The sequence below is a fragment of the Melopsittacus undulatus genome, chromosome 3 (genome assembly GCF_012275295.1).
Source record: "Melopsittacus undulatus isolate bMelUnd1 chromosome 3, bMelUnd1.mat.Z, whole genome shotgun sequence".
NCBI lineage: Eukaryota > Metazoa > Chordata > Aves > Psittaciformes > Psittaculidae > Melopsittacus > Melopsittacus undulatus.
Genome location: NC_047529.1, coordinates 38,138,768 through 38,404,629, shown reverse-complemented (window position 1 = coordinate 38,404,629; position 265,862 = coordinate 38,138,768). Strand labels below are relative to the sequence as shown.

Sequence of the window (265,862 nt, the reverse complement as noted above, 5' to 3'; positions counted from 1 at the left end):
AATAGCTATTAAAAGTTACTATTAATGCTCCTTTGACAGGTAGATATAGTAGGTAGTAAGCAGGAAAACTCACTTGTTTGGTGGATAAACTCAAGCAGGGTCTGCCATGGGAAGGTAAATTTTATTAATCTCACCATAGAAGTAGATCAATATCATATTCCCTTACAATGACATCGTTGCCTTAAGGATGCCTTCACGTTGTGTGAATATTGACAAAGGCTTGAGAAGCCTTGGAATAATACTTTGATAGTAACTTACTAGTGTATCATTATGATAGGTTGAGAAGTTGATAGTGTAGTCCTGACCACTGTAACATCAGTTATTAAAAACTGGATGAAGAGCGAGTACTCAAATATTTGATGTATATATGTTTAGTAAGGGAGTGTGGTAATGGCTATGGACATTCTGGTGACTCCTAGAGGGGAGACTCCAGCTCCTGACTGTCATGAGCTGGAGCCCTTGCTGAGCCTGCACATGATAAGAATCATGAGAAAATAATCCCCAGCAGGCTTGGGGGTGTTGCTGCTGAATGTACTACAGCTGAACTAAATTCCCAGCTATAATGGAAAAGGGTGAAAGCAGTAAAGTGGAAAATAGGAATTAGAACTAAGAGTTTTGGGATGTTAAAAGTTTCTGACAACAAAGAATGGCTCTGTGGCAAGACTACATATGGAGAATTTTGATGCATATTTGGCTTATGACAGGTTTGCCTTCAAGTGTTCCATTTCTGGAAGAGTTAGTTTTCAACTAAGTTGATATCAAACTAGTTGGCCTTACAGATCAGTTGAGAAAATTGATAACAGTTAATAAATAGTGGCTATCTTTCTGCCTGTGGACTTCTTATGAATATTTTATATGCATATACTATATATGTAGCTGGAACAGCGTAGGCTCTATATCTCTGTGAGTGCTGTGCAGCCGTCTAGCCAGGAACAAAATACCTGCTGTAGAAATGTATGTTCTGCTGCCCAGAGTCAGCTGGAGAAAAAAATAACCAAAACCTTCTTGTCTCCTCTCCTACCTATATGTGGCATAGGAAGGTGATTAGAGGAGCAACACTGATGTTATAGAAGAGAAAAGATCTGCTACATATCTAATTTCTTTTGGAGATTAACTCTTAGCTTTTAAGCAGAGTAGAAGGCAGTAAAGACAATGTTAAAATAAGAGAGGCAAATTCCACCAAAATGATGAATTTTATGCAGTTAATACTGTTACATTATGAAGTCCAAGAAAATGGATATATGATTCGCATTTTGGGATGGTTTTTTTTTATTTCTTTTTGCCATTTAAAGGCTAGGTTATATCTATGTGGTGATCTCCTGCAAAGTGGAGTCCATGGAAGTTTCATTATTTTATTGGGTTATTCTCTCTTCTGCTCTTCTCTCCCACATCACCCATGGCCTATCTGCTTCAGCACACACATGTAAATTGTCCATTCACAAGGTCCCTACAGTACATTTTTTAATTTCTTTCACATGATAGATACTTTATTTGTTCTGGGGATTTTTTCCTCTTCATGCAAATTATTATTTTTTTTTTTAAATTTCACTTTCATTTTCTTTTTTTTTAAATTACATTTCAGCTTTCTCTAACCTGTGTCACAATGTACTGAGTGTGTGTATCTTTATCCACATCTTCCTTCTACTTTGGTCTCTCCTGCCATTCTTACAATGCTCTTGTAAATAGGAGGTTCAAAAGCCAAGTATTTCCTTGGGTCTTGAGGTATAAAGCGAGTTACTGGAAGAGGCAAAGGCTGCAGCCTGGCTCTCAGGAGCATTGTACATAAGCCATTACCACTGTGTTATCATCCTCCCTGTGACTTACCTGGTTGCTGAGTTGTGTGAGATGGAGAGGACTGCTTGCAAAAGGTGCAGATAACTGAACAGATCTGCTAGCAGAAAGGCTCAACATATCCAGTGTTATCTTTAGCTGTGTGGTGGGAAGGAGCGCTGAGATATCAACAGGGGAAACCTTCACCTTTCTGGGAGCACTGCTTTTTCTACTTTGCAGAAAGTAGAAAAGTTACCAGAGCTGGGAGAATCTGGTAGTAAAAAACAGTTACTCTCATTAATAAACTTCTTGCCTTTTTGAATTCTGTTTCCTACAATGTAGATATAGCAAATACAGCTCAAAACCTTTATTTATATCCCTTCCTGCTTAAAAAATTGAAGCTGAATGTTTTGTTTTGTTTTTTTTTTCATTAAACAAGCAAGAGTTGGGTAGAGCTGTAACTAGGTGCATATTAATGAATCGCAATGTATTTGTGCAATATAATACAGGTGCGATAAATGTGCAGTAGAAGTGCTGAGGCACTGGATCAGGTTGGCCAGTGTAGAATTCCTTTTACTATTTCTTACCTGAGCTGTACCAAAGTAAATGCCTGAGCAGAGGTAGGCAAATATTTTCAAATTAAAGGTTTTTCTTTGTTCAAGCAAGACCTTTTGTCAAAAATGGAAACAGAATATGCTCTTCAGCAACTGAGTAAAGAATGGTATTGCTCCTCTGTGGGTGTCAGAGTGCCAAGAGCTCCCAGCTGTAGGAGAACTGAGTTCTCATGTGAGTTGTTGAAATCACTAATGATACTCACTTGGTGCAAGGTCCTCTCTTCATCTCCATGCCAGTTCCTGGAGTACTGATGAGTATGCAGTAGGCAAAGGCTGGTGTGTTCAATTTGTAAGCTCTTCAACTTGAAAATTAAACAATTTGGTCTTGAAATATTACATCTCTGTGCAATTAAAAACATTTCGCACACAATTCTGTACTTAGGTTCTAAAGCTTTTAAATAAATCTTTAGGAATATAGTCCTAAAATGCTGTCTTTTCTAGTAATGCAAATGCCTTTCATACAATGTGGATTATCTGAGACTTAATGGAGTAGTTGTTCCTTTTCTCATCCTCAAATTAAAAAGACACTATATCAAGATACCCAGAAAGTTTATTACCATGGTAATACTAGATAACCTGAGTAGAGAGCTCAGGTTAGAGAACAATAAGGCCAAAGTCAGTAGTTAATTCTAATACTGAAATGCCTGTGAAGAAGAAACTCATTAGGTCTGGAGAGTGCTCTGTTATATACCAATGAAGATGATATTCATATTTATTCCTTGCAACATTATGCAAAGTAAACACTAATGGTATTATGTACCATTGACTTCAAGAAAGTCAAGCAGAAAAACCTTAACATCAGCTATAAATTCTCCAGAATTGAGAAGAACCTTTTCTCAGCGTTACAGCCATTTCCTATATTTACTACATCTGTTGTGCCCATATGCAAGGTAGAGAAATACTGTGTTTGGAAGAAGTGAAATTTCAGTTCCCAATAAAAATATTTGGATTCTGCAGAGCTTTATGTACACATAACAAAATTCTCCTCCATCTAAATGTGTAAAACAAATGTTTAAACAAATTGTCATCTGTTAAAGTGCCCTGAGAGCCCTGGGCAGCAGGTGTTGACAAATGGAAATTAATTTTTATAACAAGTATACTAATGGGAATTCTTTTGCAGTTATGGGAGTTGTTTCAATGTATCCCTGATGCTCAGCAACTTGTTTGTCATGCTGGATCATCAAAAGACACATGCTTGTGCACTTTGGCATGTTGATTTCAGACCTCATCTGTTCATTTTTCTTGTACGCATATTTTTTCCACTTCCCTTTGCCCCAGCCCTTCAGAGTCTTTCTGGGATCACTTGCCATAAGACTGTGGGAGAAATTTCAAGTTAAATGAAGGATTTGGACTAGATGATCTTAAGGTCTTTTCCAACCCTAACTATTCTATGATTCTATGATTTCTCTACTTTCATATCTGCATTACAAGTGAGGTCAGTGTATCTCTTCCCTGTCAGTCTTAACTTCTGTTCTGCAGTTTTTGTGTATGTGGAGTGCACCAGCCTGGCCTCCAGGAGATGCTTCACATCTGTTTAGATTCAGAAGGCCATCCATGACCCACCTGGGGCTCAACTCACCTGCCCACATGCAATGTCTGTATTTAGGTGGTATATGGTTGGCTTGGAGATACCTGAATCTTGGCCAGTGTGCAGCTTGTGCAAGAGGCTGATGATTCCTCTGATCAGTAAAGGGACCATATCAAGGACCAATCTTTTGGTTCAGCCACGTAATGAAGAAGTTTTTTAGAGCCACAAAGATGATTAAGGGAGTGGAACATCTCCCTTATGAGGGGAGGCTGAGGGAGCTGGGTCTCTTTAGCTTGGAGGAGACTGAGGGGTGACCTCATCAGTGTTTACAAATATGTAAAGGGTGGGTGTCAGGATGATGGAGCTAGGCTTTTTTCAGTGATATCCAGTGATAGGACAAGGGGCAATGGGTGTAAACTGGAGCATAGGAGGTTCCATGTGAACATCAGGAAGAACTTCTTTACTGTAAGAGTGACAGAACACTGGAACAGGTTGCCCAGGGAGGTTGTGGAGTCTCCTCTGTTGGAGATATTCAAGGCCCGCCTGGACAAGTTCCTGTGTGATGTATTCTAGGTTACCCTGCTCTTGCAGGGGGGTTGGACCAGATGATCTTTCGAGGTCCCTTCCAACCCTTGGGATTCTGTGATTCTGTGAGGTCTTCTCACATATCTGATAGCTTGGTAATAGCCCACATAACTTATTTCCTTTCCTTATTTTCATTATTGCTCATCCTTCAGATCACTGAATTGATGGACTACATCTGTACATGCAAGTGTATGATTAAACTCCTTGGGGCTAATAGTCCTGGAAGTACTTGTAGGCTTCAAACTGGACATGTATGAGGGCCTTCCTTACTTGTGGCCATCTAAAGAGCAGAAAAAATATTGTCGGGAGCTTTATGTAGGAAACAATGTTTATAACACATTTGTCAATCTTACAAACTTCTCTGCTGGGATAAAATTTTCATGTGGTTTTCACTAACAAATTATATTCTACTCAAGCAGAGGCCTTTCTTTATGTGAAAATGTTTAATTACAGATATAGCTGAGACCACATTTTGTATTAAAGATATTTTTCTTTTGAAATACCAATTTAGACAATGCAGCTGAGTCCCAGGCCCTTTTCTATGGAAAACAAACAAACCAGCAAACTACCAACTAACAAAGCTAAACTCTGAACTTCTGGTCAACACAGAGATTACCGAGATCAGTAACAAAAAAATATCCAACCAACAACTTACGAAACTGAAAGAAACATTTCCAAATGCTTCCAGCTTTTACAGATATAATAATTGTGATCTAGGACACGAGGAGCGAGTCTCATATACTTGTATAACTGTTAATGAAAACTTTTTGTTGTTTTTTGTTTGTCCCAGTTTTTCTTTCAGAGCAAAACTTGAAAGAAGGAAACAAAGTTATTCAAACTTTTTGGCAGAATCAGCAATGAATGAGATAACATGGTGCTCAGTAACAGAATTTCAGTGCTGAAAAAAAACAGTTACAAATTCATCAGACTTCAGTGGGCTCCAGAGGAGGTTTATGAAACAAATATTGGAACTGAAGAATATAAAGAAACAATTAGTTTTATGAATGACTTCACCTTTAACCACCTTTTACTTCTTACTGCATTTACATACTAATTTTTAAAGAAAGCTGTCACCCTGTATAGAATCATAGAATCATAGAAAAGGGTTGGAAAGGACCTCAAGATCAGCAAGTTCCAACCCCTCTGCCATGGGCAGGGACACCTCACACTAAACCATGTCACCCAAGGCTCTGTCCAGCTTGGCCGTGAACACCGCAAGGGATGGAGCATTCACAGCTTCCCTGGGCAACCCATTCCAGTGCCTCACCACCACCACACTAAAGAAATTCTTCCTTATATCCAATCATCTAAACTTCCCCTGTTTAAGTTTTAACCCATTACCCCTTGTCCTATCACTACAGTCCCTGATGAAAAGTTCCTCCTCAGCATCTTTATAGGCCCCCTTCAGATACTGGAAGGCTGCTATGAGTTCTCCACGCAGCCTTCTCTTCTCCAGGCTGAACAGACCCAACTTTCTCAGCCTATCTTCATATGGGAGGTGCTCCAGTCCCCTGATCATCCTCATGGCCCTCCCCTGGACTTGTTCCAACAGTTCCATGTCCTTTTAATGTTGAGGACACCAGAACTGCACACAATACTGCAAGTGAAGCCTCCCAATAGCAGAATAGAGGGGCAGGATCACCTCCTTCGACCTGCTGGTCATGCTCCTTTTTATGCAGCCCAGAATATGGTTGGCTTTCTGGGCTGCAAGTGCACACTGAAGCTGGCTCATGTTCATTTTCTCATCAACCAACATCACCAAGTCCTTCTCTGCAGGGCTGTTCTCAATCTCTTCTCTGCCCAACCTGCAGCTGTGACTGGGATTGCTCCAACCCTGGTGTAGGACCTTGCACTTGTCATGGTTAAACTTCATGAGGTTGGCATCAGCCCACCTCACAAGCGTGTCAAGGTCCCTCTGGATGGCATTACTTCCCTCCAGCTTATCAACAGAACCACACAGCTTGGTGTCAGTGGCAAACTTGCTGAGGGCACACTCAGTCTCACTGTCCATGTCACCAACAAAGATGTTGAACAAGACCAGTCCCAACACCGATCCCTGAGGGACACCACTCGTTACTGGTCTCCAGCTGGACATTGAGCTATTGACCACAACTCTTTGCATGCAGCCATCCAGACAGTTCACCGTATGATAGAACTGAGAATCAAAAAGGTTAGAAACAGTGGGTTGGAAATACATTGTCTGCCTAGAAGCACTGGTTTTGTGAAGAATTTTGTTCATAAAATATTGACATCTGCCTTTGACAAGTTACTTGAAACTAAAGGAGTGAGTTTGCTTTTAATGCAACATTTCTAAAACAAAGGCAACCATCCCAATGCAGCTATTAGTACTATAATGCTCTGTTTCTTACTTTGTTACTCTGCCTCATGCTTAATGTTGCAGGCCAATGGTCACAGAAAGAAAACAAAGTTTAATTAGTGATTTAGATGCCTGAAGGAGCTGCACAGGTTGTTTGATGACATTCCTAGATAAAGCAAGGAACAACTTTCTCATGAGCAGTTCTCCATGTAGTAGAGAGGCAAGTTCTTTCCTCTTCTGCCAGTGGTGGTCATGACTTACCTGATTGTGGTAGAAATTCCTTTGTGATTTAAAACATAATATTCTGTTTAAAACTATGTTCAGACAAAGCATAATTCAAGAGCCTTTCGTACCATGAGAAGCCCTTGTACACATTGCCCGAAAATGGTACTTGATGAGGTGGACCTGATCTCTGCTCCCTTTTTATTGTGATCAAGGTAGTGAATGAACTTCAGCTCTATTAAAATTCCACCTTTATGTAAACATTCAGTAAATTATGTACTTCCCCATGAAACTGGCTTCTCAAACTGCTTAAGATGATTGAAGTTATCTCTGTACAGAAGACAGACAGTACCTTGTGTTTGTACTTTATCTAAGCATTCATTTCACTCAGAAAACAGATGCAGCTCATTAATTTAATGTGCAAACATTTCTAAGCAGTTCAGAAATGTGCATTTAACTCAAAAAAGTATATTCAGTTCTAATATGTATGATCAAGTTACCTCTGAAATACCTTCCTCATTTGAAAGCTCATTTAACATAAGATACATCCAAATCAATGCACATGAAGTTATGTTGGCTGTAAGACAGTGGCTGTTTAGCATTCCAAGTTGTTTAGGACTGAATGTGTGCTTGCATTGTGAAAAATAACACAGAATCTGGAGAGGAAAAGCATGCACAAAAAGTTGTCCTGGAACAGCAGAACTTCAAATGTTGCCAGAGTTAACAGCTGAAGGAATACTGCAGGCATAGTTTCCCTGCTTCTCATTAGAACAAGTGTCTATCCTGTAAAGAAAGTGTAAATTCCAGGCCTGAAGGAATATTTGCCTTTCTAGATGTAATTATTAAGCTGGTTTTCTAATATATTTCTTCAAATTAGGGGAGGATGAAAATCAATAACCAAGTATTTCCTACTTCTTTGGAATATGAATTAATCTTCTCATACTATGAGTAAATGTATAAGCCTGAGTCCCTGATATCATGAATCAGATGGTACAACTAAGAGAAAGCAGGGGTTGGATTAAAATTGGAAGAAAGATTTCTTTCACACTAACAGAAGACAAAGCTTGAGGTTCACACTGAGCAGTCAGGAAAAGAGCTCATTCAAAGAAGTGAAAATTCGCTGAGCTCACTGCCCATGCCACTCTGAGAGTGTGTATAATCACTCAGAGATGACATGAATGGGGTTTAAGGTGTGGAAGGGAATTGAACCAGTTACAGTATAGACAGTCACCTCTAGAAGCTGCCTTTGGAGCCAGTACCTGGATTTCCTGAACTAGTAAATAGCTGTTGAGAGTGTGAGGGAAAGTTTTAGGAAGAGATCAGCCTTGGATTCTGCCCTGGAGTCAACTCTTCTGGTGCAAAAGAGCAGGACAAAACATCCATCCAGTTAGCCACATCTGAAGTTAGGCATGTGAATGTTTTCTTTTGATATGTACAAATAGGACTGCCATTTCCCTTTCCTATAAAGTGGGCTAGTTTTTGAAGCACTCTTCCAAAATACAGATGTGAGCATTTGATTTCTGCTTGCGACTGAAGGGTTTGATTGAGCTGCTAGGAGCAGGAGGAAGAGAATAACTGTACAGTCCAGACTATGGGGCACCTACCCAGAAGTTGTCTATAGGACAGTAGAAATCCTACTCCTGCTCCCACTGAAGTTTACATATGTTTGAATGTCCATTGCCTACAGAAGCAGGTTTTGAAAAGAGATGTGACTGTAGTCCTTGCAGTTAAATACCTTAAAAGTCAGACTGCTGTGCTTCTTCCCTGATGCGGATATTAACATTGTGGCATGAGTTAAACAAGAGTGACAGCACTCGTGAATAGTTTTTAAGATTGGATAGTTTTCTTGGCTGGGAACTCAGTGCTTTCAAGCCAAGAAATTAAAAACTCCTTCCTGATTTCTAGATGCTTCTCCTGTTGCCTGGGCCATGATGGATGCTGCTGTAGAACACTTGTAGATGAGCTTTGAAGGAGAGAGACTGTGAATAGCAGACCTGGTTGTAGTGGGGATCCTGGAATAAGGGTTGGGGCAGGATTTCTTCAGAGGACAACCTAGCCCAGGAATCCTCCTTAGCTGAGAAATAATCCATGTGCTGATTATCTACTTTATTGGTGTCAGAGGGCTCCTGGCATATCCTCTGCTGCTACTGCCCTGCACCCTGGAGCCTGAGTCTTTAGGTCAAGCCTGCTGCCTTTATACCCCTCCCACACAGCCAGAATTGGAACTGACAGCACATGCAGTCGAGTGGGGAAGAGAGGGGAGTTTCTGTCCCCCTCTTGGGGCAGGGTGGGGAGCTCTGAGAGCATGGTGGCACCTGAGATGGCGGCATCTCAGGGACACCTGAGATATTTGGAGGTAGCTGGGCCAGGTGCAGACCCCACTGTAGGGCCATCAAAACTGTTTTGTACCAAAACCACCTACGTGTGCCAAATACACCTTCTTGTGTCCACATATGGATGGTGAAGTGTCCTGGGTTCAGCAGCAGCAGTCATTTTTCTCCTTCTTAGTAGCTGGTGCGGTGCTGTTTTTTTACTTTCAGCCTGGGAGCAGCACTGATAACACTGATGGTTTTAGTTGTTGTTCAGTAATGTCTACTCTGACCAAGCACTTTCTGAGTCTCATGCTCTGCCGGGGAGGAGCAGAAGCTGGGTAGAAGCAGATAGGACACCTGACCCAAACTAGCCAAAGAGGTATTCCATACCACAGCATGTCATGCCCGGTATATAAACTGGGTGCAGTTACCGAGAAGGGCGAGATCACTGCTTGGGTTGGGCTGGGTATCGGTTGGCAGGTGGTGAGCGGTTGTATTCTCTTCCCTTGTTATTTCCCTTATCATTCTTATTATTGGTGGTAGCAGTAGGTTATTTGTGTTATACCTTAGTTACTGGCTGTTCTTATCTCAACCTGTGGGAGTTACATTCTTTTGATTCTTCTCCCCATCCCTTCGAAAGTGGGGGGAGGAAAGGGAGGGAGGGAGTGAGCAGCTGTGTGGTCCTGGGTTGCTGGCTGTGCTTAAACCATGACATGAAGACAAGGCTTGAATTTGGGCACCAGATGAACTTCGCATCTGCTTTTGAGAAGCAGTGTCACTGCTGTAGGAATGCTTGGGTAACTTCAAAGGAGAAGGTGTGGCTGGGCTGCTCTCTGCATGGGCCGGCTAAGGGGGATTTCAGGTTTTATTTTTTTGTACGTTTGACTGAAACATTCAATTAGTTGTTTTGTGGGTTTGGTCAGTTTCAGTCCTGGGCCTGGGCCCAGATGAGCTAAATTGTTGTATACATAAAAGACAAAAATCTTCACCCTGTGGTTTATAATTGTCCTCCTATAAAATTCCTCCTACAATTCCATCCTGAAGGACTATTAAATTGTTTCCTTTGGTTCACAATCTGGTATATTTTTTCATTCCTAAAAAATCAAACACAGCTTTTGGAGAAAAAAAAATACAAAAGGAAAGGGGGATAATGGGAAGCCAACAAAGCAGATAAACCCATTACAGTTGAACAAATAAAATGCATATGTGTATACAAATGGGAGATATCAGAAAAGGCAGTCAGAAGGCCCAAAGCCTTCTCTGCTCTGCTTCAGCCAAAACTTTTTGTTAAATAACACAAAACAAAAAAACTAGCTCAGAAGTTGCAGAGATAAATAATAATTATTTATAATTTAATTATGAGACAGAATCTACATGAAATGAAATACAGTTGGATTTAGTAGTTGGAGTATTTTCTTCCTCCCCTCTCCCCTTTTTTTTTCTTCATTTTTTTTTTTGGCAAAACAAGAGATGTATGACAATGAAAGGCATAATTTCTAAGATGGCAACTGCAAACAGTGGTTTTGCTTGTGTCTGGTTTCTCACTCAGCTGTTTCATTTGCTCATCCAGCCCCCCAGATTTTCTCCAAACTGGATATGGTTTCCTCACTGAACTTCTAAAATCTGTGAGTTAAACTGCTCAACTTTTCTATGCTCTTCATGATTTTGTAGGTCACCACTGTATCCTTCCTCAAATATCTCTTTTTCAGATCCTAAACTACTTAATGGTCTTTTGTAGAGGAGTCTTTCCATATCATCCTCATTCCCTCTTTCCCTGGGCTTTTCCTAGTTGTATGATATCCTAAAAGGCATGATGTCATGGCAGGATGTATTTTTATGCTTTCTGTATTATGTTTACTGTTACCTGATGTGTTTTCTTCTTTTATTAGTAATTATTTTAGTAATTCCAAATCGTATTTGACTTTTGACTGTGGCTGGGCTTGGAGTTAATGTTTTCACAAATATATTCAAAGTGACTGAGGTCTTTGAGAAGAAGAAATTCGGACACACATTTATGTATCTGGGTTTAGGATTAGTTTTTCACTTACTGGGTAATGGTTTTCATGTTCAGGCAGCTTAATTGCCTGGTAAATCTTTCTAGTGAAAACATTTTATTGCTCTAGTCAGCCAGTTTTAGGTTTGATGATCCTGAGTACATCTGTGTCATCTGTGAACTTGGCAACATTTGTGAACTCATTATTTATTCCATTTTCCACATAACTTCTGAAATTATGGAGCAGCAAAAAAGGCTGAGAGCAGATTCTCCCCACCTCGGTGTATTTATCCATTACTATCTAGCTTTCTCTCTTTTAATCAATTGCTTATCTGTTAGAAGAGTTTTTCTCTTAGTGTATGATAGTTTCATTTCTTCAGTGTGGCAAGGAAGCTTTGAAAAATCAGTAATGCTGCATTCCAATGATCATCCTTATCCACATTCTTATTAATGATTTTTGGTTGTCTTGATCTGGTTTTACATTTACAATTTTAATATTTTTCCTCTGATTGGATATTCATTTAATTATTTAATTAATTTTCTTACTTTGAATATTTGTATTTTTTCCTTTTCTGATCATTATCTATACTTATTTTTCTTTCTTTGCTGAGATGCTGATTTGCTGTTTAAAATGTCTGTGTCATACCTGAAAACTTTTTTTAGCCTTCTATTTCATTTTTTAATGAGTCCTCCTATTTAAATGTTCTCCTTGAAGAAGTTGAAGTAGAATCAGATCTGTGTGGAGAGGGATTTTTCCCTTCTATTCCATTCTGAATATACACTGTGCTTGTTACATTTTTTTGTAGCTGCATTTTGATTTTTGTCCTATTAATCACTCAGGAAATTCCATAGTTACTCTTTATGGATTTTCTGCCAATATTTTGGCAGTCACATAGTCATATACTGTGTTGCTTGAAGTTTCATATTTTTTCTATTTCTTCCCAAGAGCATGCTTTAAATTATATAAACTTTATGAAAGCATGAAAATAATAAACATGATGGAGTACTTTGTGACTTCTGTGTTACACAGTCCAAATGTGCTATAAATTATTAATGTTATCATTCAGGTCAAATGTCTTTTGAGTAACTCAGAGAACATCTTTAAACAAGAAACCCTATTTCTTCTGTATTTCAATGTGCAGCATAAAATATCTTAAATGATATATTACTTAAGATATGTCAATTTTATCTTTAGGTATAAGAAGTATATTCTGTGCTTTGAAGATATGCCTGATGATTCTCTGGTGCAGATTAAAAAGGGAAATATAGTAAGATGCAGGAAATATAAAGTATTCTTCAATGACTGGAAAACTGAAGAAATCCCACTGAAAGCAGGAAATGGCATATTTCTATGCTCTAAAAAGGGGCATAAGTGTGAGGCATAAGTGTACAGGTGTAAAATCACTAAGGTGAAGATTCAAAGACATAATTATAAAGAGACAAAAAAAATTAGGTTAATAGAAAGTTCAGTCAAAATCAAATGTTTTATTGCACTTATAAATGTTAATAAGAATATGGGACACAAAAGGAGAAAAGTCAGTGAATATTCAGATAAATTAATATAGTATGTTATGACACTATAGAGTGTACTTAGGGAGCAAGATGAAGCAATATTTGAATCACTGTGCTCTTCTTGGGGAACTCATGGAGGGTTAGGGAGTGCTTGAGAACTGGCAAAAAGTAATTACATTTAACATACAAGGAAAGGTAACTTTGAGTGGGGCCTGCTTTCTGAGAAAATAGTAAATCACAAAAACACAAATTATTGCTTGTCAATAAGACATCTTCTCAGACAAATTTAATATCATCCATTCATAGAACAAGTATTCAAATGAACAAAAGGAAACAGCATTTATGATACAACTTATCTTATGTAGGCTCCTAGTCTGCCCAACATGGGACTGTCATGAAGAAATTAGGAAGTGTGGTTGATTGTGAGGTTCATACAAAACTTGTACAGAAATCTAGAATCAAAGAAGTATTTCTGGTAGCTGGCTCTTAAGGTGATGTATCAGTGAGGTGAAACCATCCTTTCTAACCTTTCATGTGTGACCTGTACTTGGCACTGGAGAAAAACAAGATGTTTGCAGAAGACAGCCAACTGGCAGAGGTTAGAAAAATCATGACTGTAATTCAAAATGGCATTGCTAAATTGCAGAAATGGTCTGAAATCAATACAGGGAGTAACGACTTGGCATCTTCATGGTCACCCTAACAAGAATTGCTTTCTAGATTCTCATCCTTGACTTATTTATGCCTTATGCTTTGGCAATCCAATATAAGAGTCAATCTTCATGGTATCCAAAATTTGCTCATCACACTTAGATTGTTTTTATGTGAAATCCATTTGACTGTTTGCAGACATAAACATTGCAGACATTTGTAGCTGAACTTGTAACCATCTCTACTCAGGAGAGAGAAATAGGCTGTGATTTTTTCTCAATTTAAAGTAAATAACAAAATTAGGCTAGATTAAATCCTTTCTAAAAGTGTCTGGTTTTGTTTACTGAGTATAAGGATTACTGTTGTTGGGAGTAGCATCTACACTGGAGGTATATTAAAAGCAGGAAAGATGAATCCTTCTCTCCAGCTGAATCTGCACTGGAAAGTTACGCACTGTTAGTTAATGTTTCTGTGTCAGTGAATTGCTGGAAAATTCCCTGGCATGACGAGTGATGTTCTTCCAAAGAATTGCCAGGTACAGTTTCGAAGTGAAAACACTCCAGAGACCTTCAGCAACTTGACAAGTGACCTTTTTTTTTTTTCCTTCTGATTTTCATGCCACCTTAGTCAATAATCAGCAATGGCTGAAATTTCTTCAAGAGTTTCAGATGACTGTATCAAAAGAGTTTCTTTCCTTTGCTTTTGGGTGTCACACCATCTCTATGCAGCAGTTTCTTTGCAGCATAGAGAATGAAGCCAGGGTGCTACCAGAATATGTTTACATGTAAACAGGGTATATTTTCTCTTCTCTCTCCTAAGTCCTCTTATTTTGCCCTTCAGCCCCTGAAAGCATGTGTATATATAATATTATCCAAAAGAGGTCAGTCATTGTCTAAGGTTTTTCATAGATATCAAAGAGTTGAGGAGATTATAATCTGAGCCTCTGGCACTAGTAACTTCTGATCTCACTTTTAGTCCCAGAGGAACCATCAGTGCCTGTGTGGGTTAGTAATGTGTTGGAGTAGTCTGTGATTCCAATGAGTCCTGGCAGCTTTTCTGTAGTGGATTTGGGGCCCTTTGCATACTTTGATACTTCACAAGTCAGCAGATCCATACTTCCAGCTTCCTCAGCACTGAGTCCCAGAAGTGATGCTCTTTGAAATGTATAAGCACTACAAAGAAGCAGCAGCAGAGTCTTTAAGGCATTTTGGTGAGCTTTTTTTTTTTTTAATCAGGGTAGATTCCTTGCCGGTCACCAAGATAGCAATCAGTTACTGGCACTGGCTGATGGGGCTAAGCAAGCAGCATTTCCTGCCCAAGGAGCAGCCACATTCTTTCTCTCCTGATGGAGTTGTTTCAGATTCCCTAGATAACCTAGAGCCTTCACACTTCCAGATCTTTTCTGCTTCATGCGAATGTAGGTTTCTCATGTTTCAATCTGCCCCCTTCCTTCTCAAGCTTTGAGGGTATACGAATAGCAACTCTTGTAATGGATATTTTTATTTCCCTTTCCTTCCTGAACTTCAGTGGATAGAAGACCCAGTCTTTAAAATACCCTGATCATTACATGCTTATATTTATTGCAATCCCTGTTTGCACACAGCTTTCATAAAAGTAATGGAAGATTTTCCAAGGAGGTGCCTGCAATGAAACACTGAGGTTACATCAGTTTTGTCCTAGCATATTATTGTGATCTTCATTTTCCTGTTCCATAACTCTGTCAGGAAACTACTCTGCAGCTGCTTCTTCACTTTCTTTCTTTTTCCACAGCTTTCTTTAGGTGGTTTCAGAGAGGGAAATGCTCATTGGAACCTACAGTATGTTCCTAAAAAATAGTGATTATGGAAATATATACAAACAAGTGGTAAATATAAATGTACCTCTCCTTTGGGAGTTTTAGTGAATGTTAGTAGCCATGATCTCTTTACAGGACAGAGAAACATAGAATAATTAAGGTTAGAAAGAACCTTTAGAAGTCATCTGGTCTCTCTAGTCAAAGGAAGTCCAACTTTGAAGTTAGATCAAGTTAGATCTAACTTTGAAGTTAGATCAAAATCATTATTAGGGCCATTTAGTTATGGACAGTACTTTCTATCTTATGTTATGGCAGCAGCTATTGTTTTCAATTAATCTTCTGTACCCAAAAAGTATATTTTTATAAATGTTTTATAGATTCTTATCATTTGATGAAGAAGCTGCAATATTGGTTATGTTAAAGGCATGATGTAGAGGGGACAAGAAACCAAAGAACCCAGGAGCAGCAGACGAGGGTAGGGACAGAAATCTGAGTTATTGTTATAAACCCACTCATCACCAGTGCATTAATAAAGGCAGAAGTAATGGAGATGATAGGTTAGGAACACTTTTCCTTTATTGACTTTTTACATTGTTGGAGGGCACAGTTCCTTCACACAAATCTAATTTTCTAGCTGTGGTATTCTTGAGGGAGGGGAGAGAAGAGGAATATAGACTAAGCCTAGCCCTGGGCAGCTAATAGATATACTGGAAGGGTTCCATAGACACCACACATTCCTGTACAAAATGTGCCTTTGGGTATGCAATGTGCTACAAATATTTGTGTTTTGTGAGCTTGTACAAACCCATTTTAGAGCATGTTCATGTTTGATGCTGGTTGAACTAGTTGTGCTTTTGGTTGCATTGAATTCTCTACCTTTAGTGCCCTTCTACTTTAGCTTTGCTGCTGCCAGATCAGGACATCAAGTGAAAATATTGTGAATATTCAAATCTTCTTATGATACTAATAGCTACTGTTGTCCAAAGCAATAGCTAGTATCCTAATAGTAAAACCATTTTTAGGTAACAAGGAAGCAAAAAGCTTTGATTTCTGGTTTGGTTTTTGATACCTCTAATTATTAACCAAAATGTATCCTACCTAATCTGCAAGAATTTACATCATAGTGTAGTTTCATCATAGAATATTCCAAATTAACCATGAAGGAACAAAACAATGTCATCGGTCTTTCAAAATCAAAAGGTGATCTCAGAACACCATCATAGTCATCGAAGTCCTAAGAACTTGCAAATAACCTTACTGATTAGAATTGGTTATTAGCTATTACACTGAAAATTATTTTATTGTCATGTAATCTAATATTTGCTACTTTTTATCTTTTTTTTTCTCTCTTTTTTTTTTCCATTTAAATGTTCAAATACGTTAAGGGCAAAACAAACTAAAAAGTTACTTAGCATATGTCCTTCCAAGCACTTAAAATTGCCAGGAACCATCTAATTTCTAGCCAAATTATTTGCACAGTTTGCTGAATTGGAAAAAAGTACATGTAACTTACACAAAATTAAGCAGGTCCTGTGTGCAGCTGATCTCTGGGGATTCTTATTTGAAAACTCCAAGCTAATAGAACTACCACATGTGTTGGCTACCAAAATGCATCTTGTTACTTGTTGCTATGGTCATTGCCTATGGAAATTTACTTTTCTGCCTAATACTAAACCATAGCACTTCTTTCTGTAAACATGGTAAGGAGAACTGGAAATTTCCTTACTAAGACACTTTATTATATCCTTGGGCTGTATTTTAACATTATGTTCTCTAAGTTCATTTATAATGTCTATTTTAAACATATAATTATAAATATACTGCTTTGCAGTTGAAATGCTCCTTGCAATAATGGCAATATGCAGCATAGTCTGTTTCTTTAGCACTCTCCAACATGTGTATTTCAGACATGTCATTGGGTTCTTTGAGGAAAACCTGCTTTTAAAGAAAATTATTTAGATGCTGCAATCCATAATGTTATAGATAAGTAGTCAAATCCTTACTACTAGAGTGAAAACCACAGAAATTACTTTTGGAAGTTGATTATGTGAATTAGGTAGAGAAATACATAGCTCGTTCCAAATATGCTGCTTTTGAGGAGTATAAAAGGAACTTAGCTTTTTCCTCTTGAGTTCTTAACCAAGAAGAAAACTGTAACCAAGAAGAAAAAGGGAACTATTCACTTTTCAAGCCTTGGTGCTCCAGGGAGTATCTCATCATTATTGTGCATCTTGTATGGCCTTTTATCCAATTCATTTTTAAGGTTCTGTCAAGTCACAGTGGCAATTACTCAGTATTTACTTTTCATTCATATAAATAACAACCAAAAAAAGAACATAAGTAATGCCATACTGAATTAGATCATCTGTCCATCATGCCTGTTACTCTGTGCCTTGCAGTGACCATTAGCAGATTCTTTATAGTTTGCTAGAAATAAGATTATACTTAACCTGTCCAGTGCCCTGTAACAAATTCTTCATTTATGACAACCAGTGGCTGTAAGCATTTCCTGAACTGTGGGTCTCCTCTGGACTATCATGCTTTGTAGCCTCTGACAGATCTATTCTTTATGAGAATTTTTTAATGCCTCTTGTGAATTTCCAGACTTTTGACATCCACAGCATTCTGTGATAATGGGTTCCACAATTTAATTTTGCATGAGATTTAATTATGTGTTAAAAATTACTTCCTTTGTTTGCTTTAAACTTTCTGGCTGGTAAATAAATTGGGTACTCCCTGATAATTATACTAAGAAATATAGTGAATAGTGCTTCTCTATTCAACTTCTCCACATATTTCATGTTTCTATGCATCTTTAACATATCCCCCTTTTGTTATCTCTGTCCAAACTGAAGAGACTATGTAATCTTTTTTTTTCATTAAAATTACTACATATCTTTTTTCAAAGATATGGAAGGGTACATAATGATGGAACAGTGAAGGTGATGATGCTGTTTATGATAATAACTCACACTAAAATGACTGTGACTCCATTCCTTTACCAAATTAGTGGGACTTCTTGTCAGCCAGTCGTGACCACTAGCCTATTTTAAGTGAGTCTTTGCTTATATGTGTTCTTTTCTCAACGTGTCCCTAACTAAGCAATTCCCATGACTAGTGTATTACAAACTTCAGAGGTTAAATTTCCACTCTGGGATTCCTTTGTCATCTTCACTTTCCTCTTTACAGTCTAAAATCAGTGTACTTATGTATGATTTTTTTCTAACCTAAGAATTAAAAAGTGCCATCTAATTGCTAGATATTCTAGACATTTTGTCTGACCTGGTCAGTGCTAAAGCTACAGTATGTCATAATGACCTGCTTAGATATTAATACCTTAGTAACGCAAGTACCTGATTAACAGAGTTTACACCAATGGTTTTACAAATCCAGCTACTTTGCATCACACAGCAAAGCTGCTTGAATCACCTGATGTGCAGCAGGCAGCCTCTTTGTGCATCACTGTCAGTCAGGCATGTGCAGAAGGAGTTGTGGGATATGATGGAATGAGAACTATTAACAGTGCTGTGCACAGAGAAGAAACTCAGATCGCAGATGTGCTGTGTTTTCTGGTATTTCTAAACATTACACTCTCATTTGTAACCAAAATAATCATAATAGCAACAAGCCCTATTTTTGTCATATGAAGGCTTTTACCCTATTTTGATTAAACATTGTATTTTATGATACCATTCTGCGATCCTTTTCCACTAATGTTTTACAGGTGTATACAAGTTACAATCTGATAAAGAAGCAAGTACGTGGGGAGGCAGTCACTAGCGGTAACATTAAAATGCACTGACACCTTGTCAGTGTGAACCACTCTGGACTTTGGCTTTTGTTATATTCTCAGGCCAGGCTCCCTAGGTTTTGCCAATCTTTCGGTGATTCTTGGTCATATTCCACCAAGTTGGGGCCAAGTTTTAAGTACTCTGGAAACTAGAGTTGGCTCCAGCCTTAGAATAATTTATAGTTTGGGACAATATTTATATAAAACTTACTTTGATTCAGCCAGAATTTGGTGGACTTGTGTGAGGGGTTTTTCCTAGTTTTATACCCTATTTGAATGGATCTATGTAACTGGAATCTGAAGCTGATGAATGCGTATACTATGAAAAAAAAAGAAAAAAATGCTTATCTTAACTAAAAGGAATATCTGGTTTTGCCTATTTCTGTGAAGCAAAGAGTTTGAAGAGTAATTTTCTTCCATTCTGCATTGTAAACTTAACAAGGTTCAGGGATTCATTGCAATATAATAGTTTTCTGGCAAACTGAGATGATGGGCTAATAGGATTTCACTGTGATCTGAAATTGTTCTGTGCCTATACGGGCAAGCATATGTATTGTACACCTACCCTGTCAGTATGAATTTACCCACGATCCTCCTACATTAGCTAGAAATAATGTAGCACAGCACACATGCTAGAAAACATCTGAGATCTATTTTGGAGTGGAACATGCAGTTCTCTTGCACACAGCATTTGGAATGGTTTACCTCTGGCATGTTAAAATGTTTCTCGCTCAAAGAGTGGTCACATAAACCAGCAAAAGACAGTTTGACTGAAGACCTACATCTGAGGCAGCATGTGCAATTGAGAAGTCCACAATACGGTCCCCATGGGTATGTTACTGGGTGACTTCTCACTGGAGGCTTTCAGCTCAGCCTGAAAACACTTTCTGAAATAAAAAATAAACCCTGGAAGTCTGAAATGTAGTCTGTGTAAAAGTCCATGGTGTGTCTAGTGTGAGTGAGTGGAAAGGCTTGCACGTGAGCAGGCACAAGGACCTGTGGAACTGGGGCAAGTATGCACTAGAAGGTGCTGCTAGTGTAGAGGGAAGACATCAGCTGGTCCAAAGGATGCATAGAGAATCATGAAGGTAGTAGACATACAGATCATGAAGGTAGTATAGACGTAAGTGATAATTCTTGTCTGCCAGTTTAAGTCAGTTAAGATGAGGCATCTTTGACTTGGCACAGTTTAATTCAGAAACAGAAGACAATGTAAATTTCTCAAGCTTTTTAAAATGTGAACACTATCTCTCAGTTTGCTTTATGAGTTGCTTGCGAAAAACTTTTCTTAGATGTAGATGCTGTATTTCTTTAGTAACTTTGTAATGTTGATAGGTAGCTTCTGTGAGAATGATTACAGCGTGTGATACTGAAAGCTGCCTCAGTTTAAATTGAGGATGATGTCTGTTTCTTTGAAAACATATAATTAGATTTCAAGGATTTGGGATTGTAATCAATAAATGCTTTCAATCGGTGTTCTATACTTGTTTAAAATCAATCTTTGGGATGCAAACTAAAAAAACTGAATGCAAGCACAGTTGAAATTTCCTTACAAGCAGGACATAAACTTTTAGAAGCCTGAAATCCAACAGCATTTCGTCTTATTGGAACAGATTTTGACAGGTTTACAGATGCATACAGGGATGTATATAGGCTTGAATATTTGTATGGAATCCTGTTAGACTGAAAAGCTCATAATTTGCATTTTTTCCCCACTGGTGGCGTTGATTTTACCTGTTATTCACATATTCATACCCAAACTGTACATTAGATAACCTTGCCTCAAATGAGCCCTCTGTAATTAACGGAAGATTTCTTGAGAGTGCAATTAAAATGTAATTGTTGAAGGTGCTGCCTGATCTGCTGATTTATGTGAATACAGAGACTACTTGAGTAAAATTAATACTTGAACAGATAAGCTCAATGGAAGAAAACATAGTTTACAAAATCACCTCTGCTAATATTCTGGAATAGGTTGCCAGAACTTCAGTTTTTATCCAGCATGTAACTCAGGAATGTCAGTGTTAAATTAATGGTACTTATGATGAGATTACCTATTCTGATAATGTTACTTAAACTTTATTCTGGCATTTGTTCTTTGTAATTCAGAATTTCACTATCTTAAATGCATTATTTATTCCAAAAGAAAGAATACTCTGTTTCCAAGACTATGCAGTGATTTCTGCATGTGCACCAGATGCTTGTGAAGACAAATGAATTGACCTATTCATATTAGTGAAAAGAATGAAAATGTTTTCCTTTATTTAGAGACATGTCTTATTTAAGAAACAGAATAATGTAAACCACATTTGCTTTTTGACTTAAATATTTTAATCCCATATTTCATAACATAACATAAGCCCCTGGAAAATAATTAAGTTGCTATCCTTCAAACACTTATCAAAACAAAGCCTTCAATCACTTATCAAAACAAAGCCTTCAACTTGCAGTGTATGCACAGTAGTCACAGCCTTACTGCCTTTTACAAAGTCAGCAGAGTATAGCTGTTGCTGTTTCCTAATCAGAGAGCTGTTTGGGGAGAAGAGTTGTGGGAAACTGACAGGAAGCTCATCTGGAGTCATAGGCAATCTGCTCTAGCATTACTACCTAGTCAGTTCAGTTGATATATTTCATCCCCAGACATATTAAAGCAGTTGGAAAGACTCCAGTAGACTCCAGTGGGCTTACATCAGGCAATTATATGATTGTTGGAGAACTGGAAATTGATGGGCTTTTACTTTAAGTAGAAATTATTTTGAAATCTATGTAAAATGATATGGGGGTATCTTAGCAGATATTCTTCTTAGTGACATATGTGTGGTTTCCCCTAAGTACTGCTATTGCTGAATATTAAGGACTTGAGTCTTAATCAGACACTTCCTTCTGAGTTGGAGTGGGATGTATGCTTTGCAGTGTAGAAGTGCAAGAAAATTGGTACTGGCATGAAACTGCAGCTGTCTGTCTTGTGTACATATAGTGACACACTCACTGAGCCCTTCAGGAACTGGAATGGTTATATTCCTAAAATGGTTTCAGTATTACATTTCCACTAAGAAAGCTTTCTTTGTATTGACAAATAGATTGTCTAACAGACAATTGTAGATGTAATTTCTATTATTTTGTTAAAAAAAAAAAGTTTACTATCTCAAGTCTTGGCATTCTGTATTCCCTGAATGTCAGGTTAGCATCCAGAGTCCTCACCTCTTTTGTGTGTGAAGCCATGAATTAGGGCAGACTTCAGTATGGCCAGTGGGGAATAGCTCACAACATGTAAATGATATGTTAGAAACAATTACCCACTCCTCATTTTCCCTAGAGTGTTCAGAGTCTTCACAATTGAACATATGAATTGCCTTACTCAACTCTTGTAGTGAGACTACAAGAAAAAGCTTTAGGATTGAGCCATTTGTAATAAGTTTTAGTCTTCAGGGCTTTCTCATTGATTTATTTCCATTTCTAAGGTATTGTAGGTTGGGCGGTATATAAGACACTTCTGACGTAATATTAAAAGATGAACTTGTGGGTTTGGACTATTACTGGATAGAAATTGCCAGATTCAGAAATAAATGTACTGAAGTCAAAGTCAATCCAAAAAGTGATTCCGTAGGCTTGGTGGTTTCCTAGCCAAGTATTGTAGTCTTTTTATACTGATTCTTTGTGTTCAGGTTTAGAGTTTCCCCAACAGGCAATAACTTCTAACAAGGCAGATTTTTATTTCTATTGTTTATAGACTCTCCAGTTCTCTTGTGAATGCCATGAAGATATTTTGCTGGATAAAAGGTGAAGTCGTGAACCAGCATTGACTTTTTCAAATGGTTTTGTCTATTGTGGTATGCCATGTATACTGTACAACACACAAAGAGTTAATACAATTTCACAACATATGTGCTGACTACAAGGAATCAGTGTTGACATTCATGCATGCTTATTTCTATAAGGAAGTAATTCAGTTATTGCCTTTGTCTCCTATTAGTTTCCTTTCCTTTTTGCCAAGAAGCATGTTTTTTCACATGAATCACTTTTTTCTTTTTTTCCCCCAACACTTATTATTTTGTTTAGCTAAATTTTGAGGCCCTCTTAATAATCTGGAAGGCAATCTTGGCAAGAAACAAAACAGATCTTGAATTGGTTGTCTGAGTTCACTTTTACACTCCTTTAAAAAGACGAAGGAAACATTTCAAAAGAGTTCAAAGAGAAGGAATAGAACATTTGGTGCAGATGTGACTTTATGGCATGTGACTGCCAATGAATGGTAATGCAAAATGTATATTTTGACTTTCAAATATAAACAGCTATTTTTCTTACTGTTTTAAAGAGTGGTTTTTCTCCTCACTTTTTTCATGGTATATATTGATTGCACTTGAGCAGCTGGATTGACTCTGGGTTTTGGATTATTTAGTGTTTTTATGTGATCTTAAATCTGCATTGAGTGTTGAGTATTCATTATATGCTTCACTACTATTTTAATAGGTTATGCAGTATTTAGAAATTATAATTGCACATAGCTCAGTGAAGAGCTTCAACGCAGCTGTATCTCCTACATGTCTGTGTCTTGGGTAGATATTTAACAAAAGCTGAGCTGATGCTGCAGCTTTGAGGCCTTTAAAAAATCTGTCTTCTGTTGATCTGCTTGTTTCCACCAACTCAATGAGATCTTTGTCAAATTTGCTTAACTTTGGATACCTTCCAATTGAAAGTCTCTGAGTAGGACTGATAATACACCATATTAGACTGATTTTTTCTTTCCCCCACAAATATCCAGACAAAAGAATAACACACCAGTACTGAGTCTTATCTGGCTGTTATATGTCCCTTCCTCTCTTCGGCTTTTGGCAATCAATGGCTTAGGGATTTCCTGAGATAGAGGCAGCATCTGGACCATCGTATTTTAATAGCCACTGATGGACCCTTTCTCTATGAATTTGTCTAATCTCTTCTTTAACTCCATTTATGCTTTTGGCCATAACAACATCCTGTGGCAATGAGTTCCAAAATGTAATTACGTGTTGTGTGAAAAAGTACTTCCTTTTGTTGGTTCTTAAATACTTGTTATGGGCAAAACACGTTCTCTGCTGAGTGATAACACTAATTTCTTTACTGCCCTGGGAAGTGATCACACCCTGGACAATAGGTGTTCCCAGCAGTAGGCCTGTGTGGTTGTATGTGAACATCAGTGAGAATAGTGACAGGAGACAAGAGAAGTGTGTAGTGGCCCCTTGTTTATTTGACTTGTTCTGTCATGAGACTATATGTTAGAACATTATACTCCTAAATAGGAACTGCACTGCTGGGTCATTTATTGATGATGTTTAACAAAGTGGACAAGTGTTTATTGTAGGCTCTTCCTCTTCCCTTACTTTGCAAATGAACTGCAAGTTTCCATTGCTCTGTGTTTAACAATGTATAGTTAATGTATTATGCACTAAACACTTGCTTTTGCAGCACAGAAACCTGTTGTCTGACCCACGTGGTGTACTTAATGTGACACAGATTTCAGGATCACTTTTTCTGGCCAAGAGGTTAGAACTAAAAGCTGTGTCGCGGGGTGTCATTAGCAAACCATGCCCCTGAGCATCAGAATCAATACTTTTGGTACTAAGAAGGTTTTATTTGGTAATAAAAGTTTTCCTAAGTAAGCTGACTTTAGTGGAATTGCTGATTGGTTAGAACTTCATCTTTTTACTTCTGCAGCACAATAAGGATATAGGGAACTGTAACCCCACATTAACAAAGAAATCAGTGCCTGATAGGTGGGAAAAATTTTGATGAGCTAGATCCTCTTATTCACGTCAGGAATGCCCCAAAAGATTTGGACAAATACAGATTTTTGATTTCTTTCTCCCCTGTACCACCATAAGTTGATTTGAATTCTATCAAGTTGTTTGTTTTTTGAACTTATATCTGCAGAGCAATCCTACAACTTTTTTAGAGAAAGATTCCAGAACTAGTGTTATTGTAGCAGTAGACAAAGGTAATTCTTTTCACCTGGGTTTTGAAGACTAGAATGAAATTGTTACAGGGACATCCTTGGGTGCATTATAATGTGACACCCTCTTTCAGTTTTCATTATATTGAACACTTATTTAACAATCAATGTAAAAAAAAAAGGTGCCTAAAGAAACACCTTATTTTATTTTTGTAAAGAAAAATGAGATATTGTTTTACATGGTGGTGACAAAGACTGTTATAATATCAGTAAACAGTGAAAGTATCTTGAGCTGAAGCCATGAAAATGCAATATAATCTGCATTACTAGAATATCCTTTAAGAGGCGACATGGCTCATTCTGTCAACTGCAGGCATCTCCCTAAGTTAGAGGGCTGTCTCCCATATCTAGGAAACCGTAAGAGAAAGTAAAGTATTAAAAGAGGAGCTTAAACTTGACTCCTGTGCCAAAGAGAGACACTACTATAGGAAATGATCCATTGCTCCTATTCAGAATTGCCCTTTGGGGGTGCCTGTTTCTCTCTATTCGCTGTATACAGCTGTTAGTAAAACAAAGCCATTTGCTTGAAATTTGGTGATGTGAATTTCGGTGATGTGAATTTCCTCCCTGCAGGTCTCAGTTCAGGGAAGCATTATGAACTATTTTGCAGGTGCTAAGGGAACTCAGAATGGAGTAGAAATGAAAAGAGGAGAAATTACAGCATTTACATGGACTGTGAGATTCAGTTAATAAGAAATCGTTTTTCAAGCATTTGGATTTACTGCCATGATTTACTGCAAACAGAAGGTGAGAATGCAATAACTAATCAGTACCACTTAACTTAAATTTCATAGATAAAATCATTTCCAGCTAATTTTTTTCTTCTTTTGCTTCAAAGAGTACTGGCAAAGACTAGTCTTCTATAAAATCAGTCATTTATAGAATAGTTGTTTACAGCCTGGCTTTTGGATCTTCTCAAAAACACAAAGGTCAGAGGAATCAGGATAGATGAACTACAATTCACAATGTAGTATAGTATATTCCTTAAATATTCCTAAAATCTACTGGGAAAGAAACAGGGTTTGTTTGGTTTTTTTTTTTTTGGTGTTAAATACATCACATCATCTCTCTTGAACATCTGATTTCTGAAATAAAGAAAACCTTGTCCCTTAGTTAGGAAACATTACATTGTTTTATTTAAATGGAAATTGCTGAAAACCATATTCCAGAACTGTCATTGCATGCCTGGTTCTATCCATTTACCTCATGATAAACAGTTTCACTACAGTATTAAAATAATGTATTTCAGTAGTACACAGTTTTCTCTTTCTACCAAATACATCTGATCACCATAAGGCGAAGAAAGTTACAGATGATGGTAATTTCTTTGGTACAGACTAACTACCATGTGCTATAAAATGAAAATATAGGCAGGTTATGAAGGCACAGGTTCTACCTCTTCTACAGAGTCCATTTGGGAGTACCTGATACAAAAGGCCCACATTCTCAACAGTGAGTTATAACCTTTCATAACCAGCTTCAGACCCTTACAAAGATGGACTTGCAATGAGATCCTCCTGGATGACAGCATGAAATTTCTAAAAATGGGGTCACTTTATGATACTCCACTTTAGTTATTCAGAATGGATGTTACCTGAGCCATGACCACTTTAATAATGGCAGCACACAAGTTTCTTTGCCAGGTTATTTTTCTTTTTCTGGGAAAGTCTGCTCACTGAGAAGAGTTACTTGGAGGAGGTCTGAGGGTAAAAAAAATGAAATTCAAAAAGGAGAAATGTTATAACAATTATAAACTTGTCACTCTTAGCTTTCTGAATTTCATTTGGCAATTGCTTCAGTTATTTTTTCCCTTGTAGCCATTACTATTTACTTTCAAGTTATACATATTTCTCAGGAGTTTTGGAGAAGAGGTAAGTATACACTCTTAGATTGTACTGGCTTTTGCTGGGATAAAGTTAATTTTCTTTCCAGTAGCTGGTGCAGTGCTGTGTTTTGGCTTTAGTCTGATAACAATGCTGATAACACAACAATGTTTTAGTTGTTGCTGAGTAGCACTTACCCTGATCAAGGACTTTGAGTCTCTTGCTCTGCAGTGAGGAGGAACACAGCAAGCCAGGAGTAAGCAGAAATAGGACACCTGACCCAAACTAACCGAAGGGGTATTCCATAACACAGCACATCATGGGGCCAGTTACCTGGAAGGGACCAATCGCTGCTCAGGTAAGGCTGGGTATCAGTTGGTGGGTGGTGAGTAATTGTATTGTGCACCATTTGTTGGTCTATTTGTTTGCTCTTTTTATTCCTCTCTCTCTCTTTTTCTCTCGTTAAGGTTGTTACTGTTGTTATTATATTTTACATTGTTTCAATTATTAGAATGTTCCTATCTCAACCCATGGGTTTTACCTTTTCTGTATTATTTTTTTGACTCCTTCTCATACCACCTGGGGCAGGGAAGCAGTGAGCAAGCAGCTATGTGGTACTCAGGTGCTGACTGGGCTTAAACTGTGTATGAAAGAAACACTGATTACTAGTAAAGCAGTTTCAGAAGCAAATCATGTCACCTGAAATCCTTTGAGAGCCTCAGATGGCCTTTCCTATCTTGTCCATAGGGTATAGAGAGATACTCTCCTCCTAATTTCAAGTACACAACTATGATTTTAATTTCAAAAGTTAAGACAAATGAATGTGGCCTACAGTTGTCCATTACATTCCCAAGTGGATGAAGAATTTTTGGACATGGTGCCCTGCAAAGGCTTTTTTGCAGAAAAGATTTATTTTTATGTGAACCTGAAATAACAAGAAAGCAATGCATCCCTCAAGAAGCAGATGTAGTAATAAACCCCATACTTGTTGTGTATAAATTAGCAAGAAAATGAGACCTGCAGCTCTTCAATGAAAGAGTGGAATGTGCTGTGACTGAGGATAACACTGGGGACAGAAGACGCTCTGAGCAGTGATACCCTAAGGAAGAAGCAGGAATTCTGGTTTCTCCTGGAATGAGACTCTGATCTATGTCAGGTTACAAATCTGTAGCAAGTGGGTCTATGGTCTAGCTGGGTGGAGCTGATGAAAGGTGAAAAACAGGAGCCCACACACTCGGCAGAGCTGTTGTGATAAGCTGAATTAATACTGGCTTCCAGAGGAGTGACTAAGATGAGACCTTTGGAAGAGACAATCAGAAAGTTTCCCAGACATCACTGTAGAAAACTTATATCTGATCAAGTCCTTGGAAAAAAGCTTGGATTCGTGCTGAATGTCTGATGACACATAAGTCCCTGCTACTGAGAGACGAAGATCATATGAACTGTAAGGGAATGTTTGTGTCTGGAGATGGTGAAATTTCAGCTTCTGGAACACATTTGTTTGGATTTCTCTCCATGGGGAATGGTGTAGTTCTCATTAGTAGGTTTGAAGACTCATTTCAGTTTTCTTCCCCACTGAAGGAACAAAATTAAAAACAATTCACTGCATAGAGATGGAGAAAGGAATTTCTGTGGGAAACAGTTTTAACCATTATGGCAGTATGTTAAATACCTATATGAATTTAGGTTAAAGCCACTATTTCTAGGGTTATGAAAAACAGTTACCATGCAAAGTTTGTGCCAGTGAGGCTTAGCTGTTAGCTATCTTACTGCTAAGAAGAAAAATCTAAGAAATACATGCAAGTTTTATTTTTCTTGTTTTACATAGAAGGAGATTTTTAGGCTTTTACCTTCCTTTGACAACTTTTTGGAGATAACAGGGTTTAATACGAGGTTAAATGTTGTCGGATGAACCCATGTAGACTTGCTGGCTTGCATCTGAACACTAATGCTGTTCTACCACAGGTTTTTGTGCTGAGCATCTTTTTTTCATTGGACTGTTCTAAAAATTCTCAAAAAAAGTGCCCGTGATACAATGGCTCATATATATCCAAAATCTCACCCTAAGCAATCAGAATATATAATACTAAAAATTGCCCTTTAGAAAAAGGAAGTTGAATTCTACCCTGTTGGAAAAAAAGGTCTCTGCTGAGAATTTCAGGTGGAGAGTCAAATCTGTTCAACAATACAGTTGGATCAATGTCTTCTTGGTTGGTCTCTTTTTCCAGAGACAGGTTAATCAGCATAGTACTGAAAAAAGGCAGCAATGATCTAATGATCTCCATGAAAAAGTTTATGCAGCCATTTTTAAGAATACATTGCCATCTGGTGTACAAAATTTTGATTTTTTTTGTCTTTACTCTTTAAAATCTAACCTCCTTGAGCAAAAAATCTTCCATCATTTGAAACTGTCTTCCTGGAATCAACTTATTGATCTAAACAAAGTAAAATCTATTGTACCTTTCAGTGCAGGTGTGTTGTAAAGGTTTTCTGAACATTTGTGAGTTCATGCAATGGAAATAATTTCTGTGTAAATAATTTTTAAGTTATCCTCATGATGTTTTTAAAAGATGCCATTTTTAACAGATAATTTTTAGCTTGGGTAAATTTTAGGTGAACTAGCAGAATGGCTTTCTGACAATGATAGTATACTTGCTGCTCTCTGGCTCTACAATGTCTTGTATGATGGGGTCCAGTGCTCCTTGGTCATGAAGGACTGCCATGTATTAGTATTAGTATTTAATACTAATCTTTCTTATCTTGGATTTCTGAGGACCTCTTTTTCTCTTCTCATGGAATCTGAGGAACAAACACAGGAGGTCACCAGGTCAGGCTCTAGTCCTTCTAACAATGAACTTTGATTTGTTTAATTCATCTGTCAGGATTTGTTTGGCTTTACATAATTACTTCCAGGCTTATCTGTGATAACTTAATGGCTTACTTTTGTTGTGACCTTTTTGGTGAGGTTGTATATATAAAAAAGTGCACTGATTGCTTAAGAGGATGTGGGCAGCATTATAAAAGACATTTGTTTGATTAAATGGTAATTAAAAAGGGAATGTAATTAAAAATACAGTTATGACCAGCTCTTGTTCAGTATGACTCTTGTGAAGCTTAAAGGTCAGTCTATGCCATTGCTTATAGTAGTTTATTACGTATGTATGCTAGAATAAGCACTGCGCAAATAAAAACCCCTACAAAATAGCTTTGCAGTCCTTTGACAAAAAATACTGTCTAAAGTAAACTTCTAATGAATTGCATTTAAAAACTCTTCCGGTTTCTCATCCTGAAGTAGCTTGCTGCAGTCAGGTTGAAACTCGCAGAAGAAAACTGACCCTTACAAAGACATTAATTTTCAACACAGGGAAATGTTTTGGCACATGCTGCAGAAAGCTAGAGCTGCTTTGATTTTTCTGCTTTCTGTTTTGGGATAATTAATACTTCAAGGCAAACTGGTGTCTGCTGTGTATAAAGATATAGTTGCATAGGTGTGGGAAGATACTGAATGTTTGCACCTCCTAATGGAAAGAGTCCCTAGATCCCCACTATGACAGTTTTATCTTATCCCTAATATACTATGTTTTGCATGTGATTCCTGGTGAGTAAGAAAAATAAGGAAAATACCATGCTAGGAATTACAGAGTTGTTAATAATAAATCTACAGAGGAAAGAGCTAAAGCTGTCTGACTACAGGTTTAAAATCAAATGCAGACTTTCATTTCTGCTTCTTCATCAGGATGATTTGCAACATTATCTCTAATTCAGTGATCACATTATAATTTTTAAATAAGACAGCAATCTGTGTTTTTCCAATTTACCCATGCAATCACAGAGAGTTAATCAAGGGATAAATTGATGCATTTTGTTTTCTCACTCAACTGCCTTTTCGGCTGGGACTGAGGCTAAGACTGGAAGCCATGAAGTCTTGATTTCTGTTTGCACACATCCATCTTGTTGCATAAATTAAAAAACCTTGCAGATCTTGGAATAAACTAAGTTTTGTTCTTTTCAAGGGTTTTTTGTTTGTTTGTTTTTGTTATTTTGTTATTATTTTGTTCCTATATGTTTTTTTTTTTTTCTGGGAGAAATATGTTTCTAATCTACTTGCTTTGTTATGTTACCTGTGAATAGCAGCTATTTATGCTTCCCTGACAAAGATTTTTGGCAAGGTAGTTCAGTTCATTTGTGTTTGGATTTTCAACCAAATAAAAGGCTTAATGAGTCTGATAATATTAAAAAGAATAGTAATTTTTCTGTAGGCTAAATGCTAAACATGGATTCCCTCTTGTGTTTTGCTAGTAGAGTTAGCTGCTGCAAATTCATCTTGGTCTGTGTTTTTAAAGAACTGTAATATTACAGTGCTGTTCCTAATCTGATGTGCCTGTACCAGATCTAGATCTCTCCTTCTCTATATTTCTTCTGCAGGAGTTAAAAATCTAATTCAGGCCAGCTGTTTAGGTAGCTAATGTCCAGGGTTTCTTTCAGCCAGTGAAAAATAGCAAATAGTAGTAAACACTCACTGTGGATGTGGAAGATGGGCAGTTCAGCCTCTGCTCTAAATCAAGTATGAGCTGTACCAGCTGTAGCAGGTATTCACACACAAGAAGAATCTCCCAAATATTTCTGTGCTGACCTTTGGCTGTAAGTATGCCCTGAACAAGTCTGTAGGTTTGAGCTCCTCTAACAAATTGGGTGTTTTCTATAATGTTACATCTGTAAATGACAGTAACTGTAAATTGCATGAGAAGTGCAATAGTGGAAAGTGTACCTTCCTGTGTGACTCAAGAGGACTGCAGCTTTGAGACCTAAGCTAATGCAACTTTGGCTGTCCCTTCCTTTCTCTTCTGCTCTCTTTCTGGTGGAAGAAATATATGATGTGAAGTTCAAATGTGAATATAAAACAGTTTGTTTCATCTCTTTTTTCATTTGGCATGTAGGGCAGTTGGCTAATCCTCATCTGAATGTTAACTGCTAGTTTTGATGCTAAACAAAGCCAGCTTCAGTGAATCTGCTTGCCTTGCAGCTCTATTTGGCCACCTGAAACAGGATTGCTCCTGGAAGGAACAGCTGTGGCTTATACAGGGATGTGAAGAAAAAAGTTCAGAAACAGGAGTTTCAGGTGTTTTTCTTGTCTGTGTTTCAGGATTAGAGAGAGATCACAGCATGACTGCAGAGAAGACTGAATACTGCTTTCATACCCTAAGCAGAGATACTTTATCAGCCAACAAGAATTAGTTCAGTGAGTGTATATGATTTTGTTGTTGTTGTTTTTACATTTGTTTGCCAGATTTAGTGAAAATGTTTAGACCATTGTGCACGTGAGAAAAGGTGGGATTGAGCCAGACAGGAACAGACAATAAATATTTCCCTTGTGGTTTCAGTTACTAAGGACCCTTTGGAGGGAAAACAAATAATGCAACAAAGACACGCATGGTTAATCTTAGAATCATAGAATCATAGAATAGTTAGGGTTGGAAAGGACAAGATCACCTAGTTCCAACCCCCTGTCATGGGCAGGGACGCCTCACACTAAACCATGTCACCCAAGGCTCTGTCCAGCCTGGCCTTGAACATTGCCAGGGATGGAGCATTCACAACTTCCCTGGGCAACCCATTCCAGTGCCTCACCACTCTAACAGTAAAGAATTTCTTCCTTATATCCAATCTAAACTTCCCTTGCTTAAGTTTTATCCTGTCACCCCTTGTCCTGTCACTGCAGTCCCTAACGAAGTGTCTCTCCTCAGCATCTTTTTAGGCCCCATTTTGATACTGGAAGGCTGCTATGAGGTCTCCATGCAGTCTTCTCTTCTCCAGGCTGAACAGACCCAACTTTCTCAGCCTGTCTTCATACGGGAGTTGCTCCAGTCCCCTGATCATCCTTGTGGCCCTCCTCTGGACTTGTTCCAACAGTGTCCTTTTAATGTTGAGGACACCAGAACTGCACACAATACTGCAAGTGAGGTCTCACAAGAGCAGAGTAGAGGGGCAGGATCACCTCCTTCGACCTGCTGGTCACGCTTCTTTTGATGCAGCCCAGAATATGGTTGGCTTTCTGGGCTGTGAGTGCACACTGCTGGCTCATGTTCCTTTTCTCATCAACCAACACTCCCAAGTCCTTCTCCACAGGGCTGCCCTCAGTCTCTTCTCTGCCCAACCTGTAGCTGTGCCTGTGACTGCTCCAACCCAGGTGTAGGACCTTGCACTTGTCATGGTTAAACTTCATGAGGTTGGCATCAGCCCACCTCACAAGCGTGTCAAGGTCCCTCTGGATGTCATTCCTTCCCTCCAGCATATCAACCGAACCACACAGCTTGGTGTCATTGACAAACTTGCTGAGGGCACACTCAATCCCACTGTCCATGTCACCGACAAAGATGTTGAACAAGACCGGTCCCAACACTGAACCCTGAGGGACATCCCTCATTATTGGTCTCCAGCTGGACATTGAGCTATTGACCACAACTCTTTGCATGTGGCCATCCAGCCAGTTTTTTATTCACTAAGTGGTCCACCTATCAAATTGATGTCTCTCCATTTTAGAGACAAGGATGTCATGTGGGACAGTGTCAAACATTTTGCACAAGTCCAGGTAGATAACATCAACTGCATTAATTTACTCTAGCATTAATTTATTTTTATTGTAATAAATAACCTTCCAATGGCAGACGTATGATTTCTTTATTGCTAATTTCAGAATTCTAAAAAATAACTAATTAAAACTTAGGTTACTGCTAATCAGGTCCTCTAGACTCTGAGCTATACTGGGAGTAGGTGTCCAGGTGCTGGCAGTGGTGGCTGCAGTGGTGGCTTCTGTGAGGAGAGGCTGGGGCTGTCCTAGATACTGCCTTGTGGTTCCCTCCAGATCAACCAGCCTACTGCAGGGCATGGCTGGACCCTGTAGCCAAGGTGGTCATTTCTCTGGGGAATGTTCTTAACAAAGGGAAAAACCTTGTGTGTGGTGGCACAGGGGAAGGGGGAGAAGGGAGAGAGCTGGAGGAAACCGATGAAGGAACAACAGAGGGAACACCAAGGTCAGACGAGGTGTTGCTCCATGGCAGAGCAGGCACACCTCCAAAGAGACTGCAGCCCATAGATCACATGCTAGAGCATGGGAAAAGTGAGAGAAAGAAGGAGCAGCAGAGAGGAACCACTATGTATTGACCCCCTTCCCCTGTGCCACTCATCACCTCACCAAAGGAACTTGAGCATGACCTGTGGCAAGAACAAGGAGGGAGGAGAAGTAACTGGAGGGAAAGGAGTAGAGACCAGATGTGCGGAGGAGAGGTGCCTGAAGTGAAGTTGAGCCTGGGAAAGGAGGAGGAGGTGTTTTTCCTCTAGGTGCTTTGATGTTTGTCTTTTTTGTTTCCCAACACCTGGATCAGTAATTAAATGTTTATTTTAATTGTCAATAAATTAAGTTCCCCACGTTCGGGTTTTTTTTGCTGATGACAGTGCTTAGTAATAGATCTCCCTGTCTTCACCTCAACCCACTCCTCTTCGTGCTATTTTCTCCCTGGTCCCACTGCAGGTTGAGGGTGTGTGAATGAATGAGTGGCTGTGTGGGCACTGGGGACAATCCACCACACAAACCCTTTCCTAATGGCTATTATTATGAGACTTTAAGGGTCTCTTGCACCCTGATCTTGAAGGTGAAACCTCAAGGCCAGAATTTGACCCAGTTCTCTTGTCAGTGAGATATTTCAGAGGAATAATGCCTACCTAGACAGTGGCAGATACTGAAGATAAAATGTCCAATTTGGATAGGCCTGCAATGTGATTTTTTGTATTCAGACATGGATCAGAACAACATCTTCCCTCCTGAATTCAGGGCTCCTGAATCGAGAGCTGGCCTTTCTCTGTGCACAGTCTTTGTGGATTTTTACTGTAATTTTACTGCTTGACAGTGGGAATGTGGAGGTATGGTGCAGGAGCTCTCTTGGATCCCTGTCACTTTCCTTCAGCAAAAGTCCCAGCACAACTTTCTGAGGTACACTTCAAGGTGAGGATTGTGACTGTGTCTGTAAATACAGTACTATATTGCATTTTAGGACTGACAGTTCTGATTTGCTTATATTAGGTATTAAATTCCTTTAAAAAAAATAAGGGGAAAACTAATGATCAGCTATGGTCCTCTGCTGATGTCTTCTGGTTTTATTTGCACTAAATATTGTAAAATCATCATCTCATTATATACTGGAGTAAATACCTTTTAAGTTGGGCATGTTGAATGTAATAGTCTACAAGTAAATGGGAGGATTTCTTGACAGCACTGTATTATGATTTAGAAGAGGCTTTAGCCAGTATATAGGTGCACCGTCTTTTAGTCCTTTGCATTTTGACAGCAAACCATCTCAGGCTTTTCCTTGAAACTGAAACTACTGCTTCGTATTCCTCCTTCAGATTGCCTGATATGGCACTTCTGTCTTTGGTATGTACATGATATACTTTGAGAATATCAGCAGTAGTTCAAAAGATTAATGGTGTTAAACACACTGATTAAACAGTTTATCTGTGGAATCCAATATTAATGAAAACAATTTCTGGAAACACATATATATATATGTTAACAAAAACTTTTAGAAGTGAACCTCTTTTGTTGCTAATTTCATAACAGCCACAACTGTTTTTCCAATCAGTGCAAGTATTTTTTACCTTCTGCTTCACAGAGCAGCATGGAAGAACCTTGCCTGAAGACAGCCTATGAGACATTTTGCCCACTAGATGGCAGAAGATACTTTGGACCAGAATATTCCACAATTTATACTAAAATTACAATTTCAAGATTTAAATCCTGGGGTTTGCCCACAGCTGCAGAGATTTTATTTATTAAAAGTATCTCTAGTCATGCATTATCCAGATTCCTTTGAGTACATAGGCCCACTCCCTCCGCAGATAAATGTTAAAATTAAATTGCAAAGTTTTGATTACAAAATTCTCTTGTACTTATGTGGCGTTAAAATCAGAAATGGATTACAGAAATTTCTATATGACATAAACGCATAGAAAATTTACTTATCCAAACCAGCTGAAAAGGTACAATGAAACTGATGCAAGTATTATCTTGATAATATTTCCATTATAATATGTATCATATTTTGAGAGTGTACACATAATATACTGTATGTATTTTAACTGCTTTATATTATGTAGCATATTGAGTTGCTATACATCAAGCTTTTTATCCAGTAACAATTTTCACTATCATTTTCACAGATGTTCAATTTAATGTGGTTTTAGCACTTTAGTACTAGGACAAAGCGGTCATCCTTGTTTTGCCAGTCTTCCTAAAGCATTTGCAGTTGCTGCAGCTGGAATCTTCACTGAATAATCCAGCAAACATGCACTGCACATATACACAGAAGTCCCTTTCTCTCTAGGAATCATGCATGTATGTAAATATGTATTTATGCTTTGACTTATTTTTCCCTGAGTGCTTCTCTGACCATCAGGCAAACATTGCAGTTGCTAATGCTATAATTTACTGTCAATGTTTGCCATACAAGTTTGGCTTCAATACCATCTGCAGGCTGGAAATGCTGAAAAAACCTCAGCTACCTGGGTTTTTTTTTTTTTCAGTGGAAAGCAAAAGGGTGTCAAAGACCTTAACTTCAGCAAACCTTACCCTATTGTTTTATAACCACAGAACAGATGAACTGCTGAATACCAGTAAAAGTTTCCAAATAGAAAAACACTTGGACCTCAGTTTGCTTTAATTAGTTGATACTTAGTTAATTTGTCCTTGTGAATAAAAGCATTTCCTAGATATTAGGTAAATTGTATATTATTGAGATTAATAGAATCACCCATATATTCGATATTGCTAGTTCCAACACCCATTTTTCAGTCTCTCACAATTTTCTGAACTGTAACACTTCTTCACGGTAGTATTTTATATCCTGGCTGTGCCTCAGGCTGAACTTTTGGGAAATTTTTGGCTAAGAAGCTTCGTCTGTTTCCAAAAAAGCCTAGGGAAAATGAGTTATTTATTCCGTGTTTAAAAAAATAATCTGGGATCTTTTCTTTGAATGACTCTTACTGTCTGGTGCTCTGAAGTTAGGATTTGAAGTTACACTGAGGAGAAATGGTAAGAGAAGGTGGTTTAGAGACAATATGACCTTTGTTACTCATGAGAAAATTTGTTACAGGCCTTTGCAAAATTGCTCCTTCTAAACAGGCTGCAAAATCTCCCTTGGTTTTCATGGTGAATGTCTCTACAAAACATACTTACGCAGTTCAGGTCTGTCAAAGAGGGCACGCAGCATGCATAAGAACACTGCCCTTTAATCACTTCTGTGTGTGTCAGGTTTGTCCATGTAACGTGTCACAGGCAACCAGTCCACACGACTGCGTCCAGAGATGGGAAAGAAGCAGGCCGGATTCATTACTCCCCATTTCAGATATCTGGATCTGTGCCAGCCTCTGCATACTGCTCCCTGTATCTGCTTTCTTAGGCACAATCCACATTATCTCTTTCAAACTCTGTTGCTATTGGGTGGGATAGCATATCTCAATACATATATTTCTAACCTGGATGAACCTGATCTGAAGATTCCAGTGAGAGAATTAGATATGCAGTTCTGGAGAAGAAAACTGGGGCAGGCTGAGCATAAAGAGGGTGCATATTTTCAGCATCAATTGGTTTCAGATACCTTGTTTGGTATGACAAAGGAGATTTTCTAACAGTACCCAAAAGCGCCTCTGTTCTTTTGGCATCAGTCCCAGCCCCCAGAATAGCTCCTGCAGTTTTGTGACAATCGTGTCCCCAGTTCCTGAAAAAAGCAGTTTGCTTGGAGAGTGCTGGTCCTTCAGTGAGAATTTGGTGTTCCTTAAGAAATCCTAAGCTATCACAAATGTTTGAGAACGGAAGAAATCTCTTTTATTCTGTTAAGATAAGGGTTAAACATTCATTTGGATGAAAAAAAAAGAACAGTTACCAAAAGACAAGACAATGATATGTTGCTGGAATTTAACTAAGCTGTTTTCCTCTCCAGCTGATTGTGATACTTAAGGAGAATGTGTTCTTGCAAGAATTGTCTCATGCAGAGCGAAGCCTGAGAAAACTACCCTAGTACTACCCCAAAACTTCTAAATTCTTGGCTTGCGTAAGGAGGAACAAAACACAAATGTTTTTTTCAAAGGACACCTTTCCCTCTACTGTGTAGTTTGAAGAAGTCCATTGTACTACTCTAAATACTAAAACAATTTGCTGATACAAATTATTCTGTAAACTCTTAGAAGTCACCCTTTGTTTTGGATCTTTCTTTTACTTTTTATTCTCTCATTTCTTTATCCCTTTATTAGGCAGAAAATATAAACATTGTCAAACTGTTTCCTTCTTGTTTTAATTGATGTATTTTCTCTTGCGTCAAAGCAACACGCTGTCTGTTCTTAAGTGAGCTCAACCTTGCCTTCTCAGCTAACATTTTCAGGTCTGTTGTTTCACAAACCATGTATCTCATGATATTATATCAATCTCTTAATAGCACTGTAGAAATTGACTTGTCATCGGCAGTTCGTAGAGACAAATTAGGCTAAATAAACCTATTTTATTCCAAAACTGGAAGATTCTTTGGGCAGTATTATACTGCTTTTCTCTAGACTGCTTTAGAGAAGTATTTCGCAGGGGTCTGCCACACAGAATGGCCTAGAAATAGCCTGTATGAGAAACTGTTTTGAGACATATAAAGGGTTTTCTTGAAATGATTGCCTAGATGATTTTTTTTCTATCGCTAAACATAAAGCAGAAGGGAAGTATTAAACAAAGGGAAGTTCTTTCTGTGAAACAGCTTCTTTTGATGACATTTCCAACTGATCTGAAACCTGCTGGAGTTCTGGGCAGGTTAGGTTAGCTGGTAGTGATGCTTTGTGGTTGTGGTTCTAAGCACGTTTTAAGGCTTTCACTGATACTATATAAATATTCCAAGAAGAGTTACACTTGAAACCAGTTAGAAAATCAACTATGTCATTTGGGGGTATATTTGGGTCTATATTCCCTTTGTTGTTGCTGTAAAAGATAACACAGCACTCCTTTAAATATACGTTTCCTGTCTCCCATAAAAATCTTGGCTCTTAGTTTGCTTTTATGTTAGCAGGAGAGATTAGTTCCAAATGACATTAAGAATCAAAGAAGCTCAACAAATTAAGGTGCCTTGAAAAATATGTCAAATTCAATATAATAGATTGTTTGGTCTTGATAGTGAAACAAAACAAACAAAAACAACATACCATATCTGCTAAAATTTCAGTACAGTGCTGGAATAGAGGTCCGAGCTTCCTCGATATGAAAAGGAATCCTGTTACGGGGATAAGTAATCAACCACCTGGGAGAATATAAAACTAAAATGAGAGGTGTCCACGGAGACGCAGCAGTGCTGCCAAGTTAAAGATTTAAATCCAAATAAAATATTACAGTAGTCTCAGGTGATAGCATCCATAGAAGTTTGGACCTCATTAGGGGAATTGAAAAGCTTAGAGCTGTTTCCAGTAATAACACTCAATTTAGTTGGTTAAATTAAAGCCAAACTAATCTCCTTTCCATGAAGTGTTTGAGCAAGTTGTAGAAAACTTCCCCCATCAGTTTTCTTGTAGGAGAGAGTAGTCTCATATAAATAGCAGTGGAAGACTAAACTCAAAGTCTTTGCACCAACCTGGCAATTCCCATTTACACTTTGGTGTGGTCATATCTCTACACCTATTAAACAAATCTAGACCTCACTGTTTCATCCTTCATCAGATCTTATAAAACGAAACTTCTGGAGAGTGTTTGGATTCATGAGTGTCAGCTTTACTCTCATAAAGAAAGTGGTGAGTTCATGATTTCAACACAAGCTGATGGAATTTGGTTTGAAAGAACTAAAGTAGAGTTTTCCTTTTCATGTGGCGTCCTCACTGTTTTTACATGTAGTCCTCAACCACTTATAAAGATTCTTAGGAAACATTTAACTAGCCAGAGTTAAAATGAAGAGATGACTTTAAAGGAACTGTTGAAGTAAGGAACAAAACATGTTCCACACATTAAAAATCCGTATTAAACTGAAAAGGAACCAAACTAAGCAAAAACTATACTTCATAAGTGAAGGAACACCAAATACAGAAAATGACTTTGCAGTGTATGTGAACATTCTTCAGCAAAGATTTCTATGAAACATGCTCCCAGTATGTCAGTCAAATTCCAAAATTCAAGAATTTCAAAGTTTATTGGTGACTAAATTTAATCAGTGTCCATCTTAGTCTTGGTCTAGCTGGCCTTAAAAAGCACTATTTCCTCTCACCCTTTGTAGTTTTCCATGACACCTCTGAAACAAATGTCATTGGTACAGCAAATATGTTTTTCCAATTTTCCTTGGCATTTTTGAATATATATGTAGCCAGATTGTATAAATTGTCTATGTTTAGATTTACCAAGAATTTTACTCGACTAAAATTAGAGAGCTAAAGCGAATGTGAATTTGATATTATAATAAATTCAAAGTTGTGGACATCATGAAGGCAAAAATGCCTTATTTTGTATACAGATTTGGTAAAAGTGTAGAAATAAATCTTGATGAATATGACATGCCTGTTGGTCTTTTTTGTTACTTACTGTATTCTACAACTTATCCTGGATCCAATAAGCATAAGAGGAATTGGCTTCAGTGAATTTCAGCATGTGTTTAAAGGTTAGCATATGCTGGAGGGCTTTGCTGAGTTAGACGTTTTGCTTGTGTTTTGTGATTTATCATGCTTTTATTACACTAAGTTTCTCATGCTTGTCACCTTTGCTTTCACAGTTTAGATAATTTCTTACTTTAAAAATTCTCTTTCCTCTTGATATGTAGTAAAATTTCACCTTCAAAGCAAAAATGTTTCATGGAAGCTGTGTACGTCAAGGTCAAGAAAAAAGGATGAGAAGAACAATCAGAACTATTGAGTCAACAGGACCAAAATAAAAAAAAATGCTTTCTTATCTTCTGAGGTAAGGAGACATTTTACGTTTTACAAGAAACTGTCTTCATCCTTCAGTAGGCTGCCACCATCATGTCAAAAACTCTCCAGCGTGGTCTATTTGAAGCTTATTTGATGATTTTGAAAATGTGCTAAATGTGCTCAGGGATAAGGATAGAGTCCCAAGGAAATGCAGAAATTAAGACATTGCACCATGAGAGATCCAAACCCTCACAGAACTCTTATTGGGCAAGTTATGGCTGCTTTTCATAGGAGAAATAAAAGATTTCACAAACAGCCACTTCAGATTGATCTGTCTCTGCTGCTCTGCATGTCTACAGGATTCACAGGTTAGCTGGACTATGTTGTTAATGGGGGCAACACTGCTGACTAGGTTGCAAAACTTCAGCTTGACATGTCACTCTTGCAGGTGCAGTCACTAAAGACATTACAGTAGCTTAAAAAAATACCAAACCCAAAAGAACCCAGTTTCTGTTTAGCCATAGATGGGCAATTGAACTGTGGGATTGTGCTGTATGGGTGCAGCTTGAGGTGTGAAAGGAGCAGAAAGCTTATCCCGTGCCATGGATATTTCCTTGCTGACCTACACAGGCAGAACATGACCAACACACTGCTAGTAGTATCTGAAGTCCTGAGTAACTGACGTGTATCTAAAATATATGATTATAGATGCCTTAATAACTTGAAAAATTGTAGTGAATAAACAGCCTCATTTGAAAATAATAATAAAGAAAAAGCCAGAAAGTACAAAGGTTAAGCTGATGTTCCATGTCATATATGCCCTACTTTTTGCAGTAGTTAAGGTCATTGATGCTCTTTAAAGTATATTAGATTAATCTATGTTATGTAACAGAGCCTTGAAGACACAATGCTTACCTCACAATATGTTGTTCATTTACTGAGGTGTTGTTTAGTCAGTACTCTCTTCCTTCCCATGACGTTTTCCTTCTCCTTTTTAAAGTCTCATTTTGCCCTTTACAAAGTGTACTGGTCTACACAAATCAATTTCTTCCTTTCTAAAAAGCAGTTGATCCAAAGTCTTCTTCAACATTTATTCTAGATAGTACATATTACAATTAAGCCATACTTATTTAAAATCTACCCTAGCAAGTCCACTTCTTGTTGAGACAAAATCCAGCGGAAGCTGTGCTGTTGAAAGGAGTGCACACTTGGACCCAAATAATCACAAAATTATAATGTGATTTCATTTTATTCAGTGCTCCTGAAATTGCTATTTGAAGAAATTAGATTATAGGAATGAATCATACACTTACTGAATTTGTGAAGCTAATTTCTCATTTGTCTCATTTATATTTTATTCCTATTGTACAGATAGTCTTGAGAGTTTGTTGGGTTTTTTTTTTTCTTAATAACTGTGTATAGCTCTCTCAAACTGTGACAGTCTCTTTGGAATATAACCCTGTTTATTTTATTGTGCTCTGTTTAGTTATTTTAAAAAAAAAAGTTACAGACACATAATTGTAGCCATCTGTTGTGTTTTAAGTCCAATCTAGCCCAAAAGTCAAAAAAGTCATGGCAACAACTTATAAAAACAATGGCAACAATATGAACTCACTATGGTTACTGGTGAACCTTTATTTCTCCCCTCAAATGAAGTAAGTTTCCTCAGAGAATTTAGTGTTTGATTTATTCCTTTATTAAATATACCCACAGTATGACCAGTTTCTCTATCAAGATTGTCATATAGCTGTCTCCTTGATAATAAATCTCTGGTTCTCCAAAAAAGTTGAGTTTTGTTATTATACAAAATGGAGCTCTAAGGGAAACCCCAGCGCTTGCAATATATTACTCTAGCATAAACCAGCAAGCAGGATTAAGATTGTTTAAGAAAATTTATTAGTGGAACTGAATAATATTTATCATGTAATATATTTAAACTATACTCTGACAGATTTAAAATTCCTTATTTATAGATTTTAGATAATGTATGTTTAATAATTCACTGAGATATTTAGTAAATAGTTTCCTCAATTAGTTTCATCAAAATGTCAGTGACTTTTATGAGAGATTGTTAATTTTCAGTATTATTCTGCCTTCTAGACATATCCAGTTTGTAAGTGTACCAGTTATTTTAACTAAGAGTGATGTATTGATAGTTGTACTGTGAGCATTAAATGGTACATGTGTGTTGAAAATGACCTCAAGATGTATTGGATAAAGTCAGATAGATAGATACTTTTTGCTACTGCAGATTGTTGGCATGGTATTTTTCTGTAGTTCCCTTTTATTTCTATTTATAGAAGAATTACATGATAGAAATCCATGCACAATTGTTTTAAATGTAATCATACACACACCTAACCCCTGTTAAACAAAAAAAAGCTGAAGAGTGTTTGGGGGGCAGTGCTGATTTTTGTAAGAGAATTACAAAGAACAGAATTCTTGTGGCTTGTAATTTCTTGAGAAAGGTGAGGGTGCCCAAGGTATGAAATGTATCCTGGCTTGACCCATTTTTCTCTTTTGACTATGAAGAGCCTAGCCTTGTGATGACCAGGATTTGGAGCCTCATGCAGTGCTTGCAATTAGGCAGGATGGATATGTCCCCATGACCCCTCCAGAGAGGTGGTTGCACAGTGACAAGAATCACCCTTCCCCCAGGTGATCAAGTAGTGGGCATTGTTGTCTGTCCTACAAAGTTCCCTAAATAGTCACCAACAGGGACCTGAGTTGTTTCTGTAAAACCAAATCAGGCACTGTAACAGTGAAGGCAAAAAATAATGGAGATCAGTTTCCAGTTCTTTAAGCTACCTCCATGGGAAGTAAGAGGAGATATAAGTAAAGGATGACATCTGTAGGTTGTTTTGTTTAGCTAGTAAAAATCTAAATAAAATGGCAGGTAATTGTTGTTGCTGTAACTGGGAGGTGAAATAAGAAAGATAATGACGGTGTCTGTGCAAGCTTCATTCACAAGTACAAATGTCACGTAATAGTCAACTGCTACTTTTTCACTTCTCATTTTTGTTAGTTAGGATTGTGTATGGATGCCTTTGCTTTTACTCTTTGTTCTTTTGATAAATACATCTAGTGAGCATGGGAGTGAACACTCATTAGTCTCTGCCTCATATGATGATTAAAAGTGATGGGGACTTGCTTACAGGTTATTGCTAACTTTTTTTTCAAGGGTGTAAAAAAAATGTCAGTTTGTAACCCAAAGATGACATATTTACAGGGTATTAGAAACTACAAAGTTTTGGACCAAAATATCAACTGTGATTGTTTTTAATTGTATTTTTTTCTGAGAAATTTACACTGAACAATTATTTACACAGACTTTCTGTATATCTTCTTGAGTTACAATGAAAAACTTTCTATATATCATCTTCTTGTTAAGGTATCCTTGGAGTCCCCCTCCTTTTTTGCTTTCCTACTTTTGCTTTTAACAGACTTCTGATTCTCTCCCATTTGATGTAATTTTCCAAGTAGTTATCATTATTTCTTGTTTGTGTATGCATTTGTGCAACAACAACTGTCTGTAGCCACTGCCTTTTAACTCTTAATGCCTGAAGCTATCTGGTTTGATACATTCCTTTTATTTTTTATCAAACAACACAGTAACTAAAAGTCAACTTATTTTTTATCATCCATTCAAAGCACTAATTTCTTTGCTGCTGTATCATTCATATCTTTCTCAGTTTTCTTATATTGCTTCATTAGAAGCAGGCCAGTGTGTAAAAGCAGGGCAAGCCAGTGGTTCAGAAGGCAATAGCTGCACATGGCTACAAAAAAGCAGCTGTGCCAGACTAGAGTTTGATCACTACTGTTTATTGGTAACCTCACTTGGTCGTCAGCCCCAGACAGCTGTGACTGTGTTATGCAACTGTGGGAGCTTCTGATTTTTTGGATGCTGTGTTATCCACAGAAATATTTCAAAGAAAAGGAAAGACCTCAGGACATTCTCAGTACACAGCTCAGGAGGCTGGAATACCAATGACACCAAATTAAAAACAAGTGGGATGGTTTAAGATGACTTAAAAACAAAGTTATTTTTCTTTAAATTAGTACTCCTGAAGATCTTAAGCTTCTAATCAGAGATCTCATCTGTTAAGCAGGTGGTTGTACAAGCCATTTGAAAAGTATTTGCAGGATCAAAATATCACAGCTGTGTGTTGCAGTGCTTGGAATGTCAGTTCATCCTAAATCTCCTTCTCATTTCATCTTTTTCAGTCCCTGGTTAATATTAATCCGGGCTAATGGTGCAAACATTCTGGGTGTGATGCAGCAAGGCATAAAAAGATGTTCATAATTTGAAGTATTTGAGTCATCCTTTTAGCTGATAAGCACATGATTAAGTGCTTTGCTGGAATGGGTCCAGAGTACATTTTACTGCTAGCTAGAATGAGTTTGCTCACGCACTGCAACACACACACCTTCAAATCTGACTCCATCCCTACATGGAGTGGAGTTGGTACATGATGGACTGTTACTGTTATTGCATTAAACAGCCTGATAGAGTTTAAATCATCCTCCAGTGCCTCACAAAATAAATTAAAAAGTATAACAATCATGATCTGCAAATGAATAAAGGAACCAGGCCCATTTCCACAGTTCCATGAAGGAAAAATCTCCCACAGACTTAATTAGGTGCACTGCCTGACTAAAGCCTGCATGATTTGGCCAACATTTCCTATCATTCCAGTGTTATGACAGAAGTTACCAGAACAATTCCAGCTGAGAAGCAGTCATGCTCCACACTTTGTTCGGAGAAAAAATGGAGGATGACTGCAGATCCTGCACACGAATTGACAATATGTAATAATAACACATAATCCTGTTTCTTAGCTCCTGTTGAGCTCTCAGAGCTAATGACCCTTCTGTTTATACAGTGACATGAGACAAAACAGGTTTCCTGTCAGGAAAACAAAATGAAGGTTTTGCTCTTAGCTCTTGTACATTTTATATAGGAAGTATAGAAAGTTACAAATCCTGTAAAAATAATATTTTATTTCCAATAAAAGCCTGTAATCTTTATTCTACTTTTATATATATATATTATTAATAACTGGTGACAAAGATTTAGTTTCATTAGTTTCCTACTTGTGTATCATTGTGAGACTGATACCTAATTCTGGTTTCTAGAAATTCTCCCCATATTTGTTTTTGTTATCCCTCTTTTCTTACTCAATAGCCTAAATCTTGACAATAACTCAGATTCACATCAGAAATGCTTCAAAGAAAAGCTGTTGGTTTTCAAGGGCTTCTATGTCTGCAGCTGTCCTTTTGACTATGGAAGACAGAAATATCCTCATTAATTTGCTTTTCTGTCACACCTTCTTTTTCATAAATTTTATTTCTGTAATACATCTTCCTTTTCACATATTTTGCTGTTTTTAAAAGGCCTATTAATTTTCCTTCTATAGCACAAAACAACAAAGTACTGCAGTCAAATACATACTCCTAGGAGATGGACTCTACTAGTTTTTGCTTTCACCTTTGTAAGCATCATTTTTTGGGAATTAGAAAATGGCCCAAAAACCCCATGTGGAATTGATAAACATGATGTCAAGGTGATCAGTCTAGTCAGTTTGGATAAAAGAATCAGATGGTGGGCTGGTGCTTTCTTTCTTTTTCATTGTCACACAGTCTGTTTGTTGGTCCCTCTCATTTCCTGTGTGATGAAATATTGTTTGAGCTGTATTTAGAGGATCAGATAAAGAAGTGTTTTAACAATAGCCAAGTGAGGAAAAATATATGCAACGGAACCAAAGTAGCACTTACTGCAATAATTCTTCATTATCAGTCCTCAAAGCTGCTGGCTTTTCTAAATCCCCATGGTCTCATCCCACCCTGCTTCCTTGCTCTCACCTCCACAACCCTGCTCAGGTGGCACAGGACAATCCATCCAAAGGTGCATAGACGGGTGTCACATAGCATAGCACCAGCTGATTGAAACATACTTGAAATCTCACCTTAAAAGCTTCTTTATTTCCCATGATTGCAAGCAGAGTATAAGTCCATGTCCAGAAAATGATCCACCACTGTATCAGTTGGATTTCACCACTGTTCCCAGGGACCTCACTGGACCTTGGCTAGATGTGGGCATACTGGGCTCAGACTCCAGCCTTTCCAGTCACCCCACAGATTATTGTTTATTCACCAGTTTTTCTGCCTGAGCATATTTTCCATCTTTTTTTCCATCACACAGTTGAAATCAATGCCACCTAATAAATAGCTGGTGAAGAGTGATATTTGAGACATTTGAAACCTCAAATACAGATATTTGAGAAAGGCCTGTGACATAATTTCTGTGCATTATCTATCGGTTTTCTTGCTGTGTATTTCTCCCTTAAATTTCTTTTCACTTTGCATTTGTTCTCCAAGGACACAAAATATAAACAAATAATGTAGTTCCATTTTTGTTCAGCTGTTTGGCCATAATAATAACAACTCTTTGGCAATGTAATACCAGTAGCTGTTTCAGGACCCAAAAGAAAATTATAAGACAATGTAATAATTTTCTTGTTTTTTGTTGTTGTTGTTGTGACTTTTTCCCCCCAAACCATGTAGTGGTATATTATCTCCTATGCTCTTTTCCCTGTGCTCCACTTGGAAGATCCAAAGGCAGCACGGACTTGCTATACGGTCCTCTTGGCAGGAGGAACTGGGGAGAGATCTGCTGGTAAGGCTGAGTCCTTTATCTAGTTTTGTAGCCTGGGAGTGTGCTGGAGAAAAGAAAGGAAGTGACATAATTAACTTTGATAATCTCTATGGTTGGTAGATAGTCCTGGGGGAAAATGACTGAATAGTGTTTGTTAGAACAGCATAATTCTGGGGCCAAACAGAGAGAAAGAAAGGGGCTGTGAAGAATGTTTTTAGTCAAATATTTGCTGTATCCAGTGCCAGTCAGGAATAAAAAAAATAAAAAATAATAAAAAAAAATAGTTGTAAAATATATTTATTCCTGGAGTCCTTAATTTTTTGTTTGTTTTTCAGTTAAAAATGTTAACCATTTCTATCAATCTCGCTTGCATATATGCCTGTGTGGTACTACTATTACAGCACATTAAATTACACACGTGCTGGTGTGACCTACTTAATTTTGTGCATATCAAGGTCCTTCTTTTTTTAGTACCTCCCCTGTTTTCATGTCAAAATTAGGTACCAAGCGCTTGTGGACTGTACAGGCGATGCCATTTGTCACTGCTGGCTATGGGAGGACACACACTCCAGCAATATGAAGAAGAACTGAAAAGAAACCAAGAAACAAAGGCAAATCCCGAAACCAGAAAGAGGATGTTTTGCAATAGCAGCAGCTGCTGCTGCGCAGGAAAGGGCGACGGCAAGGCGGTGCCGGGAGGTGGCAGCATCCCATGCGGCATAGCCCGCCTCTCGTCCGGTTCCCAATCCGCCGGTGCTTCTAGGGCTGCTGCCTGCCCTGGTTGTCATTCCGACGGCATCTAACAAAAAGAGCTTGCATGCAAAATGTAAACACGGCTCGGTGTTCAGGAACTGCAATGTTCTGTAGCGGCTCAGTAAATATGCCACACTTTTCGAGCTGCGGGGATGACTTTGGCAGGGCAGTATGGAGAAGGTCCAAGTATTTCTGTGTCACTGGGTGAGAATCTCGAGTACCTGCCAAGGGCATTAGGAGAGCATAGCCAAAGCACATGCTTTCTTATGGAAGGCCTGCATGATACAGATTAAGACAGATAACAGAGATGCTATAGTATCTTCCCACCCCTGGGAATGTTCAAGGCCAGGTTAGACATGGCTTTAAGCAACCTGGTCTAGTGGAATGTATCCCTGCCCATGGCAAAGGGATTGGAGCTAGGTGATCTTTAAGGCTCCTTCCAATCCAAACCATACTATGATTTTGTCATTCTGTTACACTTCTGAAAGCCCTAAACTGTAAACCTTTCCTGGTCACTGATGAGAGGAGCAAAAATCTCCATTAAAAACTATAGAACGACTGAAGTCACCAAAAGACAGTTAATAATGACCTATAAACTGCATGAAATCTTCCAGTCAATAATATAACATGTATTTAAGATATTTAACAAAGAAAGACTACTAGAGGCAAGAGTCTCTTTTACAAGAGTGTCCTGGCAAAAGGGGCAGCATAACAGTCAATTATTACAAACAAAATCCAGGTTTCTTAATTAAAATACAAAATACTGGCTCTGCTGTGAAGCCTGTAATAAGTTATGTCTTGAGAGGACTGTAATTACACTGGCGCCTGCTAGTGCCGCCATAGTTAAGTCTGTCACCATTTCCATTATAAACTTCATTTTTAAGCAATTTATAATGTAGCCATAAAAAATAATTTTAGATTGAAACTTGGCAAAGAAATTATTCGACTGAAAAGATTTGTTCCTTTTTTTTTTTTTTTTGGTACAAATAATCTGTTTGGTCATCTTTGTATTTTTTAGGTAAACACTAAACAAGCCAGAAGTTTTATGGTTTTGAAGCTTACTGGCCATCCTTTAGTATAAACAATAGTTTCTTTTTTCATCTGCATAAAAAGGATCCTTCATTGATTGGAAGCAGAGGATTTTAGTTCTTCGAAGGTCCATAAATACAGGAAAACAAACTTCACAGTTCTTTACAGAAATAGTGAAGACTGATTAACTTTGAATTACAAGGTAGAAATAAGAACAAATTAAAATTAGTTAACCCTGGGCCTCAGAATAGATCATTGCAAAATGTTTCTGCCATGAGATTGACCTCTCCTTTCCAGCCCCCCTTCTCATGCCAGAGGAAGATGTGGCCAGAGCTGGAAGCAACAGCATTTTGAAGATGAGGCTTTCCCAGCAGCCCATTGTGTCCCCTTCTAGTGATGCTCACAGAAGCATGCAGAAAAAGTCTGCCAGAAAGTCATACAAAATTCTTATTAATTTGTCCCAGTGCACATTTTATTGCCAAAGTGTGATGAAGAGGAGAAAATTAGCCCGGAAAATATTGGGCACCTGCTCTGAGAAATCACCATGAGAAGATACACCTGTGTGCTTAGGCTGTGTGGAAGGAAGCCATACCTACTGACCACCACTGATATAACAACTGAGTAAACTAAAGAGGTTCCCCATATGTCATCCTAATCTAAGCTATGAATGAATAAAATTCAGTTTCTTTTTATCATTCAATGCTGAATTTCTAGAGAGGGAGTGCTAGTCAGCAAAAAATGAACTGAAAAGGCCCTGAACAACAAATACTAACACTTATGAAAATATAATTGTGAATCCACTTCCCAGAGGAAATGACTGTTCTGCATTTGTAGCTGTTTTATAATTTTCATGGCTTAACTAGAATTCCTCCAGGAAATAACATTTGCTACAAATTAAATGTCTGAATGCTAAGGAAAGAGCACTGAAGGTAGTAAAGCTAAAGAAGCAGAAATGAAGGACTTCTCATGTGTCTGTATCATGTTTAGATTACAGTGTAGTTTTGGATGCAAAGATTGCAATATAAATCATGCTTCTCTTGCCTAAGTCTGGTTCATGAGGGACATGGATCACTGAAATTAACATGATGCAGATCATGTTTTCAGACCTCTGGCTACAGAAAGTAAAGTTTAGCAGCTAAAGTGATCTTCCAACTCTAATGAACAGGTATTAGTGCAAAGTAGGTATATATTTTCTCCAGTATTTCAGTTTATCACAGACACTGTAATAAAACTCTGAGGAAAACAAGTAGGTTTTCTAGGCCAGCAGCACAAACGGGTGTTCTGCTTTATTCTTTTGCTTTGCCAACTTAAAAAAATCTGGCTTAAACAGACTGTTGTAGTAAATTTTTGCAATGACTAGCCATTGTTGATTAAATAATTTCCATCAACTGTGGCCAGTAGTAATCATTTTGCGAGATAAAAGTGTTACTTGCTAGAAGGGAGTATGGTCTACTGAGAGAAATTCACGAAACTAATATTTCATTTTAAAGACTTTTCTGGACCTGTGTTATAGCCAGAATTACCACCACACTGCTACTGCACTTTGGCTAATGAAATAGACCCAACTTGGAGAATAGTTTCTGCCTTGTGTTCAGACACTTGGGTGTCTCAGGCCAGCTTGGTTGCTACCATCTCTAGGGTTCTTACAATGATAATTTAGTATAAACACACAGGATACAAATAATTTCCTTTTTGACTGAGCTAGTATGGAAGAAGTGCCAGCAGAACACAATTTGTACTGGACAATTCATAAAACCTCTGATATTGTACTGATGATTCTTACCTGACTCTGATGATGTCTGTTTTCAGGAAAATGCCATTGTTATGAAAACCTTACAACATTTTGTAGCTGGGTTGCCAATTCTTCAGCTGGATCTGGCCTGCCTCCCTGATGGATCCCCACACCTGAGAAAGCCTGTGTATGGGGGGGTCAGCAGAACTGCTACCTAGGACTTTCAGATGGCAGACTTTAGTCTGCTTAGGGGCCTGGTTGACAGAATCACTTAGGAGACAGTCTTGAAGGACAAAGGAGTCTAGGAAGGTTGGACATTCTTCAAGAAGGAAACCTTCAAAGAGCAGCAGCAGGCCATTCCCATGAGCTGAAAGATGACCCAACAGGAAAGAAGATTGGCCTGGCTGAACAGAAAGTTTTGGCTGGCTGGAACTGAGGAAAAAAATCATGAGAGTTTATGACCTTTGGAAAAAGGGGCAGGCAACTCAGGAGGACTGCAGGGAGGTTGGGAGGTTATGCAGGGAGAAAATTAGAAAGGTCAAAGCCCAACTAGAACTTAATCTGCCAGACAAGACAATAAAAATGTTTTCTATAAATATGCTAGCAACAAAAGGGCTAAGGAGAATCTCCATCCTTTATTGGATGTGGGGGGAAACATAGTGACAAAGGATAATGAAAAGGCTGAGGTACTTAATGCCTTCTTGCCTCAGTTTTTAATAGCAAGAACAGTTGTTTTCTGTGTACCACCACCCTGAACTGGAAGACAAGGATAGGGAGCAGAATGAAGCCCCCACAATCCAAGGGGAGCAACCTGCTACACCACTTACACACACTCAAGACTGTGACTGGATGGGATTCATCCAAGAGTACTGAGGAAGCTGGCAGAAGTACTCACTGAGCCAATTTCCATTATTTATCAGCAGTCCTGGTTAACTGGGGAGGGACTAGTTGACTGGAGGTTAACATGCGTGATGCCTATCTGCAAGAAGGGCCAGAAGGAGAATCTGGGGAACTACAGGCCTGTCAGCCTGACCTTGGTGCTGGGGAAACTCACTACAAGAAAGACATTGTGGTGCTGGAGCCTGCCCAAAGAAGGGCAACAAAGCTGGTGAAGGATCTGGAGAATAAGTCTGATAAGGAATGGCTGAGGGAATGGGGGTTGTTTAGCCTGGGGAAAAGGAGGCTCAGGGGGGACCTTATCAGTCTGTACAACTACCTGAAAGGAGGTTGTGGTGAGCTGGGGTCAGTCTCCTTTCACAGGTAATAAGTGATAAGACAAGAGGAAATGGCCTCGAGTTGTGCCAGGTTTAGATTAGATATTAGGAAAAATTTCTTCATGGAAAGGGTTGTCCAGCATTGAAAAAAGCTGTCTAGGGAAGTGGTTGAATGACCATCCCTGGAGGTATTTAAAAGGTGTATTGATATGGTACTTAGGTATGTGATTTAGTGGTGGCTTCGACAGTGCTAGGTTAACAGTCGGGTATCAATGTTCTTCCAGGTCTTTTCCAACCTAAACCATTGTATGATTATACATACAAAGATCAGTCAGCACACATCAGACATTTTAGTGTGTGAGTAGTCTAGCAGTGGTCCCATGATGCACATCTTTTTCTTTCACAATCCTCCTCCAACAGCAACAGATGACTAGTCTCTCAAGGACTGCATGATTCATAATAGTGCTCACTTAATTGAAAGTACTGATGCAGCAGCAACTCTTCTACTGCCTGAAGAGGCCATCTAATCTCTCACAAAAGGGGAAACTGTTAAATAAGGGAAGTAATTTTAAAAGAAGGAATTAACATCTCTCTACAGATACTTGACGAGGGAAAGAAGAAACTTGAAAATGGAGACAGTAGGGAACGAATGCTTTAAAGTTTAAAAAAATGAAAAGAAAATCCATGTGGGCAGCTTATCCAAGTGGTAATTTAAGTGTAGAGAGACATAGTGGGAAGTACAGGAAAGAGAAGGAGAGTAAAACAAAGCATAAGAAAAAGATATAACCCCCTCTCAACTAATTTAGAAATTGAGAGACTGCTGCATCATCCAACTGCCAGTAGAGGAGCTAAAGCCATGGCTATAGAATTTGGTAGCAAAATGCTCCAGGGATGAAATAACATCAGTATTTAGACAGGTAGAATACTTCATGACATGAACAACAGTGCAGTGTGGGTACCTAGAGAGCAACCATTTAGGAATGAATATCTGTAGCTGAAAACAAAAAGACCACCAGCAAGAGGCAGAAGAGGTTCCCTGAAAAAGTGGTGGGGCCAGCCTGGGAACACCACAAAATATTTATGGCTGTGCTGCAGCCAGAGAACAAGGAGACCAGCAGGTACCAGTCTGCAGCTGGGGCACAATAAAACCCTTCTACAAGCTGAGCCAAGAATAATCTTCTTAAAAAGTGCTTTGCTTTGCTACTTCCAAATGTTGCTCTTGTCCAAGTGTTTTGTGTTTGCCTCAGTGCAGTTCCTTTTTCGCCTTTTTAAAAAAAACCCCACAAACTAATTAGAGGCTTATTGTAAACCAAAGAGGATTTCTGGGAGCTATTTGGGTTTGAAAATTATGCAAATGACAGCACTCTGATGTCGGATCATAGTATTAATTATATATTTTGCGGTTCACATATTCTGAGGAGTGTTGTGTGTGAAACAAGTTTCTCTTTGTTTTTCCAGTCTTTGAACACTGTAAGTTTAAAAAAAAAAAAGTCTTCAGGCAGATTACAAAATAATTTTTCTCCATTTTCTTAATGTTGAAGAAAAGTATATTTTCAATGCTGCAGATTATTCTGTCCTGACAGCTTTACAACATTATACGTGTGCTATGAACACAACAAACTTCACAGATGATTATACTTAAAGCTGGAAGTCTTTCTGTAAATTTTAAACAAAGTGTTCTATTAAATGCCATCTATAAAATGCTTGATGACTTACCTCCTAAGCTGATTTTTGATTTTGCCTGAGCTTTTGAAATCCTGAATGAAAACTTTTGCTACAAGAAACTGCTTGATAACTGCATAAATAACACTATAAGCCAAATATTGAACAATTTCACATAGCAAGTATTTTGAAATGCATTTTTCTGCCTTCTGCATAAAATGGACGTACTCTATTTAATGCTTACTGATCCAAAGGAATATGTGTAAAATGTACAGATGTTGGATAAAACTCCAGTGATTATCCTAAAATTTCCTGATGATTGAGAAACACAGTTTTCTTTGTGGCTCAGGACAGCTATCTTTTCATCCTAATATGAAATTAAATCAAGTAATAATATTGATCATATTTTCTGTTCCAAAAATGGTAGTTTCCGCATCTGACATAATTCCTGTCTGTCATTAGCAAATGCTGTGAGATTATTCAGAATAAAAAGGGTTCATATCATTATGCAATATTTACAAATATCATACTCCACTTATGTCCCAACTGCCAACTTCTGCAGCTTAATTTACCAATATTCACAGTGTCCGTTACAAATAGAATATCCTTTGTATTAGGAGACATATCTTTTATTGATACAAAAAATACATGGTCTTTCTTTTTTCTGTTTGCAGGAGAAGAATAAAAGTGTCATACAAAATCCAACTTGATCAAATAAAAAAAATGAGTGAGAGATGTCAATTGGATGTTTGGAACTTAAGAATATATGCATACTTACATCCAAAGGCTTGAATGTTTGCCTCATGGAGACCATATAATTGTAAATCCAATTTAGATACAGGTAGTGTAACAGGTATGGCCAACTATGGTGTCTGTAGAATGTTTCTGTCCTGGGAAGAGTCCAGATAATTTGTTTTCTTCTTGCTGGTGAATCAGTAGTTTAAACCTGTAATGATTTTCTTGCTTTCATGAAACCTTTCCCCTGTGCCTTTTGCAGCAATAGCCTTGCAAAGAAATAACAAGGACATACTTAAACATCTAAGCATTAAACACTAATGCTGGCTCATCTGTTTATGCATAATGTTGGTCTGAATGCTGAATTACCTGGTCATTAATTCAGAGGGAAAAAGCCAGCAGAATAATTCAGCATGCATGCATAGGTTTTAGATTTAGACTGCAAATGTCCTGGAGAGGGTCTGCATTTTGGTCTATTTTGTCAGTTACACTGAACCATTGCTGTGGTAAAAGACTCTCAGTTAATACAATATTGAGAACACAGATTCTGCATTCAGTAGCAATCCACTGATTTTATATGGCTTTGAGTAGTGGGCATTGCCCATAAAAACAATTACACCCTCAATGATTGCAGTGACCTGCTGGGTAGTAATATTTTTTTTCACTGTTGCAGTGTTACAAATCATTGGTATCTGAGATCTGGATTAGTGGGTTTCACTACTTCCCTTATGATATTTCCTCTAACATTGCTTAGGTTAGTACAAACCTAATTAGCTCTGAATTAATTCATTATGTAAATATGTGCCACATTTTTTAACAAACTCATGCAACTGCTTCCTACCTTTATACTACCAGGGGTGCCTGCACAGTGCTCTCTGCTGTTCTCCTGCCTCTGAGACCTTGCTCTCCCAGTGCTCCACTGGTTACATGTGCTTCTGTCAGACATCTATCCCTAATGTGAGCTTACTTCTGGAGTAATTCTAGATTTCCTTTTATTTTTAAAGGACTGGATAAGGGTGGGTCAGGTGATTTCTCACCTTGCTTCCAGGTGCTGAGCATCTAGGGAAGAAAGAAAGGCTATCTGTGTGTAGGTTTTATATTTCAAAATTTCAGTTTTAGACGTAGGGTAAAACTGGAATCTATGGGCACCTTGTTCAAACCCCTGGTTTTGAACTTTGATCGATACTTTATACTAACCTCAGCTGTTATTTATATTTGAGTGCATCTAAAAATTATGTGAGCATGGCATTTCTTTTAAGTTTCAATATTATGCAACCAGCTCAGAATAATTTCTTGTAAAACTTGAAACTTGGATCTCGAGTGACATTGAAACTGAACCCTAATCTAAACTACATCCAGATATCTGTGTATCTGTGTCAATCTATTTTCATATATTATCAAATAAAATACCTTGACATGCTGAAATCTTATGTTGTTTAGACTTTTTTTCAGAATTTTTTCATATTGGAAATATGAAATGGGACCTATCAGCTATTACAGATCTCTTTCATTTCTTTAGCAAAGGCTTTCATTTTTAGAGCTGTCTCTCTCTCCCATGTATGAGATGTCCATGTTAACAATGACTGTTTGTGGAACACAGGTTTATTACAAAAGGACATTGTGCTTATGTAACAAAAAATATTTTTATTTTTATTTTTGTGTTCTAGCCAAGGATGCTTGGTGCCTCAGTGCAGGGTAGGTTAACGTAAATTAAACCCTTTGAATTTAGGTTACATGTTTGGCTATGGCTCTATCTGAAAATAACAGGAGCTGTTTTCATCAAACGTATGATTCTAGTTCTATCTAGAAAAATGTTTACTTCATACTTGAGGGCATTTTTGATTTTTTAAATGGGAAAAGATTAACTAAATGTGGAACTCCAGACACTCTAGTGGGATAATACAGGAAGTTTCTATTGCTGGACATACTGATGGGCTGAGGACTTAAATCCTCTGAGCAATCAATCCAATGGCTTTTATGAATGCTTAGGGAAAAAAAGGAAATATATTGCTGGAAAAGAGAAATAAACTTTGTTGCAGGATACAGGATGGCCAAATTCAAAAGAAGATATATGTATGGTAAAGTCTAATGTATCATTGCAACTGTCTGAGCAGGACAAGTGAAAGCAAAACAAAACCAGGAAATAATATTTTTCTTATAACAAATGGATTTTGAGAGAAAACCTAAATGAGGAGAGAAAACATATTCTTATTCTGACTGTTCTTCTGCTTAGAATAGGAATTTTAATACATTCATAATTAATTTTAGTGTTAATTCAGCAGGTCTCGTATGAGATAAATCCTTCCTTGGGAAAAGCATTATCCATTATGTGTGCTGATTTATGAGAGAGAATCAGCTACATTTTAATGATAGCTGGACTAGACTGTAAATACAGACTAGGACTCACAATATAAGAGAAAAGCTCATTTGTTCTTAATATCCTAGATAAATTGTTCTTGGCTTTGTAGGTTGTGACTATACTTGCTGTCACACTCCCAAGTTTACTCAAGAACTGCATGATTCGCTGAGTAGGTGCTAGGCATGTAGAAGAAAACCTGAGGGGATGAGTTTTACATACCTGGTTTATTCCTCAACGTCATAATGACACAAAAAAGCCCCAAGCCTTTTTTGTCCTTTTATTCTCACCTTCATAAAAAAAAAAATGCCCTCTTAACCAAAGACAACTCATAGGAGTGGGTAAAATGACTACCAATAATCTGAGCAATATGAAATTTAACACTATGATTTTATTTTTTTTTTTTTAGTGAAAGAAAACACCCATTGCTGGCTGTCAGAAATTCTAAACTGAACTTTAACTTCATGGGCAACAGCTTTAAAATCTATTCAAAACTTCTTATTTTTTCAGCAAAGCAGTTTCTTTCTCCAGTTAATAATAGGCTGTGGGATTAAATCGTAGCTTTTGATATTTACTGGGAAACATAGTATAGAGATTTATAAGTCAAAATGTATTTTGAATAAATTATCATTGCAAATTACAGTTTATGAAAGTTGTGACTGTAACCATAATTACACCATTGGCTATGCACAACTTGAAATCCCGCTTGCTGAATAAATTTGTTTTCATTCAGATTGCATTCCCAACATTTTTAGAAAAGAGTGAATCAAACCTCACTGACAAAATTTCCTGCAGAGTTTATTAAAAAGGTCAGCTTCGTTTGCTAAACTTACCTAAAATATAAACATTTCTTGAATTAGTGAGATGCTGTTTTAGTCTGTTATGAGTTTCCTGTTCAAGTTTACTAAACCATGGACTCATAAGGGAACTCAAAAGAGCTTCCACATTATGCCATGCCTTCAGCTATCTATATATCCTAAAATTGTTAAAGTTAAAATTAATTCTGCAAGCTGTTAGGAAAAAAAAAAAACAGATGATAGCCAAAATTAGGTATATTACTGTAAATTGAGGGGGGAGAGGTTTCTAAACCTCTGTCTGGCAAGAGAAGGGTTAAGGACTTTTTTGCTATACCCGTTTCAAATTACAATGAGAAGCCTCTTCTTTCCCAGCAGGGTTGTGCTTACATTAGTCTTTAGATCTCTCTTGAAGAGAGCTGTTATATTTGTGCCTGCTAGAGTTGGAAATAACAGTTCAGAAGCTGAAACGGGTTGAATGGATTTACAGAAGGTTATTTTTTGCGAGTAAATTCATGGCAACACATTAATTTGATTAGTACATGCTTTAGAATTACTTTACACTCAAGCGATTCAAAAGATGTTAAAGTTATCACCAGGCTGCTGGACAAATATGTGTTACATCACCAAGGTACAGATCAAGACAAATCTGTGACTCAGGATTTTATCTTGGGAAGAGCGCAAGGTGTACGAAGAACTCAGAATAACAAGGGAAGATAACTCTGGGAACTACAATGTGTCAGAAGAACAGCTCTTGCTAACACAGCTACCCATCAAAGACCTGGTTATCTAAGGTTTATATAGGAATGCCTAGGTCAGCTGACAAAATACTGGTCTTCTGCTTCATAAATGCAGAAAAAACGATAACAACAGTGGAAAATTGGAAGTCTGAATTTCAGCTTTCTTAGAAATAACTGCAACCTGACACATTCCATAATATTTAAACAGGGTGGGGGGAGAGAAATCACCAAAGATGTTACGTTTAGAGATGACATTGACATGAAGAATAGGTAAATTTTGTTTTTCAGCCACTGGAAAAGCAGACCTCATAGGAACTCAGAACAAGTAGGAGAAAAGATTTTTTTTTAATTTTTTTTTTTCCTTTTTCTTTTCCTTTTCAAAGATGAACACAACTGTGCTCAAAGCTTTTGTGGGCTTGCTCTGGAATTGCTGGGTGCTGGTGGGTCACGCACAGGGAGGCTTAGGAGACAACCATGTCCATTCAAGTTTTATTTACAGGAGGCTGCGGAACCATGAGAGAAGGGAGATTCAGAGAGAGATTCTCTCTATCCTGGGTTTACCTCACAGACCCAGACCATTTTCACCAGGAAAGCAGGCTTCTTCTGCACCCCTCTTTATGCTGGACCTGTATAATGCTATGACAAATGAAGAGGATACTGAGGAGCTGGAGTATTCACTAAAGGGATCAATGGCAGGGGAAAGCAGAGGAATACGGAAAGGATACCCTGCCTCCCCAAATGGATATTCGCGGAAAATACAATTATCTCGCATGACCCCCCTGACCACACAGAATCCTCCCTTAGCCAGCCTGCACGACACCAACTTTCTGAATGATGCTGACATGGTCATGAGCTTTGTCAATTTAGGTATGTGGAAATTTTTTTTGCTTCTGTTCTCTCTGACAAACTGTTAGGCTCGTCCTGCTGGGGGCAAACCTCTTGGCTGGACCGTAACCTGCTGTAAAATGTCAGGTCCCGGCTGCTGTGCCACCGGTAAAAGAAAAGTACTGATGGTAAAGTAGCTACGTTGTAGGTGGCCATGGAAAAAGATTTTTCTCACTGTTTATATAAAGTCAGTTTCTATAACTCCCCTCTGCTGGCTTCTGTTTTCTTTCTTTCATTGATGTAATGAAAATTCTAGCCTTAGGCCAACTGACTCCTTTTTCTTTTTCTTTTTTTTTTCTTTAAATCTCAAAAAATCAAACACTTATGTCTATTGCTTGGCTATTTCCCTCACTGTTTTGCTTAAAGCTCAGACACGAACAAAAGTCGGTTGTTAGTATTTTAAAGCTTAGAAACTTAAGAAATGGGAAAAGTTAAAGCATTAAAAAAAAAAGAAAGTTTTCTTAGGTTATTTAGTTTTTTTTTTTCCTGTTGGTGTCAGAATTTTATTTATCTTTTCAGCTGAATAGCTGGATTTTAAATAATCTGTTGCTCTTTCTTTGTTATTGCTATTTAATAACCACAGACTGTGTTTTATTATACTGCTATGGTGCTTAGAGTCTGCTATGGTTCTTATTTTCTGTGTCATAAATAAATTAAATAACAAGTAGAGTATTAAACACCAGAAACATGCAAGAAAAGAATGCTTTTGAAAATGATATCAATTCAGACACTGATAAAACTAGATTATATTGGCTTCTGAGTATAATAAACATGCTTACCAGTTACGTTGTGGTTAAAAAAAGCAGTAACAGATTTCTTTAATAGAAGGCAACTTAAATCTCATTAAGAAAGCTGCAAATAATTTATGAAATGTATTCATTATTTTTATAAGTAGTTTAAATTCTACAGGACTCATAAAGTCAGTTAAACCCCCCCTTCTTTTGTGACCTGAAAAGCAAGAGATTTAATTGAAAACTTGGAGTTTCTCAATAAGCTGGTACAAAATCTGATAAACTCTCATTTTCCAGGAGAATACTCTTTGTAGAAACTTTTAAAACAATGGCACATGTTCTGAAATACTTTCAGATTATCACACATTTTGTACCTTTTATGTCAATCAGGTCTTTAATCTTTTACTGCAGGATTAAAAATGTTTCCAAACACTAAAATCCTTAACTGATACCTTAGTGTTTCTACAGTTTATTTGTCATAATGGTATAATTATTTTTCATTAATTATTTGGCATATAAGTAGGTGTTCAATTCTGAGATTTTTTCTGTAAGAGTAGCATATGTTCACAACTCTAAATATATTTTCTTGTTGCTCTTGCTCCTGAAATAGCAGATTAGAGAAAAAATAAATCTTTGTTTTTTGTGTCCTTAATAAATGTATTACTTTTAAATTATCATTGTATGCCTCAATTTATCCAGTGTACTTGGAGTCTGCTGAATTTGAAATGGCAATAAAGGAAAATAAGTAATGATCTCCTCAGCATTAGTCAAGGCTCTGATCCTACAAAGATTTTCCTTATGTGTCCTGAGAAATACCTTCAGTAAATATGCTGCAGACCATTTCATCAGTGACCCTGAGAACTATTTACGTGGGATCTAGGTTTTGATTTCATGAAATGTCTTTGATTTCAGGAGGATTTCTTATAGTATATAAGAAGAAGTCTTTGAAAGTTCCTTGTCAGATATATCGTAGCCTGATCTTGCGACACTTCCCCAGACAAAAACCCTGTCTTAGAAGAACACAAGTTTCCACTGAATGCATTACCTTGACTTGAAAGTTTCTAATATTTGTCTCATTTTGTTGAGAAGCCAATGTTGCCTTAAGAAAGTAATTTTGAGCATATATTATATGTCTAAACTGTGAAAACTGGAGGATAAATGTTTTATTTTTCTAGTGATTATGATTAATAGGCACCATTAACTTATAAAAAAATACTGTGTAAATACCAGGTTTTGTTTGGCCTTTGTAAAATTAAAATCTGTCTCAGCTATAAGTGAGTCTAAATCCTGAATGCCCTTGTCACTTTAAATGCCCTTCCATACATGTTAGATATTGTGGTTTATCACACATTCCACCACATAATGTGCGTAAGAAATATTGATGACCAATATAGATTAGCTTCAACATTTTTATTAAACAATCCAATGTTTCAGTATAATTAACATAAAAATGAAATAAATCATGCAAACAGGTAACCATTCTATATGATTTATGCAGTATTATGTTGTGACAGATGAGGGCAAGCTCTTTTAATGTACAATGGGGAAAAATATGCAGTGATAAGTGAATGCTAACACTGTACTTTAAAATCAATACATGCTGATGCAGCACAGTAATAACTCAAGTGGGTTTAGATTTGAAGCCTCAGTCAACTTATATCAAATTAATCTGCTCTGGAAATAGTATTCACCTTGTTCATACTTGCACGCCATTAATTACATAAGGTGCAATTATAAAGCTTTATTAATCATCATGATATTTTAAATTGAAACTTTTGTATATAGTGGTAGCCAGATATAATAATTTGAAACATGTATATTAAAACAAGAAATATGTAGCTGTGATGTTAGGTTAGAATTATTAAGTCTAAGATCGAAAAGGCTGAATAGGATTAAAAAAATAAAGTAAAATATAGACAAGGACAAATTATTTTATATTAAAAAAATTAAAATTAAAACTATATACTTATTTTGATAAAAATCACCCTGTCAGAGCTGCAAATGCTTTAGTTTCCATAACAAATTAAAAAAATAATCATCAAGGGAATCACAATTACAATTCTGTCAAGCAAGCAGGGAGTAAAACAAGACAAACAGCATTTTCTTCTCCTGAAGTTAAAATTGTAAACACCTGCCCTTTATACTGGAATTTATACCAGAATTTCTATCTTTTTTCTTTCTTGAAAGATACAACACAACAGAGCCTATGCCTTGTCCTGTATTTTGTATAAGACTGTGTGTGTTGGCAGCTCTCCATAAATATTGATGAGTGTAACAGAAGAATTAACTGGGGTTGGTCCAGCAGTTAAAGAATAAATCCTCCACTAAATACACTGGGGTTTTCAGAGATCTGATTATATCACCTACAAGTTCAGAACTTTGTTTTCCTCACTGGGTGTTTTTTTATCCTGTTGCTATATTTTATTATATTGTTGCAAAGCCCTGACTGTTTTGAGTTTTGGCATCTTCTTTTTGGCCTCTCTCCCAAAATGACATATATAGGATACCCTGTTCCTCAGAGAACAGACAAATAATACTCATGTAGTCCTATTCACTTTTCTGCTCACTCAAAATTTAGTTAGGGAAGGACGTTGTTAAGATAAATGTTAGTGTTCCCACTCTTCACCTTTCACCAAAAGAGGAAGATTGAATAAAAAAAATATGTACGTGACTGAGGCTTGGAGAAACAGCAGCACCCTTTATAAACTGCATTTAAACATCTCAAGGACTGAATTTTCCATCAGCATTAAAGTGATCATTAAATTCACTGTACTTAAGCATTCCTCATCATGGAATTCAAATGATTTCTACTTTCATTTGTTTACAACACATCTGTAATTTTTTTCTCTAAACAGAGAGCTGCATTTGCTAAACAACTCTGTTTCTCTGTATTTTCCTATAGATTGATATGAACTTTTTGTAACATAGACAATAAATATATGTTAATTTTGTGGTTTTATGCTATGTTTTCTTTCTCAGCATATAAAATTAATTTTAAAACCTTAAATGTAAGATCACTATAAAGTTTATTACCCTGACCTATACAGATGGTTATTTAAAGAAAAAAAAAAAATATGGAGATTTTTAAAGTAACTGGTACACTACAGAAAGACTTTTCTTTTTTTCTTTTTTCTTTTTTTACTTCATAAACAATGTGATTCCACAATCTGAATTATAATAATCCTTAAACCACATGTGCTGTGATCAGTTCTTAAATCAGATGCTGAAAGATGTTGAAATCGAAGGAAATGTTGCCTGTTTGAGACAGAGGACTCTTCATATTTCTCCGGCATCTTTACTCAAAGTTTGTACACAGTCTTGAAGATTATGTTCTTCTTTAAAACCAAGCAAATACATACATTCACAAGATTTACAGCCCATTGTATTCATCAGAGAATGTTAACATGGCAGACAACTTTTAAACAATTACTTTGAAAAACCTAGAGTCCACATCACCTTCAGTCCACATCAAATACCTTTACAGATTTTCGTTACACAAAAACGAAAGGATTTGTAACTGCGATCAGATCTGGAGCATATATAGTAGCTAGTTTCTTAAATTAAGCTAATTCAGCTTCTACAACCTTCAACTCACAGCTAACATATCATCAGCAAGGGATATGGAGTGCTAAGCTTTAAACTGCCAGGATGTGTGGAAGGGCAGCTGGGTTTGAAGGATACACTCAAAAAAGCTTCAGGATCATTAACTTCTCTCTTCTAATCCTAGGAATGAGCACACTTTCTTTCTTTCCACTGGATTACAGATGTTGCTGTCTTAATTTTAACCTTACGTGAATTTCCTTGGCTGTAGTTCAGTTCTAGTGCGTAAAATGCAGGCTTCTAGTGAAAATATTGACACAGCCTTAACTGAGGTAACAGAAAAAGTGCTATTATCTTGCCTTGAACAGGGGGATGCTATTACAGAAATAAAACTTGTTAAATGACAAATAGACCCCATGTCTTTAAATTGTGGAAGTGGATCAATACTGAGAAAAAATGAGAAAACATTTGTGAACTTTTTCCAAATGGCAGCCCAAAGTCAGTAAGATGACATTTTTCACTCTTTTACATAAAATTTAAAGCAAATTAGACCAAGGGGTCTCATTTTATCTTCACCAAAAGTAGACCACACTTGGCATCTTGAAATCCTAAGATTTTTTTTCCCTCATAAGATTTTGTTAGCTAATCAGTGAGTTGAACTAATATTTTGTGACCTAAGTATGCATCAGAAATAACTATTAATCATAAAATAAAATTATATGATCAAATATAACATTAAGTCAGCTTTTTGCAAAATAGGTTTATTTATTTCTAGAACAAAAGAACTTTGCCCATGGTATGACATTCCCTAAAAATCCTCACCCTAGCATTACAATTCATTAGGCAGTTTAAAACAATTTTTGTGTGATGACAGAGCAGGTTGTTAGGGATTGTTTTTTATTTTGAGCAAGAAATATTCTCTGTATTAATTTTTATCATTACACTACATTTGTTGTTTTATAGTGAAATATTTTATATGCCTTTTGAAATCGCTTATGTTACGTGAACCTTATGAACTACACAGCTCTAACTCAAAATAGGTTTGTGTGTGATCCATAAATATCATCTAACAAAATAATGTTTTTATAACTGTCAATTAATTTTTTTGCCAAAGTTAACACTTTGAATCCACGTAAATTATTGTATCTACCCAGCCAAAAAAATGTCAAGCTCTCCATTAACTGGGGTATAAAACTGTCTGACTTTCCTTGCCGACAGATTTGAAAGAAATTGCAGATAACTGAAGAGAAACTGATTTAGCAGATGGTTAGAAGTGCATGGTGAAAAGCTATATATGTGTATAGATATATATAAATATATATTATTATTAATATTTTTCCCATTGGGAAGAACGGCTGACCCAGTTCCGCTTCTTCTTTAGAAAGTGCTCTTTTCCAGACTAAACACAGACTTTGGGTGGGGTTGTGGGGATTGTATGTATTGTACAGTACATATTTTCCCAGGAAAACACAATCTTGGAGTGACTCTGGCTAGCCATGAAAGAGAAAGAGGGAGGCTTGTGGAGATGCCTCCGTGTGGAGGGTATTAAGGGAAGAATTGGCCTGCCTTGGAATTAATGGAGAGCCTCTTGGTTGTCTTCCTAAACCCTGGCTTGTTTGCTTAGATAACAGGGGACAACTTCAGCAGTTACGGGATCTCCCACACTTACTGCTGCTGTTACTATTTTCTCTGAATGTTAAATTATGCAAATAATTTTACCATGGCTACTTGCCTACTTGCTGCCTGAGTTATGGAGGTAATTATGATGCAGGCAGTTCCTTTTTCTTCTCTTTTTAGCCACGGCAGTTCCTTTCAGCTTGCTTTCATAGGCCTGCAAACTAATAGAGTTTTGCAGAAAATTGATTGATTACAGTCTGATCATTCTAGGTGTCGTCTGGTGTTTCCACATAGCTGAGAATGAACAGTTTATGAAGTGCCAATTGCAGCCTCCAGCTAAAGAAAGGCTCCCCAGGGCTTCAGGAGAGCTCTGGCTGCTACCAGACTTTATAATTATTTCCCACACTTTTCTCTATCCTCTCCTTCTTGTCCTTTCCCTTGTCCCTAATCCCTGCCATCCAGGCAGGGTTCCTGAACTTTAGTTTTATGTCGTTTATGCTGCATTTGGCTGCAGAAGTGATTAAAGGCCGAGAAGTGGTGAGACTAGGTGACAGTGCGGGAGATGGATAGGGAAGGAATGAGAGCAGGCATAAGAGAAAAATGGTAAAGCACAGGCCAAACTTTACAGGGAGGACAGCCCTCTTCTTCTTAGTAGGCAATGGCTAATGTGCAGGTGTGGACACAGACCTGCTGGGCATGGGAAAGGTTCACAACAGAGAAACAGTCTTTGCAGGAACGGGTATTACTGGGAGATCTAGTCCTGCTCCTCTGTGCCTCACATTGAGTATGATGATGTAGCACTGAGAGCATTTCCCTTGCCAGTGGAGTAACAAAAGTAAAAGGAAGTTTGCCATGAAGGCGAAGAAGGTGCGTGAAGGCAGAGAAAGGGCAAAGAATGTGATAAAGATAGATGATGTGCAAATGAAAGAGAAAATGAATTCAGGTATAGGTTTATTCTCCTAGTAAGCTTTGCAGATGAAGGGAGCAGTTTTCTTCTTAATTGTTCATGGCAGAGGAGCTACCTCAACCTCCCTAGGTACTTGGCTCCCTGGGCAAAACTTTCTCTTTGCAAAATAAAATGCAGCTCTCCCACCCTTCAGTATACATGTGCAAGGAGCACACAGACAGGCTACTAACATTTGCAGCCATAAATAACGTAGAAGCTAGCTTTTAAAAACCGCAGGTTAAAGGATGAGGGCTGCCATGACGCACACAGAGGCTGAGATCAGAGAAGCAGCTAAAAGGGTCGGGAGAAACAATGAATCCCCTTGTTCTGAGTCATATTTATGAGTGCTCCATTGCACCTAAAGTTCATATTTATTGGCTAGGCCATGGGGTTTCCCCATTTGCTCATCTCTTAAAATAACACCCCTGGTTAAAATTTCCTATAAAACACAGAAATGCTACAGCAGGCAGAATTGGTCAACTCTGACAACTACATTATTTAAGTTTGTGGGTGCGGTACATGAAGCAGGAGGTGGTTTATGCTTTGTATTGAATTCCAAATGTTTCTATATGAAAATTACTGAAAAACAAGCAGAAAAAGAGAGGGCTTATAGCCAAGTCCTCCACTCAGAAACTTCATGCTATTACTGAGAGATGCTCCAAAAGGTGAATCTAAATTAGTTCACGGCTTTTTTTGAGCAACTGCTCCAGTGCAACAGATTGAGAACTTGGCTTCATTGATCACTATTATGCAACTCAACAGCATGTACGGTACCTTGCCAGAAAGTGGCTTTGCTTTTTTTTTCCCAACTTAAATTCAGGGCAAACTGAAACAACAATTAATAATGAGTCAGAGCCTAGAAAACTAAAGACAGCTAGTGCTGGTACATTATATATATCCATAACTGACAATCAGTGGCTTTGCAGAAACAAAATTCCATCTAATTCTCTTTCTGGAGAAAGTCCGGAGGAGGTAGGAATTTGAATAGCTGAAATTTCTGTTAGGATTATCTTTATCTGACTTAGCAATATTATCCATTCAGATCCCAGGACAACCTAAAGGATTTTTCCAACCTCCATGATTCTGTGATTCTATCCTTTTGTAGACTGTGTCTGTTAAATTAAATTATTGTTGTTCTAATTCTGATGTATTTGACTGTAGTCAAATTAATGAAAATATATATATTCATGTTATCTGGAAAATCTGTATCCCAAATACAGACTAATCATTATAAACTAATAACAATTTGTCTAGGCATATCCATTTAAAACATCCCTTTTTTAAAGTGCGGGGAAATATAGGTGGGGTATTCCAACTATAATGTACTGCAAAATAATTTAAAAGAGGAACTTTTGCAAGTTTTGAAAGTCCAATACCACTTTTACGCTATGGATGGCATCAGCTTTGGAGGCAGATGTTAAGTTCTCTCCTGACAAACTGCAGACTGCAGAAGACAAAAAAGCAGGGACACCAAATGATTTGTGAGTCTGACTTTGGAGCAGTGGGCAGATAGCACCTGATGGCACCTGATGCCTGAGCCATGGGATTCTAGTGGTATGGTTTGCAAAAACATTAGCTGAGAAATCAAGAGTGAGAAAACAGTAGTGTGGATGATCAAGCCAAGGGAACAAGCCCAGCATACAACCCCATGACAGTTGTATTCTTTGTGGTGATTTACGATGGCTGAGATGCAGTAGGAGCATAGCTTTGGGAAGGTTGTTCCCAAGGTTACCTCTGCTGGGGTATCTGTCAATAACTACAAGTTATAACATGCTAGTGATCCCAAAGGTTAATTTGCTACTCCTGACCAGGTTACCTTGCTGCCTCATATATGAAATATGTGAAAACATTTTGCAGTGCATCCGTCCTGGCCCCAGACAGAGAGAAATGTTTGAGCAGCCAAATAGGAAAATCCTGAATAACCTCAGATAGAGAATGAAAACAGCATGCCTCTGTTTTCCAGTCCATAAAATGAGCAGAGGTAAATAATTCTGTGTTAATTTTCACTTCTGTGCACTCTCATTCTTTGATCTTGCAGAGTACTGGAATAGCTTTCTTCTTATGAAGCATCTTTTTACTCTGGCTATGGGCACTTTAAAATACTTCAGTCCTAACAGCTTTGTAACACCTTGCCTTGTCCTCATGGTGATCTCAAGAATTATTTCAGAAAGGGCTAAAAAAAGCTCTTCTGTAAGGGCAACAAGTCCATTTATTGTTCTTAAACCAGACAGTCTTACAAAATAATGAAAAAGAAAAAGAAACACTGGAATTAAAGCACCAAAACCGAGATTTATGATCTGGTGTAATGAAAAAAGGATGTGTGGCTAGTTTAGCTCTTGTTCTCAGAATATAGATTTGTGCCTTTCTGAGGCGTGTGTGCACGCACTATCAGTCTGTGTGCATGGCTTTGTATATGTAATATAGAAAGCATGTAAATCTCTTAGTCATTGGGATTTTTTCTGCCTTAAATCATAATATTCTTTCCCATCAATACTATGTGGTGTTAGCAGTCCTGACCTTTCAAGCTGCCTGTTTGCGCCAGTGTTTATCAGATGACCATTTGACCTCCTTGTTAATTGTACTTAATTACATCCTGTTGTAACATTCTGAAATAAGGAGGAGAGTTTGTGGATCTGCTCCAAAGAGCTGAAGACTAAAACAGCAGCAGAATTCAGTAGTATGAGGTGCTGAGTAATCTCATAGTTAGGTCAATAAGAGCTGTGCTTTATCCAGCTGATTGCAAAACTGGATCCTTAAACCATTCTTTTTCCATTTAGGAATAAAATCACACAATTTTCTTTATTCTGAGAAGGGATTCGCTCTGATTTTCAGCTTGGAGCTTTCTCCATAGATCAAGGAAGGAGTGAGAGGCCTATCAACAGTACTGCAAAGGCTGAGGTTCACATATGTTGATATAAAAAGACAGGCATCTGTTGCCACAAGTGATGTCTCTGTGGTTTTCCAAAACTTCAGAGTTCCTTCTGCTTTCATAGAATTCCCAATTCCCATGAATTTTTTGAGACTTCTATAATATTTGCTATGAGATTGGCTGTACATTGATGATTTATGGGCATATCTAAGGTTTCATTTAAAAGAAAATTATCCCCTGTAGTTGCAGAAAAATAAAAATTAAAACAAATCAACACCCAGACACAGTTGCAGTTCTTGAAAATGGGCACTCTAAAGACTCAGAAAACAATTTCAAACGCTTCTTATTTTATAATGCTTTTCATAGAGCGGATGGCTTTTGAAACACATGGGGTTAACCATATTTCTTCTCTTATCACTAAAGACAAGATATATATTTAATACATATATGTATATGTTTCCTTGGCTGTTGTTGCTTCATAGCTCACTTTCCAAAAACTTGATTTATAAGATTATAGTAAACTGGAGTTTCTCAAATGAAAGAAGACAAAAAGAAATAGAAGCTGTAAAATGATTAATACCAAGTGAAAATCTACTTCCAAGTCCTTGAGGATTATAAGGCAAAAGAATAAACCTTCAATTTTATTTTATTAAAACACTGATAATTACACTTATTGGAGAACAAAGTCCCCAAAAGAATGAATTGTATGTAGTAGTAAACTACACGTAACTATGGTGTTACTCTAAAAGTTTTATCACCCATCATGAGTCATATTCTAGATAAAAAAGATGAGTTACTTTGTTCTGTGCTGTGAGACTGGGCTGGCACACTGCTGTCCTTGATTATCACAATGATCTGAACAGTACTGCTGTGAAAGCTAACAGGTAGCAAGGATTAAACCTACAGTTCAACTACACACAGTTGCATTTACAAGGTTGAAAGTTTTTTTAATGTTGATTTAATTTAAAGCTTATATGAGTAAACATAAAACTTGCTGAAAATCTTAGTAAGCTATTCAGAAGATCACAGTATTTAAATTCTCTTTGATGTTGAACAATAGTAAGCATAAGTGAAATCATGCATTTAAATATGATTACTTTGAGGGAGGGCTGGTTATTTTTTCAGAATTTTGAGAGGAGCATATACTATGACACTAAATAGTGTTTTTTTATCAAAGTAGTTTAAAATTAGGTATTATTTCAGAATAAAGTTTTTTCTTTTTTTTGATTCCTCAGTGTGCTCCTTTATCAATGTCACCTTGTAGCTGTCAACTGTGTCTTCAAAAAGTAGTATCTTTTTCATCACTTCTTAAACTATTGAATCAATAATCATATTTACTGGGGCTGTATATCACAATGTGATCACATTTAAAGGAGCTGAATTTTTATATATTTTTTATTTAAGTAAATATATTTTAAATAACTTATAAAATTTATGTACATATTTCATATAAATATATATGCTTATATAGAGAGAGTAATGAAAAATCCAGACACAGTTTATGATATGAATACTAAGCAGATCATGTTGCAATTCCCTGGGTCAGAATGGACAGAGTAAGGGAGCAATTTCATTAACATTAACAAAATATTGCCACCATTTTGGTTTCCAAGCGGTTGTGTCTTTCTTTTCCCATATTTTTACTTATTCCTTAGAAATGGAAAAATGCAAAGGATGTGCTAACTAGTATATGTGTGTGTACAGAAGAGGACTAACATAAAAGGGGATCATCACAGGACTGGAAGCAATGTAACAAGCACATGCATGAACTTAAAATTGGCTCCATGGGCACAGTTCCTGAATAAGTTATGACCTGTTCATCCTGTATTTCCTTTAGCATCTACTGTTGTATAGGAATTAAGCATCCTTTGTTAATATTATATCACCTTGGGTCAATGATATTTACAATGGACTCCTTTAAACCATGCTGCTTCAGCTCGTCTACTGGTAGGGAGTGTGCTCTCATCAAAATGGGAATGAAAGCAAGTACCTAAGAGAAGACCATGATGCTTCCAGTTTTGGAAATGGGCAATAGATGGTTCTAAATTACTTGAAAAAGAAAACCAGGCCTATGACCAAAGGTTAGAACAGTAACAACTTCTAGCCCTAGTAGAAACAAAGATTTAGTACATGCATCTATGAAGTCAAAGGCTGATCAGATGGTGTAAAATGCTTGCCAAATATTCTTAATGGTGTACAAAAAATATTGCTTTTGAAATAAAAGCACTATGTTAGTGGTCAGTTTCCCACTCCTTGCTCATTCTTTTACCCTCTGCTCAGAATGATACACACATTTTGTCTAAGGTACATCAGCTCAACTACTGAGTTAAATCAGTGTTATAACACATAATATGAGCTATAGGAGATCATCTCTGCTGTTCCAGAGATGTGTAACACCTATAGATACCTCTACAAATCAGGCTGGGTATTGAGTTTGTATGTAACTTGGCACAGAATATGAGAAATGCAGTCCCATGTGGAATAACAGTGAAAATGCAGGAATGACATAAGCATGTATGTCTATGGTCCTGGGCAACAAGCTCTAGGTGTCCTTTCCTGAGGAGGATATTGGAGCAGATGACCTCCTAAGGTCTCTTCCAGCCTCAGCTGTTCTTTAACTCTGTGATAGTGGGTACAGAGAAAGGGAATCTTACTTTTGTCGTATGCATTGACATCAATCATTCACACTTTTTTTTTGAGTGGAGTTATGATCTTGCTCAGGTAACTGTTGGATGAACAGGTCTGTGTGCTCAAAGTGTTGTGCTTTTTCTTTCTGCTTTGGAAATTATTTTCTTGCTTTTTATGTAATTTTTGAGACCAAAGCTATGTTAGGGATCACGACCTATTGTTATGTTACCTGGAGTTAATCTGAGCTGCTTCATGGTACAAATATTTTTTTTTGCGAAGATTGGTTTTCCTTGCCTCTGGAAGTGCAGGTAGTGAAATGCTGGATGGCCAAAGCAGAGATCTTTTAATTCACCAAGAGTCAGTGAGTTTCTGCCCTGAAAGAGGGTTGTAATGTTTATTAACTTCAGTAAGATTCAAATTTCTTTCAGGAAAAAAAAAGTCCAGGTGTTTTTCCTTCTTGTTGAGGGGACTTACTCCATATGGGAGATATATGTGGGTGAAATTATCTCTTTGCAAGAATAAATCATGATCAGATTAAATTACCAGAGCTGCAGAGAAGGTGTAGTTTGAATCAGTATAAAAAACTGTTAAAATCACAGCCAGCTCTCGAGCTGGCTGTTAAAACCTGCTGTCTGAAAATGCCACTCCTCACCACTGCTGCCCAGTCTCCTGGCGGCTCTTCCTCCTCATCTTCCTCCTATTTGCCCCTGGGTGTAACTCCAGGTAGCTGCTGTACTTCTGGCCCCATAACACTTTCTCGGCAGGACTGCTTCAGTTCTAGGTGGGGCCTTGGTGTTGGTCAGTAGCAACCATGGATGGGACACACCTTTAAAATGAGGTCTAGTAATTTATTAAAGGTGAAATTCCAATCTCTTTACATTTTTAAGGTGATGACTAAGTACAGCAATTACCCCACTATACATTTCTGCACACAAATCTGAGGAATGCTGAGTTCATTTGAGCCATGCTGGCATTCCATCTAAGCACATAGCCTGTGATCAGCTATTTTTTTTGCTGATGTGTTCAACATCTTATCTATAATATAGCATATAAAAATGTGTTTAAATTTATACTCTTCTATTCTCTAAATGAGATGTTCTTGATGGTTTCCTTCCCCATTGATGTTCCATCTGGATTGTTTGGTCAGTGTTAACAGGTCTGGGTAATATTAAAATACTCAGATGTGTGCACAGGGTAAGCAGAAAATAGTGCCTATCCAGTTTGGCATGCAGACACAGCTCTCATGGAAGCTTTTCAAACAAATTCCAAAGTGTGAAATGGGAGTTTATTAGATGACATGTGTGAACGGTAAATAGCGGAGTGAGTTGCCACCTCTGGGTGGAAGTGAGCAGAGGGTTAACATGAGCAGGAACTAAGGAGATGTGGGAAGACAGAGTGAGCTTTAATGTTTAGCTTTTACTCCCCTGCCAGTTGTCCTATGATGATATATGCCCTTTCACCCTCCTTAGAAGTTATGTTCCATCTGTATACTTTTACAGTGTCAAAACAGTTATAACTTACACCTATTTTCTGACCATTGGATCCCAGAGGTATAACTTTTGTTCTTATTCAGTTGCAGCTGAACCCAAGAGAGATCTTTTTTTCTGTCATTTGTTAACCTTGAGGTTGTGTTGATCTGACATCCTGACTTTCACACACAGTCAGAAACCTGGGAATAATTGTTAGTTTTTTTTGTGACAACCTGTGACTACAGAAAAACAAAATTAAATATGAGAAAAAATGGAAGTCTATTGACAGATGCTACCAAAATATACTGGCTCTGCCAAAGCCCAGGAATTAACAATGTCAGATATCCGAGGACTGGCTAATTTGTCTGCATTAGCTCAGAACTACATAACAGAGTGACCTCTTCTCTGGTCTGTTTGATTCTTTCAAGTAAATATTTCTCAGAGATGAAAATAAACATGATCAAAATATAGTAGGTACATATTTTTAACATAAGTATTTGTGATTGGAATACCTTTTCAATACAGTGTGGCTTAAACCAATAGAGAAATCACAGGGTTCTTATTTGTTACATCTAAAACAGCAAACTGTATGTGACTTTTTTTCCTTCACTGCCTCCTGCCAGAGGCATTCTGGTTATGATGTTTACCTCTTTTGGCACATGTTACTACTGACAACACAAAATAGGTTCAAATATGACCTGTTGCTGTTAATCCCAGAAGCTGTGACCAGTGGGGCTTTCAACTTTAAAATTTATGAAAGAACGTTTGTCTGAGATTCATTGTACCACTGTTAACAGAATTAAAAAACTCCACATATATGCAGTGTATCTTCTGTTGTGCTCCATGCTACAGCCAAACAACTGGAGTGAAAGTTTCACATTTGGGAGGTTAAAGGATATAGTGCGTTATACAATTGAAAACAGAAGCAAAAAAAAGACTCTGAGGAGTCATTTTGTCAACTATCTTTTATATTAGGATCTTGATAATACCCAGACTTAGACTATCATAATTCTTTTCATTTCCAAAACTCAGTCTCTTTATTCTGGTTACTTACTCCTAGTCTTGCATTAACCAGGATCAAACAAACATAAGAAAAGCAGGGTGTTGCTTTTCACTTATTATGTATCAACAACTGAAAGCCTTCCAGCATTTAATTATTGTTATTGGAGCAGCTGCAGTGTAGCACTTGCAGTGTAGCACTTATTTTGACTTGTTGTGCAAGTGCTTTTGACTTAGAAGAAGAGTAAATTGAATTAATAACATGTTTACCAATTAATTTTTCAACAAAACATTGGCTATTGAATGAAGACCAGCAATTTTATTAAAACATTTATTTTATCTCATATTTTAGTGTGAAGTAGTAAAAAAAAGCATTGTAGGTAATCTCACACTGTACAGAACACTTGGGAGATTATGCATGGAAAAGCCAAGCACAGTATGCCTCTTTGGTTGAGGCATTTCTTTAGGTCTGTGTTTCTAAAGGTTGCTGGCAGGCACTGTTATACAGTTCCTGGGAAATCTTTCCTGCTCAGTGTGAATGCTGAAAACTTTTCATTATTAACTGAGCTGTAATTGTTAAAATAATTAATGAAAAAAATATCCTTTTACATATTCACTTATATTTTACCATGTTTCTGTAATTTCCATTATTTGCCTAGTTGCTGCCTACCACTTAGTAAAGTTAAATACATTGCCTGTACATTCTGAGGGGAATAGAAAGCAGAAATCACATATTTTCAAAGTCCACCTTAATCTAGTGTTTCAAACTATTTTGATTTTTTTAAATGTTTGGGTTTTTTTAATTGGTAAGAATCTATCAGATCTTATTGACAACAAACATGTTAAGAACTTAAAATTTTAATAATAGAACATTGCTTTCCTGGTCATTCTCAGAAGACATAATTCTAAAAGAGTTGGCAAGATATATGAATACTTTTTTTATATAAGGATGTGTCATGGTTTGAGCATGTTTTGAGGGTGTTTTTTGTTCAAGGTTTTTTCCAGCCAGGTGGAGGAGGGGAGTCCGGGAGGAAGGAGAGACAGGACACCTGACCCAGGCTAGGCAATGAGGTATTCCATACCATAGCACGTGATGCCCAGGATGCATACTGGGAAAGAGAAAGCTGGAGGGATAGAGCTCTGGAGAAAAATGGAGGAGGGAGCACGCGGTGCTCAGCCGGGCAGGGTGGAGTGAGTTATGGGTCTGTGGCTGGTGGGGTGTTGTATTCTCTTCACTTGTTGTTTGCTGTATCATTATTATTTGTAGTAGTAAATGGCAGTAGGGGTTTTGTGTTATGCCTTAGCAATTAATCCGTTCTTATCTCAATCCGTGGGGGCTACATTCTTTGGATTCTCCTTCCTAACTCTCCGGGAGTTGGGGGACTTGGTTTAAACCATGACAGGATGGAATATTGAAATACATTTCTTCTATGGGACATAAAGAAAGAAAACCAATATGTGCTTGCAAAAATAATGTAACAATGATTTTCCTTTTCATTCTTGCTTGAGATTCCATTAGAGTTGCTGAAGGTTTTCTTCATTAACTTTATCTGGGCTTGAATGACTTTGGAATTCATACATTTCAGTAATTCTGTGCAGTTATGGAGGGGATATTTTACCATTAAAAGTCTGCATTCAATAAACAATAGAGGATTTTTCTTTTATTAAAACTTCCACTACCTCCACAGGATTTAAATTTTCAAACTGCTCCTAATTTAGTTAAGCAAAATAGCCAAATATTGCTCATTGATGTCAGTAGCTGATCTGACAATAGAGAATTTAGTAAAATAGCTCTAAATTCACAGCTGTGTAACTTGCTTCAGAATATGACCTATCAAGTTTTCTGCTTCGTGTTTTAATGAGAAAGTGTATTTTAAGTAAGAGAAATTTATATCATTTTTTCAAACCCACATCTATAAATCTATAATTACTTTAAATACAACCAGTTTAATAATAATAAATACAAAGAAACTCAAATACACAGTACTGCAATAAAGCAGTTCTTAAGAAACAGAATTGTTGTAATGAAAATAAGTAAAGTTTCTGTGGACTCACCCTTCCTAATTAAGCAAAATTCTCAATGATTAAGGAAATAGTTTTGCCCCAGTGGGAAGGGGATCAGAATCTCGATTAAGTTTCTGACAAGGTCTTTTGTGTTTAGCTAGGATATGTATGGAATGTAATTTTAGGGACACCTATTTTTAATCCCTGCCTACATTTTTTACTTAAGGGATTGTAGAATCTTAGACTTGTTTAGGATGGAAAAGACCTTGAAGATCATAGAGTTCAATCATTAACTGCCAAGTCCACCACTAAACCATGTCCCTAAGTACCACATCTACATATCTTTTAAATACCTTGAGGGATAGTGTCTCAACCACCGTCCTGGGCAGCCTGTTCCTATGTTTGACAAACCCTTCAGTGAAGAAATTTTTCCTAATATCAATCTTTCCTGGTGCAACTTGAGGCCATTTCCTCTCTTCCTATAGCTTGTAGGAGAAGAGGCCAAGACCCACCTCACTACAACCTCCTTTCAGGTAACTGTAGAGAGCAAAAAAATCTTCCCTAAACCTTCTCTTCTCTGACTAAATAACCCCAGTTCTCTCAGCTGTTTCTCGTAAGACTTGTTTTGCAGACCATTCACCAGCTCATTGCCCTTTGCTGGACCCACTCCAGCAACTCAATGTCTCTCTTGTAGTGAAGGGCCCAGAACTGAACACAGTATTCAAGGTGCAGCCTCACCAGTGCCAAGCACATGATGATGATCATTTCCCGTGTTCTGCTGGTCACACTATTTCTGATACAGGCCTCAAAGTTCTTGGACTTCTTGTCCACCTGGGCACAAGCTGAACATAAGTTCAGCCTGCTGTTGACCAACATCCCCAGGTCCTTTTCCACCAGGCAGCTTTCTGCTCTTGTGACTCAAATGCAGGACTTGGTACTTTGCCTCGTTAAACCTCATACAATTGGCCTTGGCCCATAAATCCAGCCTGTGCAGATCCCTCTGTAGAGCATTCCTACCCTCCAGCAGATCAACACTCCCAGACATCTTGGTATTGTCTGCAAACTGATTGATGGTGCACTTGATCCCCTCATCCAGAACATTGATAAAGATACTAAACAGAAATGGCCCCGGTACTGAGCCCTGGGGAACACCACTTTTGACCAGTAGCCAGTTGAATTTAACTCCTTTCACCACCACAGTTTGGGCTTGGCCATCCAAGACAGTTTTTTAGCCTGCAAAGAGTGTGTCTGTCCAAGCTGTGATTAGCCAGTTTCTCCAGGAGAATGCTGTGGGAAATGGTGTTAAAGTTTTTACTGAAGTCTAGCTACACAACATCCACAACCTTTCTCTCAACCACTAAGCAAGCCACCTTATCACAGAAGGAGATCAGGTTAGTCAAGCCTTGTTGTCTTTCCCCCTTATTCTGACCCATAAGTACTCAACCATATTATCACCACCATCAAGCTCTAGACAATCAAAATACTCCCTAACATACAGGGATGTTCCACCACCTCTCCTTCCTTGTCTATCCCTTTTGAAGAATTTGTAGCCATCCACTGCAGCACTCCAGTTGTGTACGTCATCTCACCATATTTCTGTGACAACAAACATGTCATGGCTTTCCTGCTGCACAATGGTTTCCAGCTTATCTTATTTGCTGCCCTCTGCATACATTGGTGTAGATGCACTTCAGTTGGTCTATTGATTATGCTACCTTTCGGGGGGGGGTTGGAGGGGGGGGGGGGGGGGAGGACACAAGCCCCAATTCCTTCATGACCATTCTCAGGTGCTTCACTGTTTCTAAGACATGAACACTAGTGCAGCCTTCCTCAAACACTGGCATGCTGCTCCAGGCTTATCTTTAGCAAGCCTGGTTTTATCCCTTTCCCCCCTTCAAGTCTAGTTTAAAGCTTTTTCAATGAGCCCTGCAAACTCCTGTGCAAAGATCCTTTTCCCTCTTTGTGTCAGGTGAACCTCACCTTCCCTATCTGTCACCAGCAGACTTGGTGTCATGTAGATCAACCCATGCTTTGTCACCAAGTGAAGGAGCTCCTCTACCTGGATACACCTCCAACAGGTCTGCTTACTGTTGCCATGTAATACCAGTGTAAGAGTGGGGCATAGCTGGCATCTGGCTCCTGGGTGGTAGCATGCTCCCACTGGAGCTCTTCCTTGGCAGTTCCATCTGTCATGGTGTGTGCAGATCTTAGAAAGGCCAGGGTTTTCTGTTGGATCCTTATACATCTGCTCTTGGGCTTTGACTACAGGCTGATTCACTTTGATCAGAGATGAGTTCACAAAAGATCTCAGTTCAGAAGATGAATTCTGAATATCCCCAAGACACACAGGCAGACACCACTGAAGCTTGTGCAGCGTAAGCTTGTGCAACCCTCCACTTCAACCTGGGGAGGGAGACTGGTAGGGAAGGGGAGGGTTACTAAGAGTAAATCACCTACATCCCCTTACTACTGGCTACAGAATATGCGTGGAGGCACCAGTCCCCCCTCATGCTGCTGGTGAAAATGGGTAAAAAGAATTGCAGAAGACCTGATACTAAAAGGAGAGCAAGCAAGCAAGTATCTGACTCAAGTTTTGTAATTAAAATACTCATCTGAATTGTTATCTAGTAAGTGCCTAATGGTAAATGAATAAAAAAAAAGAGATATGGGAACAGAAGCTCATTTCATTTAATTTTGATTCCCCAACGCCTGCATTTCTTCTGTGCAGTGGCCCAGGATGTCACACTGCTGGGCTACTCAGCATCCTGGCATTTAGGGTATGGTCATTGAGAGCAGATGATAAGGTTTGAAATGTCCTTTGACCAAGCAAGAGCTATCTCTTAGTCCTGTTCTCTCCAGCTGCAGATGAGTAAAGGGGAAATGTAGATAAACTCCTCTGTTCTTCTTACTGTATGCTGCAAGACAGTTGACCTTTAACAAACAGAAGTGTCTCTCCACTGACGGTATCAAGCAGTCATCTCTGGTGTCTGAAACAACCCTTTAAGGACAGGTAACTATTTTTATCAATTTCAATGCCTAACTCAAAATAGATTTCCTGAGTCCAGATCACAATTCTTACCATTCTTGAACCCGATTAAACCTATCAAAGCAGTAGTGCTTACCCAAGCATTTATATTGTCTGCTTTTCTTTTTTTTTTTTTAATAATGACTTCAGCAAAGTATTTTTCATCACACCTGGGCTTTAAAAATCCACTTGATTTAAAAGCTTTTTAAGAAGATTTCAGTTCTCATTCAAAGGCCAGTGGGCAGAATGAAAAGGCTGTCATTTACTTCAAAAAAACCTTTGAATTAGATTTTGTGTTTTGAAGACTTCTAGAGTAAAAAGATGAAAGAGATACTTGCTAAGCTTAGGCTAAGTAGCTAAAGTTAATGCTCATTTTCTATACTGTAAAAGCCCAAACAAAGTTACAAAATTTTAAAACATATTTTTAAATATCTGTTATCTGGTCTCCTCAACTGAGAGTGATTTTCTGATGAACGTGTTTCTTAACTTCTCTCTGATGCACTTCATTAAAATATTCATACCTCAAACAGCTGTTAAAAAAACATAAATCCTTAATTCTGCTCTAGGATCACATATTTTCTGCTATCTACATGCCGTACAAAACATTTTCTGCCTTATTTTGTGAAATATGAGTTATTTTCAATCACTTAATAGTGGAAGAGAACATGTTTCTAGAATTTGAATGTTGGAGAGAAGAGCAGGAATGAGGTAAACAGCTATTCAGTGTCTGTCTTTTCACAGTAGCACAATAGCTAATTCCTAGGGCCTCTGACCTTTTAGTGTCCTGTAACATAGTACTTGCATTAATCTGTTGCTTATCTGTCACCTACCACATTTGATATTTCCAGCCTCTGCTTTCAATTATCAGTCATTAGAGGCAGCACTGAGTAATTTCAGAAGAAAATGCCTGGAACCTTTGACCTGTTTTTGTCAGATAACCACAAGTGTTCACTGTAGATAAACTATCATTTCATTATATTCAAGATGTAAATGACTGTCGTTTGTAGTGTATCAGCTTACTGTAACCTTTATCACCTTGAAGTGATTAAAACTGACTAGTTTACTTAGTGCTTATACAAAGAACTCAGAGTCAAACAGTGAAATTCAGTGAGATTAGCGTAAATGGCCCGTGATAGTTATGTGTGGTCTGTTAAGACCCTCTGTTTTGCCTTGGCAAACTGTTTAGTGGTTAAACTGTGACATTAAGTCAATTGCTGAGGCTTCGCTGTTTGTGAATCCATTTGGATCCTGGGATCTTACGCTGTAAAATCAGCTTATTACAACATATCTTTAGTTTGTTCCTGGTTTGCCAAAGAAGCTTTCACTTTCCCTATGTGTCACCACATACCAACCTCTTCAGGAAAAGCAAAGCACATGTCGGTGGGGAGCTAATCACTAATGAAAGAGCATGAGTGATAGTCCCTCATGCACTATGACCTAAACTGATTGCCAGCACTTTTTAATTTTTTTTAAGCTCAGTCAACAGTTAATCAGTTATTTATAGCTGAATTGGTACAATACTCATTGCTAAGTATACTGTCCATCCACATACATGCTTTGTATTTTTCCAGAAGATGCTTTCATTAATAAAAAACAGTGCATGATATTTTTTCTTGATGTAAAAAAGCTCCTTTTTCAAAGCATGTTTTTGAGGTAGATTTGTCTTCGTTCTTCTTAGAGTTGGGCTTAGCGTTAATACAACATGAATATTTCATCAGTTTGCCAAATTGGTGGAAAATATTCTTTCCCATTTTACACACAGGTGCTTGTGATATTCCCTTGAGTCATGATTTGTCTGATGTAACCATAGTGCTGCATATATTAGTTTCAGGTGGTATAAAGAGCAACATTTTAGAAAGATGATGCTGAGAATCCTGATCAATGAGAGCAAATGAAGAGTATTCTTTTTTTACCTAAAAAAATTTATATTGCTCCAATGGCTGAAAAAGGATTTCCAGACTTTTCTGGTCCACCAGCTTTTAGATGCTGTGATCGGTCCTACAGAGATGAATTTTGGCAGATGAACTGAGCAGAGCTGGAATGACATGAGAATGCTCTGGAAGAACTGAATCCTTAAAAATCTTAACCTGTATTTTTTTGTCTGCCAGTGTTAAAAAGTTCTTGTATGGGAAATAAAAATATTTGAGGCATGGTGCCCCTTACACTTCATACCCTTTCAGCAGGACAAAGGACCTGAGACATACCCTGCTGAGCATTCACAGTTTTCCCTGACAAGGCATTTATTACATGCAGAAGTGATCGAGACTTGTGCAGTATTTGTGTATCAAAATACTCAATATCATGAAATAACATTTCTCTTTTATAACTTGGCTATCATTCTAGCCATTAGTCATTACTGCAACATCACCACCACTGCTTTTTTTAACAGTCTACTTTATAATGTAAGATCTTAACTTGTCTACATTTGTAAAAATTGATTTTATGTTTTTTACATTGGCAGACAGAAACTTGCAGTTAGAGATTCTAACCTCTCTGTGGAGAGTGGGACCTCCCTGTTCAGAGTTTTTTGTAGTGTTTAGTGCCTGTTTCCTACAACCCTTCATTTCTGCAGGCTGTTGCCACTCCCAAGTCCTAGCCTGCCCGGAAATTCTGTCTTGCCCAAGGGAATTTTGAACTATTGTCCCTTTCAAATGGCAGTGCTGTCTCTTCCTTGGGGATACACGGAAACACAGATAAGTACTGTCTGTTTGAACTGTAATAATTAATTTTGGGCCCATCAGAAAGCAAATATTAGTATTCTTTCAGCAGTTGTCAGTGGTCCTGAGAGAATACCACCAATGCTATCACAAAGTATTGTAGAGATTTCTGTCCAAACTATAACAGACATGGAGAGAACTGCTGGTTCCAAAGTAATGTTACTAATTAGAATGTACTTGTAAGAAACTAGACAAAAGAAAACCTCAAACCCAAACAAAAATTAAACAGGCTGAGAGTACTGGCATTTAAACCTTTTATTCAGCGTCTAATTCTCCAAAGCTTACTCATAGTGAATCGTGCTTAGTTACCCGTGAGTGTTGGTAAATAGTTATTGAATAAATACTAACCAAAGCTGTCAGAAGGGGTTGGTTTTAAAGATCTGCTTTTAATAGATTTTTTCATTTGAAGGTTATTGACCTATCTGTTCCATGTCAGCTTTATAATGCTCAGTTATAACCTTAGAAACTTGCAGCAGACTCTCTGTACCAGAAAAAATCCTCCCTGGTTCAGTACATTTGCATATGCTAATCTCTGCCAAGTTTTCTCCAAAATGAAAGGCTTTATATGGACATTAAAAAAAAAAAAAAAAGAAAAAGCAAACAACCCCCAAACCTCAAGACAGATCTCCGTATATATGTCACAGTTTAGAACCGAGCAGGGGAGCTGCTAAATAGACTGTATCCTGTTTCTCTTCAGTAGCAGCCCATTCATCTTCAGGTACAGAGCAGCCAGTTTACATGCTTCTGCCTCTTTTCTGCTATACTTTTTCTACATACTGTAGGATGGCAAAACCATGTAAGCTAAATACACACTTGAGCCAGGTAAACCTCACAGTTAGCAGACAATTTTCCTTTTGTCAGCCAGGAGAAAGTTCATTTTCACTGAAGATAAAGTGTTCTTATATCCTATATATTTCTCTTTTTTGGTGGTTCTTAAAGGCAACATAGATTTGTAATATTTTTTTTTTAAATGTATGATAGTGAAAGCAAGGTTAGTTTACATTTTTGAAAGGGTGAAAGGGAAGTACACTGTAACTAACTAGTTACATGGCCACAGGTGACTGAACTAGTAACTACTGCTCTGAAAATGTAAATACTTTTCCTTCAATAGCTTTCACTTTATTATGTCTGCAACTGTACCCTTATATGGCAAGCTCAAAATGTATTTTTTTTATTTCAATGAATTTTTAGTTTGTAAGACCACATACACATTATAACACATGTGCAAATACATATAGTCATACACACAAGCACATACACATTGTGTATGTAGACAAAATTGCTTGTACACATCTGTATGAACATATAAATATAAATATATACATATATTGTAATAATATACACATTTTCTTATTTATACATGTAACATTTAGTAATTTAAATATGTGCTTTCTCAGAACTGGCATTGTTCTCTCAGATTTGCAGACCGTTAATGCAATAAAAGGCTTATAGGAAGGAGCATGTAGGGGAGCTGAATGCAGTCATAAATGTTTATCTGGTTATCCAAAATGAATTCCATCTTGGAGTGTTCTACGCTTTGTCCACCATTAGTAAAATAAAACAACTATTGGACAAGGCAGGAAGAACTTCTCCAGAAGTGAGAATTTCTTTCTTCTCACAGAGCACAGTTTCTTCATAGGTCAATAATACGTTACACTGTGGCAGTGGAAACCATTGATCATTTTCCTTTCTGCATCTGTAAAGTCTGAAGTATCAATCCCATAAAATGGGGTTACTAGTCAACCAGTACTGTGGCCTCTAGTTTCCCTTGCCACATCAAAACACATATTCACTTGCACAAGTCTCTCAGTTAAGGGTCAGAATTGCAGCCGACAGTGGAATTAGCCCCAGATCAGTTGTAAACTTAAATAATTAATTTATGGAAGTTTAATAAACTAAATAGAGTAAAATCCCCTGTTTATTTCCCCTTAAAATTCTGTGCAATTGTGAACTAATCAATGACTAGGTTAACTTTTCTGTTTTATACAGTGGCAATGTCAGAAGCTGTGGGAGCTACATCTGCCCATCCACAGCAGGTTTGAGGGGATTTCTCATGTGTGCTCCCTTTGCTGCTGGGGTGCTGCAGCCACTCAGCCCTGACTCATGGCTCCTTCTTCTGACCACTGTCAAGATGACGCTTATGCCATTAGAGTACAACATGTGCTAATTTATATGATGTAACTGCTTCTTAGATATATAATTGTCCTAGTAAAATAGAGTACCAGCTCAGAATTTATTACATTAAGTGGAAATGAGCAGCATTCCTCTCATCTGCCTGGTTATTAGCAGCAATCAGTGTTTTCCAAAGTCATCCATGGCTCTGACATTACTACTGCTGTGCTTATGACTACATTGAAGTCCTAAATCATTTCACAGCTTTTAGCTTGTCCATAATTCTACTTATTTTACAACATGCCCCCTTTCTGCTTTTTTTGATATTCTTTCCACTCCAGCTTCTGGAATTTGTATAAAAGCTACTGAGGGTTTTTTCTTTTGAACTGAAGAAACTGGGCTGGTGGAATTTCCTTTAACTGGAAGTATGTCTGGGCTTGTGGTTTTATTATTTGCACAGTTTTTATGTTGTTCTGTTTGTTTACTCTGAAGCACAGGGAATGCTCCATTAATCATGGGAAATGGGCATTTGTTTCACCTCTTTAATTTACATTCAACTCTTTTTCTCACAGTTGAAAGCGACAAGGACTTCTCTCACCAGCGAAGGCACTACAAAGAATTTCGCTTTGACCTTACTCAGATCCCTCATGGAGAGGCAGTGACAGCAGCCGAATTCCGGATATACAAAGATCGAAGCAACAGCCGTTTTGAGAATGAAACCATTCAGATTAGCATATATCAGATCATCAAAGAGTATCCAAACAGGTAACTTCTTGGCATGAACATATCCCATGCTGAATAGCATCTCATGTTTCTATCTTAAGTAGGGAAATAATAACTGATCATAAGTATATCCTCAACAAGGCATCATTGCTATCAATGTGGCTTGTGCAACATTAATTCCTAAGCAAAAACAACAAATACTGAGCAAGAATAAAACTTATCTTCAATGTAATTTATTCCAGGCTTATGGAGAGTTACAGTCCAATCCCACCAAATAATCTGCCCATGAACAGGGGGTTTGAGGGTTCACATTCTCAGTGAGCAAATGATGGAGTCGTATGTACAGTTTAAGCTTTTGGATTTGGGAAATGCACTATTTGCTGACACTGAGCAAATAATGTATTTGTACTTTCAGGTATTATTAGCCAAGATTCACTTAGCTCCTTAAAGGCATATAGATTATTTAATTTTGCTTACTTTTGGAGGAGTATGGCATTTTTGCATGTGCTTTAATATTTTGAAGAATGCAATTAAAAGATAAAGTCATGCACTAACTTTAAGATGACATATACATAATTCACACATGCTGCTCACCATAACTGAAAATTGAAATAAATCGTAGAATTGTTTAGATTAGAAAAGATGTTTAACGTCGAGCTTAACCATAAACCTAACACTGCCAAGTCTACCACTAAACCATGACCCTAAGAGCCACATATGATGTTACATATGAGCAAATCTCTGAATCTGAGTTTGCAGAACTCTGTGTGTGATGTATTTCCAAGACTCTATAAGACTTACCTGAGTGAACGCCTAGATTTTGCTAGACAAAATAACAAAATACCTGGAAATTTCCATTGAAAACTAGTAACAATTCCAAGATACTTCTTAAAAAAGCTACATACACCCAAAATTTGTGTTTTGAAATTAGACTTGTTTATGGTTTTTTTTTTTTTTTCAGAAAAGTGGGGGGAAAAGATTTTGTTTTGAAATAAACAAAAATTCTTCCTCATATTGGAACAGATAAAACATTTCTATCCTGGGCATGTTTAACAAAAGCAAAGCAAATGTCAGTCTAAACTAGCAGAGTGTTCTGGAGAAAAGCCCCATCACCAGTTAGCTTGAAGGCTGTACCAGAGTTCAAATATATTTTCTTCCCACAGAAAGATGAGCTTGTATCATCAGGTGAGACCTCTGAACATCAAGTATTAAAATATTTATGGCGATAAACAGGGAGTCATTTTATATCAGTGGAGCAGGACTGATAGGAGGGAAAGCACTCTCCTTCCAGAATACTTTCTGTGCTCTTGGTAAATTTAGGGATGAAGATAACTGTGGGATATTTTAATCTCTGTCATCAGCTTGCAAAAATTCTTTTGATACAAGTTCTAAAAGAAACTTCTTGGAGGAAGGAATGAAGCAAGAAGGAATAAAACATGTCTTTTGAAAGAACACAGACAAGGGTATGGTGATGAAAGCTCTTCACCTGAAAATGTGACAAATTTTTTTTAAGCACTAATGGGAAAAGTTAGTTTTTCTAACCCATTTGATGAATCTTTTCCCTTTTTCTTTTAATGTTTCACAGTAGGTAGTTTCTATTAGCTGTCAGAGAAAGCATACCTGCTTACTACTCTGAAGCAAGATCACAATTTAATATCATCTCACTTGTTAAAATGACAACTATCCCTGAGAAACCATTAAAACGCTCTTGATTTCTCTCAATACATAAACATAAATTTAAAAATGTTTTATATTTCCATTTATAAACATAAAAGACTCATGTCCTCTAGTGGAAGCACGATGCTAGACAGGGGAACATGCCACTTATTTGATTTCACCAGTAGAACTACAGAAACGTCAGATATAAGCAAAGTGTTTCCCTCCTGTTGTTGAGTTTGAGAGTTTCTCTCATATATGGAGTATATAGAGGCAAATGTTTTAGTGGGACAGGATGGGAGACCACAAGCTCTTCACGGTTCTGATTAGAAAGAAAGAGCTTTCCCCACAAGCTTCTTGACACTTCCAGATAGAAGAGCTCCCAAAAATACTTAATTTTTTGTTTATTTGTTTGTTTTCAAGGTTTTTTTGCAAATTTTTTTTTGTAATAGAGCTACAGTTTTTTCTTCAGGGCCCAAACTTATTAGTGTTATTCTTGACTTTTTCACCTCAGGTTTCCCCTACAGACATACATGAAATTTTAGGTAAAAAACTTTCAGCAGCTGAAACTGCAGAATGTGAGGGTAAGAGAAGGGTGGTGAGGCCAGAGGTGGTTGCCTAGAGAATCTGTGGATATCCTATTCTTAGAAGTGTTCAAGGCGAAGTTGAAAGGGACTTTGAGCAACCTGGTCTAGTGGAAGGTGTCTGTGTTCACGGCAGGACTGGAACTGGATGATCTTTAGGGTCCTTTCCAACCCAAATCATTCTGTGATTTTCTAGTGTGCCAACACTCCTTACTAGTGCCGTACAACAGCAAAACTACTAGGTTTGGCACTACTCATCCACCCTGCTTTGCTTTGAACAGGAAACATGGGTGTCTGACAGAGTTCTGCTATCTTTCAGGCAAGGAGTGATCAGGGTTTAGTGTTTCTGAGTTGCAGACTAAGGATTATGTTGTAGTCTTGGACTCTTCTGTCTCTGTGATAGCATGGCCACTGAAGTGTGTGTATTGGATTTGGTTGAAGTTGAAAATACAGTCTCTGGGATTTTCTATTTGTTCTGAGGAAACATGTAAAGCACAGCTTATGGCAAGGCAAGCTTTCCTATGCAGCCCTGCCAATGTACTCCTACCCAGATCTTTTCTCATGACAAAAGTAACACAGTCCAACAGGCCAAATCCTTGTTGATGATCTAGTGGCAGCTAGCCACTAATTTAACTGAACCCCAAGGATTCTTCCTGCATTAGGGAATCCTCAAATGACATTAAGATACTAAAGCAGCTTTCTGGAATGAGGCGAGAGGTGAAGCAGCATCACGGGGATGGCCTATTACATAGTAATTGTGATTTGATCCGGTAAAAAACTTCACTGGGTTTCAATATATATAGATGGTTTATTCCACCTTTACTTTCTTAAGCGACTCAGGAGATGTGGAGCTTCTTAGACATTCTGCCCAGAGCCTCTATGACTGTGGTAGCATTTCTGTTGTAGACAACTGGTCATTTGGGACCAGACTGCGATCACTAAACATAAACAGCCTCCATTAACGTAAAGCCAATCAGCTGTATTCTGCCTGAATGTGCTCACTGTTGCATTTCAGGCTATTTACGACGTAATGCCTTACTTTTTTATTATGTGTTGTAAGCTATTTTTTAAATAGAAATATTTTTTAAAATTAGAGCCAAAATTTGCAGCTGTTTTTTATTTTAAGTGTGATCATTTTCTTTTCACAGAATAAAGGAGAATTTTAAAATTAAAAACATCACAAAATACGATGAAAAATTTGAGTAAATAACACCAGCTAATCAGGGAATCTGACCTCAGGGATCAGGTTTTCACCCCATGTTTATATCAACTGTGAATTTTATTTTTTTTCCCTGACAAACAGTTTGAATTTCTCTAGCAAATTGCTGTTCTGTGGGCTAAAGCATGAACACTGGGGAAATTTTCTTTATTCTACTATGTGTTCTCAAGAATCAGTTTTAGTTTTCTTTGGGTACACACAATTTTTGTTTCATTTGCTGAGTCAATAGGTAAGAACCATCTGCCTCTTTTAGTCTATTTCCTTAGCTAGGTAACTATGTTTCTAGGAAGGTAGACAACAAGATTGACATACCAATGCCAAAGACACTTCGGTGTGAGTTTCTGCTACAGTACAAAGTAATAAAGTCACATTAAGAAGAGGTCCACAGGGAAAACTTGTCTTTAATAGTGGTTTCTGGACTGCACCATTATTCTGATTTAGCATATGAGGCATTGTGCATCCTGACTTTTGAGAACATTTTGTATCCATCCCAGCAAAGGCTAGACCTGAAAGAATCTATATGGGAAAACAATTATGTATCCTAGGAGGAGACAAGAAAAATGTGAAATTATAACACTGTGATACTGCGCCATTTTATATTCCAAACAGTTTTGAAGTTTTTTATTAAATCTACTAATAGGTGCAAGAAATATTTATAAATAAGCATTTTAAAAACTGTCACATTCAGAATTAAACTTTTCAGCTTTAAAGTTCTGATAAAACTGCCTATTAGAAAAAAAAGTTGGCATTTAAGACTCCAGAGAGTACTATTTATGAGCGTGTGGTACGTTGTTAATTTGTTCAGTGCTAGCATAGCAGGTCAGGCTCCTTTGAATTGTAAGACTGTTTTCATGTTAGCTCCAGAGGGAGAATGTATGTTTTCTTCTTGTGTGGTCACTAGCACAGTTCTACTAGAATGGAAGTGGTAAGAGCCCACCAAAAGATTATCCTTTAACAGAAGGAAAAAGGCAACTTGAAAGAAAGTCCTTTCAATTAAAAAAAAAACCCAAACAAAACAAAACTCAGCTCCGTTATATTTTCTGAGCTCTGTAACCCAATTCTGTAGCTACTTCTCACATGTAAGTAAACATGGGCTTGTCGTAGCTCATTTGGTTTTATATACCTGAGTGTTGAACGACCACAGTTTTAAGAGCTATATGAGAAGTTTCTTTCAGTGTTGGACCTTCTAGGTGCATTTACAGTGTTTAGTCTAGCTAAGACAGTAACTTCCTACAATTGTTGTGGTTAAGCAGCATAAAAATACAGTGACAGGACCATTATAAATTAAAAAACACTTTTTATATGCAAAAACTTATTATTTCTGTCTTACCTCTTTAAGCATACATTCCTTCTCTGTATAAGGCCTAAACTAAAACAAAACTATTCTGAGGTGTGTATAAGCCAAGTCTGTCTTTAGTTGACATGGACAGTCAAAATTTTGAATTTCATATTTTTTTCTTGTATATTGTTTTTTTGATTATTAGTTACGGCAGAAAAGAAATAGGCTTCTATAACTCTAGATTTAGGTTTAAAAAGCTAAATGTTGAGAACAATTTTTAATAATGCATGCTGCTTTGTAGCAACATGTAAATTGAAACTGATGAGAGTTAAACATCTTGGCTTTAGTGCGGTCATTGTAGTAAATTATTTGTACTACAGATGTGGTTCTGGAACCAATTGTGTCAGGAGATATGTGAAAACAGAACAAATAAACAATCCATGCTAAACATTTAGTAACACGATTATACTAACTCCCCTGAGCAGTCCTTCTGAATTACTGGAATATTTCATGGGAACAAATTTCAGAATATACAGGCAACTGAGGGTTAAAATGTAATAATTGCATTATTGAATAGGTATAAAATTTCACTTTGATACAGAGACTTATTTTCTAAACACCTGTACTAACATGAAACTGAACTGTAATCTATTCAGGTTTTGTCATGATATAGCTGCTGTCATATGTTATTAATACTAGATATTTTTTTTAGCAATGCTATGCCTTTGAATTTTAGCTGAAAATGGAACATGACTTTGACATTTTTTGTCCTTTACACTAAATGACTTATAAAAATTAATCATCCTGAGACATTCTAACGCTGAAAGATCAATGCTTTATATAGAGCCTCAATTAATATTTTTTTGTATTTATATCAGGAAGCTGGATTTTTCATGTTTTCCAGAGCTGTAGATTTTACATGCTGAGACTCATTTCAGAAAGGCCTCTCATGGGAAATACCTGTATTGTACTTAACAATTACATGTTACCTACAGCACATGTACTGTGTTGGAGGGTATGTCATAGAATCTTAGAACCATAGAACCTTTTGGGTTGAAAAAGACCTTTAAGCTTACTGAGCATGTCAAAGGATTATTCATTTGGACTCCAGGAAGTTATTGTCAGCAAGGAAATTAAGGACAAAAAATAATAGTATTTGAAAATCTTAACTGTATTTTCTTTAACTTAGGGATGCAGACTTGTTCCTGTTAGATACAAGAAAGGCTCAAGCTTCTGATGTGGGCTGGTTTGTGTTTGACATTACTGTGACCAGCAATCACTGGGTGATTAATCCACAGAACAATCTGGGCTTGCAACTCTGCGCTGAAACCGGGGACGGTAAGATCATAACTGTAGATCATAAATCTGTATGTGCTCTTGTCATCTCTTCCTAGAAATCTTATAGATGGGTGTTTTTTTTAACTTGTCTGAGTGACAATTTACTGAGAACTTATAAACAAAGAACACAAGTCTTATCCTGCCATAGCTGTAGTCTGCAAACTTTCTATTACTCTTAATTCTGTACAGTGTGGCAATTCTAAAGCTAACTGAACCAAATTAAATTAGATGAAGTTTTGGATAATATATAAACATAAACATATAATACATAAAAAATGAAGTTCCATTTTAATGCTCTTCCACTGATGATTCTGGAAATTCAAGGAGATTTGCAGAATTTTTGTTTTAGAAAGTTTCAAATAACTTTCTGGGCTGAGTCACAGACAAAGTTGTAAAAAAACCTCGGACAGTTCAGGAGGGATCTCATAGCCAGTGGTACTGTTGTTGGAGAAAGATAAAAAATGGGGTAATGCGGGAATTTGTTATCTATAAATTGGGGGAAAAATAGAAGAATTTCTAAATTATTTATCTTGAAATGGGTTAAAAGTTTGAAATCTTTAAGGTTTTAATTGGCTGAATATGAGAAAGAACACTGTCAGAACTTAAGTCAGCTGTGTGTTTTTTAGTACAAATTTACTGAGCTACTACATTATTCACGGTTATGCTCTCCAGTAAAAAGTGAAAATGCATCTCAATGCAAAATAATATTTTTACTTAGACTTCTTTAGAAAGTAATAAAAAGAGACTTACATACTGTTTTTTATGTGATGGTTCACTTAATCCATACTACTTTCAGATTTAGCTCTTTCTTGTCAAAAAGCTTTTTATGTCAAAGGTCAAGGGATCTATGATGCTAGTTAATTTAAACCTTAGCTGACATAATGTTAATGAGTAGCAGAAGAAACCCTGGTGTAAGGACTAATAATTTTTTCTTCTTTCTTTGTTCTGGCTACATTTTCTCATTGTTTTGATCTGAATACTCCCTCAGGCTCAGCTGGGCTGTGAACAAAGCCTCTCATACTTTTTCAGCAAGTGCCCTGGCTGCTGGAGGGTTATGCAAAAACTACCCACCTTTAGGCTTGATGCTTAAAAAGGGAGTTGGCAGGCTTGAACCAGAGCAGATGACGATTTTACCTAATATTGTCTAGATTCTCAGGAGGCAGTCAGTGAGAAAGGGAGGTAGCAATGCAAAGTAGATCACGTTGCTGCTGCATTCAAGCAGCCTTCAAAAGCACCACACCTGAGCTTAGGCTGTATGCAGAGCAGCTCTGTTAGCCTGGTTTTGTGAAGCCATTTTTAAGCCCTTCAAATACTGGAGAGGTGACACCTCCATCAGGCATCCAAATTAGGTGGACTGACTTCTCGCCAGATTTCCTGCTCCAGAATAAACTTCATCCTTGACTTTTTTTCCAGGAGACTCAAATACAGAAATTCTTGAAAACTGAATATCCATGAAAGGCATTCATTAAGAAACCTTGGAACCAGCAATTTGCTGGTTCTAGCCTGAAAATTATATTCATTCAGTAAACAGCAGAAAAGTTTGCATGAGTGAAACGAAAACTTTAGGTTAATACACTGAAGAAATTGTAAAAGAATAGTTTATGTAAATATTTTCCCTGTCTTACTCCCAAGATCAAAAAGGTGATAGTTAATTTTCTATTTTAAATTCCAAAGCCACAAGCAGCTTTACCTTCTGCACCTCACTGAATTTTTCAACACAGCTGCTCCAGTGAGGAGGGAATTCCCCTCTTCCCTCACTTTCTGTTTCCTTTTCAGTTTATTCATTCAAGAAGAGTGCTCTTCTAGGGACTAATGCTTTCAAAACTATAGGAAAGACCTGTGCTGTACCACTTCAGCTTAGCATAAGGGAAGTCATCTTTTCATACTCTTATAATTTTGCTCTTAAGGATTTGATTATTTTTATTGGGTTGCTGTTACTTCTGGAAGCTATTAGAAACACCAGCCATTGAATGACACGTTTGTGTACAGACAGAACATGAATTTTTATACATGACTCAATATGTAGTGGACTCAGTCTGTAACCCAGAGAACCCCACTCACCTTCCCTCTAACCAGTTTTCAAGGAAAGCTCAGAGACTGACTCAGATCAGTCAAAAATCCTTCCCTTGGCTCGAATGAATTTTAGGCCATACAGGACTGAAGAGCATTTCTTCATGCTTCCAGCTGTCCACTGAGCTTATGGGAGGTAGAGGAGTTATGCCCTCACAACTGGAGAGATATTTATGATAAGACCTGATCTGTTAACCTTTCAATTGCAACACATCATTAGATTAAATGGGATTCTATTATGTCAGAGGATCCCTGTTTCAGGTATTCAGGTGCTGTAAACACATACTAATTTTTATATTTATTCATGCAAAACCTTTGAAAGGGGTTGCCAATAATTACTGAGACTCCAGGTTTCTATCATCACCATTAACGATAATCTTTCTTAAACTGATCTTTCAGTGACTTTTTGCATGCGATTGCTTGTGTAGATAGATTTGTTTGGTCATCCCTGAATATGGTGTATAAATACTAATACTACTACTAATACTACTAATAATAATGTCTACATCAGGAATAAAAGAATTTTAACTATTTAATATAACTGTGATAAAAACAACTCTGGAAGAATGTCTAGTTGTTGTAATTCATATTTTCCCCCCTTTGAAAATGCTGCAAAAGTAGAAAAAGCCACGTGACATTGGAATGTGCTTTCTCTTTTCTTTAAGACAGTATTTGATATCATACATCTCATTTTAACATGAAATGTAGACTTTTTCTCTTAATGGGACATTTTATTTTGAGCAGTAAGAATAAAGGTTTGCATGACACATATGGAAGCTGTCAACATATAATGCACTGTTTCCCTGGGGCTGTGGTAAATTAAAGATCAGGTTTTTTTCATTTTCTTTTTTAATGTCTTCTCAACGTTGTGCAGCATCCCCTATTGGCTGATTCCCTCCTTTTGACACCAAAACTCTCCTTAGTGTTTCAAATGAGAGGTGATCATTTTCACACTGATGGAAGTGCGGGTGTTAGATGAATTGTAGCATAAAATCAATGCAGATGCAGAAACAATTTGAAAAGCTCCACGCAATGCGTTTCCTGTATATATAACATATGTCTCCTAAGACTTAAAACATATTCCAGTGAATCAGCACCTTTGTATTAACATTTAATATTTTTATAATTGGGAGTTAGCAACAGTTTGAACATCACTTTTACTGAAAGAGTATGAATAACTGCAAAAGTATTCATTTTGCTGTTTATATAATTGCTGAAGAGAACCTAGTTTTGTCTACAGAAAATTGGAGAGGCAGATAATGTGTAATGATAGTTATTGATCTATAGAATAAAAGAGTTTCCAAATACACAGCTCTCGATACAACATCCTGGGTAGCCCTCGTACCCATGCAGTTTTGTGCCTTTTCTGATATTACGGCAGCTCTTGATTATTTTCCATCCAGTTGCACATCAGATGGGAAGAAACTGGTGGCAACTTTGAGAAGCCAAAGCTTACTAAGGTGATTTCTGTTACCAAATAGTCCTGTGTAAGGCTTCTTTGGGCTTTCCTGCTCATTGAGACTCTTACTTAAGATATTTTTTCTTTTTCTCAGAGCAAAGAGAAACAAAAGAAATAGGTTCCTTGATACATGTGAAGCTTGGGGAAGGCAAATTCTCTCTCCAGCACATGTTTATATGGGTGCATTCGGGCTTGTATGGGTGCATTAGGGCATGTATCACCTGGAAGGCTGTTTGGCTCCTAATCCTACATGCTGCAGGAAGGACCGGTGAGGTCCTTCTCCAATCATAATGGAGAAGGCATTAATAGACAGTCTCTTTTTTTTTGCCTCTCCTTCTTTCAGCCTCAGTCTTCCAAGGTCACTTTCTCCTACAAAAGTGCCTCTCTTTCAGAGAAGTGGCGTGTCCACATTCTCTACATTGCAGAGGCAGGCTGGCTTGTTTTCAACCCATAGCAACCTGTGGAAGCACCCTGACTTCTTCAGGTAGTTGGCCGCACACTTTACATTGGCCGTGGACTCTCCTTTGTGACACTAAATGTTATCAGTCTCATCTGAAGGTTATCCCCAGTCAATCTTGGCACCTAATGGCCTCCAGAGCCACCAGTGCTCTGGAAGGTGCTGCTGGCTTGTTATATCGAAGTCTCTTGGTGCATCTGGTATTTACAAGACAAAGTATCAAAAGTGAGTTCACCTTCATTAGTATCCTTAGAGTAGGGGAATATAGGATTTATAATGACATATATATGGACCTTGGCAGGCAATAGGTCTGCCTAAATTCTGAGCCATCTGGAAGCTGTATAGCCATGTTAACACAGCGCTGAACCCGAGCTAATATATCCTGCCCCTCAGCAGGTTTTATTAGATTGGGCTCAAGCACTGCCTAAGTACAGCTACATGAGTTCTGGTTCAGAGCTGACTTTGGCCAAAGTTGCACTAGTAAATTAAACATGATCAGGAATACTGTGGTGTGAAACAAGCTGGAGGGATGACTCTTTCAGTCCCCAAAACAGGATGTCCTGATGGTATTCTCCCCCTGGGAGTGGTCCCTGCAGCACTGCCTTGGGGTGCTGGGGACTCTGCAGTGAAGTTGGCATAGGACTTAAGTGCACCAGGAGCACCCTCCCACCCCGAGCAGAGCAGATGATCCAGGTCCAGCACTTGGATGCACTCTTGGGCACTCTTTAATTTACTCAGATAGGTGTAACTCCTGTTTCCAACTGGGTCAGGAATGCAGTCAGCATTTTCTTGTGTCTGTTTGTAGCAAGAGATGTGAACGCACCCTTTGTTAATAAGGGAATACTTGAATCACGAGTTTCAGGGAGGTGATATGGGCTCCTGCCACTTCTCCTGCCACCACTGCATGCTGGTGTGTAGTGGTCTTGATTGTGCAGCTGTGCAAATCTCCCTCCATCCTGCTCCCCAGACAGATGAAAGATACATCTGCTTGTCAGCACCAGTATTTTAGAAATACTGGTGTTTGTGTTTCATTTCATTCTGAAGACTTTTATCCTCTTTATTCTTTGGTGGATGACCAATTAATGTAATCTCTCTCTGTTTTATTGCCTTCCTGAACACATTTTTAACTGTGCAGAAAAGCCCTGGGACACTCACAAACCATTCACAGTTTAAATACATTAAATTGACAGGATAAATCAAGCACTTAGCAAGTGTATTTGTGCATGATTACATCTGAATTTTTATGTAAACATACATGGTATTGCCACATCATACAGCAGACTGTGGTTCCTAACATGTTCCAAAATGCTTTCTTCAAGAACTTTATGAATACCAAAATCAACACAACAACAGTCCTTCAACTGAATTGAATAAAACCAATATAATGAAAGATTTTAAAAACAAAGGTTTAATTTTTTTTTTTACTAAAGCTGTGAAGCCTAGGAAATGCAGAGCAAACCAAACAACACCACCCATTTTTTGGAATTCCTTAAAGCCTTCAGGAAGAAGAAGAGTTAATAAAACACACGAAGCTGGTTTCAAAAGCATATTTTATTTTGATACAGATAAATGTGCTCATCAATGGAAAAAATTGCATAGCAGTTTATGTAGATGATACAATAGAAACAATATAAAATACTGTTTGGAGTGTTGATGGTGTCTTCTATGTGGACAATCACATTTGTGTTGTTAAGCTTTCTCTTGTTCTTTTTGTAATAAGCGTTCATTTAAGCTTTAGTAGCCAAACCCTACCTCAATTTGTTTGTTTTTGTGAAGTCCCATTGCTCTCAAGAGTGCTGTTCAGGCATGAGAAACCACACAAGTTTCTTTCTAATTTTAAAAACTACTTTGGGAGCTTTCAGACTCATAGCCTCAGGATAGTTTTTGCTCAATAATTAGATGTTATTGGACATTGTATATTCAGGGTCTTTCTTCAAAAGGTCTTTCCCAATATTCATTTCAGATACCACTTCCCACAAGGAGGAAACCATAGGTGTGGCATCAGATTTTTTTTCCCAGCAAACCAGAAATTTTTTAATTCTCAGCATCACTAAAGATTTCATTTCTATTTACAAACATATAACATTATTACCAAAATAACTACTGTGACCTAGCAGCAGTGGTTAATCTGTAAAACATGTTTTGTGGCTTGTTGAGCACTTTTGAAAGTAAAAAAGAGCTTGTTTTTCATAACAAAATGAGTGGTTTGCTGCAGTTCAATGACTCAGGACAAAATAATGGATCTTGGAATCACTCATTGTCATGTGTTGCCAGTGTAAATCTGGCCAAGATGCATAATGGCTGAAAGTTCTTGCAAAATTAGTGTCTGCTCAAAGCCTTATAAAATACATACTGCTTGAAGAGAGGCAGCCAAGTCACAAATCTTACCACTGTCACTGGCATCCATGCTGGCTATCTCAGTAAAAGTTGTCTTTCTGAATATCAAGAAAAACAAGGCGATGTCTCCAGGTCAGGACTTTAAGACAGATCGTTATTGAAATCTTGATGCAATCTTGCATTTCCATTTGGAGAAGCTGCAGGAGAAAAAGAACTTTTAAGATGGAACTTTATCAGTTCATTAAAGGAATTTTATGATATGACTGCATATGACATCAGAAAAGCAGATGTAGTGGCACCACAAATAGTTCTGCAGTTATCCTGAGTGCTAGTCCTATTTTGTGGGTGAAACAAACAAAGAACAAATTCATCAGGATTATTGAGGTAGGACCTTCTTATAAGCTGAACTTCACAGTTATTTTTGCAACAGCAATTCTTTTATTAATAGAGCACAGAATGTGAAAAGGCAAATAATATTCATTCAGTTCAGTCAGTCAAATCAGCACTTCCATACAAGCTTTTATGCAAACTGCTAAGGGCTCTTTCCTATCAAATAGAATAAAAGCCAAAAAAAAATTTAAATGCCAAGTTAAACAAATACGTCTTGCCAAAGACTCAAAATCACATGAATAAGGACTAAAGAGTTCAGCAGATTTGGAACATAATGCTTTGAATAAGTCTTTGTCTCCAAATATACCTGTTAATATGGAGAAGAGATAATAAATTATCATAGCAGGATTGAAAAGCTCATGCCAGAATGTGACAAATGCAAAGGTTTTGCACTGTCCTTGCACAGAGGGAGTCCATCTGTTCTGTTTGTTTTTTTTTTCTAGGTGTAGGGACAATTGCAGTGACTAGGTTCAGTGGAGCAGGCACTAGCTGACTGCTAGTTTCTTGCAATTTCTTCTCCTGAAGTCTGAAGAAAAGTCTTTGAAATCCTTAGAATTAAAGACACAATGGAAGGATAAAACCAAACCCATTTTTCAGAAGCTTGACCAGGTTCAATGTTTGCTCAGTGATACTCTGGGGAAGCAGAGACACACCTGGTGCTTTGGTTTTACCAGTTTCATGTGGGTGAAGCTCCAAGGAAAGGTGTAATTAAGCAAGTCACCCTGAGTCATTCAGCTGATTTTAGGAAACATGCTTCTAATACCACAGTAATTGGTATATATTGAGTATGTATTGAGTGCATCCTCAGCAAGTTGGGCAGCACCAAGCTGTGTGGTGTGGTCGACATGCTGGAGGGAAGGGATGCCATCCAGAGGAACCTTGACAAGCTTGAGAGGCAGGCCTGTTCGGACCTCACAAAGTTCAAGAAGGCCAAGTACAAGGTCTGGTACTTGGGTCAGGGTCAATACCAAATACAGCTACAGGTTGGGCAGAGAATGCATTGGGAGCAGCCCTTAGGAGAAGAACCTGCAGGTGTTTTTGATGAGAAGCTCAATGTGAGCTGGCAGTGTGCCCAGAAAGCCAACCGTGTGCTGGGCTGCATCAAAAGGAGCGTGACCAGCAGGTCGAGAGAGGGGGTTTTCCCTCTCTACTCTGCTCTTCTGAGACCCCACCTGCAGTACTGTGTGCAGTTTTGGGGCCCCAGCACAAGATGGATGTCAATCTGTTGGAGCAAGTCCAGAGGAGGGCCACAGAGATGATCAGAGGGTAGAAGCAACTCTCCTATGGAGGCAGTCTGGAGAGAGCTGGGCTTGTTCAGCCTGGAGAAGAGAAGGCTCAGGGAAGAACTTAGAGTAGCCTTCCACTACCTGAAAGAGGTCCGCAAAAAATGCTGAAGAGGGACTTTTTACAAGGGCATGTGATGACATGACAAGAAGTAACCACTTTAAATTGAGAGAGTGTAGATTTGGATTAGATATTAGGAAGAAGTTCTCTACTGTGAGGGTGGTGAGGCACTGGCACAGGTTGCCCAGAGAAGCTGTGGCTGCCCCATCCCTGGCAGTGTTCAAGGCCAGGTTGGATGGGGCTTTGAGCAACCTGGTCTAATGGAAGGTGTCCCTGCCCGCGACAGGGGGTTGAAACCAGATAAGCTTTAAGATCCCTTCCAACCCAAACCATTCTATAATTCTTTGGAAAAACTGCTTGCTGGAGAAACCTAGATTTTCAATTGTCATTGAAGCTAAGAGTTTTCAAAATGCCTACAAGAAGTGGTCGACTAAAACCACTTACTGAAACTGGAGCCCATGAATACTTCTTGATACAAAAGCCAGTTCAGGTTAGGGTAAGATTTTTTCTTACTGTATTCTTAAATCCACATTATGGAGAAAGGTGAAGACTGCCTAACAAGACCAGCACACACAAATGTGGCAGAAAGCTTATAATGTGTATAGGCAGGATACTTTGACATATCTTTCCTCTTCAAGAAGGAGCAAGGGTTTGTGTTCTTAGATTGAAGTAAATCTCCCACATGCACACTTTCTTCTTCTTTTTTTTTTCCTTAGAAATAAAAGGATAATAGAAGATCTGTAAATGCAAAATTTCTTTTGCACAGAAGTGACACAAAATGGAGACAACATATGTGGCTTGAATTTCCAAACCAAACAGTTTAGAGATCCTCCTCAGAAGAAATAGAATGTCTCAAGGGCAGTGTATATTTTGATTGCTTTGTTTTCTGAAAGTTCCAGATAAGCTAAGGTATATGATAAACTGAGAGAGAAACATTTAATGGTAAACTCACAGAAGTCAATAAAAGTTTTCTTGTTGACTGTACTAGAAGCAGATCTCGTGCATATGAACAAATGACCCCTAAAAACTCTGTCTGGCTGCTTAAAAGATCAAGCAAATAAAGGAATAAAGTCACATAAACTGTTTCTGTATATAAAAAGGCTGCGGGTTTCAGGATTAATTTTTTATAGTATATCTCTGTACCCTGAATAACCAAGTAAGCCTTAACTTGTGGAATCTTAATAGGATCTCATTGCTGAAGTCTAAAGGAAACCCAGAGGAAACTTAATAATATTAAAAGTTATTTTAAAGGGAGTTCACATTGGTTTGAAGGATATTTTGCTTCGCACACAATATCCACCATTGTAAATTCAGGGAACATAGATTTAAATTCAGAAATCCTCCACACATCTTTACAGCCCTCAGTATATAAATCTAACAGTATTCTTAAAACGTCCACCAGTAAGGTATTAATCTTTCACAGATAAAATTAAAATTCTGAAAGTCATTGGAACAAAAAATAAAGAAAAATAGTAAAAATATTCCCTCTAGAAATGACGGGAAACTTGGAACTTTGTGGTAAGAGGCTAACTTGTCCATGTTGCGATGAATAGAGAATAGTCTGTACAGTTTTTCATATCTGACTTGCAACAGAAGATTGGAACATATAGAAATTAATGTTACTGAATTATTTAATAGCAACTCAAACACATGAATAGAAAAATTAAGGAAACACAAGACTAAAAAGGCATTTAAAATGAAATCAGAAGCTTCAACAAATGTATTTTTCCCTTGCAGTCAAAAAAGTAATTATCAAAATTGTTCAGAATATGTTGCCAATTACCCTGCTCCATAACTGCTAACTTTCTCAGTTCTTCTCTTGCCTTTGCTGGGCTCTCTGTCACTGGAAACATCTTAAACCAATTTAAAGTGCTACACCTGAATAAACATGTTGTAAAAGTGTTTATGTATTGAAGTGGGTCAGTTCAAGGTATGGTATTTGGCTGGAACTTCTAATTTCTCTTTTTACTGCGAAAGGGCTGCCAGAAGGAGGAAGTCTGAGCTGAATTAATACATTTGTTACAGTGGAAGTAGAATGGAAACTACTTTAACCACAAATCAAACTGCCTCTTTCATTTACGCCAGTGATAGAGTTTTTCTAAGAAATATAGACTCTGGCATACAGCCACTGTAAGTTTGTATTTGAAAAGGAAACCTCTATGCTTATTTCTGTAAGGTTTACTCCTATGTGTATTTGCAAGTTCTTTTTCAGGGTGATCGAGTTAATGGTATTATATTTTTGTGAGGCAGATGCTCCTTCGTCACCTGCATAGCCAACTTTTCCAGTCAGTTTAGAAGAATCCCCAGGCACCCCACTGCAGCACAGAGCACACAGTGCCTGTGCCCATACCTTCCCATTTAAAGGACCTCTGTGTCCCCCACCCAGCACAGCTGCACAGCCTCACATGACACTGTCTCATTTTCTGACGGTTGAGGGGCTCTGCATAATACACGTACACACAAAAGTGTTTATGCTGCCAAAGTAAATTCTGTTAAGAGCAAGGGGTTATTTGCTAAAATGTCACTGATGCTGTTTCAGTGACTTGTTTTGCTTTCTTTTCTTTTAGTGAGGTTTAGATCCTATAATACAGGGAGGTTACCACACAGTCCTGACTGACCAAATATTTTAAAGAAATATGCACATCCCCTGGGAACAGAACCAGAGTCAATAATGCCCATATTTCAAACTCTGTTCTCTTGAATGACTGAACGCCCTCCTACCTTTACTTGTGAATTAACATCAGTTTGAGTGGCACTGTGCAATATTTATTTTTAAAGCAGAAGTATATTTATTATCTACACTTGTATTTGCTACCAATTTGCTTTGGGGATATAAGGTTCCACATTTCACATTCAAGAGATGCAGACATTAAATGACTGTATTACATTATCCTTTCTATAGGTTATAGACTTTAATGGGGCTCAGTTATTTTTCATTCCTATAAATGTGTACATGAGGCTGAATTAAAATATCTGCGTAATGAAGAAGACATATCAAGCACATGAGTTTATGCAATGAGAAGCTACCTGTAAAGCTGTTGAAACTTTTGTAAATTGTTGATTTTTTTTGTCTTTTAAGTTCCATTCGACAAAATGTGTTTAGGATTCTTGATCATGTAAATTCAGAATTATGGACAAAATCTTTGCCATGTGTCTGTCAGCAGCTGAACTACCACTGTGGCTTCAGGAGGGGCAGAAACTCATCTTTTAACTTACAATTTCCATTACTTTATAGGTCGAAGTATCAATGTTAAATCTGCTGGCCTGATTGGAAGACATGGGCCTCAGTCAAAGCAGCCATTCATGGTTGCATTCTTCAAGGCAAGTGAAGTGCTTTTCCGTTCTGTTCGAGCAGCCAACAATAAAAGGAAAAATCAGAACCGCAACAAATCCAGTAGTCATCAGGAGTCTTCTAGGATGCCAAGTATTGGGGGTAAGATGAAGCTATGATTTTCTTAGCCTGTTTGCAGGAGTTACAGGCGCCAAATGCAGTGGAGTCACAGCAGTTCAACAAACTCAACACAGCAGCTCAACTGCTCACTGGCTGAACTGTCAGAAACTCCATTTCTATCTGCCCCTCTAGCTTTGTTTAAACCTTCTTGTGAATAAGATCACTTACATGTACCATGGGCTCCTGGAAGATGAAATGACCAAGTAGTTTCGGAATGACTATCTGAGCTTGAAACTAGTCCTATGTAGTAGGCAACTGGATGAAACCTTTGCTATGCATAACAGAAAAGTAGAGAGACTGTAGAGAGAAGGGTTGCACCCCAACTGCCTGTCTAGGAAGTCTCAGTGAAAGACAGAATTTGGACTCTTTTTTAACTGTGTCTCAGCTTTAGTAGTGGGCTTAATTTTGTGTATATTGTACTGGTAGGAAAAATATTATGCTATTTCCCTATTTTCCACTGAGGACCTGGAGAATAGCTCTTTCTGACTTAGGTGACTTTAGGTATGCATGTGTTCCCTCTAAGGACACTAGCTCTTGAAAAGCCCCTGATATTAAGGCACCAGGGATCTCTATTTATAACTGTTTATCATTTTGGGGTGTTTTAAGTATTGTAAAATTTCATGATATTCTGTATGACTGTACAACAAAAGCTCATCTACACAATTAGCATCTAATCCCTTATGAGTCAATTTTGCAGGGGAGCAGTTATAAGTAAATAATGAAAGAAGTCCAAAACTGGACAATCTTGGCCTTTTTGTAGGGAAAAAAAAAGAAAAAAAATTACGTATCTATAGTAGAAAGGCATTTTTAAGATTATTCATTATTTATAGAGCCATATTGACTAAACATTCGCTTTTCATTAACTGCCTAAAGTTCTTCAGATTTTTTTGAAACAATGCAAGTTAAAAATTGATTTAGCATCTTGCTTTTCAGATGTGGTTTAAGCATGTACATCAGTTAAATTTGCTAGCTGGTGCTTTTTTCTAAATTCATTTACTTCAGTGCAAGAATTGAGTCTGCATTTTGTCATTTTGTGTAATTCTAGTATGATCAGCTTTTTTCTGCAGAAACTGTTCCTTCTGTTTTACTGGTACCATATGATGCACTTCCCTATTTTCATAAAAGGGCTTTGGACTGAATGATGCAACATGAGCATTTTAGAGTGTTTTTTGGAGGTGTTTGATTTTTTGTTTGTTTGTTTGCCCCACCCGCCTTTTCTTTTTTTTTTTAATACAGTCAACCTTAATATGTGCAAATGTATTAACTCCAAAATGCAATATCTTATCTTAAGCGTAAATAATATTCTCTCTGCACAAAAAAAAAAGAAAAACCTCAATTAAAAAAAAACATAAAAAACCCCAACACCTCTCCCCCCCCCAAAAAAAAAAAAATCATGTTTCCTGAGCAATGTCTACTAATTTTGAGAATCACATTGTTTTGATGGAAGGGAAAATCATCTAAGTACATGGTACACACAACATAGCTGAATATAAGTATTATATTTTCAGGTTGAATCCTATGTTTTTAGTCCATGAGGAAATGAGAACTGAACAGGTTTTTTAAGCCTCCTTGATTGTAGCAGGAAAACTGAAAGCAAGCTCCCTGATGGTTTAACCTGGGAAAAACAACTTTTACAAACGCCAGCAAGTTGCATTGTCATGAGCTGTCTGCATGTCTCAAAACACCGATCAGCCTCATCTATACATCCAGTCATGCTCCAGAGCTGCTGTAAAAGAAGAAAATCAGAACATCTCTAGTGAAATGTACATTATGAGACATATTTTCTCCTAAACTCAAGCCTCTATCTGCATAAGCGTAGAGGCAAAACACTATATATGTTGATGAATGCCAGATCTCTGTCAAAAAAGACTGTTCAAAAAAATTGTACTGTACTGCAGGCTTGTGGGAGAAGGCTGATTCTCCTAGCTCTCTACAGCCTCCAGTAATAAGCAGTGCTTTAAAATTAATTTCTCCATATTTAAACTACAGAAAAACCCAAAGAATTCTGTTCATCATCTTTTACATGTCAGGCTGTCAATAGACTGTATTCAATACACATTCACTCCTGATGCAAGACACTGTTGACATAGAGTCATAGAATTGTTAGGGTTGGAAAGGACCTTAAGATCATCTAGTTCCAACCCCCCAGCCATGGGCAGGGACACCTCACACTAAACCATATCACCCAAGACTTCATCCAACCTGGCCTTGAACACTGCCAGGGATGGAGCATTCACAACCTCCCTGGGCAACCCATTCCAGTACCTCACCTACCAGTACCTAACAGTACTTTACCTAACAATAAAGAATTTCTGCAATTTTCATAGTGTGATGTAGGTCTTTGTTTCATAAGCTTTTCCACAATCTTTTATCTACAGCATCTAAGTCAGACACTGACAGTGAAAAATCTCATTTGCATAGGAAGAGATTATGTAGCCAGACACAGACAGGTATGCTGTCATCTATACGGGAGTTTCTATAATGATTAGAAACTCTGACTGGGCAACTCAGTTCTTCCCTTTCAATAAGCAAGCCATTTTTTAACTTTTCATGAATATAGACAGATAGGAACAGCCTCACGCTCGCAGGCCCTTGTCCTCATGAGGGACTTCAACCACCCTCATATCTGTTGGAGGGACGGTAAGGCCTAGCATAAGCAATCCAGGAGGTTTCTCAATTGTGTGGAAGACAACATTGTTCTGCAAGTAACAGAGGAGCCAACAAGGAGAGGTGCCATGCTTGACCTCGTGCTCACCAACACTGAGAGGCTCGTTGGAAATGTGATGCTCCAGGGCAGCCTTGATTGCAGCAATCATGAGATGGTTGAGTTCGAGATCCTCAAGATAGTGAGAAGAGCATGCAGCAAGCTCACTGCCCTGGACTGCAGGAGAGCAGACTTTGGCCTCTTCAGGAATCTGCTTAGCAAGGTTCCATGGGAAATAGCCCTAGAGGGCAGGGGGGCCCAAGACTGTTGGTTGAGATTCAAGGATCACCTGCTACAAGCTCAGGAGTGTTGTGTCCTGACTAGAAGTACAGGCAGCAGGAGGGCCAGGAGACCTCTTTGGATGGATAAGGAGTTGTTGAGGAAGTTTTGAGGGAAAAAAGAGGCAAAAGGTGGAAGCAAGAACAGGTGGCCTGAGGAAAATACAGAGATGTTGTCTGGGAAGCGAGGGACTGGCTTAGGAAAGCTAAGACCCAGTTAGAATTAATTTGGCTAGCAATGTGAAAGATAACAGGAAGGGGTTCTATAGGTATGTAGCAAATAAAAGACATACTAGGGACAATGTGGGCCCTCTCCAGAAGCTATCAGAACTGGCTACCCTGGATTTGGAGAAGGCTGAGGTTCTGAATGACTTCTTTGCCTCAGTCTTCTCTGGCAAATGCTCTGACAACACCACCCAGGTCTTGGAAGACAGACTCAGGGACTGTGAGAATGAAGACCCGAGGACCACTGTAGGAGAGGATCTGGTTCGAGAACATCCTAAGGACCTGAACATACACAAGTCCATAGGACCTGATGAAATCCATCCACGGGTCGTGAAGGAGATGGAGAATGGAGTTGCAAAGCCACTGGCCATTGTATTTGAAAAATCATGGCAGTCAGGTGAAGTTCCAGACGACTGGAAAAAGAGAAATATAACCCCCATTTTCAAGAAAGGGAAAGTGGATGACCCAGGGAATCACAGACCAGTCAGTCTCACCTCTGTGCCTGGCAAAATCTGGGAGCAGATTCTCCTGGAAGGCATGCTAAGGCACATGAAAAACAACAAGGTGCTTGGTGACAGCCAGCATGGCTTCACTAAGGGGAAATCCTGCCTGACCAATTTGGTGGTCTTCTATGATGGGGCTACGGAATTGATGGACAGATGCAGAGCAGCTGATGTCATCTACCTGGACTTGTGCAAAGCATTAGACACTGTCCTACACGACATCCTTGTCTCTAAATTGAAGAGACATCAATTTGATAGGTGGACCACTCAGTGGATAAAGAACTGTCTGGATGGCCGCATGCAGAGTTGTGGTCAATGGCTCAATGTCGGGCTGGAGACCAGTAACGAGTGGTGTCCCTCAGGGATAGGTCTTGTTCAACGTCTTTGTTGGTGACATGGACAGTGGAATTGAGTGCACCCTCAGCAAGTTTGGTGATGACACCAAGCTGTGTGGTTCGGTTGATATGCTGAAGGAAAGGAATGCCATCCAGAGGAACCTTGACATGCTTGTGAGGTGGGCTGATGCCAACCTCATGATGTTTAACCATGACAAGTGCAAGGTCCTACACCTGGGTTGGAGCAATCCCAGCACAGCTACAGCTTGGGCAGAGAAGAGATTCAGAGCAGTCCTGTGGAGAAGAACTTGGGGGTGTTGATCAATGAGAAAATGAACATGAGCCAACTTCAGTGTGTGCTGGCAGCCCAGAAAGCCAACCGTATCCTGGGCTGCATCAAAAGGAGCGTGACCAGCAGGTCGAAGGAGGTGATCCTGCCCCTCTACTCTGCTCTCGTAAGACCTCACTTGTGTGCAGTTCTGGTGTCCTCAACATAAAAAGGACATGGAACTGCTGGAACAAGTCCAGAAGAGGGCCATGAGGATGATCAGAGGACTGGAGCACCTCCTGTATGAAGACAGGCTGAGAAAGTTTGGGCTGTTCAGCCTGGAGAAGAGAAGGCTGCATGGAGACCTCATAGCAGCCTTCCAGTATCTGAAGGGGGCCTATAAAGATGCTGAGGAGAGACACTTCATTAGGGACTGCAGTGACAGGACAAGGGCTAATGTGTTAAAACTTAGGCAGGGGAAGTTTAGATTGGATATAAGGAAGAAGTTCTTTACTGTGGTGGTGGTGAGGTACTGGAATACGTTGCCCAGGGAGGCTGTGAATGCTCCATCCCTGGCGGTGTTCAAAGCCAGGTTGGATGAAGCATTGGGTGACGTGGTTTAGTGTGAGGGGGCTGGAACTAGATGATCCTAAGGTTCTTTCCAACACTAACTATTCTATGATTCTGTGATTCTATGAAGATACATGCAAGCACAACATGAAGAAAATAAAATCTGTATTTGTCAATTATTACAACAGATGGGCAATTGCTGACAGATTTTCATCTCGGCATCCCTCTGTTGCTAAAAACTTCAAGAGAGAATTACCTCAGTGCAATGTAAAGACAGACTGAATTAAACTTGCCATTCATGCTCCACCTGCCTGCTATGCACAGCAGATTGAACTGTTTTTTGCTTATCCAGTTTTATTTTTGTCAAACTGTAGATGAAAAGGAAAATAATAATTAAAACAAATCAAACCAAGACAGCGTTTTTCTAGAGTATGCCACATAACTCTTCTTTACAGCAAAGGCTGGGTTTAATTTTTAATTTTTTTTAATGTCATCTAAAAAGAGTTGCAGTGTAATTGCTCACTAAAGGATATCCACATTTAAATACTGAATAGTGACGGACGCCAGGAAACTAAAAACCTAAGCTACATAATTTTTGGTCATAATGCAGTGAGACAAAAAAAAACCAAACTCAAAACAGTATTTAACTCTGCATTTCCTGTATTTTATTGATTGATTTCACAAGAATTAATTAAAACTACAATACATTGTGATAATATATATAGGTTATCTATATGTCCCTATTTCCCTTGCAGATAAATAAAATCCTTCTTAAGTTTCTTATAAGCATATTTTTGCCCTCCTTCCATGGCTCTTTCTGCTACGTAGGGGTTTGGAGCCCAACTGCAGTCTGAATAGTTGAGGAACAATATTTTCCTAGTCACAATAGCCTACAGTTTTGATTCTTGACAGAAGCATATGGGCCTTGAAGTTACAGTACTTGAAATTTAATCCTTGGCATCAGATTTTATTATAAATGTCACATTTGATACTTATATGAAATGTTAAATTATACACATTTGTCTTATATGATAGATAGAATTCAAGGAAGGAGCACAGTCTTGCCCAAGTCTCACTTTCTTCATAGGTGTATGTCAGATGGTTTGCAGATGTATGTCTACATATGAAACACACACCATCTTCTTAGGTGTTGTGGTGCGACTGCTCGTTTGCCACTGGTTATCCTCCTATGCTCTAATTCAGAGTAGCAAGACAATGAAGACATCTATGCGATGTCTTACGTATTTATTAATCAGCCTTTCTCCTTTAACTGCAGGGCCTTCTTCTACATTCTGGTGCTAAAAGCTCTGTTAGGTAGTCCTAAATACAAAAATGTCATGACTGAGAGACAGCAAAAGCACAATCTTCAGTTTTTATTTTTCTGCTTAGGTGCTATCTAAAACCAAATAGTGACTTTCCTGACTTTCTCATGCACGTACCTTTCCGACATTTTTCAGGTGTTTTGCAAAGTGTCTTGCATTCTATATGACTGAATTTTAAATTCCCACTAATATCTGAAACAGAAAAGCTCACTATTTATCTCCTATGAGAACTGATTTTAGTTAAAATCAGCATATAGATCCTTGTGAAGAAGGACCAGTGAAACAGTTCTTTTTTTTTCTAAGTTCCTTTACTTTCCAATGCCTTCATTTTACTTCTAACGTGTGCAGAACATAATAGATTATTACAGACAACTCAGCACAAAGTATGACTAAGGGTTTTTTTGTTATATTGAATTCTCTCCCCTTGCCAGTAAAAAACCAAGACAATGAGCTCACTGAGTATCCTTAAACTATTCTGAGTTCTTGTCACTAGGTCCTCTGCCTCACTGAACATTGAAGATGTATTTTTCTTAGTTTTAATTTTTGCTATGAATGTACCTATAGGAGTTATTCTTGACCTTCACATCCCTCAGAAGTTTCAATTCCAGCTGAGCTTTGGCTTTCATATCATCCATCCCTGCATATTCAGGCAATGTATTTATATTATTTCTGTGTAGTTCATCTCAATTCAACATTACTTTTACTTCCTATTTGAATCTGAGCTCAGTCAAGAGTTTTCTGTTCAGCCACAGCAGCTTAGTTGCATACTTGCTTGACCTGCATGAGTATGGACTTACCTTGTGCTTCTCTCAGGGGTTGTTCTGGGAGATCAACCAGCTCTCCTGGTTTCCCTTGCCATCCAGGGGCAATGCCATGAGATCATGTAAAGAAGATCTCTGAAAAAGCTGAAAACTGATCTCATGAAGTCCAGGGTTGCAATGCTCTTGTTGATCTTGGTCATCTCTCAGATCCTTTTAATTCCTCTGTATCATGGATAATACAGCCCCATCATGCTGCAGTTTTCATTAACATGCTCACCACCAATCTGTTCTTTATTCATGGATTTGCATAAATACAACATAATCCTAAGGTGACTAGGAAGGAATATATAAAAAAGGGAGCTGAAGCTGATCATTTGACAGTGTAGTTTTGCTCCAGAACTCATGTTCTGGGATATACTGCTAGAAAACCATGCAGAAATCGTAAGAAATAATTATTTTACTTTATTTGGCACAGTGCTCAGTTTTGGTTATCACATCTTCAGAATGACACAAAGAAACTGAAGAGAACTCAGAGGAGCAACAATAGCACAGATCAGGACAGAGGACAAGAAGGAGTTGATAAATGTGTAGGAAAGCTCCTGTAGGCTGTCTATTTGGAAGAGTTTCCTCCAAGAACAGTGAAGCAACATAATGGATTATATCACAGACTGTAGAACTCTGTAGACTGTAGAACTCCTTTCCATTCATTTTATGTGAAAAGACCCATCTTAATTTTGCAGGAATTTTTCAACAGAGACCCTCTCATGCCAGCCTCAATTCTTGAAGTCTTTTAATATTTAAAGACTGTTACTAAAAAAATAAATCTATTCTTGAAAATGGAGATATTATTTTTCAGTTTCTTCTGTGATTTTATTTTATTTTTTGTTGTTTTTTGTTGGTTGGTTGTAGGAGGTTTTTTTTGTTGTTTGTTTTTTGCTTGTTTGGTTGTTTCTTTTTTTTGTTTTGTTATTTTGATCCCAAAAAGCCACTTTAAGCATTCTTGAACTGGAACTAGGGGAGACAGCCTGTCCTCCCTGCTCCATTACATGCTCCACTGATGGCATCACTTGAATAGCACTATAAACCAGCTCTGGGGTGGTAATGTGGTAAGGGCATGACCCTATTCCCTTCCTTTCCTGTTACTCAGGGGCAGTAAGGAAAGAGAGCTAGATATTCTTCAGAACTCAATATTCTCCGCATTGTCCTGGAGAAATATGTGTGGAAGGTTGTCTGTTTCCTCTTATCCTGGCATGTCTCTGACAATGCAGAAACATTCAGGCCTTCAAACAGCATTTGTTAGTCTATTTGTTTACCTTAATATTAACAACTAAAGAGATTCCATTCTAGAAATATTCAAGTGGTAAATATTTCTAGAAAATATGGCAAAAAAAAAAGAATAAGTACAAAATGTGCTAATGTTTAAGTAAAAGACTTTTGGAAACTCTATTGTTTCAGGGCATTTTTTATCATTAATTTACCTTTTGAATTTGGCTACTTACTTTATCTGGCAAATAAACCTGTGCCAACATACAGATGACTTTCCCATATGTTGGACTGGGAACTTGTTTGTTCTCTTTTGATTGCCTATGTGCCTGTTATAAGGGTTGTTACCTATCTAAACAGCGAACAGACATAAATCTCTTCCCCCTAATGTTATATGCACCATTTTGTCTGTGTACATGAACTGTGTCAGGATGATACTGCTGATTCTGCATTTCCAAGTATACACTCCCTTTCCGACCAACCCTAGGAATATAAATGACAGTATGTTTGTTCTTTTGCTTCATACAATTTGGTCAGGAGCTCAAAAATAGCTAAACCTTGTTGATTCTAGCAATGCTTCTAAACAACTTATTATTATTTTCTTGTTGTAGATTATAACACGAGTGAGCAAAAACAAGCATGTAAGAAACATGAACTTTATGTGAGTTTCCGAGACTTAGGATGGCAGGTATGCTTATAAATGTTGTTTCCTATTAATTTGAATTGGGACAATCTATTTTACAGTCCTCTGCTATTTACAATCTGGGTTTTTTCATAATAACTGGTATTTCTGTGATGAAAGACAAATTCTTTAAATGCATTTTGCAGTGAATTCCTATCACTATCTCTTTGTCCTTTTTAGCTGCTCTTCTTTCAAATATTTTGCATACATTAATGGCTTTATGACCTGGATTCATTCACATAAACATACTCTGAACTATTACTTAAGATATTAATAGATCTGCAGTAAATAAAAGCAAAATCCATACACTGAGCAATGGAACTTTTGAAGTTTGCACTTGAATTTTCCTTGGTTCAGTTCTGTCTACTGCAGGTCAGTGAAATTTCACTGGGCTAGAGTCTGTAGGGAACTAGAAATTGGTTACTGTTCAGTGGTCTTTGTAACACCATAGATAAGTTCATATAATTTCTGGGAAAAACTCTTTCTGCCATACAGTAACAAAAAAAACCCCCAACAAACAAACAGTAGTTGTAGCAAAAGGTCCTAAAGATAGAGGCAGGGCATTATGAGAAAATAGAGATCAATCTAGGGTTTTTTTCCAGAAAGCAAGGATCTCTCTATAAAGAAAGAACAGGAAGGCCAACAGCAACTTATAACCTAGACATATTGCATATGCAGGTAAGAACTCAGAGACGGCTGTCTGTGCATTTCATATTTCTCTGAATACTTTAAAACAATTCTCGAGGAACAGGACAAGTCCACTGTCTCCCTAGTGACAGATCATCTCTTCCACATCTAGCTCAGATTCTCATACGCTCTCGTTACTTTTCCTGATATTTTGTAGTATATTTACCCTCACAGCAGCCTGAAGAAGTAGGCAGAGACTGTTTTGCCAAGACTGCAGAGCATAATCACCCTGTTCACACCCACAGAGCAGACTTGTGCTGTTGACTTGAACTTGGGCTACAGAACAAGTGGGGCACTCTCCCTCTGTAGATCACAGATTTTACAGGTATCAAGTTTGTTAATTTTCTGAAATAGTAAATTTTGACATGCCCCAAGATGTGCAAAGCTCTCAGATCAGTCACTCAAGGTGGCCATAGAAAAAAGAAAAACTTGCCCCCACCCCAAAAGAAAAAAGACAACTTGAAGATTTCAAAGTTTCTGTTGGTAAGTCAAAGCTACACTGTACAGTAGTTGATCAGTGAAACTCAGGGTGAAATGAGATTAAAATTAAAAGAAAAAAACCCCAAGAAGTAGGTACTTGATCCAATCTGTCTTTCCCACAGCACCTACATTACCTTTTCCTAGTAGAGGAGGAATTCAGCAAACCGAACACATAGCGTTCATCAACGTTTTAAAATATTTTCCTATGCTGTGTTGCTAGAAATACTCAAAATGCATGATTCAGTGACATTCCAATGAGTAATCTCTAAGAACCCTCAGTCTCATGCAATAGAATAGTTAATGGCATTGAGAATGCTGAAGAAAAAAGATGCACTGTAATTACTTTTGTTGCATCAAGAAGTGCTTAAGATTTTTAGTCTGGGAAGAAAAGTATCCTAACAAACATATTTGGACCTTTAATTTTCCTTATAGCCTCATTAGTTGGTACTCAATACAGGTTTCTAACTTCAATTTAATTTTCATCTGATTTTTGCATGAACAAAGCAAATACCTCTCTCCCCTTTTTAAAAAATGTAAGCTCACATGCCACAGTCTGAAGCTCATTTTGTCCTTGGATAAGTCTTAGTTTGATATGGAGTGTTGGGTGACATGGTTTAGTGTGCAGTGCCCCTGCCCATGGCAGGGGGGTTGTAACTAGATGATCTTAAGGTCCTTTCCAACCCTAACTATTCTTCAATATGATTCTATGTAGTTTTAAATCTTTGAGTGAGAAAAAAAAGTGTGTTTATTTGTTTTCATTTTAGGATTGGATTATTGCACCAGAGGGTTATGCTGCATTTTACTGTGATGGAGAGTGCTCTTTCCCCCTCAACGCTCACATGAATGCAACAAACCACGCCATTGTTCAGACTCTGGTATGCCTCTGCATATGTTGTAGTTGCCTGTTTTGCAGTTTTAAGTGTCTTGGCACAGGGGCTGTCTCTTCCTTTCTGTTTACTACTATTGGATTTTGATTATTTCTGGGTAAATGATAATCCATTTCAGAGATGTGCTATGATGATTATGCTGGAGAGAAGACAAGCTGTGAGAGTGGCCTGTGTGGTAGGTTTCCCTTCCTTTTCAAATGTAATAACACATGAGAAGAATGTGTCATATTACTGGAGAATTGTGTAGACATGAATCAAAGAGGCCCCCTAGTCCCACTTCCAAGAGTTTATTGTAGTTTATTAAAGCTCCATGTTAACATCTACATGTTGTACCTTCCAGAAATATTGACATTTGGCCACTATGTGGACCTTTGTTGTCAGCTGTTGGCAGAGATACTCATACTGTAACTTCATGTGAAGCTTTGTAAGCAGATGCATTTGCATGTAAGAAATTGTGTTCAGTCATGCCTGGCTAACAAATACAATTTATAAATAAGTGTGTCTGGATCTGTTGTTCTGCCCGGTACATGTAAAAGGGGGTTTGTAGCCAGCTTTCTGCCTCTGCTGGTTCTTAGGTTAGTCCTGTGCATCAGTTGGAGCAGCCAAAAACATGATCTTAGTTGAAGCAGCCCTCTATCCCTCCTCTACCCCAGCAGCATTCAGGTACAAAAATCAAGACCTTTAGACTATGGCTGAATGTAATTTTGTGAGTCTGATGTCTGGTCATGATTTTTCAGCTATGCCATCTGAAGAACTGACCCTGAACAGCATCAGTATTAGTAGAATGATTAAGAAGCAGAGGAATGAGAGATACTACACAAAGAGGGAGTGGGAGTACAAAATCAGAACAGGAAAGGGTTGCCATCCTTAATTAGTTTCTGGAAAGGTCAAGACACTAGATTGTAATTAGAGAAACATGGGTTTAAGGCTCCCTCTGTTTTAAAATGATGATAGGAAAGTATTTTGACCATCAGACTGTGCTGGTGATTCTGTCCCTGGATGTTGATCTTTTTCTTTTGATTTTGACATAAAAAATCTGGTCTGAAAAACTTTTCCTCCTTTAGAAATGGGTGCAGCTACTACCTTCCACCACCTAAAAAGAACTCCACACCAAAAACAACCCCAGAAACAAACAAAGTTCAATCACTTTCTGATAGAAAAAAGAAAAAAAAATACCTGCTTGTGAAAATTGCCAGTTGTGTCTTCATGAGAGGGACATTTTTAAAACTTAAGCTGAGAACTTTTTCCTTTCCATTCACCTTTCCATTTATGCACCTTCTCCAAGTCCAGCTACCAATGCAAAATTATTCCTGTATACCAGAATTGGAGTTAGAAAGATTTACAAAAAGAAGGGAAAATGTCAGAGGCTGGAAATAAATAGAAGTGTGGAAAGGGGTTCAGGTGAAAGGGAACAGCGAATTCCAGCTGGCAAGGCATATAACAATGAGCTTAGGAGACAAGAAAAGCATGTATACAGTTCTGAATTGAAAAGAAATAAGGCAGTAAAGCAATAGTTTAGAATAATGCAAAAAAAATTGCCCATAAAGTTGCCAATATTAGTGAGATACCCACATTAGAGTTCTCTCCTGCAGTTATGGGCTGTTGAGTAAGAAGTGGCCCAGTGCTACTTTTTCTTGTGTCTGTGCTTTCCAAAAATGGGTAATTTCCAATTGTTAAGAAATTTGTGCAGTTTGTCCTATTTTTTAAATTGGATACTTAAATCTCTCCCCTTTTTATGGCCTTTTTGGAATTGTGTCTCCCTCTGCATGTACTGTACATGCATTCAGTTTTGCAGCCAAAAAATCATGAGGCTAATTAAATTTTAGCTGCACATAAATTAGATGAGATAACAGTAGTTGAATGCTTTTCTGGTTTAAATTATACAAAATTCAGATTTACACAAGGTGTGCACATGGGGATGGCTTGGGAAACAATTATTCACACACCCCACCCTAATCCAAATGTAATCATCTCCCAGCCATACTGATTACACCATTCTGAAAAAGCCCACTCTTTGGTTTGGGAAGTGATTGTTCCTTGGTACCTTTCCAAACTTTACTGACCTTTTTTTTTTTCTTTTGTAACAAGAATAAGAGAAATGTTGGGCCAGTACCTCTCTCTCCCTCTCCTTTTTCTGAGACTGAAGTTTAACAGAGAGACTATACAGATACATATAAATACAAGGGAGACTGCATTTAATTGCATTAGTGTTGACCCCCTAGTCATGTGAGCCAGTGGATTAACAGGTTGACTTGCACTGACTTCCAGGCTCACTCTTAAAAAGGCTGTGAGCATTGCTGTTATGTGGGGGTAGCAGAGCAATGGGGCTTCCAGCTGGGGAGGCAGTGGCTGGTGGGTCATGGCAGGGCAAGCATCTGCCTAGGCAAGGCACAATCATTCTCTTCTCCAGTGCTTTGCTATTCATTTAGTAAACTGTTTTTAAATGTATGTCTAAACCATTACTGAACTGCTACTTCAGGATTTATTATTGCTCATTTCAAAAGACCTTCTCATGGTAACAGTTATGTAAAAATTGTTTCCTGATAGACTATTCTCTGTTGTCTGGCAAGGGCTCTGGGCTTATATCACTGCAAGACAGATGGCTCTAACAGATTTACAGAGACTTAACATACAAATGAAACCTATTACTGCTGAAGTCTTCATCCATGCCTTAATGATCTCTTGCTCTCTTTATTACAACCCCCTTTTTTCTGGCCTCCCCAGTTTCCATGTCTTCAGCATGTGTAGAATATTACATCCTACTTTCAAGTACGAAGAGCTTGTATTTCCCCCTTTTTCAGATATTTCCACTAGATCTAGTTTGTTCTGGGATGCTTTTCAAAATTGTTTTGCTTCTCTTTAACCTTTCATTGATATATTTTAGCCTAGTGAGCATAAGCTTCTCTGCTTCAGCCTTTTCCTTAAACCTTCTGTCCAGCTGGTACCTACCTTAAGGATTGAAATTGACTTCAGTTGAAGTAGAATTGGATCCACCGATATCTAGATAAGACCTTAAAATGCACTCATGCTCTCTAAGAAGCCACATTTTACCATTTCATAGGCTGAAAACAGTTTAATTATGAGCCCTTGCTTGCAGAATCTTTGCTGTCTGCAGCAGACTTTCCTCCAGGCTGAGACCCTGACACAGGAAAGCATTTTAGCATGTGTTGGGGTCCTGGTAAGACCTGGGACTTGAGCCTGTGCTTCGTGTTAAGCACTGTCCTCAGTAGAGATGGCACTGACAGTATGTTTAAATATTTTCCTGAGCAGCTGCCTAACTCCACCTCTTTCCTAAATTTCATCTGAAAACCAGCTTTCTGTGTTGGCCGCTCTTCTACATTAATCTCTCCATCTGCTAGTATTGTATAACTTTGCCCACACAATTGAAATCAGCAATGCTCTGGAGGTAAGCTGTGCCTTAAAGTTGCTAATGAAGGAAAATCTGTGACCACAACACACTCTGAAATGCAAAGACATGTTTTGCACTGATGTTGTTCTTGTACCTCTCTGTTTATTAACTATGTATTTATCTGTCTTTCAGGTTCACTTGATGTTTCCTGATCACGTACCAAAGCCATGCTGTGCACCAACAAAACTGAATGCAATCTCTGTGCTCTACTTTGATGACAGTTCCAATGTTATTTTAAAAAAATACAGGAATATGGTGGTGCGTTCATGTGGCTGCCACTAGAATAAGAAATAATCTAAAGCAGAGGGTTTTATTCAGAATTGTAATAAAGTCAAGATATGAGTCTTGTGGATGAAAAGGCAGCCCTAAATTTATTCCATTTCATGTCATCTCTCATTTAAATGTACAGTATAATGTATATAGTAGCTTTTATTTATTTAAAAGTATATAGTTTCTTTTGTATGAGCAAAATTTCAGAACCATTTATTTTATGGGTCACCTCACTACGCAGTAGAACTTCACAAACTAATTTTTCAGTTGACCATACTGGAATCTATTGAATTCCATTTCAATATTTTAAAGTGAAAACTTTGCATAGATTATATACTTTTTTTTTTTTTTTAAAGCTAGAATCTCCAAACTTCTGTAACTGCTTCATGTTGTTAAAGGAACTAAGATACATTTGGTCATATTTTGCCAATGAACACTGTGGCAGGGTATTTATTTGGAAAAAGGCACACGAAGAAACCCCAAACTAAACAAAGCTGCTTGGCTAAACATATTTTTTTCTTTGAGAAGTTCTGCTCCATTAGAAAAAGTAAAATATTGAACAGTGCTTAAGTAATTAAATAGATAGGAAATAGAAGTGAAAAGATTGCACATAATTGTTATAACTATTTTCTTTAACAAGATGACTGTAACTGGAGGAGTATGTTACTTCTTGGCTTATGAACTGCAGAGTTTGCAAACTGCTCAAAGCTTCAGGAATTCTGTGGAGACAGAGTCTCAACTCCATCTATGACTTTCCAAGTTAACACTAAAAATTGAACTACAACATTCTTACCTCAAATCATATCAGTCTATTATATAGTAAACCGTTCTGGAAAATACTTTTATAATAACAGCACAAGGTAAAAACAAACAAAAAAGAAACACATAAGCCTTCACATTATATACAAAAGTTACAATATATACCTAATATACAGAAGACAAGGCATGGAAGGTTTTACTTCATTTCAATCAACTTTTGGATGTGTTTTCTGAGTATGCAAGAGAAGGTACAGGGGATGCAGCAGTTGTCACCTCTTTAATCAAATATCTTGTCACTGAGGGAGGCCATTTTCAGGCAAAGATGCAAAACTTCAAAATGAGCTTCTGGGTAGTTTGCAGCTTTCTTTCTGATTCATCTGCTTTTCTTTCAGGTGGAGATTGGCTTAAATCATGACACTTAAGATATCTCTCCTTTTTTGTATCATTAAGTATTATAACTTTGATAATTCTTAAATCCATACAAGTAATTTTTAAGCTCCCTAAATTTTTGGCTCCATATGAAATCCTGAGGTTGTGAATTGCACAACTAATTACAAATTATCATTTCCATCAGCACTACCCATATGCTTATTTTTAATTAACCACGTTTAATATCTTTGGACACAGCTTTGTTTTAGTGTTATGAAAATGAGAAAATAGAAACTCTGCTTTCTCTTATTACATGACTAATTATAATATGTTTTTGTTATAAATTGCCTTGATTAAAAATGCTGCATTTTAAGAGTTCTCAGAGAGCTGGTAAAAATTAATAGGACATATAAATTTATTCTTAGACAGTTTATTCATATAAACTCTGACTTCTCTGGTTATTTAAAGCATATTTCAGAAAACTCATTACAGACTGATAATATCAGCATGTGCGTGTGACTGTGTGTATGCATGTGAATGTGCAACTGCCTTTATTTGCAGAAACTAATTTATTTTATCTTGCTATTGAAGTAATACATGAATATCTTTTATGCATACACTCAGTTTCAAAAAATTAACAGTTGTGATTTCAGTCTTCAGAGTGCTTTTGCCTCAACACAACAGCTCCATTTTACACTTCCATTTCTATTTTATACTGACATTACCTAGATATCTACATTTAGTTGCAGTTCATGCACAAGGATGTATCACAAAATACAATATCTTCAGCTGAATTACCATTTTGAAACTGTAAAATTACTGGGTTGTCTTCAAAAAATTTCCTGGTTTCTGTACAAATTGGGTAGGTGGGTATGCTTTTTGAACTCATTTTTTTCTAGATGGAATTTGATGGAGATTACATTTTGGGTACATTAAGTAATATATTTTTAAATAATGGTGTACCATTTTGAGAATAAAAAACTGAAGATTATTGTTCTATTATTCTTTAAAATATGCTGTTGGAATATATTTCTATATTTTGAGACCTAATAAACCTGTAATACTATTTTGTTCTGCTGTGATTTTGCATCTGAAACATGACAGAATGACACTGACATCATATATTCTTTTAAAAGTAGAAGAAAGAGACAACCAATAGCTGTGGATGGATTTTGTTACAGTTCACTTTTTAGTACAGCTATTTTGCAAACTTTTTTTACTTCTTAAACTTAAACTTCATCTACATTATTAATAAAAATCTTATCTTCAAATGATACCTCCAAATGTTAATACTCCAAATATACCAGAAAGAATAAATAACTTTTAAAAATCTCCATAAATTCCTAGCTGGTCATTTCTCTGTTTGAAAGAAAGGATAGAGGCACTACACCTTCTGCATGCTCTGGATAAGTGTATACATATGTGATTTTATATAGACCTTTCCAGGTAAGCTCTTCTCTAGTAGTACCTAACACAGTACTTCTTATTTTTTTACTTACTTTTATTGAATATCTGTTATTTTATTTATATATTTATGCATAATATATGCACACAAATATGTAATAAAATGTATATGTAATTATATTACAGATATACCCATAACTTTAGCTATGTATTACAGATATGAAGACTATTCCATATCATTTAGGACACAACAGCTTTCATTTTTTTAAGTTGTTTAAGCTTTCTGCATCTTTAACAACTGGAAAGAGTCTAAAGGGCTGAAAACCAGAAAAATAGAAGCTGCATAAGGAATTAATGTCACTCTGTGAGTCAGAGATTCTCAAGCTTTAACTTATTCATAACATTAACACCATTGTTGCACATTCTGGGACCAAAATCACATGTTTACAGGATTTTTCAAGTGGCCACTTCTATGGCTTAGTATTCACACACTGTAAGTCAGAGCTGAGAGATTAATAGTATAGCAGCAGTGATTTCATTTCCCTTTAGAAGAGCATTGTTCTTTGATTGTGATTTTGATGTCCAAGACAAGATGAGCTCTGACTGACTGAAGTGTGAAGCATTTATAAGTTAAGTTCTCTGATGTGCTAAGCTGTGACATATATAAGTCTTCCTTCAGTTAGATCACTTGATGGGCATCTCTCCTTTACCTGGATGCCCATTTCCACAAAGTATTTATAGGGTCAAGTTTTCCAAGTCTGGGCCAAAGATTTCAAATTCATTAATTAGGGAGCATGGTTGCAAGCTGCTTGCTCATAGTAAAAACCGTACTTATTTGGATTGCACTAGCCCTGTTTTTGATATAAGATTGAGCTAAAAACTGAATTCATATAAAGCTGTCTGGCAGCTGACAAGATAGTGATTCACCTGATCACCACAAAACTCAGCTAGAGATATCTTGGGCAGACATTGATGTGGATGTCTTCAAACAAAAAAAGGATGATCATTCCTTGCCCGGCTGTATGTCTACCTTGAAGGGCTGTCCTGACTGACATGTCCTTTACAACTCCAGGACTCTTCCTTCTGCAGTGGCCTGTTCAGGCTTTTAAGTAAATGTGCATTTGTGTTGAGTGAATAAGTAGGTAATATAAATGGAGCCATATGAGGAACTCAGATATTTTCAGAATAGGAAATCAGAAGAAACCAATCCTTTATCACTGCACAGGAGAAAGAATATCTTTGTTTTGCATACACCTGTAGGACTATAGAACAGTATTTAGTCATCGTATTATGAGTCAATTGTCAGACAATTTAGTCCCTCCTTTTAATAAATGACTTCCATGACTTACATCTATACTGTGGTCTCCCAAACATATTTTTTTAGTGATAACACAGAAATTGCTCTTTTGGATTGTCACTCATCTGTTTCTCTCTCGAGGCTACAAAGTGTATTTAGGACAATGGATGTGATATAGATGTTGTCTGGTCGACTTGCTTGGTCTACAGTCAATTACAATTCCTGACATCTTTAAAAAGTTACATTGTTGGAAAGGTTTTACAGGGATGTTTAATTGGGTTGCGAAGCTTTGAGAAATCTTTTGTTATCATGATGGAATGTCAGACACTCAGGTTGCTGACTGTGTGTTTCTTCTGGTTTGTTTTTTTTTGTTATTTTGTTTTTGGTTTTTTTATTTTTATTTTGTCAACACCTCTTCTGAAACAGTTTCATGGTTAAATTGACTTTGCTCAAAGATGGTTAAAACAATGTTTTAGGCACGAGATTCTGGATTGTTCCAATAATAACCAAAGGATTCTAATAACCAGGATTTTAAAATTATATGCTTTACAACCTCCACCATTTTTTTTTTTCTCACACATTCAGCTACACATAAGGGGAATCTGACATGTGGTGCCTGAATGACAAAACAGCCACATGTGTATTATACAGTATTATCTTTTACTATCTCATCTGCAGTCAGAACTTGCTTACTGTGATTTACAGTGTGTTACTGAGTTCTTACTCACATGGCTTGAGCAAGAGCTTGATTAAAAACAAAAGAAAACTAAACTAAAAATCCAACTAAAAGCAGTGTGAGGAGGTTTTCTTGCCATCTTAATTCAAATAACACCAAACATGGAACATGGGGGATCGGGAATCTCCTGTGAATTAAATGGGCCTTTTGTCTTCTGTTTTCCATATTTACAACACGACACAGACTTTTCTCCTGTCTGCTATGTTTCTAGCTAAATACTTTCTGTTCTGTTCCTGCACATTTTGCTTTCTGATAGGTGCAATCTAATATTATTAGTATTGCTTTTGTTGTTGCAGTTGTTGCAATTGTTGCCATTCTTGGTGTTGTTAGTTTTTTTATTGTTATTATTACAGATTTCTTCACTACTTTAGAACATTTTAATGCTTTAAAAAATGTGATATTCATGTTGCTATTTTGCAGAAAAGTGGAAAGTATCAGTGCGTTTAGCAAGGAAAAAAAATAAAATCAGAATTTGCTTCCTTTGAAAAAATTGAATTGATATAGCTAGTAAAAAACTCAGATTCACATGAAAGAAACAGTTTTTAGCGAACTACTGAGGCTAGTTACATTTCATGTTTTGAAATCTATTAATTTAGACCAAATTAAGGTTGCTGATTAGCAGGACCTATATTGCCTAGCTCAGGACATATATCCAAGGACAAGATTTTTATCCCCTGATACATTGGTGTAAATATAAAATCTATCAAAATTAACAGTGCCATCGAAATACTCTTAAACATTATTTCTGATTCTTTCTGTTTATCTGTATTGGTCAGTGAGGTAAGGAGAATGTTATTCATGCCAGGATACAATTAACTGCTTAGTTATCAGATTTCCTCTCCTTATAAACAAGCCCTTCTGCTTTTATTCTTTCCTCTCACCCATCTACAAAAAAGAAAAAAATGGCTGAAGGTCATAACTTCAAGTTCCAGGGAAAGAATTTCATGCTTCAGAATGGAACTGAGTGTGGAAATCCCCAAACTTCATTTAGAAGTTTGAAAAATACCATGCAAACAGATTTTAACATATTTAAGAAGATCATCACTGGTCTGCAGAGCCCACATCAGTGCTGTGGAAGTGGACACAGGGGCAGAGGAGCCCAGGCTGTGCCCATTCCTCCCAGAAGCCCTGTCAGCCTTGCAGGGCTGTGGCCATGGGACACTGACATATCCCAGTAAGGATCCAGTACCCCGGGGCCTGTAAGTTCCATGTCTGTGGCAAGGAGCCTTGAAGCTGCAGGGTTCCCTTTTCTGACACAGTTCAGATACAAGGCCTGTTTGGCAGCTCTGCATTCTTGTATCCATGGCAAGGAGAGAGGAAAGGTGTCTCATGGAATGGTGCATGGTAGGGAGCACTGATAATGCCTGCATTTAATCAGAAAAAAGCTTAAAAGTATGGCCCCATTTCAACAACAGGGAAGTATTAATTGTGAAATTCCCACACTAGCTAAAATTTCTCCTGACATTTCTGAGTGAAGTTTCACTGACATTTTCACAGAGGTTTGCTCATTTTTGGCAGGAAAGAATTTGACCCCTCTCTTCAATCATGTTACACCCCATTTCCACTGACTGTCTCTAAGTTTTTTACCATTCTCTCAGTTTTTCCCATGGTGTAAATACACACTGCAGTAGAAGCAGTAGCATGCCTCTGGATTTCCTCTAGAATAACTAAAGAGCATTGCAAAATGTTTCTTAGAGTGTTTCCCTTTCAATCCTCTGAATCTATCCCCTCAAATGACCTCTACTGTTGAAAAAGCTGCAAGAAATGAGTCAAACAATAATTTTAAGGGCAGGAATCAGGTGACATGCATATATTTTCATTTTTTTAAAATTAGATAGCAAGGTAATGCAGCTACTATATCCCTCTCCTTACAGTCACTAGTTACAAGGCACTGCACTTGTACATGCAAGCACTATGACCCATCAGACTTCTAGGAGAGCTATCTGCTTGAGCTTTTAAGCAATTTTGCGTTAATCAAGCTGTTTCATCTCAAGAATATGATTTTTTTCAACTTTTCAGACTGATTGTTCTACTAGAAGTTTTCTCCATACAGTAACGTCCTTCAGAAAGTTACTGAAGTGTAGCCAGGAATGGCAACCTCTTCCATTACCATACCCAGATCATGACAAGAGCACTGTTACCCAGCTGGATTTTCATTATGTAAATGTAATTCTTTAAATTCTAAATATTAAAAATGACACTATGGTTTTTCTAGCAAGGAACAGAATTCTGTCAGACAGTAAAAATCATCTGTGGTGTTTTCTGTTTAATGATTCCTCCTTTGTCTCTATAATCTAGTTCCTGCTATTGCCCAAAGCCAGCAGAATCCGTCTCACTCATCATATCTATTACTGCAATTAGCTTTCCTGTGGACTACTCTAATGTCATGTGTCTCTAATCACCCATTTACTATGTGGGTAATTGTAATGTTTATTTACATGCAACTAGATGTTTTTGTAGAATCATAGAATCACAGAATACTTTAGGATGGAAGGGACCTTAAAGACCATCTAGTTCCAACCCCCTGCCATGGGAACAGACAGCAGCCACTAGAGCAGGTTGCCCAAAGCCCTGTTCAATCTGACCTTATTGGTAATTATATTCTTGTTTGCCCAGGATCAGCTTTTTCTCATCCACAGTCATACTTTAATGTTTTTGCATTGCAGAAAATTTAGTATTTTGTTTATGAAAAGTCAGGCAACCTCTTTTTTTCTTTCCTTTAGAAAGAAACTAACTTTTTCTTTCCTTTAGAAAGAAAAAAAGAAGTGCTTCTAAGGCTGCTTCTATGTGACACATATGTGACACAGAACAGTAGTTCTGTGAAGATATTTGAGCTAATGTGCTCCAGAGGCAGTGCAATTGTATTACCATGTATTTCCAGGTCATCTGCAATAGCATTGGCAAGTAGTCAGAATCTGTGTGTTGACATGGAAGTACACTATATGGTGTAAAAATATGTGAAAATGATTCTGACCATTAGAGGGTCTTACTAGTGAGCTGGAAAGATCCAAGAGACTTTGCAATGCCTCCTGAATGGCAATTTAAAATGTATGTTTTTCTTTGCACTTCTTTGATGTGAGCAGTGCAAGCAAGTCAAGGTGTAGAATCAAACGGTCTTTCAGTGAGTACATTTCTGTAAGGTATATCCAGTGAAATGCTGAGCATCAACTTGTGTTGAAATTAACCTGAATTTACACTTGGAGTTTACTTTCTCTTGAGCCTGACTTGTGTGCTTTGGTTTCCTGTACAGCTGCTTTAGAAGTTCTGTTATAATAGCACCATCTTCTGACTAATGTCCTTCCAGGAGTATTTCTGAGTATCTTTATCTTTGGTTCATTACGTCTCTGAGGTTCCTATGTGACTGTACCCCTGCTTCATGCAGTGTTCCAAAGACACAAGGAAGTGGTTAATCACACCAGATATTGACCAATACAATCAGCTATGTAGAGTTTAGAATTCCTCAACTGTGGCAGCCTGATATTGAAATATAGGTACATTTCAAACAAAAAAGCTGAGAGAATTAAATGAAAATAGAAAACGTTCTGCTAACATTTTTGGTGCTGGCTCAGCTTTGTGTAGGAAACACTAACAGTAGTCATATTCTTAATCTCTTCCAAGATTAAGATTGTATGCCAGATATTTTGAAGAGTATACCACAGTGTAAATACAGTCCAGCTAATAAAGTTTTAACCTTATTTATTTTTTTTTTTTATGCGCAACAATGTGGGTATTCAGTGTTCAAGACTAGGTTCATTGGAGTCTAGGGTGACACGGTTTAGTGCGAGATGTCTCTGCCCATGGCAGGGGGATTGGAACTCAATGATGTTAAGGTCCTTTCCAACCCTAAGTATTGTATGATTCCATGATTCTATATTCAAACCAATAAAAATGTTTGGAGATTTTTCCCAGGATAGGGTCCATTTATATAATTTTCATATCATGTCTACTTTAACTCTTGGCCATGTTGTAGTACATATGGGTCTTTTCTTCCTATTTTTATCTGGACAGTAAATTAAAAACAGTAGTGATTTGCAACTGACTATCAGAACTATTTAGTAAACTAATTTTGGAAAGGCCATGGATTGTTATTCCAAGTCACGTATCCAGTTCATTTCAGATAAATTATTACAGCTTAAGGTACAGTTTCAAGCACATAAAACCACAGCAGTGTGCTTCATTGGTGCAAGAGAAAGAGAAGGGCTTAGAAGTTCTGGATTGTTTCCCTGCTTTTGACACAGATTCATTATGAAACTTTGGAAAACAAATATTCCATATCTACATGTATTTCTCATGCATTTATAAAGACAAGTAAAATGAATTAGGTTTTGTGAGACATTTTGACATTCAAATCAGTTGAGCAGAGCAGAAATAATGATGTTTTTGGCATTAGATGTTGTTGTTTTTTTTCTGAATACTAGTCTACCAGACACTTCTTTTTGCAATAGGCCAATATTTTCAAATATGTATCTATCTACCTTGTTCAGTTCTAATTTTTAATACATGTAATACAATAATAACAACATTTATCAGTGTCACAGGAGGATTAAGAGGATAAATATCTTAATAATAATGAAGGACTCAGATACATCTGTAGTCATGTAAGTATGTATCTGTTATTTGCATATAACTGCGGTCTGATATTGTAACTGTTACTCACTTGGGCTCTTCTTTTCCAATTTTTTTTCTAATGTGCTTATTTGAATTCAAGGGAATAGTTTGTCTCATCCTGTAGAACTCCTTTAGTCATTACCAAAGGAAGGTGGAGGTTGTTTGCTCAGGCTATATCATTATTATTATTATTACTACTACTATTATTATTTCCTTTCAAGTGACTTCCTCCAGTTTCTGAAACATTAATGTTCTTGTTCTTTGAATTTTCTACATATTTTGAAGAAGTCTGAGAATCATAATGTGCAGAGCTAATGGGTCATTGGGACTGAGAGGAATTTTCTCTAATTAGTGACATAATGGGACAATTCACTGCATTGTAGAAATCTTCACAGAGGTTGACATGCTGATAATGCAAGGTGCAGGGCATTAGAGAACGGAAATAAATGCTTAACGATACACTGCAGTTATTTTAATCTTTATTTCCCTGGTGACATTGATCCATGAATGAATAAGCCAGATAGAAGTGCAGGTTGTTATAATAATATTTTTTACTGTGTAGCTCCTTTGGGATATTTATTGAGTGTTACTAGAAACTGAGGGGTTCAGGGCTTATGAACACTCAGTGACATCTACAGTTTTTCGCTTGGGAAGCGTATCTCCAAAATCATGGTGAACTTGCTGGATCAGAATACTTACTGCTACAATTTCTCCATCTAGTTTCAAGAAAAAAAATAGGTGGATATAACTGTAGTAACTGTAGACCTCATGAGCTCTTCTAAAAAAGTAATGAGAAAGAGAACTATCTTAAAGTTGCTTGGATCAATTGCTTGTGTATTAAATTAGAACATAAGTGAGATGGTATCCCCAGATGGGTTTAGTTCTTGTTTTGATTTCTAACTATACACTTTTGTTTCATCTTCTGCACAAGCGGTAGACTCAGGACATCCTAATGGACCAAAAATCCTTAAGAAAGAACATAGATGCCCCAAGAAATGTTTTTGACTTAATTTTTATCTTAACTTCCCACGCTCTAGCCCTGGTTATGCTGGTGAACTGTAATGCATGTTCAATATATGAAAGATTCTGTTGTGCATACCCCCTTGATATTTAAGCACTTGAAGTATAACATCACCACCTCTGTCAACAAGATCTCCATCTGCACGTCTGTCTGTTCTACTAGCACACATTAGGTCATTTTCTTATTGAATTGCTGGTCAAAAATCACCACATTCCATCCTAAGGCCCATTTGAATATGTATTTGTCTGACTAGTCACTTCTTGTTCCGAAGTACATCTCTCCTCATGATAGCCATTAAAATGTCAGTCTTGCAGTCAACCTTGTTCAACTGTCCACTTTTATTATGAATCTCTGTACCTTCTCTAATCACAGCTCTCCAAGACCTGATCCACAAATCTGCCTTCCATTTCCTTCAAATTGCTCTTCAAGCTAAGCTTTGTAGAGAGAAAAGGCAAGCAAAACAGGTGGGGTTTGGGCAGTACAAAGTTCAAGACAGGATGAAGTAGAGGAAATGCAACATCACCTCTGTTATACACAGAATGGCAATGTTGATGTTCATTTCACTGCAGAGCCATTTGTTCTTTCAGATCAGTGTGTCATAAAATACCCCAGAATATTTACTATTTCTGTATTTTTGTTACTTAAGCCATGACATTTGCTGCAAGTTATAAGCCATGATAATTCTTCCTTTACTGATGTTACCCTTCCTAGAATCACCATGTACACTGCCATCTTTCATTTTCCTTTACACATTATTATTGCAAAATGGCTTTAAGAAAATATGACAGATACCTATTTGTTAGCATATGTTCTCAGTATTTGTATATCTGTGTGTTTTCCGTGTGATATTTATTGCATAATTTATTTGCATGTATAAATAAAGAAACAGAGAAAATGTCTTCTATTGGGTTACAGATAGGCCTTTGAAAAGCATGTTAATCTATTTTTCACTGAACCTATTTGTTGAGGGCAGCAAATGGGTTGGAAAGGCAATGTGATGGTTCCAAGCTCTACATTTTGTTCTCAGGTTTCTGAATTTCCCGCAAGACAGGTGAAAGTTGGAAAAAGTGAACTTACAGCAAAGTCCAGGCAATCCCTACCTGTTTCCTTGGCTAATACAACAGCCTGATGCACAAACATAGCCTGAGTTAATTACTGGGTGTCATAGTCCCACCCTTTTTCAGAATCCTGACCTCTCCCTTGCAGAGTTTGTTTGGCTCTCTCTGGGCTGAGTCATTTCAGCATGCAAGTCCAACAGAAAATGGATGTGAAAAACCGACAATTGCTTCCTCAGCACAAACTGGGCTCAACGCAACGCTGATGAAATGCTCAAGTCAGTGCAGTAGAAAGGTTGGGAGTAGAGGGTGGGCAGGACCACCAGCTGGCTCAGACTGCTGTGGAAGCCACAAAGCATGCTGGAATAGACATCAAAAACACAAGAATGAAGATGTGAAGTTTCAGTTTCCAATTACTTAAAGTGTGGAAGATTATGCACTTTCATTTTTTCATCTGTTCCTACATGCTCATGAGCAGTTTAAGTTGGGCTCCCATTTGGAGGCAAAATCAGCTGACCATGTCAAGTGAGCCACTGCACATCCAGAATTGTGTCTGTGGTAGGAGGTGACTCGAGAAACTGAGGTGTACACTGAGGCGTACTTCCTGGGACCTAGCTGAGCATTCAGCCCAGCCTACTCCGTCCTATGGGAGTTTGGGCAGCCACTGTCATCTTCCACCCATGGACTATTCCTACAGCTCCAGCCTGTCCTCTCTGGTTTCCCAGGTACATGGCATATTCAGCTGTATATTCCTTAACTAGCTTTTACAAGGGAGCTTTCAGTTCTGAAAGATCTTTTGGTATGAAGTGGTCTTAATATTGTCTTACTGAATTCTTCTTCTTTCAGTAGCACACTTAAATCTTTGTGTAGGAGAGAAAATATGGTTATAATTATGAGGGTCATTACTTTAATGGCTGAAGAATTCACATGGGAGATGTGGGCTGTAATCCCCTCAAGCTGCACTGAACCCCACATCACTGAATCTCGGTCTCTAACTCAGCTTTTGGGTAAAAGGGAACACTGACATTACCTTTTACCACCAACACTGCATTTTGTGCCTAAGACTGCAAAAATATTAGTTCACAAAGGAATTTGAGGCATGAATTCCATTTATGTGGGGCCTTATTTGGCAAATCGTCCAAAAGTGATTTACCAGTATCTGCTCATTAGCTTAGTCAGCTCTTCATTCAACTTCTGCACCCTAGAGACTCCAACTTCGTTCTTGTTGAGCACTCTTGGGTACAGTGAGATACGTAAATCATTGGGGTCATTGAACTCAGCTTCTTGATGACTGTACCCTATACAGACCAGGGTCCTGGCTGGAAAGGGGACTTACACTTTGAATACCCTTAGACGCTTTTGAAAGTATCATTGCTTGCTGTATTAGCTGAAAAATGTTTTATACAGAATGTGATATTCCCTGGTTGCTTCCGGATATGTAATCCGGACTCTGAACCCTGTGGTCACTGTGAAGCCTCCCATTCACAGACATGTTAAAGAGATGTAGACCGAGAAAGCTTACTGCATTTCTCTGGTGAACATAATGTGAGACCCTCACATAGTACCTGATCTAATTTTCATCAGATTGAGTTCACTATTTTGGGGGATTTCGCTGCAGAAAAAGAATTCCTTGTACAACTGTATTTCAGCAAACATCTTAAAATTACAGTAGGTTTTTCTCCTTGTCTCACATTTTAGCTTCATTTCTGTTCTATGATGGCCAGTTAAAATTACATTTTCCATGAGATTGAAGGGTTGGGTTTTTTTGTGACTGCAATGCTTAAGTATTGTCTATAGATAAAAAGTAGCAATATATTGCACAACAGAAATGCAAATGCTTACAAAAATTTTGTCCATTTGCTTCATCTATACATTTGAAATGTATCTCATGAAGTGGGATGGCAATTTTAGTCATTCTGTCTACTCTAACTTAAACAAGGACAGGGCATGAATTCATCTAGTTTCTGTATCCATCCTATTGCTCACTCCAAACTGCTGGTTAATAACTGCTAATATTCTCTCCAGCCATAGCTTTGGCTCATGCTAGTTAGCATTCTCTCATATCCAGGCTCAGTTCAGGGATGGTATGGGCTAAGGGACCACTCCAAACAGGCCATATGGCTAAGACCATCTTGCATGGAGGGACTAGAGTAGACTTAGCTCTATGGACACACATCATACCAGACCATTTGTCCTTTGAGCCACAGGGAGTGCCCTGACTCATTTCTACTGACATAAGGAGATAGACCCAACTCGAGGATGAAAAAGAGCATTCAGCAAGGAGGAGGCATTTGTTTTGTCCAGAGAAGACTGGTATGTCCAGACTTCTCAAATAGCATAGATAGAGTACCCAGTGAACATGATCAATTGACAATAGCCCATTACATTTTTCTTTTCCCCTCCAGATTTTCACTCTGATGTTTTAAATGAGAGAACTGGGAGAGGTCTCACTGTCAGGTAGAAAGGGTTGCAGTAGTGAACAAAGGACCAGTGACCCAGGACTGTTCATGCTCCCAGCAGAGGCCAAGGAAGACTGATGGCAAAGTAAATAGTTGTAAAAGAGAGGAAAAAACATCATCCTAATTATCAGCCAACTCTTCCTTGATTTAGAGATGATTAACATTTTCTGATTGAATCCTACTGATTTCTGAATTAAAAGAAAAAACATAAGATTTCAAAGATCAACTGTGAAGACTGCTTAATTTAATATTCCTTTTTCATTTTGAGTTGCACATCATATTGGATCAGATTCATATGACATTTGGTATCAGAGGGGTTTTAGAACTTTCTTTAATATGAATTGGATCATTAAATTGGCTTTGAAGGTTTTTATAGACCTCCGATGATATACTGTTTTGTTTATTAAGCTTAACTCTAACAAACTCCTTATCAGTAACCATATAATGGACTGTGATAAACTTGTGCTATTGAATTTCACAAGTTAATGTTAAAAATATTTCTTTAATCTGTATTTTTTTGTTCTCCTTTAAATTCTTTCTCTTTATTGCATAATGAAATAGCATTTTAAATACATAATTTTCCTTAATCATATTGCTTACTTAAGATTATTTTTATAACGTAGCACAATTATGCAATCTTTCATATGAGTAAGGAAAAAAAATCCCAGTGTCTAAAGGAGACAAGAAAGTAGACTTAAGGGAAAACCAGAATGAAACACTGACATGTACACTTCACAGAAAAGTCTTCTTCAACTGAAAAAAAAACGATATTAGAAATCCTTTGTGTTCCACAACACAGAAAATACCAGATTTATTAAAAAAAAAAAAAAGGTGCATGATTCCTCTGAAAAAAAAAATACCATAGTCTGGCTTAGTACATGCAGATGGAAGATTTTAAACATTTTTTCATCAGCCTGACACTGTATCTGAAAACTGACAATGCATTCTTTGAATCAACTTTTGTTGAAGATGGCAATAATGTGACTTTTGGACTACATTTTCTGCTAATACAGCTACTTAAGTTTGCACAGCTGGGAGACTTCTATTTTTTCCTGCAGCTTTTTCTCCCCCCTTCCCCATTCTGATTTGTTATTGTTTGAAATTCTGAGAATGTTTTACACACATTTCCAATGTACAACATTTGGATACTGATAAACTAATGACAAGTATGATATAAAGCTTTGTAGAAGACCCTGTAGGGTCTACCCAGGGAGAAGAACACATCTGTCTCCAGCTGTGTAGCTATTTAGGAGTGAAATTACTTGTCCTGGGTTGGGCAGAGATGGTAATTATTTTTTTTGTTGATGTGAAGATCAAAGGTTATGCTCAGGAAGTAAGGACAAGGACTGTGGTATTTAGCAGGAAAGATTTATGCAGGACATAATTTAGTACATGGTTTGCACATTAACCTGGTGCTAATGCATGTAGATGACAGAGAAAATGTAAACAGTCTGATGTAAGATAAATTATAATTGGTGAAAAGCAAATTAATCTACTGGTCATGAATCTCCCACAAGTTTGCAGAATCTTGAGCAGCTGTTACATTCCACAATCACACTTTGAAAAGAGATTGCTTGATCTGAGGATTTCTTGCTACATTGCAAATAACTTCCTCTTGTCACAGCATGGCTTTTCTTTCTTTCTTTTCTTTTTTTTTTTTTTTTTAACTAATGAAACCCCTGCTTTTAACATCAGCATTAAGTCCTAGTATAACATAACTTACCGACTGTCTTCCCAAAAGAGTTAATCCTTTGGGTTTATGGTTTTCAAGGTGCAAAACTAAGAATAGTCCCCCCACCCCAAACCACAGAGGTAGTAGTTTATAAATGACTTTTCATAACTGAGTGTACCATGACCTCATGGTCAGTAGATGAGATGTAATGTTTACTTCTCCACAGTTTCCTGATACCAGGCCAGAAATCCATGAAATAGTTTTCTCATGTTTCTCATTCCGAAATTTGACTTTTATGTGCAGATAGTTTTTCTCTGTTAAAAGTTACCTAGTGTAAAACACAGATATACAAATTGTGTGAGCAAAGAGGAAAAAAAAATCTACAGAAATGACATGGAAGAAAACATTGAGAGTTCTTAGAACAAACCAAGTATTTTGACACATTTTTCAATAGTATTGACATGTGCATAGAAGCTTTTCTGTTAAAAAAAAATATGAATTTCACTACCCATAGGAACTTAGTTCTGAGATTCTAATCAGATTTGTTCTGCTTTAAATAGGGAAAACTGCCATAAGCTAAAATGAGTGATACTGATATAAAATCAAAATAAGTGAGCTTAAGTTTTCGTTTAAAGATAAAATGGTCATTGCAGATTCCTATAACAAACAATAGCTTGTCTGTTTGGTCAAAAAAAAAAGATACAGCAAAACCATTTCATAATTGTAGCACATTCACAAATATTCATGGAAAAATGCTTTGTCATGTATAGTAAAATTTAGGCATTTATCTCTTGAATAATCCCTACACTATGGAGACACAATGAAGAGAATAAAGTTCTAGATTTTTTTCCCTTCCTCATCTGTCCTCATCTGTCTTTGCCTCCATTTTCATATGTGCAAGAAAGCACATCGAAGGGATCACAATATATGTTTTTTCTCAGATGGCTTTGCTATGATCCAAGCATCAGATATCTGAGGAAGGGAGGTAGTGGTGGACTGCACAGAGACAAACTAGGTAGGCTTCAACATGGTAAAGAAGTTTTCACCATAAGCAGATTTGGTTTTCTTATTTTGTGCAGGCCCCAGTAAATCAGCATAGACCAATCTGCTCTTACAACATGCTCAGCCAAAACCCAGAAATTCTCCAGCTAATTCTGGCTGTAAGCCAAACCTCACTCTTTTCCCAGGGTACTGCCCTCCCACAGGATAAAATCTGACTAGATTCCCTTAAAATAACAAATGAGCTTTGAATTCATTGAGGGAAAATCAGCTCCAATGAATGAAAGACAGGGTACCAAGTCTTCCTAAGGGTTACTCTTAGTTTAACCTATAAAGCCTTAATATAACATACGTTTATCATCTTTCAAGAATGCAGATAAATGTAGCATTTCTGTGTAGTTAAACCAGTGGGGTGGGGTGGTCCAATGAGTTCATCATGTAAGGTAAGCAGCAGCATGGCTTGGAAGAGAAGACTTCATCTCTGCTCTTTTTCAGCTAGAGTAAGCAGAGACCAGCAGGTACAGTAAGGCTTAAAGTGACAAGATTACCTGCCGTTATAGCACTAAGATAATTAAAAGCTGACCAGCCAGGGGCTTCAGCTGCTGAAACTGCAGTGTCCTTATTTACCTTCATGATAAAGAGCTTCCACATTGAAAGACTTGGGTGCCAGCCACCCTTAGTGTCAAATTGCTAAGAAAGGAGCATGGTGAAATCAACAGCAGTAGTCTGTGAGCATGCATAGATCATTTCTATTGAGCAAACCCAGGTCATATCAGATGGAGTAGCTGTTGCGGTATTGCTTTCAGAGAAATGGCTACATGTGCTTTCTGGCTTTGCTGACAGCAGTTGTGATATCATGCCAAAACTCTTATAATGGTAATAAAGATTGGGAAAGGGTTATCTGTACTCCCACTGGTTACTAGATATAGAAAAATGTTTGCCTATGTAACTATGCAACTATGACTAATTTTTAAAAAACCTCTAACATGTCTTGTATTGCTGGTAACCACAAGACTTTTGTGTAGAAAGTTTAAAATGAAGCTCAAGCCTCTCCTGTTCTCTTTTTCATGTCTTTTTTTTTATTTTTATTTTTCATTTGCAGAATGTTTTACTGCACTTGTTTTCTAATATATTTGCTACATTTTATACTTATTTCTCAGTTAACACTATTTCTAAAATTTTCCCTGAGTAAGGCTGAAGAAAAATAGCTTTGTATCAATGTCTACTCCACAGAGATTTATTTCTAGAGAAAAAACAAACAAACAAACAAAAACCTTCATACTTCTCTCCTTCAAATGTTCCATGACAAAAGGGCAAAACCTTCAAAAAGATATTTTGGAAAATATTATCTAATCTTAATTTTCAAAAGATCACACAATGGACACTTTATATAGAAAAGCATGTTGAATAAATGTATGCATAGTTAATCTCTCAAGTACAAGGTGGGCATTTGCCATGTATGTCATGTTTTCCAGGATGAATCTGTTCTGTAGAAGCTCATAAAAGTCCACAACATTGTCAGTCACTTAATACAGACTATTAACATCAGCTGGCCAGAGCTGGGGAAAGAAACTGAAGTAGTCTGTGCTCCTGACTAAGCCAGATTTCACAATAAGTTTAAAAAAATCTGTAGCATGTGAATACACTCATTAGAGAACAATTTAATGAAAGGAAAGAGGAGAGAAAAAGGAAGAGGGAAGAGGGAAGAGGGAAGAAGGAAGTGAAGGGCAGGGGAGGAGATGGGAGGGGAAAAGACGAGAGAAGAGGAGAGGGGAGGAGAGGAAAGACACATTCAGTTCATAAAAAAAGAAAAGAGAAGAAAAGAGAAGAAAAGAGAAGAAAAGAGAAGAAAAGAAAAGAAAAGAGGAAAGAAATACGAAATAAGAAAAGAAAATAAAAGAGAAAAGAAATAAGAAATAAGAAAAAAAAATAAAAAAGAGAAAAGAGAAAAAGCAGCCTGTTTTCTCAAGCCATGCAGCTCTCACACTTATTTTCTTTGCAAAGACAATCCCTGACAATCTGTTAATGAACACCTTTACTATGTAGGGCTGTTTACAGCCATTATCCTTTAGGCAAAGTTCATCAAAGGAATACAGAGAATTTAAAAATAGCTGTGGCACTTAAAAAACACCTCAATGGCACTTAACTCATCCACCTTCAAAGTGTAAACTGGTTCTACAAGTTACTGCAGCATTTGCCTGCAAAGAAAGACATCGTGTGTCTTGTAGACCAGCCCTCCAAAACCATGGGTCTGCATCTGCCTCAGCACAACATTGCATGTACCACCACATTCCTCATCGCGTGAATCACAGCAAGCTGCAGCTGCTAGAGTTGGGTGGATCACCTTGTTCAGTAGAAAGATCAACTGGCTGAAAGAAAGGAGGAAAACCAGAGAGATTTCCTGGGAGCAGATATAAAAGTGATGTAAGGAAATGTTTCTTCATACCAGTCATGGTTAGCTGGTGGAACTCATTGGTACAAGAGTTCATTGAGACGGGATCTGAGGGAGACTAGACACCTACCAGCATATTTCTAACCTCCAAGAATTAGACAAGTAAAGCCTAAATATACAGAGAAGAAGGCTAGGAGACATAAAACATCACACATTTCAGGAAATGGGCCAGCTTAGTATTCAAATAGATGGCATACAAGAGAATCTTCTGACATAACTACATATTTATTTCACCAGTACTTGTAATTAGCTGAGAAACAGTGACTAGACCAACTGTGTTAAATGACTGACAGTGTGACAATATGACAGCTGCTTACAATCTGGGGTGCCTTTTGGACCTTACCAAAAACTTCTGCAGCAGTTTATAATGAAAATGAGGTGCTACTGTCAGGTACATATCCCACAAATTCTGAGTCCTAACATTGGGTTTTAAAGCTATCGTATTTGGCTAGCAAACCATCTTAGCTTTCAGCTTCTGTGAACAATAATTGTTTTATTCCTTATTGTCACAGAATCATGGAATCATAGAATGGTTTGGATTGGAAGTGATCATAAAGATCATTTAGTTCCAACCCCCCGCCATAGAAAGCTACACCTTCCACTAGACCAGGTTGGGTTGCTCAAAGCCCTGTCCAGCCTGACCTTGAACACTTCCAGGTACAGGGCAGGCACAACTTCTCTCAGCAACCTGTGCCAATGCCTCACCACTTTAAACCAAGTCCCCCTACTCCCGGAGAGTTAGGAAGGAGAATCCAAAGAATGTAGCCCCCACGGATTGAGATAAGAACGGTTTAATTGCTAAGGCATAACACAGAACCCCTACTGCCATTTACTACTACAAATAATAATGATACAGCAAACAGCAAGTGAAGAGAATACAACACCCCACCAGCCACCGACCCATAACTCACTCCACCCTGCCCGGCCGAGCACCATGTGCTCCCTCCTCCATTTTCCTCCACAGCTCTCCCCTCCAGCCTTTGTATCCCCGACTCCAAAAACCAAGGGGTCGACCTCGAGTCTCCCCTGGAGTTTTCTGCCAAAGACTCCAGGTAGGACCATTCTCCCCAGCTGCAGTGTACAGTACATTTTTCACATCTGGACCGGTCCGGACTGGTCCAAGGGCCACGGCCTGAACTATCTCAATCCCTCGTGCCCCACGTTGGGCGCCAAAAATGTCGTGGTTTAAACCACGACACTCTCACAGTGAAGAATTTCTTCCTAATACCTAATCTAAATCTATTCTCTGTTACCTTGAAGCCATTACCTCTTGTTCTGTCACTGCATGCTCTAAGGGTAAAAAGTTCCTTTCCGGCTGTCCTGCAGGACCCGTTAAGATATTGAAATACTGAAATAAGGTCTCCCCAGAGTCTTCTCCAGGCTGAACAAAACCAGCTCTCTCTGCCTGTCTTCATAGGAGGGGTGCTCCAGCTCTTTGATCATATTTGTGGCCCTCCTCTGGTCTTGCTTGAGCACATTCTTTCTTGTGTTGGGGGTACCAGAGGTGGACGCAGTACTCCAAGTGAGGTCTCATGAGAGTGGAGTAGAGAGCGAGAATCACCTCGCTTGACCTGCTGGCTACACTGATTTTGATGAGGCCCAGCATACAGTGGCTTTCTGGGCTGCAGGCACAGACCGCAGAACCTTTGATCCTGACGTTTGATCTGGTTTTGTCTGTTCCGCATACCTGGAATAAGAACACTGAGTGTTATAAATGGTGGAATTCATGTGATGAACTTATATCCTGCTTCATATTGCATTAATTGGGTCCAGAAAAGTCAAATGGATTAAAAATCTCTAAATTTAAAATTCTCTGCAGTGAGAATAATTCATATGGACCTATTGGCCTGTGTGAGCAGAGTCTGTCGAGAGGAATCCTTATAGTCCCAACACACTATTGATGCTGCTTTCTGAAATCTACTGTTCCTTATAATGTTATTAGTTTACTGCATCCATAGCTATTTGATATTAAAAGTAGATGAAACAAATTCCTATTACATCTGTCCTATTGATATTTGACATGTATTAATGAAATATTACAACGAAGCAACAGTTAAATCATTAGAGCTGAAATCTGAAATCTAAAAAAAGTTTAAGATTTAGCTTCAAAATCTTATTCAGTCTTTGTGGCTATAATTATTCACTACATGAAAATATAACACCGGGAGTCATCTCCTGTTCTGGTCTTGCAGACTTGTCACTGAGAACTCTTCATCATGGGAAAAGGCAAGAGAAGCAAGCTCTGCTCCAGAGCAGAGTCCTGTTTCTCCGCATCCTTGAACAGAGTCTGACTTATATAGAAGCATAGTTAGAGTTCCAATGTTTCAGTGTTTTACTTCTTTCTCTCCTTATACAAAGGCCCTTTTATTTCTCATGTTTAAAGGATTCTGTTTCCAAATGATCATTCTGGATCACAGAGGTTTAAGTAAATTTTCCAGTATAGCACTGAAATCTTACTTACAATACCTGAGCACATATAATGACAATAAACTTATACATAATTGAGAACACAGGATCTAGCACTAGCAGGACTTTTAGGCAGTCTTACATAACTAAGCCTCTGTACAAGTTTATTGGCTGTAACTTCAATGCAACTGCAGAGGGCTGTCTGCTGGTGCAGCCTTCCCCATCACATGAGCATGGTACCAGCAGGGAGTCATATAGTCTCCTTTTCTGTTGTAGTGAAGTTACTCCAGTTCCTAGTCTCTGATTCTCAGACCCTCAGCTATGTTAAGGGATATCATCTTTGAGTAGATATCAATACTTATCTTCAGTTTACTTTTGATGATGCTTTTTTTTTTCGTGCCTTCACTTGAGACAAGTGAACACAAAACTGTAGTTTTCACATTCTGGTTTTCACATGTTAGCTCAGTGATTTCTTGGCTACTATTTCTTTGCTAGAAAAAGGGAGTAGAAGAAGAGCTATACTGGGTTTACAATGAAAGTTTATGGAAATATTGCAAAATCTAGGTATTTGGGCCAGTCTTCAGCTGGTGCCGTGCAGTGTAGTGGCATTGTCTGGCCCAGCAAAAAAATTGCTTCAGGATAGCACTTCTGTTGACCAGTAGAAATTCTGTATTTCTTACTACCAAGGAAACTGGTTGCTGTGTCCATCTGATGAATACTATAAAATCCCCTTAAATGTATCCGTTCTGTAGCTAAGTGATTATTTGATTTAGTTTGTACTGCATTTCTATATTGCAACTCCCGTACCACAAAAGATGCTGGTACTGTAGACTTAATGGAAAGTATAAAGGGAGTTTATTTGGTGGATAAGAGTTACATATGCATATAATCTGGAGTGCAAATACATACTCACTTTGGTACGTTTTGGTGTAGAAGAAGAAATTGAACTTTTCAAGGCTAAAATGTAGTTTCTCAAATTGCAATTTTAGAATCATTTTCCATATATTACATGGATTCAGATTAATCTTCATTTCAAATTTATTAGAGAGCCTTTCAGTATTAATCAATAGAATTTTCCAAGTAATGCATAATTTTTTAACCTTCCTTTCTTTGAGTCCTTGAATGTTGGGATTTCCTCCTCCAAAGGTGGATCTGCTAAATAAATTTGAATAAACTCAAACACTTTAAAAAGAAGAATGAAATCTGTGAAAAATACAGTCTGATTGATAAGATCAGGAGTCCGAATCTATAATCCCCAAAATGCGACAATTTGAAATTAAATCTGAATTGACATGTTCTTCAATTGTTATTCAGAAACATTAACTTCTTTCTTTAAAATCTGTTTCCCCAAGCCCATAACCTGAACATGAAGTTCATATAGGAAAATATTCAAGAATAAAGCTATTATTATACAAGCCCCATAACTCCCATGGAATTTCCCTTACGAAAGGGAACTCCAGACTGTCCAGTTGGCTTTCCCCTCATCTTTGCTGGTAGAGACATTCAGTGGGGTTATTATTGTGGGTAATGCCCCATATGCTTCCTGCATTAAGAAAGTGAAGGGAGATGAACACCTGCCATGACATAACTCATGATGAAATTCACTCCACAAGGTAGAAAAGTTCTAAAAATGAGTGGAAAATCTCTATTTCTGAATTTGAGAGTGGAGTTGTAGAAGGCACTTCTAGCCAAAAACTGATCAGGTTTTTAAACAAATGACGGGGACAATCTGTATCTTGCATTTGCAAGAACATAGAAAACGTTAGAAAATAAAAAGAAAGGAGTTGCCAGATTTTTAAAACAGGCTGGTGAGCTCTGGTTTTGGATGGCAGTGCTGACAGGCCTCACCAGTTCCTTGATCTTAAGCACCACTCACACACAAACAGTCAAGAGTAAAAGTATGTTCCCGTGAGCCCCACCACAGATGGCTTGTAGAAATGGCAGAATGAGCTGGCACTTAATAATATAACTGTACTTAGAATCAGGTTTTATGATGTCAAGTACAGCATACAGCTGTTAAAATGTAACTGTTAAAAAAAAAAGGAAAAGAAAGAAAAAGACACAAATTACAGATCTCAAGTCATTTATAGGACAAACATGTGGGACCATCCTATGGCAGCAGCTGGGAGGTATGGAGGTATGGTAGGAGAGAGCAGGGGTATTGCTTTTCCCTAAGCATGTGACTTAATTCCTGCTGCAGGCAGGTGTGGAGCCAGACAGGCCTCTGGTTTGATCCACCCATGGCTTTTCATATTTGCAAAAATGAGCACATAAAAAACATGAATCGAGTAGTTCTCTATTTTTAATTTGAGTTGGTTCTTCCCACACTTCAAACAGAGCTACAGGAATGATTTGTTTTGAAAAACAAGCTATACTTTTATCTCAAAACTTTTTCAGGTTTGATAGGGTGTATTTCATAGACTGAAATTAAGCCACTTTGAAAGTTCCCTATGTGGACAGAATGGAAATGCTGACAGGCTTTTAGTTATAGATATTCCTGCAACTGAAGTCTAATGTATTGTCATTAATGAAGCAGATGAAACAGAAAACAGAGAGAAAAATTAGCTCAAATTCAGCAGTTACTTGTTGCAAATTTGTAAGCATCTCCCTACCACAGAGATATGTAAAATAATGCACCTGTTAAAAGTTATGTGGAAAATGAAGGTTCTCAGCAAGCTAATTTTACTCTGTTAACAAAGCATGGTTTCAAGCTATTCTTGTTATCCATCCACCCACTTTCTTTTCTTTCACCACCTCAGATTTGCAGATAGGAGGTACAATTACAGTCCTTTGTTTCAACCTGAGATCTTTTTACAAAATAAAGTCTGCTTTTATCCTGTTGAAACCTATGTGCTTTCCTTCATTGTGTCAAGCTAAAGGAGCTGAGGTCTAACTAAAGTAATCCTTTGTGCTGCCTTTTTTTCCCCTCCCTGCCTCTTTGTTGTATGTACAGCCTAAGCGTGTGGCTTCAGCTGAACTTTTCCCCTGGCAAATAACACACTTCAAGCTGAAAAAAGAGGCTGGGGTGAAATCCTGGCCCCACTATGCTTAATGGACTTTAAGGTGGTTTGGTTTCCACTCTAGTGGCTGCTGCTCTTTGAGTTACTCCTTTTAGTCCTGCTGGGGATGTTTTTCCCTTCCTGGAATAGAAGTACTCTGGTGCAAATTTCTGGTGTAGATGGTCTGCAGCAGCCAACAGAGATTTGTGTGATTTAACTGGCTTTGACACTGGCACTTGACACAGTAGTGGAGTCACGGTCTAAGAATTTAAGTACCCCACTCTTAACATGCAATTCCTAATATGACTCCAAAAGAGTGAAGCTAAAGAAACTATGTATGTGTATGTGTATGGGGATGGGGATGGGTATGGGTATGTGCATGTGTGTTTGTTTTTCTCTACTGGCCTTTTTTCATCTGCCAGAGCATGTCAGGCAGACTGGGTTTTTTTTCAGTGTACTTCAAGGTGTGTTCTGGACATTTGTAGCAGAAGAAGATGCTGCAAAAGATAAGAAAGGGGTGTGGAAATAAGAAAAGCCAGTCAGAAACTTTTTTTTGTTTGTTTTTTAATCAAAACAAAAAAATGACCAAGATAAAAATTACCAGGATAAAGTTTACAGCAATGATGGGGATCTTGGCCACTGAGCTGGCCAGGGCAGAAGGTGTTTGTGAGATCAGTGTAGTAGGGTTACAGGGACAGAAAAGTTGGGATCTTAATGCTGGAGTACGATTCTGCTTTTGCTTTCATGCCTGCAACACAGCTGTTGTCTGAAGGAGCCACAGGAGATGGGACTGATGTCAGACTTGTCAGAGTGTGTGCCTGAAGACTAACCCCCTCCCCCTTCCTCTGCCAGTAGCTTCAGACTGTGCCGATTTCCTGGCCATCTCCTTCATTTCCATTAAGTAATACCACTGAGCACTGATCCCTCAAGGCAGCACATGCTTTGTGTTGAATCAAATCCACAGGGACATAGAGATATGCTTGATCAAACAGAATGAGCAGTTTCACATGTGTGTATCTTTCCCTTGCTTCCTCAGTGCACCATCACCATCCTGGAAGAAATTGTTTCTTTCTTACACAGTATCAGCTTCTCTCTGCAGCTGAAGTACCACCTTTCTGAAATCAGTGCTCTGAAAACTAGTTAAACTCCTGCAAGTCTCTTTACTTCTTCCAATGAGATGTGCACATCTCATTTATCTGAACTTTTTCATAGAAACCTGCTTCATTATCATAGCCATAGCCTTCCTACCACCTATACTCATCTTCAGCTTAAAAGGCAAGTTCCATTGTGATCACAGTATCTTTTCTCCCTTTGTATTTCTCTTCAAACGTTTTTCTTTTCTGTTCTCATGTCACACTGGGGAGATGACTTTTTCCTTCCAAGTCCATCCATGAGATGGATCCTAAAAGACATCGTAGAGACATCTCTGGTGTTTGCATTTTACATAGGACATTGAGAAATCAGAGAGGGTGCAACATAATTTGTTGGAGAAAATGTTTAAAACCTCTCAATCTGCTAGGGTTATCAAAAAAACCCACAAAGTAGTAACCTGATTACTACGTTTTAAGTGCATCTGGTGAAACGTTTTGACATTGTAAATTCATGCAGAACAGGAGTTTCATGAGAACTGATACAACTAGCAAATGTCAATGAATTCAAAGCATAGTTTCAGCCAAAAGAAGAAAATCTTTCTGGTTTTGGCACTTATAGAGCTGAAGTTTATTCCTGTATTTGAAAAGATGTTAATTTAAAAATTGAACCAAGTGAAAAAGGTTAGATAAAAGGGCCTAGCTAATAATTTTGCATTGACCAACACTTTTGTTTGTTCAGGCAAACACTGGGCTGACTCATTATGTTGATAATAACCATTCTAGCAGTCCAGCTCTCATCGTGTTAATTATTCTAGCGTCAAAGAGACATCCCCTGCGGTGGGCTTTGTACTCTGAAGCTGATATAATTAAAAAAAGCATAAGACACTGGAACCAGCGGAGCATTCTTGGATATACAAACAACTGCAGTCTTCTACCAAAGGGAAAATTAGAGAAAGATCTACCCACGTTTTAATCTGATAGTTTGTCTCACATATACTGAGAAAGAGAGGGAAAATTTAGCCAATTATTATTACCATCATTGTTTTTCAGCCTTAGTAATGATTTAAGGCTTTTCTATGAGAACCTTATGATGTCAGCAGCGACCTTCGGATGGCATTTTAACACACCCTCTAATCTTTATATTTTGGATTTGAAGATGCTCAGCTTCATAAAAAGTATTTGCTAAACTAATTATTCTGAAGATCCTTGCAGAATAACCAAAATATTTTTGTTAATTTAAGATCTCATGTACAAAGTTGTAGGAAATGTATGAAAAATAGACATCCATGGTGAGATTGTTGAGGAAGTCAGGGGAATGGGCCTCTCTGGGAGATGACCTAAGCTTTTTTTCTGAGTAAGGAATATCAGGCTCTAGGGGTCTAGGTGAGAGAAGGAAACATTACAAAATGAAAGGACACATTTTCTCTTTACTATGAAGTAAAGCCATTTTGTGCTTATGCAGCCCTAGTACTTGTACTCCGCTTTCTTAAAAAAAGTGGTAGTGTTTGCCTCTGACTCTATGAAATACCAAATTCAAAGACAATGAAGATTAACAATCTCCAGCAACATTACTTACATCTGCTCCATAGGCCAGCCAGCAGCTCCGGACTCCTCCAAGCTGTTCTGAAAAAGAAACACTTTGGCTAATTGGACAAAGGTGCTTGGTGGAGCTTGGAAATAATCACTAACATCCCTCATCATTCCCAGCCGTAGATATATATTTGAGCTCTATCTTATAATCCTGTTTTTTTGGCAGAATGTCTTTAATCTCCTGCCCTCCATACTCAAAAGAATTCATCTGCATGTGAGTTTAAGTAAAAGTTACTATTTATAGTAGTTTTAAGTGGTTTATATTGTCTAATTTTTTATTATACTGACATGATAAATTTGCAGGATTTTTTCCAGTGTTTTGCTTTCAATAGAGACTCAGATGTGTGCTCTGCTTACACTGTCTAACTACTGAATTTGGATGATTTATTTTTCTTACAGTAAGAAATATCTTTACCCCTTCCTATCCTTTTCTAAAATAAAATTTGAGGTCATCCAGAAACAGTTGCAAATTTGACTTAAATTTTCTTCAACTGTTCCCACAATAAAGACAAAAAAGAAAAATAAAGACAAATTCTGGAAATGAGAAATTTCCAAATGCTTTAAATCCCACAGTTTGGATCACAGCAAGTGCAAGGTGCCCTTTATAACCTTGTTTTGCCACTGTCAGTGTACCCATAGTTAGGATGTAATGTAGTAGTTTGGATATTTGTTTCAAAGATGCCCTATTCAAGCTCTCTACCTGGAGAATATAGTGCTATGGTTCTCTCAGCTACTCTGTGAATTCCCATTTAAATTCCTAATATATCTAAGAACTAATTAATTAATATTAACTCAGTTAGTGAGAGAAGTAATATGAATTATATAGACTGGCACTGTGTTCATACAGAAAAAAACAATTATTTGTACAGCCTGCTACCTACACTAAATTTTTGGGTGATGATTTCCTGGATTTGAGTTAATAAAGTAATGTGATGCCATGTTTTGGATAGGGGGAGGTCTAAATACCTGTCTGGGTTAGTAACTGGCCTAAGGACTGCTTACTTCTTGGTGACCATTCCGTGGACAACCTGGTTTCTTAATGACTCTTTAATTTTGTTTTAATTCCAAGGCTGTTGTGACAGAACAAATTATCAGATGTAGGAAAAAACCAAAGCATCTGGTTTCAATTAATCATTATCCCCCTCATGGTTTGCAGGGAGCAGAGGCAGGAGTAGGGAAAAGGACCTAAGGCCTAAGATGGACCCAATTCGCAGTAGAGCTAGTAGTTTTCAGGAGTTTCTGAAGCATCAAGAGAGGACTTTTCTAATGTGAGACTGACAGACAACAAGGAACATGAAATAATTTTTTCACTCTGAGAAGTCCTTGATGTGCCCAACTGTGGGACTCATTCTTCAAGAAAAAAATAGTTCAAATAAAAAAGGACAGCAGAGTGGGTAACCTGGGATTTCAAAGACATGGTTTAACCAGAAAGAAGGAATGAATTGTGTTAAAGAAGTGTATCTGGTGGGGATATTTGAAATAAACAAATAGGAAGGAAGTTATCTGACTTTTTGGTCACTGAAGATTGCTCAAGAAGTAATAGGCTGAAAACACAGCATAGAAGGAATAAATTGCCAACAGGAAAACCTTTCCAGTGATTAAGAAGTGAAGAATTTGTTCCCATATCCCTACCAGTGACAGGAGAGACATACCTCAAAACAAGCTAGGTTTGACCATCCAAGATTATCCTATCTTGCTATCTTCCTCCAGGTGAATGCTTTAAACCTTAGACCAGTGGTTTCCAAATTGGAAGATACGGTGCGACCACAATGAATATGAGATACCAAGTCCAAACTAATAAGCTCTATTTCTGCAGGACAGAATCTATATTAGTCTTGTGACTGGTCTGGGAATGGGAGGAGGCTAAGGAGCCAGACAGAATAATTCATGCAACAGGGCTGGTTTATACTGCTGATACTCCGTAATACAAATACCAGGTCTAGTTAAGTTGCTTACCCAACTGTTAGATGCTTGTGTCCCTGATCTAGTGGGAATGCATTTATCTGAAACAGAAGAGCTTCAACAGAAGCTGAGTCTGCACACTTGCTCCCAGAATATTTTCTAACTTTCAAGCCCTTCTTTAAAGAGAAGGGTTAAAATCCTTTACCCCAGAGAATTCATCAGCTACTGTCTGGATTAGTACTTTCACCCCAGAGGAACTGGATAAAAAGAGGAAGGGTCTTCACAGCAGAAGTTTTGTGCAACATTTAGCTTGAAGAAAACCAAATGAAACAATAGCATGGATTCAGCAGAATTTATGTATAGTTTTAGGGTAACAGAAACTGAACTTTTTGAGGGAAAAAAGACCTTACCACTGTAAACTGTTGCTAAGATTTTCTTCTAATGCTATTTATTATATTACAGTATTAACACATTTAGGCATACAATGTTTAATATACTGTTTGGACATGATCTATGTGAATGTAGTATCTTCATTGTTTTCTGGAAAGATATGACTTGACAACAGCTGTTACCCTTATGAGGATAATATCCTAAGTATTGTTTAGATGTCTGCTGTTGCTTTAAATGGTTTCATGACTTTTCTATGGTTTCTCTTGCAAAGGGACCACAAATTGTATCACAATCCTAGAAGATAAAGAACAAACTAAAAAAAAAAAAGAAATCCTGGTTTATAATTAGGGAACAACATGCACAAGCATCACTTTTTGCCTCTGCCTACTGATACTAAAATGCAGTACCGATTGCAACAGACTTAATTATTTGTGGCATAACAATCTATTTCCTTTTTTACCCTTTTACCAAAGTTACAGAATACTAGAACAGTATCCCACATTATTTGTAAATTATAAGAAAATGTTTAAAATAATACCTCCATCCTATTTACTGTTTAGCAATTTGAAGAGCAACTATGGTCAAATGTAAGTACTAGTAAATAGATTATTGATTCTAGTATATAGAACCTACACATTCCAAAGCACAAACAAGTTTTTATCCCCTCATTAATTCCCTATTATCCAAAGCAGAGGTTGATTGTTTTCTGCGCCATGGATATGAGTACTGCCCAGATTAATTTATTTATTTATTTTCTGTTATGGTAGACCTCCATTATATAGCTATCAGTGATGGTGTTGAAAACCAGCATGGTGAGGAAGGTGAGCCCACCACTGTAAAAAGAGAAACACAGGAACCAATATAAGTGGAAGCCAGAAAAAAAAAAAAAAAAAAAGGTTTGTAAAATAGGACTAGGAGAATATCTTTGGTATTTTCCCTTTCTATGTTAGCGTTTGTTGCTGTCACTTCTCATTTCAAGAAAGAAGTCTGCCTTGTTTAACTTACTTTTTATATTAAAAGAAAACAAAACTGGCACTAGTAAAAGCTCTGTCTGCAATTTTTAATGGGGAAAAAGAATTGTAAGAACCTCAAGAGCAGATGAAGGGTTGTTGAAGCCTATAGCTGTGACAATGCTTGTGGGAAAGTCTGGAACAGCAGGGAGTAAAGTGTCAGCCAAGAAACCTGAAAAATAGTCCAAACACTATCTTTTAATAATGTGGTTTTAATTTTAATAATATATTACTATTTGGTTTGTTTCTTAGGGACCTGTGTTTATTAGGAAGCATTCCTTGAAGCTGTCAGTCTATGGGAGCTCCCCTAAACTCCTTTAAAATGAAACGTTAGTGGTTTTCCTCTGTTTTGAGAGGGTACATTAATAACCACATATTGCTATAGGCATTAAATAGGCCACGCACCCTCCATGAAGTACAGTCCACATTTCTATCCGGTTTTTATGGCAGCTAGCCTAGCAGGAACAATGTCAAGGGGTGCAATGAAACACTCTGTGTCTCTTGACTTCTGTCTTAGGGAGGACCTTTTCCTGTTTGACAGCTATTAATTCAGTCAAGGAATATTACAGAGGAGCTGATTTAATGCTAGCGAGTAAAGAAGGGTGCCACCCGCCATGTTGTCATCAGCAGAACTGGTGTCCAGCCTGTGCTGTTGCTCTTTGGTCATGTCTGCATACATATAACCTGTAAGCTGCTCTAATTGCTCATAGCTTTCAAGTTTATTACTGACACATGCTGCACAACTGCAACCTATGAGCAACATCTGCAGCAGTGGGAGCCCATTTTCTGGCTGACTCCAGAGAGTTCATGCTTGTTCTTGTAACTCCCTGTTCTTCCCGTCTGTGTCTGGCCAGCTCTGCTGGGCCTGTCCAGGAGCAGACACACGGGCACAAAAGAGATTTTTGAGGAAGTGCATGGGTGTGCTTATGTCTATGTGTAATTTTTTTATTAGAAGCAGGGCTGGCAGATCTGTTTATTTAAAGCTGCCTGACACTTTCCACTACAAAATCTTATTTCCAGTTGCTGAAATTTAACTATTCAATCGGAAATGTTTCAAGTTGACAGCTCACCTCAGATTCAAAAGATTGTAAGGGGCATGCACTTATGTATTTGAAGTTATCTGGCAAAACCCTTCAGCGGTTTCCTGAAAGTTAAGGACAGCAATACATTGGTTTACAAGTGACATGTTTCTTTTCCCATATAAATAAGCACAGTTCTCTCTTAAGAACTCATGCTCCCACAGTAGCAGGCATGACTGCCAGCTCAGCTGGCATATTGGTGGCTGCTAATATAGGGGATACTCTTTCAGTGATAATGTGTCCAAGTCTGCCTGAGCTTTAAGCCAGCACCTCAGAAATTGCACGCTGTTCTATAACTGCAACTTCATTTGATTTTGCTGCAGCTGCAGGAAACATGAATTTGTTGTAGGGTGCTCTCTAGTGTCTCTTGACTGGCAGGGCTCCAGACTGTATTGCTGTCAAAACTCGTGTCTGACACCTGCCCTACATGTCATTAGGATGTGCCTTACAAGGCACCATGCATTCACCAAATATACCCATTAACTGCAGGTTACGCTGGTGGCCACCTTTCAATGATCATAGAATCATAGAATAGTTAGGGTTGGAAAGGACCTTAAGATCATCTAGTTCCAACCCCCCTGCCATGGGCAGGGACACCTCACACTAAACCATGCCACCCAAGGCTCTGTCTAACCTGGCCTTGAACACTGCCAGGGATGGAGCATAAACTTCATGAGGTTGGCATCAGCCCACCTCACAAGTGTGTCAAGGTCCCTCTGGATGGCATTCCTTCCCTCCAGCTTATCAACTGAACCACACAGCTTGATGTCATCAGCAAACTTGCTGAGGGCACACTCAATCTCACTGTCCATGTCACCAACAAAGACGTTGAACAAGACTGGTCCCAACACCGATCCCTGAGGAACACCTCTCAGGTGATCCAAAAGTGCTAGGGACCATCCTCTAGTTCTGAGACTTGGCAACTTGGCTTCGTCCATTCTACATTACACTCAGCCTTGGTTCCCAAAATATGTATGATATATATGTATGCACTTAGTGTAAAAGGTTTTGTTTGCGATATACCAAAATTACTGCTTTCTCTAATATACTGAATCCACTATACTTCCTGATCTGTGCATGCATAGTAGCCATTTCTTTGATATTTTATATTTCTCAGTGTTCAATAGGCCAATCAGAGCTATTTATCTGACCAGGAGACAGAGTATGCAAATCCCTCCGTTACAAAGATTCTGTGTAGAAGAAGAAAATTAGGTTATTTATAAAAAAGTTGGATATTCAGTACCATATATTCAGTCAGATTGGTGAAAAGGACAAAACCAAGGTACTCAGAATGAACAGCATAAGTCCATTACAGCAGGCAAAGAAGTCCTTAATTACTAAAGGCAACTTTTCTTGAGCCAGAACCCAACACTCTTCCCTGCTATCATGCTGCTATCAGGAAACACTAACAACGTGACCTATCTCTTCTAGTGATAATCAGGAAAGAAGACCACTCTAAGTGTGTTATCAAGTTACTTCATTTGTTCAAGGGGAAGAATTTTTGCCTGGTGTACTGGAAGATCAAAGGGCAGTTGCATAAGGTTTCTGTTCTCTTTTCTGTTTTTTTTTTGTTTGTTTTTTTTTTTTTTTAATAATTTCCTTTAAAAGAAAACCACCAGATCTTTTCACAAATAAAAGAATTGTAATTCAGCTATTCAAAGTTTAGGAAATTCCAGAATAAAAGGCATTTCTATCCTGTTAGTGTTCATATATAAAAATGTGATTTTATAAAACGTATCTATAGAAGACGCTATAGGACTTGCATCAGTATACAACACAGCCAGCTTTTTTTTTTTTAACAAAAGTCTTGATTGCAATATGAATTATTCTGTTTCCTAATATTTTTTATTACAATGTCTGCTGTACAAAATCTGATTGAATTAAAAAATCTTTTTTTAATTAGTTATCTATTACTTGCCTAACATTCTTTTTCAATTAACTGCAAAAAAAAAAAACCCTCAGTTTGATCCTTTCTTCTTTCTAGAATTGCTTTTCATGAATAATGACCTGAATCACTTACTTACTTAGGTATTTTTCTACTTTATTTGAAATTTTCTTTATGTATCTTGAATATTAATCCAATAAACTAAGAATTCCTTCAATCATACAAGAAGAAAACTACATAATAAAAAGTAATAACAAATTACAAATCCTTATCAATACCAAAATACCAAAATCAATTGACTCTTCCTAATAATTTTTAGTGTTGTGAAAGATAAACAAACGAACAAACACAGTACATGATGTTTTCAAGCAGAGCAGTTTTTTAGAGAGCTTTTATCAACAGCAGCTGTCACAGATGGGTTATGTTAGTCAAAAAGATTCCAAAACAGGGGAAAAAAAAACCCAAACATGCTTGCATAAATGAGAAGAATATCAGCTTGATTATAATACTCTTTCATTAAGACAGTGTATAACGTTGGGCTTGTCTGTGCTTCTTAGACATGAGTAAGGAAGTGTAGACCATAAAAATATAGTTCAGAGCACTTTTTCTATCTAAAAAACTTGCATCTATTCATATGCTCAGTGATTAGACAGAACATAATATATCATTCTGCATATTTTGAGGACTTCGTAGGAGCCTGGATGAGAGAAGTGATGAGAAAATCTTGAAGCCAAACACTAAATTCTTTAGTCAAAGGATAACACTTCATTGCCAGATTAATTTCTGAATCTATAGATATTTTTGTCTTAATGTATTACAAATTGATGTAGTTACTCATTTTTATCCAAACCCTTACAGAGCTCTAATTAAACAAAATTTTTCTCCATAGAAATAACACAGTCACAAACCAAAGGCATTAATAATCTGAAAGTGAATAGAACCTTGTCTGACATGATCTCACATTTTCTGGTTTTAATCATGTCAATAGAATTAACTGGAGTGTACTCAACGATTCCTGTAATCTGTGTTATAACACAGCTCTTCATGAAGTTAAGTTTGATGATGGTTGTATTTGTCAAGTTCACTGCATAGTCATATGGAGGAACTAATTAGCATCAAAACACTGATTAAAGAAATATTTCTCTAGCCAAATCTATCAGCATAATCTAATAATAAACTATCTGTTTCAGTCTTTGTTATCAACACTATGCTCTTTATTCTGTCCATGCAGTATAAAGCACATAGATGGAAAATCACAAGCACATTCTTGATCTTATGTACAAAGTTCTCTCATAGCACCATCATAGAATGGTTTGAGTTGGAAGGGACCTTTAAAGACCATCTAGTCCATCCTGTGCCGTGGGCTGAGAAATCTCCCACTATACCAGGTTGCTCAAAGCCCTGTCTAACCTGGCCTTGAACACTTCCAGGGATGAGGTAGCCACAGCTTCTCTGGGCAACCTGTTCCAGTCCCTCACCACACTTATTGTAAGAACTGGACCTCCTTTAGGTTCCACAATTTGTATTCTTGACAGCCCAGTGGTGTACCTTCAGGACAGTAAAAAAATTGTTTTATCTTCAATAAGAAGATAAGGATTCAAATCACCTGATGTTAAGGTGGGACCTTGGCTGCATACCCTTGGCAGCAGAATATTGTGTGAACGGTGGTAGTACTACCACCACTCCTTATCTGAAGAACATACTAAACATGTATTCAAAGGGAAAATATGATGCTTTAGGTGCTGACAGCAGTTTCAGCATCTGAATCCATCTTACAGAGCAAGTGAAGTATGTGCAAGGGACAGAAATCTGAATGTTCCTTTGGCTGCATTCCTCATATTCATGTAGGTCGATGTTATCCACACCTTCCTAAGATGGATTTCTCCATTTATTGTATAGGGAATGCAGAGTCTTGACTCAGTCTAATGAATTCCCTTTCCTAACACTGGCATCTGCAAGTCAGATGTAGTTAAGCCACATCAATGCGCTCTTCCCAGAATGTGCCCAAGCAAGAGAACATCATTCACACTAAGTACACATCACGCTGCTGGGTGCAAGGGATGAACTAGAGAATAACTCAACTCTGCATACATTTAGCCATGGCTATACACTATACTGCTTTCCAGAGTATTTTTTTCCCCTTATACTTGATATTTTGGTATCCTGAATATATTAGAAAATTTTCTTTAACTACCCGCCTGACATATCCATTGGCTTGCTTTGGGCAAGAAGGTGTTGCAGGAAATTTTAAGAGAGTAGTTGTTGATTATGAGATGTAGACTAGAATGTTTAAACCCAAAAGATCCTAGTTTTGATAATGACCTTGCAATTTGATGTTTCCAGTATAAGCATGAGAAATGAAAATGTGGGGGAAAAAAACCCCAACCAAACCAAAACCACCACCAAAAAAAAAAAGAAGAGAAAGGATAGGTCCAGATAGGTCTATGAACTACAATTCTTTGGAGAACATGTGTCCAAGCTCTTTAAAGACTAAGAGCTTAATCACTTTTCCTGTTGTTGACATCCTCCTTTATTCAAATGGTCTGAACAATAGAATCAATTCAGAAGAGTTACAATAAGTTCGCACATAGCTTGAAGTTTGCTGCTTGCACTTCAGATTGGCCAAATCCTGTGTTCAAAATATGTTATTTCTAACATCATTGATCTAATAAATACGTACAGTCCCCTCAGAATCCTTGCCCTGTGTTATCAAAGATCACAGCCTAAAGGAATCTGCTGGAGATCTATTCTTCTAACTGTGTCTGCAAGTTCTTTTTAGATATCTGCTAAGTATAGAGAATTTTCCAAACTCTTTTAAAGATAAGGTGTGGGCAATTCTATGTGGGAACTGTCACATAACACATTGTAAAACTTTTAAAAGTTTAAAATGTTTCACTGTATCAAAAGGTCAGAAAGATGGTTGATTTGGGGAAAGGAATGTGTTAGTTTGCTTTTAATAAACACAAAAGGAAGGGCCAGTAAGTAATGCACACTAAAGCTACTAAAGGATTAAAAGGTGCAAAATTATAAAGAAAATAATATTATTTTACAGTAATTATTGCCTCAGTCCTAATGATTTTGCGTATTTTATGGTTTTTATATGCACAACTGCAACGTATTTAATACTGAAAGTATTGTTATTTTGATAAAAAAATATTTAACAAAATTTTCATTTAAGAATCATTCAATATTTAGAGATAATAAAAAATGCAAGTAGCAATAGAATTTGTACTCAGAGGCTCATAAAGCCAGCATTTAAACAAAGTAACAAACTTCAGTGCAAGCTGAAGATAAAATTGAATTTGTTTGAACGTAGGGTCCTCAAGTAGCCCAGTGAAGCAGTAGAAATGAAATCAGCTATTGAATACACATCGAGATGTCATTGAGAGAACTTGCTAAAACTAAAAGTGAAAGAAACTATCACTGAATTCTGCTTAGGAGTGAATAACGTAAATAGCAAGAAATCCAAAGAAAAATGCTATTTAGTTTTCTTAATTGGTGTTAATCAAACACAGAATAAGAATTTAAAATTGTTATTTCTCAAAACATATTCAGAATGAAATATTAAGGCCCAACAATTAATTTTATTTTGTTTTTCCTTTTTTGTAGTGTGGGAGGATCATAGCCTAGCTCTTACTGAGTCCCAGCCCAGCCCACAGTGCTCTTTTTCCTTTTTGGGTTAAGCTGCTATTTAAAAAGGTGCAAAATTTACATATACAATCATGTTGCTGTAGTGGAAAAGCTAAGAAAATCACATGCAAGAGAGAGCAAAGAAAGCCTTCCTGTTCTCACTTTCATCAAACAAATGCCATTGTTTGTTAGGCCAGAGGAGGAAATTCAGACTGTATGTAACACTTTCACTTGAACTCCTCTTCAAAAGCATTAACTTAGTTAGCAGATTTCAAGTCATTCTGACAAAACACTGTATCTTTGGTGTTCCCAGATAATCAGACACAGAATATATTCCTGTAGGTATAACTGAATTCTGACATAAGTACTTATTGTAGGAAAATATACACTTGGGTAGCATTTTCAATACAGCACTTAATCCAGCTGAAATCTTTATGAGAACCTCAGAATTTTTCCAAACAGTATCATGCTTGCAAAAATAGATTTGACAAATGTAAAATAGGTCATGAAGTATTTAACAGAGATAACACCTCTAAAACAATTACTTCCACAATGAAATGAATAAAAGAAAGGTGTAGAACCTTCACTATACTAAGTCTGACACACTACATATTTTATTGAAGTATCTAAGAGAGACCAATCTTTCCAAGAAAAGAGTTGAACCTTATTAAAAAGTGGAGGAAGAATATCTGCATTCAGGACATGGCCTCCAAAATACCAATTATTTTAACGTGACTGAAAGACTTTCAAGACATAGACTGGTAAGAGTATTTTATTTGGGTTTTAAAATAAATTTCTAAAGTCTATGAAAATTACTCTAATGATTTATTTTCAAAAACATTGCACTTCACTACAAGACATAACAGAAAAATTCTGAATAGGTTTTCAACTGCCAAATTGGTTTAAGGACTACGTTAAATCTGGAACTTTTGGGACTTCTACTGTCTTTCTGAGATTTCAACATTTTGCGAAGCTATACTTACAGAGACACTTATTTCCATTGGATCACTTCAGGTGGTGTTTCTGCCTTCTTTGCCAAAGAGATTGTAAACTAAGGAAAGCACATTCAGGCACAAAAAAAAAAGTGCTAAAAATGTGCTTGATAGGTTGTCTCATTGAGTACATATATATATACATTCCCTTACATCCAAAATTAAACATTTAATAATATAAGAAACAGATGTTTTCAGCATAGAAATTGTAGAGATTTTACACAAATACCAAAATTGAATGGTATAACATCCTTTTTCTGTTTAGACAATATCAAAATTCTTTAGTGCTAGGTGTCTGATCTGCGTAACCACTTATAACTGTCTCCTAACTAGGCAGTTTTTTAAATCTGTTGGCTCTTATTTCCTAGTAACAACTGCCAGATGATCAGAATACTTTGCATGATTATTATATATTTCTTTTATAATACTCATCAGCTGAATAGGCAGATTTATAGTCAGTGTGATGCCTCCTGTCCTGAAGCTTTTGAAAATGCTAAGGCCCTTGCCAGCAGTAAAGCTGAATCTTTTCTCTTCCTCCCCTCTCTTCAACACAGACAACCACCCCTGACCAAACTCAAAACCATGCAAGAATTCACTTAAAGAGAAAGAAAATCTCTTTCCCCCCAGGGCCAGCTCTACCGCAAACTGAGTCAATGGAAGTTTTGCCAATGACCTCAGCAGAAGCAACACTCTCTAAACTTCCTTTCTTCTAGCAGGCCAATAAACTTCTTATCTGCACAATGACTGCCACATATTTGTACCACATATTTTTGCCTACGGTTAGACTAACTGAACACTGGGAAAAGTTACGTAGCCATAAATTCTGAAAGCATTTGACAGGGCTTTTAGGCATACAAACCCCTTCAAATCAGCAGAAGTTCTGCAGTTGAAACCTGACATTCTCTCTGGAAGTGATATTGAGGTACTATTTTCTTCTACGTGGTACGACTGTTAGCAGACATATGGGGTTTTATAGCAGAATAATGAACAAACAGTAGACATTGTTTATTTGTAGTATGTGCCATTGAGCATCTGAATTAATGAAACAGAATTTGTGGATGGCTGGCATGTTCAGGGAAGCAGAAAAATATTCCTACTTATAATTCAAGCTTTGACATTTATATTTAGGAATGACTGAGACAGAAGTTTGACATGTTGCTGGTTGTCTCTTACACATTTCAATACTAATTTCAACTTTGGAGGAGGGAGAGCAAATATCCATGTTATGTGCATAACTACAGTGTAGACGAATTAAGGAAAATCTGCTTTCCAAACATCAGCCTACCTCAGTGAGATAGAAAAGAACATCGTGGAGGGAGATTCCAGTTGGATGCAGTCTTTTCTGAATGGAGGAATTAAAAATGAAATTGTGATGGAGTTCTGGGATGATCACATCTGTCCATTAGCGGCTGGACATCTATCTCTCTTTGCACAGAGCTACTGAGCAGCCATCATTTACATTAAAACTCTCAGTCCATTAGCAACAGCTGACCTTGCAACCTTATAAATGCTTCGCATCACATTACTTTCCTCTTGAGTCATCTGCTTTCCTAATACTTTACAATAATGCACTTCAGGATTCTCACACATTTCTGGCTTCAATTCTGGAAAATGTTTCCATTCAAGAAAACACTTCACTGTGTGTTTTAATTTTACTTATCTCCTTAAATTAAAATGAAGCATGCTGTTACCATTTGCTCACTATAGAGATAGACTGAAAATACATTCATTGGCTTCTCTGTCCTGGGCTCTGAATGATGGCAGTTATTTTTTCCAGTCTGTTTCAAACAGAAGAACTAATGTAATCATAAATGCATTGAAATTAAATCCTAATAAAGGGTCTTCAGAAGAATGCATATATTCATGTTCCCACTTAAAAAAAGAGGTTTATTATACTTGAAAAAGATATTTGAAGCATTCCAGCTTTCTAAAGCATTGCAGTATACTTTTGCAATAGCTTGTTACCCATTACAGAATAGATTTAATTATACTTTCTCTGTAGTAGAATTACAGTTACAGATGTTTTTTTGCTACTGATTGGAATGTCAGTAATAATTTAATTAGATATTATGACAGTTTCCATGGCTTATATGTTAACACAGTTAAATTCTCTCTGTAAACTAATTTTGAGAACAAATGTTTCTGTTCAAAATCTTTTACAGTGGAAATGTTTCAAAGGTAGAAAAAGTTAATTACAAGGCTTTTTTCCCCTTCTAAATCCTCTGAAGGAGCAAGAACATTTTCCATGGAAATATGGTCAGTTACTGAAATGTCAGAAAGGCACTAACTGTAGAACACTGAGTGGTATATGGAAAGTGTATGAAATTTTAACTGATTTGCAATCTAAGTGGTACTATTTATTTATATAACTATAGTGACCATCAGTGTGCAGAAGATATGCTTTTTACTATGTGGTTTTCTTGTATGCAAGAACATTGAAGGGCTGTATTATATTTAATTAAAAGCAATAGTGGGCCTACCCAGATGTTAAAAGGGCTTGATCTGAACAGCGTGTTGACATCAGATGAATAGGAGAGGCCACCTGCTAGCTCCACTTTTGGCTTTGTGGATGATTTGCATTCCTGTGGCCTGTTGCTCTGCATGATTGCTCTCAGCACTTCACAGCCACATGAACTGTTTAACATCATGGATACCTTCCAGCTGAGCAGGCTATCTCCTTTTGTAACATCAGTGCAAAAGAAAGAATGACCACTTGCATGATTCTGATGGGTAGAGCATGATGTTTTCACTTAGCATATAACACATCAAAGAGGAGGAAATGCTTTTCTATAAACTGGATTAAGATAAAAATTAATCCGTTCTTGCCTAAGAGCGCTAACAGACCCTTTTTTTCTCATTCTGAAAGATAATGCACATAATTTGAACCCGAGTACAGCACAGTTCTGACTCTAAGTGGTATCCTTGTCTTTTAAGCACAGAATGTTTCTAGAGCAAATATATAAAATTGAAATACTTTATTAAATGCATTCTGTGTGAACACTGAGAATCCATTCAGAAGCATAAGTGTGTTCATGAACACAAATGCAACTATTAGACTCTATGTGCTTTGTAACTATAGGACTACCAGTACACTCCTGATTTTTTGTCATCTTTTTAAAATACTATAAATATTTTAAAGTTAGTGGCATGAAAAATGGAATCAGGGGAGAAAGAAATTGTTACAGCATTTTTCCAATAGGTAATATTGAAAGACAAAGAAAAAATTCAGGTCTATGTTTCCATATATTGTCCTCCCTTAAAGAGTATACCTGCCATGTAAGACTCAGTAAAAGTTTCTTACATGCTTCCAACTTGCAGATTCTTGTATCATCACTCAAGGAGCAGAAGGATGACATTAAGTAAAAATAGCAATAGTTATTTTCCAGATTTCTTTATATTTTCAATCTATATTTATTTTTGCAATGATGAGTTGACTTCATCCCAGCAAGCTCTTCCTAACATTTCCTTGTAGTTTGACATATCACTATTAAATAATGAATACAGCAGATATAAAAATGCATCCTGCTACAGTGTGATAAAAGATATACTCATTTATTTAATCTCTAGAAGTAAATCTAACAGTTACTTTAAGTTTTAGTAGACTGCTGAAAAATATACTTGCTTCTGTGTTTGATATATATTTTTCATTATGCAGTACGATGATTTAAGGTACAAGACAGAAAAATAAAATAGTAATGCATAACAGATTCATATACAACATGCATGATAATTCAGTTCTAACTTGACGTTAAAAGATTTTTAAAACTTTGAACAGTTTAAATCAACTTCTTGTAATAACCAGACAATGACCTTCTTGCCAAATTACTTAGTTACCTAAAAGCCAGGATAAGTGAGATTAAAACAGAATTTATATTCCAGCTCTAAAGTACAGATTTTCTGACTCCTTGCTCAGCTAACTGCAGAATATAAAAGTCCTATGAATTCATATGTGCTTATGATTTCAAAGTTGCTCATACATTGCAAATTTTATTTCTCAGTATTTCCACAGATGACTCCATCCTAATGCTTTGAGGGTGCAGATATTCCAGTTTGAATTCCAGAATATAAAGTAGACCTAGCACTGTTGAGAAATGTGGTTTCAGTCCCGTCTCTTTGCTGAAAGTGTTTGGGTCTGAATCTAAAAGTGTTTCTAAACTGTCAGATTTCAGAGGTTTCAGATAAAGCAGCTATCAGTTTCTTCTGCTTAATTACAGTTTTTCATTGTCTGGTTTAAAGTTTTCTAGTCAGCAGCTGTGATGAAGAAAGTCAGTAACTCCATGGCCTGCTGATTGGTGTTATTGCTGGAAAAAATATGGTGATGGCTAGGGAATTTTTGCAGTTAAATACAGAGGCTCAGCTCTGCTCAGCCAGGATGTGGACCACTACCACTGGTTAAATAGTAGGTACTTGGTTTGTTTTGGTTTTCTTGAAAGAAAAAAAATTAATCTGTAATTAAGCACCAAAAACTTTAAAAGGGGTGAAGCCGAAGATAATCCCTCACCTACAGAATTTTAATTTGAGGTGCTCTGGGGTGTCCAAGATATTTGCATCAGTTTTGACAGATGTCATAAGGCCTGCAGAAGACCTATACTTCTCTAGACTGGCAGTCAGGGGATGACATCCCAAATAGCACCCGGGTTTTTGGAAGCAGGCAGGTTAAGCTTAGGCAACTGAATCCCAAGAAGTGTATTTAATCTCCTGTGATAGCATTTATCTAATCCCCAGAGCCTAGGCCTATTGAAACACAGAGCCTGTGTTTTAATTCACATTGTGCCAGACCTGGGAACAGCTTTTCCATCCCTGTGAACTGCATTAGCTATGTCTTTACTGGCTGCCACTGGAGTGCCATTCATGTCTAGCACAAATGAAGACAATTGCATGTAGACACATAAACTCAGGTATCTCAGTCATGCACAGAATCTTTTACTGAATTATGATATTTTCCTGTATGTTCACTGTAATCAGTAAAACTATAAGGATTTATGGAACGCATTGCTACAAACGCAAATGTTGCAAACCACCTAATTGTAAGGTGACTATGGAAGCCAGATATTGTTGGTCTTCAGCAGAAACTGCAGTTATTAATGCACATCTTCTCTGTAGCATCAGGGAAGTGCAGAGAGAAGAGAACATACTGATATTATTGCCCTACTGAGCTGGCTTGCAGCACTGGGTTTAACTAAGAGCTAACATAGCTCATGTCCATCATGCTTCTGGAGGGGACCTGCAGTCCTAAAAAAGCTAAAGGACTTGAGACTGGCAGCAAAGTCTAATATGTACTGCAATTTGTATCTTTTAGAATCCTACATCACTTCCCCATCATAACTGTGTGTTAACTGCCATTACATCCAAGTATATGAAGTAATAAATAGGTCCCAAGTGCCAAGTAAATGCTAAAAAAAATCTGAGGCATTTCTTCTCCATGTGGGAACCATCTCTAGTGAACTATACGTCTGTAAAAAGAAAGTTATTACTGTTGTTCTACAAGTGTTTTCCTTCACTAGAAAGCTGCTATGGAAAATGACAGAGTTTACTCTTTTGTTGAGTGCTCTGTGAATGCTATATGCTTTCTCCAGATACAGCTTTGCAGATGGAAATGTTTGAGGTGAGGCTGTATGCTTTACTGAATTGTGACCTGCTATAACATGAGTTTTCTTCTCAGCCTAATTCTCTGCTTTGCACTACTCAGGTGCTGCAAAACAGATGCTGGACTAGCTAATCTATGCAGATTTAAACTCTCCTACATGCATGAATTCCCATGTCATGGAAAAGGACTGAAAAGCTGTGCACTGTAGAGCCATGAAAAATAAGTGGCCTTTCCCTGAAGAGGTGATAGTCCAGAGCATTCCCGCACTCCACTGATCCTTGTATCTTTGGGTATCCCTGTATCTTGGGCACAGATTTGTGGAATTTTAAAGCAGTACTAACTTCTACCTACTTCTATCTACTACTAACTTCTTCTGACATAAAGTCATCTTTGCCAGCCATACATGACAGAGGCTTATGTTTAATCAGCACTAAGTGAGGAATTTAAGTAAAAGAATAAGATTATATAAATTTCACTTTTAAAACAAACTAGATTATGACCCTTTTGACCATATCAAGGAGACAGCTTTACCATAATATCTCTTAATATATCCAGAACCAGATAGTCGATGTTTTTGTTGTTATAGCAAATGGAGTGGTAAGGCATGATGATAAGTACTGCTATGCATTGCTATTGTATATATAATGATGGGGTTGTGAGGCACACACTCTTCAGTGCTTATCTTTGTCTATTTTTAAGCAAAGTGTTAATTGAGTGCAAATGTGTCTGATTCTGTGATGTAAAGAACTGTTCTTTGTTGACAGCCCTTAGCCTCTTGATTGCTTGTTTGGTATTGGCCAGCTGTAACCTTGAGTGATGAAACACCTTAAAATATGAACTGTACTTTCTCCAAAGTATGTATTTTACCTTCAATATGGTGAAGCAACCAAACACTTAGACTTGGCTTACAGGAAGAGAACAACTTTGCTATAATAAGTACTGGGGGGCCTCAGTTCAAAGAAAATGAGGATACTGAGGAATGTTAAAAGCAGACACTGTTATCACTCCCGTTGTGTATGGAGTTTACATTCACCTACAGTTGCTTTAGATCTTCCCTCTCTAACCTTGAAAAAGTCTTTCATAAGTATAGTGACTTAATTTAAGGAAGGGGTAGCATTGGGGGAATACAGAAAAGGGAGTATCCCCATCTCTTTGAGGTAGTTTTCAGAAAATATAGAGCTAACCTGGACTCAATGAATGTTTTAAAAGATCTGCCTATTTGGTGGATTCTAAACTAAAACTAAAGGAAACCCATACAACTCCTTACCTTCTAGTTACCTCTCTCCACCTGTAGGAAAAATTCAGGATAGATTCGTGTATGTTCTTGTGTTTGGAAAATTAGAAAATATACTTGCAATTCTTGACTGATGTATGTTGACAACTTTTCCCCAGATAACTTAGCAGGGGATCAAACCCAGTTTCACTGATGCTCTGACACAAGATGCATATCATGAATGGATTCTTTTTGAGAAAGGGCCTCTTTGTATCTTTCCACAACCCAAAATCTTAAAATCTTACGACCTTCCTGCTTACTAAATAAATGTAAAGAACTGGCATCAACTTTTCCAACACCCCCTTTCATAGAATTACAGAATCATGGGACAGTTAAGGTTGGAAAAGACCTTAAGATCATCAAGTTCCAACCCCCCTGCCATGGGCAAGGACACCTCACACTAAACCATATCATCCAAGGCTCTGTTCAACCTGGACATGAACACTGCAAGGGATGGAGCATTCACAACTTCCCTGGGCAACCCATTTCAGTGCCTCACCACCCTCACAGTAAATTTCTTCCTTATATCCAATCTAAACTTCCCATGTTTAAGTTTGAACCCATTACCCCTTATCCTATCACTACAGTCCCTAATGAACAGTCCCTCCCCAGCATCCCTATAGGCCCCCTTCAGATACTGGAAGACTGCTATGAGGTCTCCACACAGCTTTCTCTTTTCCAGACTGAACAGCCCCAACTTTCTCAGCCTATCTTCTTTCCCTCCCAAACCCACACTTAGGTGAGAAATGAAAGCCCACTGAAGTCTGGCTTCCCTGGATCCGGAATGAGGTCACTGGGGCATTAATTTCCACAGAGCTACTCAAAAGGAATGCAAATTCACAGGACTGAGAGCTCCTTAAGCACATGTCCCATGCAGAGAAAACATCTCTTCCATTAACTTGGGATTACTTGCATTTTCAGAGTATTCTCTGAAGTATCTCACAACATTTCCTTTGTGTTCTTGAAAAATAAATGTAGCAATCATATTCATAGCTCATGTGCAGTCCAGTAGCATTCTTGCTTTTTAGCTTTTCTGAAATACTAATCAATTGTTCCTACCTCTCTGACCTGTCTCTTCCCTTCATTTCATGCCACTGGAAAAGACAAAGCCTTCTGTGACTTTCTCTGGCTGAGAAGTATTCAGTTCCCTTGACTTGTATTTCTTACCTGCTGAAGGTGAGAAAGTTTTCTCCTGACTTAAGCATTTTATTGGATACTCTTACTGCTGTCTTCCTTCAACCCAAAAGGTGGCCTCCTGAAGCACCTTGCTCCCTAGTGCTTTGCAGAGATTCACTGGTGTGTGCACAGTGAAAATACTGGGAATTGGTTGTTATGGGAAGAAATTAGGTCCAGCTCCTACCTCCCTGAGCTGTGAGACAGGCATTTAGGAAATTAGTAGATTTATGCTTTTGAATAAATAAATCAGTGATCACATGAGTTGGTAAACTTTAAATTGTATACATCCAAGTTGCAGTCTTTCACATCCATGGCACATTTATATGCTTATATGAGGCTCCATCTTTCACCTGGTAAGATGGTATTTACAACACAGATAGAAAAAAAAGTAGTATTTGATATTTTTCTTGGCTTTCCGCATATCTTTAGTTATGGCAGGAGGTAATTCTAGGCATTGCTTAGGGAGTTCAATTAAGATCATGATAACAGGTTTGTTTCTGCTGTTGCTGGCAAGAACCAGTAGGAAATAAAATAATTCATCAGTGCGTATAGCATAGGTGGGCCATACCTAAGTTTCTTGAAAATGGTGGCTGCAAAGGGGCAAAAGAAGGATCAGGAAAAAGAAAAGGAAAAGCAAAAGGAAAAGGAAAAAAAAGGAAAAGGAAAAAGGGGTTAGAAATGGAGCATGCTATTCTTTTTTTCTTCCAAAATGAGCTCTGGAAAAACAAGACTGCTCTCAAGTTTGCTCTCCCAACCTACAGAAAAGAACCTGGACTGCCAAAGTAAGGAACATTTTCCATCTTTAAGCCTCCTGTATTTTTTTTAGTGAAAACAACACAGGAAAACGCCCACTGAAAAAAATCAACTGGAACTGATTTTGAAAAATATAATTTTAGAATTCTGTTATCAGAAAGAAATGTTATTCTTAAACCACTTTATTGTGGTTAATTACCCAGTAGAAATATGTTGCCTCTGAGGATTTGATTTTTTCCCCTTTTGCTACTTCTGTGCACATTACAAATACCCTGAATCTGGACTATCTCTTCTTGAAGCATGATTATGGTTATCTACAGTCCTGAAGAACTGCACTCTTCAGAGTTAAGAGCAGAGCAAAGGTCAATGGAAGCTCAGCTCATGATGTTTTACAATCCAGCTTTTTCTTCAGTGCACAGCCTGAAGAAGTCCATGCTGTAGTGTTTCAGTCTCATGAATGTCTTTTGGCGTTCACTTCAGCTTGTATTTAAAGCTGGATAACTGTTTTAAAGGGCACTTGAATTCAGTGTCCTTTGTAGCACACTGATCTGCGTCTGTTTAAGAGGTGTTCCATGTGCTTTTGGCAGATGATATTTCCAGCCATTCTTAATGTTTAGAAAGGCCAATTTTCTGAACTGCCTGATGCTGTGTACACTGTAAATCAAATTTGGGCTTTTGACATTATGGATAAATTCAGTATTTTAGATGTTCTTTGTTGTGGAAATAACAATGAAAATAAAATACCCCTCCAAAATATAAATAGTGGAGGAACCAATATAAAAAAAATATAGTTTTAATATTTTTATAATTTATCTTTTAAAGTCTGGATTTTTTTTTTTTTATTTTCTGGGAATTTTTTACACTGGTGGGAGTCAGAAAAATCAGCTTTGCCTGTAGCAGTATGGGAATCCTTAGGCCCAGAATATATCACTGAAAAGGAGCAACTTTGTTGATTTTGGGTAAACAAAAACATGGGAAGATTCTCAGAAAGAGACATGGAGTGTTCATGAGCTTACAGATTTCAACCCTCCCCACTGCCACATGGAAGACATGAACTCAAGACAGAAAAGCTGTTTCACCTTGCTGCATTATGCAAAATATATAGCTGAATAAGTAAGATGGGGTGATATACTAGAATTCCCTTTCCTTTCTGCTTCACTCATTAGAAAATAAAGAAGCTGTTGTGACAGAGCATGAGATGGAGCTTGAAATTCAGAGGGCCTGGGGCTGCTTATGTTTATGCAAACTTTAAACCACTTGTTAGGCAATTACAGCAGATACACAGCTATTCTAGAAAGGCACAGGTCACGGTCCCATGTGTCTGCCAATCCCATACAAAATTTGTATAATTTCTCATTTCATATCTGTTAGGCTCATACAAATGTCTCATGAACTATAGTACTTATAGATATCAGGCATGCATGTCTGTGAACCTGAATCACTGCTCAGATGAACTAATTGTGAAGAAGCTGTAAGGGAAAATGTTCTTTGCAAATATTTCTAAATGATGGCTCACTGGTTATGTCTGGTGCTGCTTTCATGAATAAAAAAGTACCCTGTGTGTAATTTAGTTATAGTAGATGTAGATAGTTCAATATTTAAATACTAGTAGAAATTTATGTGAATGCTGTGCAATTTCATGTCTCAGTATTAATAATAAAAGACACACCTCAAAATGTGTGTGTGTGTGCACATGCACGTGTGCAAATTTTCTCCTTAGAAAATATATTCTTGGAAATCCTAATCTAGTACATTTTGACACATATAGAGTAGGAACAATTTCTGCCAACTTAACATACTTTATTAATATGCATTACACATAACCCTTCAATTCATATGCTTATAAAATCCATTTGGGACCAATAGGTTTTCTTTCTATGTGGGAACTGCTACATTTATTCAGACATCTAAATTTATATTAAACAAGATAGCTGATGCTTTTTTAGTATAACATAGCATTGCTCTATAGGACAAAATGGTAATAACACTGAATCTGCTCAGACACTGGAGGTATTGAGGGGCTTGTGGACTTGAGGCTTCTAAGTTTCATTAGCTTTCATATAAAGTTGGCATATAGGATATCAGGGTGTTCACTTAAGCACTACTATTTTGGGTAATCAGACCTGATGACATAATGAAATGCCTTTCTTTTTGCCTTGTACAGCTCCTCATTTTAAAATATTATGTGTCTTAAGAGTGCTCAGCACCTCACAAAACAGAGTCCTTATGCAGCACAGTTATGCAGTTGCATTTCATTATGCTAACATTAAACATACATACACTTTTCAGACTTGGTACCAATTTTATACTGTCCACATGTTACGGTGATTTGCTGCTTTCAGGTTTGTCACTTTTGCCTCACAGTAAGAGGCCAGTTTACAGTACTGCACAACCAGCTGCACCTTGGTAAAAAGAAATAAATTGCAGACATGTGCTAAGCAATCATCCCTGGTATTGCTTTCCCATTGCACTTTCTTTCTGATCTGCCACACCAGGGTTATTGGAGGCCTGAGCCTCTCTGGAGCGAAGCCTGCCAAATGTGCTGAGGTCTGTCAGACTTGTGAGGCAAGTCTCTGAAGTCTCATCTGATATGAGGGAGGCTTTGTCCATACGGAGGCTTTCCCCTAAACAGAATGGATCAGCTTGAAAGCAGTTGTAATTTGGAGCATAAATTGTACATCAAATAAAGAACTGCAATTTGCCTGTCGTTTTTTATGATGAAAATATGCATAACTGGTATTTTGCTGAGAAATACATAAATAGAATTTAAATATAAAAGAGAATGCTTGCTTTAAAAGAAAACTGGTTTTTCTGTTGAGAAAATATACTTTATCATGAAGATTAATATAGGTATCCAGAACAGTATGTGTCTGTGGAATTCCAGAATGATTTAAAACAGATTCCAGTTGGGGAGCAAGGCCCACCTCAGGCTGGGTTCCACACTCTTGTGTGTGGACCTGTGGACCAGGGTCTAAAAAGTTTGCATCTCAGCAGGAAATGTCTTTTTTCTCTTTTCACAGCAGGTGTGTGAGTCAAAGATGAAGAATGATACCAAGAAAACTCTTTCTAGCCCACTTTTACCTTTCAGTCTTGTTTTGCTTTATTAAATTTTTTAAACAGTTCATCAGGTTAGTCACCAAGCTTTATTCTCTATTATTGTACTAATTTTAAAATGATACTATTTTGTCTGCAGGAATAATGAGAAAAAGTCATTGGGGATCAGCTGGGGATATATGGCCCCTCCTTTACTCATGCTCTCATGGGGCGGATTAGTCATATGTTGGTTTAACACATCCCTACAGGCAATGCCTTATTGCTTAAGGTTCAGAAATATGAATAATAAAGCTAGACCAAAACTATTTAGCTTGCTAGAAATTAAATTTAACAGCTTCAGCTCATGAATCCAGCTGTAAAAGTACATTCAAGGCATTAAATTAACAGGAACATGTGGAAATCTACAGGATCATATTGCAGAAGAACCAAGTTTTGTGTTTGTCTGACCAGATAATCTGGTAAGACTAGACAAAACATTTCTTTTTTTTTTTTCCTAACATTAAACTTCTCATTCCACTAACAAAATTTTTCTTTGAAGAAACTTTACTGCTGCTGAACAATATGCACAACTCTAACTTGTCCTTCTCTCTTAAAAAAACACCAAATCTCTCAGCTAGTCAACTTCCTTGTCCCTATAGCAAGAAATTGGTTCACTTAGGAAGCATTATTAATGTGCTCAGGGGATTATCTATTGCTTTTGCTTTTGGTTGGTTTGTTTGGTTTTTGTTTGCTTTTTTCCCAAATATACTGATTAATTCAACTAGATATTGCATCTGCCTACAAACTTCTTTGCAAATATCCTTAGACCATCACAGTTGCAGCAGTGCTTCTAGTGCTAGTATTGGAGAATATATCCACGTAAACAGAAAATAATGACTAAACTCTTGCATCCTAAGAACAAACTCCAGTACAAAGGGAGTTTATTTTTTTTACAAAGTAGAGACATTGCTGCTGTTACTTATTCTATGTAGAAAGCATTCAAATGCTGCAGTAATAGGTAGCCATATAAAATCCCAGGGTAGATACAGGGGGGTTCACTGATATAATTGCAAAATATATTTGAGCATTTTATGGAAGAATAAGTTTCATGTAGGAAATGCCTGTGTTAAATGCCATGACTGTGCTTGAAATGGTGATTAGAGAAGTATGGGTGACAGTGCACTGGGCTTCATAGAAAGGCGGGGTTTGTATTTATTACGAATGTAACAGTGAGGACATATTTGGGTAGGCCAGGTTAAGAGCAGAAGTGAACATCTGGCAACTTGTCTTCCTCCAAACCCAACACCTGCACAAAGGCCAAATACTTTGTTATTACATGGGATTTCAGGATTTCTTATTGTATGCGGAAAATAAAGTGCTTTTTCTCCCTCGGGGCAAATCCTAATTCTACTTCTGAGGCCAAGATGACTCCTTCTGCATTGCAATTGTGTTTTGGCAGCACAAGTCAGGGCAACAGACTTTGATGGTACATCTCTGCACAGACCGGTGCGCCAGTAATGGCCAAGAATGGGAGTCAGGCCAATGACTAGCTGCTAGCCAGCTCTCTTCTTTCTGCAGTGACACCATGAACTGGATGTTCTGCTTACTTATCCCCACAAAAAAGATGTACTGCATTCAAAGTCTTGGGTCATATTTTGTATGATGTCAGTTGTCCCTTGTTGCCCAGATATTCTTTATATAATTACTTCTAGACAGTTTTTTTAGGAGAAAGTTGATTTCATCACAGCCACATATCCATCAACTTTATTATCTCCTGACATCATCCCTCCTGCCCCTATATTGCTGTTGCTAGGTGACATGCTACCTATTGTGAAATTGCAGCTGAGTAAGTGCTCAAGTTATCATGGTTACTGTCTTTTCAGCTATTGCATATGGCCTTTTGTAGTGTCAGAGATAGAAGAACTTAGCTGTGGCGCTATAAAAGGAAGCAATTAATTCTTCCTTTAAAATGATTACCTGATTAGTGTTCGTATTAGAAACATAACATCACATATTGGTGCACACAATGTGCTTTGCTCACATTAGAGGTATGGATTAAGATACATCTTTATGTACACATTAAGATATAGCTACACCAGGTGTAAGGTCTATTTACTTAGTAACCTGTCTCAGAATCTGTTTCTAAGTAAAACTCTTTAATTGCACCTATTGTCAACTGGATAAATACTTGCTATATTTTTTAACCTTTCTTTTATTCCTATATTTTCATGCATATGAATACAAGTCCTTAGAATCCTGCTAAGCTCTTAGCTTCCATGATATATTATGCGAGGATAATAACTACTAGTTAAGAATTACCAAAATACATACTGGCATAAGAATACTTTTATCACTTTGAAATGTTCTTCCTGCTATGAGGTTCATTCTTATTTTTATGTTACAAGTAAAAAATGTGACAACCTCAATTTACCCTTGGTTAAAATGTTATAGTTTTCTGATTTGTCATGATGACATGTGTTAAGAATCAAAAGAATCATTTGCTTTCTTAACAGTATGAGAATATAATTTGCAGTTTGTTTTTAAAAGCTGAGTCACTCTTTTCAGATATCATTTCTCAGGAAATATGTTTTTAATTATATCCTCCTCCCCTTTTTCTCTCAAACTATCTACAGAATTTATTTAAGCATGATAGTTTTTTTTTTCTCACAAAAATATACCTCAAACACCTTCTTCTCTAAGTCTCAATTTCTGTTGGAATTGCTTATGTAATATGTAGAATATTAGACCATTTATTTTAATAATGCCCATCTAATCCTGAATGTGCATCACATTGCTTGTTGTCTTTGTTCACTCTCACTTTGATATGGGCTTTGAAAAGCCTGAATCATTGGTGTTATTCATAAAGCCTGTTAAGACTCATTGGCAGTAAAAATTTCTTATTACTTTAATACTTTAATTAATTTTTGCATTCCATGTCTGTATATAGTACCAGCTGCACAGTAACTCATGACAGTACATTCCAGATAAACCACATTTGGAACAGAATGCAATAATTACCACCCTTAACAGATCACTTATGCTTCTGCATAAAGATCCCAAATCTGCCTGGGCAGACTAAAGGATTAATAGGAATAAGGGTGGTGAATTATTTTTTATGCAGTGAATCTGCTCCTTGATTTAGCTAGTTGCTTTATATTTTCCAGCAGAAGACTCACTTAATCAGTTTTTGCTTTTTCCATACAACTCTCTTCTGGGTGAAACCTTCATCAGTGTTAAAATTTTGTTCCTTCTGGTTAGAATTGTACCTCCAGCTTTGGAGACACCACTTTTTCCTCTGGTCCTAGAGGCTAACTTTGATCTCTCTTCCATTGAAAATGGGATCATTTTATTTCCTTTGTATCATATCCTGGAGAAGAGAAGGCTGTGTGGAGACCTCATAGCAGCCTTCCAGTATCTGAAGGGGGCCTACAAGGATGCTGGAAAGGGACTCTTCAGTAGGGACTGTAGCAACAGCACAAGGGGTAACGGGTTCAAACTTAAACAGGGGAAGTTGAGATGAGATATAAGGAAGAAGTTGTTTACTGTGAGGGTGGTGAGGCACTGGAATGGGTTGCCCAAGGAAGCTGTGAATACTCCATCCCTGGTGGTGTTCAAGGCCAGGTTGGACAGAGCCTTGGGTGACATGGTTTAGTGTGAGGTGTCCCTGCCCATGGCAGGAGGATTGGAACTAGATGATCTTAAGGTCCTTTCCAACCCTGACTATTCTGTGATTCTATGATTCTATGTCAGTGTTCAAATGCCACAACAATGATTAGCTCAGATATCTTATCATGACAAACAAAGACTATTTCTTGATTTTCAGCAGTGCATCTGCTTCTTCATAGTTAATATGCTAATTTATAAAATCTAGTCACAACACAGATAAATAGAGAACAGCAAGAGATTCTATACTCTGCCTGCTGTGTTCTTCTAGCTGTTTCTGTCTAAAAGAAACAGAGCTGACTATTTTGCATAATTTTTGTCAATAAGAGGCTTTAAAAAGCTGATTATTTTCTGATTAACTTTTCTTTCACATATTTTTCTGTTCTCTTTTGTCATTTTGATAAATTGAAATTAAGAACCATGTTTTATTTTACATCTGGATTCAGTCAAGCTCAAAGCAAACATGCAAGTATCGTTATATTTTCCTATGTTCATAATTAGCATCTTATACTCATTAACTGAATGATCTCTTGCTGGGAATCATTGTTTTAGTAGAAACAAAATAGTCCACAGGTACAACTGAATTCCTTTAGAACAAGCATTCTGTGAATTAGCATTCTGTGAACTTTCTATCTATACTATGAAAAAACATATGAATCAGATACGTAATCTTTAAAACACAACATCCTGTCTGTGATGGTAGCCAGCACCAGATGTTTTACACAAAGGTGTAAAAAACCCTTACAGTAGGCAGATGTTGGATTATTTTTCTACGAAGGATGCCTCATCCTAAACCTGAATATTTAGAGGTTGTCTGAAGCCTTAAGGGATGAAGTTTTATTTTCATTCCAGAACTTTTTAGTGTCCTACTAAGTTTTGCTCTTTGAGAGTATTGATATCCACCGGGACAACAGAGTTTATGTTCCTGACTCCAGGCTATCCTGCTGCTAAACTCCAAATTCTTACTACAAGACATGGAGATGTCTGTTCTTTTAGAAACAGTTAGACATACTTTTGCAATGGAAAAGCTTTGGCAACTTAAATATAGTGGTCACTACTTCAGGCACAGATGTACTGTGGATAAACACCACTGTGTTTACAATGGGAACACAAGTTCATTTTCTCACAAACATGTGTGGTGACAACACTACAGCAAGGAGCAGGAAATGGATGTTAATGAGGCTGAAGAGCCAAAGTCTCTCTGGGACTGATTGCGAAAGAAAGTTAAAGCTTCCCTTCCTGGCTGTCATGCACTGCAGCAGTGGTACTGCCCCTGTGGCTTCAGTGCTGCCTTCCTATCTGCACTGGGTCTTGTGCTGCCCCATGGTGACATACTCTCCTTCCACAAAAGGCCCACTAGAAAAGGAGTATTAGAACTCAAACTATGTCCATTAACACTATGCTACCCCACATCTTTGTTAGCTTTACCCTTAAGCTTTGAATTACAGATCTGATCTTTAATAATTGAAGTATTCAGTCAAATTATGTTCCTTGACATGGTATGAAACACCTCAAAATTTTAATGGAAATTCTGTGTGTTTGGAAAAGGAAAAGAATATTTTACAAATATAATGAAGAATAGTTTTAAGTCCAAAAGTCTGTTTACCTGTTTCCTCACGGGAAACTACAGACCTCTAAGCATCTCCTCTACTAGGAGCGGCAATACTTAAAGGACAAAGAAAAGCCAGAACTGTAACCCTAATGATTACTATAGAACTTAATGAAACATTCTGTGCATTGTTTTCAATTCCTTATTACTCAAATTCCTGCCTGTACAGTGATCCAGTGTCAACATTTGGTTTGGCATTTAGGATTCTCTTCTAGGAAATGGGAAGTGTGGGTTCAGTACTCTAAAGGCTTCTCAAACTCTGAGCCAGGAATTTCATGGCTATTCCTTTCTGCTTGATGCTTGATATACTGCTGGCTAAACTCCAGTGGCTACCACTTCAATATGTGGACATACAGCATTGCCTAGAAGAGCTACCTTAGCTTCCTTCATCAAAGCAGAGAAGCAAGTCTGTAGCTAACATGCTCCAAATAACAGCCTGAGGGTGATGAGGACACCTAGCTCTCTCCACTGACTCCAGAAAAATGCAGCTTAGGCAGCCTAAAATCTCTCTGATGTCTCATAAATGCTGCAGTACTAATTTAAATGCCTATTGTAGGAGGGTTGACTAATACTGTCCATGACTATTTTGCAGTCTCATGCAGATCACAGAATCTTAGAATCACAGAATAGTTAGGGTTGGAAAGGATCTTAAGATCATCTAGTTCCAGCCCCCCTGCCATTGTCAGGGACACCTCACACTAAACCATGCTGCCCAAGGCTCTGTCCAACCTGGCCTCGAACACCACTGGGGATGGAGCATTCACAACTCCTTTGGGCAACCCATTCCAGTGCCTCACCAACCTCATGGTAAAGAACTTTCTTATATCTAACCTGAACTTCCTGAGGGACACCACTCATTACTTGTCTCAAATTGGACACTGAGCTGCTGACCACAACTCTTTGCGTGCAGCCATCCAGCCAATTCTTTATCCACCAGGTGGTCCACCTATCAAATTGATGTCTCTCCAGTTTAAAGACAAGGATGTTGTATGGGACAGTGTGAAGCGCTTTGCACAAATCTAGGTAGATGATGTCAACTGCTTTTCTCCTATCCATTAATTCTGTAGCCCCATCATAGAAGGCCACCAAATTGGTCAGGCATGATTTACCTGGAGTAAAAGCATGCTGGCTGTCATCAACCACCTTTTTGCTTTTCATGTGCCCTGGCACGGTTTCCAGGAGAATCTGCTCCATGATCATGCCAGGCACAGGCACAGATAGACTGGGTATCTGCTGTGGGTTATGCCCAGTAGCCAGCTCAGCCCCTCACAGCCACTCACTCACCTGTCCCCAGTGAAATGGGAGAGAGAATTGGAAGTGTAAAAGTAAGAAAACTCATGGGTGGAGATAAAGACTTTCATAGGTAAAGCCAAGCGGTGTGCATAAACAAAACAAAATAAGGAATTCACTTGCTACTTCCACTGTCAGGCAGGTGTTCAGCCATCTCCAGGAAAGCAGCGCTCCATCACATGCTACTTAGGAAGTTATTTAGGAAGATGAGCACCGTAACCCTGAATGTCACCTTCTTCCTCCTTTTCCCGAGCTTTATATGCTGAGCACAACATCATATGGTATGAGATATCCTTTTGGTCAGCTGAGGTCAGCTGTCCTGGTGCATCCTCTCCAATCTGCATGTGCACTCCTAGCCTGCTCACTGTGAGGACACGATGAGAAACAGAGAAGGCTTTGATGCTGCTCAGCAATAGCTAAAACCTGGGTGTGTTATCAACCCTGTTTTCATCACAAATCCAAAACAGAGCGCCATACGAACTGCTATGAAAAAACCCCAGTGCACTGCTAAATAGGACCACACTGTCACATTTTAAAGCCATTCTTTGCATTGAGAAAGATGAGAAAATTGTGAATTTTCTTAAGAAAACTGCTAATACTTGTCACAGAATTCTACAAGCTGACACATACAACTGAACCCAGGACAGCCTTAAAACCCCTAGATCTACTATGTGAAACAAATCGCTTCTTGTCTCAGTATATAAACATTTGCTTTGGAGGTAAATTGTGCTTTAAATTTGGGAAAGAAGTCATTAAAGGCAGAATGGAATGGTTGATACTGCAAATGACATTCTTGTTATGAAAAAGAATACAGTTCTCTTTCACAGAATATGGTGACACTGTGGGTCCCTAAATGTAACAACAATAACATATGTTCTGCCTTGCAATATGGCATCAGTATTTTAATTTAAAGGTTAAACTCATTAAAGTGCTTATACTTCAACTGTAACACGAAGAAGTGCACATTAATTTTTATGTAATTACATTTTGTATTAGCGACGGAGATAGAGAAAGAAGATGTAAAAGCCCTAGTTTTTCCAAGTGTTTTACTTTATCGTGATGCTGCTACCATTATGCTGAAAAGGGAATCTCTGAATGTCAATACCATTCCAGTATTTCCTGTGTCAGCCTTTCCTCTAGAGATACAGTATCCATTGGTTCAGTCTTTGCTATTGAAGCCAAACCACAATCCTTTGTCCTGTCTTGTCCATGCTACCAAAGAGGATTTTAAATCACAGGACACAGCTGAAAACTGCAGTTTGACTCTGAAGTTAAATACAAACAGAAATGGAGAACTAAATGATCCACACACTTACTTGATGATCTCAGATGGCTTTGTATTGTGTTGTGTATAATATTTGTTTTTATTCCACATTACATACTATTTCAATTTATTTTTCATTATTTAGTAGTATATTGTCCAAAAGTTTTTGTTGTGTTGATGGTTTAACAACTGCATTCAGTTATCGTGGATATGCATTTTAATTATGCGTTATTTAGGCAAAATAATATAAAGTAAATTGAAAAACATCGAATTTCCATAATAAACATGAGCAGACTACCTTGGCAAGTACACCCTTTACACGCGACCAAAACTTTCCTTTGTCTGTTCAGTAATACTTCTGCCTTTCTTTACAGTTTGGTTACAAAATTAGGCAAGTTTATACTGCACCAGAAGACTTGTCCATTTATTTCTGGTCCTAGGTTGAATAATGTTGGTGACAAAAGAAACAAAAAAAAATTCTATTGGCAGAGATAAGTCATTATACTAGAATTTAAGCTGTTACTGTTGCTCTGGAACAAGTAAATGACAGGGACATTACAGCTGAGTATCCCAATCAATTTTTGAGGGACAGTTAAATGGCAAATGCCTAAAAAATAACAAAGTTATTCCTGGTATGCCCACAAGATAGTTTTTGTACATTAAGGTGGTTATTATAAGAACAAAACAAAAACACCCCAGAGAAATCCAACTTTTGGATTCCTACTATTTACATATACTTGTGCTTCATTAGATAACAATTCATTTTTACTTGCTGAAAATGCTTGAGATAAATTGCATATTATATATTAATACATTAGATCCTAGGGTCTGTAAGAAAATCAATAACAAGCAAGTCAGCAACTTATTGATCTCTATTTTACTTGCAATTTCATTGCATAAAAACACAGTTCCTTGGACTATTTTGGCTTCACAGAAACATTCCAGTTCCACTCCATCTTCTTCCCTTCCCCTTAATGCTGAAACTGCACCCTACTCTGCCAGAGGGACACACTTGCTAGTTATCTCTTTATCTACCTGCCTCAAAGCTATTACTGCATAAGCTTTAACAGAAAAATTTTCTGCAGTATACAGTGAGATTATACATTCATATTGGTAGATTGTACTTTATTTGTATCCTCCCTTTCAGTCGACTTTTAGCTTCCTTTGTGGCTTTTACTGAAACCAGCAATAAGTTTGCTAAGTATGCTGGCATGAGACTTTCCTTGTCTGCAAAGGTAGAAATCAGGTATAGAGTTGAATGTGCTGACAATGTAATGGACTTAATAATATTAGCTATTGCGGAACTCATTTGAGTAAATGTAGCTTATGTAACAACCTACACCTGAGTAGTTACCCTAGGCTCTCTGTAGTCATCAGGGGGACAAATATATGCATTAGAATATGTTTCATTTGATAACAAAATACATGTTTAAAATAAATTAGAAGAAATGCTCCATAAGCGAATACAGAAAGGGTGCAGGTCTTCTTTAACTCTTTTTTCCTGTTTGGAAAGCACTATCCCCAGAATGCAGTGCAGGTACACATGTCAGTTGGTTATTTTGTGGTGGTTTGGCTAATGTTTGATAAAAGTTCTTTACTTGAGAAGAGTCAGATATAGCACAATATTTGTCCCAGAATCTCCTTATTCAGAAAATATTTCCTAAGGATGATTTATAGTTTCTTTTTGTATTACATGATGTAAAGGGGTCACCTGTTTGCAAGAGCAAGAAAACTGGCCCCACTGATAATCAATACTACTTTGTTGGCTCTTAATAACATGAGAAGGAGGAAGGAAATAGAGGTTACTGCATATTGCACCTTATCATCCATGTAAGAAATCACATCAGTATATATTGGCAGAAAAGACTGGGTGGAGAGAAGAGGGAGATACTAACTGCATTTATGTGGAAAACAGAGATGGAAACATCTCTGACTAAAACCAGAGAAAGTCTGTGTAACAGCAGGCAAAACACTTCCTCTGAAAAGGAAATATTTTCTTAAATATTATAATAGCACCTTGAAAATTTATTTAGGAATTGGCTCGTAGTTTCTCCTTTACCACTGGTAATGCTGAGTGGTAGGTCAGGTCACTGAGATGAAGAAATTACACTCTAAACAATAGAGCCAGACAAGGGACATATTTGGCTCATCAGCATTTGTCAGTTATGGAAATATCTCAGATGGAAAATAAGTACTTTCTGCTACAATTCTCTGCTGGTTTTGATATGCTTCATAACAATTATAAGTAGCTATGTAGTGCTGGGACTTTGGAGATCACCCAAAGGGCTACAGAGTACCATTCTTACCAGTGCAAAAGGCAGTACCCTTTGTATAAACAGCTTATGATACATCCCTTCTTTTTATGACTCTGTGTATAGGTGTATAACTGTTGCGATTATGAAAACTAGTTCTAAGCTCAGTTTCCTTCTTTTCCTATTTGATGTTGCCCAGTAGTATGAAAATAAAATTAAAAGGCGTTGATTTTTTGTGTTTTACTTCGTGATCTGGTTGGCAAAAAAACCTGCCATCTCATTGAATTAGTGAAAGAACAGAAAAGAACAGGATCTAACATCTGGTAAGACGTAGGTAGCCTGGACTTTATTCTTGATTGTATCTGTTCCAAATGCCAGGTGTCTATCACCTGGGGTATAGAATTACTTTGGCAAAGTAAATCTATTACTAACTCTCTGAAGAATGCTGTCTCTGAATGATGCCACTGCTAATGGAACACTGATTTACTGCCACAACTGTAAAGAATCTTTTCTAACATTGTGTTACACTTCCCATCAATTTAGATCAATCAGACCTAACATATGTGAGAAGTTATCTGCATTTTTCTCCAGTAAAACCAAAATGATGAAAGCTTTGCTTTCCCAGAGGTATGATCCACTATTGGTAGCCCCATTGTTTTTTTCTTTAGCCCTCATCTTCTTTGTCAGGGCTGGAGCATATTATTCCTGCAATGCTTGCCAGAATTCTACGGCTTATTTGTTGTTTGAGACTTACCATATGTGTCTTTGATCCCTGCCTAGTAGGCACCCTGGCTGCTTGCCAGTTTGGCACTTATGATTATCAGCAGTATGAATAGCTCTCTTGCTTCTGATTCTGTCCTTCTTGCTGTCATCAAATCACTCTTTAAACAACTTTCTTATTTTCTTTTAGATGCTTGTAAATGACCAACCTATTTTTACCATGCCTTTCTTGGCCAAGGTTTTGTGTCACACTGCAGGAAATCCAACAGCTTGATGTTTCCACTCCTAATGATCTGACTGCCAACTACCTGTGTAATTGCATGGGAACAATAAGGATTAAAGAAACATCACTCATGGTTAATATTTGAAGTTTCTCTGTGTATTAAACAAATTTGCCTGTTCTCTCCATCTGGTTGGCTCGGTGGCATAAGTTCTGCAAGAGATTATTTAATTTAGTGAAAAGCATTCCTTTAAGTAGATATTTTAAAACCCTTGACCAGAATACAGTGTAAGCCAATGACAATGATAAATCCATATAAGAATCAGAATAAGAAGTACTTTTTAGACAGATGGAAAGCCAAAAGCCAGTCATGCAATTTCTATTCACTATCCTAACGTAGCACTAAACACATCTGAGTCCGTCCATGTGTTCTGGTAAACTGAAGTTCCAAAATGCCATTGTTGAACAAAAAAACATGAACAATCAAAATAAGGAACAGCACAGGACATATAAAGGTCCAGACCACAAGAGGCCCATGTGCTGCTACAGAAAGGTCTGTCAGAAGTCTCTTGTTATTCTTCACATGATTTTGCAAATGCTTCTGCCAGTATATATATTGGTACTACTACTGAAAGTAGACAAGGTTAAACAGCCTATTGTACCATATCTACTTGCATGTTAACTCACACAGGGGGGTGGAATAAGCTTTGTAGCCCCTGTGAGCAAAAACAGTATTGGCATGATTATGCCTGTCTAAGATGCACTGAAGTCTTCTTGGAGCTACTTCCACGCTGTGCTGTCCTACGTGACTCTTGTTTGGGAATAACAGTTTGGCTTAGCTCTGAAGCTTTTAAAACATAGTGCTTTTTTCAACAGATAAATTATCATGTACTTCTCCAAAGAAACATCTTCACCCAAGATGAATGCGTTTTGTTTATACATCTCTTGAAACAACTGCCTACATGGAACTAGAAACACTAGTTGAAACATTCAGTGCTGAATTGGCAAGGATGAGAAACAATTTCTGATTTCAGGAAGAATGAAAGATACAACAGGGAAAAAAAAAAAAAAGAAACTGTTGCATAAGAACCCAGTTTATTTGGGATTGCTTTATAATGTATCATTGTTATGTGTTCCTTCTCTGCCCAACAACACTGATTTCAGAAAAAGACACTCCTTTTCAGCATATGCGATGTCACTCTGAGTCTTAAAGCAGGTTTGTGTCCAAAAAATGCTCACAGTAGACTTAGGCTGGAAGAGCACACTGACGGTTTAAGCCCCGCAAAAATGTCATTCAGTTCTGGCAGTGCGTTTCATAGTTATGTTTGCAACAACAATGACTAAGAAGCAACACTATTAGAAGGAATTTAATGTGGAGAAGATAGCATTTTGTCAGGTAAACTAGTTATAGAGGTTTATAATGAAGCTAACTTAAGAGGCATTTGTAAGAAAGATGATTAAAGGCATTATGAAGTTTGATTTCAGTACTGGAGTAACTTGAGAACAGGTTGGGTAGGTAGGAGAGGTATACTTTAGACGTAGACATACTCTTAACTTCCTTGTGATTGTATTTTTCACTCTATTTTCAGCTTGCTATGAAATGTACAGAAAAGTGCAAAATGAAATTATTTACCTCAATAAAGTGCTTTTCTCTTCACATGTATTGCATCACAGATAAACTTTCACTGGGAGACAAAAAGAATAAGGTTTGATTTTTTAGGCAGCCTTTTGTGCATTTTATCCGTAGCTCTACAAGTAACAAGACCGAAGTAAGTACAGCGGGATTTTGAACCGTGAAAATACAAGAAATTTGAATCCACAAATATTTTACTGGAAGAAGGCAGAAAAGATACTAACTGCCTCAGATTGCAGTCAATAGAGAAACCTCCTGGCACCTTTCTGTGGCCAGATTTGAAATTGCAGAAATGCCCACCAGTGTTATTTCAAAATGAATTTTAAAGTTGTATTTTAAATATTTTATTTCAGAAGAGCTGTAATTATTCCTGAAAAACCAGAATTTCCCAGCCAATCCATCAGCACCCAGTTTTGTTTTACAATGACACTCAAAAACAGGGAGGGGTTTGGATGCACAGAACAGTGAGCTTGAAATGCAAAACAGCTTTGAGAGCATCATGTCTACCTGAGAATCACTGCAGAGATTCGGCTGTAAACCTGATGATCTTTTGCAGCAAATGACAGAGGGAAAGGTTAGTGAATTTAACAAAAACTTCCTGATACCCCAGAAAAGGAATGATCCGTAAACTATTTCCAGTGCATACGGTATTTCACTTGAGACTGGTCCGGAAAGTTGGCTGACACCCTGAATGCTGAAAGAGATGACAAAATACAATCTGCTGCTTCTGAGAGCGCTGTCAGAAACCTGAAAAGTACTCTGTTTGCTACGTTCTAAGTTTCTGCTACCCAAATAAAAGACATAAATGCAAACATGTTCATAAAGCCTCTTAACAAAGACCTGCTGCCACTTGAAAGGCCGAGTGAGCAGGGCAGGCTTTATTCCCCATCATTCTCAGTCCCAGAACCCCAAACAGGGCAGGCGCGTTTGGCCTCGAAGCAGTCCTGTCCCTTCTTTTGCGCCTCCCTTCCCACTCACGCCTTCTGCCAGAAGCATTGAAAGCCCAGGCTGGGCCCCTTTTCCCCGGGCCCCGCCAGGCCTCCTCGGAGGTTTCTCCTCCACCCTCCCCGCAATGGCAGGCTGCCGTGGCACTGCCCAAACCCGCACTACCGGCGGTCAGTCACTGCCGGGGCTTCTCTGCCGGGCCGTCAGGAGGCGGAGGTTAGGCTACAGGCCCACCGCCTCCTCCGGGCAGGCTGACCCCACCGCTGGGGTCCGCCGCAGCCCCCCGCTCGTAGGGCTGAGGCTGCCGTTGTCGCAGCGCCCGTGCTGTGTGTGTGTGTGGGGGGGGGGGGGGGGGGGGGGCGCGGCTGCGGTACCGGCGCGGAGGGTTTACGCGCTCCGCCAATCACAGGCGCTGCTCGGGGCCAGGCTGCTGCCAGTGGCGGCGGTGGGGGCCGCGGCGCTCCGGAGAGCGACCTTGCGGCTAACTGACCGGTGGCCCGCTGCCGCGCCATGGGCACCGTGCCGTCAGCCCTGAAGCACTGCCTCAGCTACCAGCACCTCCTCAAGGAGCAGCTGTGGATCGGGGAGCAAGCTTCGCAGCCGCCTGCGGCTCCGCACCCCGGGCAGGTATCGCCGGGCGGGGTGAAGGGATGGGATGGTGCCAGCCCTGCGAGGCGCGGCCGCCGCCAGGGGGAAGCCGGGGCCCGCAGGGCGCGGTTGGCCGCCGCCACCCCCTTCACGCACGTACACTCGTCCTTGCTGCCCCCTGCCCGAGCTGGCCCTCACCGCAGGGTGTAAAGGCGTCATGGAGGAGTGGGGCTTCAAATCCCCACACGCCAATTTCTGGGCCTTTCCTGGTCAGTTTCAGAATGCGGCTGATTTAAAAGCATCGGAACTGGTAGTGCAGACACAGGTGGGCATCTTTGGTGGCGCTGTGGTCCCCTCCACCTGTTGGAATCTACTGTGTGAAAAGTCATAGATCTGTGGGGTGACACATGTTTTAGTGAGGCCACAGGATCGGCCAGGTTATTCGGTGTTTGCACTTCCTTAACAAGTGTGATGAACCCATCTACTGTCGGGTGGGGAGTTGCTACAGCAAGTGTGGAGACAGAGCCATTTTCTCCTCTGGAGCACCGGCACCCTCCTTTTGGCCAGGGATTGTCATGAATGAGTGAAGGTCATGAGTGAAGCACAGCCTCCTGTCTGTCAGCTATGAACAGGTGTGAAGAGTGACTGGAGATAGTAGGGAGTGGAAGTTTGATGAGGAGGCGTGTGGGCAGGCCGCCAGATGAAGACCACAGGCCGTGACTGTCCTAATCATGGCTTTGGAAAAAATAAATGAAGGAAAGGGAAAGCTACCAGTGGCTTTTAGGGAGAGGCTGCATAAATCTGGAGGAGGAGATCAATATGGTTAACTCAAACAAGGAGATAATTCTACAAGCAAATAATTCTGAGCATGGCGTTACTTTTGCTATAACAGCACACTTACTGTTCAGGCATATTGTGTCTGAACTGTCATTCATTCTGAGTCTAATTTCACTAATCAGTCGGTGCTTCAGACGTTAAAAAACACGAGCCAAGCCTACAACAAGATTGGTTTAAAATTCACGTCTTCAGAAATGCACTCCTTGTTCTCTTTTGGTTTTTTCCACCTTTCAGATATACCAGAAGTACATCTTCCATTTTTCTGTACCATCTGGAAGTGAAATTTAATTATTAGAGAGCAATATAACCTCAGAGGTAGGGAAGTCATGAAAGCTATAATGTTCTGAGTGCCATGAAAGCTCACAGCATTGTAATTTTGCTTTAGATGATCTGAGCTTGATATTTCAAAAGCTACATAGATGGAATACCCAAAGCAATACTGTTGTAAGCACAGAGCTTTGTATAGGTAAGCACCATACAACTTCCAGCTATCACAGTTCCCTGAGAATTGTACCTATCCAGCACTGAATTTTGGGGAAAAGAACCCAAGCATAATTCATTCAGTTATTTCTGTAAAAGTGGAAGAATATTTTCTTACTTTAAAGAGAATCAAAATAGAATGAAAAGACTTTTATGTATTGGCATGAAGCAAAGTATTAGAAACTCTTCATTTTCCCTTGCTACATTTTGGTGCATCATTTGCTGTAAATTTCAAGGGCATTTTGCAACAGAGAGGGTTTGAAGTCAAAGACAAGCAATAATATCTTCTAAAAAAATAGTAGATAAAAATAAAAAAAGATTTTTTTATTGTAATGGATGTCTGTAACTTTTGCTTCATTTCTGCAGTGCTCTTTTGTTTTCACAACCATTTTTCTTCTTCCAAGCATACAGAAAGAGGTCTTCCTCAGTAAACAGCAAACAGGAGAATTTGCCTCTTATCTTCCCTGTGCACACTGATGTGATTGCACAGTCTGCTGAGCTCATTGACACTAATCAAGTCCAGAGCTGGACACTGTTAATGTTTTAACATTTGCTTCTGCATTACCTTGTTGTGATTTTTATTGGAGGGCTTTAATAATTTATTTTACATGAATATGTTTGAATTTGAGTTTTTCTCACATGGATGCTTAAACAACTCATAAAGGTTTTCCTTACGATTGAGTGCATTCTGTGCCAATCCTCTTCAAGAAAATACTTGTTCTTCTTTATGTGATCTACAAACCATATTAGCTCAAGTGGTAGTTGTAAAAAGTGGGTTTTTTTTTTGTTTATTTTGACCAGTGTATTTGACCAATTATGGGGACACCACTGTAATCACATTTATATGGACATGCTAACAAATAAAATAGGGGAAATGACTTGAGGTGCACGAAATGTTTCCCAGAAATGTTTCCAACATTTCCCAGTTTTCCAAGAAGAGTTTTCCAGCTTTCATGGCTGATGAAAATAAGGTGTTGATTTTCTTGCTGAAATCTATTCAGGAAGTTTTTAATTTTTTGTTTGTTTGTTTAGTTTTTCTTTTTTTTTTTTCGTTAACACAAAATAAAGTGTTATTAGAATGTAGCTTGTAAAACCAAAATAGTTCAATTTGGTTTTGAAGATCCAAAATATATAAAAATTTGATTATATGCTGTGCTGACTAATTTGTAAAGGTCCCAGGATTAACCATTTGGAGCTGTAATGGGAGCAAAATAATAGGCCCTAGAGTGAGTAATGGGATATGTTGGTCGATGAGAAAATGAACATGAGGCGGCCGTGTGCACTTATAGCCCGGAAAGCCAACTGTATCCTGGGCTGCATCAAAAGGAGCGTGACCAGCAGGTCGAAGGACGTGATCCTGCCCCTCTACTCTGCTCTTGTGAGACCTCACCTGGACTATTGTGTGCAGTTCTGGTGTGCTTGACATAAAAAGACATGGAACTGTTAGAACAAGCCCAGAGGAGGGCCACAAGGATGATCAGGGGACTGGAGCACCTTCCATATGAAGAGAGGCTGAGAAAGTTTGGGCAGTTCAGCCTGGAGAAGAGAAGGCTGCATGGAGACCTCATAGCAGCCTTCCAGTATCAAAATGGGGCCTATAAAGATGCTGGGGAGGGACACTTCATTAGGGACTGCAGTGACAGGACAAGGGGTAACGGGTTAAAACTTAGACAGGGGAAGTTTAGATTGGATATAAGGAAGAATTTCTTTAGTGTGGTGGTGGTGAGGTACTAGAATGGGTTGCCCAGGGAAGTTGTGAATGCTCCATCCCTGGCAGTGTTCAAGGCCAGGCTGGACAGAGTCTTGGGTGATATGGTTTAGTGTGAGGTGTCCCTGCCCATGGCAGGGGGTTGGAACTAGATGATCTTAAGGTCCTTTCCAACCCTAACTGTTCTATGATTCTATGATCTTTGCTTTCCCTTAATTTCCCTGTTTAATTTAGCCAACAATTCTGTAGTATTTTACAGCTTTATTTGATTTTAAAACATAGGGTTGCTTGAGGAGCGAAGTATGGAAAAGGAGAGGTGAAAAGCAATGGCTAGATAGGAAGTAAGAAGAATTTTCTTGTGTCTATTAGTAGAATTTGCTATGTATATTTCACTCTTATTTGGACTAGTCTGTATTACAAAAAATTATTGAATACGTTAATAGTTAATGGGACACCACATGCCTGTCGCAGTGTCTTCATTTTATTAAGTTTTCTAAATTTCTTATTTTGTTTGCTTCAGAAATACCATCTTTTGTTTTATACAAAAGTTCTGCTTCATTCTCTTATCATTAACACAGCATATACTGTTTTTATAAATACATCTGATTAAAATTAAAGGCCTGCTTAATTTTAATAAATAGGAGCTACAGCTACGTGAGAATTTGTTAAAGACATGGATTTATATCAGAACTGTAAAATGTGCTAGGATCTACCTAAGAAAGTGGTGGCAGTAGATGTTGCAGTCCTAGGAAGATATCCGCAGTAATCAAGATTGCTATTAATGGTGACTCATAGCACTGGACTGGAATTTGCAATGTACTTTGTGTTCTGTTTTATAAAATCCTCAGGCTGAGCAACAGGGAGGAAGGCTGGCTGTTGATTGCTGCTGCTGGTTGTCCTCTGGCTTAGCAGGAACCTTCTGGCTGGAAGGAGGAATGGCCTAAGAGAAACTGACATTGGTCTCATCCTACAGACTTAATGTTATGTTTTCATGTAGTTTAAAATGCAATTTTAATCTATTAGGAATAGGCTAAGGACACAGCAGAGAGGAGCTGGATGGCTGGAGAAGTGGTGTAAAAGACTGGGATGAAATTAAAAGGTACTTTAAGACTAATAACCCAAACTCGAAACTGTCATTATCAGAAATGACTGAAGAAAGGAATAACTTTGGAATACTCACAAATTATGGGAGGACTACAGGCTGCCAATACAGCTGTTAAAAGAATCAAATCAAGTCCTTGGATATGTCAAATCAAGTATTTCCAGTCAAACAGGAAAATGTTGCCATTGCAAAACACTGTATTTGAGGCTTGTTCAGTTTTGGTTAGCCATGTTCAAGATTGAATTGCAGCTGGGACAAGTTAGGTCTTGCACCACTGGAATGGTCAGAAAAATGGAGATGAAATGTAAAATAACTTTGTTTTGTTTGATATCTAGTGTTAAGACCTGGGCAGGCAGGGAGGGAAGAAGAGGAAAGAGCTGATTAAAATAAAGGAATATGTTGCCCCACACAAACAAATGCTTATAATTTGTCTGTTAAATACAGAGTAGAAGTCTAAAAGCTAAGTATCAAGTGGTGACATTCTTTAATAAAGATAAAATAAGCAGAATTATGAGGGTGAGTAACCTGTATAATTTATGTTTAGAAAAAGGACTATATGATGTGGTTTCCATAGTTGTGAAAATTATTGGATTTTTAAATTTTATGTAATAAAGAATAGGGACTATTTATTCAGTTGTTGGAAACCAGAAGACAGTTCCAGTTTTTAATTACATTGCATGGCTTACAGTACTTTGGAAAACATAGTTAAGATCATTGTGCCAACTTCAGTGTGGATATTCATCTTCTGCCACTTTAAATCAGTGCATCCTGCTCTACTCTGCAAGAGTTGTAATGGCTAAATATAGCTAAATGGTAAGCATCTTTCTCTTAGACCCTGGGTTTTAATGTACCACTAGTTAGGTGTGCTAAGATGTATGGCATATTAGGAGTTACATGGTTTGGTGAGGGCTGCCTACGTCTACTACAAGGAAAGGAAAATTAAATAAAAAAAATAAAACTCTAGTCTTTTGCTCTCCCAGATGTGGCTGTGACTCTATGAGGCATAAATCTATCTAAATAATGCTAATGTGTGCTCTGTTATCCTGTAGGATTTCTGTCACAGATTGAGACTGTCATATGGATGCAATACTCAGAATTATTAACACTTGTTTGGTATATTATCATTGGAAATCATAATGTACATTATTGTCAGGTTTATAACTGGAGAGAAACAGAAATTTTACATGCTAAATATGTAATCTAATGAATAAAAGCTTGGGTCATCTAATTTATACAGATAGCTTTTGTTTCAGTGCCTAGGTTGCAATGATTTTTATGCTATGTGCTTAAATATCCAGACCTAAAACACACAGCCTAAGATTCCCACATCTCCTCACTGCATGACACTCATGGATCAAGAGATGCACACAAGTGTCTTGGTTTTGCAGTTTTAGTATACTTATTTAGATTTTGTAATATACTGTCATGTTTTAAACATATGCCTGAGGCCTCTCAAATGTATTTTTAAAGTAACTAAAGAATAACAATGAAAGCCACAGTCTTCTCCTCTTAACCACTTTGGTATTTGATGGTTGTTTCTTGATTCAAATTACAGCGTAAAAAATGAAGCATATAGTATTGTGCTAACTGGGAGGAGAAGTCATGTATATTTTATTTGAGTATTTAGCTACAGCTCAGGGGTATAGCTAACTGATTTGAGGCATACTATATTTTCACCTTTTTATCTCCATGTAATTATACATCCCGGGAATTAATACATATTTGCAATCTGTCCTTAAATAAATATTTAGGCTATTTTCCTTTTTTTAATTTAATTTGTTTAGTATAAGAAGTATTATAAAATTTGCTGTCAGCAATATTGCATACTGTAGTTGTCACAATAAATTAATACATTTGCAGATCTCAATTGCATATCATGTGTATTTTTTATAGATAAAAAAAGAAGGTACATGTCCTGAACTTTATATTGCAGAATTCTTGTTTCTTGACTTTTTGAAAAGATGACATTATTTATAGATATTTAATGAGATCAGGATAGAGAAAGTGTATTAACTGCATGGGGCAAAGATCTTGTATCCTTTCCCTCCCCCCTCTCTTTTACCCATCATACTTACCTCATCTGTGTTTTTGTCACGGACTTCCAGAGTATTTATATTTTATGTTGGTTTTCCTTTATTCTTTGAAGACTAATTATCTGATCACTAAGTGACTGAATTTCCTGATTTCCAGCCCTTCATATTCCTCTGCATGTAAGGCTTTGTCAGTGCAAAGCTGAATTGATGGATCTTTTTCTCAACAAACGCATAACAAAAATGGGTCTTTTTTATTTTGTTGCAGATTCTCAAGCAACATTTCGTTTCTTGATGTAAAACTTACAAAGTTATAAAAATAAAGTAGAAAGTATTACTATAACTATAATTGAGAACTCAATTATAAACTAAGTTTGTGAGAACTCAATTATAAACCAAGTTTGTATCAGCATGCTGTATCTTTTCTTTATGACTTTGGAGATGATAAATTACATTTGATACATGCTGACACTGAAGATCATAAATAAAATACAAAAACACACTCACACTAAATTTAATCAGAGTAGAGATAGTTCAGTGCTGAGATCCTTCCAAAATTTTCTTTGAACTCAAGAGGAGTTTGTCCTTTGGAAGATCCATTCACTAGACTCATGCCAATTTATTCAGCCAGGTATCCTTTATGCTGCAAAATAAAAGCTCAGGAACATTGGTGGATAAAGGGTTGAAGAGAAAGTCCAAAACCACTAAATATTTGGTTTGCTAAGGATGCCAAACAGGATGTTAGAAGTTAAGAGGCTGATAATAAAGTGTAAGTTAGACCTAAATGGAGTCACTGGTTTTTAGTTCTTTTGTGTCACTGGATCATAAATAGTGGAAAGATAACAGGAGCTTTTTAGTTGATACAGATTTATGCTATACTGGGATTATAATGTGGGTTTAGAAGTTTATAATACAGCTGGAAATGTTGTAAAGGATTTAACAGATCTTGCTCTGTAAATTTGGGAATTAAAAAAATGCACAGGAAATTTCTACTCAGACCCAACATCTGTTTTTTGGTGAGATCCCGTTTTGGCTTGTCCCACCTCCACCTCCTTCAAAGCCAACATATGGGCACAGTGATGTTCATTTCCTCTCTTGCCAGTTCAAGGAAAGAGATTTAATTTCAGACACCCCATGTGTCAAATCATCATTTTAAAATACATACATCTGAGATCATTCTTCGTAATTCATTTTCTCATTGCCTTGGCTGAGAGTGAAGATAAGTGAACTGCCCAAGATCAACTAGATCCAAATTTAATTCCTACTGAAATAAATGGGTTTGTCTCAGGTTTTAATAAAGATTTAATTTGAGGTTTGTGCATCTTCTAGCTCTAGTTTGGGTAAGGAAATCTTACAGTGCCTTATTAAGACTACTGTAAGACTTACCAGTTGGTCAAACATAGAAATTTTCATAAAGCAAAATACTTACTGCTCCTTATTAATCAAATTTTGTATATTTAAACTGTCTGACAAGGTGGCTAATAGATAGTAACAGTTGTGTCTGTAGTGGCTTGAATTACAAGTTTTTATTTTTTCACTTAGACTTGGCTTGAAGGTGGAATGCTGGGTACCTAGAATGAAGTTGCACTTATTTTCTCTCCATTTTAATGACAGGACCTTTTTTGGTGTTTCAGAGGAATAAGGTAGCTCCAATTCTTGCAGTATCTGTGTTGGAAGATTTGCTTGTTTATGTAAGTATGTGTTTGAATTTTAGTTTCTATGTGAATATCACACAGTGAGAAACTGGTGCAGTGTAAGTACAATCCAGAGATAAAGCTGAAATGAGTTCTTGTCACCTCTGCTCTTTCACAGCATAAATATTTGAGGTGTTTAACCAAGGTGATGATTCTATGAAATTTTAGGAATTGAAGGTTATTGAGATCCTTTGATGTGTCAAATGTGGAAGAAGTTATGTTTAAAGAAACAGTGGGGGGCTGTGGAAAAGTAGTTATTTAGTATTTCAGGCTGTGTTGAATTCCATTGTTTAGCTTCTCATTCATTTAACAAAAGTTAAATATTTTCTTTAGCATTCTTCTTTTCCCCAAAATGTATATTTTAAAAGATAAATGAAGTGTGAAAGAGAAATGTGTATTAAAGATGGTGTGTGGTATTGTGAACTTGCTGGGGAATGTGTACCACCTTAAAGTGTGCGCCGTTGCACATCACAATGCATATGTGGACCCTGATGTACAGTGTAATGAAATACTATGCACTCAGGCTTATCAATTAACCTCAGAAAATACTGGAATGTAAAAATATTAATTTTAAGAATGGAAATGAAAAGCTGTCAGACACAAATTTATAGGAAAAAGTTCTCTGGTTAGCTATTCCATCCATCTTCTGTCACTTGAAAAACTCATCAGGATATTGAAATTCTGAGAAATGTTGCTCTGTTGGCTGATCTGGAATTTCTGAGATAAGAGCATGTAATATGAGGCCTTTAGCTCCATGATCAAAATCAGGCTTTCATACTGTGCTAAATACCAGTAAAGCTAATTCAGCATTTTTTTTTTTCAGCAAAAGGGAAATATTTTATCACTGCTGTATTAATGGACAGTTGTATAGCCCTTTTGGGGCAGAAATGTCAAAATTGTGTACACACTTTAAGTAGTGCAGTGGAGATAAAAGTTTCTTCTATTTTGCAATATGTTGATAGTGACATAGGTTTTAATGAATAATAAAGAGTTTATGAAATATGAGAGTACAAACCAGATGCAGATGTTATTCTTCTATCTAGTCTTTTAATCAATCTCTCACTCCAAAGGAATCACAAAACTGATAAATGCATGATTCACATTTCAGGAAAATACTTTTAGAGAAAGTTATGAGGGTTGCTTCAGATGGCTTCAGAGGCTTTTACTGGGTTAGGCATAATAATTGATGCTGAAGATTCCAGTCGTAGTTTGGTACAAAATTCTAATGTTGCAAAGGATGAAAATGATGCTGCCAGGTTATAAGAAGGAAATTATAATTGCTGCCAGAATGCCAGCTGATACTATTTTTAGATAATTCCCTTGTTAAATTGAGATTTATGGTTTGATGTAAATGAATGAGTTACTCCAAGTGTTATATTGCATTTTCATTTCGTATTTGGATTAAATACATTTATGACAGTGATTCTCAACAGCTTTTGCAGAACAAAACTAAACAAAACAAAACAACCCCCAAAACCAACCCAGATTTATTACATGCAAAAACTGCTAAAAAGTGCATTGGTAAAAAAACCTCTGCTGGGTATACATTTCTTCTTTGCTTGGTTTTTGTTTGTTTTGTTGTTTTGTTTTTTTTTTTGTCCACAGATGTTAGCTGTTTTGTATGCGAATAAAGGTGTTAGTTTATGAGTTTCTTGGAGAAAAAAGTTTAAAGGCTTTGAGTGCATAAGATGTGTGGACTGAAGAGCCAGAGGACACTGGTGGAATGTTAGGTGAAACCCATAGGGAAATAATTCAACAGCAGCATCTGGAAAGGAACTGTATGTGGCTTTAGGGTTTACTTTTAATGCAGCTAGTTAAGATGAGATTAAATATAGGTGTTAGTATGTGAGAAATGGGGAAACAAGCTAAGTGATGAAGATATATCATGTGGAATACTGTTATTAGGCAAAAGATTTAACAGACTTCACAGCTGAATTTTTAATAGCCTAGAAACATAATTTGAGTTATATGTTGGCTTCATATAAACCAAAACAGTTTACATGGAGAAATTACTGGGAAAAGAGAAGGAAGAGGATAGGCAGGTTCCTTTGCCCTGCCATGTCTTAATGTTGCCTGAATGGTAAGAAGAAGGTGGAAAGTTAAGCTACTATGCCAGCTGGCTGTTGGCTCTACAGAGGGGAATCAACTGGTAAGAATTTTCTCTTGTCTCCCTGCTTTTTTTTGATATTTAGAACTTGATTCAATTGCTTAAGTATAATTGTCTGGTGCCATAAGAGATGTCATAAGGTACCTAAGATGGTTTATAGGGCTGGCAGATAATCAAACAAGACTTATGGGAGACCTCCATCCCCTTGCACAATAGCTGGAAGTCAAGTGGGATTCATCTCAGATGCACTAGTGCCTGTAATTTGCCACCTGATTTGCACCCTTACAACTTGGCTGAATTGTTTCATCACTGACAGTGATGAGGAGTGGCTTGCTTCAGCCAGCCATGCTTCCTTGCTGATGCCATTTAGGATGCCCTATAATACCCTACTTTACCTCCAGCTGCCAAAAAAAGCACAGGTCGTGTGTCCTACATGCTGTGTTTAGGATGCCTTAAGACGTTATATGTGAATATATAAATAGACTGTACAGGGATACCTAGCACACCAATAGACCTGTATGTGTGGATACCTAAGTTCAGGTGTCTTAAAGTCCAGTTGAATCCTGCCATTAAGAACATTTCAGGACATTTTGAGCTTAGTGAGTTGTATAGCTGGCTTGCCTTTTATTCCCTAAGTATTATTATCTATTATCAGTTTAGAGCAATCCTGTGGTCAACATTATGTTTCACAGTAAAATGAAAGTACAGCTAATGGTAATATTATTAGATATTTTTTACTTTCTGCTCAGTTAACACTGGCCCACTGCTGTTATTACCAGTTTTACAGCAATGCATATTTCTTTCTTATCTGTTGTACAACTTATTATCCAGAATATGGAGACTGAAAAAACCTTTCTAAATATGCAGTGTCTGGAAGTGGAAGCAATAAAAAGCCTAGTAAAACTTATTATTCTTTTTGCCACGACAACAGTCTTCTCAAGCAGTCTGAAGTGATAGGACCTCCTTTTTGTTTTGCCTTTTTTAGTTTCTCTAGTACCAATCAATTTTCTTTTGCTTGTTCCACTTTTTTCAGGTTTGCACAATTAGAACAAATTACAATCTTAATACATAACTACTTAATGTAATAAATTAGAAAGTTAACTGGTTCAGCAGAAGCTGTGGCATATAATTATGAGTACTTTTTAATAAACTTGTAAACCCCAATATTTAAAAAAAAAGTTTATTTTAAAAATAAGGCATTATATCTGTCTTTTTTTCTAAATTTCATATAAGCAAAATTTTCAATAGCTTTAATTATGACCAGTTAAATGGGCAGAAACTTATTTAAATATGTTCACACTTGACTGATTCAGTTGTGAAAACGGAACATTTTTGCAACTTCGAGAATCGTGCAGTGTTCAAGATACCATAATTTCCTTCCTACTGTTGGGAAGTTATTATGGTAACACTTTACAGATGTTATTTTTTCTAAAGAACTTTGTAAATTTAAAATTCTCCTGAAGGATGAGCTGCCAACAGTGGCTAAATAAATAACCATTGAACTACTGTCATTTTTATCAGTGTCTTTTGGGAAGAGAGCTATGGGAAACATAGCGGTGAGCCATCAGTACTTGCATTAAAGATTTCCTTGATCTTTTAGGCACTGCCTTTGGATGCAGAAGGTTGTTTAGATGACAATAGTAATTGAGAATAGTTGATTTACTTCCAACTTTTTACTTGAGTTCTTGAAGAACTATGCATAACTCTTATTTACAATGAGGTATTAAAGAGACTTACCTGATAAAGTGGATGGACTGGTTTGTCAATATATTAATTTTCCCCCTCCCCTTGATATCCCAAAGCATTATAAAGGGCAAATTATTTTCACATGTTGGTTTTGTAAGGATGATCATGCCTCTGCTTTTTCAATGTGTGTGGAAAAATACCACTCTTTCTGCCTTCTAGAATTCTGTCTTCAGTCTTGCCTGTAAAACACCATGCACACCAGAATACTATTACCATAAATAATAGTAAAGGAAAGTGTGGGAGGTTTTGGCTCCAGTGTCATCAGTATGCTGTTGATCTCAGTTCTCTGTATCCTTTTCTTCCAGCCCAGATGGCAGACTGTAATTGTTTTTCCAGGCTTTGACCAAGATAGGGATATGGATGAAAGTGAGTTGGCTGCAAATCAACTTGGTTAATGGAGAAATGCTGCTTGTTAACATTTAGGGAAATAGAAAAAGGTAATGTATATACCATGTCCTGAAAATACATTTTTAATTTTTGCTAAAGTGACTGGCTGTGTTGGCCTCTTAGTAACAACAGAGGCTCTAGTACCATTTATAGTTAATTGATTCCATTGTAACACAAGACTAACTGTGGTTGTCTATTCCTCTGCTACCACCTGACTCTAGTAATACATTCCTTTCATCATTAGTTTGCAAGTTATCTAAAACTGTCTGTAACTGCAGCACATTTGACTGCGTTTAGGTTGCATGATCTCTTAGATTTGACATTTTGTCCTGGGTTTAGCTATAACAGTTAGTTTTCTCCTTCCTAGTAGCGGGTGCAGTGTTTCGGCTTTACTCTGAGAACAGTGTTGATAATGCACCAATGTTTTAATTGTTGCTAAGTAGTGATTACTCTGATCATAGAATCATAGAGTCATAGAATGGTTAGGGTTGGAAAGGACCTTAAGATCATCTAGTTCTAACTCCCCTGCCATGAACGGGGGTGCCTCACACTATATCAGGTTGCCCAAGACTTTGTCCAACCTGGCCTTGAACACTGCCATGGATGGAGCATTTACCACTTCTTTGGGCAACCTGTTCCAGTGCCTCATCACCCTCACAGTAAAGAACTTCCTTATATCTAACCTGAACTTCCCCTGTAGAAGTTTAAACCTGTTACTCCTTGTCTTATTACTACTGATGAAGAGTCCCTCTCCGGCATGCTTGTATGACCCCTTCAGATACTGGAAGGCTGCTATGAGGTCTCCACGCAGCCTTCTCCAGGCTGAACAGTGCTAACTTTCTTAGCATGTGTTCATACGGGAGATGGTTAAGCCCCCTTATCATCCTTCTGGCCCTCCTCTGGACTTGCTTCAATAGCTCCATATCCTTCTTGTGTTGAGGACACAAGGACTTTTCAGTCTCATGCTCTGCCATTGAGGAGGGGCACAAGAAGCCGGGAGGAAGCAGAGAGAGGACACCTGACCCAAACTAACCAAAGGGATATTCCGTACCACAGCACATCATGCCCAGTACATAAACCGGGGGGAATCACCCTGAAGGACAGATTGCTGCTGTGGGCGATGAGCAATTGTATTGTGCAACACTTGTGTTTATTGATTTTTTTTAATTCTTTCCTTTTTTAGTTTCATATTCTCTTCCCTTGTTATTTCCCATATCATTATTATTATTATTATTATTAGTTTTATAGTATTAGTTTTGTATTATACTTTAGTTATTGGACTGTTCTTAATCCATACATTCATTCCTTCAATTTGCTTTCCCATCCTGCCTGGAGTGGCTGTGTGATTCTGAGTTACCAGCTGTGCTTAAACCACGACATACTTTTACTCAGACTTGTTCAATTCCATGTGCTCTACATGTGTTGAAAATAGCAACAAGTGTTTTTTAGAAGATTGCAAGTTATCAGTACTGATTCAGAAAGGTCAAACTCATCCAAGAGATTAACGTTTGAACAGATTTATTCTTCTTTGAGGTTATTAATGATTTTATGTAAAATATAAACATGAATATTGAAGAAGACATTTGTTTTCAAAGATTTTGAACAGTCTTTGGGCTTGATTTTGTCATGTAAAGCTACTGCTTATTTTTCAGAGCATCCAACATTGTGGCAGAGAACTGAATGTGGTTTACAGCTGCTTTTGGAACTAGCTGCTTCTTCTTTTAGACATCCAGTCCTCAGTTCCAGACATTCCCTTTTTGAAGGGTGGTCAGAACAGCAGTTTCTCTACCTGCACCTCCATGTGGAATTTTCTGATCCACTTGCGCTCACATTTGACAAATTTTAAGCCTTAGCCACCAGAAAAGTTTGCATGAGTCTCTACTGATATAGAAGAGGTTATTATCCTTGACAGTATAGTTAGAATGTAGCATGGACTGTCATGATTTTGATGATAACAATTTTAAAAAGGAAATATTATGCAATTCAAGCATTCTCATCTTTTACCTTTGCTTACTAAAGCAAAAGGCTTCTGGAAGTCAGTAACTGTCTTCACATCATAATAATTTTTATACATATTTTCCGGTATACTTTCACTGTCTTTTTTAGAGGGAGTTATGAAAATATTTGAAGAAAAATAAGAATCAAAACCAATAAAATGTGTAAAATAATAGATCTAGAATGTATGTACTTATATGCCTATATTTCCCCATAATATTTATTTCTAGTATATGAAATGATACTAGTAATTTTACGTAATAATGTTATTCATGTTCCTTTATGAATGTTTGTATTTTGAACAGGTAGTCTTAATAGATCTTTTATCTTTACCATTATGTAAGGTGAGAAATACAGCTTTTATTCATTTTCTATCCAGCAAAGCCATTACTGTGTACCTGAGATAAAACCACTGGTTGGGACCTCATTTCACTGCATCTGTGCTTTGCACAGTTTTGGGTGTTCAAAGAAATATGTGAAAAATTACAAAGCAACAACTTAATCAGAACTGAAGTTAAAGAATATAGGCTAGCAATTCATGGTTTTATATACTGGTTCTGGGAAAACTACATGCCCAATGCAGCATTTCAGTGTAGCTCTTCAATCTTGGAAGAAATATCGGTGCATTTGTGTACTTTTTAAATAATGGAGAGATCAAGAAGAACATCTAGTTTATGAAAAAAATGAGAAAGTCATAAAAATTACAGGATGATATTGTTGCAAGATCTGTGTGGTAACCCATGTAATTTGTTTGACTACAAATAGTAGTTTCAGAATGCATTCCGAATCTATGACGTGATAAAAAGTAATCCTTAAGTCTGTTACTTCTGAACTTGGCACTTCCTCACAAAACGGGAAAATGAGGAATAGTCTAAATATAGTCAGTCTAAGTTTAGTCTTTGATGTGATATGAGAAGTACAACAGAAAACAACAATCCTCTCATGTATTTAAAAAATTTATTAGTAAATAATTATAGAGTCATGCTTAAGCTTTTAAAATAAAAGTTAAGAGTAGACACCTCCAAACAGTATTCAAATATGTGAATCCCCTTTCAATTAAAAAAAAAAACCAAAAAAGCAAACAAAAATACCCCCCAAAAAACAACTAAAAAACTAGAGCTGTGGTTTCAGTTTATGTTTATTCATAGTTCAAGCTGAGTTCACGCGGATAGATGAGGCAAATTATATGTTTGAGGAAGTTGCAGGTTTTATATGCATCTCTGAGCAGCTGAGCACATCCACTGTAAAAAAAAGGGTAAACTGCAAATCATAGAAAACAATATTAAGCAGGTGTTTCACCCAAAGTATGTGAGACTTGACCTCTTGTGATCTAGTATAAAGGAAAACAGTCTGAGAAGTGAGGAATTCCTTCTCTTACTCCTTCTGGTAGACTCCTGCAGACAGAGATTAGAGTGATTTATTAACTCTGTAGCTCTTTTGGAAAATGCTATTTTGCGTTTGTCTTGAAAGGAGTTGATTATTTGATTTGCTACATCTTGTTGCATTTTGCTAAGACCTGGGAGACACAGCACAGTTAGAACACCTCTGGTGATCTCTGTGCAGTAAGTGATTTAGCAGCCTTGTGTATCGTGCCTCAGTTTTCTCTTTTATGAGCAGAGTCATGTTTGTGTATCAGACAGAGTGTTGTTACTGTTAGTTGGACTTTCATGTATTTTTTCACGTCAAGCCCGTGTTTGTTGTTTGAACAAGACATTATCCTTTGGGATTACTCTCATAGCATCTGATAACTGTAGTCTCCACTGGATAAGGAGGTGGTACAGCAGGGTCAAAAAGAGCTAATGCACAAAACAAACTTACAGATGTAGTTTATGACTGCTGCTGCTCTAGTCTGGAGCATGTGATATTTCTGTCCTTCATCAATAAAGTTTGTACTTACAGTGTGTCCTGGTTCGAGCAGTAGCAGTCATTTTTTCTCCTTCTTGGTAGCTGGTGCAGTGCTGTGTTTTGACTTTTGGTCTGAGAACAGTTGCTGATAGCAAGTATGTTTTGAGTTACTGCTCAAACGTTTGGTTTGTCCAAGGCCTTTTCTGAGCTCATGCTCTGCCAGGGAAGGAGGGAGGCCAGGAGGAAGGAGAGACAGGACACCTGACCCAGGCTAGCCAAAGAAGTATTCCATACCATAGCACATCATACCCAGGATGTTACCGGGAGAGACCCGGAAGGGCTGGAGCTCTGGGGGGATGGAGGAGGTATCGGTCGGTGCTAGGTCAGGTAGGGTGGGGTGAGTTATGGGTCGGTGGCTGGTGAGGTGTTGTATTCTCTTCATTTGTTATTGGCTTTATCATTATTGTTTGTAGTAGTAGCAGCAGTAGTGATTTGTTTTATACCTTAGCTATTAAACTGTTCTTATCTCAACCCGCGGGGGCTACATTCTTTGGATTCTTATTCCTAACTCTCCGGGAGCTGGGGGAGCAAGAGGGGGGAGTGAGTTGACGAGCTGTGCAGTTTGGTTTTAAACCACGACACAGTGCTAGCCATTAGCAACTATTACACTTTCTTTTTAGGTACAACTGACAAAAAGGAGCTAAAAGAGAGCTATGCAGTCTTCATTCTATTCCTAGTATGTACAACCTGTGGTAAAGAAATGCTTGAGGAGCATAGGAAGCTTAGGGTGGTAACAGGTAGGTCACCAGCCAGGGCGCAGTCCCACAGCAGCTGAGTCAGGTGAGCAGGCTAGGTCTAGAGGTGGTAGCTGGGTTCAAACAAGAGTCCAGGTCATTGGACAAGCTTCGAGATTAGAGCTGGGAGTGCAGGTCAGTGAACTGGGGCCAGGATTCAGTTCACTGACGGTAATCAAGATTGGTCATGTAGCCCACTGACAATCAGGTAGGCCCACAGTGGTGAAAGAGGTCCAAGATGAACCTGTAAAGTCAGTCCATGGGCCAAGAACTGATCAGTGTGACTGCTCTGTTTACAGAGGAGTTATGGGAAATCAAGGAGGCAAGAATTCAGTTGATCTGAAATGCTTCTAATGCGTAGCTTAGACAGAAGAATAAAAATCATGCCAGTTGTTCCAAAGAGATACCGTGAAACAGGAATTAGAATCCTCTTCATTGGACTGATCCTGCATAAATATCCATGTGTTCCATGTTTAAGGCTGCATGGAGACCTCATAGCAGCATTCCAGTATTTGAAGGGGGCCTACAGGGATGCTGGTGAGGGACTATTCATTAGGGACTGCAGTGACAGGACAAGGGGTAATGGGTTGAAACTTAGACAGGGGAAGTTTAGATTGGATATAAGGAAGAAATTCTTTACTGTGGTGGTGGTGAGGTACTGGAATGGGTTGCCCAGGGAAGTTGTGAATGCTCCATCCCTGGCAGTGTTCGAGGCCAGGTTGGATGAAGCCTTGGGTGATATGGTTTAGTATGAGGTGTCCCTGACCATGGCAGAGGGGTTGGAACTAGATGATCTTAAGGTCCTTTCCAACCCTAACTATTCTATGATTCTATGTTGCCTTTCATATACCTGGAAAACTTTTGATGCATAAGGTATCAGTGGTTGTTGGCATATTTTGGATTTAAATGATCTGCTACAGCAGGGAATATTACTTCCTCTCTCCTATGTATTTATCTGTATTCTAGTTTTCCAGGGAGGAAGATCTTGGAGGCAAAAAATGAAATGCGACAGCAGGATGGATTGGGAATCACATCAGCAAGGAAAGGTGAAAACTTAATTTAGAATTATGAAAAGAATGCGTCACCTACAGAGCTCTTGGAGAAACTCAAAAGAAAACATTAATTAAGTCATAGGTAGATGTCTACAACAGCTGAAGTTCCTGTAGCCACTGCCAACCTAGGACAGGACTCAATTGCCTAAACATAGGTGCCTAGTGCCATTTGAAACACATAGGATATATTTGACACCCTTATGAGACAGGCATATCCCATAAACTGTAGAATGCATAAGAGACCTACTCTTTTCTGGAGTGGTATTCAGTCCCCAAGCAGTTATACAGACCTGGCTATTGGGATCATCAGCCACTAGCTGTGAACCATAGGGTGACCTGAATTATTCTTTATCAACCATATTAAATAAAGATTAAATAGGTTTGAAATGAGACCTACAGTAACAGTAAAGAGATGAAGTGGGACCCATGCCCTTCCTGAGCAGCAACACTTGGAGGCAAGAACTCTTATGATACTTATAATGTCTCTAGGAACATATGTTTAGACAGCAGGAATGAGCAGAGGTTTCTTAACCTTGCACTGAATACGACTCTTAAACCTCAATTTCTGTCGCTTTGGAAGACCTATTCTAAAGGATTTCCAAAAAGAATAGTAATATATAGATGGTATTTAGCTTTTTTAAATTTATAACTGTATGTCCATGAGTAGTGTATTAACTAGAGTATGATTTTCTAGTTTTGTGTAATAATATTATTCTTAGCAACATTTTCTTACAATCTCTGGAGCATTTTCTATTAATGTCATTTGTTACCTTTTGCACTATCAGTTCATCAAAATTTTGTTCACTTGATAGAATTCTTTTTATAAAATACTAATTTCTATTTTCTAAATAAAATGTTTTTTTATTATTATTTGTTCATTAATATTATTTGCACTTTATGACCTTTGTCCTTACTATTGAAGTCCTCTTTGTAAACAGGATTAGATCAGACATCTGGCCACTCAGCAGCATAAACATTTATAGTTTAGTTGAATTTCCCTGTGTTTTAAACCATATTTCTTCTGTTTTCTTATGAATGGCTTGTATTTTATTGTAAATAGCCATGCAGCACTTTAATGAGTGGACTAGCAGATTACATTAGAATTTAATAATTAATGGAAATGACAGTAGAAATGTTAGTGCTATTACTTTACAATAGAAATCCCTACAATTAATTCTCAGTCAGTTCAGATAATCTGATATATGTAAATCACTATGCTATCATGAGCTCTCAAAAGCCCTCTAATAAAAGTTGTAAGCACATTCAAATTAAATGAGAAGAGGTGGACTAAAGTAATACCAGTAGGTGGTGATCCCCAGTATAAGAGAGACTTAGACATACAGGAACAGATCCAGAAAAGGGCCATGCAGATGATTAGCAGATTGGGGCATCTGTCATATTGGGAGATACTGAAAGAACTGAGACTGCTTAGCCTAGAGAAAAGAAGGCTCAGGAGGATCTTATCAGTATGTACAAATACCTAGGGGGGTGAATAAATAAGGCAAAGTCAGTGAACAGCACAAAAGGCAATGGGCACAAACTGAAGTACAATAAATTCCATTTAAAGATCAGAAACGTATTTTTTTACTGTGAGGGTGGTTAACACTGGAACAGGGTGCCCAGGAGTTTCCACCCATGGTGATGCTCAAGACCCAGCTGAACATGGTTCTGGGCAACCTGCTGTTGTTGATCCTGCTCAGAGCAGGGCTGGTTAAACTAGATGATCTCCAGAGGTCCCTTTTGACCTCAGTGATTATTTGGTTTGTTCCAGGTAAGTTAACTCTGCATTTAACTAATTCAATTCTCTAGTGATTTACTCACATTTCATATCTTGCCTTCCTATGGATTATCTCAATTTGACTGAATTCTTTTCTGAAGCAGAAAGTCCAACACTAGACACAGAATTTCTACTGATTGAGTGGCAGGTTACTGTTTTATTTATGACATTCCTGTTTATAGCCTAGAATTATATTTGCCCTTTTTTTTTTTTGAAGTGCAGGTTTGTTTTTTAATTTCTTTTTGCTTGAGAGCAGAATGTTGCAGATTCATATTTAGTCTGTTATTTGCTTTAACATCCCAGTCCTTTTCTATAGAACTATTTAGTCATGTACTCTCAATCTACTATCTTACAAAAATCTGGTTTTGGAGTGTCAAATTTTTGAAAATGGAGAAATAAGTATAATGGAATTTGTGAAGGATGACTTGCAAAAGTAGTCGATTTGCACCAGATAAAGTCAGGATAGTGCTAAGTGTTGTATTATGTTTTGCTTTTTGTTGAAATTTGTCAGATTTATTTCTCTAGTATGTCAATGGAATTTTGATTTCTAGTTCTGTTATCTAAAGCACTTGCAACTGCTTTGATTTTGATATTTCTATGATATAATTCAGTTCATGAATATACAATGTTATAATAAGAAGAGTTTACTTACTGAAAACTTCCCAAAGGCTAATGAGTTTTTTTGCTAGTCATGGCCTGTTACTATGAACTGTTCTCCCAGTGGTCATGTCAGCAGTGCACAGCAGAAATTCTAGGATGAATACTCAGTTTATTTTTACTGAGGGATATTTACCAGGTGTGTCACTGTTTTTTGAATATCTATTATTTATATTTCATAGGTGATTCTTCTCCATTTTCTCCCTAGTTAACTTGGGAATGAATATGTTTTATGTCTGCCTTTAAGTAGCATGAACTATATAAATGAGTCTCTGCAATATCACTTCAGTCATGATTTGATTATGTACTAAGATTTTCATTTCTTCCTGTTCATTTCCTCTGTGTCTTGTAAAGTTTAGAGACACCTATGTGTTCAGAAGGTTGACCACTCTTTTTTCTCCTTCCAGCAATTGTACTATTTATCTCAGAGCCTTCACCCACATTTTGGACATTTGTCCATGTCACTGCACATATACATGTGGAGATATGATGCCACCTCCCTGCTGACCTTTGTTTAAAACTACTCTCCTGAGTAATTTGTGCAAGATGGACCTACCTTTGTTCAGTTGTCCTCTGTGCCGGAACACCACCTTGTGGAAAAGGAAAACAGAGCTTTATCTTTTCTTAGAAAGATTGAAAAGACCTGAACCCCCAATATTCTTCTCCCTTACCTTTGGGTCCTTTCAATCACTTTTGAGCAGCTCTGGGCAATATTTGCCAGTGCCATTAGTGGCCATATGAATGAGCTGCATGGAATAAAAATCAGAAGGCTGAAGATACCTCAGCACCTTTACTATAAGTAGTGAAGCAGTGACAGAGCTTAAAAAAGTGTGTTTATTTAATTTGATTACATTTATGGTTATGTTAAGGAGATTATATTGCTTTAATTAAGGGTTACAAGGATTTCTATAGTAAACTTGAATTTGAAGCTATTTATAGCTCAGAGAAAGTGTTTCCATACAGAAATTTGGCATTCAGTGTCTCAAGCTGAATGGTATGGTTTTCGTTTTTCTGTTTTTTTAAAAAAGACTCTTTGGCTGCATTCTGTTTTGAGGGAGGCAGTTTTTTGTGGTTTTATGTGCTTTTTGTTCTCCATTGGCAAGGCTTGATACATGGAAAAAACAAATTTTCCAGGCTCTTGGCCTTTTATGTCAACTATTTCCTTTTCGATATTTCAAACATTATACCTCAGTAGTCATTACTTTTTAACAGAGCAACTATATAATTCAATAAGCAAATACCGCTAAGTATCTACCATAACTACATTTTATACTTTGTTACATAAAAATAATTCATGTAATATAATTTTGTAAAGATTTTTTTCTCAAACAAAATTATTTACCTGACATGTTTAGTGTTTAATGTGTATTTCTGTAAGGTTCATAATTTTTTGGATTCTCTTAAAATATAGCAACTACTTTTTGCTTTTCTATTTATTTCTGTTTATTATTTGTAGACTATTTAATGCCATACATGAAGGTGCTGAGATTCTCAAAGTTAGTTTTATTGTTGGTTCTGTAAATCCTTCCTTTTACCCTAGGGCATGATGCACATTTGGAATCCCCTGGTTAGAGTTCAGAGAACTTGATCACTGGGTTCATGAAGCCCAAGTTTTGATTAAAGGGCTAATGCCATCCGGATAGCAAGCAGAGAAGTGTTTAAATTCTGCGTAAGTTCTTAAAGACTTCTGAATCGAGATGGCATCAAGCCTGGCACAGAATGTGACTGATGGCTCAGGTAACTTCAGCTGTGCTTCAGCTTATGGCCAAATATTCTGCAACTGTGGCACTGTGATCAGACCTCCCAAAAATGCAGGGAGTTTCTTTTTTCTTCCCAACAACTTTGTCAAGTGTATATCTCCAGTGTCTTGGAAGAATGTCCTAACAGCTAGTTACTGAACATTTATAGGACAGATGAGATTAAGGTGAAGAGATACTCCTTTACTCCTCTGATTCAGCTTGGGCCACAGAATAGAAAAATGCTAGAGTCATCTAAGCAGAAGATGGTACATGCATTCTGTAGTTTGTAATTTGTTTCTGACTTTTATTCAGTGATTATACATTGTAAAATACATGAATAATACATAGGGGTCTGAACCTAGGTATTCTGCCTCTCTTTTACTTCTTATCTGAGGCTCATCAATGCAGCACAAGAGAAATTATTAGTTATGCTGGGGAGAAGGATGATCAGAACAGAGCAATCAATGTGCTTTAGGTGAAACTAGATGAAATTCAATGCAAAGCAAGACTATTCTAGACTTAGAGCGTAGAGTCCAAGCAAGGTGTTTAAGCTGTTAGTTCATCATCTTGAAGAATGTAAGGATTTGTCTGTAGTACTGCCTTGATTTTCCACTATGTGGCCCTTGTGAGAGTCATCCTGTCCATGGTTATCAGTGTTTTCAAAAACAGTGAATTCAAGTTGGGCCTGCTTAGTAGACAGGAAGTCTATAGAGAAAATTAGGAGGTGAGAGGCCTGGACTATGGCTCAAAGAGATTGTAGGCCTGTTATATTACAGATGGAGAATAAGAATGAATACATGAGTGCCATTCTGCAATGTCCCTTCCAAACTTCTTGTCCCCTGTGAAATCCAAGGGCTGCAGACACCCCTGTGAATGACTCTGTGAATGTGCTGTAGCTGTGTGAACTGTTCTGTAAAGACAGGTACAGATCTTTGATTACAGATGAAGTTTTACCACAGTAAGAACTGAATAGGATTTACAGGATTTGGCCTAGAAATTGAGTATTTTTTCCACCAAAGTTTTATATAAATTTTTCATGCTGTAAATTAAGCTTTGGTTCACATAATCTATTTTACCTTATTCCTTACCACCCCTCCCTCCCACCCCCCACCCCGTCACAGTTTTACTCATAGTGCAGCTGGGGCATTTGTCTTGTAACAAGAAGGATCTGATAATCATGAAATGACACAGATTTATGCCCGCAGTGCCGAAGCAGTGCCATATTTGTGAAAATAACTTAGGAGAAACAATGTGCAGCAGATGTGAAGGTTTTACCTTCACATTTAAGTAGGTTTATACTGTCAGCGAGTGTGGGCTTAGTACAGCCTGACAGTTTTAACTTACCAGATGTTCCATGTGATCAAATAGATACTGTACAGCTGTTTCCCATTCTTTCTACTGGGCTCAGATAAATACAAAGTAAATGCTCCAGAATATGTTTACTGTATTTTGGCTAGTGCTGCAGAGAACATACTTTTATCTATAGGCACCAATAATGCAGGAGAAACCAAAGATGCTGCAGGAAGGCTCATTTTCTGTTACTGTGAGGAAAAATTAGCAGCCATTTGGTTGAAAGAACTTTGATGATACTAGCTGGGGAGGGATGAAACATAGGTTTTTCATTTTTTGTGGATGATGTGAGATTAGTTGCCATATTTATGCACTGCAAAAAGTGACTTCTGATCTCTGGGCAAGGTCTGACTGCAGGCTGGAGCTGTCCACCTGGGCTGACTGTCGTTTTTCCAGTGGTGTTTAACTCTCAGGGAAACTGGTGGGTGCAGTGGGAGCAGCCATCCCATAGGTAGCTAAACTAATCCCAGCGTTGGCTATCAACACTGGAATGGAGACCTATCTCCTCTGGGCACAGACAGCTTGCCCCAACTGGCCATTTGATGTGTTTTTCAAGACATGAAGCTTCTGGGGGTCAGTCTAAGCAACTACTCTCAACTGTATCAGGACTTAAAGGCCCAGGTTACATGAACTGCCACACCTGTCAACTTAATCCAGTAACAGAGCAGCTAAAAAATAAAAAACAAAGTTTCATTTCCCTTCACCTGCTTTTTTGCTTGTTTCTCCTTCCTCCCTCTCCAACTCCCTGTGCTCTCCTTAGCCCCTTGACCTTACTGCTGCCTTCCTTCCCTCCTGTCACTTCCAGTCTCCTGACTTTTTACACCTGGGAAAGTCTTCTTCTTGTCCAGGGGCCATCTTTGTTCTCCTTTAAATCCTTCTTTAAAACCATCATCCTCAGGCAGAGGATTTACTTTCATCTTTCATTAATAATCTCTTCAATATTTCTTGATTGCTCTGTTGTTTTTGGATTTATAGCCTAGTCTTGCAAATGTTTACAGGCAAATAACTGTTCGGGTAAATTGAGAACATTCAGGTAGAAGTTTGGAGGACTGAGTTGTTCATTGATAAGCTTTTTGAAATGGGAATATTTCTCACTCTGTAAAACACAGTGTTCATTTATGATTCTTTATAATTGTTATAATAAACATTTGTGGCTTCAGAGGAGCACTGGAACATGCACGTGGATAACTTTGGCTTTTAACTTTTACTCCCTAACTCAAGGTGCAGAACATGTTCTCAAAGATTTTTAAAGCCCACGAGCAAACTTAATGTTAATGATATGACTTTATGCCTAGAATCATATGAGAAGACAGGTACAAGCTGTACCTTTGATCTTGGTGACCTTCATTGTTTTGTGTTTCAGTATTGATTTTTCTTTCAGGAATCTCAAGCATCTGGACTGCCTGCGTACGTAAAGATTGTAGAAGTTGGGCCAAGAGATGGATTACAAAATGAAAAGGTAATTTTCATATGTTTTTTTGTTTTGTTTTGTTTGTTGGTTTTTGTGTGTGTGTGTTGTGATATGGATATCAGTGTTATTTTCATTGTGTAAATCATACATGCTGCTAATCATGTTTTTTCTATTATGTGCTACAAATATATTTATTTTTATATTAGTAACTGTTTTGTATATTAGAATAAAAGTATTACTATGTAGGCAGGTGTTAAATAATATAATTTCTTTCTATACTTGGTTAACTAGCCTCTCTGTTGCTCAACTGCCATATCTGATTCTGGAATTTGTCTTGTCAGTCAATAGCATGTCGTGACATAATTGGTAATGCAATGAAACACTGGCTATCATCATAGTAGTTCAAGCTTCCTTCTTCATCTTCACTTCTTTCATGCTGGAAGTGCTACTATAGCAGGAATAGTACTATAGGTTTTGTCATGCTTCCTCCTGAACGGGCATGGAGAAAAAGAAATTGCTCTTTTGATTTTGATATTACTTGCCTGAAGTGTGGTAGAGAAGCATGGAAGAAGATTAAAAGAGATGTAAAATAGGGTGCATGTATCAAAACAGTCATCTGTTTCCACAAACAGGCGGATAGGTGAATAGTTTTGCATATATTGGTGTGCTGATATCAAAGATGTTAATAGTATTAAGAGAATGGAATTACTCTGTCTCAGCTCTGGAGCTTTCTTCCGTCCATTTTTCTCTGGTTGGACTATTCTGTGTTACTATTTTTGTTGCTTCTTTGCTAGGTTGGTGTTTGGATACTAAGAATTAGTGAGGCCAGATCTATAACCTGTTGCAGTAGTTATAAAAGTGCTTTCTCATTCTTTTGTGGTGGACAAAAAAGGGAGTAGGATCATGTATACTGCCTGATGCTTTCCTTATGCAGTAGCTTCCTACTATCAGGAAACACTACAGTTATGGTATAATATATGAATATAGTTCATTATTTTAAAAAATACAATTGTTTATGTACTGAGAATATTTCATTTACAAAAGTTTCTTACTAAATGAAATACTGTACTATAGTCTGTCTCCATGTCCATAGGTGATAGTCCCAACTGATATCAAAATTGAGTTAATCAACCAGCTTTCCAAAACTGGCCTTCCTGCAATAGAAGTGACTAGTTTTGTTTCATCCAAATGGGTGCCTCAGGTATGTAAAATCATCACCATTTAGAACTATTTCCATTTATGTTTAAATGCCATTACATGCTGTGGAGTTTTCCAGTAGAGCATAGCCTGTATAATTATACAAGAATCAGATACTGTTGTCAGATACAAATTAGGCAGCTTTCAAGTTTTATGCTTTTATTTAGGTTGTCTGAAGTTAGGATAATTATTAAAAAGCAGTCAAAATTGAAGAAGAACCAGTAAGCTGTGCAGAAAGCTGCTGAAATCCCTAACTTAGCAGCAGCAAGAGCAGGTTGCTCCAGAGGGGAAGGCGAAAAGCCAAGAATGGTAACAAGGGAGCCAAGACTGTAGCCTTGTTGACTAAAGGGCAATCCAGCAGTTTGAGAGCAGTGCAAATCTGGTGAGGGTAACCAGGGCAGCCAAGAGTATACACACTCAGGTGAGTTCAGAGTGATGCAGACGTTCCCAGATAAAGCCAGGAAGTCAAGTCTGGTAGACGTAGTCAGAATCCAGTCAGTAATGTACATGGCAAAGCATGGGCTTTGCTCTTGCTCTGCAACTGTGTTATTTCTCAGGCAGGGAGGGAGCATGAGAGTGTCTCAGCTTAAAAGTTGCTGTGAAGCAACTTTTGCTATGAAGTTGAGTGAAAGGGGAGGGAAGGCCATGTTAAGACTCCTTAACAGAGCTGTTTTGGGAAGCCTTTGCTGATCCACTTTCCAGCTTTTTTTGATGAGCTCCAAGGCTCACTGAAGCTTCTCAAGTTGCTGTCTTATCAGTGAGCTGGTCTGGAGTGCAGGAAGCTAAACTCTTCAGTGGGGAGCACTGCTGGCCTGATCAACAGAAATACTAGGAGTACAACTTGTCATGATTGCTACATAGGGTATATGTGTGTGTATGTGCAAGGGACAGTAGTAAATGGGGAGTGAGAGAATTGGTCACAGGATGCTGAAAGGGGTTAAGAGGTGTGGGGATGATAGATTAAAATTGTGAGTAAAGTGCAACTGGGATAGAGGATACTGAATGTAGCTGTAGTGATAAAGATTCAAAAATATGAAGCAGTTGGGATGCAGAGTACTGAGTTTGAATATCCAGATGAAGGGCATTGAGGCTGATCTCTGGGAAATAGTCATGGTGGAGGGGACTTCTTGTGGAAACAACATCAGTTCAGAGATCCAGAGCAGGAAAACTTAGATGCTTGTGCAAACTGCATAAACTTTCCACAAGTGCTCCCTAGCACCAAACCAGGTGAGCAGACTCCACAAGCCTGTGAAGCTTGAGTCTGCCCCAGACACCAATTTTTGAATGTTTGCTGCACTTGGTATATTTCTGTGTATCTATCCACCATGTGGTACTCCTTTTTGAGTTTGCTCATAAAAGGGCAATGACTTTTTGCAATTAATAATACAGAGAAAATACAATCAATTATAATGTCAGACGGTGGAATGGAAGCAAAGAAAGTACTTGTGCATTTTATTTTGCTGTTTATCTCTGTAAAAATTCAGTTATAACTTTTATATGGGTCTGAATCATGGCTTATCTACCGCCATCACCTGTGACTCCTCGAATGCTTTCATCAGTGCTGGCTCTGTATAGTTCTAAACATCCATTGTGTCAAACGTTACTGTCCTTGAACAGACAGGGGTCACCAATATCAAGGCCATATTGCTGAAACTGCAGCTGTGCTGGGCAGCGCATGTCTCTAGGATGAAGGATCATCGCCTCCCTAAGATTGTGCTTTACGGTGAACTTGCCACCGGTTGCTGCAAGAGAAGTGTCCCAAAGAAGAGATATAAGGACTCCCTGAAACAATGCCTTAGCCTTGGCCATATTGACTATCATCAGTGGTCCACCTTGGCCTCCAATCAGGAGACTTGGAGACACACTATACATAATGCCGTTGCCTCCTTCGAGAACACACGCAGAACTAGTCTTGAGGAGAAAAGACAATGTAGAAAGAATCGCGTCCCTCCTATACCACCCAAGGAGACCTTTTGTTGTGCTTTTCGCAACCGGATTTGCCTATCCCACATTGGCCTTTTTTAGTCATCAGTGTGCTTGTAGTAAGCGTGGGTAAAACCCTTCCCAAATCTATGTTTGCAAAGTCAAGCCATGATGATATACTCTGTAGCTCCTGTTTGTGCAAAATTATTTCCTGCAAGTAAGAAATAAGTCAGTACTTGTCTATATAATTTAAACTAATTCTCAAGAAATTACGTTTGTTTGCACAGAAACATTTAAGTAATTATGTGTTTAGTAAGGACTGCCCAAGTTATTTATATAATAAAACATGAAATTAATTCGAGAAATACTTTGATTTTTAACATTGTTTATTGCACATCTTTTGTCCAAATATATATAAAGTTTGTCTATTCTAAACTGAGAATACATCCTGGGACTGGACTGTATTCCTCTGGGAAAAACAGTAAAATCATACTTTTTCTTATTCATGAATTAGCAGAGCAAATTGTTCAGCACTCTGAAGGACTCCTGATTTATTTCAGTGTTCTTGGGATCACTAAGGAAGGGTCTAAAGAAAGGATGAAAGGAAAAGCAAAGACCAACAATGCAGAATTTCTTTGGTGTCGATGTAAGCGCAATGATATTGCGTCCTTTAAAAGTGACTAGGCTAAGTTTTTCCAAGTGCCATCAAACTTTGGCAGTTACAGCAGCAGAGAATAATGTAGGTTTTTAAATGTTAGAAGAAAAAGTCTAAAGCAAAGGTGGATTTCTTCCTTTCTAGTTTAATTATTTCCTTTTCCTGTGAGCCATTAGGAGTACCAAATTTAGCAGAGGTTTGTCAGTTTTGGAAAAAAATGAACAGTCTTTTCTTATCTTAAATTCATGTCTGAATACTTTATCTTAATGGCTTAATTTGTGTTTAAAATGTTTTTTATTTAAAAGATAAGATTGTGTTGCTTTGATAGGGAATGCAGTCTCGACTTCGTCTTTTCTTTGCTCCTTTTTTCTTTTCATAGGTCATGGGAATAGAATTCATGGTTATGTTTAGATCATTCATTCACTTATTTCTTTTTTTAGTATTTTAAAGCTCTTTTATGGTTTCCCATCCACTGTTTATCTTGGCACAGATATTTTTACTGAAAAAAACTAAAAAGAAAAGGTTTTACAGTAGCGAGGTGCCATATAAAACAGGATCCCACACCTATAACCTAAATGGCCAAAAATTATAAATACCTACCATTAGAAAGTTTATTTTTAAAGAAATTTGGAAAATAAAATATTTTATTACAATTTGAAACCTTATAACATGCAATATGTGTTAAAATAGGATTTTACTTACAGGAAAAATGGTAGCGAGACAAATGTAATATGTATAATGTTATTTGGATCTGGCAGGTTTATACTGTGGTGGCTTTATACTGGTTAAAAAACTGTCATTTTTGTTTTTTAATGTATTTTAAGTCAGGCTATAATTTCAAAGTGTGGAATTAGTTCCTGCATTTACCATTTAATTAATCATTTGGTTTCAAACATTGTTCCTTGCCCTGAGAAATGTAGACATTATTTTCATTAAATTAAGGAATGAAAAATTATTCATAAAAAACTAAGGCATTTACCAATGTAAATTTGTGAGGCTATCAGATGTATTAGGTGGTCATACTGATTTAGTTTATGTAGGAGCAATTGCAAAAAGTTGATTTGTGCCATCACTTGTTTCCTGATGAGAAATGAGTTGTGTTTGGCTGTAAGGCACTTTTCATACCACACACCCACTTCCTTTAAGGTACATGTTGAGTTTACATTTAAGGAGACTTACATGCATTTTTCTGATATTTTTAATCTGTTCATTTTTGTAGCAGGAAACCAGTGACAGGAAGATTTCAGGTTGCCAGTAGTACTGTCACTTAATAATCTGGTATAATTTAATAACACATATTTAGAATTGGGGTACTGCAAAGTTATCAATGAAATATCAATTGAGAGTAAGGAGTATCAAAAGCTTTGTAGTTCATATATCTTTTTATACAGTACCCCTCAAATGACTTTTCATCAGTGTGGATAGAATCAGAAATCCAATTTAATATTGTTTGCTTGGAAGATTTGCTTTTATGAGAGTTGATCTAAAAAGCTTTTAAAATACATTATTAATTTTTTTAAACTCTAAATCTGTAAAACGTGAAATAAGAGGGATATATGTTATCAACTGCATTGTTTCTAGGCATTGCCACCATTAAAATAATACTAACTTTTCCTCCACTTCTTTCAAGAAAATGTGCTTGTCTAAATAATCTATAGTTTATGACATGAATAAGACTTTGATCCCTTTTCTTGATTAGTATATGGAGTATATTTAATCTTGAGTGAGAAAAGTGAAAGTATATTTTAAAAAGGCAAAGTTTATTTTGTGAGGGGAGACTGAAGAAAAAAATGCTTGAATAAAGAAATGGTCTTTGGGGGAAAAAAAATCTGAGTATATTAAAATGTTACATGGCACAGAGAACTGGATTTTGCCATATTTTTAAGGATAGACTTGTAATTAGTCTTTTCAAATATGCTGATTAGGGTATTGAGTAATTCAGGTTCACTTATGCTTAAAGATTGTGAGGTCTCATTTATCAGAGTGCTGACATTTTCAAGATTTAGATAATTTTAAAATGTCAGTTATTCCATTAATTCCAGCTATGGAGTCAATTAAATTAAGTTTAAATTTGCAATAACAGTTGATGTTCAGCATAATTGCAAGTCTGTCAATTTATGATGCAAATAATGTTTTTACAGATATGTGTAAACAAACCCACTTTTGAAATCTTAACCCCTGTTCTGTATTCATATAGAACTGGAAAGGTTGCAATTTAACCTTTTGAGTAGTGACTCAAAGGTTAAGAAATAAAAATATTAATGCTTATAAAACATCCATTTAACCTCTTCACTGCTATATTTTTTGTTAGAACTGTATGCCTAATTAAGGCAAAAGCATAGTCTAAGCCAATTTCTGCTTATCTGTGTAAAATCAGAAAATAACTCCCGATCAATACAAATTGTTCATATATTTCAGATGGCAGATCATAAAGAAGTAATGAGAGGCATTGAACGGCATCCTGGAGTCCAGTATCCTGTTCTTACACCTAATCTTCAAGGTTTTCATGCTGCTGTAAGTGCCTTCATAAATGTTGACAACTGCATCTTTCACGTTTCAGATACTTTCTGTTCTGCAGCATAAGTTAGTTATTTAATGTCATGTAACTTGTCCTGTTGGAAGTAAACTATAGCTTTTTAAATGAAAAATTCTGTTTTTATTGTGAAAAATGGGCAAAATCATGATGTTCTATATATTTATATTTTTATGGAAGTATTGATCAGTCTTTTCAAGTTCCTATAAATGATGCTTGTGTATAAAGTCAGTTCCTTCTCCTTCTTTGATTTGTTGGAAATGTTTCTGAAGAATGTCTTTTATTGGAAAGTAGTGAAGAAGGAGGAAGGAGTCACTTAAATAAAAATATTTTATAGGAATGTATTAGATTTCTTAAATGATGCACTTCATTTTTGTAGGGATTGAAAATTTAACTTTTCAGTTCATTATATATATTCAGTAGTTCAATAACTGTTCAAAATTATAGACTCAAACTGTTTGGAATTGCAAAAATGAAGCAGTTCATTTTCCTTAAAACATACATACACGCACATTGCTAGTCACATCTTTACATTTTTTTGTTTTCTGAAAATTTTTCATGCTTCTATGCTTTTGTCTTGATATAGGACAAGCCATGTTTCGAAAGCATACTGCTTGATGGATATCTGTGATATAGTCTATCCTTCAGTTCCTATACTACATATGAAATCTTTCTTAAAACAAAATTCTGTACATAGGCAAGTTAGCTATCAATATGCAGATTGATAGTGCCACAACTTTGCAATAGTAGCTTGTATGAGTTGATTAAATCTTCTATATCTCTATACTGTATTTAGTTATATGATGAAAGGAAAACAAGGCAAACATAGTTGTAGGTGATTGCTGAGTTCTTTCTTGCTGCTGGGTTTTTTTTTTATTATTTCTCTCTATTTGAAAGGGTATTTGTTTCTGTAAGTATTGCTGAAACTTGGACATTATCCTGCAGAAGCAGAGAGTACAGGGAAAAGCTCCACTCCTTTTCATACAACAAGAATATTCTCACTAGAGAATGAGAATTAATGAATTGGCTATTCTCCTAAGGTTAAATGTTTGGTTCTTCTATCATTTGGCTTTCAGCATTCCAGTTTGCCTCATGTTATTAGCTGATTTTAGTGAGTATGGAGGTACTGAGTACAAGCTCAGGTTAATTGACTCTTCAGTGAAGTCACCACATTTACACATTTTCTAGACTGGTATTTGCTCTGAGACTTTTTCTCGTCAGACTCTCACAGACACATTTTCTGTATGATTCATATTGACTATGACACCAAGACCAATGGAGGCCTTGATCCTAGAGCTGGCTCTAACAAGGCAATCCCTGTTGGTTATTGTTGCTGCTCTAGGCACATGCAGGCACAGAGCTTTCTTAACCATGAGAAAGACTTCCTGGCATTCATAAGGAACAGGCTTTGTACAGAGGATAAATATTTCAGAGCTGTTATATGATCTTTTCCTTTTCTGAAAAATTAATACAAGTATCAATCATTGTTATTTTTATAGTTGGTTCATGTGATTTCCTTTTGTAACACCTTAATCATTTATCACCTTAAAAATATGTTTTCCTAGTTGCTAAGAAAAGGAAGGAAATGTACCATAGTGAATGAACTCAAAATTTTATTCAATCTGGTTTTATGCAATAGATTTAAAAAAAAATAGAATTAAATGTATGTTTTAGGTATGGATTATGTACTTATACTGTACTTAAAATTCTAGAATGTCTTACAGAATTAAGTGCTTAACAAAATCTTTTAGTGTAATGTTATGATTGAGTGTTATTGAAATGTATTTTTCAGATTGCAGCCGGGGCCACAGAAGTCTCAGTATTTGGTGCAGCGTCTGAAACATTTAGCAAAATGAATATTAATTGTTCAATTGAAGAAAGCATAGAAAAATTTGAAGATGTTGCTAAATCTGCAAGGAATATGAACATTCCAGTGCGTGGGTAAATATAAAGATTAAGTAATACAGAGTTGTTGGAGTTGCTGTTACAGGAGGCATTTGTAAAGTAGGAAAGTAATAATACCAAATTTTTATGTTTTAGGTATATTGAAGTAATAGTCTTTATTGTGCTTTTAGGGCTTTTTTTTTTAGGATTTTTTTGTTATTTTTTTACAGTTCCATATATTTAGTAATTTTTCTCTGCGTTTGGTAACTACTAATAGTGACTAGCTTTTTCTAGAAATTTAAATAAATAAGCTGTGTGTATAAACATACAGAGCTTATTACACAAATTTATTCTTATTTATTTTTGTCATCACTGATGACGGGATAAAATTTATTGTGTGCTGCTGAGAGTTCATAACACTATTATCTTCACCTTAGAAAAATACCTTGCATGCTTTTATTTATTATATTATTGATAATATATCACTTCATACACCATAAAATCAACGTATAAATTTACTCCTAAGAAAAAAAAAATATTCTCGATATAAGTTATTTTGAAAACTTCAGGTGTTGAAATGTTTGGAGCCTCTAGTGCATGAAACTGGAATTGCCCAGTATTCATCTTTCTCTAGAGTGCCTTCTTTTAACTTGAAATGATCCTGAATATTGCTCACTCTTGAATATTCATTTCATGTCCATTTTCTTTTACATTACACAGAGCTACTTATCTAAGATTATTTGTGAAGCTCCTTGTGAATTCAAAAAGGCTCACATAGTTTCAAAGAGAAACTTGACAGTGAGATTCCTTAAGGATTGCTAGTAATGCATACTACATCATGCTCAGGATACCTGGACTTGAAAATAGGTACTGGTAGATACCTCAGAAGCAAAGTTTATGAATACTGGGATCTCCCTTTCCTTCAGTAATAGGTCATCCTACTGCTCATTTTCTGCACAATAATGTGGTAGTTTGAGCATTTCCTGTGAGAGAGGTCTGATTTGTAGTTACACCTGTGTCTCAGAGTATCACAGAGTAGCAGAACGGTTTAGGTTGATGGGGCCCTCTGGAGGTTATCTTGTCCAACCCAAGGATTTTAACACACATGTAAGGATAGTCCACAAACGTTTAGGTCCTTTTTCCCTAGCCTCGTTATAAGTTTTGTATGGAAAATCACTGAATCAAAAAGTAAGGAGTTTCATAGTATTAAGAAACAGTAACTTGTACCAGAGTTTAAATACTTTAACTAGCTTCTAATCTGTCAGGCAGAGTCAAGGTTTGCCTTCCTGACCAACTTCTAAGAGGTTTGTTGTTTAGAAGGTCTCTGTCCCCACTATTTGCCACATTTTTCTGATACTTACTTCTGGGCTGAGAACATAACTATGGGTGTCAACAAATGGACTTTACAACTGGTTGAGAACATATAAACCACAGATAAAAAAGAAATCCCTGTGGTATACTCTAGATTAATGTTGGAGCTTCTTTTGTCACCTTACCTTCTGTCCACTAGTTTTCACATGTTTAGGGAAGTGGCAACCTTCTGGTTTTTCTTTTTCCCCCAGATTGTATGTCTAAGGCATTTGTAACATGCCAGTGGCAGTTACTGTGGCACTTAAACACTGATGTGACAGAAATCACTGTTTCCATGATAGCATTCTACAACATTCCCATATATTTGTTGTCTGTAATATGATTAACTCCGTGGCAGGTGTTTTTTCTGCACATGGCAGAAAAAAATGATAAAGCAGCAGTATGAGAAGACATGTACAGTGAAGAAGAAGTAGGAAGCAGAAAATGGTCAAACAGAAGCAGAGCACACACACAGACAAAATAACATTTTAATAATTAATAAGAAAAAGAAGGAAAACAACACAAGGACATACAAAGAGAGAACTATCAAGAACCAGGTAATAAAGCAAACAGAAAAAAACAGTAGCACAGAGGTGAAAAAAATGGGATGAGGTGATAAAAAATTATAAAAACTCAAAGAAAATACGATCAAATTATGTTTTTAAAGTGCTTTATGCACCCAGAACAAAGATCTGTAATTTCACTTCAGCATGCACACCCTAGCAAACTTCACAGAGTACATGCAGGATAATTTTATCAAGTGTCATGGGTTCAGCCATGGCAGTCATTTTTTCTCCCTCTTGTAGCTGGTGCAGTGCTGTGTTTTGACTTCTGGGCTGGGAATAGTTGCTTGGTGGTGAGCATGTTTTGAGGGTGTTTTTTGTTCAAGGCCTTTGTTTTTGTTCAAGTGCCTTTTGTTCAAGGCACGTGTTCTGCTGGGGAGGAGGGGAGGCCGGGAGGAAGGAGAGACAGGACACCTGACCCAGGCTAGCCAATGAGGTATTCCATACCATAGCACGTGATGCCCAGGATGCATACTGGGAGAGAGAGAGCTGGAAGGGTAGAGCTCTAGAGGAAAATGGAGGAGGGAGCACGTGGTGCTCGACCGGGCAGGGTGGAGTGAGTTATGGGTTGGTGGCTGGTGGGGTGTTGTATTCTTTTCGCTTGTTGTTTGCTGTATCATTATTATTTATAGTAGTAATGGCAGTAGTGATTTGTATTGTGCCTTAGCAATTAAATCATTCTTATCTCAACCCGTGGGGGCTACATTCTTTGGATTTTCCTTCCTAACTCTCCAGGAGTTGGGGGACTTGGTTTAAACCACGACATCAAGTCTGTTGTGCCATGTGCAGTATGTTACTTAATGCTTCAGCAGTGGACTGCGTAGTACCAGATATGCTACACAGTGAACAGATTCGAAGTCATGAATGAAAGTGATATAAGTTCACTCCAGCTATAGCTTTCTTCCTTGGGCTTACAGTTGTAAGAAAAGTGAATCATTCAGAAGTTGAAGCCATTGACAGAATCATTTGATTTGTGGGATTATAACCAAGTAAAGAATCCATTGAAGAGAAACTACATTTATATTTATGTGTAGCTATCTTCATCACATGATACTTGCTTGGGAACTAATTTGTCCAGTGAAAATCAGAGGTTGAGGCATGAGGAGATAAGATGCAGGATTAACATTACACTTCAACAAATCAAAAATTTTAGGAGAGGACTCACTGGTATTTGTCACTGGTATATCAGGGGGATCTAATATAACTCAAAAATGAAGTAGCTAACCTGCTAAAAATCTGATGAAGATCTAAATTGCAGAATATGGAGCCTTATTTCTTAACAAAAAAGTAAGTAAGGTAATAATTCTGACTGTCTAAACCATCCACTGAACATGGATTTAAGTATATGAAAATATTGGAAAGAAAGTTTTGAGTAAGAAAGTTTTTGGTTAACACAATCTGCTGGACTTCGACTGCACTTTTAAAAAATCCCTCACAGGGAGATTTTGAGGAGGCAAAATAGTACTTAATGAGAAATAAAATGTTTCTATGGATCAAGGATTAGCCCCTTGTAATTTATGTAAATAACAATAGATATAAAAAATGTATTATTAGGCTTTGTGCTGCAAGGTAACACAAAATAAAGCTGTGGACTATATGGACAAGGATTTGTATTCTGTGCACTGAAAATCGGTGTTTTGTTTTTAATCACCCTCTTAGAGATCGGCTACTTTTAAAGAACCATGGCCAAAACCTTCAGCCTTTGCTCAAGCAAGCTTCCCAGGACTGCACATTTTGGCTTCTAATAAAAATTTTGTAGGCTAAATATTTTGCTTTAATTATTTAGGTAATAAAAATATGAATATGCATAAATTGTATTTATATTAATTTCAATACAGATATTGTTTCCTTTCTAAAGCACTATTATTGTTTAAAGTTTTATTTATTTGCAGGAAATGGATAATTTAGTGCCTTGCCCTAGGTCCTTATGTGTGCAGTTGAAAAATACTTCCAAAAATAATTTTAAGGGGTTCAAATTTTATTTCCTATTTTTACTGGCAATTTAGAATTTATGTAGTGAGCATAAATCATTGGCAATCCTTGAATTTTATGAAAAATGTACTCAAAGAGTTGAAACTAAACTTTAAGCCTTTGCATGTCTTAGTGTTGCTACAGCTGCACTAACATTGACTCGATCATCATCCAGAAAATTTATGTTGTCAGCTGTCACATCTCAAATCTGTAGCACAGTACACAGTTTTCAAAACATTTCCTAAACTAGTTCAAATGTTTATGAAATCTTGTGCATGGTCTTAGAAGTTACACTCTTTATTAGCATTATAAAGGGGTTTTTTTCATTTTTTTTACATGCATAAAAACTTTACAATAGCATCTCTCTGACACAGTCTGTGAAGACATTCACCCAAATCGGTTATAAACTGTATGGTCAACTAATTACTACTATGCATACTTTGTGTCATTTGAAGTGACTGCTAACTTTGGAACTGCATAATTCAGGTACTATTAAAAATATCACGTCCTTTTCATTGATTAAAAATGAAGTCTAACAGACAGGAGTGATAAAAAACCTGTGACAAATGACAAATTGTAAGTAGTCACTTGGATTCTGTTTTAATTTAAATGTAATTGTAATGTACAGATAAAGAAAATGTTAAGTAAATTCCAGTTAAGCTAGAGTATTCCAAGTTGATGTATTCCAAAATTTAATGAGACACAGAAATTGCAATTAGTACAATAGAGTAGTATGGGGAGTATTTCTCCTATACAATAGTATGGGAGTAAGAATTGGGTTTTCCTCTTTTCCACAAATGATACTTCATTACATACTTCATGTCCTGTGACAGTGGAATGAAGTCAGACTACCTCCCTCTTGACTATTCAGCTTTGTATAGGACAGTCTTAGTCCTAGTAAAAATTAACTGGGAATAGAAGACCTGAAAACTTGTTGGTTTTATTTTTCGGTTGGGTTTTTGGTTTGTTGGGTTGGTTTTTTTTCCTAATAAAACACACTTCTGCATGACCGCCAATTAAAAACTCTATTTTATTTCTCAGTCCTGAAAAATTGTCATTTGAATAGCCCTTTTGAGGCCATTTGGACTATTTGCATGTGCAAATCTGAATGTAGATGCAAATGTTTAGAGGTTCGGTGTTAGAAAAACAGATGCCAAATGTTTATTGTAAAATAACTCTAGAAGCATTTCCTTACAAAGCTTCATAAATTAAGTTATGGATAATCACACATTAGTTTAAACTGGTGTATGTAATTCTTTTGTTTATAGTGCTATGTCTTTTAAGAAGCAGCAGTATGATGAAGTTCATGATACTTAAAAGCATATTGAAATGTGTCAATATTTGGATTACATCTGTGTTTATATCCAATTCAAATACTGGTTGATATATTTGAAATATAGCAATATTTTTTCCTATGACAAGTAGATACCAAACAAACAATTGTATATAATATTATTACTACATTTTATGTTAATAATAAAGGTTACAGGTTACAATATATATAATTTCTTGTTGACTGTAGGACATTATTATTATTTTACTATCATGCTAATACACAAGGTAAGACACAAAATAGTGGAAAGCTAAAGAGAAAGAGTTGATTTTACTTATCTTTATTTTGTGCTAGTGATGTTTAGATTTCTTTAAAACAAAAATCCAGAAATCAAATCTTGAAGAACATACCAGTCTTGTTTTAGACTATTTTGTAAGAAGTCATTTCAGAAACTAATATGAAGTCTGTTTTGTTTATAAAGAAACATCCTAATTATCAAGAATTATCTTGATAACTTCTGGTTTTCAAGAAAAATCAGATCTTTATAATTCAGTTCATTAGTACTCTTTTTTAATTTTATTACAGCTCATCATAGCTAGCATAATTCAAGATATTTGGATGGCCTTACAATGGTATATTTTATACACCTAACTAAAAGTGCCATGAGATTAAGTTTTGCACAAATTGATACAGTTTAAAGCTGCACATGTTTCATAAATACAGACATAAACTTTGAACTCATACTCTCTGGTATTCTGGAATACTAAAGGCTGGAGTACACATGTTTTTTCACATTGCTTTAACCCCCCATTTTTAGACTACATTGTGTAGTTTAGCATAGTCTCGATAATATTGATGATAGGATGATTTATACCATTATCACTTCTTTAGATAGTAAAAACAGTTTAACACCTTAATGTCACTGTAACTGAGCCCAGATTTGGTATTATGGGAACAACAAAATATAGATGAACATTTAATAGACTTGGAAGCAACACATTTTAGTATGTGAATGGTAAACAAATCTACAGGGTTGCACGGTCTTAAACCAGCTGGTCACAGTCCCCTGGAGAGGTCTGAGAAGCTGGAGAGTTCTGGGATGTGGGGACTTGGTGCATTTCTCTGTATTGGGGACAGATTAAGGAAAGGATGTAAAAGCCATTGTACTAACTCTATCATACTAGATGACTGCATGATGTAAGAGGAGAGTTTTTCCTTAGGAATAATTTTATACCAAACTTTACCCATTTTTTTTGTACTGCAGATAGAAAATATTATTAGTAGGCCAGAAGAAGAGCTGCTTTAAATAAAAATAAACAAAAAAGAAATTAAAAAAAGAAAGTGGGGTACCTGTGAAAAATAAAAATGATCCCTGTTTCTTCTTAAAGGATAGCATAAACTCAAAATGTTAGTATGAAATTATGAAGTAACAATACAATGTGTTTGCTGGTATGTTACTTATTGGTCCATGAATAATTTGATATAATTATTAGACATGGTCCTTCATTATAGTACAAAACAACATTATAGTACAAAATAACAGTTTTATTCTTGTTCTAGACAAATTATTTTCTAGAACATAGTTTAGAATTTAATGTTGATTTCTGGACATTCTAAAAATAATAATAACAAACATCATTACCATAGGATTCACTTTGAAGAGCATATATGTGACTTGCAACTGGGCACTAAATACATGGGGAGATATTTGCTTGCTTTTTTGTTTGTTTTTTTTTTTTTTAATCAAACATGGAAAATTATTCCTGGCCTTATTTACACATTTAAGATTGGCTTGGAGATTCTGTTTCTGGAAGAATCTTCTTTCCCTCTTCTTTTTATTTCCGCTCTTCTTACAGTAAAGATTGTCTGTTTTTTAACAAATGGCTTCCTTTGCAAAGAGACAGAATATATCAATCTTAATAATGTGAATTCACCAAATGATAGGCATATACATTTTAGCACGAACATCCAATAAAAATAAATACATCTGCAGCGAACATGGTAAATTATATGCGAACTTACACTATAATAATAAACAGGAAACAGCAGCATCTGAGTCTGCAACTGGCTTCTCAGGAGGCTTCATGCTTCCAGCTGTGGTAGCAGCTGTGGATCTGGCTCTGGAACGCTTGCTGAAACAAGCTGACAAAGGGCTGATTACAACATGGAGTTCAGTTTCTGCTTAGATTCATTTTCCTTTTAACACACTTCAGTTATGAAATGTTTGCTCATTTAGCCTGTTTGTGGTTTTATATCCTGCACTTCACAGTCATTGGGCTGGTGTGGTGATTATCACCATTCCTAGTGACCTTGATTGTGGGGACCTTATATTGTCTATGCCATTTGTGGAACATTGTGATTTGGTTTTGGCTTACTCGAAGAAATTGTAAACTTTCTTCCTCTTCCTTCTCCCTCCCCATCCCCAGAGGCTGTTCAGCATTTTTGTCCAAAATATTACACAGTAAAGTTTTTGGGGTTTATTTTTTTTTGTTTTTATATACATAGAAAACAATTTAGGAGAAGACCAAACAATACTCACCTGCAGTGCAGAACAGGCAACAGACTGGATAAACTGCCAGGTGAAATAAGTAGAGAACTAAAGAAGATAAAAAGATTATCACTTTTTATTAAAGGGAGGAGTTCTGATTTCACTGAACCTGAGTGAGCAAAACAGCATTTACTCTTGCTCCTAAAGCAGCTGTATAGATATGATCACTTATTGCAGGTCCTTGTTTCCACCTCTGGTTGCATGGGCTCTTTTCTTGATTGCATGCTAAAGATGCAGTTAAGCTACTAACATGTCTGGCCTTGATTCAGCAAAGATTTAAGCACATACTTAGAATTAAACACTTCCATTGCAGAGTCTGCTTTAAGAACTTCCAGATACTTGCTTCTGCTTTTGTATTGTGGGGTGTCTCTGGTGAATATCCTGAGACCAAGAGTCTTTTCCATTACAAAGTCTTTTTGTCTTTCAGTCCTGCCATCTTTTTAGAGAACAGCTGTATTCTCCAACTTAATTGAATCCCCAAATTAAATCCCTGTTGACTCTGTAACTCATGGCTCAAACTCTTCCCTCTTTTTCTCTCTGCTGCTTTTCCTCACATAGGATCTTGCTTTTTCTGTTAAGGAAAAATAGGTAAGTATGCTCTTCCCTGTCTTCTTACTGTCCTCTTCACTGTCTTCTTACTCTCCCCTAATCCTTTCTCCTCCACTGTCAAAGCAGCAGAAGTTTCTCGTCTACTTGCCATCTGTACCCCTTCCACTTGCCCAAATGACCCCATGTTCTGTTCTTCCTCTTTTTTTTTCCCCTCCCTTATTCTCTTTCTTAATCTCTCACTGTCCTCTGACTCTTTTCTACTGCAATGTAAGTAAGCGTTTGCCTCTTAAAAATTGCACCTTTGACCCTACTTAGTTCCTCATATCATATTTCATCGCCTGTCTTTTCTACATTCCTAAGTTCCTTGGAGGTGCTGTTTATAATTACTCTCTGGAGACCCTTCTGTGGTTCCCTCCTGTAACTCCTACACTTTGGCTTCTGTTCCTTGCTTGCAACTGCAACAGCTCTCACCAAACTCCCTGATGACAAGATCTCAGAAACAGTAGTCTTATCCTCATTCTTCTTGACCTGTCGGTAGTGTTTGTTGCAGTTGACCAGACTCTTCTTTAAACTTATGTCTTTTGTTGCTTTCTGTGGCTCTGTCTTGTTAGCTTTCTTCTTTCTAAGTAGGTCTTCAGCATGTTCTTCAGAGTTGTCCCCCATTTTGAAAGGGTATGGGTGAAGATCTTGGGACCCTGCTTTGGCTGATTCTGTTGTGCTTTTAATGCCTTATGAGTTATTACATACACAAAAAAGAAAGTGTAACAGCCAAACGTATCTGTAGACAACAGATCTACCTTTCTGCTCAAATTGTTTCCTCTGACTTAAGCTTATTAATTTGGAACCACAAAAATGTAATTATAAAGCATCCCACCTGGTGCTGCCTTCAGTCGAGATGTTTTGACAGTGCTGAGGCTGGACACATAATTACCTTTCCTCTTTCACAGACAGGCATATTTTCTGGTTTCATATAGGGTGTCTGTACCCCTGCTAGCTGTACTCAGCCCTTCCCTCCATCTGTTCCAGCTTGCATTACTTTTTCTACAAATTACTCAGATTGTATCTCTTGTGTCCAATAAGAATATAGCAATGCCTTCTCAAATGGAATTAATACTTTTATTCCTCTATTAAAAATGCTTGTCCTGATACATTTTTGGAGTGTATTTTACTCTTTACAGACTCATTTTAAACGTTTCACTTTCTTTATTGTCATCAGCTGAGTCCCATTTCTAGTGCTCCTGTCCTTTATCCATGGATTCCCTGTGGGGTTTTTTTGTATTGACAGTACTGAGAAATTTATAGTGTTAACACCACATCTCCATTTTTTATGCCAATACATTAAATGAATTAGATACAATTCTGACAAGCTCATCCTTGATGAACTCTGCTGAAAAACAGTTATTTCACAGGACTTTGTTCTCTCTCTGGTAGGAAGATCTTTACCTGTCACATTGCTTCAGTAATCCTCATTTTCTCCAGTTTAGTATTGAATATCAGATACCAAGATAGATTATATCTATCATATTGTCCTTGTTTAAAATGTCAGTCTAGTTGCAACAGTGTAAGCATGCAGAGAGTTCATAATCTCAAACAGATTTGTATAGTATAGTAGGCAGATTCCTCAGGTCACCACATACTTTCATACCCCAGCAAGCCCATCTGAATTATGTGAGCTCAGGCAAGTTTCTGCTCACTGGTGTGAACCACAGGGAGTATTCCCTTGTTCTCTAGGTACCTTTTGGCCTGCTTTTACTTTTGTTCAACCTACTCAATTCCAGATGTCATTCATGCCACATTATCACTACCAAATGCCCGTCTTCTTGATCTAACATATGTAGCCTCAAGGAACATGTAAAGATATATGTAATTAAAGGGAACATATGTGAATACTCACTGTATGTTTTGCATTTACTTTGTATGTAGTACAGTTCTTACTTCATAGTAAGTGCTGTGGCTGATGTTGCAAAATAATTTCAGTAAAAGTCTGTGTATTCACTACCTCCAGGCACTGTATGATTATGTAAAAAGCAGTCCTTTGGGTCTGAAAGTTTTCATGCTTGGTTTCATTTGAAAAACTGTGTATGCATTAAAAATTAGGGAAATTATCCTGAATTGTTTTTGAGTTATGTGTCACTGAAAAGCAGGGCAGTGTTTAACTGCTAACAGTAGCTCCTTTTCAATCTTTAATGTAGATAAGAAAATTTAGGATTTTGAAACTTAAACAGTGGCATCTAAATTGGGGGTGACATTTAATGAAGTCTGTGGCCAAGTTTCAAAAACCTGTTTTTCATAATGACATACAGATAATTGAAATCATGCCTAGTAGGCATCTGGACTAAAATTATGAGCAGGATGTGATGGACCCAACCACTTTTGTGGCAACAAAATTAATTTGCATTTCTTTGTCAGGGCTAATCAAGTTCTCCTTGAGGTCAAATTTTGCTTCATTCTTATTGCTACTTCCAGTGTGCCAGCACCATACCTTCATGTAAGGGATGAGATATATTCTGTGCATTAAATTGTTGACTTTTTTTTGGTTGCAATTTTGTTTTGCCTATTATGCATCCTAATTTCACATTCTATCAGTTTCTCTTTCAACTGCAAAGAAATACTTTACCCTACAGACCTTGCTTACATACAAACTAGCATTGGTTCAATCCCATTTGTGTTATACAGTGTATAATTTTGCATTATATTCTTCAGTGTTGAAGGAAGGGGAACGACAGGGGATTGATGAAGGCTCTCATTCTTCTATTAAGCAGTTGAGCCACCTCCCACTGGAACTGGGGCTCTGCTGCCTCTGAATCGGTTGTAAATCCCTTTTATTTTGAGTTTCAATGGCTGTTTCTAGTCAGTTTAGTCCTATTCCTAATCAATTTAAGATAAACAATTAGAAGTTTAATTGGAATTTTGTGACTCTTAATTGTCATTAAATAAAGGAAATTTAAACCAAATTCTATGGTAGCACAGCATTAGGACTCAGCAATGGGGGCTCGGTTGTGGCTTTTGTGTTTTGAGCTTTGTGAAGCCAACAGCTGCTGAGAGACAGTCTGGCTTCTTAGTTTCTTCTTTTCCCAAAGTGTACCTGAACTACAGCTTCCAATGGAGCTGTGGTTCTTCTGGGAGACTGGGTCAGAAATAGCAGTACAGAGCGAGGGGCTGAAAGCTACCCCATTCACCACAATTCTAATGACTTATGAGATGATGGGGTTGTTATAAGTTGCTTGGGTCCATGTGTTGCTCTCTAAGAGCTGGGTAGCTAGTACAAGGAAGAAGGTGGTATTTTCCTCTGAATACCTTGTGTGGGCCAGGCAAGGCAAAACTTGAGCTGGCTCGTAGAACTTCAGAAGGAAATGCCAAGAAAAATTAGGTTGGCTGCATTGCCAGTCCTTTACAACTTGTGGCATACATTAAGCATAAGGAAAGCGATAAATCTGTTCTATGTTTTAAATCAAAAATGGATAAACCTATTTTCATCTGATGTAATTCTACCTTTTAATTCAAATCTGTATTGACTGGCTTAAATATTCAAAATCATGTTTATTCTTTTGTTTGTTTGTTTTAATGTAGCATGGAGAGACACAGATGTTAATCTATAAAACAGAACTATCCTTGTGTGTTCTTTTTATTGTAGGTATGTGTCGTGTGCATTGGGATGCCCATATGAAGGAAACATCATACCAACTAAAGTGGCAGAAGTAAGAGTGAACTTCTGAGTTGTCTTTTTAATGAATCAAAAGTACATTTTAAGATGTCTAGAAGTAATGTTCTCTACTTAATCCTAAAAGATCTTTAAGGGACAAAATTTAAGGACAACAAACACAAAATATAGCTGATGATAAAACTGGGTGCATAACCTCACTCGAACTGATGCAGTGACATCTGAGGAAAATAGTATATGTTGAATGTTATCATTCATGAGAAAAAAATACATGCTGTTTCCTCCAACAAGAAGGTTAGGAAATGCTCAAGGAAACAGATTCAAGCACATCTGTCAGTGGACCATGTTGTATGAGAAGATTTCCAGCACCACCTCTTGCAAAAGGTATCTGCTTTTAAATCCATTTTTGTTGGCATAAGCATACTGGGCTGTCAGCTGGCAGAGCCACTGCTGCAACATTGTGCTTCTGGTGAGTGTCATGTGATTGACACATGAACCAAAACTCATCCCCGACATAATTTTTTAACTTGGTCTACTGCTGTGATGGAGTTGTACCTTTGCTCCCTGCTCTCTTTTCCCATTTAGGATGAAAGAGAAGGAAGATGTCATAGTCCAGGAAGACATGAGTGAAACATAAGTGTTAAATTTTGCAGGAAGGCAAATGGGGCATCAAAGCTGAAATGGACAGTAAAGAAGAAAGTGGAGACAGAATCCAAGAAGCACACAGCAGAATAAAAGGGCCTGCCATCCTGGAGAAAGACTTGTCTTCTCTGTTACACTAAATCACTTATTTCTTGTGATCTGGCAGAATCTTCAAACCACTTTTTTTTTTTTCTTTGGCACTTGCAGCTAGTTAACATTTGTGTTCTGCGTGTGTGGCTTTCAGGTCATGTTCTCCTGTATCTTCTTCCTAGTATACATTCCAGATGGAACTTGTGATAATACTTCTCCCACAACAACCACATATACTCACACTCTTTGAATAAAATAGCTAAATTGGAAGGTACTCAGTATTTCCAAATTAATTGGGTTCAATATGAAGTGAAAGTTAGAAGTGACACAGCTTTGGTTAGAGCAGTGATGACAGATTCAGCTGTGCTGTTGGTAAATTGCTTACTGCAATATCATGTTCTCCAATAGGCTTTTTTCCATGTGTTGCTTGTGTTTTAAAATTAACAACCACCCTTTTATAGAAGAGCTCCTTTTCAGTTTGCCAGTGGCAATGCTATTTTAATGTTCCAAACCCACAAACTTTTTCTCACAGAGCTATTCTATTTTCTGTCTTCATCCTAGTCAGTGTCTTCTCATATACCTGTACATCAGTGTGTATGTGTTTAAGAAAAAAAGCTACCTCATTAGCGTTATTAATTCAGGCCCTGATTCAGCAAGCACTGTTGTTTATATAGAAACATCCAATGAGCTGTTAATGGATTGTATGTAAACACATGCACTCATCCTGTGCTGAATCAGAATTATCGAAATTACTAGCCATGTTGCTAAATTCTTACAGACATCTGCCACATGGTCATCATTTTTCTTGGCATGGGAGCATTTTGACTCTTGACTGCATTGCAATCAGCAGCTACAATTGAAAGGTTGAGATTGTTTCTTTGGCAGCCAGTAACAGTGACAATTTTTTGACTGAATCAATAGCAATTAGAAGAAGTTGATTATTAGCCAGAATACAGAGCACTGGAACAGGTTGCCCAGGGGGGTTGTGGAGTCTCCTACGTTGGGGATATTCAAAACCCGCCTGGACAAGTTCCTGTGTGATGTACTCTAGGTTACCCTGCTCTTGCAGGGGGGTTGGACTAGATGATCTTTCGAGGTCCCTTCCAACCCTTGGGATTCTGTGATTTCTGGCATACTAGATACATAACTGTTTTACACATAGTTATCTGGTGAGTGCAAACTTCAATTGCCTTCAGGCTTCTAGAATCAGATATAGCCGTGTGGTTCCTTATTGGCGTCCCCGCCTACCATTTCTGATCTCTTAAGCAAAATTGCATAATCCTTTATAATCACTGTTACTGCTTGAAATGGAGTCATTGCTTAACCATTTATCATCCTCTGGTTTGTAAATTTCAACCTTAGGGAAATAAGGCTTGAAAGCTGTTGGAAGCACCATATAACATCCTTGAAGCCAGTTATGTTATTCACTGTCTTCCAATCATATACTTGGCTGATTTTATTTTTCTCTCTGCTTCTTTCTCTCCTTAGCTTTTGTTTAACCTAGAGCAGTGAATTCATTCAAGTATTACTCATCATACAGGCTGATCAGGCCACAGAAAATGTGCCTACCCTTTTTTTTATTTGAGTATTGTTGGGCTATCAAAGTTTCCCTTACAACCCAAGGACTACAGTGTTTTTTTACATTTTTTTTTGCTTTAAAATTAATCTGTAACTGGATTATGACCTTTTGTATTCTATTAAAGAGTTTTAGATATTGTTTCCAGCAGTAGGATTGTTCCCATACCTGAGAGGTTGCATTGCTGGGCCACCAACTTCCATTTTGATCAATGCTTAGTGTCAGGGCAGCGTTCCCAAGGGGAATAGCACAAGACTCATGCATAGTAAAGCTGCTCAGTGGTGCAGAACACAACCCTGTTCAGTCAACAAATCACACCCTGATTACCCTGACAAAACAGGGTGTTCTCTCCCACCCTCTTCCCAAAAGTTCACATTGAGAACTTGCAAAACTGTAACTAATGAGCTGCCTCCTACTATGGTAGGGTAGAAAATTCAATATGAAAAACTCCCATTCAGCTTCCAAGCATGCACATTCTTCTTGAAATTAAATATAGATATCTTTTTAAGAGTCAATTTAAGGTTAGATCATGACAAGTCAGTGATGATGCTCAGCTTGTTAGAAGAGTTTCCCCCTCTCTTCTTTCATCTTTCAGAAGTTCATTGTCAGCTGAAAGACTTAAGGATGGAGCATGTGATGGAGGTGAATGCAATATGATTTCTAGCAGTTTATGTGGTCTGTTTGTCATTGCTGTAACTCTCATCTAGAAAAACTTTGACTCATTAATTAAAAAGAGCATGAGAAAAAAGTGCAACCAGCTTCCTTTTATCCCAGTCTTAAAACCTGAGTTTTGGTGATTAACTTAAAGGTATCCACCACTAGCTGCAGATGATCCTTTTTTTTCTTGCAACAGTAGTCCAGTTAAAACACCTGCCATGTGTTGATGATATAAAAATATGTGGTGGCATATAATCCCCTTTTGCAATCTGGTGAATATTCCTTTCTTAAAGAGTATATTGAATTTATGGTGATACGAGCCAAGGGCTCTTTGACTTTAAAGCACAAAGAGTTATACTGCATTTGCAATAGCTGTAGCACTTCCAAGCTTTAAGCAGGACAATTCAGACTACTTGAAATTATTTTTCAGCTGTTCATTGAACTAAGTGAACATCAGTATTAATCCAGCACTTCCGAGACTGCTGGTGCAGCACTTTCTCAGCTTCCTCAGACATATTCACAGCAATCCCACTGATGAAGTCCTGAAATTGCTTTAACAGTAGAGTGCAGTGCAACTGAAGATGTCTTGGAAAAGAGTCATATTTTTACATTTTGAAACAGTTAATTTCCAGACTGGCATTCTGTTCCAGTGTAGTGGCCTTTTGGGATCACTGGTACACAGTGGGGAATCCTAAAGGGAATAAACATAATCAGCAACTGAAAATAAGATGAAACCCTTTCCAAATAAATTTAACAAAAGTAAGATGGAAAGATCCTACATTTCAAAATTCCTAATTTCTAAAGCAATATTTTTGTTGCAGACATGATTCTGTGCTTCTGAGTGTATGTCTCTCTCCATGCAAGTATGATGGAGCCACACCTCAAATCTTTTACTCATACAAAGAACTCCTCAATGACTTGATGCCAGAAGCGTTTAGGGCTCTACGTACATAAATAAGAGCTATTTCTATATGGGTTTTTTGGTATTAAGTAAAATTTTAAAACTTAAAGACTAGAATGTTAAGTTGCAAATTTGCTCTGTTAGTATTTATTTTAATGTTTGATTCATGAAAAGTAAGCAAGACTAATATTAACTACAACATGTAAGAAAAAGCAAAATCAGGCTTCTTGTTAATTATTTATTGTCTTAGTTCAGCCATGTGCTTGGCCCCCTGTAATAAGCAAACAAAAGGGCAGGTGTTTACCCTGCACAACTTGTAAGATGAAAAGTACACAGAGAAAACCAAACAGCTGGGAAATTGCCAGAGAGAGGAATATGCTGAGAAAGGGCTTGACAGAAACTTAATTCATAGTGTAAAATCTTGCTTATTTGGATTATGTGGGAGAATCAAAAAGCAAGCTTTTGATGGCTTTGGCTTGGTTGGTTATTACACATACAGAAGGAGAACTATAAATTTAAAATGAGAAGATCTATGGGACATTCTTTTTGGGTGACAATTTTCAAGAATAAATAGAGGGTTTCTGATACATAAGTCCATTTTTGTGGATCAAAACTTGAAACCTTTACAGAAGTATGTCCATTTTAATGCATGTTCTCAATCCTATTTTGTATTCTTTTGTCTCTGCCTCTTTGTGTTTCTGTGTTTCTAATCAGGTATCTAAGCGGCTGTACAGTATGGGATGTTATGAAATCTCCCTGGGGGATACAATTGGTGTGGGGACTCCTGGAAGCATGAAAAGAATGCTGGAAGCTGTTATGAAAGAAATTCCTTTGTGTGCTCTTGCTGTTCACTGTCATGACACATACGGCCAGGCATTAGCCAATATCCTCACAGCCATACAGGTAACTCAGGCTGTCATTTTATAGGTATGATACTAGTAGCCATAGTTTAATTCAAAGGCACAATTTAAAAAAAACCCTCACCCTTAAAGAAATCATTAGAAGTGGAAAAATGCACTCACTAAACTTCCAGAAAATACTGCTTAGACATCAGATTGTCTACAGGTATTACTGCAGTTGATTTTATCAGAAAATTTCAGTCCTTATCTATTTATTACCTCCAATTCTATACAAGTCACTGAGAAATTATTATTATTATTATTTTTCCATTGATTCTGGATGAAAGAAGGACATAAAATATATATTTTTTGCATGTCTCAGGTTCCACTTTTCTTAGGAACATCTGTATGCTTTTTGTTCACTAAAATTTCCATTTTGCAGAGGTTTCTAAATATAAAATAGAATAATGAATAATTGATTTCAGATTTATAAATTTAAATTATTGGTAATTATATACATAAACAGAGTGTTCTAGATAATGTCAGCACTGTTAATATGTCCTCACTATGCTTTTTTATCAATTATGTCTTCCAAATAAGATTAGCAACATTGTATCTCATATTTAATCTTTCAGATCCGTGGCTAAATAATCAGAAATAATTAATTTCCATAAGAGATATTTTTCCCTTTGTGTTTGTCTATTTTTAAGAATAGGACACAATACAAGAAACAGACTGTGAGTTCTAATGTAGTTTTTGTAAAGGTACAATCTTGAAAAATGGCTTAATGTGTACATGCATTCCTAAGGAGATCTGTTTTTACTAAATGTTACAGAATCTAAAGCTGTTTACAAATTGCAGACCTTTATTGTTCTATTTTATACTTAATGGCACTTTCTGCTTCCTGGCAATTCAAGCAGACATTTTTAAGGTCAGCTTCCTTTTGCTCCATGTATGTTGTTTAAAAATAACAGCAGTGTTAACAGCATTAGTGGTATAAGCCACAAGAAGAAACGGAAAGTTTCAGTGTGGGAGTCTGCAGGTATTTGATTAAACAGTGAATGACAAAATGTGGTACAAAGGTTCAAACTTTTACTCACACTGTTCAGTATTCACCCTTACTCACTTTTGCTGTTGCAAATATGTGTATATGTACCGTGGGATAAATTAATTGCTAATTTCACAGTTAGCTTCAGTTGCAGATGTAATAGCTAAAAGCATGAAAACCCCTGAGCATGGGAGGAGTTCACCATAAAAATACTTGAAGCATTGTTTTCCAAATCCTTCCTTAAAATAATTGCTGTCATGGTGCCTACTAAACAATGAACAATGGCTACGCTTTGTTAACCCCATTATTTGTTATGATTATTTTCTCGTATTTGCCTCCTGGTCCTATCTTTTTACTTAAATCAACTCTATAAGAATTAAATGAGAAAAAGGTCTTAGGTAATTAATGTGCAGTTCAGGCTAATTAATGTGTAAATTCAAGAGAGCAATAGACCTAAAAAAAACCCTATCCAGCCTTCTCAGTTTTCTGGGAAGTCAGGGGTGCCTGAGACCCATCAGAAAACTTTTTTCTGTGCACAAGTTCTGCTACAGTGCATGTCTAAAGGTGGGGTGGTTTTGGCTGAGCTGAACTTGTCATAGATTTTGCCAAGAGTCCTTGATGAAGCAGGCATTACACAGTCTCTCAGACTGGCTTTGTTCAAGCAGCTCCTTGGCTTGCTCTGAAGGTAGGTCCCTAAGCTCTTGGATCCTCGGATGGGGCCCGCATCTCACAACATCCTCTCCTGTCTCTGGTCAAAGAAACAAGGCAGCTCTAGCGGTGAATTATAGCTAAGCAATAGTCTTTGTAAAATAGGGCAACTTTTACAAGTCAGACAGATGGCAAAGTGCCCAAGACAGTAGATCAGAGTGCCCAGGTCACTTCAAGTCCCTGCTGTCAGGCTTGCCAGTACTTTTCTCCCTGCAAAAGATGCATGAATGGCAAAGTACTGGAGCAAACCCCCTTGTCTTCAACTCAGTCATTTGTTTCACAGACCAGACTCTTAACAGAAGCAATTCCTTGCCCTTCCTCCTTTATGGGTTTGTGCAACCAACACAGTATTTCACCAGGAATGAAATGTGTTTGAGGGATTATAGAAATAATGGGCTACAATTCTTGTTTGAAAACAAGTTTAGCAGGCAAAATGCACTGTTTCTAAGACACTGCAGACTACAACTTCAGGCTGAGTACTATTGTATTGTGTATTGTATTTCCTAAGATGAATGGCAGCTGGAAAGCCACAAATCACTCTGCACTAATTTAGGCATTGCTTCAATGGGAGATCTCCTAAGAGTGGAAAGAGGTGCTGGTGATTCAGTAAGTGATTTTTTACACAGATCACATTGTTCCGTGCAGGATTATACTACCCAGAATATTTTCTTTTGTTTGGGGCTGGTCCAAAGTCATCTAGAACTGACAGGCCATATCTGTGTAAGAAATTAGCAGGGAAGTAGCCTTGTAATTTTAGTATTCAGTTTTATGTGTGTTGTTTTAGCAAAAGGATAGGTAGTGAAAGATGGGAGAGAGATTAGCCAACTTTTAAAGGATAAGTAATTTTTTAAGTTGTTGAAGTGAATAATGGAAAACATTGCCCAGAGAAAGGATATTCACTTTCTTTTATGAGTAAAAATGTGAGGAAATGAAATGATGCTTCAGAACAAAACAGTAAACATTTACAGTAGAAACACAACTGGATCTTAGTTAAATGGTTTAATATAAAAATATCAGAGTATACAACTTAAAAAAGGAACAAATTCCGAAGATGGGAAGTGATGTGGTGATCTAGTTAGAGGCTGTGGTATTTTGAGTAAAATTACATATGTGGGTTAGCTAATGTGACAATCACAAAATGTAACTAAAAGAAGTAGTAAAACATTTATAGGAAATTGTTACAGACCTCCAAGGAAGGGTAAAAAGATGGGTCAGGAAACTTCTGTGCTGGAGGGGCCCCAATAAGGTATACCATTGATCTAAGGTTTGTATTTTACCTTAGCAATTGACTCGTGTAGTATGTACAGAACTGGTAAGAAAGGGCAAGGTTTTTAATGGAAGTGTTACAGAACTCTTTTCTTGCATAGCTTGTCTATTTGCCAGAAATAGCTTTGTCTGTTTTCATAGCACATACCTGAACATGAGAAGAAATAGGCTAAGAGGCAAAAAGGAGTTTTGGACGGCATCGATACCTCCATGAATGAAACAAATGCATGGTAATCCCATATAACTTTATCAAATTCAAGTCACTATCATAATTCATTAATATAAACTGATCCCTACACTACTGGTATCAAATCCTAACTTAGAGAAAACAAGCATAAAACTAATGACTTACAGGGAGCAAGGATTTTACCAGCTTGTGTAATCATTTCCACCTTATTGGACACAGTGAGATGAATGAGATTGATGATTTGCCACATGAAATTTACTTTTTGTTAGCACTTTCTATTTCCAGAATATGGGAATTTTGAAATAAAATTCACACCTTAGAACTAGAACACAATTTAGCAAGCGTCCAATTAAACTTTCAAGGTTCACACTGCAAAATTAAAATTTGTGAATACAGATTTTCCATTGCAAACATGAAAATATATCACCTTACAGAAAGTTTAAAATAGTTAAAGATATTTCATTAATAAGATCTTTGAATTTTAAAGATTAATTACACGTTGATTGTTTTTTTTTTAAAAATACAGATAGAAATGGCTGGTTGATGACCCTTTCCTTTGATTGCTAAAGTGAATAGGTTCTATTTCCTCTGGTGCATGCTGGAGAGAACAACTAACTTGCATATTTTTGTGACTCCAGTTTACTTATGTAGTAAGGACTAGCTTCACACGCAGTCACTCAGTGTTGATATGGCTAAGTTTTAAGTGCCAGAACCAGCAAAGGAAGCTGAACATAGTTGCTGAATTTCATGGTTTATTAATTCACAAGGATCATTGTGTTGCAGGAATAGAGTTCACAATGACATGAAGGTATGGATAGCAGTGGTGGCAGGCTGAATGTGAAGAAGGCAAAATGTGTATAACAAGTCGTGTACAGTAGTCACATATAAACTGTTACAGGTTTTATACCTGTGATTTGTTACCTTTTTACTGAGTTATACATACAAACACATATACAGTCACAGTTTTATCTCTTGATTTAAAAAGAAGCAACAGTGCAATTTTATGCAACTTTGATCCTCCAACATGATGACTTCATATATCAGCACATTTACGTGTTATTAAAGTTCAGCATTGCATTTATCTGCCTGCAGTCCAGGTTTAACCAACAACAAAGTGTATGCACTGGCATTGAATAAAAATTTAAAATGCCCCGTGTTCCAGCTTTATTTATCATTGACTCCTGTGATTATGTTGATCACTAGTAGCTCAGTAACTTCTTCCTAAGAACCATTGGTAGGATCATAAATTTGCTTATACATCTCAACTCCTGTCTAAGTCATTAGCAACTTAAATTGAAATTTCAAGATGATATCAAGGAACAAAAAAATTAAAAAGACACAATCATTCTTTATTTGTGAGAAATGTTCTCTTTTTAATTCCCTGCAAAGCACCATCATTCAGAGCTACTGTCTAGTAGAATAATTTGACTCTTCTGTTAAGAGGTAGAGAAGATAGATAAACCATGAAAAGTGTGAAGCCTTGCATGTAGTCATTGCGCTAGACTCGATCTAGTAATTTCTCAGCTAACAGTGAATATTAACTTTTTAGCTGAGGAAGGCAGTCTAGCCATATTTTTCTGTTGTTACACAAATCAGAAAATACTGGGTTTGGGGAATTACATAGTAACTGAGGAAATGAATTTGCATGAAGTGGACTGACAAGAGTTCTTGCTTGAATAATACCTTAAATACCACTAGGATTTTCTTTTATTATCAGCAGCATGCTGGGCTACCCACTGCCTGGCAATGGAATTATTTACATCTAAACAATTTTTTAACAGAGAAAAAAAAGTCACGATAGGTTAGTTAAAATTTTGAGCTTGTAATACAGACAGGGTTTTTTTAGGCCAATAGGGAGGCATTGTATGAAATTGATGAGGTACATGAGGCAGGAACCATAATATCTTGGCTTGTCTTTTCCCAGTTTGGCATGTCACTGTGTACATCACTTTTCTTCAACTTTTTATTTGTAAAACAGGAATATGACTAATCTCTTTGAGTTTGTGAAAGGCTAATGAAATCTACTGAGGAAGAATATAGGAAAAGTACAAATTATATTTATGAAGTCTGGATTTAACCTTTTCTTTTGAAATTGAAGTTCAGAAACTGAATAGATTTTAAGTTTCAAATAGAATGTAATTTTGAGATTAAAAAAGCTAAGGTATATGAGTGGGCAAGTGGTCAAAACACATACATGCCCTATCAAATGATCTGAGTTCTGCAACAGTCTATTTCCTTTCCCCTGCACAGCCTGGCATGCTGATGAATTTATGTAGCACAGTGTGAGGGTAGGAAAGACTTGCCCTATGAAGCACTTTATATTAGGATCCTGAAAAAAAGTTAATAATTTTGAATTCGTATTCTGAGAAATGCATAGAAATTGAAAGTTTTCAGCAAACCTCACATGTTTACTTTCCTCTGCTGTTTAAAAAGATCTCCTAGGAAACTGAAGAAGACTTAAGAGAGATCTCTAGAAACTAATTTCAAGGTTCAGATAGGGAAAGGTTAGAAAAAAACAGCTTGACTGAATAGCTGTACGGGATTCAGGAAGGGCTGGTTATGCTTCAGTATTTCGCTGGAATTCTTTGAGGCAGTCACTGCCAAAAAAGACGAAGGATATACAGTGGCCATCGTATGCTTTGATTTTTCAGAAAACAATTTACAGTATTCTGCACTGGAAGTTAATATTAAGGCGTGGAGGCATGTAATAAGTGGAAAGTTGGTTAAATGGCAGGAAACAAATGGAGTTATGAAACAGAATTTCTTCAAGCTGGAAAGCATCCATCAGTAGGGTTGTAGAAGTATTGGCCTGTGGGTCCCAGGTTTTTCTGCTTAAATTAGTAATTTGCAATACCATAATTCTCATGGTAAGGGCAATTGCTCTAACTTGTAGGGATTAAACTTTTCAAATTTTAGATTTCCATTGTGAGAAACAGGATAGCTAGCACTACTTGTGCTACTAAATCTGTGTAGTATTCTACAAAAAGAAGTTTGGTAATACATATAATTTTAGGTAAAGCAAGGGATTATTTATTATAACATGCCTGTCCTTTCAAATAAGGTTCTTCACAGAACTTTCTACTTTTGGGTTTCTCTAGGAACTGATTCATCCTAGGTACTTACCAGGTATTTTCTAGGTTTGAAAGTGTAAACAGTACTTCTGAATTGTTATAAAACTAGGATCTGATAACAATAACATAAAATTCCTTAGAAAATATCAGTTTGCTGTTTTGTTTCTGTTTCCTTTTATTCCCTTTTCCTCATAGAGACAACATAGTACTTAAATCTAGTAATTAAAAAGATGAGATCATAAAATCTCAGAATCATAGAATAATTAGGGTTGGAAAGGACCTTAAGATCATCTAGTTCCAACCCCCCTGCCATGGGCAGGGACACTGATGTCTGAGCTGAAAGAGTGATAGTAGGAAAGAAAGGCATGAATAGAATTATCTAAGATTGAAAGATAACAAGACAGATGTGGTTAAAATTGTGCATTTGAAAGAAGATAAATTGGGGGTAGAATGCCAGGTGAATTGTGAAAAGGTACTGGACTGCAAGATTTCTGTGAAGAAAACTTAAAAAGAAGGTGTGTGCTTTAGGAAAGTAGAAAACCACTTGAGTTTTATCAAATACTATTGCTGCTATGAGCAGCTAGTTACTTCTGTAAGTGAAAAAGCATACTGCACAAATGAATAAATCAGACCTACATATGGGAAGAAAGTGAAAACATAGGCATTCATACTGAAAATCGATAGATGTTTTCCAGTATTTTCTCTGTTCTGTTTTTTTTTGTTGTTGTTGGGTTTGTTTTTTTTCTTAATAGGCACTGGATTGATGTTGTTGCCTGTAATTTTAGCAAAATAAGAAAGCAAGCAAAAGAACAGGCAGTACCATTCCTGCTCTTTTTTTCAGATCAGTACAAGAGAAGTAGCAAACCTAATTGTATTGCTTTCTGCTGCTTTTTGCAGGATGTGCATACTATGCAGTTTCTGAGGACATGAAAGTTTCTAACCTTTCTCCTCATGCTTCAGAAAACCTTGGTAGCCTGATAGTTCACAAATAAATTCTTCATTGCAGGTATTACAACTGTTAAAATATTACTAGAGAAAGAGTTTAAGCAGCAGACTTTAAGATTTTTATTTTTTTTTTACTTTTTAGGATAGGAAAGGAAATATATTTGTTACTGTATACTGAAATAGTATATTTGCATGCATATATTTACATACATATACTAACAAGTAGCCTGTACTTTTTTTTTATGGGTTTTGTTTTCTATTTAAGTGAAACTTTGTACGTTGTAAATGATTAATACATAATAGAAATCTACATTATTCTAATATGATGACTGAATTTCATAAGCCTTTAACCCTAGTTGCTGAACCAACAAACCTCAGCACCAAGTCTGTTTCAGGATACTAATCAGACTAAGAAATCCTTCATCAGTTAGAGATTATTTTCCTCTCCAAATTCCCTCACTAGAGCTGTCTTGCAGCAGTAGACACAACTTCCTTTTGGCTTATAATCAAACTTGAAAATGTTTTAAAACATTTTTAAACCATAAAATAATCAATTAATTTTTCTTTATATCTCTGCAAGTTCATGTAGATGTGTCTCCCTAGGTCTAAATGGAATATGGATGCAGAAATCAATGCAGCAACTAGAGAAATAAAACCTGAAGTGGTTTAATTTTCTATCTTAAATCCAAAAATATTTTCTATACTAATAACATTGAAGCTGTGTATTTATAGAAAGGATGAATTTGGCCCAAATAGTCTATGCTCTTTTCTCTTTTTTCTGTGCTTGCATCCTCCTTGCAAACTTACACATTTTTCTTAGGATGCTGTTTTACTGTAGCTTTCCTAATCAAATTTTGACTGTTTTCCATTCTGTGTTTCCAATGGTATAAGTGGGAATATAAATTTGACTCTTCAGTGCCAGTGGCACATTCCAGTTTCAGCTTCATTGTTTATTTTCTGATTCATTAAATTTAGAAGCATTAAGACCATACTGATTTGGTTGACCAATACCTAAAGCATTCTAGAATTGCTTTCATTCTTGTGCATCTTTATACTCTTGTGAATGCACTTCTTCCCATGCAAAAATAAAGAGGTTCAGAGAATTTACTCTAAATGATTCTTCAGTCTTGATCAGATTCTGTTCTGCTGCATCATTCTTTATGTTATATCTAGAACTATATATTTACCTTGTAAAAGGAAAATGGATGAATATTAATTGACTACAAGAAGACAATTCTGTCATATTTCACCTTTTGTCTGCTAATAAGAGGCTTGCAAAGTTGTGCTTGCAAAGAAGGCATACATATTTGAGGATAATCTCTATATACAATATTAGTGTCTACCTCCCCTCTCCTTTGTTCTTTGCAAATGCTTTTTTGCCATTCTTTGCCTCTGCCAGTGCTTAAGCAGAGCAAATATCCTGCTGGCAGCACACTGAAAAGAAGGGAGAATGGTGTGAACAGATACTGTGCTCCTACATTCACCTAATCCTAATGTTTTCCCCCGCAGTTATGTCAATTTTTTCCTCTCTTTCACTGTTTTCCTAGTCATTGTTTGATAGTTGTAAGTCCACATGGCCAAAGCAACAGTCTTTTTACAGACCTCCTTTTATCATCCCAACTGTGCCTTGTTTAACTTGACTATTTAAATGGCTCAGAGTCAGCATCATCCAGTTCTGAAGTGGACTGGGCAGTAATCCAGCTCTTTCTGTTAGACACAGACATTCATTTTTTTGGACTAGAAACAAATTACTTCCAAATGCTGGAAATGTAAGAAGGCTTTTCAAAAAAGGTTTTCAGGTGTTTATAGAACAAATTAGTATAAAATAGTTTTCAAAATGCTAAACCCAATTTAAAATAAATATTTAGTATTTTAGGAGTTGTAAAAATATAGCACTAGAAAACTGTAGTCACTGATCTGTAGCATGCATAAAAAATATAGTGAGGACACACTGGTGTCAGATTCCCCATGCATATTTCTATTGTGCCTCAGTTGAATTGCATGCATAAAAAGGTGGTATTTGAGGGTATTTTTTACATGAGACTACATGGCTAGCTGTAGGCTTCATGAGATGACTGCCTGTAGAAGTCAGAAATTGAGCTGCTGTTATTTTACAACAGTTTTTAATTCAAGTCCTGGAAATGAGAGTTTAGGTTATCAAGATGACTGGAAAATTAAGTGTTTTCATCACATTCACAGAAAGACAATCTAGTTCTCCACAGCTGTTATCTTGTCTCTTTCGGTTTTATGATGTCTTGCTTGTCTCTCACACACCTTCCAACTTTTGCAGCAAATGAAATGGGATTTCCACAAATAAGTATCTTACACAACTGGCTTACCTCAAAACTGTTTCATCTTTGCAAGCCCATCCTATTCTCCCTTCTCAGCACTCCTCCCACGCCATGCATTTCTTCATCAATTTCTATCTCTTCAGCTGTCACATTAATTTTAGATTCGAGAATGTGGGTCTCACATTAATTTAAGATATGAGAATGCAGGTCTGAATAGACTTTGCCCTCCTACAGCTGCTATATCACTCCTTTAAAGTGTTCTCAGGCTCAGTACCTCCTTCCCTCTCTCACACTAAGGCCAATTGATGTGAAAAGCTTGCATCCATAAAATCAAATTCTTACACTCCTAAACAAGGTCAGGACTTCCAGACTGCCAACTATGAATGGTCCCTAAATGGTACTAGTTCCTAGGCTGTGTCAGAAATTGTTCAGTGGAGCACTACCTGGCCCAGACCAAAGCTGTGCCATGGTCTGCGGCAAGAATTACACACATTTCCTGTTCCAATGCCATTTAATTTATTGGTCACATATATATAACACAAAAGAGTACAAGTTTCTGTATATTAACAGCACAAAAGACATTTTTTTGCTGTCATTCCTAGTGGCCATTGGAAGATGTCTCCAGAGCTGAGATTTCAGAGGTTCTGGTGAGCTCTGAGAGTGCTGATGGCATCCCCGGGGATTTAGTTGAAAACCTGTTCTAGGTCTTCCTGAAATATCTGTACCTGCATCTATCACTGCAGCTAAGGTGGAACTCTCCACATTACATGTCTTTGATTCAAGATGTGGGAGCATGAGAACTTGAGGAATCCATCACTACTTAGTAGCTTGACACATTTAAGTGTTCATTTATGTTCTGAAAAGCTGAACTGTTTCGGCTAAGTTTTCTCAGAGCACTGCAGTTCAGAACAGGTATCTGTCCCATGGGATATCAGCTTGATTAGCAAAAGGTTGGCAGAGCTCTGAGCAGTTTACCATAGGGTCTGAATATGGAAAATGTGTGCCAGTCTTTGTAACTGAAGTGGCTAACATGCCAATTTAAATACACCACAAAAATCAATGTCTACATTTAAAAAGCAGTCATCTAAAACAAGTCTAGATTAGTAGGAGGTTTATGTTCATTAGACCACCCATTTGTTCCTGTGATTAAGATGTACTTATGATAATGATTCTAGGATATATAGTTTTAGATACTTTCTAATCTAGAATATACAAGTATACCAGTAGTTGTGTACCTAGCTTTGTGTTTTCAGCTAGCCGTCTTCTTGACTGACTGTGATAGTCTTATTCTTTTCACTTTCTCTATTTTGAGCTTACATGCTGCACACTAAAGAGGAATGTGGTTCAGTGACAGAAATGACATAAAATATTTCAACATAATTTTAAAAACAATTCTGAAACAAATGTTTCAAAATTTTGGTGGGGATACAATTATTTTCAGTACCTTTTAAAATAGGGTTTTATTCAGTATTTAATTCCTCATTCAATTTTCATGGTATTTTGAAAGTAAATTATTTATATTAGAGTTGCTTGACTTGTTTTTAGAAATTCTCACTATAATCATATTGCACTTCAGTCAGGCTGTGACTCCTGATACGTTAGCTACAATAAAATAAATCACTCTTAGACGTGTATTTTTCTACTCAATGGAAATTACTCTCCCTGTCTTTTAGACTGAATTAGTTTTTCTTAAAGTTTAACAGCAAGTATAAAATAATGACAGAATCGCTACGGTGATTCTAAGCTTCCCACTTAGAAATTACTGTTTCTTTTCACTATCTTTTATTATTTGTGTGTGTGTCTATTCTAGTTTCTGCCTGAAAAAGAGGGCACTGCACGGAACCTTTCTTTCAGACCCACCCAAGGGTCAGAGGAGTTTGCATGGCAAGAACAGACCTGGGAAATCATAAATTCCAGTGGCTCTAGTAGGAAAGCACAGTGTTTACAGGATGATGCTTCCTTCCTTTTTGGGCAGCTCTACAGACAGCTGTGCTGAGGGGGTGGAACTAAACTTCTGGCCATTCTTGCATATTTATGGCTCCTCAGAATCAGTTTTATTATCATCCAGCAAACAATAAAGGAGAGAGAGTTCCTTCCTATTGCTGAGATACATCAGGTGGCTTTAAACAATCTCTCAGGGTGTCTCCTAAGGTAAAGTGAAGAAAATTTGGAAATACTATGATCAGGCAGACTGAGGTTCCTGAACAATAAATGAGTGTGTTGGGTGAATATTTGTATCTGTATACGAGTGACTACTTGCATAAGTGGAATAAGCGGAAGATGACTCTTCAGTTCAGAAAGAAATCAAAGCTGATGCAGTAATGAAAGTATGATAATAATCTTTTATTTCTGCACTGTGCAGAAGCAACACTGAACCAGTCCCAAGTCAAATAATATGTCATTTATCTTTTTTTTTCTTTTGAAATATTACAGTACAAATAGAAACAGCCAGGCTTTCAGAAATAAAAACTTTTTTAATCATTTTTAAAGAGAAATGAATGATAGTTTTATATGCTCCATAACTTTTGCCAGCTTGGATATTTTCCTGTTTCTTTTTCTCCTTTGTTGCTTAGTGCAAGTGCTATATGGTGGCAGATTGTCAGAGGCAAATGATGTGATTTGCTTAACATAGAGTCCTTTCAAATGAATAAAGTAAACAACTTCAGAAAGATTTTTCTCAGATCTGTGTTCATAACAGATTTTGCTTGCAGTGAGAGTTGCAGCAATATGTAAGAATTCTTAATTTGATGCAGTAACTTTTAAGAATAAATTGAGTGAATAGAATAAAAGTAGATTTAGCAATGCAATAAAATGTGCATCTATAGCAAAAGACAAGATGCTAAGCTGAGTGCCTTTTTAAATAGGTGTTCTGGCTTCACTGTTGGCATATATATTGGAGGAGCAATTTGTAACTGTCTTTTTTAAAAAAATGAACTTTATTACAAATAGGAGGAAAAAAAAATGCAAGACTTGATTACATTTTGTGGCCCCCCACCTTAATGTTACCATTTAATTAACCAGTGTATTGGAAGAGAAGATTCTTTTGGAGGTAGTGCAATGTGATAAGGTATTGTGATGAATTTGACAAAATTGATCCAGTTATAATAGAATAGTAGAAGCTGAATAACTGTCACACTATTATTTTCAAGTTTCCTGTGTCATGATGAAAACTTTATTTGGTATAAGGGTTCACTGCCTGTGGTGTCCAAAAAGATGCCTTATTCAATTGCATCTACTTTGGTCAAATTGCTGTAATAATTAATTGTTTAATCCCATCCTGGAATTCTACTCCAGACATTATATTTTAGCACAAAATGTAAAGTTCTACTTCCTTGAAATTATAGAGATGAATGACTTAAACATATATTCCAGAGCTTTTAAAGGGAAGTTGTTCCTTCATTCTGAATCTCTGCAGTAAATGCTATATTTTCCAACAAGACCTTAGTGGTTGCATTTGTTATACACATTTGCCTGAGTCTTGAGTCAAATTAAGCATATGCATAGTTGTTTGCAAATTTAGAGGCTATTTAGTGAGAATTAATTTTAAGAAAAAAAGAACTTGTAGAAATAATACTTTTTTTCATTACAAAAGATTTAAAGGGAATAATTAAATTGAAAGAAAACAGAAATATCTAATACTTTCTTATACTGTAACGTCTACTGCCATATGGCCATAACTTTTGCTTAACTAACTGGGAACCTAGTCATTACTTCCTCTAGAGAATGAGGTGTGCAAGAATGAATGCGTTTGGTTTTGTTGTTGAGTTTTGTTTTATGCTTTTTGACGTTGTATTTTTTTCCCTTGCAATGATTTTCAGAACACAGATACCAATGAAGAAAAGAAGCAGTATAGCTACTGTAAATATTTTATAAAATGTCCATCTGAAGCCCCTCAACCTCTGGTAATTAGAGGCCATACTGTGGAGATAGACAGGGTAAATTACCAGTTAATATTTACACAACAAAACATATGCCCAGTACAATATCCTACACTGATGTTACTGAAACCAGAGTCCGGAAATGTACAGTGGAAACAAGACATGGTACTTTTCTTGTGCCAACACAAACAGCAATTACAGCACAGTGTGAGAGAAGTCATAAGAAATACTACTGCATATCAGTAGTTCAACAAAGTCAGCACTTTTGTGTAATTGCAGGGGAAGAGGGCTGAAAAACATTACAGATCTCAGCAAGAAATGGCCCTTTATACTTTTAAACTGATCCTTGATAAAACAATGCTGGGGTCATGAGAAGGCTACTCTGCCAATTTTGCTTCACTGTGGGATCCATTGACATCTGGCTGAGCTGCGGAAGCTGGAAAACTTCTTTAATATTCTCTTGACAGTAAAATGGACATGTGGAAAACATTCTAATCTGTTAATCTTTGGTGCTCCTGAAGAAAAAGGACATTTGGCTTTATACTTTGTGATGATGAATATTAAGTCTGCAGATCTAGCTGTAAATAAGTTAAAAGCATTTGAATGGGGAATGCAGTTCTTATTTTCCAAATATGAGAGAAGATGGATATGCACCTGTGTAATCCAGATGATGTAATAAATGCCAGGAGGTTTTTTAATAAGGGTAGTTTACCCTATGTCCTGGCAATCCACTTTTCTTTATGCTGAGTATGTTTTGTCAATGAATATTGGGGAACAGAATCTCTGACCTTCCTTGCATTCTATGTACTAAAATAGAATAAAATATTGTTTCACTCAGGAGACTATAAAGATAGAATTAGGAGAGATCCAAAGTAATAGATATGTTTTAATAAAAAGTGCAGGTTTTATTTAACAGCATTACCTGTACAAATTATTTTTGACCTAGACTTTAATATGGAGCAATAGTAAATGATGGAGATAATGATCTATTCGGCTTGGGATAGGATGCGCAAGTTTTCATTTTTGTTGTGAGGTAAGTATCTCCAGAAATGAGAAGAGGTATCTCTCACATTAGAAAATGACTGCTAAGTAACTAAAACAATGCCTAAAGATAACCATCTTATACATTTGATAAAAGTTAAAGTGATTTCCTAATTCCTAATTATAACACACACCCTGCTTGACATATGTGACTTCCTTTGGAAAACTTCAAGTATCTTCTTTTGCAAAACAAGTAGCTTTGGGAATTAACAGAGCTGGGTTTTTTTTCCTCAAAAAAAAAAAAAAGATGAGAGCTGTAACAACAGTTTAAAAGATGAAAGCAGCCTTTTTTATCTGATACAATATGGTCCTTTTATTTCTGGATACATATTAAAGAATTCTGATATTTCATTGATTGTTATTGAGATCCATGAGAAGAATCAAATCTATGAACTCCCAACTGCATTTTAGCATGAACACTAATAGTGATACAGTCTTGAAGTCCATACCCTCGCTTAAGCAAGCTCCCGGTGAATAATGGTTTCAGTAAAGTAAGAATTAGTGCAGTCCACTTCTGTGCATTTGAGGAATTTCTAGAGATCTGTGGCTGTATAAAATGTCTGACCCTTCTAAGAACTTTTAACTGTGCTGCTAGGTCTCTATATCTTGCAGTTGCATAGAAGATTAAAAGTGCAGCAAAATCTGATTGAAAAGTGGAGGGGCAAAGATGAAGTTAGAGAGAGACTAGACTTCTTGGGGATGTGCACAGAACCTACCACCTTCCTTGTGTTTCTGAAGTAGCTGAAAACTTGAGCTTCAGCTGGATCTTCCATTTAGATGCTGCTTTGCGTGCAACATAGTTTGGGTCTCAGATGAGAAAGAAGCCTGGGTGTCCCACATTAAGTAATAGCTAGAACATTTATTTAGAAAGAAGGTGAAGAAAAATCCCAAGCCCAGATACGATAGTACTGCAGCCTGACTATTGGATGTATTGTGCTTGGAAGTATGTGTTTGTTTTTTAGCTCTGCTCTTGAGTATACTTCATTCCTGAGTTAGCTAAATCTTTCTAGGATAGTCAATGGGGGGACATGGGGGGGGAGGGGGGGAGAAGTTGACCATAGACTAGCTTGATTCCTATTAAATAGGTGAAATGTGAAGGAAGATGTTTTAACATTTACAACAGTAACTTGAGTAACTTTCTGGAAAGCATAGGTACTGACATCAGAGGAAAAGCCTTGAAAACATGAGACAGGAGTGCTCATCGGCTTAAATTGTAATGTGCAACAGTGACAGATCGTTACTGTCATCATGTTAGTCAAAAGCTTCAGCACACATTATGGTATGTGGGAGAAACAAGGGAGGCTTGGATTGAAGGATATTTACCAACTGCTCCCTCACATTTTATTTCATCACATCCAAGAGAAACAAGTGTAGGTCTAATTGAAAGTGTGTGAGTGAGAACAATACTAAAACATCACTAATACCTGAAAAGTTTTTTCCACTTTAAATGTGGAAGCTTGGTATGCGGTGGAGATGGGAAGCAGTGTCTGGAGCTAAATTAGTGCAAGATGTCCTTGTACTAGAACTAACAGGCATCAGTCTTAGTGTCCAACAACTTAAAGCTGGAGGCTTACTTTTAGTCTGCTTTAGCACTCTTTGGAGAGGGCTACACTGAGGAAGACAGAAAAGAGTTTGACATTAGCATACATTTTCAGACACCTGAAGAACTCACAGGAATTCCTGATGTTATCCTGAGGTTCCTCCACCCATGTTGGTCCATTGAGCTTCCCCAGCTACCAAGCCAAAGAGCCAGCAGTAGTTTTCAGACTACAAAGACCACACATGTTGTATGGGTGTTCATCCCCAGAGAAGGAGCTGTACTTCTTTTGGACTCCACAACATCTGGAGATGAGCCCTGGGGACACACAGGGGTTCCCCATTTTTTTCTGAGTGGTGGATGTGTGTGATTTCAGAGATAATATGGGGAATGAAAGCCAAAACAAAGTGTTTTTTGTGGGTGGATGATGTTCCTAGCTCTAGGGGAGTCAGGTGCTGCTGTGTGAGGGCTTTGGCTGAATTGAAGTCAGATGGGATTTTAAATGCTGTTACTATTTCACTTCTTTAGATACCCTGATGCTGACATACCATAGTAGTACAGTGGAATGAAAATAGTTCTGCTTTGCTTTCCTAGTTTTCTCATAAATGCCATCATTGCTACAAATTTATTTTATAAAAGTAAATACTTTCTGACACCCAACATTTTGTTTGCTCAGATTAGTACCTAGTGTCTTTTGCCACTTGGTGCATCATGTTGAAAGTGTTCTGTTTTACAAAGTGAGGAAAATTGCACTTCTAGGGACAGTTTTGGCTATGCAGCTTAAGCCACAGCGTGAATCAGCAGAAATTAGTGTTCCAGTAACAAGACAGGTTTGTAGTTGGCAGAAGTTAACCAGGACTGAACAACAAGATTGTGAGAACTTGTAGTTTCTTTCTGAGGTGCAGAAAGCCAAGAAAAGGGGTACCTAAGGTAGATGAACTAGGTTATGTGTTCCCTGAATGTAGGTAAAAGTAGCCTTTTCAGATACTGTGATGCTTGGGTCAGATTTGCCATTTACACTGATGGACTCACATGTTCCATATTTGCCATGTGCATGTCAAATACTAGATCAGTGCCTTTCCCTCATTCTTCACAGTACACTCTCTTCTTTTACAATAACTCAGTGAAGTGCAGTTTCTGCAGCCTGCATCTTGAACTTTTTACGTGTGGTTCCATCATGCTTCATTCCACCCATTCTCAGCTCATGTCCCATAATTATGAAATATTATGATAACTCAGCAATTTTATTTTAGTAGGTATGTCTCTACTTAGCTTATCCTCTGTGAGCCATCCCATCTAAAGTGAATAGATTTGGTTTCTTTATCAGACCTTCACTGTCAGCAGTTCCAAACATACTTTCTCCAATCCCAGCAAAATTTTCTTCTCTCATAGCAACCCTTAGTAACTTTGCCCTCAAGTCAAGTAATCTTTTAATCTTCCCTATTCATTCAAAGCCCTTGGGTTATTTTCAGGTTTATTTATATTCATTTAGACTTGCATGTAGCACATAAAAAAGCCTGGCTATCACCTTGATGCATATAGGGCACAGAAACTTGGTGCAGTTGTTGCACCTCTGGATTAGACAGTTCTCCCCCTGTGCTGCCCATTGTCTGTCCACTCTAGTTCCCTCTTTCTCTCCAGATCCCAAGATTATTCTATTCTCTGAGCTGTCTGTTTAAGTGGTATTCTGATTGTGTCCAAACTTACATCTATAAAACTAATATCCTGTATTTTTAGATCAGATTTTTTTCACAAGACAAAGCGAGCAAACAAACTGTTAAACCACCAGAGGTTTACTTGAGAACAGCAACTTCTGCTAAAGAGCATCTGGGTCAATAACTACTTACTTCACATCAGCAGCAGCTGAACTGGGAAGTCTGGCAATGCCCTGAGTTGCTTGGGGAGGGAAGGAAGTGAGACTGGAAAGTGAGTCAGTGCTCTGACGACCGCATCAAGACGACCTTGCAATGTGTCTCCTGCGCCCCCTGCAGGCCTTGTGACCTTGTGTACAACCCCGAATTAGCAAACCGTGGTGTCTTGTAAACAAAAGAGTGCACATATTCAAACAAGGAGCAAAATAAGAATACATAGGCAATACTAATAGTGATTTGTGAACATCTGCTTCCCAATATTAATTCTGTTACGGCATGGGATTTTTGTTAGGACTTTCTAAGCTTGTCAAAATCTCAGTCTCATGTTTAATGACATTGATGCCCTCTAAACATCCCTGAATGTTCTCTGAAGAAATGGATCTGCAACTGATCTCAGCTTCTCTTCCCCACCAATGGGAGGCTTTTTTTTTGTGCAGATGATGCTGTTAGACAGAGACACAAATTTTCCAGCTAAGTTCAGAGAAATTGCTTCACAGTTCTGTGTTGTGTCTGGGGGAAAAAGCATGGTCGGCTACTGCTTTCTTGGCGCTCAGGCATTTTAGCTATGAGACTGACCAGTTCCTGACAATGAGGTGGAACTTTCCTAAGCTTGTAACTAATTCCAGACTGTGTGATCTCTTAAAATCAGTACTTCTCCTGTGCCAAATTTGAGAGTGCAAAGCTACAAGAATATGTCCAAGAATATCATGTTAGAATTACTGAATATTAGCATAACAAAATGTTTTTCTTCCCCAAAACTTGTTCTCGGAAGTGGCCAGCACAATTTTTCACTAAAACTTTTCCAAAACAATCCAGCCTTAGGCAGAGACAAGGCACGGAAAATATAAGCTGAAGCAGTTAAAGGCTGACAAAGTAATAAACAACTGAAAGTAGGGCCTTATGATGGAAAGTGTTAGGGAACTTTAACTCTAGATGTCATTGCCAGCTTTGCTTATAATAAATGTGTCAGTAGCAATATGAAAAGATGTGTGCAATAAGTTAAAGGAATGCTGTATTAACCTATTTTATGCAGCATGTCTGCCCACAAATTGCTTGCATCTCAGTATGTTTCGGGAGAAAATTATTATTATTTTTTTTTCACTGAATGTATTAATTTTCGTACTAAATGATAGCAGAAACTGGAGATTTTAATGTAACAGTGACACCCTGTGGCCAGTAGTGATGGCGTTAACTCTGAAAACAGGCTTTCCTGACGCATTAATCGTTAGGAAGAGTGAAAAGAGAAAAGCAGGAAGTAAATGCAGTTAACTTTCAGGGTTTTCCACAGAGAGATGTTGTCCTATTCTATTGCCTTATATGTAGAAATTTATGCTCTCTATTGCTCAAATACTAAAATAATATTTATTTGCTTACATTTGTTTTATTGAAGTAAAGGGGGATGACAAGCCTTGATTTTAGGCAACTTGATAATGTAACTCATGGAGGGGTCTCTGTGGGCACAACCACCTTACAAAGCATGGCTGGCATAGTTATTTATATTTCTATGGTTATATTTATCTCTACTGGAGAAGACGTTTTTTCCTGGTGGCACACTGAGTAGTGGTGGGCAGCAGGCTGATACCAGAGAGACATAATAAAACAACAGTACTACACCATTCCAAGAGCACCAGCTAGGCACTGACAGGGCTGCAGAATTATGTAGTATTAGTCTTGTGCTGTCTTTTGTGTGGGCAGTGTTTAACCTAGCACTTGTAGGTCCTCCTTTTGCTTTTTCTTCCTTTCCTTCTCCTTTCCTTGAACAAATGCTGAACTAATACACTGGTTCTTTGTCATATCTATGTGCACCTATCTTTAAGGTGCCATGATACTAAAAACTTCACAACACTGTGGCCCTTAAACTTCGTGGAACAACATCTTTTCCTCTTTAATACATACCTAAGGTCCTTGATATTATGGTTTCAAAATCTAATAGTTTAAAAAAGTCCTAATTTATGAGAGACCTGATTTATAGCTTCTGATTTATACCTCATGCATCCATGGATTTACTGATGCTGACCCTGCAATTTTTAAGAGGTGTCCCTCTTAAAAAGTTAAACTTCTGTCAGACAAAGCCAAGTTTAAAAATCAGTATGGAAGGAGACTGATTGTCCCAGCAAGAAGTTATGGGGAGGTAGTAAAGCAAACTGAGAAACATGAAGTGTTTATTATTCACTGGCTATAATGGTTTCCTGTTAAAACTGGCTATTTGACAAAGGTGATGAATTTAATTCCTTGCTCTCTCATTGGGAGGAAGTTAGCATGGGACAGAAGCAAAAAGTCTTCTGCCTTCTCTAGAAAGTAAACTAAAACTAGCCAAAGCTAAAGTTTGGAAAGCATCAGGAATTTAGTGATTATCAAAACTCTGCAAGTGTCAAAAAAGATTGGAGCACTTAAGCTGTCTTGTAAGCCAAGCCATTGTTCACTCACACACATGTCCATACATAAGCAGCCCAGTGAGGGCTCGTCTAGGGCATATCCTGCAAAATAGCTGCAGTGCAATTTCTCAGAAATCTCAGCACAATTTAGTGCCTGTCAGGAAGTGACAATGAGACTGTGGGCTTCTTAAAGATCACATATTGACAGTGAATATGAGATCTGATTGACAGTATTGCTGAAAAGCTTGAAACTCATTATCTCCTGTAAAAGGCTGACAAATACTGGACATACAATGAAGGAAGTGGCCTTCTTTTACACATTATATCAATTTTTAGCTTTTCTTTTAGAGGTCCTTATGCTTTTAATGGCTGCAAAAGCAAAACAGCTTCATAGCTGCTCAGACTTGCAGAGAAGTTATTTATTAGGTGCTATTTCAGACTCTGTGCTTGAACAGGCTGGGCTGTAATATTAACCTCCAAATTAGTTAGTAGTGCTGCTGAAGGATGTTTTCCAACATCTGTTTTTAGCACTGTTAGAATGGAGCTTGGAGAATGTATTATTTAATTCATATTAATGGAGAATGGGACCGTGCTGGAGATGAACTGCAGTGATTGTGCACATGAATCAGAAAACACATTGTGTTGCCTGTACAACGTGCGAGAGCAGACAGATGCAGCTGAGGCTGCTGCTGAAATAGCCGTAGGTTGCAGCACACATCTTATCAGAAGTGCTGTGAATAGAACTTTAAAGGACAGCATCATAAAGGCAGACACATGCTTATTGCATATTAAAAGCACTGATCTGAAGACCTGACAGATTTGGAGGTCAGACAGAGCTGCTGTATTTATACACCATGTCAAGACCTTGTCTATAACTGGCTAAATGTTAAAATGACAAATCCATTCAGATGCAGATACAATTTTAGACATAAACATGTTTATACAGTACTTCTGGGAAGTAATGGTTCAAGTGTCCTGTACTAGGTTGAAAAGCACTGCCACAAAAAGGATGCTATCAATGTAAAGCTGTGACTAGACTTTCTCATTTTTCTGCTTAGCTATTATAGTTGATGGTTTGAAAGACAAAGGAGTTATCACTGCCTGTCACCTGGAGGTCACTGCTCCCACTGCTTTGCCAGGAGAAGGCATTGTTTTTCATGCTCTTGCATCTACACTAGGCACTCCATTTTCCATTGGAGGTTGTTTGAATTAACTCAGATGAGGCTGCCTGAGAATACTAGGATGTGCTTAGACAAAGATATGTGTTTCATGTTATACCTTCATGCTGCTGTGGCACTCTATACCACTCCATGTATTCACAAACACTTTCAACAAGCAATAATAAGCAACATGTACCCCAGTGTTATGAGACTTGTAATGCAAATGCAGAATTACAGTGGCATCAAAAAGGTTGGTACAAGCATAGCAAGAAATTAATATGTATATATATCCAGTGTCTTTAGAAGACACCTTTTTAATGCTGGCAGTATACTTTTTTCTTGTTTTCTTTTTCCTCACAGTGAGGGCCCTGTGAAGGCCTGGAGCAGGCTACTGATAGCAACATACACTCCACAGGAGAGGGTTCTCCCCAGCTTTGACCTGGCAAACTTTTCTGACTGTTTTAACCAAATACAATTTAGTTGACATTCTTTCCATTTTTTTTTTCCCAAGGAAAAGTGTTTCATTCACTGGGGTTAAAAAGTGACAGCTTATATACTCCTAAAGTTGTTTCTGAGTCTGCTGATCTTCCTTGGGAGTTTAGCAACAATGATGTACCTCTACCTCAGTATGTTATATGCCTATAGCTTTCATTCCCATGTAAAAGTTACTGAAAATAACACACCAAGAAGAATGCTCTAGCAGTTAAGACATTACCTTACAGCTGGGGGAGAACTCCATGAAAGACACTTTCTTCTACCTTTTTATCTCTGAAGCAGCAATTTCTGATGGAAATCTTAAAATCAGACTGAAAGAGCACACATGGTAGTGGGATGCACGCTTGTATCATACCAGCACTTCTACATGTTAGTGTTCCTTTTCTCTTCCCCGGATCTTCACCATAGAATCATAGAATAGTTAGGGTTGGAAAGGACCTTAAGATCATCTAGTTCCAACCCCCCTGCCATGGGCAGGGACACCTCACACTAAACCATATCACCCAAGGCTTCATCCAACCTGGTCTTGAACACTGCCAGGGATGGAGCATTCACAGTCTCCCTGGGCAACCCATTCCAGTACCTCACCACCCTAACAGTAAAGAATTTCTTCCTTATATCAAGTCTAAACCTCTGCTGTTTAAGTTTCAACCCATTACCCCTTGTCCTATCACTACAGTCCCTAATGAATATACCAGGAACCCTGTAGGCCCGTACACTAAGAGGAGTTATTATGCAGGGACATTTGTAAGCCTGAAAGCTGCCACTGTGGAGCTTGAAGCAATGACTTCCAGAGTAAATGTATGCATCTTAGCAGCCAGTGCAAAAGGAGACAGAATTTCTAGTTGAAAGCTATCATAAATGCATATTCTCTGTGTATTGGACACAGATGTGTTGTGTAACACGTATTCTGACCACTGGGTTACACAAACAAGGTGTGTGACAAGTGACTGAAATGTGAAACATACAACTTGGTGATTCACTCCATAATTCACAGATTAGTGTACTTTAAAGTACAATATCCCTTCATAGAGAGTCTCATTGTGTGAGCAATATTAAACAGTACTGTCTTGCATGTCACAGTTGTGCACTTTGGCTCATTTGAGGTCTTTATTACAGGCTTTGAGCAGCTACCTTAGCCTAAGATGATGCTTCCTCTCTAAGATTAGGACCCTGGACAACACTTCCTTGGATTACTCTTTAATATTGCCCTCCAGAAATGTTGGAACTTCAGAGTCTGTAAAACCAGTGATAAAGCTATGGAAAGCCCTCTTAAAACTTGAAGCAAATGTTAAAAAAGCATTAGAACTAGAAAAAAACTACTCATGGGCATATTTAGAAGGGGGACTTAGCAACTGCAACATGCAGGCCATCATCTTTTGCCTACCATGCCAGCTAGTTGTGTGCATGGCTGTGACAAAGAAGTCAGGCTCCCAGAGTAGCCTGCAGGGTCACATGGGTCCTTCAGAAGTACAACAGAAATAAGCTGTCTATGCAGCCAGGCCTCTAAGTTGATCTTACTGACTTGAAAATCTGACTAACAGGGATGGTTTAACCTCGAATCTGAGTCCAAAGTCAAAGTTGGAGTTTTGAAAACTTGTCTGCACAGGAACTCCTGTCCTGAATCTGAGCTGTCATTCAGTCTGCCTGACTTCTAAACTTCTGGTGTATGTCTGCCTGATTAGCCCTAGGAGGAAGAGAACCCTGTAGTGTGCTTAAGGTAGAGAAGCTGGTGTCTTTAAAGACCTGGTGACTTTTTTGCCTAATACTGTTCCCTGCTTCTGATAATCTTTAGAGCCTGAATGCCTCCAAAGGCATCTAATCTTCTTCAAGGAGAAGACTGAAGAGCATTCTCTGACAAGGGGAGACCCATTGTTCTGGATCACATTCCTAACATGTTAGAAAAAAAAATGCTTCTCAATTCCAGCTTTATTTCAAAATCTAACTACAGAAAGAAAAGATTGCAAGAGGTCACTAAACAAATCAGTAGAAATTACAGGGTCAGTTTTTTTCTCTACCTAACCAATCTCCCAGGGAAGGCTTTATCCCATAAGAAATTTAATATCTGCTGGGCAGAACTGGTAACTGGTTTACATTTTTTTTTATCAGTTCTTGATAAAAGATGCTGAGTGAGGATCAGGAGAGAGAAGGCATTTGGATGCACTAGGAATAAAAGTAGGAGGATTATGAATTCATGACAGCTGAGTGTGGTTTTTTAAAGTCTTAATTTAAGTGAGACAGGTTAACACTGTGCAGCAAGTATTCCCTTAAAAATATTAAAAGTAAAGCTTAGAAGCTATAACTGTAGAGAACTTCCATGATATCCACCTATTCTGTTATTTCAAGCATCTTTACAGCTAGGCTTTTGGATGCCTCTCCAGGCCTTGTAGGGTGTGAAATTTGCTATTTTGGAGGTTGTGTTTTCTTCTAGACTGGTGAATATGGTAACCAACGAGTCAGATTCACCAGGATAAATTTCTTCAAGCTTTTATTTCTCATTTATTGAAGTCATGAGCTGTTTAACAGATCTGCCAAAATTTCATTCTTCCTTACGTTGTGGTGTTGAATTCCAATGAAAATATCATGCAGTGTTCCTCATAAACAATAACAAAAAATTATTTATATGGTGGCTTTATGATCTCTAATAAAGAAGAGTGAAAAGAAAATTAGAAGAGAGAAAATGATCAAGAAGTTCTTTATGGAAGAATAGCCATTAATGCAAAACACATTTTACAGGGTAGGTGTCCCAAAATCTTTTGGATAACATGTGAGTCAGATGCTACTATTAAGACTTCCAACTTGCAAAGGCTTATACATATGCTTAAAATTATACATTTGTATAAATGCCTTGATTGTGTTTGGTTGCATGTAAGCTTTTTCAGAAATAAGTGCAGGCTATTTAAAAATAACATGTAGAGAGATAAAGAAAGAAAAATCATAAAACTCTGTTTGGCTCTAAAACAGCGATCATCTTATCTGCCAAAATCACATGTAATTCACCGTTAGTTCTGTGTTCCACATCCTGTGTTTAAAGAGTCTTACCTTATAAAGATGTCAGAAATAAGACCATTATATGGAATTTCCTCTAAGGAACACACCCATTCGTGGAGAAATGCGTACTTCATTCATCGCAACTAATATCTATATCCTACAATTTATAAATAATTAATATTCTGTGCTGATGTTGCATTTCTGTGTTGTTATCTTCCAGATGGGAGTTGCTGTAGTGGATTCATCTGTTGCAGGACTGGGTGGTTGTCCTTATGCAAAAGGTGCTACTGGAAACGTAGCCACAGAGGATGTGATATACATGCTTAATGGTCTGGGAATCAACACAGTAAGATATTTTTATTTTCTACTTAAAACTTTGAGGAATTCTAAAGTATTTTTCTAAAAAGCATATGATACGTACCTGACAATTACTTCTGTTGTAAAAGAAAATACTGTGAGCAAATAGCAGTTTTTACAAATTCAGTTCTTTAACGCAGCTTGGCACATAACGTGAGTGTTGTGATGTTCTCTTCGCTAGCAGTTTTGAGTAGGACTGGTTAGCATATTTGACAGATGTTTGAATAACCCCCCTCTTCCTACCTGGAGCTATGAGAAGCTCAGTAGCAAATGCTTTGAGTCGTTACTTTGCCTGAGTAACCACAAAAAAATTACTACTCGTAGACATTGCTCCAGAAGGTTGACCAGCTCTACAGTGGAAAGACAGAGCAAACCTCAGCTTTTTTCACATACTGCTTATTAATTTGTTGTCAGTTTTTCTTGCTTCAATGTGGAGAAAAATTGTGGTGTTTAGAGCCCAAGCACAGGGCATTGCTATTTCTCAGTTGCCCACTTAATTTACTTCAGAATTGTACAGAACCTGTTACTGGCTAGCAGGCATCACAGTCATTTTTATTTCCCACTCTGTTCTTGGAGGAGAGGGCAAAGCAGCTTATCTACCCTGAGCTGCACTTTAATGAACCTTACCAGGGAGCACCTACACTTCAAAAACACACATTTAATATCTCTGGCTTGGTTGGGATGTTAGTTATTATGTATTCCTGGGAACCAAATAATGCAGTCTTCTCCAAAGAATGCGCTCTTTGGTCTTCCTGTTGGTCACCACTGCTCTAGAAATGTGGCATAAGAAGATTGTACTGATGCAAGTGATACAGTGACTTTGCCTGTAACTTAGACATAGGCTTAATAGAGTCAAATTCAAAGAGAACATATAAAGAGCTCCAAAACTGCAATGTGTATTGTTTGTATTTAAACAACTGCAGAAAGAAACTGAAAAGCCTGATGTCTGAAATATAAATATCTGAGTTACTGGGGTGCTTATAATTTGTCTGTATGTCGCAGTTCAGTGTGGCATAGATGCCATGTGAGTTCCTTGACATGAAAACATCATGGAACTTTTTCCTGATTTGTACATCCCCTGAGCACTGCAAAAGCCTATTCAGAACCTTACAGAGTTCACTGAATGTTTATCTGCTTTCATGTGCTTCTTAGAGAGTTCTGTGTAGGTCTCAGATACCTGTTTAGAAAAGGTTTAATCACAAGTGCCCATTGTACAAGTGGACTCTGTTTTGAACTGTTCACACATGCTTTGGGATAGCTTTTTTGTGAAGAAGGAATTTATTCTTTTGAAACAATACAGTTCTTTGAAATAGGAAGGAGAAATTGTGTATTTCACTTTATACTGCTGCACACCTTAGACTTTCTGTATAGTCTTTCCCTGGACAAAAAAAACAAACCCACATCAACTTTTCCAAAAGCAAAAGGATTCGATTAATGTATCCTTAATATCCTTATTAAATCAAATATACCTTGTTCCTGGCTTTTTGATAAGATTTATTAATCTGTTAATGATCTGTTGTCCAAGAAGGAAGCAAGAATCTAGCTTGTCCTAAAAGTTGAAACCAAATCCCACAGAATCCCAGGAGTCTCACCATCAAATACTTCCCCTTTTGTTCTTTTTTTTTTTTTTTTTAATTTAAGATTATGCAATAGCAAAACACAAGGCTTTGCTTTCTGACCCTTTTCTGGCCCATTAAGAAAAGAGTGGTTTACTCTGTGAGAGATACAGAGCCTCAAAATTATTAGCTTAATATATGATCTTTGATCTTTGCACTGTTGATTGGTTTTGATACCATGATCAATTCTGTAAAATCATAAAATAATTATCACAAATACCTATTAATATGTCACTTTTTGTGTAATCACACAAAATGAAATTATAATTACTACTGCTGTACATTTGCGAGGAGTGCTTTCTCATGTTCCCCTCAGCTGTGCACTAAAGCCTTAATTTTGTTGACTGAAGTCACTGAGTGTCAAACAAAGGATGGACAGTATTTAAACATACATTACTGGATTCAGATTGACTAGATATAGCAAAATAATAATTGATGCTTGTTCTATACTGTTCTTCAGAACATGTAACCAAGAAGTGACGCATGAAATGAATCTCTATCAGGCTAAATGTGAAATAATTTTCTAGCAGAGCCCATCTACAAAGAGATTTATTGGTTCTACCATGGTAATGGATAGATAATTGTGTCATAGATCATTAATGCTTATGAAAATTTGCAGGGAGACATGCACTTTCTATAAAAACATTTTCTATATGGTTCCTATGTAATCACAGTAATAGTATTTGTGTTTATGATGCCTTCAAAGTGCTTGGCAAACAATAGGGTTTTCTGAGAAACAACGAAGTACTGTTAGCCTCACATTACTGACACCAAAACTGAAGTACAGAGAGCTACTAGACTTGGTATTTGTGAATGCTGAATGACAACTGGTTAAAAAGTCAATGGGAGTTAAAGGGCTTTGCCTTCTTGCAGAAGCTTTTCTGACTTAAGGCACTTATCCAAGTTCTTGGATGCTATTGGAAGCACTTGTTCTTGTGCTTCATGGCTTCATTCCTTGGTGTCAAGGAATAATTCTGGATATATGGAGTGGTTACCAAGTACACTGAAGTACATTTCTGAGTATCTCTCTGAAGATAATTATTTTGACTCAACAACCTTGCAAACAGCTGTCTACTCTTTTCCCATCCATGTCTGTGAGTCATACTTGTGAATGCTAGGTTTTATGCCCTCATGTTAATCCTTTGTAGTTCACAGCACTTACATGAGAAAGACAATTTAAAAGGCAGAGATGCTTCTATTCCATTTAATGAATGAGTACTGTGAACATACGTTTCTTATCAATTCATATCACATTATGCAGTGTTACAATGCTGAAAATGTGAATTATATGTAGTTTTGGAGTTTTATTTTGCTGTCACTCAAGTATGTCTAGGGTGGTATGCTTCTCATTTGTTCTAGTAAAAAAACGCAGATGCTCTAAGAATTTTTTAGATTACGTTCTATGTAATAGCACTGTACAAACTAAACTGAAGTGACCTATAAAGGATATTCAGAATATGCTGAAATCAACCTTGTTATAACTGTATTAAAATGAGACAGTTATAAAAAGATGTCTTTGAACAATATGTTTCAGAAGGTGCTAAGTACTAGAGCAGATTGGAAATTCTGAAGCTTTTTTTTTAAAAAAAAAAAGTTTTTTATTGATTTCCATGAAGTAATTCCTATTCTTATTAACGTTTTTAGTCAATTCCAGGAATAAAAAATGCAAATTTTACTGATATATATACCGATATAGAATATCAAAATTGAAGGATTAAGCATCTAAATCAGGTCTTGGTCTGCACTTCAGTGCATAAATCCGTAAGTGTTATGAAAGTCTATTTCTGGAGCAGAATATTTTTAATTCTGGGTGACATACATCTCCCAGTTTTACATGACTGCTCAGTGTATTGGTAATTAAAAGTCCCCTTTCACATCCTTTCTACAGGAACTGGCTTGTACATTCCAATCTTCATAGCAGGTACTTATATCACTCATGTGATCTAATTCTAAAACTTTTACTATATATGAGTAATCCAGGGGACTAATCATGAAGTACTTTTTTCTGCTTTAATCAGTGATCTGATTCCATTTTAGCAACCAAGTGCTACTTATGTTAGTTAAAAAACAGTTGGTTGCTCAAAGGACTTTTTTTTACCATGGGCAGATCAAGCAATTGCAATTTTTTGCTCAGTTGTACTACCAATGTAAATTGTAATTTTGCATTGAAAGGAGCTTCTTAAAGGAGATGATATTTATTCAAGAGAATGCAGGATCGTGTTTCTCACTGAACTCAGTTGCCAATAGAAGCGTGTTTCCCCTGTTTTCCTGAGCTGCAAGTGGGATACTTGTATGTGTGAAGTTCCCTAGTGTTGGGTGACAAATAAGTACAGCACTTAAGCAGATATGGTATTTTTCTTCCATCTTCTTCTAGTTGTTTTTCCAGTTCTTTATTCCAAATTCTTTTGAGTTTGAAAGTTATTACTTGAGTATCTGGTCCACTGATATTAAGATAAATCACTCTCAAAATGGTAGGTCCTTCCAAACAGCAGAAGCTCTGTCTCTTGTGTAAGTCACTGTAAGTCTACTGTTTTTGTTACTGACCTGTGACATGAATCAGGCTCTTTGTCTGCAAAAATTAGACCCTAGCAAAAAAGAAATCTTGGGGTTTAAGCATTTTCAACATGTGAATTTATTATTGTTAACATTTTTCACTTCTTTTTTAGGGAGTAAATCTTTATACAGTGATGGAAGCTGGAAACTTCATCTGTACAGCTTTGAACAAGAAAACAAATTCAAAGGTTGCACAAGCATCCTTCAATACTGGGACTGTCAATTAAATTAATGGTTTTTGCAGCTTAATTACATTCTTCATCTACCTTGACAAAGGACATTTATATCAACAAAACAAATATAAAAAAATAATTTCAGCAAAGAACCAAAATAGAACCCATATATAACTTTTTCTTATGGGAAGAGTTATTGCTCTGTACTGTCTTGTCAAGAATTATCTGATTTGTAAGTAAGAAATAAATGACTGTAGTACAGAACTTTGTGCTTGGAATTTCTACAGATGAGAAAAATGTGTATACACCAGAATATTTAATTATGTTTTAAATTGAATTTTAGTTCTTTTCAGGAAAACTGGATAGAAGCAGTGACTACATAGTTAATTTTTAATCAAGATGACTTTTAGAACAGTGCAAATATTTGCAGTAGTTTATGAGATCCCACGCTGTGTGTGGCCATTCTATTATGTGTCTTATTTATCTGAATCTTTACTTTTAATTTGTCAAGTCAGTTGTGTTATGAACATGGAGCCAAATCTGAATTCACCATAAGAATATTTAGCAATAGCACTTTTTTTTTTATTTTTGTTTTGTTTAACATCTGTTAAGTTATGGATGACTTTATCTTGTTCCAAGACTTTGTGGTGAATGGCAATCTGCCAGATCCTACAAATCTAATGCAAATTTCCTTATTTGTTACATATGTTAAATTTGTTGTATTTGCTTCTTTTTTTTTTGTTAACTCTATTAAAATGTATATGAAAAAATTAAAAAATGACAGGGTTTTCAACCATCATTCAGGGGAATGGTAGTGTAGAAGGGGCTGAATTTTTGTCTAAGGTCTCATCAAACAATTTGATTTTTTTATTCTGTAGTCTTTAAATTTACATTCTCACTTGAAAGTAATGAGGTTTTGAGGATAATAATGTTCTGCTGGACTAGTTTACATAAGAGAACTGCTTATGATTTTTCTCTGATAATGATATTGTTCTTTTAGATGTCTTAGGTCTGCAAGATGCCAGTGAACTGCATTGTCATTTTTAGATCAGTAATGGACAAATTCAAAGAACCTTATCCTGTCTGTAAACTGTTCAAAAGTGCCATGGAAATGCTGTAATTCTTTCAGCCTGAAACATCGGTACTGTTATTGGTTGGCTGTGTAGGATCCTTCTGTACTTCTTGGTGTATCTAATGTTGATCTATATTTTTTTCTGAACATCGCCTGTTAACATAAAAACCTAAAATCTATGATCTTTTTGATATTCTCATTTTCCTCCAAAATATGAAAAACTGGAAAAAAACAAGATGAAAGAGAGTGAAAAATAACATAAAGAAATAAAAGATTGAATCATTTTTGTCTGGAACTCAACTCTGCCAAGTTACAGCTGACTCTCGGTTTGCCTTTGAAATACTGAAGTGAACTTTTTCTGAGTTCTTTTAGGCAGTACTATAGACTAAAATTGGCACAGATCGAGGAAGTCAAACTTTACATGACATGTAACTCAAAGCTATAAATTTGATATAAACCTCTATCCTGTTTATGCCAAAAAGATAGTCAAAACTAAGATAAACTACATTGCATCACTCTTTGCATGGTAAGAGTCAAGAATAAGCAAAGAAATTGTTCAGGTGAGGCAAGAAATATCTTTCCTACTAATACAAAATACTAAATGGCACACTTTCTTCTAGTATCAAGTAAGAAGACTTTTAAGTACTCTTAAAGACATGAACACCATTACTTGCTTGACCTGTTCTGGATGCACATGGTTGGATCACCGCAGAAAATGCTCTGTCCTCATTTTCCCATGATTCAACTGCAGCTTTGTTGTTTAACAGCCACTATGGCTCATATATCAAACCACAAACTTTAATAAAACCAGATTCACAGATTTATAAATTCTGTAATGGATTACATCAAATGGAGAAATCTGCAGCAGTACTTTTGTTGTTCTTCGTTTAATAATTAGTAGTCAAGCCTAAATGAGGTGCCAGAATTAACATTATAAATACCCTAATTTAGGTTGCATTTAATCCTGAAGGTGACTAACCACACTGTAATAATTTCCTGTTTAACAATAGAATTTCCTCATTAGTTTGCTTCCGTGCAGGCACAGAATTAGCTCATTTTGGGCTGAAGCACGCAGTTCTATTGTAGGGCCTGGTGAATTTTTGTCTACCCAAGATCCTGTGACCATGTTTAACTGACATAAGCAAGACTGAGCCTCTCAAAAAATGAAAGTTAAGTCACCCCTTGGAAAAAGAAAAACACCAACAAAGTAGTTGTGATGCAAACCACCTTTTAAATATTAGCCTGAATGTCAGACTAAACAACTGATCTGAGATTAGCTTGCTACTCAGCCTGGAAAGAGTCAGGTGCACATTTTCTGGCATTCTAATCAACCACCCAGCTATATGCAGAACTGAAAAATATAGTTATTAGTAACTTATAGTAAATCTGGATGAAGTTGTGCCATGAGGCAGGATGGAATTAAAGATTTTTGAGACCAGAAAGATCACATGAAGAAAGTGTCTCTGCAACAAGTAAGAGTTGTTCCTTGCAAATGGTGGTGAGGGCTTCAGCTGTAGGCAAAGTTAGGAACTGAACTAATACTATCCAGTTTTTTGGTAAGTATACTAACCACAACATCTTAGATTAAAGTCAGTAGTTTCACTACTACCATGATTTTTGTGTTGAATACCTATGTAGAACATAGACTATAGAATGAAAGGGCTAGTGCTGCTCAGTTCTTTAGGAGTTTTAGACATCTGTGCTCCTAGTTACCATGAAGTATTGCTAACTTTGGCTCTAGAAGACTCTTACACTGGGGCGGAGTTTTCATATATGCCTCTGTTTATAGTGCAGATGCATCTGGGCTGTCCAGTTTGCAATCCTAAGGCTCTTAACTGTCCGTATACACTGAAACAGGGTACCTATTAAATCACAGGGATGGACAACCTAAAATGCCTTGGTTCTTTATTGGATCTGTTTTAGAAACTACTTAGGAGCTTATGGAGAGCCTTAAATGCAGGTCTGTTACTCTGTAATGATGTGAGCATTGGAAAAGATTAGCAGTCACATCTGGAGCCTGTTCTTTACCCACACGTTCAGCTTCAACCACATAGTGATTTATAGTAATCCAGGGTGGAGGTCACAGACAAATAGATTGTTTGTCGGGATCCTTACAAGGGAGGAAGAAACACAGAGCCAGATAAAAAAAATAATAAAAAAAAAACATGTTTATGTGCCAAAAATGCCACCTGGGAAGAATTTAGGTCTGTGGGTCCAGGTGAGCAATCCCCATAAAAATCCTTCTTTACTTGTACTGTGACTGAGAATCCTGAGCCATCTCAAATTCCTGCTACTAAAACTTGTTAGACGCATAAAGTGCTGCCACTCTACTTTCCTGGGCTGGCATTGTTTTGACTGTGTGGAACATTTTAATGCCTGATCTTTGGCTTTAAAAAATAGCCATATATTGCCTTTAAGAACAAGAGCTAATCCAGTAGATGCCATGATCATCACTCACGTGGGTAGCATTGAATTCAGCACATAATAAAGCAGTTGAGACTACATCCCTTCAAAAGCATGCCAAGTCATGGAATTGTGCTACTGCTCTCCAGTGTTTCTGACTTTCTAAATCTTTATGCTTATATTCAGTGACCCATCATTTATGATGGCTGTTCTTTTAGCCCCTATCAGTGTCTCTCACTGGGTACATTGCTGTTTCATCATACTGAATTAACCCTCCAGTTGCATCCAGGTGTTTGGCTTCTGTGAGCAGATGTTCTTATTACTATGTCTTTATAAAAATTATATGTGTATATATTTGTTGAAAGTTATGAATAAAAGGCAACAGAGTGCTGAATACCATAATCACACTTTTGGGAAGTGGGGACATACTGTCTCCTGTTTTGCTGATGGTCCTCTGTAAATGTTGGAAAGCGGGTAGCATACACTCAGAGCATGAAGGAGAGAAGTAGTTACTAACTGCCCTGCCAACTCTTATTAGAGAAAAATTAGGTGTATTTACTTCTTTATAGCTCACTGTACCAGTCACTGCAGAGATCTTGCAGAACAGCATTGAGATATCTTACTTGTGCCCTGGTCATGGAGTATGTAAACTGGAGTCCCCAGTGGTCTTTGGTCTGTGCCCTGCTCTGAACCTGTGGCCAATGTCATGTTGCTGGAAATTTCTCTAATGCTTTCACAGTAGTTTTGCTTTTCCCCATATGGTTTGGCAATAGCTAGAAAGTAAAATACTCGCTTCCTTGGCAGGTCAAGACATTATGTTGTTCTGAAGATGTGGCTGGTGTGACTTTTTTGGAGAAGTTAATCAGTTCTGTTAGTAATGGGCATAAGTGTTCTTCAGTGCCTTTCACAAGACAGCAATGACATGGAACCCATACATGGATAGTGCTAATGTATTCCAGCAGCAGCTTGCTTTGTAGTTTAAACTTTTACATATTTAGGCAACTTGGCTCTGAACCAGCACTTTAATATTTCATTTTCATGTATAAACAGAGTTTATGGAAATAAGAAGTAAATATTCTGGTCTTGAAAATAGGTCCAGACAGGCTTTGGCTAATTTTCCTTTCTTAATAGCATCATTTAAGTTCATAAAACTTTTATTATTGCAATAAGAATTCATGAAATGAAGACTGCAAGTCTGTGAGGTAAAATTCTTATGTTTTAGACCAGTGCTGTTGAAATGAAATACTGTTTGTCCACTGAGTTATTCTTAAGGAGTAAAAATATTGTTTGGTTATTGTGATACCTAAAAATGAATATTCTCTGCCACTGTTGTTTTTGTTTTTGTTTTTTTTTTTAATATGGTTTCTCAGACTGCCTTAAGTTCTCTTTATAGATTGTGAAATGTCTGGAGCATGGACTGAACAGAAGAATCAGTCTGGAGAAGTGAATGAAAGATACCCAGTTCTTGACTTACTGATCAATGCTTTTCTTATGTTATACTTTTGAAGATATTTTTTTTCTCTATGGTCCTGCTCTAATGCAGTGTTAGTCTTCATTGCCACAATAACACTGCAGGCAGAAGGACTACAGCCGAAGTCAACTTAGTCCCTTGAAACTAATGTCAGAGAGATTATGTGTTTGTTAAGGAATTATCATGTACCCTCTTGGTTAAATGTGTTTGTGATTTTGCAGTATGTGATGTTAAAGCTGAAATAAAATCTATCTCAGTGTTTACTGAAATTGATATGCTTATGTATTACACCAGATTCAGCAGCTCTGACTAACCAGCTCACACACACAGCATTAGCAAATATAAGTTGTCACTCTGACACGTATGCCTGTGTTGACTTTGTTACCTCGTAATCCATTTGGAGTGCATTTTCTTCAGATTACCTTTTTATCAGTTGTTCCTCTGTGCTTTTATAGCTGACAAATCTCTTCTAAGTTACTGGGGAAATATTTCTTCCCTCCATTAACTAAACATTAATAGCTAAAGCCAGGACTGCAGGTAGGATTCAAAAAATTCAGTGAGGTGTTATCTAACTTCAGATGTTCCACTGCAGAGTAGAAATCTGTGCCCTTTAAGTGATGTCTAAGACCCCCCCTATATACTTCATGGGAGACTGAATTATTTCAGCATGTGGTCTGAAACATCAGTGCATTGATCAGGGAATGTTCTTGGAAAAGTCAACTCTAAAATTCCCTATCACATGCTACTACTGAAGTACCTCAGCATGAGCTGCAGCTAGTTATCATAACCAGCTTTCCACCAATCCCTGGTGGAAAGACACCCAAAGTAATTTTTTTTAAAGAACTGAATGGTGTTCATTCTCTTAAGGCACCATCTTCAGGATGATGTTGGTGCTGCTTCCATCTATCTTCTATATTACTAGCTTTATTTGACATCCAGCTGAGTACCAGGGTGCGGTTCCCACAACAGCCTGAACAGGCTGAGTCTGTACTCGTCTGTCCAGGTGGCCCATTCTTTCACTTCACAAACAGGTTGGCTGAGAAAAATCTTCCT

At 37.4% G+C, this 265,862-nt stretch overlaps 2 protein-coding genes across 6 annotated transcripts; both read left to right on the top strand.

Annotated features, from left to right (window-relative positions):
• Positions 1–58,123: 58,123 nt before the first annotated feature.
• Positions 58,124–119,385, top strand: BMP5 (bone morphogenetic protein 5). Its single transcript, XM_005153191.4, has 7 exons — positions 58,124–59,340; positions 84,588–84,780; positions 90,666–90,814; positions 102,107–102,304; positions 111,163–111,239; positions 113,165–113,275; positions 116,829–119,385. The coding sequence occupies exons 1-7, from the start codon at positions 58,857–58,859 to the stop codon at positions 116,976–116,978; spliced, it is 1,362 nt and encodes a 453-aa protein (XP_005153248.1). The 5' UTR covers positions 58,124–58,856; the 3' UTR covers positions 116,979–119,385.
• A 9,462-nt stretch (positions 119,386–128,847) lies between these two features.
• HMGCLL1 (3-hydroxy-3-methylglutaryl-CoA lyase like 1) lies at positions 128,848–261,176 on the top strand. Of its 5 annotated transcripts, XM_031052672.2 has the most exons (10): positions 128,889–128,940; positions 198,469–198,548; positions 205,459–205,536; positions 206,582–206,689; positions 211,682–211,777; positions 213,589–213,737; positions 225,569–225,632; positions 230,176–230,364; positions 255,385–255,510; positions 259,804–261,176. In XM_031052672.2, exons 2-10 carry the CDS (start codon positions 198,501–198,503, stop codon positions 259,915–259,917), a joined length of 972 nt encoding a protein of 323 aa, XP_030908532.1. In that variant the 5' UTR covers positions 128,889–128,940; positions 198,469–198,500; the 3' UTR covers positions 259,918–261,176. The 5 variants fall into 5 exon arrangements, with proteins under 5 accessions (XP_030908533.1, XP_030908535.1, XP_030908532.1 ...); XM_031052673.2 differs by lacking the exon at positions 198,469–198,548 and having other exon boundaries at positions 128,848–128,940; XM_005153192.4 differs by lacking the exons at positions 128,889–128,940; positions 198,469–198,548 and adding an exon at positions 180,636–180,816.
• Positions 261,177–265,862: the final 4,686 nt, after the last annotated feature.

What these genes read in the sequence shown, in the direction of transcription:
- BMP5 (XM_005153191.4), top strand. Translation starts at nt 58,857, where the DNA reads ATGAACACAACTGTGCTCAAAGCTTTTGTGGGCTTGCTCTGGAATTGC. An exon ending in ATCAAAGAGTATCCAAACAG is followed by an intron (nt 84,781 to 90,665) that starts GTAACTTCTTGG and finishes TCTTTAACTTAG; the next exon opens with GGATGCAGACTTGTTCCTGT. An exon ending in TCCGAGACTTAGGATGGCAG is followed by an intron (nt 111,240 to 113,164) that starts GTATGCTTATAA and finishes TTTTCATTTTAG; the next exon opens with GATTGGATTATTGCACCAGA.
- HMGCLL1 (XM_005153192.4), top strand. Translation starts at nt 180,700, where the DNA reads ATGGGCACCGTGCCGTCAGCCCTGAAGCACTGCCTCAGCTACCAGCAC. An exon ending in ATGGATTACAAAATGAAAAG is followed by an intron (nt 205,537 to 206,581) that starts GTAATTTTCATA and finishes CCATGTCCATAG; the next exon opens with GTGATAGTCCCAACTGATAT. An exon ending in TTCAAGGTTTTCATGCTGCT is followed by an intron (nt 211,778 to 213,588) that starts GTAAGTGCCTTC and finishes TGTATTTTTCAG; the next exon opens with ATTGCAGCCGGGGCCACAGA.